This window comes from Myodes glareolus, chromosome 5 (genome assembly GCF_982192425.1).
Source record: "Myodes glareolus chromosome 5, mMyoGla1.1, whole genome shotgun sequence".
NCBI lineage: Eukaryota > Metazoa > Chordata > Mammalia > Rodentia > Cricetidae > Myodes > Myodes glareolus.
The window spans coordinates 114,008,034-114,288,864 of NC_142030.1; the positions used below are offsets into that span (position 1 = coordinate 114,008,034).

Sequence of the window (280,831 nt, forward strand, 5' to 3'; positions counted from 1 at the left end):
GGGTGGTGCTAGCGCTGTTCCCAGCAGTCCCACGGTTCAGGTGCCTCCTTCTCCCTGCCAACATGGTGCTGTCACCCGGCAGATGAGAAGGATGAAAGTCACAGGGATTTTGTTTTGTTTTGTTTTTGTTTTATTTTGGTTGTTGTTGTTTGCACGATTACACACGGGCCTTTGGGCTCCCTTCTCTCTTTTCTGTCACACGTTGGTTTGCTGTCCTGATATATTTCTGTGTTTTTTTGGTTTTTTTTTTGCCTCTTGCAGCTTCTGTGCATACTTTGTTAGCCACTGCTGATAGTGTGATTCATTTGGGAAGTGATTGTATTACCGTAAAAACCATTTCAATGCTGGAGAGATGTTCAGTGGTTAAGAGCACTCGCTATTCTTCCAGAGGTCTTGAGTTCACTTCCCAGCATCCACATGGGAGCTCACATGGATGCTCAGTGCCCTCTTTCAGTGTGTAGATGTGCATGCAGACAAAACAGCCATGTGCATAAACAAGTACATTTGGGGCTGGAGAGATTGCTCAGTGGTTAGTGCTCACCAGTGCTCTTCCAGATGACCTGGGTTTGATTCCCAACACCCACCTGGCAGCTCAGAACTGTCTTGTGCCTCTTTGGGCACCACACACACACATGATGCACAGTCATACATGTAGGCAAAATACCTGTACACATAAAATAAAAATAAATGTTTTTTAAAGCTTTTAAAAAGCATTTCAGCAAGGTACAGCCCCTTTGGATGTCAGTGTGGCGATTTCTCATAAAATTAGGAAACAACCTTCCTCAAGACCCAGTAATACTACTTTTAGGTATATATCCAAAGGATGCTCAATCATGCCACGAAGACATGTGTTCAACTATGTTCATAGTAGCATTGTTTATCATATCCAGAACCTGGAAACAACCTAAATGCCCCTCGACTGGAGAATAGATAAGGAAGATGTGGTACATTTACGCAATGGGGTACTACACAGCAGAAAAGATAACAACATCTTGAATTTTTGCAGGCAAATGGATGGAGCTAGAAAACACCATTGTGAGTGAGGTAACCCAGACCCAGAAAGACAATTATCACATGTACTCATTCATAAGTGGTTTTTAAACATAAAGCAAAGAAAACCAGTCCACAAATCACAATCCCAGAGAATTTAGACAACAATGAGGACACTAAGAGAGACTTACATAGATCTAATCTACATGGGAAGTAGAAAAAAAAACAAGATATCCTGAGTAAATTGAGAGCATGGGGGAGGGTTGGAGGAGGAGGGGAGAGGCAGGGAGGGGAGCAGAGAAAAATGTAGAGCTCAATAAAAATCCATTTATAAAAGCATTTCAGCAAGCTGAATTTTATCTTCACATGCAGGATAGCCTTAAGTTAATGGACACTCATCTGGCTCCTGCCCTGTATGCTGAAGATGCTTCTGTAGGTCAAACAAGCTCTAGTTGGCCGATTTTCTAAGTCCGTAGAGTTAGTCTTTGTAAATCATAGCTAAGGTGATCAGCAAACATGGCTTTCTGCAAGTTCCCAGGAAGCACAGGACTGACAAGTGGCTGGAATACATTGATATGATTTCAAGACTGAGTTCACCATTGCAGTATGATTTAAGGTTGGCACTTAGTAAATGAAATGAGATCATTTTATAACTGCTAATCAGACAAGTCTGACTCATGCGTGTAACATCACATAATAATGGTCCGAGGTAGCTCAGATGGTGCTTCCTGTTGTTGCTCTTAGCATCACTTATTCACACACCCATCGCTAGAATATTGGAATATTCTAACGCTGGATTATTAGAATATTCTGGAAACTGATAATACAAACACTCCTGCTTCTCACAATTACTTAGAGTAATTCACAGCCCAGTACCCAAACCTAAATGGCTGCAAATGTGTTAATTACAAATTAGATGGGAATTAACATCATCCAAGGAACTGAGCAGGCTTAGAGACATTCTGGACTCAAGCTAGGAAGAAGTACAAATGCAATCTGGCAGATGACTCTGGGGGTAAAGTTGTTCGGTGCGTAGTCTGGGGACCTGAGTTTGATCCCAGGCCCCACATTATGGAAGGAGAGAACCAATTCCTTCAAGTTGTCTTCTGACCGCAACATGTTTGCTATGACTCTTGAACACACAAGGGAACACACATACACACAAAACAAATATAACTGAGAAGTCCATATGCTGTTGGAGTATACCCCCCCTTGTAAATGGAAAGGCAAAAGAAATTTGCCATGAGTACATGGAACATTTGCAAAGTTTGGTCCAGTTTGGGTCACGTTTTGGCAGAAAATGACTAAAAAAATAGATAACGTTTGCTTTGAATCAAGTAGTCCTTATCATGCCTTTATTGTGCGAATTTGATGTGTCCTGTACATGGCTATATTATATGAAAACGAAGGGTCTGGAGGCAGAGCCTAGAGCCCTTGTCCTGGTGGCCTCAGGATGAAGTGAGGTGACAGTTGGTGCACAGCCTCCTGGCTCTCTGTAAATGTTGTATGAAATGAGCTAACATCAAGCACTGTAGCAAATCACCAGCGTCAGAACCTCGGGCTTTCATCCACACAGATGTTCATGATTTACCCTGTAATAACTTAATCACATGATTTATACACACCATCTCCTGTTGGAACAAGCATATAAAAATTTGCTTCTGATGTGCAATGAAATAAATATTTTAAAAATTCAAGTGACTTATAAGAAAATGTATTTTATCTTATGAATAATAGACAGATTGACTACCTCAGATCTAGGGGCCTCTGTGGACTCTTAGTTCAGGGTTTCCCTCTGCGCCCTGTTCTTCTCCCATTGCACACATGGTCGTCTTTCTCAGACCTGTGTCTCTGCATGTCCCAATGTCGGGATGACAGGCTGGGGATAAGGAGTCGCAGCTGGGTGCACATGAGAAGGGATCTATAAAAACTGACTCACTAACGTAGGAGACCCCTTAGAACTAAAACCTACCAAAACTGGGGATATCTTCCCAAAACACAAACCTAGGCCCTCTTGCCTGGTATGAGACAATAAAAGACAGCTTGAGCCAGAGCCAGGAAGTCCCTGCAGTCTAAAAAACTTGGAAGTATGACCCAGCCATTACCTGACACTGGAAAGCCCTGGCTGGCTCTAGCGGGTGGACACCCAAGAGAAAGGGATATTCTGAGGAGACTTGCGCCTGGGATGGGCTTTACCCATGATTCACACACTGAAATAAGAGGAAAACTCAGGTCTGACCAAGTGGAGAACCCACTGGTTATGTGGTTAGAGCTTCATGGGCAACCTGGATGGGGGAGGGCAAGACTCAACAACCCAATTAAGATGGGGTGTACCAGAGGGTCACTGAGAGACAGGCCGGGACAGCACTGCTGGCACTGCCTTAAATACCAGAGGGCCTCTGAGAGACTGGCCATACATGTGTGTTCCTAAACATAGAAATTCAGTCTGCTCAGCCTGTTACTGCATGTGTCGTAGGCTGACCATTTGGTATAGGACATCAAATTGGTGTGCTCTTCCCTGGGAAAGATTATTTCTCCCATCCTCGGCATTACTTAGTTGCCAGCAGCTCTTTGCCAAGGGAGGTCTTATGAGCATATCTCTCTCACTCTCCAGTCCCTAAGAACACAGGAGATGGTGGTGAACTGAAGATCATGGAAGGATTCCTCCCTCTTACACCCCAGTAAATATTCTCAGTCAACACTTGAGGTCATCTCTTGTCCTATGCACTGTATTCTGGGTTGGCGATGCAGGAATTTGTAGACCTCTGGGAGACCTTGAGCTCGTTGAAGGGATGGGACTTGTGTCTGACTTATTGGGGAGGTATTCTGAGATACATGGCCACTCCCAGGGAAGTTTGGAGGGTAGTGGACCTTGCTGAGACCAGGAGATTCCTAGCATAGGTGCCAGCAGGTGCTTCTGTGGCTTTCCTTCCTGCCGGGTTCTCTCTCCATGGTCCAGTTCAGGGCATATCCACCAAGAAGCCTCTCTCCCCCAGTTCTCACCTCTCGCCCTTCTCCGGGCTTTGCCACACTGGAGATTGTTTGTGGTACGGAGTAAGTTATTTTCCCTGTCTGCACTGGAAATACTGGAACATAGTGCTTTCATCGTACAGTCTCTCTGCAGTGGTGCCTTCTCCACGGCAGCTGCAAAACACTTGGTCCCACAACACCACAACAAGAGAGAAATGTTCTCTCTCTCTCTCTCTCTCTCCTCTCTCTCTCTCTCTCTCTCTCTCTCTCTCTCTCTCTCTCTCTCTCTCTCTCTCTCTCCCCCCCCCAGGCTCTCTCCTCCTCCTTCTCTTCCCTTCCCTTCCCTTCCCTTCCTCTCCCTTCCCTTCCCTTCCCTTCCCTTCCCTTCCCTTCCCTTCCCTTCCCTTCCCTTCCCTTCCCTTCCCTTCCCTTCCCTTCCCTTCCCTCCCTCTCCTCTCCCTGCCCCTTCCCCTCCATTCTTACTGGATATCAGGCTTGGCATTTAACTGACCGTCTTTGTTCCATTTTCACGTCCAGAAATGCTCTCAGGGAAGTGACTGCAAGTGGAAGAATGCGTTTTGCAGATGGAGAACAGAAACCATGCTGTAGGTTTTTGGTGGAGGTGAAATTATACTTTGCATTTCTCTGTGGAGTAAGAACTCTGTAATTTAGGATTTTCCTAATTGGTGTTTAGAGTTTCCAGGGACTTCTGCTCTCCTGGAATTTCTGGCTGGGTGAGAGGAGTTGACTATGAATGGCTTGAAGCTTCTGACTGGCTTAAAGGTGAGCTGAGTCAGGCCAGCTGGGAGGCAGGCCTGTCCAGGAGCCCTGTTCCCACTGCACCCGGTCCAGACTGCATAGGGAACAAAGTGAAGGAGCTGGTGGCGCTGGGGCTTCCGGTGTGGATTTTCAGGCAGGAACTTTTGTCTGAGCCTGCTCCAGTGTCAGCTGAGAGGCTGGTAGACAAAGGGCAGGTGCTACATCTGTGTGTCCCCTCAGCAGCCACAGGCTAGGAGTCCCCTGCTTCTCATTCGAACTGCGGACACTTGGAATGTTACATGCTTCCTCTGAAAATTATTTTCAAGTGTTCTAAGTGGAAGCAGGAATGATGAGCAGGTTTCCCGCACTGGGGGCAGATGCTAGTTCTGCTCTCACAGGGATTCCTGGTGGATCAGGCACAACAAACTGGGCAGCACTGTCTGTTCCAGGAGCTTCTTACCTCCCACCTCCTCTCCTGCCCGTTTGTCCTTCTTTTTCAGCTCAGAGAAGGAGCAGAAATTCTGTCCATTTTGTACCTAGTAGGAACAAACACATTAGCAAGTGAAAAATAAGTGCTCAATTTAGCCTGTTGTTCTAGACTGGCAGCTTCTTGTGGTTTGAAGACTGAAGATGTTAAAGCCACAAGGATAAATACTTTCAGGCGGAGCAGGGCCAATCTAAAAGATGGTCACCTTCCTCCAGCGCCATCACTAGATTTGGATCCCTCATATATTCCCAAACTACTTACAGTTGATGTCTGGCTGAAATTAGTATCCTGGACGTTCTATGGAACAGGGGTGCATCACCTTTTGCTAACATGTGGTATAGTTTTATATAAAAAAGAACCTCTCCATCTGTGTGTGTGTGTGTGTGTATGGCGTATGTGTATGGTGTGTATATGCATGTGTTGTACTATCTAGATGTGGGTGGGTCATGTGTGTGGTGTATTTGTAATATATAGGATCTGTTTGATATATAACATATATGGTGTAGTGTGATATGTATGATATGGGGTACTGTGTGAGCTGTGTGGTATGTGCGTGTATGTAAAATGTGGAATATGTGTGTGTGTGCATGTGTGTGTAGCATGTGTATGATGTGTATCTAGCACATGTGATTGATGGGCCTGAGGTATGGATTTGTAATGTGGTACATGGATCACATGCATTGTATGGAATGATATGTTGTGATGTGCTGATGGAAGTTTCTGTTCCGCCTGGTTCTGCTGCCACTCAGTCCCAAAGAAACACACAGAGGCTTATATTAATTATAAGCTGTTTGGCCTATTAGCTCAGGATTACTATTATCTAGCTCTTACAACATAAATTAACCCATAATTCTTACCTATGTTTAGCCATGTGGCTTGGTACTTTTTCTCAGTGAGGCATTCTCATCTTGCTTCCTCTGCATCTGGTTGGTGACTGCATCTCTGCCTTTCCTCTTCCCAGAATTCTCTATCTGGCAGCCCCAACTATACTTCCTGCCTGGCTACTGGCCAATCAGCATTTTATTAAACTAATACAAGTGACAAATCTTTACAGTCTACAAGAGCATTATCCCACAGCAGTGATATTTGTATATGTGATGCCTGTGGTATGGTATGCATAGTGTGGTATGTGTATTTGATATGGTATGTGTGATATGTATGGTGTATGTATGTAAAGGGTGTGTTCTATGTTTGATATAGTGTGGTGTGTTCTGAGTATGTGGTTTGTTGATATGCCTGGTGCTTGTGTGTAATTTGTGTGTGGTATGTACATGTGATATATCTGGCATATGAACATCGTGTGTGTGTGTGTGTGTGTGTGTGTATGTGTGTGTGTGAGATGTATCTGGCATATGTGTGCATGGTGGGTGCATAGCAAAGCAGGCATCATGGTCAGGAAGGGAGAGCTGTGGAGAAGCAGCTCCCTCATTTGAGGAGGGTGTTGGGACAGTCCACATCACATTTGTCTTGACCCACGAGAAAGACTTTGCATCTATCACTGATTGTACCCTTCTGATTGCCCCTTGACATGTCAGAAATGACCTTCTTAGCTTATTCCTTGTAAGTGTGACTCTCTGTCCCCCTTGCTGTCTGCCTCTGTCACAACATGCACTGTATTTTCCTATCTACAATTCCTTTCTTAACCCCAGTTCCTGATTCCCACAAGAAACAGACAAATAGAAGGGTTCTGGCTGAGGATCTGAGGAGCTTTGAGATGGTGTCTCCATCAGGGTCCAGTGTTTGTATGTATGATGATACACACAGATGTGGGTGCCTGCGGAGGCCAGAAAGGGCTGCCAGATTCCCTGCAACTGTGTGTGATTACAGGCAGTTGTGAGTTCCCCAATGTGGGTGCTGGGAACTGAACTTGGGTCTTTTGGAAGAGCATAAACAGCTCTTGACCACTGAGCCACTTTTCCAGACCTCTACTAAGTATTTTAAACAAAAATATTAAATACATAGGATAGTTATAGAAGCATCCACAGTCAAAAAAAGCAAGATAAGAGGAAATGGCAAGAACAGTGAGGGAGGGGGAGAGAGGGAGAGAGACTGTGGCAGGAAACCATGTGTGGGCAACATGGCAGCGGAGACATCTGTGGGTGCTTCCGTACAGCCTAGGAGGCCGGGGCAAAGAGGAAGAAAGGGAGATTGTTATAGTCCCAAAGGGTACAGGAGAGAGATACCCAAGCCACTGCTCATCCACAGACATTTGCCATTCACATTGGCCTTGACCCTTGGTCCTCAAGAGACAGGAGCATGATTCCTTAAAGGAGGCATATGTTGTCCGTGTAGCTCTGCTTCCAATATCTGAAGAGATGCACAGCTGTGAAATGAGCCTCAAGTCCCACGCAGCATCTAGGTCCAGCCGTCCGCCCTTGAACAGATGCCCAAGTCCCTGTTTTGATGTCCTGGAGTTCCCTCCTTTAATGCTGGCCAGTTTCACTGAGCATTTACTGGGAGGGAGCTGAGCCCTGGAGTAGTGCTTCCCAGTGACTTCCTGCAGGGGGCACTGCTGTACTGAGAGCAAGGCGTCCTGCAGTAGGCAGTGTGAAGTCATCCAGTTCCTGCTTCCAATAGCATCTCAGCTTCAGTTTGGTGGCCTCCAGCTTCCACCCGGCTCTTAAATTGATCACTTGGATTCGGGCTGTGAATGTAATTTTCTATTTACATATTGTGTCACCCAGACTGAATGTACTTTCAGACACGATATTAACTTCAATGAAGGACATACTGTGTCCAAGGTCTGGGTGTGCTGGCAGAGTCTCTCTCCTAGGCAGGAAATTCAATAGCAGCCAGATTTGCTCAGGAACCAGATGTCTTCTCTGTATCTGGACATAGAATGGTTTTACAGCTGACCTCCATGTCCCCAAACATCCGGCAGGTGAACTAAAAGACCTTGGACATTTAGCTCAACTCCTACTTAACCAATCACCTGCTGTCTTAAAAAAAAAAAGTGTTTCTTAATAACTATAAGCTAATCACGTGACTCAGAGACAGTGCATGGTGTTCTTAATAACTATAAGCTAATCACGTGACTCAGAGACAGTGCATGGTGTTCTTAATAACTATAAGTTAATCACGTGACTCAGAGACAGTGCATGGTGTTCTTAATAACTATAAGCTAATCACGTGACTCAGAGACAGTGCATGGTGTTCTTAATAACTATAAGCTAATCACGTGACTCAGAGACAGTGCATGGTGTTCTTAATAACTATAAGCTAATCACGTGACTCAGAGACAGTGCATGGTGTTCTTAATAACTATAAGTTAATCACGTGACTCAGAGACAGTGCATGGTGTTAGGGCCCTGCATTCTGGGGTTGCCTATTTTAGTTTTGTTCTTGTTTTGCTTGTTTGCATTTTTAAAAATTCAAAATTTTTAAATTTTAATAATTTTTAAAAATTATTTAATTAAATTTATTTCTTGATATACGTATATATTTATTCATTTTCTGTGCTGGGAATTAAACCCAGGTCCTTAAGCACACTCAGCACAAGCTTGCCACCACTGAACTCTACCCCCAAGCCCTTGTTTTACTTTTGAAAATTTTGAGATACAATTGCACTAAACTACCCAACCTGACCTTGAACTCTGTCTGCTGTGCAGGCTGGCCTCGAATTTTCCATCTTGCTGTCTCAGCCTCCTGAACAGCTTCTGCCTGCAGGCTGGTCTTACCCATTTTACTGTTTTCTGAGGGGCAGCGAACTCCTACCTGACCAACTTAGCTAAGAATAATGGATCCCATCCCATCCAAGAATGAGGATTATTGATGACTGCAGGAACGGAGAAGACATTTGAAGGGCGACATCTCCAACATCCAGGACTTCCAGTCCACCCGCTCCTGGGTGTGACGGTCCTCAGGGAACGGCAGGTAGCTACTTGGTATTCTTAGAGGGAATAAACACATGCTCTGAAAAGCAGTTAGACCCTAAGACTGACAACCACATGTCTAAACCGTAGCAAAAATAGTTACTAGCCCTTCCTCCCCCTTTTTGGCCTCAGAACACAGATGTAAAATTCTGTGTGATCCCCCAGAAGTTCTGCAGTGCAGCAGTCATGTTATCCCAGCAAGTTCGGGTCTCGGGTGACATTAAAGGTGGCTGTGTAGATATATGGACAATGAAGTCATCTTATAATTAATTTGTTAGACTTAAGTAAACTGCAAAGAACTTCCAAGTTTCTCTAAGACAAAAAAAAATGATGCCATAAGCAAGTAGAAATGTGATCTATGATACGCCAGAGCCAAGGTGCTGATTCCTTCTTATACAAAGAGCTCTTGAAAGAAAATAAAACAGCAAAGAACCCAGGGGAATAAGTTTGAATCAGTCTGACTCTGCCCTTGGATTTTATTCATTTGTGATTTTCATGCACTTTTATTTTTTATGATCAAATTCCTGTGCTTTCTGTTACTTTATGGTTATATAACCCGGTTCACCAAAAATTCAAGTACAGAATCAGAATTCTCTGGGCAACCATGAGGTCTTAGGGGAGGTTCTGTTCTGCCTTCTTAAGCTATTGGATAAAGAGCTTTCTGCATTCTCTGCAAGAGAGGCAGGCTGGTGTGAAAAGATGGGAGTCAAATGATTACCCACTGGCCACCAATGGTGCACATTTCCTGTAACTGCAGAAATGGCTGAGCATCTACAGAAATGGCAGAAACGGCATCTCTTTATATCCCGGGGCCACACCCATGGACAAGCCCAGCTCCTCTTTCTGAAGCCTAGAGATTTAATGGAGTACTTTCTGATCCATCTGTGAAATTTGGAGTGTAGGATATTAGGTTTTATTTGTTGGTTGGTTGTAGATTCACATTTTTCTAAATAATTAGCTAGTTAACCCGGTTCCATTTCTTGAGAAGTCTTTCCTTCCCCACTGATGTGTGGTATAAACTCTTTATGCATTAAATCCTCACGGATGCTAAAAATGAAAAGCCATCTCAGCTCGGTGCCGCACATTGCACATTGCTCCGAGGCACCGAGAGGCGGTGTTTGTGAAAATGGATGTCCTTCCTCTCCTGGCCTCCCCAGAGACAGAAAACAGAGGGAAGGAAGCCAGGCAAACATTAAACAACATTGGCTATGCTGGATCATGTTTATGCCAGGAAACAAACAGGATAAGATTGCATGATTTAAAGATGCTGCTGAAAGAGCCTTAAAAAAAAGAGCTGCTTCCTCTCGGGTGCTTCCTTCACACCCGCTCTGAGCAGCAGTTTCCCCATGATGCCCTCTCATGACTACCCATGGTCATGGATTTTGCAGCATCACCTGGATTTGACCTGAAGATGCTGAGGTCCACATATACCATGTGGCTTCTCCCAAGTTAGTCAGAAGGCGCCTTACCGAAGATGCAGCAAAGCCAGCCAATCATCTGGGACAGCAGGATGGTGCTTCATCTGATCTATTCTTCTCATCAAAAATCTCAGATGATGACCAACACACCAAGGACAGTCCTGGTAGCGGCAACACAGGACAGCTGTATTGTGTGGCCCTGGGATTTAAAGGGATGAAGCTCATCCACTGCAGTTCTAAGAAATGTGGACCACTGTCTGCCAGCAGATAATCATGTAATTCCCATCTTTTCATACCAGCCTGCCTCCTTTGCAGGAAATGCAGCACAGACCCTCCCCATAAAGACCTCATGGTTGCCCAGAGAATTCAGCATTTGAATTTTTGATGAGCCTACTTCTCTTAGTTATGTTTCTGTTGCCGAGATAAACACCATGACCAAAAACAACTGGAGGAGGAAACCAACTTACAGTACAACACGAAGTCAGGGAAGTCAGGACAGGAGCTCGGGCAGAAACCTAGAAGTAAGAACTGAAGTAGAGGCCTGTAGGTACCCAGGTCTTTTTCCCTTTTTCGTGTCGATTCACAGGACCGTTTGACCTCTGGCTTCCTGGCCTCTCTGCTCTGTACTGGCCTGAGGGTATAGCTTAGAAAGAACTTGGCCGTCTTTTGTTATGGTAATTCCACCTGTAAACAAGGTTCCAGCTGTGGGGGCCCTATACCCTGCCATGCCTACCTCCCCGCAGCTGATTCTGGCCTTAGGCGCTGGGCGCCTGTCATCCTCTCCCACTGCTCCTGATGGGAGGGGACCTTGCCCTTTTGCCCCCTTTGCCCACTAATATATATATACCCGACTTGAGTTTAATAAAGTTGCCATTTGCTCTTTGGTGAATGAGCAGGTCTCTTGTGTCTTTGTGCTTCAACCCTTAGGACAATCGTACATTCTTGTGGACTCGGTTCAGGAAAGTGCTGCGCCTGAATCGGGTGTGGGAATTCACAGAAAAGTGCGGGGCCTACAGAGGCCATGAAGGAACACTGCTTACTGGCTTGTCCTCCATGGCTTGCTTAGCCTCTTCGCTTATACACTCCAGGGCCATCTGCCATGGGTGGCACTGCCCCCAGTGGGCTGGGCTCTCCCACATCAATCATTAATTAAGAAAATGCCCCATAGACTTGCCTAAATGTCGGTCTTATGGAAGCATTTTCTCAGCTATAATTCCCTCTTCTTTGCTGTGTCTAGATTTGAGTCAAGCTGACACAAATCAACACGCATACTAGTAGACTCACAGATGCTCACATTGCTGACAAATCATTGTTCATTTATCTGTTATTTGCTGTCTCCATAGGCCAGCCAGAAGTCATGCTGTGGGGGCACATGGAAGGCCCTTATGTCACCCAGGGATACAGAGACAGGTCCCAGTCAAAGCTGGGATGAGTGTTATGATGGCAGAGTGGAGCTGGACTATCTGGGGCCAGATTTGTTCTGAGTTTGGGGTTCTGTTTGTAGTCCAGAAGAAGCATTTAATGGCTTTGGGTCAAGCATCAGGAATCTCAAGATTCTGGAGCCTGCTTTGTTACTTCCTTCCATCCAAACACTAGTCAGGCCCAGTCCCACTCAGATCTGAGACCAGCATGCACTAAACCTTCTAATATTCACCTTCTAAGATCACAACCATAGTCCTATTTAAAATTTTTAGCTGAATCTATGACTGTGAACACAGCTCTTTAGGCTACTTTGAAAACAAATGTACACAAAAATTTGCTTAGTGTTTGGCACTATTTTGATACAAAGGGTTCTCTGTTGACAGGAGAAACACTGTCACTTTGCTGTTGTTGTTATTCCATTGGCTCACTTTAAGAGCCCACCCTAGCCACTTTGGACCTCCCCCCCGCCGCCATCTTCTCCCTCTCTCTCTGGTGCCTGTGCGTGTGTGTGTGCGCGTGTGTGTATTTGTCTCATCTCGTGTGTACGTGTGTCTTTGTTTTCTCTCTGTTTTCTCTTCTTTAAGCAATAAATGTCTCCCTCTTCTTTAAATAATACTATGCCCTATGAGCCTTTTATCCGCCGTAACCGCCCGCCTGACTCCCCCGGCCGCATGGCGCTGCAGGGACTCATGGCCATCCTTGTCGGACTCCGCGAGCCGCCTGGGGCCATCCCATCATCATTCTTTTAAAAAGAACAATAGTTGTCTTTTGGTGATTGAGTGTGAGACGGTTGTTGATGTTGGTGCTACCCTAGCATGAAGAAGGTAGCTGGCTGCTCTAGACTTAGAATGGCCATCTGGCTGCACAATAAGTACAGCCCCTCCCGCCCCTCAGTATCCCTGACAACCACCAGAGATGAGTGATTTGCTCCACTTCTGTCAGTTCAAACCACATCCTGCCCATTTCCACTTTCCACAACCGGCTCATGACACTGGTCGCTCTAAGATGTGGCAGGCTTCTGGACCAAGAAGTGAAAATCATCCAGCGGTCACCCATCAGGTAGACTCTCCCCCCAAAAAAACTAGAGCCAACTCCCCCATCTGCAGAGGAGGTCTGTGGTCACCAACTTAACCAGAGATTTCACATACAGGAAAATCAAGCCTGAGACAGGAAGGTCAGTGGTGCACGCATGAAGGGGGCTGGACTCATCTAGTTTGGAGTCTGAAGCCAACTGATGCCAAGGATATAGCCTCCCATAGTTGGTAAGGACACAGAGGAGACAGCTCAGAGGCAGCCAGGCTGCAACCTCAATCAGGATGACTCTAGACACCCAGTTGAGTCCAGGTCTATAATTTATCATTGAACTGAGCAATTAGTCTTAGTGACTAAGTTTGGTCTTGGTGATCAAAGGATGAATCTTACAGCTAGACACTGTTTGCAAAAAGCTAGGACAAAACCAACACTGGGTTAGAAAATAGCAGAGAAGTCACCCTTAAGGTGTCAGGCGAGCAAGAACACTAAGTACTTTAAGAGTGGGTATGGTTATACACACCTGGGTATCCTAGCAATGGGGAAGTGGAGGCAGGAGGATCAAGAGTTCAAAGCCAAACTGGGCTATCTAGAAATATTGTACCTCTAAAATTAGAACAAAAAATAAAAATAGAAGACAAAATAAACATGTTGAAGGAATTTGATACTTAAAGTGGAAGAGAAAGAGGGGGAAGGGAAGGCAGAAGGGGAGGTGGCCGCAGAGACTAAAGAGAAGGAGATGACAGGAGCATACACAGACATGCAATTTAAAATATTTTGAATTAAAAAAATTAAAAGAATCATCACAAAAAAGTCATTTTAGGAATTCTTAATCTTATGATTTGGAAAAGATACGTGCTAGGAATGAAACTCAAGATCTTGCAAGCACTCTACCACTGAGCTGTTTCCTCAACCTCTGACTTCAATTATCAAATGCATTCCAGCACGCACTGACATCTTCTGAATTTTCAAGGGAAGGAAGCCAATAAAGAATCGGAAGGGCTGTAGCCTCAACCAAGCTTGGAATTCTGGAATCCATGAGAAGGAGCAGGGACAGCCTGCCTAGCCAAATAACCTCCAGTGTACAACCATGACCCCTTGTCGAGGGGGCAGGCCAGGCCAGTGGACACAGGGCTGCTTCTATGCACCCAACCACAATAAGCATTGATTTTCAAAGACATCTCCAGATTTCTGACCAAGGACAGTGCTTGTCACCAGCTGCTAGCTCTCCTTATCTTTCAAGGGTGTGATAAGGTCCGTAGCTACTTAACTTATTAACTTGACTTTCCATTCTCACTGGAGAGCAGAGGACAAAAGGGAACTGTAAGGTGTGCGTCTGTGTGAGTGTACGTGTGTGTGTGAGTGTGTGCATGCATGTGTGTGTGCGTGTGTGTGCGTGTGTGTGCATGTGTGTGAGTGTGTGTGTGTATGTGTGTGAGTGTGTGTGTAGTCACTGCTGCCACTATGATACAGCTCCAGGACCTATTACTGTGGCTAGCAAAGTGTTTACAGCCAGGGTCTGCTGCAGGAGCGGTTCCTTCTAAGTATATAACCTGCAAACACCCGATCCCACGCCGGGCCTGGCCCTGTGCCTGGGTTATTTCAGTCCCATTGTGGGGAGACCTGCTCCGCTGTCAGTTTAACTGGCAGCCCAGATAAGAAGCACAGGGCGAAGGCCCACAGGTTGCACAACCAACCACTCTGGTCAACCTAGGGAAGAGGCAAGACTTTGCAGCCCCTATGGTCAGAAACGAACTTCATTTCTGCCCCCCCCCTTCCTATCCTATTTTTAGTGCTCAGGTTGGTTTAATTAAGCTCTGGTTTCTAGGGGGATGTGGCTGATACTGCCCATTAGTCATGCGGGCACCAGCCTGGTATCTGGCCCTGGCCTTCCTTTCACGGCTCAGGATGTGCAGAGTGGTTACACACTCTTGTTAGCGCTCGGTGGCCACCAAGTCAAGGCCTGTCCCTTTTGTGATGAGCAGATGAGCTGTGAGGTGCTGAAGCCAGAGCGTGGCCAATAGGTTCGTGAAGCCTTCTGCTCAGAGAAGGAAAATAGAGTTCCCCTGACAGCTATGTCCCTAAAGTCACAATGCTCCAGCCTTCAGTCAGGTCTCCAGCCTGGCTGTGAAGCTCTCCCTATTAACCTCTGTCTGCCTTCCCTCCTGCGAATGCCATCCCAGTCTCCAAGGCAGAGCTGCTCTCTGCCCTGTGCGCCACTGGACTTGTGTTTAATCTCTTACCCAATTCAGCCTTTTGACCCTGAGCCTTAGTAGCCCTATTCCTTCCTCTTATTCCTTCCTCATCCTGAGGATGAGGATATTTGAGAGATCCCAGGGCAGCAGTAGAAGCATCCAGTATAGGTAGTGATAGTTTCTTCTTTAAAGTTGCAGATCCAGGACATCAGAACTATGGACACAAGGATAGGCCTAATGCAGGAACAAAAACAAAGGGTAGAATGGCAAGCAAAGCAATGAGTTGTCAATAGAGGCTGAGCACTCAGGGCAGGGAAGACAAACCCGGACAGGATGCCAAGTGCCACGCTTCATGCTTCATTTGCACATGTGCCACCAGTACCATGGGCCATTGGACACGAAGCTGCAATGTGCACAACGCTGCTCTTGCATTTCTGGGCTTGAGGGCCCGGGAGAGTGAGGATGAGTGTCTTGAAGGCTTCATGGCATCTTGCTGTCTGATCCTTGATTCTCAGATGTGGGGGCAGATATGGTGATGGAAAGAAAGGCAAGGACTCCAGAGATAAGGTCCGCAAGGGCAGGAGGGTCCTCGGCCTGAGCTCGTGGTAGTCTTGTGAGACCTCTCGAGCAGCAGGGGTGTGGTGCACATTCTAGTAAGAAAACCAGGAGTCAGATATTGGGGTAAGTGCTGAAAGATCAGAGAAGCAGAGCAGCCAGTCACTAGTCCTTACCTCTACTGAATCCTCGGATCCAATGGCAATCCTGTCTCTATGAATCCTCAGACTGAATGGTCTGAGCTCCTGTCTCCTCCTGTCTTATATTCCTCTCTCCTCTCAGCCATATGACTCCTGTCTCCACCTCCCTAGTGCTGGTATAAAAGAAGTGGAATCCCTAGTACTGGACCAAAGTTGTGAGCTCTGTTTCTAGACTGCTCATTTAGCCCAAGGTGACCTTGAACTGACAGATCTGCCTGTCTCCTGAATGTTGGGATTAGAGGTGTGAGCCACCACTGCCTGGTCTCTACGGCTAACTAGCGTGGCTAGCTCCTCACTCTGATCTTTAGGCAAGCTTTATTTGTTACAACACAAATAAAATATCATCACAAAGGAGGAGAATAGATAAAGAACCAAGATCCTAACATAATAGGATTTGGGAGATCCTGAGACTTGATCAAGGATGTTAAAGTCCCAGGCTCCCGGGCTGAATAAAACCTTGGAGTCCGGAATGCCATCAAGCAAACCTCTGCAGAGCGCATGACTGGCCCTGAACTCATACTTCTCCAGGCTGTCACAAAACCCAGCTGAGAGCCACGGGTCTCTGCCTAATTTGTAAAAGAGAGCCCCAGCATCTCTGCCTAATTTGGGGTTTTCCACATCACCTCCAGCCCCTCTGTGGGTGCTCTGCTTCCTAATGTGGGCTAGGCCGTGAAGCTGGGGCTTTAGGGCTTCACTTCTACCCATCCCGGTGGGAACTGCCTTTCAGATGTGCTGCTTGTGCTGAATTTGGACAGGCCCAGGATGGAACTCTCAGGATGACCTCTTGGGCTCTGTTCTGCATGTCTAATCCCCAGACCCCTTCAAGTGATCTTCTCTTTGTCTTACTACCTCTTCTTTCTTCTCAGCCACCACCAGGTGCATGTCAATGATTTGAAGTTGTCTTTTGTTGCAGAAAAAACCTGCCTTTTGGGTCAGCAGTTTATCTGCTGTTAACGATACCAAGAACTAAAACTGAGAAGCAAGCAAACAAAAGCAAGAAAGTGAGTGTTGAGAACAGAGACATTCACTAGTCACTTGTATGAGATTCTTGTAAACCCATCTCCATGATGGAATTGTGCAGAAATCAAATGCCTCTCACTGTCCCATCCCCTCGTCCACTCCTCCTGCTTGACTTTTCCATTCCACACCAAGACTCCCAGGGTTCCAAGGTCACGGACTAGAGCTTTCCCAACTGGGTCCATTTGGGCCATCACAGTACCTTGTCACGACCAGGTAGATGAATTTGTTGACTAAGAGGATCCTCCAGTGACAGACAGGTGAGAGAGCCCAGCCTCAAGTCCCCAGCATTCTAGTGTGAACCGTGAGGTTGTCTGCGCCTAAGAATAGGACTGGAGGGAGGATCGTGTCGCCATTGAAACGGGCAAGTGATGAAAACCACTGCGAGACAGCGGAGAGGAGATAGAGAGACTAGGAGACCTGAAGGAGAAATCAAGGCCAGAAAGCAAGGCCAGACAGATTACTTTATAGGATTAAAGGGGTCATTGAGAAGGGATAACACACAGTCCTTGGAAGCAGAGATGGAGGACTGAGAACCTGGAAGAGAACAGGAAACAAGCCTGTTGTACTGAGCAGGACCTGGCTCGAGAATGCTCTTGGGATTCTCAGGCATCATGATCACATAGACCAGTCTTTTTGATAAAATAGAAATTAAAAAAAAAAGATGCTTTATTTGGTCTATGTGGGTTCCTGTAAAAAAAAAGTCATAAAAATAATACCAACTTATCCTCCTGGTCCTGGGGTCTGAGAAGGCTGAGGTGGAGGCAGTGGTGGCTCTCCCCCTGGCTGCAGGTTTTCCCATCCCTAGATGCATCTCCTCATTAAGGCCTTCCCAGAGGATGGGTAGACAGCTCTCAGGAGGCGCTCCTTTATTAGCCTTTCTTCTCTTCCTGCCTGCCTCCCTTTCTTTCTTTCCTTCTCTCACAGAACTGGAGGTTTGACCAAAAGCCTCCCTCATGCTAGGCAAGTGCTGAAAATGCCAAGTCACTGAACTGTCAGCCATCTTTCCACTGGTTTTGTTTTGTACTAGGCAGGGTTTCTCTGTGTAGTACTGGCTGTCCTAGAACTCACTCTGTAGATGGGGCTGGCCTCGAACTCACAGAGACCTGCCTGCCTCTGTCTCCCACGTGCTGGAATTGAAGAAATGTGTTACACACACACACACACACACACACACACACACCATACTGTGGCATGTATACAAGTGCACATATAAACAACATATTTATGTAGAAACTAACCCATGGGCAGTAATCTGAATTATAAGAGTATCATCCTTATGCTCCAATCACTCCTGCCCTCCCTACCTTGGGATTTTAGCATATAGAAATCTGAATTCCCATTCAGACACCAGAAAACATTCAGACCATAGGAATTCTATTGAATAGAAAGAGTCAGAAGGTCAGGGACTTCTTTCAGTGATAGTGACCCCAGGCCCACTGACCCCAGAAACACTGCATCAGGTTTGGGAGAACTCTGGCCAAAGAAGGAGCTAATGTGGGGGAGGAGGCCGGGAGTCTCTGGGGACTCCTGAAATGATTTAGACTTTTTACTGAGGCAACGTTACTATTATCAAATGAGACATGAATCAAAGGGAAATCATACATCCAAAGAGACCAGGCACCTACGATGTTGTCCTGCAGTCTCCATAGCCCCTCTTCTTCCTGTGCCCCAGGAGATCCCCTAGAGTGAGAATAGGGGTTCTTAATTGTGAACTTTCCACGACTTGTGCTCTGCCCATGTGATTGTGAAAGAGAGAAATGTAATCTGTGGTGTTCTCGCATCTACTTGACAGACTATTTCCTGCTGGGCCCTCGCAGGGCTGCTGGTACCCCACAGGGCTCTCTCTGAGCAACATCGCTATGACCTGTTCTGTGTATGAGTGTAGCAGACTAGCTCAGAAATGTGAGGCATAACTCACCTCTTATTTTACTGGCACGGTGAGTTTTCTTTGCTTTTCTGTTCTTGCTTGGCACACCCCCACTCCCAGGCAGCTGCGTTCTCTCTCCAGTACCTGACACTGAGGGACCTTCCGGAAGACGTGTCTCTACTTATCGGCAGGGCCTTAGGCAAGAAGGACTGGCCTCAGCACAGTGTGGAACTGACCCTGGGGCTGAGGAGTGCTCCTTACGACTCTCTAGTACGTACACCCTCCCACGGATACAAGAGAGCTGCTCTCTGTGGAGAACACGCCGCCCTGGGAAGACACCAACGGGGATGGTGTAGGAGCCCACGGAGCACGGCTAGATCACAGCAAAAACAATGCTGTGACTTATTTGTCACCGAAGACACTTCGGAGCAAGAACGATCTTGGACTCCATCCAAGGGGTATTGGTTACAATGGGACCGAAAGGACCTCCTTTCAAGGTCCCAATGGCAGTGAGGCAGCTGGTGCCACAGGGACTCCTCCCAGCACAACGGGGAGTATTAGGGAGAAAGGCTGTCTGTCGGCATAGTTACCAGGTACATAGTGCCTCTCGGGTGTCTCCAGGGAGGGCTCGAGGACCCAGCTCCAGGAACAGTTCAGTAGAGTGGACAGCTAGAGACCAGAACCTCTAGCCCCAGCCCAGCACTAACAGGCTGGCTGACCCCAGAGCAAATCACTTTGTGTGGTTCCTGCCTTTGGAAAGGGGGAGGGGGGAGATAAAATCTGATCTACCTCTTAGAGGATCAGGTGGTTTCTGTTTTGCTTTTTGTGAAAAACAATAATAAAAATGATACCAAACTCTGCTGAAAATCAATACAGGCTCTATGCATTTCTAGCAATAACAGTGAGAATTCTCTTTGGGATTGTGGCTTACTTTACCATGATAAAATCACTAGTAAAATTCTAAAAAGTTACTCCTTTGTGCATTTGCCTTCTCTGTAGAAAATGGTTTTCTATTAGGGAAGAGGTACTTCGAGACATTCATTTGGGCCTCTGTGTATTCCACTCCCCTGGCTGAATGGCGTTCTCTTTCTCCGGGTTTCCATTTTGGTCATATTTCAGAAATGGCTGAATGCTGGATTCTGAACTCTCCCTGAGAAGTGAATTTAAGGAAAATAATGAGATTAGCAGATAAGTAAACAAACATTTTAATTGAGACTCAATCTGCACCAGGATTGCAGCAGTATAGAATTACACAGCTCCATGTTCTTTCTTGGCCTGTATGAAACCGAAACCTACAAGGTTATATTAAGCATGCTCACCTTGCTCCACAGGGCCTCAGGGAAGCGCTTGACTGTGGCAGTCTGGAGGCATGTGATTGTACAAAACACAATGGCACAAATCAGAGTTTTTCTTGCTTTTTACAGAAAGGAAATTCGTTCAGGGGGGCGTTGAAATAAGTACCAAATTTCAGGCCTTTCCCATGGCTCTCCCACAACAGGGACCTCACCCAAAGGGTCTCATTGGTCCCTTAGGTAGATGTGTGTTGGTCTCCCTGGGGTGAGTTTTTAAAGCAGCTGTTATGAGAGAGGGTGGACCCTCTTCCCTGGACTGCTTCTAAGTTGAAAACTTCATTGCATTCTTTTCTTTTTTTTTTTGTATTTGATACATATTTCATACACTTCCATCTTAAAAGCTTCCTGATTGATTGGCGGCAGGCGGCCAGCACTCTTATCTGACTGGACTGAGTTCCCGCTCTCCACAGCTGCTGAGTCGTTGGTGTCTACAGCTGTTTGGAATGGGACCAGGAACATCCAGGAAAGCCAAGGCTGCATGGAAGGGGCCGCTCTATTTTTCTCCTCAGCCGAGTTCTGGCTGCTGTTCACTAGACCTGAGAGGCATTCTCCTGTCTGCTCTTGTCTCTTTTGGATTCTAAGCAATCATGCTTATGATGCGGATACAGCAGAAGTGGCAATGCACTTGCTAGTACCCGAGCTCCACTTAGAAAAGAAAGCTGGGCATGACAGCATAAGTTTGTATCCCAGTGTTGAGGAAGTAGGGCTAGACTTCCCAAGGTTCACTAGCTAGCCAGCCTAGACTACTCCATGAGTTCTAAGGCATCAAGAGATCCTGTCGAAGAAGAAGAAGAAGAAGAAGAAGAAGAAGAAGAAGAAGAAGAAGAAGAAGAAGAAGAAGAAGAAGAAGAAGAAGAAGAAAATCCATAGCTGAGGAATGGCCTCCATCTGCTCATGTATACGTGTGTATACCCACATGCATCCACATACACACCTGATAATACAGAAACATACACACATGCATGCACAATCCTGATATTCATAAAGCAAGTGTGCATTCCCCAGCCCCAGAAGTTCCTTGTCTTCTCAGCTGAAGTGCCTATGTTTTTCTCCCCATCTCCTTGGGAAAGGGCCTCGTTGGACTAGTTCATCTTGACAAACACATTGTCATCTCTAACTAATCACATGGGATGGAAGTCCTGTTTCCCCAGGCTACCTGTGTCTGACTGGGGTATGCCCAAAACCTTGCCTTTGTCCCATTACAAGTTCTACTCATTCTTCCACCTGCTTCTGCCTCCCTTCCTCAGTGAAAGCAGGCAGTGAATTTCCTCTCTGTGTAAGTCCTCAATCAGTATCCTCTCTCATCTGGGTGGCCTGCCTTTATTTCTATATATGCAGCTTGCAAGAGTAGATTTGAAGAGAAAAATAGTTTTCATGCTATTTGACACAGGCAGTATTTGTCTTGTGTGACAAAATCAGAGTAACATTTGTAGCCTATCAAAACCAAGGGCCCTCTCCTTGACTCCTGTCTTGATGGAGTATACAGCTTCTTGTGGAGTAGGGCGGAGTGTGAAGAGATGAATGTTGACTGTCTTCTAACTGAACTTGAAGTTGGTATAGCATACCTGGTGGAACACAAAGGAAGCAATTAGTGAAGGCAGATGGGATTCTGTTTTCAGGGAACACTTGGGAGAAAATGATTTAAGGACGAAAACAACACATGTCCCAATTCCCATGCCCTCAAACCTCATTTTAAAGAAGGTAAGCTTTAAGTGGTGTCCCAGGGAATGTTTGGAGCTAATGTCACTAATCTAAAAGCTATTAGTGCAAGGAAATAGCCCAGTGGTTACCAGGCGGTGATATTGCAGGAGCTCTCTGTGGATGCCTCAAACTGTTGGACTTGGAAAATAAGGTCCACATGTAAAGCTCTCTGCAGAGCCATTGTCAAGACTGCAGCTAAGTTTATTGCTGGGTAATATGGAGCCACATTCCTCTGATGTGTACCTGGCTCTGAGGGAGCGCAGTTGTTTATTGGCCTGGGGGCTCGCTCGTCATTCTCACCTCCTCTCCTCTCTTCCCTGTAAATAAAAACGACAAGTCAAGGTTTGGTTAAGACAGTGTTGACACTGGAAAGTTCCAGAAATCTGTTCTCCATTTGAATCCTTGCTCTGTCTGTGTGGTTATTGTGAGTTGATTGCTTTCTGGGGTTGCACAGCTTCTAACGGTTTGGAATAGTAAATAATGTTGGTTTCCATTTTAGGTGTTACCCTGACACCCTTAACAATCATGGCTTTTATCTCCGTTACATTATCATCCCATGAGGCTGTTGGGCACAGTATGGCAGCCAACACACACCACTGAACTAGCGAGAGAGGAGGAATTCAGGAAGCACATGCTTTGACTTAAGCCACACACTCGACAGGTTCCTACTAAACCCTGACCTGATATTAGGTGTTCACTCGATGCAGTTTAGACAAATAATCCAGCCATTGGGTAGAATTAGACTTAGTTTCCATTTAGAACTAACAGCAAACTATTATAGTAAGCTTGGCAATGCGGAGTGGAGAGAGGTAAGATGTTGTGTTCCTGCCTTATCACTCTAACTAGCCAGGATTACACTGTGAACTGTAAACTATCTGTAGCAAGATCCAGCACTCTGCTTTCCAAGATAGTGGCCACCAATTGCATGAGGTCAGTGGGCTCTTGAAGGGCCCACGCTCTTGGGTCCACAGCAATTTCAAAGACATTATGGGAGAAGACTATAAGCCATCTCAATGATGTTTAGATTTCCTAAAGGTGGATGTGATACAGTGGATTAAATAAGATACATCATTATGCTTAGTTTTATGGGATTATGTTTAAAAATTTAATGTGACTGCTACAAAGTTAAAAACCACACATGAGGCTCACATGTTATTTTTGCTGGGCAGTGCTGGCCCAGAGCTGTCTCTTTGAGTTGGGATGACACAGTCACTCGGTAGATGTGGCTAAGGGACACCAAGCACCCAGCTGTGTCCCCACAGGATGGAGAGATGTTTGGCTTCCTCTGTCCCTGGCTTAGGACCCTTGTTCTGCAAGAACACTGAAGAAGCCCCAGGAGCAATTTCAATGGAAGCATTTTCTCTCCTGAGACCGAATTTCTTTCCTAAACACCACCCAAGGCAACAATGGATTATTGCTTCCTGGAAATCAAACCAGGGCCTCTTTTTAAAAAGTGTTTCATATTAAAAACAGAAAGACCCAAGAAGGAGACAATAATTATATTTCTAAAAGCTTTTTAGAACAAATGTCTGCTTGTGAGAAATAATTTTTCTATAAATATTTTATCCGTCCTTTATTTTTTCTTGTTCTTCAGCTAAGAGGTTCCACATGGTTTGAGCAATGATAATTCTCTAGGGGAGAGGATCAAAACCCACACTGTTTCACTCCCATGTTTTTCCACTTCCACAGCTCTGCTTGTGGCTCTGAGAGGGAGAGAGCTGATTCTCTGGACAACAGACAAAGTCTGCTGGGACAGCTACAAGCACATGGTGGTGAGACCTTTGTTCAAGGCTCAGCTAGAGGGATACGTGAGTGTGAGTATGGTTTACCTGTAGACAGTTGAAAGTTTTAGTATTCAAACTTGTGTCCTGGCCTGTCCTCAGCTACAGCCACTAAGAGCACATTCTGTGCACATTCTCTATGTTCCCTTTTAAAAGACTCCCTCTCCCTCCCTCCTTCCCTCTCTCTCTCCCTCCCTCCCTCCCTCCCTCCCTCCCTCCCTCCCTCCCTCCCTCCCTTCCCTTCCCCTTGCCTCACCCCTTCCCCCTCCACCTTACCCTCACCATCCTTCTCTGCCCACTTCTCTGCCCCTTCTCTCTCCTCTTCCAATAAACGTCCTATGTGAGCCCTGTTGTATAGCTTCTCTTTGCAGCATTTCTTGTCAATTTTTAAATAAATTATAATATTGGTGCTACGAGACTTGGCAGACCCTCCTGGTGCTTCCTCCTGCCCACCTGAGACCCTGGAATCCAGTCCACATACGACAGCCCTGCTTCTTCAGCTATCGGATCACTGGGCCCCTCCATCCATCACCGGCATGATTGATGAGTCCCCTCTTCTCCACCTCTGGCCAATTCCCACGAGTGAAGACTTATCTCTCCAGTGTGGTTTCTTGCCTTTTGGCCTCTTCAAGTCCTGGTACCAGGCAACCACGGCTCTCTTAGGCTTGCAACCCATTGCCGGTTCTTTGCATGATGATGCATGGGACAGCCTGTGCCTACTTATCCAATCCTCTTTGTATCCCTGGGATCCTAGGAATTGCAGACTCTTGACTCTTGTTTCTCTGCCTCACTCATGGGAACTGCGTCTACCTTTGCAGTCAGACCTGGTCTCAATACCCCTTAGACATCAATCCCAATGGCTACTTTCCAGCACTCTATATCTAGATATTTTATGGCACCTTTGTAACATTTTGCCAGCGATCCCCTAGATGGAAGGAGATACCACCCTTTCACTCTTTCGCTTCCCCCTCCCCCAGTAAACCTCTTACACTAACTCTGTGGCATACAGCACATGTGTTTGGTAGCAGGGTCCACCAAAAAGTAATCACTTTACCCCGGGACCCTACCCACCTGCTCCACCCTCCGCAGGTCCGCTCTCTTCCACCTGCAACAAATCTGCTTTCTCGTTCTTCGCGGCTTTTCCTTCCATTCAATAACGGCAATTGGGTCTCTGGCGGGGCTACCTGCCTCTGACCATTCCCCTAGATGTGAGGCTTCCTTTCTCAACCACAGTCAGTCCTCTCCTCACCTTCTGGCTTTTCTCAAAGTCCTGGTACCAGGCAACTGTGTCTCTGTCGGGCTCAAAGCCCCTGTTTTTGTGTGACGATGCACGCGACAGCCCGTGCCTACTTAACCTGACCTTCTCTGAAATCCTGGGACGCTAGGAATTGCAGTCTTGGGTCTTCTCCGCCTCACTCATGGGAACTGTGTCATTTCTGTACCTCCTCGCTCCCATTGGGATGTCTTTTGGGGACCCACTGACCATTCCTTTCATATCAAATCTGGCCTCAGTATTCCTTGGATCAGGCAGTGGGAAAACCAAGAAGAAATTCTCCACTTTCTTTTTATCTGTCTGCTCTCCTTCTCTAAATGTGCTGTCTGTTTGCTGCATCATGCAGGTCAGATGGAGAAGTCCACTTCCTCTTGCTCAGCACACACCAGTTTTCCTTTTCTTTTTATTTATTCAGCTCCTGTTTAATTCTTCATTTCTTGTGAGCTCCAAGGAACTGACTTGGATCCACCTTGAACAGCATTTTTTCCAGGTCCAAGAGGTGCCTGACGTTTCCACAGAGCCTGGACAGCAAAGTGAAACAGCCAGATACCCCAGGACATGGCCAGCACCCTAGCTTTCTCAGGTCCCCCAAAGATGGCTGATGCTGCCCAGGTCAGCAGGAAGTAGTCTTGAGAATATGACATTCTCATCCCTGCCTCACCTGCTACCCCCCCCTTTCTAACTCCCCGCCTTTTTACAATAACAAAAGGGAGGAATTTTAGAATTTAGGCCTCTGCACTGGCCTGCCCTTGGGGTGCAGTTGCAGCCACTCTTAGTGACTGTACACCTCCTCTGCACAGTCGCTACTTTCCCTTTTAAAGGATGGGCCTTTGCCCACCTCCTCTCTCTCTCTCTCTCTCTCTCTCTCTCTCTCTCTCTCTCTCTCTCTTGTCCTCCACTCTTGTCCCCAGAGACTGGTCTCTGCCTCCTTCTCTGCCCCTTCTCTCTCCTCTTCCAACAAACCTCCTATGTGAGCCCTGTTGTATGGCATGACTCTTTCCTGTATTTTTAAAACTATAACAGAAAGATATTTAGAAATCTAAGTGGGGAGTCTTTCCTCAGCACCACGAATCCATTAAATGGTTTGAGAAATATTCACTGAGGGTGCCAGGGACTAGCATGAGTGTTCCTGGGTGGAAGGAATGCTCTTCACAGATCCTGGTGCCTGGAGCCCATCAGTAGGACAGGACTGACCAATGTATTTTGAATGGCAGACTTCATTTATCAACCCACAAATGAGCAGAGGGTACATGAGTTTGACCACGGTATTTAATATGGAAAACCGGGGAAGTGATGAAATGGAGGGGCTCAGACAGGACCTGGTCTTGGATGTAGGTTATACGTTGACACTGACCCCTGACTGGCCATAGCAGAGCTGTTAGCAAACATTCAGGTGCCATGGATAGGGGGATGAACAGAGTAAGCGTCAAGGTGATCTGTGATGATCAGCTGCCTCCAGGCTGCTCTTTAGCTGGGGATTAGGATCATAGCTGGTATAATCCTTTTAAAGAGATATCAGTCCAAGAGATTGTTTACTATACTTACAAAAGTAGGTTGAGTCCTAGACATTAGGATTTTTTTTATTTTGAGATAGCTCATGATGTCTTTGAACTTGTTGCGTAGCTGATGGTGACCTTGAACTTCTGACACTCTTGCCTATACATCTTTAGTGCTGGGATTACAGGCATGTACCATGATTCCTTGTTTGTGTGGTGCTGGGGATTTAACCAAGGGTTTTATGCATAGCAGTCAAGAACTCTACCACCTGAGTTACACACCTAGCTTCTGGAAAAACCCTGAAGTAAACACAGTTAGCCTTGGAACCCTCAGTTTAGTGCCTTGGCATTAAAAAGTGTGTTTGTATACATGTGTGTGTGCATGTGTGTGTGTGTGTTTCTGTGTCTGTGTGTGTATCTACGTGCATACATACATTGGTATAATGGACTCATATTAGCGTCACATGTGTCAGAGATTGGGACTTGTCATTTACAGGTAGAGTCACTGGGATGACACAGGCTGAGGCTGTAGCTGGGACATTTAACTTTGAGGGGAAAAGTCCACGAGGGTATATTTTTCTATCTTAAGCATTTGGTGACCCGGCAATGCTTATTCTGTGTCACAAATTCTCTGTGCATCCCTCTGTTCCTGTTTGTGCTGCAAGCAAAGCAGTGACTGCCTTTGGCCTCACACTGTGGTTTCAAGAATGTGTATTCGGGGGAATAGCCTCAGAAGACAGGGACGATGTCTCCCTTCAAACAGGGCAGTGAAGCTTATTGTCTAAGATAAGATCATAATTCCTGTCCCGTGTAACAACTGTGTCTGCAGATGCCACATATCTGCCTTGACATTGACCTGTAAAAATGGGGGTGTATGGACCCTGCTTACCAGGGCAAATCCCTCTGGCACCTGCGAGCACTGAAGGCAGCAAACTGTCCTTCGTCTCTCAGGTTCCATGTTCCTACACAGCATCTGTAAAACTTTGCAGAGAGACTTGCCAGTGTGCAAGGAAAGAAAAGCAAGGCATCTGGAGTCTAGCAATGTTTGTCTGTCTGCTTTTGAGACAGAGTCTCGCTATGTGTGCAGTCCTGGATGCTCTGGAAGTCTTTATGTAGATCAGACTGGCCTCGAACTCACACAGCTCTCCTCACCTGGATTGAAGGTGTGCGCCCCAACACCTGGCTAGGCTTTGAGACGGGTCCCCTTCAGGTCTTTTCTCTGGATTTATGGAGGAGTTCTAGTAGAATCTGAAAGGATTCTGTCATTAAAATCATGTCAGAGAGCCACTGCCCCGTGGGTAAGAAAAGACAAAACACGCAAACAAGCAAAAACACTGCATTAAGTCGGGTCTTTCCATAACAGTGAAGGCTGAGATGGTAAAGTATAGGTTAAGGATGATATTTTCAAGGATTCATATTATTGATAAATAAGGTAAGAAAGGGAATTGGCTGCACATTAAAAGATAGCAAACAACAAAATAGTGTTCTGAAACATATTTGCAATAGTACACACACAAGCACATATACATAAATACATAATAACACAGAGAGACACAGTAATAAATACACACTATCATACACACACCAACATGGGAGATGAAAATTTATAGAAAACATGAGAAGGGAGAAACTGTGAGACCGAAACAGGAACAAAAACAATACATCTTGCAAGTTAATGGGAGACCAAAACAGGAAAAATACACTTTGCAGGTTAAGATTCTGTTTGCAGTTAAACAGTTAAGAATAAGTTCTGTTTGTCCTATGTTTGTTTGACCCAATTGCACCTGATATGCTTGATCACATGTGTGTAGGAGGTATGTGGGTAGGAAATACGTCAGGATGTATGCTTGTCCCTTCATTGGCTATATGTGGGTTGTACGCAGACAGGAAGTACATCAGGATATATGCTTGCCCTTGATTGGACCTGACGGGACATATGGTGGCCTTTAGAAGCCTTCACAAAATGTGGCTCATTGCCATTTCCTGGGAGCCCTGGGATGGGCCTGGTCAGGATTTAATTAAAACTTGCTTCAAATTCAAAGCATTTAATTAAAGCTGGCTTTAAATTGTGGTCGTGATCTTATTCTCAACAGGGGGGATTAACAAAACCACAATTCTTTTGCCTTTATACTGCAGATTATAAAGCAAGAAACATAACAAGAAGGAATCAGGGCCCACTTCCACAGGAAAGAGAATCAGAGAGCAGCAAGTGTTGTCTGACCTAGGCTGTAACTACCGAAGACACACACAAAAGTCTGGCCAGTTCTTCAGATGGCACCCACGTGACCAAAGAGATAGAAACAAGAAGACCTCACAGGCTAAGGGTATTTTGTTGTTTTTGTTTTCTTCTTTTTTAATAAAGTGCATTCTAACAAAACTTTGTCTTTTTGATGTAAAAGAACAAAACTCAGTAGAAGGTATTCTACTATCTCCACATTTGGGATCAGACACTGGGAAGGGAAGAAGACTTTCCTCCACAATGTTTAGAAACCTTGAATGGTACAGGCTTGTGTGTGAGTCTCTGTTGAAAATGATGAACCTCATGATAGAAAAGGGCTAGATTTGATCACCGATAGAAAATAGAGGTTCATAAGGTCCACTTGCATTCACACTACACATTAGCCACTAAAGAGGCAGGCAGCTTTGAGAACAAACACATGTATCTTTGAAATATTTTTTCATTTTTTAGCTAAGGAAGAATGCTAAGGAGACCCAAAGGTGCTCCTGTCTGCCACTTTGGTGACTCAGTTTGTGCACTCAAATAGTCCTATCTGTCATTTTGGCCTTTTGAATCTATGCTCAGTGGTCTCTATTTGGTCATGCCTCAGCATATTTTGGCCATCTTCCCTTGTCGAACTGTGACCTTCAGTTGAGCATGCTCAGGAACACATCATCCCTAAAGGACTTTCTATGTAAGCATGTGGAGTCTCCTTGATCTGATTTATTTATTGAGGTCCGTAGTTGTTTGAAAGAAAATGGCCTCCATAGCAAAAGAGACTATTAGGAGGTGCGACCTTGTTGGGGAAGTGTGTAACTGTGGGGGTGGGATTTGAGGTCTCCTATGTACAGGTTACACCCAGTGACACAGTTCATTTCCTGTTGACTATGGATCAAGTTGTAGAATTCTCGCTCCTTCTCCAGCACCATATCTGCCTGCAGGCTGCCATGATCTGCCATGATGATAATGGACTAAACCTCTGAAACTGTAGGCCAGACCATTATATATTTTCCTTTATAAGAGTTGCCATGGCTTCCTTTTCCATCTCCCTCTCAAAGAGGCAGCTTCTGTCTCTCCCCACTTCTTTCCTTCCCCTCCTCTGTTTCTCTCTCTCTCTCTCTCTCTCTCTCTCTCTCTCTCTCTCTCTCTTTCTCTATTTCTCTCTCTCTCTCTCCATACACTGCACTTTTCTTCCCATCTCCCCTTCCCTTCCATATCCCACTAAATAAATATCCAACCTCAAAAAAAAAAAAACAACAAAGAAGAGTTTCCATGGTCATGGTGTCTCTTCACAGCAATAGAAACTCTAATTGAGACGAGGTCTAAAATGGCATTGCTTTCATGGTAACTTCTGTGCTCCTCTTACCGGCTGCAGCTAATCTGTTTCCTCTAATCTTAGTTTTTGGCTGTTCTGTGAGCTTTACTCACCATAATGAGAACCAATTCCATTCGGTTGTGCATACATCTTACTATTTTCAAAGTTTCTTGCTGTTGCAGCTTGACTTCATCTATCTTAGCTTATAGACCTTTTTAGTTTCAATATTGTAAATACTGATTTACACCAATAAAAGTGGGTGATAATAACATCACTTTGTGGATTACTATGAGGTTTAAAAAGGATGGCATTGTAATCATCATAATAAAACATAACAACAAGCCTCTGAGCATACTTTTTTTCCTTTTTTTCTGTCTCTTTTTAAACATTTCCATTTATCACAAAACTACCTTCATCACTGGTCCTCTATCCTGCTGGCTCAGATCAGAATTCTTCTTGGGTCATATTAAAACTGAAACATTTACAGATTAACCAAGAGGAAATGCTGAATATTTAGTTGGATACATAAGTTTGAAGTTCAAGGGGAAGATGCAGGATGGAGTTATCAACCTATAGAAAATTTGTCAAGAGGCAGAAACTTGTGGGGTTGAATCTTAGGATATTAGGACCCAAGCATAAGTAGGAAACACTGAATCTCTTGTAACTTAAGAGTTTATACACTCTCAAGCAAGTGTTGGCTTTAGTTGTCTTCTAATATTAACTTCAGAATGTAGCTTCCAGCTTCTCACCTTTTCACATAGCATTTCATATTGTGGAATGGTTAGCTTTGACTGTCAACTTGTCAACACAATCCAGAATTAACTTTAAAGAGTCTCTAGGAGGGACTGTCTACATTGGGTTGGTCTATGGGGGTTCTCTTGCGTTATTTGATGTTGGAAGCTCCAGCCCAGTGTAGGCAGCACCATTCTCTAGGCAGAAGGTCTTGATCTGTGTCTGAGTAAAGAAACTGAGCTGAGCACAAGCATGCACATATGTAGTCTCCTGCTCTTGACTGTCAGTGTGACGGGACTAGCTGTTTTAAGTTTTTATGGCCTTGACTTTTCTGCTATTATGAACTATAACTTGGAATTGTGATCTCAAATAAATCCTTTCTCTCCTAAATTGCTTTTTGTCAGAATATTTTATCACACCAATAGTAATGAAAATAGGTAGGAACAGAGGCTGGAATCCTCACCTATGGGAAAGAACTCATCAAACAGAAACATGAATTCTTTCAGGCAATAGAATTCATGGTTCTATCCTGAACCAGCCCGGGTGATTAGCAACCAAAAACAAAAGAGCATTCTTTCTAAGGTGATTTTGCTGGTAAGACAATCCCTCAGCCTTGTCCCCAAAGACTTCATTAGAATGTGTTCACGATGGTCCTAGTGGCTTCTTAAGAAGGACTTCCAAAGTCTTCTTCAGTAATGATGAACGACAGGCACAGTCACGTTAGCACGTTATAAATAGCTCCAGAGACAACGGGTGCTGCACGCTGTTCTTTATTTTTCTTCAGACAGATAAGGGGAGTTAATGGCAATGTAACGTTTTCCAACAACACAAACAAAGTGCCATTATATTTAATGGTAGCCAACTGGAGACTTACTTTACCTTAACTATGCAAAGTACACTCAGTTAATTTCTTGTATGTACAGTACAGGTTAAAAGTATCAACCTTAAAAGCAGCCCATGGATAAAAGTAAGAAAATCTTGATAACAAAGCTTTCAATACAAAAACACTTATTTGTACATTTACTTTACTTAAAATAACCCCAATATAACTGAAGCCAAAGCAAAGCTTGGTTGAAAACTTAAGAAGATATTATAATAAACAACCCCTCTCTCCAAAGGAAAGTGTCTCCTAAAAGAAACTGAATCTTCCATCAATCCTTCAGATGTTATCTTGGAGGGAAGAATTTAATGAAATGAGCCAGCTGGAGGGCCCACTGCAGGCTTCCCAAGTGGGTAGGTGCAGGCATTGCTGCATAGCCACATAGACCGCACATGAACACACCCAGGATTTCTGATAAGCTGGCTTTTCCATCTTTCATGACTGATTTTTTTTTCTCTTGTACTGAACTCGGAGAACGAAACACTGGCTTCAGGTTGTTTTTCTTGGCTATCCATGATGAAGTGTTAATGTACCATTCACCTTCCACCTGTTTTGGTTTTTTTGTGTTCTTTTTTTTTGTGCCTGGTGAGATGCACACTGAACAAGTGTCTATAAATGGAGGATTGAATGAGTCCCTGGGTGAGGTTAAGGGACAGACAGGTACAATCATTTTCTCAATTCAGTCTTGCGATATTTTACTTAATTCAATATTACCTAATTTTTTTCCTTATTGTATATAATAAACATTGAGAAACAGATGTCCCTACCAACTGGAAAGCTGTTGTTTAAATATCCCATTGGTTAAAATATCAAACTTACTGTTTAAACATTCATTAGCTATCTCCAACTTGAAACATATGTTATTGCATGGCCATATTAAGTCAGACTTTGAACTATGTCCGTGTCTCTGGAATCTACCACACAGCTAAATGTACCACACAGCTTTAAAATGATCCCTACTTCTTGCAAAAAGCCTTTAGAGGAACATAACATTGGCCCCTGTAAAAGTCCCTCGTTCCCCATAGTTCTGGTTTTGCAGAAGACCATCACACCCTGGTCCAAGCAGGGAAATGTTCTACTCATATAAGAATTTTCCCTCCCTCCTACCTCATAACAAATGTCCTTTGTCCCTTTAATAATAATGACATAGGAAAATCCCTGAAAGATTCAAATTGGGCAACAATACAGATCTGATTAGAGCCATCATGAGTCTGACAATGTAGAATTGTATTTCTTAAGAAGCGTATAACCATATTTGTCTGGGCTGCAATAGACACCACAGAGTAAGATCAGACTAGAACCTCAGCGGCTCCCTAATTTCCTTTGACTGGCTTATATTTCAACCTTTTCCTGTTGTTTTTTTTTCCTGATAGAGTAGGTGTGCATTTCTAACCAGAAGTGATAAGAAGTATAAAGACACCCACTACCTTCAGAGCATAGCTAGAGCTGGAATTCCCATTTATGAGTTGCGTTAGTCTAGGTTTGATTACAAATATGGGCTACTCACAACCCCATCCATTCTATTCAGTCTGGAGGCTGCATGTGTGGCATTGTCTCCATTATCTACATTTACTTCTGATTATTTTAATCCTTCTGGGTTTATATGTATTTCCCAAACCCAGATATCCCCTCCCAAACACACAGCAAGGCTCTTAGATGTAATAAATAAGTATTTGTCAGAGGAGAAGAGAGTATGTGTGAGTGAAGGCCACACCCAAATCTGCAGAGACAAGCGAGCTGGGCAGGATGGAGGGTTTTAGTTGAACTACATGAAAATGCTTCCTCAACTGTGGCTATCATGGAAATCTCAAGCCTGCACACACGTTTAGGCCTTGAAAATTCATCGGGGATGAACGTCTGCATTTCCCATCTCTCTTTCAGAGTGCCTGGGTGGGGCTCCTAGAGCCGTGGGAGGTGTCAGGACGCTCTTCTCAGAGCCTTCTCTGAGCCTCTCAGCCCAGGCTGGGGAGTGTTTGTTCTACGTCTTCTTGGCTCTGACGTCGACGAGATTCCAAATCTTACAGAGAAGCTGAGATTCGGTGTGAAACACTGAAACCCTTCTTAATAAGAAATGAATGGGGATGACTCTCTGTTGCCTTATTGCAAAATAATTGATACTATTTTTAAAAAAGGAGGAAGAAAAAGACAAGTCAAGGTTTCTATGTACACTCTTTTCTTCTAACACATTTTTAACATGAAAAATGCACCATCAACTGCTCTTAGAGCAAAAGCAGCCACAATACTGTGGCTGGGGTCACAACACGAGGGTCCAGGGACTGGGTGAATTTGCCATTCAAATCAGAAAACAAAATCCCACACCTGAAGGAATCCTATGACCTTTTTCTTTCTTTCAATATGTGTGTGTGTGTGTGTGTGTCTTTGCATACATATACATTTTTCCCCCAAATACTCTGCAAATCCCAGTTTGAACAATATCAACAAAACCAAAAGAGAAACAGGTTTTATATTAAAAATGTCTGTGTTCTTCATCACTACTTCTAAAGCAGCTGAAGGAGCCCACCACTTGGCGTGTACTGTAAGCTGACTCCATGACAAAGCTCTTGGCAGGATAGCAGCACAGGTTCGTCATCCCACGGTCATCATGTGGAGAATGTAAACCTTTCATAGGATAATATTTTGCTTAAAAATGAAAATAACTTGAAAAGTTCTGACCATCTTGTTCTCCCAGACCTCCTGGGGAGGTTTGCTTTCCTGCCTCAAAGTGATGCTATGTACCTCTGCATTTCAGGGAGACAGGCCCAGGGGAAGGGAGAGGATTCCTGATGCCTCTGTGTTGGAGCAGGTCACACAGAGCACCTCTCTGAAGGCCCAACTGCCATCGCCAGGTTTAGCTCTTTGCTTTCTTTCCCATCTGGCTTTCCAACTGAATGAACCTTGTGGGTTTAAGCAAACATGCATGTAATCCTAGGTAACTTGAGTTGGATGCTGAATCACCCAGGGATGAGTAAACCCTGAAGAAACAAGGCCAAATGAACAAGTTATATCCATCATAATAAGTATGGAGGGGGAGCAGCTGAGGGGACCATGAAACCCAGGCTCTCTCAGGCCCCTCGTGTCTCCTAGGCTTAGCCTACATTCTCAGAAATGCTTTTGAAGAATCAAGAGACAAATATCTCAAGTGGAAAAATTATCATTTTTGTTTGTCTTGCTAACAAAAATTCTAGAGGTCACGACTAAATACAATTTAAACAATGCTGAGATGCATCTATTCTTCTGAAAGCAGCTTCTGAAATATCAACCACAGCAATAAACACTGTATGAAGTACATTCTAAAGTTAATACAGATGAATGATACAGAGAGCGGTAATGCCACAAAGTCACTCCACAAACGTCTCCATGCTAATCCTAAACTTGGGAGAAAACATGTTTCCCCTTTCATTAGCTGGAGATTTTACTTCTTCTTTCTCTATAATTTCCCAACTTTTTTTTTTTTTTGCCCCAGGATGTACAGATAATCTTCACATTCCATACATACCTGAAACTTCTTTTTTCTCCCTCTGTCAGGTTTTCAAATAAAACCAAACTACAATGACACATAATGTTTTACATGTAACTCCATAGACATAGGCCATTGCATCCTTAGGCCTCACTGCAGGGCTTCCTTTAGGATCGATGGCCTCCCCACAGTATTTCAGAATCTTTCCTTAGACAGGACAGAACAGGCTAGCAGGTACCTGTGGCTGCCCGAAGGACCACAGGCTTCTTTTCTGGTGTGGTGTTGTCTCTGCCCTCAGTACACCCTCTGGCAGGAGAGGCATGGCGCCTGCCTTCTCTCTACCTTGGCAAATGTCTTAGGAAGAGTCGTGGATCTCACGCTCCAGATGAAGCAGGGCCCATAGTGAGTCTCACTATTGCTCTTTCTTACTGTGCAATTCTGAGCTCTTCCGGCTTCCAGACATTCACAGCCAAACTGCTCTGCTCCAGCACCGGAGCGGAGGCTGAGGAGGCCAAGGCTCAGTCAGGTCAAGGCCTCACCGGGCCGGGGAGTAGGTTCTGCAGGTGCTGGTCTCCTAAGAGCAGGCACTTGTGGCCGCCTGACGTTCTGGGTGACCCCATTCTTCCTGATGCTGAAGAAGTCACCACATGTCCACTTCCTCGAATCTAGAAGCTTCTGTTTCCTACTCAGAGTGAGTATAGGAGAATGGGTGGGTGTATCCAAAATATATGAACATCTACAATCAGGGCTTAAGGTACTGGATGATATCGTATAAACTGCTAAAATGCTTCTCGGCACAATTGGTAGCTAAAAAAATAATTTCCTATGGTTTAAGGGAATTCTCCCATCTCTGTCCTTCAATGGGGACGTCTCAGTAGGTGCCAAGTCCATCTGAAGTCCCCAGTCTTTGTCCTCTGACTGGGTAGGTACCATGTGAGTCATACACAAAATCTGCTCTCCAGCCCAAGGAAGACCAGACTTCCTTGTAGGCAACTAACCCCTACGGTATCCTAGCCCCCAGGGCCAGTTTATACAGATCACATGGAGGCCTTCTCTCCAGCTTCCAGCAGTCAGATTACAGGCTTCCCCAGTAGTCAGGGTCTTGGGCCATTTGTTCTTTAGATGACCAGTCCGGCCAAAATGAAAAACAGATTGGTGTCCACAGGCACAGGCCAGCAGGTGGAGCCACAAAGTGGTGCTCGGCAATTCCTGGTAGGGTTTCCAAAGCTTGAAGTTTCAATGGAACTGTCTTAAATAAATAAATCTTTTTTCTAAATAATGTAAAAAATAAATGATATTTCCCTTTGGCAGTAAATAGCTGATTCGACCATTTGCCTGAATGTGTGTGTGTGTGTGTGTGTGTGTGTGTGTGTGTGTGTGTGTGTGTGTGTATGTATTCAGCTTTAAGGAAAAAAAAGATCCCAACTTTGTTTCATGGTACATCGTTGATAATGCATGTTGTTTCTACTGCTTTTGTGAACCTTTTGCATATTTGTTTGGGGGCAGGTCTGTGGACCTCACTTGTGGCCCAGGTAGGCACCCAGAGTGATACAGGCCCCCACCAGGGCCAGGCTGAGCAGGGTCTTCAGAGACAGCCAGGAGAAATCAAACAGCGGCCGCACGCTGGGACCATACAGCTCCACAAAGGCGTCCTGCAGCAGGGGAGAGAAAAGGACAAAGAAAGCTTTAGCCACCAAGAGAGCTAGAAGGCCTTCCCACCAGCAGGGCAGGAACAGAACTGTGTGCCCCAGCACACCAGGCAACCTCCAAGTCAGAGGGGAATGCAAAACTACTCTTGGGAGGAGGGATGGCTTGGAAAACGGCTCCCTCAGTGAAGAGGTGTTCCCTGGATGCCTGTTTACATGCCGGGTGCTCTGAGACTCCGAGAGTGTAAGATGTAATGCAGATTAGACGCTCTTGAGCTCTTGTGAAACATGGCTCACCCCAAGTGTCTATCACAGAGGGCAATGGATAAGGAAGTGTTCGGGATAAGCAAGTCAGTAAAGACATTGGAAAAAAATCGACACTTTTGTAATTTTTTTTTTGTTACCATGGGCATTCATATAAAGGATAAAGCACAGTACAGGCCACGTCTCCCACACAGTTTACCGTCTTACTGTATCCTGGGCACTGTTCTAGATGCCAACGTGCGCCATTTTATCTCTCCTTCACACTAGCCTTAGGAAGTCGTTTTAGCTCTTCCTGCTCGAAGGTGAAAATCTTGCCTGCCTCCTGTAACAGGCTGTCTGTCACAGGACAACTGTGAGGGATGAGAAGGGCTTGGCAGAGCTGCCAAGACTACAGACTGCAGCCAGAACTACACAGTCAACCTAGCTCACTTCTACAGATTTGCTTTGGAAAATCTTCCTGAGGGAGCGGTAGGATAAGGCTCCAGGCCTTGTAGATGTTACAGAATGTGTGCGGTAAATGGTAGAGCCAGGACTGGAACCCAGATCCAAGCCAATGCCCGTCGCTCTGCCCTCCCCGGCATGGGTTCTGGATGTGTGCCATCACCTCTAGCTTTGCACACAGTGCCAGAGGTGAGAAGCAGTTCTTGATGACGGGGCAGCAAGTGCTTTACCAGCCGGGCCACTTCCTCAGTTCTCGCATTGTTTTGAATCTGACCTACTTTACCCATATACACTATGAATCTCCTTCTCTATGTATCCAGCTCTGAGCATCCTGAAGTAGTCTTCAAGGGCAGGCTAAGGTCGTGATGAGGGAACTGCTCACATTGTTAAATTCATACTTACATAGAAGCTTCTCATGAGTGTATGGTATCCTGTATCATACTTTATAAAAAGATTTTTAGTCTTTCAAACTTTAGGAATTATAAGCAATATTATGGTATACTTTTGTACACAGGTGTTTAGACATTCATTTTAAAGATAATAAGTTCCTAGAACTCTATTGATAATGCATCAAAGTTGTCACCAATAATCATGACAAGTTTGTGCTGAACTGTTTTTGCCACCTCATAGTGGCCTTTTGACCAATGGCTATTAAAGCTGGCTGTGGTTTAGGGCAGAGGTTCATAAGAAGGACCATCTTGTCCTCCAGGGGACAGTTAGTGATGTCTGAAACTATTTGGTCCTCTTCATTTGTGGCAAAGAAGCTATTGGCAGATGTCAAGGATGCCAACATCCCATGGACAGCCTTTACTCACTCAGAAGAACAACTCAGAGCCACATACTAATGGCACCGACGCTGGGAAGTTCTAGTGTACAGGATGCTCAGACCAAGGACTACAGAAGAACAGCCCCAGGCGAACATCAATGGTGCCAGCCACATTAACAGGCCCCAAGCAAATGCTGGGCATCTCTAGGGTGGCGAGATTAATTTTTGCCAGGAGGGGGCGCAAATGGTTTCCTTTGGTTATTCGCTGTTGAGTTTTAGAAAAGAGCAAAGGGAGCAAAGGAAGTATGTACACAGGTCTCTCGTCACAGCTCAGCTCCTACCCGATGACTCACAGCCTTCCCTGTGCACGAGGAGGTAGCGCTGACCGGTGGAGGAAGAAAGACAGCTGCCACACTCAGTGGTCCGCTCCCATCTGTGTCCTAGCCCTACGTCTGTGAGCCCTAACGCCTGGCCAGAGACATCCTAGCTCTTCAAGGCCTCTTTCCTGGGCTGTTTGTTAACTCAGTTTTCTACTGAGAAGGCCAGGCTGCTCCTTGAATTCCATCGGTTTTCTGTGGCAAAATCTAAAACAAATCAAACAATTGGTTTATGTGACCTTCCTGGTCATGCACACGGCCATCCTGGGAAAGTGACACTTCCCTTGGGCCCCTCCCTTTCCGGATCTGGGTAAGTCCTTCATGCCTCGATCTCTTCTCGCCAACAGCCACAGGCAGGGCATCCCAAGGGCCACAGCCTTCTGAGGGTGAGGTGAGCTAAATTAGTCCATCCTGGCCCAAAGAGTGGAGGCGGGCTTTGAAGAGCTAAGGTCTAGGATGGCCTCTGAATGTGCAGAAGATCTAGGTGACTCCCCCAGCCCCGAAAAATCTGTCAGTTCCTGGCCTTAAGCAACCCCACACTGTATTCACGTCACCCACAGCCACACCGTTGATGGCTATGAAGACGGACATGTCACTTCAGTATACCTGTCAGTAACAACAGTGTGTCCTGGTGTCCGCCCTCCATGCTGGCCACTGGTGACTCTGTAGCAGCTCCACCTGCCCATGCTCTCCTGTGGCTATGCCTACCTGCTCTTGCATGGAAGCTGCTGTACCACTCCCCAAGGGACCATCCTCAGCTCTCAAGATGGAAGTGACAGCAGCAATGTCTCCTTGTCCCCTATAGATTACTAACTAGTTCATCAGATTGCAGGACAGGGAGGGCGGTGAATCATTTAATTCCTGCAGATTGGCAAGGCCCCTAATCCCCGCCCTCTGTAGTTCAAGCATGCAAGGTGACCCTGTAGGCTCAGGAGAGGCATTTTTAGAGAGACTCTTGCTTTCTTGAGCATCCCGACTGGGGAGATTTCTGAAGTCTATTTAAACAGCCTGTCATTATTTGTTTAAGTTTGAAAACCATTTTTAAACTACATATTTTTTTTCATTTTATGTATTAAAAAAAACAAAGGTGTTGGACAGATGGTTCAGTGGTTGGCCTTATGCTGCTTTTGCAGAGGACCCAAGTTCCATTCCCAACACTCAGATTGGGTAACTTACAACTGACTGCAAAGCCAGTTCTAGGGGGGCGATGCCTTTGACCTCTGTGGGGACCTGTACTCATGTGCACATCCCCACCCCAAAATACACATAACGTAAAATAAAATAAATAGTTTTTTTTAAGAAAAAAAAAAAGAAGAAGAAGAAGTAGAAAAGAAAACCCAGTCTTTGAATGTGACTCTGGCTACATCCCTGCCAACAGGTCCAGTGTCAAGAGTGGCAAAGTTTCCTGCACTACACCTGTAGAAATTAGGGATGCTCACAGGCCCAGGAAGGTCTTTGTCCTCTGATGGTCCCCATCTCCGCCAAGGGTGGAAAGGCCAAATCTGGTTCTGTGCAAATTTCAGACTCAGAGGCCTTCGGCTGCATCCACCCAGGGTGAGCCCCAGGGCAGAGGGTCCCGCTCAGGGTAGGCCTGCACAGAACACACAGACCTACGAGTGTCCACATCGCTCTACACTGCACAATGGGTGGATCTCAGCCTCTCCAGATCTCCACTCTCAGTCTCTCTCACCCACCCTTCAAAGGCTCTCTCCTCCACTGAGTCGTCTAAGAAACAGCATTTAGGCTAAGAGAAAATACGCTTGGAAAACTCAAATTGGGATGGTTGGCAAAATGTACATTACTTAAATAAAATCAAGAGCCAAAAGTGGCTGAGCTGGCTGTGACCCCCAGCAAGGGTAAAGAGACCCCTGGAACCTGGGAATGCTTATCAAAGGGCTTAAAATGCTACCTTTTCCTTAATGTTTGCATTTATAGCTATTAGCTTGAGAAATAAACAAAACCCACAACTTGTGTTTAACAGAACGACCCCTGAATAATTGAAATGCCTGAAAATAAGATCAGCACATCCACATACGGGTCCACAAAATGGAAACACACTTTGAACCATGCTAGGATACCGTAACAGTCACCTACACACGTCTGTGCTTACACATGAAAACACATATGTTCATGCACACATGTGCTTTCCCCACCGTGGTTCTACAGCATCCCACACTGTGCCTCAGCTGAGCATCCAGGTATTGCCCAGGAATGCTCCAAAAATCAGGCCACTGACAAAACACTCAGTTCACAGCTTCCAAGTCACTTGGGAATTCTCCACCCGTTGTCAAACCTGTCTTTGCCATGACTGCCCCAGCAGCCACCACTTTTCCCATGTGCACCGCTTCTCCTCCAGTAGCTAGTGACACCCCTTTCTGAGTAAATTGGGACCAATGAGCACAAAGTACAAGAGCTTGTTTGGGGGTCACTAATCTTTACCCTTGAACCTGATTCTACTGTCTTCTATGGCTTCTGGAATCTTCCTCCACCAACTATTCCCACTCTTGACCCTTTCTTCTGCCTCTTTTCCTTAGTGTGTAAAACATGTCGGTTCTTCTCACACTTCTGTGCCAATGCATGATCCACATGATCCAAGCTGCCTACCCCTTTCTTTGGTTGTCTTCTCACCTTAATCTCCCAATATCTTACTTACTCCTCTCTTTCGCTTCTGAGACCACCTCACAGCAGTCACACCTGCTGTGTGGTAACTACAGCATGCCAGGCAGGCAGCATTGCATAAAGGCCTTTGGCCATTGCAAGTCATCCATGCTCCACACTCTTTGGGCTCCTCTGGCTTCCTGGAGAATTTCTGTGTTGTACCCTTCATGGGCACCTCCTCCTCTGATGGTCCACATATGTGCTTGATGCACCTGGCTTTTGTGTGGATCATTGTCTCTCTCTTCGTCAGTCTCCTTCCTTGTCCCCATCTTAAATACCACCCTTGTGATGAAGTCTCTAAAGCTATTATATTCATTTCTATTCTCATTAAAACTGCAAGATCCATATTCCAGCTGCTTTCTTGTGTGTGTTGTACGTGTATGTTCATGTAGGGTGTGCATGTATGCATGTGAATGCACACACACATACTTGTTTGTTATGTGTATATGTTCTCATGGGGTGTATATGTATGCATTCAGGTGCACACACATGTGAAAGACAGAAGCTAACATTGGGCGTCTTCTTCAGTTGCTTTCTGCTTTATTTTTTGAGATGCTGAACCTAAAGCCCAACAATTTGGTGAGCTGGATGGCTGTGAGCTCAAGGAGGTCTCCAGTCTCTGTTTCCCTGGTCCTGGGATTACAGGTGCCTGAAGGCATCCTAGGCGTTATGTGGGTGCTAGAGATTTAGTTTAGAGCCTCCTGCTGTGCAGCACACACTTTGCAAACTGAGCCATTTCTAACCCTCCAATACATTCTAACGTATCCTGTAGGAATTACGGAAAACCCACCTGGTGTGAAGGCACCTCTGCTCAGCCTGCCCTTCTGCCTGCCCTCACAGGGCAAGTGACACTATATTGTGGGTAGAATTGGAAGAATTGTACTGTTAGGTTGGGTCCCCTCACAAACAAACCCAAAGACAGACTGAGTGCAAGCTATCTCCCTGGGAGCTTGGTGTAGGAGGGTCTTCTTTCTATGTGTTGTTTTCACTGGTTGAATAAAGAAAACTGCCTTGACCTTTTGATAGGGCAGCCCTTAGGTGGGTGGAGTAGACAGAACAGAATGCTGGGAAGAAGGCAGTGTGGCAGATGCCATGCTTCTCCTGCCCAAGATGGACACTGGACAGACTCATGCCAGTAAGCCACAGTCAAGTGGCAATACACATTAATGGAGATGGGTTAAACAAATATGTAAGAGTTAGCCAATAAGAGGTTAGAACTAATGGGCCAGGAAGTAATTTAATTAATACAATTTCCATGTGGTTATTTCAGGGGCTAAGCTAGCCGGGTAGTGGGAGGCAGTCCGCCGCTCTTCTTACTACAGAGCTGACCCCAAGACACTGTAGCTGAGGACTGGAGGTGGGGGAAGGAAAAGTGGCCAAGATAGAATTGCCTCACCCAACAAGAAAGGCTCCATCCTTTTGGAGATTAACCCTGATGGAGAAACCTATGAGCCATTGTGGAACAGTGAGCTGGGAAATTTCAACAAAAACTCCTGGTATGCAGAGCCTGAAGTTGTGCCTACACAGATACCAGTACCACAGTGCTTCAGTTGTGTGCACGGGTGAAGGGGACATTAGAGCAGAAACATGGGTTTCATGTAGCCTGGAGCTGGAGGTGAAGCTAGCTAACTCTGCAGAGGGAAAGTAGGAAGGTCAGGAGGACGGTATCCACAGCACAGATGCCCACCCACACAGGTCTGTCTCTATTGCCACATCTCACAATATCTATATGGTTTCCCATCCATGCTCTCTTCCTTCAGTCTTGTGCCCTGCCGTTAAATATTTCCTATTGTGGACAGAATGATCCATCTAGTTACAAACCTGTCACCTCCATGCCTAGCCTCTAAGATCAGATTCTTCAAGTCCAATGCTTCCAGGCTCTGGCCCAGCCTGGTTCTCCATTTCTTCGGCTCTCCATTGAACTCTTGCTCATACACAGACCTGAAAGGCTGTCTTCTACAGACAGCTTTCCTAAACACTAAGTTAAATAAGTCCCTTGTCACCTATGGCACGGATATCATCTGTTTCCGTGTTTGTCTCACCCAACCATTAGCACCTGGAGCTGGAGGTCCATATTTTTTTCTCTCTGGATCACTGGAGCAGGGTCTGTCACCTACTAGCCATTAGACAAATACACATGGAAGTGAAGAAATTGATTTCTTTCATTATATAGCACGATTTCCAAACATAATCTAATGGACATTTTTAAGAGAAGGGATGCTTGAAGACCAAATAAAAGACCAAAGAAAACTCGTGGTTCTTTGCAGCAGCCTGCAGTTCCTTCCCACAGACTCTGATGCTCCGTCCTATCCCAAGGATGCAGCACATCACCTACAGGGGGCCTTGCAGGTCAGCTTCCACGCTGCTCTCACCTTCACCCCTGTGAACCTTGATAAGGGGGGTACTCTGGGCAGCCTCTGACCGCTTCCCCTCTGGGGGAGACCTGTAGTGTTGTACCCACACTGGAAAGGCACACTTATAAAATACTCTCTAGAAGTAAGGGCACAACCGTTCAGGACATTGAAGCTGGCTGTATTAGTGTCTGTTACATAAAACAAGGAAGACGACCAAGGACAAGGGCTATTTCTGGACATTCAGGAAGACATAAAAATGCTAGGTGGTCCTAAATTGTAGATGCTTCTAAGGGGACAGGAGATTCACTCCTAGCATCATGTATTTGCTGATATTAAACCACTAGGCCAAGAGGATGCCAGTGAGAGAAGGCAGTAAAGGCGAACGGAGGCAAGAGCACAAGTCATCGGCGGAGTCCGGAAGCTCTCTGCATAGATGAGGAAGCCGTGATTGTCTTGACACCAGACTTGGCTCTGAGCAAAAGCAGAAGCACGCACTCACGAGGAAGCGAGGGCTGTTTCTACCTGAGTGAAGCAGCTGGTAAGGAAGTGACTCCATTTCCTCCTTATCATTTGGCTAGGCAGGATTTCCTCTGTAGTCACGTTGTGCTGAATGGGCCCTGAGGGTCCCCTCTGCAGCGAAGGCCAGCTTTGTCAGAGGCATGCTGGCCTCTGTTCCCTGTGCCTCCTGAGCCTCCCCTATCCTCCCCAAATAATGAGTTCAGATTTGAGGGAAAAGGACATGGGAAAAGAGCCTATGAACATCTAGCTGAAGGCCATACAACTGCCCGACCTCGGGGAGGTAGAGGGAACCCCTGGTGAGGTTCATCACTCTGTCAATGCGGGTCAGTCTTGGAGAGGCTCTGGGCCCAAAGGGCAGGACTCTTTGAGGCAAAGGCCAAAGACATACATGCAATGAAACCTAATCTAAGCATCATTTGGTTGTAACTAGAAACCTGCTGGATAAATGACAACCCTAGTACAACAAAAATAAAACTTGTTGGACTGCAGCGGGTTGGGCTAGGGAAGTTTGGGGTATATTTTGTTATGAAAATGTAGCTAAGATGCAAATGAGGTGGTAGGTCTCAGGAGCTAAAGATGGTGTGAGATGAGAAACCTGAAGGCTGCTTCATTTTGTGAGTAGAACAGTTTGAAAGTAATTTCCAAAGGTACATTTGTAAATGCCCTAGAGATTATGTAGCCAGAAGGACGGCCAAAGGGTAATCAGCCATATCCAGCTGCTACAGGAGACCCACACCCTGAGATGGCCAAAGCCCAGGTAGGAACTTGGAGGGCTCCTTGGCCCACTCGCCACCTGACCTGCGGGTGAGAGATTGTGAGCTGGAAACAAGCACATTCAAGCCCTCAGCGCACACCAGCTATGCAAATCCTGCAAGGAGGGCTGCCTAGCCACCTATGGCTCAGGCCCCTCCTGCACGGGGAGTTGTGGTCAGTCCCATACTTCAAAAAGAATGCATGGGAATGGGTACTGGTCAGCAGCTATGCCCTTCCATCCACCAGGTTTATAAACAGAGACCGGAGGCTTGAGCAGCAACACCAGTCCTGGCACCTCAGCTTCAGTTTGCTTGTCCGTTCAGTCACCAAACATCACTTTGTGGACCTGTCTCTGTCCTATAATTTATTAATAATACTCGGAAAACAGCCAGGAGCTTTAGTGGGCATGAGTTTTCTCAGTTCATTGAAAGCATTTTGTGAAAGCAGGCCTACTGACCCTGCAGTGTACTGGCCGGCAGAGGACACACTTACTCTGGGACACTCCTCTATAGTTTGCCTGCAGACACTCAGCAGGAGGCACTGGCGGCCATAGTTTTCTTGTTCGTGTGCTAGTACCTGGTTACAGAGGACGGATTTATTGTGAGTCCTGATTTGAGGATGCTGTCCGAGATGATGGAGAAGACATGGTGAAGTGTGCAGCTGCTTGATAACATCCCCACACACTAGGAAGCAGAGAGACAGGGCGGGGAGTGGGGCTGGGTCCACCCCCAGGCACCCAATCCTCTTAAAGGCTCTACAACCTCCCCAAACAGCGCCACCTGCTGGGGACCATGTGTGCAAATGGGTGAGTTTGTGGGGGCTGTTTTATGCTTAGCCCAGAGCAGCGTTTTCCTTGGGAGCTTCACCACTGTCCTCAGCAACCTGCCGACAAGGCTCTGGCCTTGGAAGAGTTCTTCCACTTTTCTTTCTGGGTTCCACTTTCTCCCTCTGGCCAGAGCCCTTCCTGCTACTCAGTCATTTCTGACTTTGGATTTATGGTGTTTTTTTTTTTGGAGGGGGGAAGAATATCAAAATATGATATTATATATATATATATGATATTATATTAGTTAAGAAAATATGTTGTGTAAAAGTCTTATTACAACCAGGTAATAAAAAGATAGCCAGACTTAAAAATAGGCCAAGAATTTGAATGGACATTTTGCTAAATGATCCTAATGTGACCAATAAGTCGATGAAAATAAACTGAAGATTACTGGCTATTAGTAAAATGCAACTGAAACTCTAAGGAGCTGGCACTTCAGACCCACTGAGGCGATTGTACCAAGTGTTGGTAAGGGCGCAGAGTACTGGCACCTTCCACGGCGGCAGAGGGATGCTAAGGGGTCCAGGCACAATGCTTCTTTGAAGGGGAAAGTGCAACTACTGCGTGTGACAGCAGTTTAAGTTCTAGGATATAAGCAGCATAGTTGAAAGCGTATGCTCACATAAGAACTGACGCATGACTATTCACACCAGCGCTCCTTACAACAGCCACAGCAGAGACAACCTGACTTCCTGCTGACAGATAAACAGACAGAATGCGGCATGCCCATACAATGGAGTGGTATTCATCCACGGGAGGGGTGAGGTGCTGATGGGTGCTACAGACTGGGTGAACCCTGAAATAAAACTAAATGAAAAAAGCCTGGCATAAAAAAGCAATAGCTGTTTTTCTTACTACTCACCAACGGGAGGATTAACAATTTTATATCATAGGGAATTGGACAGAAATATCTGATTCTGTCTCAACAGGGCTGTGTGGACTGGGAAGGTGAGAACCCCCTTTTTACAAATGTTTCCCCCACTGTTATCCTTTAAAAGCAAGCAGCAGTAGGATGGTCCAGATGTTTTCTGGGTGAGGACTGAGGCCAGCCGAGCATCCCACACAGGGAGGTGAGAAGCTCACATACCTGCAGGTCTTTCATTCTTTTCTCTGCAAACTGGGCATGGGCTGTTATGGTCTTGTTCTCTGTTTCTCCTGCATCCTTGGGGATATGCCTTGGGATGTGCTGGTGCATGCCAGAATACATGTTAGCATAGCTGTTGCAGATGGCGACCTCCGGGTTCCTCTAAGAGTGGCCCATCCCAGCTGTATCCTGCAGGCCTCAGAACTCCCAGGGCGCTCTGCTGGGCCTCTGCTCTGTGACCCTCCTCTCTCCAGCGTAGGAGAAGTGCCTTGGCACTGGCTTCTCTCTGTGCCTCCAGTTGCTCTGCCTTCAGAAGCATAAGGCAGTGATTTGTCCCAGAAGCCCTTCCCCAGGCTCCCCGTACCGTGTTTCTACCTAGCACCTAGCATACCACTGTTTTATTGCCTAGGTTGGTCTCAAGCCTGGTTTGAATGATTCTCCCAACTAAGTACTCAGTGCCCGGCTTTCATGCCAATTTTAAATAGTTTCAAGAAGCCGGTGTGCCTCGGATTGGGAGAAGAGTGTGAAGCTCAGTTTGTCCTGGGTGCCAGATGGGATTCTTCATGCTTCCCATGCAGCTTAGCATTTAGATAGACGCACCACTGTCGTTCTTGGGATCTGGGGCCACTGTGTGCTCACTCAGCTCCTTGCCTCTGTTATTACTCCACCTGCCCCAGTGTCCTGTCCATACTGCATATGAGTATGGACATAAGCACCGAAGCTCCCAGGACCATCTGAGCACACTCATCCTGCAACAGCGCCCCACTGTGCCTGCCATGTGGCCTGTACTTGCGGCATGGCCCAGCATGTCACTGCAAGAGTTAATTCATGAAAATATGCCAAAAATGGGAACTGAAAGCGCATGCCTATGAAGTTCTGCCTAGTCGCTGTCATCAGTACAGTGCTGCTGGGTGGGGATGGGGTGCGGTGGGGAGGGTGCTGCTCTTCATCCATTAAACAGGGAAGACCAGAGCTGGGAGCCCAACGCTTTTTTTGTTTAAATCAGCAAGTGTTGGCTGAGGATGATGGGAGGAGGGAACAGAGAACCTGGGTCTCCTAAGGGGATTTGCTGAAAATGAGATTGACCCTGGAGGGGGGTATGTTGAAGTAAGGAACACAAAGGGGAAGATATTCCCATGGGTGACATGTGCTGGACATTGGCAGCTTCCAGCCATGGTTGGCCTTACAAGAACCTTCTGAGACTTGTCATCTTTCCTGGAAGTTCCATGCTATATTGGCTCAAGAGTGCTTGCCCGATGCCCTACAGCAAACTCTAGCATCTGTCAGAGAGGAGCTTCCTTCCTACTGTTTTTGGTCAGGGACAAATAAGTTCCACACTCTACTGAAAGCTCATAGCCTACTAATACCCCACCCCCAAACACCTCTAAGACATAACAAGTCTCAACCTGTTCCTAGTCCCCTGCTTTTCAGCCTTTAGGGAATCATTCATTCTGCCACAGTCAAAATGACAGAGGCGGTCCTTGGAGCAACCCGTAGAAGAGGAGAGGCTTCCTATCCACACCGTTAGTCCAGCCATCAGTGAAGAAGAACGATTACATCGTCTTCCTCTGCCTCGAGCAGAGCCTAGTACACGGTGGTAAACCCGATGGGTTCCATGTGGGTGTGCTCAGGAAAATCTGCTTTCATTTTGTAGTTTATGATTTAGCTCACTTCACCTGGAAAGACTCAGCATGAATAAAACCAGACGCATTTCCAGGCACACTGGCTGGCTCTTTGACAAGCCTCCTCCTTTCTCAGATGGTCTTCCTGAGCCCAGAGAGGACAACCAGCTCGACCTCAAGGAAAATGCGGGCTCCATCACTGACAACAGCGTTAGTAACAGGGCATGTGAATGCTGAGCAGGGTCAAGGCTAGCGTTCTGGATTCAACCTCATTAACGCCGGGATGAGCTATGCTGGCGTGGCCACTTGTCCAAATAGATGATACTGAGAGGATCCCAGTCAGTGTGTGTCTGGTGCCAGAACCAGATGGCCATATATGGAGAGGGAGAGTGAGGGATGGAGGAACGGAGAGGGGGGCTGAAATGTCGTCCACCAGCAGAACCTCAGGGCATGTCGACAGCTGGCTGACTTGACTTAAAGCCGCTGCCCTACAGTGAAGTGAGTCTGTTTCGGACAGGAACAAAGCCAGGAAACCACATGAGTCCACCTACTGTCCAAAGCCCACCAATGTTCTTGGTGCTTAACTTACAAGGTGACTGTCTGTCCGACTGTCATCTTGTAGCTTGTAGCATGGAGCCTGCTAGGCAATGTCTGCAAGAGGTCTGTGTATATATGCTTATTGGACTGAAAACGAGAGTTGAGTCATGTCTCTGGGCCCACGTGCACTGGAGATTCCCAAGGCAGGGGGCATGTCCGAAGTTCTTCAGCTGGACTGGCATGTCAGAGGGCAACAACACCGCCAGCAACCCGTGCACTGAACCCGTGATGTGGGACTGTGGAGGCAGAAGCCAAGAAAGCCATGTCTGCTAGCTGCCTGTGTGCACAGTGCCGTATTACTGCTCCAGGGGGCCAGTGACCGGCTTTGTACGACAATGAGCCTACAACAACGCTACCCTCATCACACAAGTCCAGTATTCCACAAATGCCAACACAAAAGAGTTTTTCCTGAGGGCATAAGATGTTCAAATTTGGGTAGGTGAAGGCTTTAGTAGGGGGCACTAGCAAATTGCTATTTTCCCCAAGGAACACCTTGGCTAATTTTAGATCCATGTACAATATAATTTTCCTAACAAAACTGGTGCGAATTTCATGAGTTCCTGTTTTGTGGAGGCTTTTCTACTCCCTTTGATCTATCTTTGGAGTCTGAGTCAAGCGACCCAAAGGGAGTGAGACCACTCATCAAAGCATTTATGTAGTGTCTACTTCTGGCCAGACGCTAAAGCTGAGCTGAGGAGTGAGAGCTACCTGCGCCAGGCCCCATAGAGGGTGGCTTTCCTAAACAATACGAGACAAGAGACTAACATCGGAAAGGCCCCTCAGCTTGGCCCAAGTTCTGGTGAAATTTGAATTTAAGGCCACAAAAGCCTACACATGTGCTTCTTCAACTACACTTTGCTTCTCCTGTTGGAGATAAAAATTATATATAAAATCCAGTCCTTGGGGAGACACATAACAAAAAGCCATGAAACTAGAGGTGCTCACGATCCCAAAGAAGACAGAGTGAGTGTATTCAGGAGATTTTAAGATGAATCGAGAAGGGATAAATAGGAGGTTGAGGACACGAACCATAAGATTTCAAAGAGAGTTGGGTTAACAGCTTAGTGCTAGCTTTGCCTAGAATGCATGAGGCTCTGGGTTCAAAGTCCAATACAGAAGGAAAAAATTCAACTGGAGAAAGCTGAGGATGGATATTCAGGTCATGGGATTAATTCAGGGTTTAGGATTACCCTGGGGCAGATCCCCAAGTCAGCTGGTGAATGCAGGCAGGGATACGTCAAACCTTGAGGCTACATTGTCAGATAAAGGACCCTGTGAGCATGGGAAATCACAAGTCACAAGGTGGCCCGTACATGCTACAGAACTAGATCTCAGGGGCATGTGTGTGGTGCACTCTGGACTCCTCTGAGGCTGTGGTCTGGCCCTGCTGGCTGACACTGCATGTGCCATCTCTCCACCTCGAGAGTGTTATGCAGTGTGATAGACTCCAATCCCAAAGGAGACATTTTTCCCTGTAATTTAGGGAAAGCTCTCCCCGCCACAGGGCTGCTTCACAGGGAGTTCTGGAATGTGAAAGAGAATAAAATTTCCCTTAGTCACAAAAGCAAATCCTACCTGAGACTTGTTTAGAATGTTAAAACAACAGGCCCAAGAGCCTCCAAAGTGACAACTGGACTTTCCGTCTTTCTGGAGATCTCTTCAGCTATTCTGAAGAACAAAAAGGAATTTTGCCCACCATATGAATGAAGAGTGACAAATTCCACGCTGTAGGGCTCACGGGGGCATGGGGAGGGCTGCAGAGAGCCACAGTCCTGACACGCTCCTGGTCATCGGCCTGTAACTCAGCCAGCAGCCTTCCTTCCGCAGCGGTAGCTCCAGATGGGGAAGCCTGCTGTGCACCAATCCTACTCTGTACTTTTCATTATTACACAAAGACCTTTAAACTGCTAAGATCACAGGCACGCAGCTTCTCACAAGACCCACCTATGCACTTGGATTAGTCCTTTTGCTGTGTTTCTGGAAGGCTGAAATCTTGCGGAGCCAATCTGAGATTCAAGCAATGAGACCCAACAAGCCATTTCCACAGTCACATGTGCGAGAGAACATGTCAGCCCCAGATCTCTAATACACCCCACAGAGGGGAAGAATGGGGAGCTGAGTTTGGGTTCAGCACATACTCATAAGTAGACATTGGCCATGAGTTCCACTTCACCTCTGCACGTGGGGCCTCAGTCCTCCTCCGTGGGCTGTTCCCGTCCCAACAGCCAGGGGACACCAGGAGGCTGGATAAAAAGTCCCAGGTGGGACCTCTGAGGGCCGTCCCAGTCCACCAGCACTCAGACACGTCTTTACACCCCATCTCTCTCCACCTCGTCCCTGTCTAATCTCCTCCTCTGGTTGTGTCTTGCCTTGTTTTTCCACTCCCTCCACGCCTCAAGTTTTATCAGCAAATGTTTGTTTCTCTATTTGATTTTCCCATCTATTTGGATCTTCTCTGGCAGTAGCAGGTAGCAATATGCCACCCCTCACTCATTTAAAAGAAGAAAACACTGGCTACTCGGAAGGACTAAGATCACTTTAGACCCAAGAAATGCTGAGTCCTGCCTTCCTAGGATTCCATCCCTCTTTCAAAGAAGAGGACCCTGGCGGTGGGAACTTGGGCTGTGCTTGATGCCTCCGTTCCTGACAGCCAGAAAATGGTGTCTTGTAATGCATGTTGTGCTAGGCACCATGGGAACCATCTGACAATAGAAGTCTGACATGATGCTGAGCCTGTGATCCGAGTTTAGTTCACTAGAGGCTTATTCTGTAACCCCTTCAGCCCTCACAGAGCTAAATATTGCTAATGGAATTACCCAGCAATGGATAAGGATTTGTGTTGGATAAAGGAAAGTAACAAAATGGGCTAAATCTCATGTTTACTTAGTATGTTCTCATCCCTGCTATAGTTTTGAAATTGTAAATCTTATAATTTTATATGCTTTTTATTTCTGTTTGAACCTGCAGCATAATTTAAATGTCTTTGGAAACAATCCTAACCTTCTGAAATACCTGGAAATTAATAAATGAGTGTGTGTGTGTGTGTGTGTGTGTGTGTGTGTGTGAGAGAGAGAGAGAGAGAGAGAGAGAGAGAGAGAGAGAGAGAGAAAGAGATATGGTTCCAAATGATAGTTTCACACACACACACACACACACACACACACCCCTTTGGGGCATAAGACCGTGGCTGATGATTACAGATTTAAACCTGTCTTCATTAACTTGGTATGTCATTTGGAAAAGGTAATTATTTTCCTAAAAGTTATTCTAATTTTTTTGTTATGTATACAATATACTGTCTGCGTGTATGTCTGCAGGCCAGAAGAGGGCATCAGACCTCATTACAGATGGTTGTGAGCCACCATGCAGTTGCTGGGAATTGAACTCAGGACCTTTGGAAGAGCAGGCAATGCTCTTAACCGCGGAGCTATCTCTCCAGCCGCACTAAAAGTTATTCTAAATGTTAAAAACATATAATTTCCCTGCCATTGTATCTATAGTGCATTTTGTTGGGAAAGCAAGAAACCCAAAGTTTTAATGTCAGAAAGAAGAACATTCTCTTCTAACTTTTGATTAATCGACTAAGCTTTGTGTCCTGGTCTGGCAGCAGTCCTCCTGCTTCAGCCTACTGAGTACTGAAATTACAGGTTTGAGCCACCACACCCATCCCTCTCCAAAGGCATGGCTCTTCATGGTGCTGTACTGCTGGTGTGCAATTCTTGAAACTCTCCCAGGTAGACGATTTTAGTTGCCACCCTGATGTCCCCAGCTATTCTGCACCCCCACATAATGACTGTACTGGAGAGACTGGAGATCACTGCCTTTTCTGCTGCTCTAAAGACCGTAATTAATTCTAAGAAAACGTAGTTTCAAGGGACCCTGGCAGGGCGGTCAGAGTACCACCCACCTACTTCTGCATGAGAATCCACACCACATCTATGAAAGGCCCCAGTTCAAGTGGAAGGAAAGGAGTATTCAACAACTCTCAGGTGAGTTCATGAAAACTTGAAGGACCATCCCATAATATGCTGTTCGTATCAGGCATAAATAAGTTCATTGCTGGGAACTTCTGGTGGCAAATCACTGCAGCAACCAGAGATGCTGTCTGGGTTCTTCCCTGGTCCTCAGCAGCAGAACTAGACAATGTCAAGATCCCCGACACCCACCCTCCGCAGAGTCCTTTTGTGGCTCTCCAGGAAGGTCGTTCTTAAGTCCACCAGAACACCCTGCTCTGCTGGGACTGCACACATGCAGTCTTCTCAATGGGCCGCCCATGTCTGTCCTGCCCCACCTTAGCACTGCCGAGAAAAATCCATCTGTTGTCTTTGGGTTATCAGACTAGGGAACAATTTGCTTCTTCAGGCTTCAGAAGATTGTTGGACTGCCTTTTGTTCCATTTCAGATAACTCAAAACTCATTACATCAACCTTGGCCAGTATGTAGAACAAGCAAACTAGGCGTCCCTAGTTTGGAACCAAAAAAAAAAAAAAAAAAAGGGATGATCTACACCCCCCCCCTTTCCAGTTTTATTAAGACGGTATTTTTTTCCTTCTGGTTGGATGATGTACACTTTTAACATTCCAGGGAAAAAAGTGTCTATGATGTGAAAGTCATAATAAAAGAAAATGAAAAAAGAAATATAAAGGATGAAAACTATCATTTTTAGTGTGAAATGCTCAGGGGAAATCTACTTTTAAAATGATTAGTAAACCACATAAACGAAAAGAGAATGTAAGAAAGGACTTGTTATTTTAGAAATTAGCTTGTTCTTTAATCTTTCTGGCTACTGGACTTTCACCCTAAATTTTATTTTTATTTTTTTAGATAGGATTTCACTATGTAGTCCTGACTGGCTTGGCACTAAATATGTAGACCAAAATGGTCTTAAACTCACAAAGATCTGCCTGGTTTTGTGTCTGCAGTGCTGGGGTTAAAGGCGTGCACCACCATATCTGTCCTATTGGATTTTATTGCCCCAAATCGACATTTGGCACTGGACAAACTCCACAATGATGTAATGCTTTTCTACTAGGTGACCACAGAGTTCCTAGGCCTCAGGCCTGTTGCCTAGAACATAGGACTCTCAAATGACCACTAAACAAAAGTGAACAGACACTGAGGGTGAGCCAATAACCATCTCCTCCATGTGGGTATACAGTGCATATTATAAGGAGACACAAGCCATGCTGAAGTTGATAAAGTGTGGTCAGATCTATCAGCAAAGCAACCGCCCTAACAACTCAGAAGGAAGCTACCGCTGTGGTTCTGCCCATTTTACAGATGGTCAAGAATATGTCTTTCTCAGAGACCATGTTAATAGGGGACCCAGAACCGACCTCAAAGTTTTGACATAATCTCTCTGTTCTGTAAGTCACTCTGTCACACGGCCTTCCTAAACATACCTTTCAGGTAAATGTCTGGAGCCAAGAGATTGTGGATACCTTGAATACAGAGGTATTATTGCATGTAGCATCTCTGTCTGAATTATGAAGACAAAGAAAACTCACTTTTAAATGCCGGGCGCTATTGCAGGTTTACACTTGTTTCCGCCTGTGTCATTCTTCTGGCCCACTCTCAGGTCATCTGCCGCCTCAAGCCACGTGGAAAGGAACTGGAATCCTTTACAGACAACACTGAGTGTCCAAACAACAGCAAGCTGGTAACTCAGCCTTCTCTTAAAAGCCTTTTCTTGATGGGATCTCCAATTTTCCTTCCAGGCATGAGAAATCACAGTTACGACCATGACCCGGTGTTTGGACGGTAAGGAGGAGGGAAACAGTGCATCTAACTTCCAGCCTTTGATCTAGTTTCTCTTTGGAACGCAGCCCAGTGTTAGTTACTACTACTAAATGTTGTCTGTGGAAAGGGCTCCCTTGACATAGGATTTCACCTTTAGGGAGAAAGTTCTCTGTGTGCAGATCCAGTCGACCCTGAAAGGGGTGGAGATGTGAGCTCCACTCTCTGCTGCTGTTGGGACCGCACCAAGAACGGCCTCTCACCAGGCAGTGGTGCTGCAGGCCTTGAATCCCCCCACTGTCCCCCACAATTGGCAGGCAGAGGCAGGTGGATGTCTGTGAATTCCAGGCCAGCCTGGTCTACAGAGCTAGTTCCAAGACAAGCTAGGGCTGTTACACAGAGAAACCCTGTCTCAAAAAAACAAAACAAAACAAAACAAAAACAAACAAACAAGCAAAAAACCAAAACCAAAAAAAAAACCAAACAAATAAGAATGCCCTCTCAGAAAGCAGTGTGTTCTCATTTCTCAGCACTTGTAGAGGGAAAGGAAAAATTAAAAGACAAAGGCAATAAAGGGAATGCTGTATAGCCAGTAAGGCCCAAGGCAGGAGAAACTCAATTTTCTGCCCATTGGGCAATGTGGTAATTTTTCCTCTTTTATTGCAATGTCCATCTCTGTTGTTTGGCTCATTATTTCTCAGAGTTTGCATTCCTTCCTCTTAGCATTCCTCCTTGTTCCTGTCTTTCATTTATGGAGTTAGATTCCTCCCTAACCCATGAAACCATCACTACCAGGTAGGCCTTCACTCCTTCTGTTTGCCCCCACCCCAAAGTCTGCCAGGAATTCTACAACCAAACTCCTGCTCAGCCTTCTTGTGAGCTGTCAGAGTCTCATGCACCCACAGTTTCCATGTGAGGTTAAAGAAATAGATTAAAATAAAAATTCCTAAAAGAAGTTTAATCTGGGCCAGCAAGGCATACCTGCTCATCATGATGCCAGAGGCCTGAGTATGATGCCTGGGGCCCACAGGGTGGGAGGAGTGGACCGGCTCTCACAAGGTCACAGTGCTCTGACCTCCACTGTGGCCTGTGAGCAACAACCCCATCCTAACACACACAGAAAAGTAAATACAATCAAAAGGGCTGTGAAGCTTAGGTAATACATTTTTAGAAAGTGCATCTGAGAGAGACTGAAACTCAAAATGTGATGCTTCTTTGGAGGAGTTACCCAGGTGGGGGTGGAAGGGGCCCTGGCTCCCGGCCTGCCCTGGGGTGGGAGGGGCCCTGGCTCCCGGCTCCCGGCCTGCCTGGGTGATGCTTGTCGTCTTCTCTGCCTGACAGGCTAACCGAGTTCACCAAGCATATAAACAGGCTGCTTTTCATCCTGACGACACCAAGCCCTCGCTGCATACGTCTTCAGTCATCTCGGTTTCCCCTTCTGCAATGCAGCTGGGGGCAGTCCCTGCTTCTTTTCCTTCTCTCGAATTGCGAAGAAGGCTTTCCCCCATGCGAGCGCATTTTCTATAAATTAGCTACATAGATTAGTCAAATTAAACTGCCCAGATTTCCCCCTCAAAACTCCCATCCCCACACTGATGATGGAATATGTGTCCCTAAGCTATGTTCGCCTCCACCGGTCCACACCATCCAGTCTTCACTGACTGACCCGTGTCTGACGGGCACAACATACACAGACCAGTCTCCACGGAGGACACAGGAGGGAGATGGCCATTCCTCCTCTATGGGAAGTCAGGACGGCAATGGGAGGAAGCGCATCCTGCCATGCATGTGCTCCAGACACACAACTGTAAGGGTTGGGAGAAGGGCCAGGCCATTCAGCAGGGGAGTTGTGTAGAGGGGCAGGGGTACCTGTATGTGCAGGGAGTGCTGATGACCTGACCTGGCTTCGTGAGTTACCAAACAAATTCTCATGGAAAAGATAATTGAAATGAAAGTTGGCACTTATTAAATTTCTGTCAGTCCACCCCAGTTTCTCATAGTTCCAAGTCATGTGGATACATGCTAATTTCCTTGGCAGCCCCAGATAAAGCTCTTAATGTGATTTGAGTCCCTGGGAGATTAGCACTATTATAAATATAAATGTTCAAACACAAGTAAGCTGAAACCAAACGCCCTCTGAACACCGGCTCTCTGTTAGATGAAGGCTTTCAGCAGCGCACCACGTCCGTGGGTGAGTGAGCTAGAAATGGCTAAATGGACTTACAGGCTAATGTCAAGGCAGGGCTCTTTCCCACAGGAAGCAGCCAACGCGGCTGTTGTTTAGATATGGAATTTACAGAAGTTGGCAGGGCAGTTAGGATGATAATCAGAGAAATACTAATTCAGAACTCCAAGCAGGAGCTTGGGTAGGGAACCCTGAGACTGTAATCAAAACAGGCTCTGTTTGCAGCCAATCTGTAAGACCTCATCTTCATGTTCTGATTACTTTGTATTACTTGCAAGTGACAGTCCCTCCTACCCCTAACCAATAGTTATAAATAGATTTCAGGTTGTTTGTTTGTCTAAGAGAAAATAAGGGTTGAGTGCTTAGAAACATACATTTGACATGGAACCAGCGCAACTATTCTGAGTATAGAATCTGTAAACCTCACCCAATAGGTGTTTTGATGTGGTCATTGCTCACTGGTAGCACTTTTTTGCCCAATTTGAGGCACTCAAAAATTTAAAAACATTCCTGTTTTAAGAAAATTCTAAAATGAAAGATTGTTTTGTTAACTCTCCAAGATGCAGCGCAAAGATCCACTACCTGCTTGTTCCTTCTCAATGAGAAACTATTTTACTTGGCCTTTGACAGTGTATTTCTACCTTCCTACTCTACAGAGGGAAGGAAGGAGGGAGAGGAGGGGTGGAAGAAAAGAAGAAGAAAGAAAGGGATGGAGAGGCAAAAAGAGAAACAGAGAAAAAGATTAGAACCAGTCATATTTGACCTTGAATTTCTCATTCCTAGCTATATTTGCCTCTTATATTCTTGGCTGAAGGTACGATTATCAAAGAGAAGGAAAGGAATTGAAGAAAAAAAATAATGGATCATTATCACTTGGCCAGCCTGTCCCCAGTACAGTTGAAATGGGTGTCACCCACTATGTCAAGCTAAGGCTGCCCATTAACCTGTAAGCAATCCTCTGTTTCAGTTTTCCGAGTGTGGGGTTACAGGAGCGGGATTATTCTTAGCCTCGTTGTGTGCCTTACATTCAGTATGACCACCGGGTCACCTGCTGAAGTCGTCCTCCAAATGAGTTGCCACCTTTCCCTTTGTACCCATGCTAGATTCAGCTCCCAGGGCACTTCTGCTACGGAGCCCTTTCTGACCAAGGCCTGCCTCCCATCACACTGAGTCAAACTCACTGTCTTAAATGAGCACACATGCACAGCTGCCTGCCTGTCTCCTACTCAGGGCAGGGTCTGAATTTGAATGACTGCTTTTCTGGGTTCTAACAGGGTCTGGCACCTGCTAAAGCCATGTCTTTGCACAATGGGTGAATGAATACAGATTAAAGCTTCTTAACTAGGCCCATAACAAGTGTGCTGTGCTCAAGGAAAATGGGTATGTTCCACAGTTTAAAAGAAGCTCCACACTTCCTGGAACTTTAAGTCTGGGATGCAGAGCTGAGTTCCAAATTCACCACAGCACAGAATTACCTTGGCCAAGCTACAGAACATCCCTGACCCTCAGTACACGCTACAGAGATGGGAGGATGATATACAGGTAAAAGGTAAGAATGTCACGAGTGGAGCAACCCAGGGCAGTCAGCACAGATGAGACAGAAGCCAACTGGCACTGTGGTTACTCTATCAATGACAACAGTAAATTAAACAGATTCTGAGAAAGGTACTAGAGTAGGGCACAGTATAACTCCTGCCTCAGTGACGTCAACTGTCTCGGCCACAGAGCTGAGAAACCACGCAACAGGCCTGTCGTGTTAGAGGGCCTCAAGGGAGCCAAACAGGATTTCCATATAAGCATGCTGTGCACTGAGTGATGGAGAGTTGGGTGGAAAGGGAAGTATTAGGAATCAGCCTGCTAGGGTCAGGGAAACAATGGTTAAAATATGGTTAGCATGTCTGAGAATAGCCTACTGCTCTCTGCTGCCCCCTTTGGGTGTGGAGGGGGAAGAGCAGCAATAGGTAAGGGGGCAAGGGCAAGGCCAACCAGGGGACCAAGAAATGCAGTAAGTGGTGGAGGCTAGAAAGAGAAGGCTAGCTTAGTCAGACAACACCGGGCACTCTGCAAATTGCAAGCCTTTGTCCTGAGCTCAGGGTCTTATTGCCCTAAGCACTTGGTCTTATTGACACTCTTCTATTTATTGCTTGAAGACATTTCTCAAGTAAGATCCGAAGCCACTTTAGCCTCAAGGACCCAGTTAATCCCCACAGGTTTGTTGAGAAGCAAGTAACAACAGCAAAGCTGAGAAGGCATCAAACTTGGAAGGATAGAGAAGTGAAGAGGGCAAGAGTTGATACCGTGTCTTCTCCAGCCATGCAGGAGCAGCAGAAGTATCAGCAGAACTTCCCAAAAGGAAGATGCAAGTCACTTTCCCGTGTGTGTCAGTCCAGTGATCCTGCCAGACTAAGGGCTTGCGTCAGTGCTATGTGGAGTCAGGTGACTCTTCAATAGCCACTGTGTGGCTCGCAGTATTCTGGTGTCAGCCTACTTTAAAGGCCAATACAAACTCTTGTCCAGCAGTGACAGCTAAAAATGCCTCCAGGGCTAGGAAGATGGCTCAGTCAGTGAAGCGCTTGTTATGTAAGCACAATGGTTTGAGTTTGTTCGCTAGACTTCATATTTTCAAGACCTAGAACATGACACAGGCTTATAATCCCAGTGCTGGCGAGTCAGAGGCAGGCCCATCCCAGGACTGAATTGGCCAACCTATCTAGCCTATTTGGTGAGCTCCAGGAAACTGATAGACTCTGTCCTTAAAAAGGACGGTGGTGGCCTTTAATCCCAGCACTAGGGAGGAAGAGGCAGGCGGATCTCTGTGAGTTCGAGACCAGCCTGGTCTACAAGAGCTAGTTCCAGGACAGCCTCCAAAGCTACAGAGAAACCTTGTCTCAAAAAAAGGTAGATAGCTACTAAGAAACAACATCTACATAGTACACATAGTATGTATGTGTACTATGCACATACATACATACATTTCCAAATGTCTCCCAGGAGGCAAAGTCATACCCACTGAGACTGGTAAGACTTCTACAAAAGCTCAAAGTTGTTCCATCCCTTTTCCATCTGCCTTTGCTTGGTCCCTACAATACCATGAGCCAGACCCACACACTCATCCAGTAGACATTCACATAGACAGCAACACCAGTGTCTTCAGAAACCCAAGATTCTCTTCCGAAACCTAGGTTTGAGGGGCATCTCCTGCTCTGGCCCAAAACTACAACCTAGTGAAGCCATAAGTACAAAGGGGATTCCACACTCAAAGTCTGACCTCTCAGACAAGCAGAGGTCCAGGGAGAAATGTTTGCCATGGGCCGCATACAGTGGACACATAAACCCCTCAGAACTGTCTTCCATTTTCTCTCCCACCCCCCCTTCCTCTCCATTTTGCTCTGCTCAGCTGCTGTGCAGTGAGTAAGAGCCAGAACATGAGCACAGCCCTGGAGCCGCCCTCCTTCGTGTCCTGGTGCTAAACAAGACAGCCTCTGCACAAATAAACAATTAAGTTAATTGTGGGCTTGACAAATACTTTCCCCCTGAGGAATTAAGTACCATTTGGGGTTAGGTTTCCAGACTGAACACCAGAAGGCAAGAAAATGAAGGAATATGGTCAGTCTCCCAGGACTTTAACCCCAAAGAAGTGACATGCCGGGATCAAATCTGTCACAATACCATAATCTAAACGTTTATGTCACCCAACAATCCCCTTACACTCAGCCAGGGGCCAGGGACAGGCTCCTGAGGGGTGCAGTGGATGGATGTCCTTTGAGAATTTGTCACTAGGTAAGCCTCAAACGAGGGCTTACTTCATGCAAGCCCTTCACATAAAGCTATCCCAGAGGCTGCTGAGCAGGGTCTGGGGAGGGTACCTATGCCTCCCTTCTCTTGACACTGTTTTTAGTAGAAATCAACATTGGCTGGTTTGGGGCTTCAACTTTAAGCTCCAGCTGGCTTTATCTTGTCTTGCTTATTCTAATTGTGGCGCAGTACACCGTGTGGAGGCCACACCTGTGTTTATGTCATATGCTATCAAAATACCGTGAAGGGAGCATGGTGCGGTCCCCATTAGAAGATCAAAGAAGAACGAGGAGAAGTCTTTGCTCTTAAACTCGGGCCTCTCGACCCCCCTGGAACCCTGAGAAAGGCCTAGGCACCCTGTTCTACCTGGCTGAGGTCAAGTTGAGACCAGCCATGTACTGTTTATTGAGAGAGAAACAAATACTCTCAGCCTGTCCGGTTTCAGAGCAAGTAGGGAGTTTCCAGTCTGGATATGAGAAAACTTTTACACTGTACCCAAATATTCTTTTTTCTTTTTCTTTTCTTAAGCCAAAATTAGAACAAAAACAAACATTTATGGGGCTTATTGCAGCAGGAAGAAGAAACTCAAAAGTCAAAACATTTCTTATAAAAAAACTTTGTCTAGCTCTAAACTCACTCACCTGGCCCAGAACCTTGGAAGTTCTGACTGGATAGGAAACAGGTGGGCCCATCCCCACCCTGGCCCATCCCCACCCTGGCCTGGAGGCCACACTGCTCCTAGTTGAGTCTCTGGCTAGGTTTCCCAGGCTAGATTGAGGATGTTGGAGCAGTGAGGAGAGAGTGGGGATACAGTGTCCATGAAGGAAGTATTTTTCTTGTCTAACCTGATGCCTGGAGGTGCAGTTAATAAAATAACTGCACCCAGAGCAGCCCACAGTGAGAGCGTTTAGCCTGGCCCTGCTGCCCACTCAGAAAGAACCTGATACATCACTAATTAGCATAGTCCTCAGCCTCCAGGCTGGTGACTGCCAGCAGGAGCTCTCCTACGTTCCCCCCAGCAGTCTGCACTAAGACCCCAGGCAGCCATCCCGGCTGTGAGCTGTGTGAAGGGCCTGCTCAGCCAGCACCATCTCCCAGATCCACACTGGAGTCCCAGACTGTGTCCATCCTCAGCATGGCAGTTTAATTTAAAACACTCTCATTCTGTTGACCTGAAGACAGTGTCAGTTAAGCTGTCTGTTACTGGAACTGACTGTGTATATTAACACATAAAATGTCAATAGAAATGTACAGAAATTCTTGTCTGTCCACACATTTAAGTCAAGGAAGGTCATTAATTCATGTGAGAGTTATCTTACAAATTCAGCCTATACAAGATACTATATAAAGAACTTAGCTATTGAAAATCATGTGAGTAGAGATTGGTGCCTGGGCTATGTTCTTTAGAACAATAACAAAAGACATCAAAAACAAACAAACAAAAACCCCTGTCCTGGGTCTTTTCTCCCAAAAAGTCACTTCAAGCTACCTTCTTCCCCTCTCCAGCCAGTATCCTAAAGACAGTCAGTAATGTGCTCATGTAAAAAGGGTCACTCAGAAGAAGGGCTGCTGCTCACAGGGATGGTTACCCAAATCACAGAAACACAGCTGAAAGAGAGCTATTCTTACAGACTTGTGTACCACAAAGGGGGGTTTCCAGTGCCTCTGATATTAGCAATTCAGCCTTCCAGTCCCTTCCTCTCTAGTTTCAAGATGAGACCATGACAGAGACCGACTTGTCAGAAACAATAACATCCAACCACAGAACAGCAGGTACCGGCATCTAAATGTGCAAAAGTGCACACATCCCTGCAGCTTACAGCGATTTCCACTCCCAGTGCTCTGGCTTGTCTCAGGGGGTGGGGGAGAAAAGGAGGAGGGAAGAGAAGTAGGGAAGGAGAGAGAGAGAGAGAGGGAGGGAGAGGGAGAGGGCACAGCTTTTGCCGTCATTTCCGCTTCCCATGCTTCCATAGTCTTTGGTGTTTTCTTCATATTTTAAAACAAACACAACTGCATTTTGATTGCATTTTTTACTTTTCCAAAGTAAATGTTGTGAAATGAAAAGGTTTCTTTTAGAAGCAGAGATATCTCAGAATTTTCCCAAAATGGATGAAAGGACATGTCTCCTTTCTCTTTCTGCTTTTATAGATTCATGCCAAGCCAATGTGCGATGTCTAATTTCCAGAGAATATTCCAGAATAAAAACAACCCATGTTATATTTTCACAGATACTGACAAACATGTACAATCCAGGAACTCACTCTTCCTCCCAAGATGTGGAACATTTCAACACTCCCAGAAGAAAGGAGGAAAGAAGAAAGGAAGGAAGGAAGGAAGGAAGGAAGGAAGGAAGGAAGGAAAGAAGGAAAGAAGGAAGGAAGGAAGGAGGGAAGAAAAGCAGGCATGCAGGCAGGCAAAAGAAATCTCTCAAAGCCATTGTGTCCTAAAATTATTTACATCCTAATATTTTTAAGTGGAGATTACCAAAGCCAAGTGTGCACTCAGAGGTAGGCGGAGGGGGAGGAGGTGACCAGCTATTAGCCAACCACACGGTATAATAAAAGGCCGTGGAGGTGTCTGTAAACAAGACTGCAGGGGCCCAGGCCGTTCTCGGCAGCCCTGCGGACACTTGGCCCCTACACTGCCATGGGTGTCTCTCTTTCCTGGTTTGGGCATTGGGGTTTCCATGTCTAGAAAGAGGGAAGTTGAGGCTGAACAATCAGATTGGCCATGTTCTCACATTGAACATGTTCTCATGTTCTCAGGAGCGAAGGCCGTGTGCCTAGGATGGCTAAGCACAACTCTGAGACTCTTCCAAAAGTCTATTGCAACACTGAAAGATGAGCTCACATGACCAGACACACAGGAACTTTTTTTTTTTTAGCATTTCCTGTTTCCCAGATTTCAGAGGATCCCTTCAGGGGACGTCTGGCCCAGGGTAGCCGGGAAAATGGACACCTTCAGGCTGCTCCCACCACTGGCGTTTCTTTGTTTTGGCAAGATGTTGCTGTCCTGTGGTCTGTCAGCAGCATGGGGCAGGGCTGGGAGGATTCTTCCTTTGGGGTGCAGCGAGGGCTTTCTGGTGCTGGTGGCCAAACTTGCTGTCCGCTTGTCATCACTAGACTATGAAAGTGGGAGCCAGGTACCTCTAGACTCTGTGACAGTCATTTCTCATAAAGGCTGTGAGGTGAATCACAGACATGTGATGTGTATGTCTTTGAAGCCAAACCCAAATGGAATATGCCACCAAATATTCTGCAGGAAGTAGTTCTGGTAAAGTCTCTTCCAAAATGGTACCCAGGGCAATCCTTTCACCCATCAACCAATACAATGTGCTTGAAAAGTTTACAGCTTTCAACCCTCGAAAAGGTCACCTGCCTGCCTCACACCCTCCCCAGCTCAGAGCACAACGGTTATTTTCAGAGAACATACATTGTTCTCTGTTCATTTGCATTTGGTGAAATCCCTCCCTTGGACCACTTTGGCGAGCACTGCCTTGGGCTTGCTGGTTGTCTCCTGTAGTCTAGATATGTGCAGACATTTGCTGCCAACTTTAGTGCCCAACAGATTGAATGCCTTTGACATTTATGCTTTCCTTTGCTTAGGTGGTAGCTTTTCCATCTTTCCTAGGATCTTGCTGGTCTTGAACTCCAAATCCCCCTACCTCAGATTCCTGAGCATGGGGATTATAGTCATGGGCCTACTGGCCCAGAGATAGCATTCTCTCCTCTTTGTAAAAGACTAAGTCTTAGGCTTAAGCAAAGTTCTTGCTTCTAGATGCTTCCAGAGCTCTTGCTCCGTCTCTTCTCTCTCTGTCTCTGTCTCAGTCTTTCTCTCTCTGTGCCCCTCCCCGAACTTAATCTCCTGGTCAACTGACACATGCTATATTCTAGGTGCAGCAGGTTTACTGGCCTGCTATAAGAAGTTGTCCCCAGCACCCACTGTCACTGGGGGGCACGACTGTCTTGCAGATTGAAGCTCATGCACTGAACGCTATTGCTCAGTGTACGTCTAGATGCCCGTTCTCCCCACCTGAAATCGGCACACGCAGCTGGCAGGGGAGGCTCCAAGAGTCAGCCAACAATGCTGGATTTCAGAGACATGCTTCTCTATGAGTAATTGAAAAGTGACTCATCCTGTTTCTCTGGCTGGTACATGTGACCCGCAGTACTGCTTGAGTGTAGATGTGTGACCAGAGCAATTCTTAGAACACAGATTCCCCTTTACACATGTTGTTTATTTCCTTTTGCTGAACGGGAGGGAGCAATGACAGAGAAGAGCTGCCCAGGGCTGCCGCTCTACACTGAAATCTTGGCAAGTTCCCAGAAGAAGCAAAGGACATCACCCAATGACAGAAAATAAGAAAGACATTTAGCTTTTGTAGTTATTGGATACCTTTAGAAAATGCCCCCAAATCTAGCAGGATACGGATCCAAGAACATAAAAAGTAAGTACTGCCCATTTCCATATTAGTAAAAACGTAGATCTAATGGGATAGAGTTGGTATACAACCCCATACCCAAAACAGACACACCGAAGAATGCGCCTTCACTTTCCCGCAAAGCCCACTCCTGGGATCCGCTGTCATTTGGGCGGTCCAGTGATTCTATCTTCCAGCTGTCTTAGTCTCCCTTTACTAGAGCTTGGTGTCAGACCCAAGGGGATTGAGGACACGCAAGGACACAGCTGCCAAGCACTCTCGAGAGTACTTCCTACCTCTTTCTCAGTTCCTATTCTCTGCTGAAGCAGAGCCTACCTCATTTGCCTGCTTCATGAAGGCCGTCACTCTCGGGGCCCCTCTCTCCTTATCTTCTAGGTGAGTCCTGCAGTTTCGCTCAAGTGGATGTCAGAGCGGCATCTTCACCTGAACCTTTAATGAGGACAAGGGGCCTTCAGCCCCACCCCAGCACCCTGACACTCCACCCCTGCTCCCTCAACCTCACCTCCCACTTCTTCACTAATCTCTCTATCTTCACCCTTCTGGTGCTCCGTGCCACTCAGAACCTAATTCTTAACCCACCTCCTCAGCACAGGCAGCCTGGTACTCTACCTGAAAGCCCACCATGAGACTCTTTTTACCCAACTGTTCATGCTGTCCTGAACACCTATCTCTGCTCACCCTCCCAGTGCCTTACTGCATCTCTTCTTGTTTGGTCGCTACACGATATGATCATGTTGGATGGATTGCGGGGTACTTTGTTGCTGTTTGACACATGGGGACCCCGTACTTTACTCCTGTCCAGACTCACAGCCATGGTCAAATCAAGCTCCTGATGAAGATAAATACTTGATTTTTGCCTGAAGGGTATAATATGCAAGGTCTTTGTGAAATGCTAGCCCTCTGTTAAATCTGATTGCCTGTCACCCAAAGGCAATCTTTACTTTTTAATCCCAGCAGAAACTAAGTGGAGGAATAAATGTAGCGAATATTCAACCAGTGACAAATACTAGTCATTTAAGTAGCATTGCAAGCAGACATTTTGGAAATATCAACCCATTAATCTTTATCCTGACACAGGTAATTACTGTTACTGTAGTTACCTTCATTCTATGCCGATGGAAACTGAGGCACAAGGAAGAAGGTGCCCTGTGGGGACTGGACTCAGGGGTCTGGACCCCAGTGTGGGCGTGCTGCAGCCATCTTGTGCTACTGTCTACAAGGTGTGTGTCCTGTTCTCGCTCACCGCAGCAAAGAAGAGCCCGTGTTCCACACAAACACCCAAGAGCTCCAGGCCAGTGATAAGAAACTGAGAGCAAACAGATTTCTATCTTCACAAAGAAGTAAGGCATCCTGAGATCCAGGTTAACAGAATTTCCTTTGAAATATATAAGGTTTAAAAAGAATCTGTTTGTCTGCCCTGGGAATCCAGATGCCAGATTCATTAATCTGAGCAAGTCTTTAGAAGTTCTCTTTCAATGACTACACATCTAATATATTTCCAAATTTTTAATTTCTCAGTATAAAAAAACTGAATACAACTCAAATCATGACCGCAGTTAGAGCTTTTGGCTATTCTTTGAAAATGGTTATATTTAGCAACACATATAGAACTCCCGATTATGAACAAGGAAAAACCTGAAAACAAAGCAACCTTATCCTGGTGGTAAAATCACAGCAGGAAATGATGCCACCAATAATCACTCATGTATTAGCAGTTGCTTAAGCTAACCATAAGGCTTTTAGAGGGAAAGACTGGGAGGCAGTGGTTGGAAACGAAGCCCCATTATTAATGTAGTCAAGCTATTCAGCTGGATTCAATAAAATAAAAAGCTCTGCCCAGACCAGTGTCTGTAGTAGAAGATGCTAAGAGCTGTTTTGAAAAATCTGATTTTATTGAATCCAGGCTCTAGATGCAGCATTCCTTCTTCCTGTGACTGAAAAGTCACCGCATGCATTAGAGAACCTTCGAGAAGCAGTCATTAACTGTGTCAAGACAGCACTGTTGGTTTTGGGGTGGGCAACTTTATAATGTTCAAGGGGATCCAAACCTTCTTAGCCCATTGGCTAAATTGTCAAGAGAGGCTACAGGGCCTGCTTCCATTACTTCAGCTGGGTTAGACACCATTATCAGGAAGCAAGAGTGGGCTGAGGATACAAAGATGGACAACAAGTACCTCTTCTGGGGAGTGGGTTATATGCAACCCTGAGGAGGGGGCCACCATTGGTGGGAGTGTTTGGTTCAGATGGACATCACTCTGGGTATCTGTATCTCTTCCCCAGCTTGAAGCTCTCCCCTTCCATGTTTAGATCTGGTTTCATTGTCATCAGATGGCTTCATCCCAATCTACCGGGCACCTCACAGAAGACCTCCCACCTTCCAGGCAAAAGACCTCCTGTTTCCATCTTTCCAACAATATCCTCACTGGCACCTGTTCCCGCCCCTGTTGCCATGTTCAGCATTTAATCCACACGTCAGTGAGGTCGAGAGGTTGCTCTGATCTCAGATCTCTCCTATGCTACATTTGAAGAAGACCCAGGGAAGAGTTAGGATCAAGGCAAAGGGCTGTGGGGAGCGGAGGAAGTCCTGAGTGAATGTGTGTCATTTAACATAAACACAGCCATGCTCAGGACCCCAATGCTTCAGACCCTGGGTCATGCGCAGATGTTGTCAGCATATGAACAAAAGTCCACCTCACCTCACCTTATTTTCCTCCTCCCAGATCCTCACAGCCTGAAATGCTATCCCACAGAGACCCCCTACCGAGGTTGGGTAAAGCACCTCCCCTTCAGCTCTACATAGCAGTCCCATCTCTCTGAAGCAGACATTGAAAATAAAGTCGCCGATTTTCTAATCTGTCGCTGTGTGCCTCCATCAGAGCACACACCCACCAGGTCCCAGCTTTTCTGTGTGTGTCCTCGGCACTCCAGTCAGGGTCAAGTCCCAAACACTGCGGGTTTGGTTAACAGCCCAGCCATTAGTGCTCACCTGCTCAAAAGCATTTACTGAACGACAATGACCCAGATATGGAGTGGGTGACAAAGAAGAACAAGAGTGTCCTCAAAGGCCTTGCGCGCTAGACAACATCCAAGCAACAAACACGCTTCGTGGCAGTGTTGAAAATAGACAGTAATAGAAACAGTCCAGCATGGGGTTGAAATCAGTGTCCCAGAGGGCCATGGGGCTTGGCCATAGCACTTCCAGCTGTGCTCTCTACCGTAGAACAAGTCCATTGAGCCCTTGTTAAACCAGGTGAGACCCACATTGGTTCAGGGTCAGGAGCTGTTTGCTGGCTGTGGACACTGAAAGTCCTTGAGACTTCATATGTGTATGATCCCAGAAAAAGCCAGTTGCCAGGGAAAAGAGAGAGATGGGGATGGGGCGGGGAGGAAGGCCTCAGTGAAGCCAAGGACAGGATATTGTGGAAGGGAGGAACCTGATCATTAAGGGGTGAGGCTTAAAAGTGCAAGGGTTTGCACTTGGGGTGTAGTATGAAGTACTCTGGCTGAGGTGAGTGGCCAGGGCCTCTGAGAGTGGGGGATAATGATGCATGTCCCTATAACAATAATATTAACGTTAACAGTAACTTGCAAAGGAAGGCGTTTAAGTAAGACGGTAGTGAAAGTGAGGGAGTGAGCCCCTGCAGGTCACGGCAGCAGGCTGGGCCCACACAACAGCCTGCAGGCCCTGGAAGCTGTACTCGGTGTGTGTCACCCCGGACAGCAGTATCTTTATGAGTTTATTGTTCCTTCTTCCCTCCCACCGACTTTCCTTCTGTCCTTCCTGCAAGGGAGCACTTACAAATGCTGCACAGTGGGCATAGTGTTGAGACTACACTAATCCTTGCCTTCTCACACTTAAACTGGGGACACCAACAGCTACAGATTTGGACAAGGCAGCACAATGAGGCGTTACAGCTGTGGAATGTGGAAAATGTGTGGGAGGGGAAGGTGATGGATGTGGTATCTGTTTTGAATGGCTCTTAGTGCTTCAATAAATATGTCACATTGAAAAGTGTTCAACTGGCTCTCATGGCCATCTACTTTCTCCCCTCCATCCCCCCTCTGTTTGTTATTTCTAATCCATTTAAATCTACTCTATCTATCTATCTATCTATCTATCTATCTATCTATCTATCTATCTATCTATCTATCTATTTATCTATCTATCTATTATCTATCTATCATCTATTTATCTGTCTATCTATCTATCATCTATCTATCATCTATCTATCTATCTATCTATCTATCTATCTATCTATCTATCTATCTATCTATCTATCTACCTAACCTATCATCCACACATCCATCTATCTACCTACCTATCTGTCTTAAATACATAACTTCCTTTTAAAGACAGACTCTCTTCTCAGGTAAAGTCTTACTACCAGCTACCAAATGACATTAACCAAGTTAAAAGATGATGGGGGCATCAGAGTTCCTTCCTGGGATCTTTGATAACAAGATTGTTTTCACCTGCATAGGATGACTGGGTGGCTCTACTGAAGAGTGGAGGGGCCTACCCAAGACTTTTCAAGGGCTCCCATGTGTCCTTTTCCCCTTGTATTGCCAAGAACAGCTAAATCCTCTTGAGCCATGGGCAATTGATTCCCTTTTAATACTGGACCTGACTTCCCATGTCACAAGCTGGCATAGCAGCCCTAGAGGGTTCATTTCTGGCTACGTGTCACAGCTGCACAGGCTACAATCCTATTAGAGAAGCCAACTTTGTACCAAGAGTTCTCTCACCCATAACTGGCATCAAGAGCCACAAATCAATAAAATTATTCATTATATAGCTTGCAATTTCTTTTGTGGCAGCAGTGGATGGGGTGGGGTGTTGAGACAGGGTTTCTTTGTGTAGCCTTGGCTGTCCTGGAAATAACTCTGCAGTCCAGGCTGACCTTGAACTCACAGAGATTCACCTACATTTGCTTCCCAAGTGCTGGGATAGAAGGCATGTGCCATCACTGCCTGGCTGTATCTGGATTTTTTATTTAGGGAGAAGAACAAAGGTGCTCCATGTATGTGGTTTTGTTTTTCCATTGTAATGAACAACTAGACTGATAGTATCAGCATCTCCATCAGGACACTGCATCAGTGGCTCCTGCATGAGGGGACGTCTGGCTCCAAAGCCAAGCCATTCAACCTTGGTTTGGTCACTTATCACTGTGTGATCATGGACAATTTGCTTGATCTTCAATTTCTTCATTTATAAAACGGGATAGTGATAGCATATACCACAGTAGGTTCTGACGAGGGCTAAATGAATGACTAAATGTGATATGCTTAACGGAGTGAACGCTCATGGTCAATACTCTGTCAGCTTTCATAACAATAATGAATAAATCATTAGCTCACACCATGCAGACAAGGCAGGCTCTGGGAAGCTCAGTGTTACACAGACACAGCAGAGACGTCTGAACGTTGTCTGGTCCATAACAAGTGTTCAACATTAGCAAGTAATAACTGGGGTGCCAGTTTTTAACTGATCTTGACTTTTTCACTTCTGTCAGGCAGGAAAAAAAAGACCCAATACCTGTCTCAGTGGGAGTTCACAGGTCATTTTGACACATGGCTAGTAGGTTGGTCACATTTAAGTTTTCCCATTCAACCTTCCTTCCTTATTTACCTTCTCCATTTCTCTTTATAATTGAGTGTTCAAATTTTGGGGTCATATACAACCCTTAGAATGTCATCCCCTAGTACAAGTTGAAAGTGTGCAGACCTCAAATCTAAACTACCCTAAATCCAAGAGCATTTGAGCATCAACAAGAGACCACTAGTACTGACCACATGGGATGGCTCACAGTCAACACATGAAATTAACTTCAGCCCAGATGTATCAGCTGCATATGAAACCATAATGAATTTTATCTTCAGAATTGTGTCAGATACGCAAGATATGCAATTATGAATATGCAAACATTCCAAAAATCAAACATATCTAAAATGTTTCTAATCCTAAGAATTTCAGAGGTGAATCCTCAGCCTGCACTTCAGAGCGCACGTGAGGTAGGACGAGGGTGTAAACAACGAGACAATGACTGCATTAACCGGCTGCTCACTGGCAGTCACGGCTCATGGCTCAGGCCTTCCTCCTGCTGTTTTGGTAACTGGCTGCCAACTACCAACAAGGCAATTATAGCCAGGTGAGGCCTTCTGCCAGAGATGCCAGGAAAACATCCTTTCACTAGGACGCTTAATAAGTAGACACTTTTCGAAGACAGGAAAGAGTCATATTTGAAATTATGTTAGTGGAATATTATAAACTGAGTTTGAGTGGAGTTTTCTCATAATAGTTATTAATGTTTTATTCTACACTGAACGAGACATAAGCATTTCCCTACTCACAAGCCATACGTGATGTGCGTTTCTCATCTGGTGATGTCAGAGTTTACCGTAAATCTTTGAAGTTTGAAACAAGTTTGATAGGTAAAAAGAAGAGATCCCAAACCCTTTCTTCTACTATCTGACCCTAAACCTTTTAGGAAATGAGAGGATTTGCATAGCCAATAGTCACATCCCAAGTGTCCACCGTTTGGTTTCTAATAGCACAGAATGAATAAAGGCAGTTCGCTTTTGGAAGCAGAGAGGCTAGGAGATACTGATGAATTCACATGAAGTATAAAGAAAATGCTTAGCGACTGATGGCCTAAGGGTGCAGGAGGCTTGAGAGCACACAGTGCTTGTAGGTAGAGAGGAGAAGGGATGTAGGCGATGATGACCAACCAATTGATAACATTTGGTCTTCTAAGGTTCTGTTAAGTGAACCCACGAGATAGCCTTGTCACACCAAGGGTAAGGTGAAACTGGAGAGCCTTGCAGAAGAAAACCGACCAAGTCTGTATGGCAAATATGCCTCACACCATAGTAGATAAAGGCATACTTGTTAGGGATGAAGCATCCACTTGATATATGCAGGCTTAATAATAAACAGAAGGTACAGGTTGTTCAAGCTGACTTCCAAAATGCAGTGCACACTGGAATACTGAAGTCCGAGTAGCAAAACCCAATGAAGGAAAGCATTGCTGGGGACTGGAGAATGATTCCAGAGGTGGGAAGAGCGGTAGAACGGCAATTGCTTCCGGGTCCTGCCAGCATTAACTCACTCATCAGGTGGCAGTTACCTCGCAACACCTCCCACCTGTGAGCAAGAACAATGCATGCTTGGCCCTGAGGAATTCATGAGATAAATCCTGCTTCTTAATCAAAATCTATTTCCCCACCTTGGATCTTTGAGGAATCAAAGATCAAAATTGGAAGCAATGCGCTTAAAATGACCAAATTCAACCTAAAATGGTCTTGAGAGCAGGAAAACATTCGTGCCTAAGGGAACTAGTGAGTCAGGACTCATTCCCCTTCACAGCTGACCTTTCTGCCCTGGACTACGCTGCATACACTTTTTCTGGAGAGCCACGGACAAACATCTTTTCACCCAAATAGGGCACCAACAACAGGCCAACATAGCATTCCACTAAAGTCCAGATTGGCAAACCAATGAGCTTCTCAGGGTTACTTGTACAGCTCATGCTTGAGGGTTTACTTACAGGAATGTAGGTGACCCCAAACAGTTACATCACCACAAAATCTTATTCCATCATGGAATTCCCATTCAAGCTCACCTTCCGTTTCTTGTATTCCTTCTAGCACCTACTAAGATCACTGTGGCTTTGCAGGGGACAGGAGGTAGTGGCCCAAATCCCAGGTGTGGATTCTATGACCATTTATTTCTTCTACCTTTTACCATAGACCCGACCATCAGAGTGGTTAATTGCTACAGCTGCTGGGCCAAGGCAGTCCCTACTCTGTAACAGGGGAAAGTGTTGTGCACGGGAACAAAGAGACCACGCTGTAACACACTGCTATCGGCACTCCGCGGGCTCTGCACAGCGTGTCTAGGAGCAGGGCTTAGAAACAGAAGCTAAACAGCTGTGGCACTTTGGAAACCTTGCCTACTTTGGAACAACCTCGGACACTAACAAAAAGCTCTGATGGAGAAGCTGTGTTCTTTGAACATCTTTGTTTTATTTCAGAAAGACCGAGACAGTGAAGATGAAGAAAAAGAATTTGTTTCCAGGGTGCATCTTCCTGGGCTGTTAAAATACAGCCACGTCAGGAAACCCCAACTCTACCTGAACATTTTGAATGTTATTTGTTTAAACATGTTTGTTTTCTCAGCGGGGCTAAAAATGTCTTCCCCTGGTGCTTTTGAAGGGGACATTTAAACTAAAAATAAAAATAAACGACACGTTTAACAAGTTAAGAGTCCTGGGATCCAAAGCAGAGCCCAGAAAATGGACGGAGGAAGTGCATCTCAGAACCCACGTAGTCGGTTGCTCTAAATAGAGTTAGGCAAGCAAAGTGGAAAGAGAAAGGTACATTTTTAGTCCGCACACGTGAGGACTAGCAAGTTACTCCTCATGAGGAGCTAAGCTTAGAAAAGAGTTAGTATATGATCACACACCCATTTCCCAATTGTTATGGGCCCAATTCCATCACTGAGAGTTCTAATAACCATATGAGACCCCCTGTTTGCAGCAGACTTTTCATCAGGAATATTCCTGACATGACTGAGCTCAGAAGTCTTAGGGACTGGTGAGCACGAAGAGCCATTGACTGTAGAATACTGTCTGTGGCTAAATTTGGTTTTCAGTTCCTTTAAAGGAAAAACATAAGCATGAAATTTTGTCGTAGAAAGGGTTTTCCTCTTGAATAAAAGAATTCTTTATTTGGTTTGAGGTAATTCATAAATTCTCTAACAATATTAGGCTAAGTATATTATGCTTATGAATTTTTCTGGGATGGAGGTATGCCATTTTCATTCTCAAAAGATATACTATATGTTCGTTAATCTTATATGTTAATATAGTAATATATGTACATAGATGTGTATTTTTGTATAATCATGTAATTCTTGTAATTTATATGTAATCATATACATTTTGAAATAAGGATTATTTTGATTCCCATTTTATACTTTGAGGTCTAGAAGGGATATATGTCATTCAATAGCTAGAAATCAAGTCACTTATTTCCTAGGTCAGCAATTATTTACTAAATGCTGAGGGACCAAGCTGAGACCATGAAGCTGAATCACTGCTCCCCGAGAAGCAGAAGTGGGTGTCCCGGCTTACTTTTGGTTTTATGCTCCCTACTCTTCTGCATGTGGCTGGATTTCTTGTCATTTCATAGCCTCAGGCTTTTCTTTCCCCAGACTCTACAGAGGAATGAGGACATTCGTGCTCCCATAATGGACAGCCTAGAGAGGATCTCTGGTCCTTCCTCAGTGCAAATGCATCTCTGCTGTCTGCACCCAAACACTGGTGTTCATGAACCTCTTCTAAGAGCATACAACACATCCTTTAGAAACACTGACGAGTGCTGTCACCTAAGCTGTCCTTTCACGCACCCCACAGCGAGGTTGAAGGACATCTGTCATGAGACTCATATTTTGCTAAAAGTTACCTTCCTTAAATATTATCTTCCTTAACAAGGCCACCATGTGTGGTCCTTTAGTCATTTTGTAAGGTCCAGATATAGTTCATTCTCCAGAAGCTCAGGGTGCTAAAAATCAGTGATGATGAGACACAATATGGGACTATCTGTCCTTTGCTGAACTTTGAACATATAAGCACATTTGAAAACTAACTTCACTTATTAGTTGATAGAAATATATATAAGAGACGCACTTTCAGTCTGACGTGGAGGTTGCAGTTACTCAAATGTCTAATGGTGTGTTGTTTCATCAGCAAACTCCTTTATATTAATTCCAAGAGTCATACTCAAAATACTTAAAACCAGCATGGCATGCCTCCAGGCAAAGCAGACTATATTTGTACTGCAGTAAAAGCTGGCACAGCAAGCATGCCAGCCAGCAGTAGCTTGGTGGCCTTGTGTCACCCATGGGCAGAAGCAGCAATCCTAAGGTGAGGGAGCTTGATCGGTGGTCTGGTCCAGGAAACTGGTGTTGGCTAGGCATGAGATTCAGGTTTTCTAAGCCCTCTGGCTCTTCTTCCCACTACCCTGGTATCCAAAATGCAACTCAGAGCCCCTACTGACATCAAGCAGTAAAGCTATTAGGATCCCAGAGATAATCTGAGGCCCCCTCTAAAAGTCACAGCAACCTTGAGGCTAGAGAGACAGCTCAGCCATTAAGAGAACTTGATGTTCTTGCAAAGGACCAATGTTCAGTTCCTGGCACCCATATGCTGGTTTATGGCCCTCTGCAAATCTGGTTCCAGGGATCTAGTGACATCTTCTGGCCTCCACAGGCACTAGACATGAATACAGTGCACTTACATACATGCAAGCAAAAATAAATAAATAATAAAAAAAAGACTCAAGGCAACCTGTGGGATGGACCACGTCTGGCTCCAAGCTTTCTGAATGCTGTGCTTCTCAGAACAACTTTACAACAATAGCAACCCCACATCGGGGAAGGAAAGTGAAAGCTGTGGGTGCCATTTTCAAGCAAAGCTAAATCCAAGAAATGGTCTCAACTCAAGCTCCTGCCCGTGCATTTGGTTGTGCGTTTCCTATAAGATCACCAGTCAGTATTCTGGGTAGGCTACTGACAGGCTAGGATATTATTAAGACAGGGAATAGGGGCAGGATGGAAATTAGTGTTTAGGAACCCATGGGATAAATTCATTTGCAGACTAGCCAAGTGTTTTCTACAATGAGACCTGGCCCAAGAAACTAGTCTCTCTCTCTGTCTCTCTCTCTCTGTCTCTGTCTCTGTCTCTGTCTCTGTCTCTCTCTCTCTCTTTCTCTCCTCCCACCCCCCAGTTTGGATTCTCGGGATGCACTGGGCAGGAGGAGACAAGCACAGGAAAGTCAAGGCATGTGGCCAGGTACCTGGGCAGCACTGGGGAACTACACCCTCCTGCTGTGCATTCAAGACCAGATGCTCAGCTGCTTGGCGCTCTCCAGTGGACCATCAGCACTTGCTGAGAAACCCTTCCCTAGTTGATGAGTGAATGGATGAAGAAATAAAGCAATGACTGAACAAGTTAGTGGATAAGAGAGATGAGTGAACGAGGAGCAGGAGTGTGACGAAGTAGACATGAGCAATTACAGTCATCTTAAATTGCTGATCCCCTTAGGCCTTTCCTAAGACCAGGGGAAGGGCAAGCTATGCAACCAAGCCTCTGTGCAGTTTATGGAGTCAACTCTACAAAAGAAAAACAACAGAAGGAATTCTTAAAACACAAAACATCTGGCTAAAGAGACAAGTCTCCTACAGGGTGCTACGTCAAGGGTTTCACTGTAGCACTCTGTATGCCTGCCATGAGATTAACCTCAGCCAAATCTAGGCTGATCTGGGAGGATGTTCCTCTTGGGTCACTGATGTGGGATTCCCCGCTGTATGCTGTGAATACCATTGGTTAATGAAGAAACTGTGTTAGGCCTGCACGGGGCAGAATATAGGTGTGTGTGGGACTAACCTGAATGCTGGAAGAAAGAAGGCGGAGTCAGTGAGAGGCCACGTAGCCCTGCCAGAGATAGATGTCAGAACTTTACCCGGTAAGCCACAGCCTCGTGGTGATACACAGATTAATGGAGATGGGTTAATTTAAGATATGAGTTAGCAAGAAATACACTTAAGCTATTCTTAAGCTTTTGGTTAAACAGTATTGCAAATAATATGGTTTCTGTGTGATTATTTCGGGGCTGAGCAGCCGGGAACAGACAGGCGGCCTCCTACGACAGGTCACTGGGTGCCGTTCACCACAGCCTTATCACTGCTTTCTGCGGCTAGGATGAAGTCTCCTCAAAGGGACAGGTTCTAAGGTCAAAAGCCCATGACTGGGCATCCTTTCCAGTTTGGCCTCCAGTGATGAGGGTATGGTGGGTGTCGTGACACTGGTGGTGTCACATTTGAGAGGGGGATAACATGGCCCATGAGGAAGTCGCTCTCTGCTTTTATAATGACCCACTCTCATGAGAACCAGCTCATTCCTAGAGTGAGCTTCATTAGGCTCCTTGCACGGCAAGGCTTACAGTGGTACCCTGTACCCTTCATCCTAAAGACCCTTCCCCTTCAGACTGTCGCTCCAGAGACCAGAGACCACCCCACAGACTCCTGGGAGACCCACTCACATTTCAGTAGCCTCCCCCGTATTTAATGACAACTGATGCCTTTAATTGGAATCTTTGTCCATGTTTAAATTGACAGTTACTTCTCCAGAGTCAGGGAACCTAGCATAAGTATTAACAAATTAGTATTTGATGACATTTTAGCAAGTTAGACTTTTTCCCTTTAAATGTCTTGGCTTTAGCATTTTTAGGGACCACCAGAAAACACAGAACCCCAAATCTTGAGCAAGAAGAAAGTAATGAGGGTCTTTTAAGGAGGTGGAGTTGGGGTGCTGTTGGCTTCTAAGCCAGTCCCTGAGATTCACTTCAATAACTTGGGAAGGTGTTGGGAAAGTGCTCCTTGTATATTCTCATCTTCAGATCAAAGAATCAACTCAACCACACTCTCTCCACACAGTCAGTATGGGACTGTAAGCTAAGTACAACAGGAAAAGACACTTGCTCATCAGCCACTTCCCTAAATGCAAAGTCCCAGTGAGCAAACAACACCCAGGCCACAATCCCTTGTGATAAAAAATCAGAGGCCAGGAGTCCCACAAGCTTGGTTGTGAGCGAAATTATTATCTAGTTACAGTTCAAGTTCCCAGCTGTCCCAGGGGTCCTGGCCTCCACGGCCCTGGGCGTGTACATAATGTAGCTACATACACACAGGCGAAACACGCAGACACACAAAAATAAATAAAACAATGAATAACTAAAGGCACTGAGTAAGAGGCGTTGCCAACTGCCATCCTCAAAACATTGCCACTACCTGGTCATGGCCAGTCACATGACAGGAAGCTGTTCCGTGGTGCTAAAAGACCAAAGGTCTATAAGGGCTGTTGAGAAGTGAAAGTGACCCTAAATTATAACTAGAGTTGGAAATGTGCCTGGGAGGAGGGGGAAATTCTGCAGTCAGATCTCCAGTGTGCAAGGTAGAAACAGTTTATGGATGTGAGCTAATGTTCTCAAAGCAAAGAATGGCCATTTGCATCAGATTAAAGCAGAGTTTGGGGAAGAACATTACCTGCCTGGGATCCTGGGAAAGGAAAACTTCCTGGTTTCTCTGCCAGGAAGAAAAGACATAAAACAAGGGCTGAGAATCTTCTAAACAAGACTGTAGAGTTTTCTTCAAACAGCTGCAGTTCACCTTTGAGGGCCCCAGACTCATTGCATCTGACGGATGTTGCAACACTAAGTTCGAGGTCTCCCCAGCCTGGTGCCAAGACTTGGCCCTGGGGGACAAGGAGAGAACAGTTGCTCTCTTAATCAGAGCAGAAAACAAAACTCCCCCCTCCCTGCTTTGTTGTGAAATTGTCACTGTGCTTTTGAGAAGCGATTAAAATCCCAGCCATGTCAAATTTAAAGGGCAGGTTCCCAGGCAGGGGAGATGAGGGGGCTTTAGAGGGTGGGATCAGGGAGCCAGTTGCAGAGACTTTATGGAGGATTTGGGAATCACAGAAGCCATGGGATCTGATTCAGTTAAAGTGGAAAGGCACCCGTGCAGTTTTAAGTCATCTTAGAGTGCAGCAGGATACTCCATTCTTGAGCCTGTTTTCTAATCTGTGCCGACTTCCTGAAGCCCGGCACAGATGTCATGGTTGTGTCGTTTAGTCTCCAGCTCTTAACACAAGAAAGTTTTGACTCAGAGAGCAGGCGAGGGTGCCAGAGGCCTGAAAGCCTAGGGGTGCCCACAAGGGCTCTGAAGTACGGGTAAGAGGGTAGGAAGAATCGCAAAGCATGGGCAGAAAAGTCCACAGTTTGCACTGCGTTACACACAGGCTGCTGTGGTTACAGCATTCCCAGGTTCTCAGACCCACAGAGCACCCCAGCTTTCAAAAAGGCAGCCTGGGTCCCTCTAGAATCACAGGCTGCTTGTTTGTTCCAGCTCGTTGGTGCTGTCTATGCCTGAACAAGCAGAAATCCCTCCCATGCTTTCCTGGAAAGAGGGAGACACTGGCAGTTCTAATTCATGATGCGGTGCCCACAGAAGCACATGCTGAGGTGCAGGAGGGGGACCCAGTGGCTTCAGCACAGGTCCCAGATCACACTCCTCGTGAATATCGACAGTGGCCTTTGGGTGGGCTGAAGAACTAGTCTATTTTTTTTAAGTTTCTTTTTTCTTCTTTTACTTTCTTTTTATTCATCCATTGTGTCTTTCATATCATGTATCTTGATCCAATTCATTTCTCATCCCTTTGCATCTGCCATCCACCCCTGCAAACTGCCTCTCCAAATAAAACAAAATTTAAGAAAAAAAAGGAAAAATTTAAAAACCTCGTTATGGAAGCTGCAATATGACATAGTGAGTCACACAGTAAACCCCTTTGTCTATGTATCTTTACTTGTAAGTGTTCATTGCAGAGTCATTGGTTTGGTTCCGGCAGAAAGAGACATGGAGTGGTTTCTGTCCTGTGGACAGAGCCATGGCTGAAGAGGCAAGAGAAGAGGAAGCGGGTTGAGGTGAGTAGCTTGATTGCCATCCAGGGCCAGGATGTTGTCTGGGCCTGGGCTGCTGTTAAGAACCAAGTCTGGGTTCCTGGTTTGACACAACCATGGTTTCTGTTGGTGTCCCTGGTCTCTGAAACCACCCAAAGAGGAGAGAACAGGGCTGTACAGAGTGGGCCTTGCCCCTCACTGGCGAGTCCCTTTAAGTCAGGTCTAGCTCATTTCTAGGGTGGGAGGCAACCACAGGCCCTGGCTCCTCAGCAAGGGCGAGTGAACAACACAGATGACGCTCAGCGCACGAGGGAGCGCACACTGAAGGAGGTGCTACCTCTCACCGCTGTCCTTACGCTCTGGTTGGCCAATCACTTAGTTTCTTCTTTCCTTTCTCACTGAGACTTCTGTATGTTAGCATGTGCCAAAATGGTGCTGGGATGAATTTTATTCGTTCATGAAAGACTGTGGGCCCCAGGTAATAAGCCTGGAGAAGTCCGTGCCGTCATTCAGGCACGCTCCCTTTCTCTTCTCCCCTTTCTCCTTTCCAAATTCCTTACGATTCACAGCAGATATTTTTGGAACCATAGACAGGCTATGAAAAAGGAGTCTTAATATTATGAAGATAAATATCACTTGGTAAAGTTGCTTTCTGAATCGATCACAGCATGGTACCCCAGTCACACAGCTAAGAGCAGGGAAGAGAAAGAGAGGTTCAAATTCCATAATCAAGAGAAGCTCTTGGTGTTGCTAGGAATTCCTGTTCTGAAGTAAAAATTGCAACAGGAATTCTCCTACTCCTTTGTGAACTGGGAAATAAAGGGCTTCAGCTCTCTGACTCCACAGGGCCTCCTGTGGCCACATTGATCTCCCTGGAGAGAGGAGGAGGCAAGGATTGTCAGCCCATTGCACCCCAGACTGACTCTCCATGGTGTTTTCTACTTTCCCAGGCCCACCACAGCAACAGGCGTGGTTCCCTGCCGGGCAGCAGGGGCTGTCCTTGGCGGGCACTCTGCCTGGAGCAGCATGAGGGCTCAAGCCATATTGCGGGGTGAGTGTCTCTCCAATAACACTCCTTGCCCTCTACTAGTGATGGAGTTCCCTGACTCTCAACTCCGGCGGCTCCTGCTGTAGCTACAGGCAGATTCATCTTTTTTCTTATTATAGGTATAGCAAAAAGAAGAAGCAATAAACACACCCTTGGATCTATGGGCTCCTGCAGACCAGCATTCCCACAGTACCCAGTGGAAATATGTCCATGAGCAGTCCTTTTGGCTCACTGTTTTCCAAGGGACTTTTCACGTTTTCCAACACAAACAGGAGCTGAGAAGGTGTTGTTCCATTAGGTGCCCCAGAGCTGTTAACTCTGGGCTTTCAGAGTGAGTACAGCAAGGGAGGGAACACCTCATTTCTGCCTCTACACTCAGAAGTGCAAACACTGTCGCCTCCTTTAGCGAAGTTACTAAATTAGAAGATGCCGCGTTTAGAATTCATCTCAGTTTGACTTGTAAATGAAAGGTGGAACCTTGTTAAAATTATGTTACTGGGTGGTTGCTGTCCCCAGCCCATCTTGTACAACGCTCCTTGTCATGCTGAGGTAGACCAGATGACTGAAGTCATTAGAAAGAGAAAAAGAAGCACAGAGTGAATAGAGTGTGGGGAAGCTCTTTCAGTTATACAAAAGTGTGTGCTGAGCTCTGCGGTCCCACTTCCCCTGAGTCCTTATCAGTAGAGACAGCCTTAAGCACTGGAGGTCTCAGAACTACCAGGGAGCTTGGAGAAATAACAGATGTACATCAGGATTTTTTTTAAGTTATTCTAAAAAAAAAAGTTATTCTCCTAAACCAGTGTCTCAAAATTGCTTTTGGGAAAGTAGAAACAAATGACGAGAGTGGAGGATTTCTACTGAAACAGAAGTGTGAATTTCTACTAATGCTCGTGACTAGGAAGCGACCATTGAAGAATGCCTACCTCCCCCACGCCTTCATTACCCTTCTACCAAATCCTCATCATAAACTGGCTTTTTTCCTCCTTTTTTTGGAGAGAAACCAACACTGGGGAGAAATTCAAATGGACCCTAAATTAGGGGTCCTCGGCTAAGAAGTAGTCCCTGTGATGTTTCAAAGATCAAGTGCTGCACTCAGGAGATTCTGCAGTCTTCCTTCAGGGACTCCCTGGATTCTGAGTCAGGGCAGGAATTAGGCAGCTGGTGACTGACTGTTTTCCAGGGTACACCAAGCAGCTGCCGGGTGTATCTCCCCACTCCTGTATACCTCCAGCTCTGGCCTTTGTTCTCTGTTTTCTGATTTTATTCTTTTCCTCGTACCATGCTTTGCCCCCTATCTTCTCTCCTATACAGCAGTCATATCTAGCATTGCTAACCATGAAGTCACTCAGTGGGGTCTGAGCCATATGCATAGGGAGAGTGGCAACTAATTTGGGCTATGGCTTGGGCATCAGGAATGTTTTGGGAACTCTGGAACATTTTTATTGTACAGTTGAAGTATGAGCTGTCATACCAATACCGATCAGCTACAGCCTGCAGAAGGAGATTCACCAGGTGAATTACCAAATTAACAAGGTGATTGCCTCCCAGCATACTCATATAATCAGGATAGAAAAAGATGCACAGAGTAGTGCCAGAGATAACCCAGCCACAACATCCACATGCAGGGAAAAGTACAAAACCAACCAACCAACCAACCAGACAACAACAACAAAAAACCCACATAGCTACCACAATCTGACTGCAGGGAGCAAGAGTTCCTAACAGCTGGTAGGTAAAACATGCCGTTATAGGCTGGCCTTGCTAAGGGACTTTGGGGGAACACTGCCCTCTTGGGATCATAGGAATGCCCAGGGTGGGTGCCAGGAATGGGAGCAGCTACCACAGCTGCCCTATACATTGAGTGCTCGAAACAAGGAGTGGCTGTGCAAACACCACTCTCCCAGGGAGATCCGCACTATAAACCAGACTATAAACCGGCTTCATTGGCTCATTCTGCACCAGCTCCCTACTTTTATTGCTCACACAGCACTCATACCCTGAGAAGGACAGAAAAGTTTGCATAGAACTCTGCTTCACACTGGTCTCCTTAAGGAAACATTGCAGAGTGCAATACAACTCAGGTGCCTACCTGGGGCATTTGCCTGAAGACAAGAACAACTCACTGCAAAAGAATTCCTTATATGATGCAGACCACGGCTATCAGGGGAGACAGGACTTGAGAGCAGGTGTCCTCAGCTCCTGGTGGCATCTATAAATGGCTAGAATCGTAATGTTCCCTGGAGTGTGAAACTCTGCCGGTCCTTAGATGAGCAAACACCCATCACACTGAAGGTGGGGTCTGACCTTTGACCTGCTACTTGCTATGGGCCATGAACTATTGAAGACAGATTAAAAACATGGCAGATTGCAGTGTGGAAGGTGGACGTCACTTATTCCCAGGGTAAGCCACTAGAGAAATCAGGAACTAAACTTTTCAGACAAGAACCTACCCCTGGCCAAGAACAAGGAAAAGGACAGAGGCAATGTTTCTGCCCCTCCCAGCACCCAGTGAGACAGGCAAAGGTAATGTGTCTGTCCCGCGCAGACCCTCCTACTGGGAACTTGTTGAAGGATTTGTCCTAGACTGCTTCTAAACCACTGCCTGAATGACAAGAAGTCACGGCAGCACCCTCTACATGGCGTGGGGGCCGTGGGCAAACGTGTCTGTGAAAGGCATTTGGACATGTGTAATCACACAGTCTCAGCAGTAAACACTCGCCTGGAGAGAAGGTCTTGCTCTCTCCGTGTCCCATCTCTTGTGTACATTACGCAGCACAGTTTATTTTAGCAAGGATAACCATGCGCCTCTCCTATTGGACTTCTCTTGGAGACGGTTTGCTGTAGAGCGCCAACACGCCACTCCACACCACAAGGAGCTATGGCCCTGCCCCCACAAGGACCAACTGTCTCCAGAACCACACAGACACAGACATGTGCCAGTCAGTCAGAAACAAGAAAAACACACCTTGGGAAAACAGTAGCTACCCATATTGACTGCTTTTACATGACTGTGACCAATAACCTGACAGGAGGGCTTACTTGTTGTGGTTCACTATTTTAAAGGCGTCAGCCCCTCATAGGAATGGTGAGCCACAGGACAATAGTTCATGTCGAGGTGGCTAGGAAACTGAGAGAGGGGAGAGAGATACCAGCCGGAGACGGGAGTTTTCCCAAACTCCCTTTATCCCATTTGACCTGAACCACAGTCTGGGTACTCCCCACAGTGGGTCAATCCTCTCTAGAAATACCCTTATACTTACACCCCTCACTTCATCCATCTTCTGGTTGATTCTAACTCTAACCGATATGACAAATATAAGTGTCACCTCACCTAACCACGCTGATTTGGGGAACATGTATGTGACATAATCTTCACTCCAGCTTGCTCTCTTCAGGCCTTTGCCCTGACTCTGTGATCCCATGCTATCAGTAAGATTAAAAATGGCTGGGTAACTGGCCTAGTCACTTCCCAGGCCTGTGTGCTGTCTTGGCAGTTAGTGCTTGCCTGGGTTTTTCTGGGTCTCGGCCACATCACCCTGAACGCACCCCATCTCACATACAGTCTCAAATGAATTCACTTCATCTTCACATCAACTGTAAGAGGTAGGTGCCCTTATTAATGTCATTGACTGAGGGACATGTGGCTTAGAGACCAGCCTAGCGATTAAGCAGAATCTCAATCCAGAGTCTCGACCTTCACTTTGGCTTCTAAACCACTTAGCCATCTTTTTCTGGAACATATGCCACACCACCCCTTTCTGAACCATACTGGCTAATAGACAAAAATTGTCAAAACAGCTTGGGCTTTTAAGATGAATATTTTAAATATTATAAATCCATTTCTCGTGGGGAGTGGTTGTTTGGTGCAGCTTCTGCTGAAGGCTCAGTAATCTATCTAAGACTGTGATGTGCACAGACTATTTTGGTCTCAGTTAATATATAGCACCGCATAAAGACTGACTCAACGGGAGAGGCTGCACAATAAATTATCACTAGCCGAGTGCGAAAATAGCGCTTGGTTTCTCTCTGCCTGAGCATGCTGTCTATTTATGCTTTGCTTACTTCTGTGGAGTTCAAAGTCTTTATACATATCTCATCACAGCTACACTTAGGCAGATTTATCATCTTTATTATACACATGTGTCTAATACACTCTGTCCTGCCTACCGTTTCCTATGCGACGCTCAGTTTCCATCTAGCTTTTGAATCTATGGCACTGACTGTCTTTAATTTATAATTAGTGGGAGCAGCCTGACAATGAAGAGTTGGACTCCACTGTTTAATTTTAGCTATGATATGATTACTCCCACTACTGAATATTAATTATATGTGATTATGTTTGCATATACATTGTATACATATGTGTACATGTATGTGTGTGGGTATGTTTTCTCATGTGTGAAGGCCGGGGTTCTACATCTCTTTCTTCCCATCTCCCTCCATCTTGTTTTGTGAGATAAGGTATCTCACTGAACCTGAAGTGAGGCACCAGCTGGATGGCCAGAGAGCTCCCAGGAGCATTCTGTTTCTGGCCCCCAACACTGGGTTTATAAATACATGCTGCCACACCCCATTTGTACCAAGTGCTGGGGAACAAAACTTGGGTCCTCATGCTTGTGTTGCAAGAGTTCTTCCACACTGAATGATCTCCTCAGTCCTCATACATGTTTGCTGACCTGTTATTTTACTTTATAAAGTCGGAAACATTGGCTTTTTTTTCCTTCCTTCCTTCCTTCCTTCCTTCCTTCCTTCCTTCCTTCCTTCCTTCCTTCCTTCCTTCCTTCTTTCCTTCCTTCCTTCCCACAGAGACCTATGTTCTAGGACATATGGGTCTCCAAAGTCCATCTTTACCATTTCAGTTTTCACAGGCAAAAAGTACATCTAGAGAAAGATTCCCCCCCCCAAAAAAAAACTGTCTTGTCCAACTAGAGGATACATGGGGCTCCTGAAATGTGTATTCATAAACTGGAAAACTAGGTTTACCCTGTCAAGAGCTAACACAACCCAAGATTCAGATGAATGCTTTAGGATACACAAAGAGGATTAAAGGAATATTTGTCAACTGGGGTTTCTGTTGGTGACAAATAAAAACTGCCACACTGTTTAGCCTATGGCAGGGGCCTCCTGTCTTCCTTTGTCTTCTCCTATGAAATCCCTTTTCATTACTGAAAACAGGAACTCTAGCCCTAAGCATTTTCCTGTTTTTGCAAAATGGGTACTGCACTAGTGATCTGCTGCAAACCTAGTAGTTAGCACTGGATTTTACACACGCCTCTGAAGACGCCCTCGTGTTCAGGTGTGAATTTAGAAGAAAAGGGCAGGTACAGGTACTAACAGAGCAGGGAGATCTTCAAAAGGGTTCGCACACAGTGGCATTAACACATTGGAGGGGTGTTTGGGAGCAAAACCATTTGTTGTAGAAATGTTTTTGTTCCAGCACACATAAAGGCTGAGCCGCTAGGCTATTTGTGGTCAATATCCCCAAGAAAGAGAAAGAACTGCCTTGCTCTGTATGTCCGCCCCGACACGCTGTCCCCACTCTAGTGAGCCAGGTACCTTTGTCACTTCTGCTCAGAGGCTCAGATTAGTTACTGTTTTCTCTGAAAAGCCACTGCTAAGCCTGGGGTGGAGACCTACTTCATGCTTGTGTCCCCTTAGCCCTGCCTGCTTACCTCCTCAGGCGAGAAGACCAGGAGGGGCTCAGACAGGAGGAGGAGGGTGCCGGCAGAAAGTGAAGACGAGGCATGGAATGGCTTCCTACGATCATTTTTGTAACTGTTACCCAACCACCCTGGGTGTGCCCACCCTATCGAACAATAGAGATCTCTTAAATCAAAACCGGGCCACATCGAGCATTAGTTCAACTAATAAAAATTACATCACTTGACTGTTTCTGAAAGCAGACTTTGCTCTTTTGTTTGTCTTTGTTCTTTATCTCAGGAAAATAAACAACTGTTCGGCATCGCTCGGCTGGACCCGGTCCTGCCCTGAAGGCCCGCACAGTTGTCAGACGGCAAGCCCCACCTGGTCTCACAAATAAAGCTGGTGTTCACACCATGGGAACTCCAACAGAGGTAAATAAATATACCCAGGAAGTGTCTGGAAAGTTCTCTATGTGTACGATCAAACCTTTAGATGAGTGTCAAGTATGGGACAGTTAACAATAGCGACAGGAAGATATCAAAAAGCAACAATGGTAAAGAATCCCAAGAGTATTTTCTGGTAACTCTTCATGCTGAGATGATCTGTCTTAACCAAAAAAGCAGACTTTAAGAAGCTGACTAGGGCCTTATCTCAGGCGGATGACGTATGAAAACAGAACCCACGTGGGACTTAGTTTCAGACACTTCTGGTCATGTAGCTCTGGTGAGTTCCAGAAGACGGTGGAAAACTCTCTTTCCTGTTCTTTCAGGATTTATGAGATTCAGAGAAAGTAGAGCAGGGTCTAGAGCAGGGCAGGACGGGAGTGTGCAGTGACCAGGATGATCCCTGCTATGGTCAGTACTGTTGGCAAAACAACGCACTCGTTTAGGAATTACTGAATGGCTAAGACAGATCGATGTTTAGCTGTATACATGACAGGAATAAACATTTGAATAAGTAAATGAAGGTGAAGAGTGGAAACTATTCAGCTAATCTGGCAGTCCAAACTTACATAATTTAATCAGGTGTACTTTACTGTAAGCAATACGTACATGATCACAATTTTCATTAATTGTTAAGTATTATTTTTAATTTATAATACTCAGAATCTATATAATCAGAGAGTATACTATACATCATTCCAGAAGATGCTGGTTATAGACCTGCATCTAATTTTTTTCTCATATCACAAATCACAGGCATTATTCTGTTTGAGTTTACACATATGATTATGCAAGTGCATATATGTATTCCTCTGTATATGTTGGTGTATGTATACATAATAGATCCTAATATTGCATTTTATTTCATATCAATTTACCAACTGAACCAGTCTTCCACACAGATATTTTCAGTTTTCCTAGTTTGTTTTGTCTTTGCTAAGAAAGCAAAATCAATAATGGACAGCTTTACACACGCAGGACAATTTCTTGGATGTCAAAAATATGTGGACTTTACATCTTTAAAATTGGGATCAAAATGCATCACAAAAGCATTTTAAATACTTCCACTCATTACTAGTGTGTGAAGGGAAGTCACTGAGGGTTTTCATATCTGCTTCTGAGTGTCTGTCTTCCTAGACTTGTCCCAGACTGTATGGTGAGCAGTCACAGTATAACTGACTGGTAAGTCTCTGTGTGACATTAACTCTTTGTTAGCAATAGTTGCTTGCTATTTTCTTCTGTGGATGCTCAACTTAAAACATAAGCAAGGGCTGCAGAGGTGGCGCGGTGGGTGACACTAGCCATGCAGACCTGACAGGCTTGAGCGGAGATTCCCACATGAAAGCTGAGCACAGAGGTGTATGATTACAATCTCAGCGCCCTTCTGGGGGAAGAGGGCTTGAAGACAGAAGAGTCTCACACAGCATAGCAGTGAACAAGAGGCACAGGTGGAAGATAAAGACAGACGTCCGAAGATGTCCTAAGACCTCGGCACAAGTGTTGGGCATGATCCCCCGCACAAACATGTGCACGCAAGTCATACACATACACCAAAGCAAATTTATATTGAAACTGTAAGCACTGTCAGAAGTCAAAAGTTTCTGCTTGTCCTGAGTTAGGGACAACAGGTTTCTGTCACTGAGACACCAAGGACTGTAGGAAGTCCCTACTCCGAAAAGAAAACGTGGGACTAAGCCAAACTGTTCTCAGATGAGTGAATTGGAGTTACTGTGTTTAACAAATCTTCTCCCCGTTGGGCTCAGCTCTCAGAGCTCTGTGTGGTGATGGCCTGTTGGGACCTGGGAAAGAAGACCTGGCATCCCACCCCCACCCTCCACCACACATACACACACACTCCCACACCCAGCAAAGTGCCACTTTCAGGCAGAGACTCAGTCAATCTGTGATCAGTACCTGTCCCCGATCAACAGCCATTTCTTGGATGCCTGATAGTCTTCATGATGGCCCAGGAACTCGGTGAGATCAACGAAGATCTTTTACATCAGTAGTTCTCACCCTTCCTATGCTGTGACCTTTTAATATAGTTCATCTTGTTTTGTTGATCCCAACACAAAATTATTTTTGCTGCTACTTATAACTGCTTTTGCTACTGTTATGAATCGTAATACAATATCCGTGTTTTCTGATGGTCTAAGGTGACCCCAGTAAAAGGATTGTTTGACCCCCCTCATGGCACACAGGTTGAGAGCACTGTTTCACACTGATAAAAGATGTGTTGAGTATAGTATAGTATAGTATAGTATAGTATAGTACAGTACAGTACAGTGTAGTGTAGTGTAGTATAGTGTAGTGTAGTGTAGTATAGTATATTGTAGTGTAGTGTAGGGTAGGGTAGTGTAGTGTAGGGTAGGGTAGGGTAGGGTAGTAAAGTATAGTATAGTATAGTGTAGTGTAGTGTAGGGTAGGGTAGTGTAGTGTAGTATAGTGTAGTGTAGGGTAGTGTAGTATAGTATAGTGTAGTGTAGTGTAGTGTAGGGTAGGGTAGGATAGTATAGTATAGTGTAGTGTAGTGTAGGGTAGTGTAGTATAGTATAGTGTAGTGTAGGGTAGGGTAGGGTAGGGTAGTGTAGTGTAGGGTAGGGTAGTGTAGGGTAGGGTAGGGTAGGGTAGGATAGTATAGTGTAGTGTAGGGTAGTATAGTGTAGTGTAGTGTAGGGTAGGGTAGGGTAGGGTAGTGGAGTGGAGTGGAGTGGAGTGTAGTATAATATAGTGTAGTGTAGTATAGTGTAGTGTAGTATAGTATAGTCTTTTCAAGGTCAGAATATCTGTACTCAACACGGAGCCCAACCCCCTCAAATGAAAATGTGCTTCTTGCATATGTGAAAATGTGCTTCTTACATATGATGTGAACTGCCGTTCAGTCCACGCGAACCATGAGATGGGTGTTCTGGTGCACCCACTCACTGTGGGTATCAGACATGAGCAGTGTCTGCTGAGGAATTAAGGCTGCCTGTGGTTCCAGATACATTCTAAAGGTTCCTGCTGCTTTTTGTGGAGCCTCTGAAACGTTGCCAGCAAATAAGATGTCAGGCAGCAAAGCACATTGGAAAGGAGCAGCAAAGTGGGTTTATTCAGCTCCGCTGTTGTCCATGATTAACCTTTGACCAATGAGAGATACCTAAATGCCTCAAAGAAAAATGTGGAATAAAAATTTTAAAAATGTCCTGGTTTTCATTTCTTTTGCATTATTAAAAATAATCCAGACATGTACTAGAGACGTTTAACTTCTTGTCATTCAAGCGCTTGGCCCTCTCACAGCTGTGCATTCAGTGTCCACACGCTCCAGGCTTATCTGGGTTCTGAGTCCCTGAGGAAGGCCTGACTGAAGGCTCTCTGCTTTCATGGGACTAAATGAATAACACAAAGCAGTGATCTCCTAACACCTGTGAGGGTCAGTCTTGATTGCTGACTTGACTGGATGCAGAGGCACCCATGAGATTTAGTAAGCACACCTCTTCACTGAGAAGAATTTGAGGAATTCCCAGGAAGGATTAACTAAGTGTGGAAGACCCACTTTAAATATAAATGACTATTCCATAGGCTGGGGACCCTGAAGGAAGCAAAAAGAGAAAGGCTAGGAACTTCCGGACTGCTCTGGGGCATGCCCCCTTGGCTGTCATGTTGTACTAAACACTGAAGGACAGCAAAACAAGCCCTTTGCCCTTCCAGCTGTTTCTGTGAGGTATTTTGACATGGGATACAAAAGTCTTACTTATATAATATAGTATAAAAATGGCCCCAAACTGGTACATTTGTTAATACAACTATGACTTTGTTTATTTTTTGTTGTTGTTTTTGTTCCCTGAAGTGAGTATCTTTGATAGTCAGCAAAGTGCCCTTCATACACAGCATGTACTCAGGAAATAGTCATGGCTTAGGTGCTGGCGCACACGCTCTAAAGCCCAGGGATCTGAGTTCAGTCCCTGGGATTCACATGGTAGAAGGTGACAACTGACTCCCACAGCTTGTCCTCAAACCTCCACTTGCATGTTATGGCACACACATGTGTGCACATGCAGGTAAATAAATGTTAAAACAAAACAAAAATATTCGTTGAATGAACAGATGGATAGGGAAATAAAGTTGAATTTGGAGGTTACTTGCATGGATAACCTGGTATATATTTTCTTAAGTCTGGTTTTTATTTTAACGTGTGTGTGTGTGTGTATGTGTGTGTGTGTGCCACATGTGTATGTGTGCACATAGAGGCCTGAAGAGGGTGTCAGATGATGAGACTACAGTGGTTGTTAGCTCCTGCTATGGGTGTTGGAAGTGGAACTCCAGAAAAGCACTAAGCTGCCGACCCCCCAGCAGTGCAGCCCACACCTGGTATGCTTTAGTGGAAGGAGTACATTCAGAAAGTGGACGCAGATCAGCCATTCATAAATGCAGCCCTCTTGAAAGAAAAATGATGGATATTGTCTACTAAAAAGTGCAATGTACCAACTCTATACTATGATAACAGTCTGGTTCCAAGAAGTGGTCCTAGGACAGAAGGAAGCATAAAGTACTTAGGAGTTTCCTTGAATTCAAGCCTAGCTAAGAGTCAGTCCAGTGAGTAAGCTGCCTCACTGAGGAGTCACTGGTTGAAGACATCAACTTTTCAAGCTTTTAAATTTGGCTGGTGCAGTCATCAGGCACAGGGTTTAAAATGATGTAATCAATTGTGCTGCTGTCCCAAATGTCAACATTGGAGATACACTGGGATGACTCTGGGCAAGAGAACAGCCCTCACAGTTTGGGAAAGGGGACTGTGTCATCCAAGAAGCTCGCTCACCATGACAGTGTGGCTTTGGGTAAGTCACTTAGTGTTGGTCAAGCAAGCTCTGACCTCAGCATCTTTAAACTGTCAGCACTAGCCTGTTTTACGCTCCTAGTCCCCCAGCTCAGGAACTCCTGCCTGGGCTACTGCGATCTGGCCAGTATCCATCCCCACGACCTTGATGGTCTGAAGAAAACTACACGTGTAGAAACCACAGATGATAATACAGGGAGAAAATAAGGAAGAAAAAGTCACTCCTTCCCCTCTTTTCAAGAGTGGCTGTTCACAACTGTTCACATCTGGCATGCTTCAATGACAATCACTTGCATGGCTCGAAAAACCTTGAATCTTGAAAGTGAAATAGGGAACTTTTATCTTCAAAAGGAAAATTAAAGGCCTGGAGTAAACCCTTGGGACCCTTTTACCCCAGCTGGATAATGGTGGGTGTTATTACTCTACACGGCGCTATGTTTTGTTATGTTTTATGAATAGCCTAACACATACCTTAAGGCTATAAAATAGTGCTTTAGGATAGAATGTGTTGATTCAGATACAAAATAAAATACTGTGTGCATTATAGGCTTTTAATGAAAAGTCTAAAAACATGCTTATTTAACGAATCTCTACTTTTATGGGGCCTGCCTGAAAACGCCCACTTTACAAAGCTGAACTATGGGTGGTCTCACACCTAGAAGTGGCACAAGAACCCTTTGTCAGATCATGGGTTTTAATTTTTGGTATGGAAAAATTCAGTCACCATAATTATAACCCTAGAAAGTAAAGACTTTTTATAATTCTATGCGGGAGAGCAGGGAGGGTTCGTTAGCGTTCAATAAAACTGTAATCTAGCCAGCTTGGAGGTAGGCAGGAGTCAGCACTGTGTCATTTCCCCTTTGGTCTATTTGTTGGATATTTCCCTATATCCTTTAGGGAGACTGAAATCCTTGAGAAAGAACACCATGGTACCTAGATCCCTATAACCTCGACTCACTTGGGACAGGGCTTGTTTTTGTGTTCAATGAACCAAAAAATCTTTCAGGAAAATCACTCAAGAAATATGTTGCAGTCAGAGGAAATCAATGCACAACTTGTTTTAAAACCGCTCTCTGAGGCTTAAAGACATTTCAAATACATACTTTAAAAGGTTCCTTTGTGGAGAAAGCTCATCTGTGAAGGTTCTGAAATGAGACGAAGCTAAGCAATGAATCAATATTAATTAACTATTGATGAAGGGGTGGGGGAGCCTGGTTGTCTTATTTAGTCACTGGGTACCCAGAGGAGCTTCCTGACTCAAGGCTGCCCACACTGGAGAAAAGGACACACAGTGTGATCATTTCTCTCCCTGGACGGTCTTCTTGGCTTTGAAATGGGAAGATCAAAGCCAAGCAATGTGTGGGAAATTAATGAGAGCGGCTCACTGCGTGTGGTTAATATGCTGAGTTAACTCAGGCAGCAAGGCAGAACAGCACGCCCCTTATCACACGGGATGAAATATGAAAGACTCTATGCATGATTTTTATTTGTTACTTAAAAATAAATTAAAATTTAAAATGTATTTAATTTTTAATTAAAAAAGGAGCCTAGCATGCAGGCCCAGGGCTAAGAGCTACTTGAGGGTTTCCAGACCTGTGAGCACCCTGGCTATGTGGACTCCTAGACTTGAATTTCTCTTATTTTTTGTATCTCAGTTTTGCACTGCCTATTACTTTCCCTTTAAAGTTATAAATATGTATAGGAAATGTCAGGATTTTAGCATCAAGATCATATGTCTTTGATTGCATTTAGCCACCAGAAGTGGCAAGTTTTCTTCAAATTTATCTTCTACCCATATTTTGATTTCTTAGAATGGGAAAAAATGACTTATGCATGGGTGAGACAAAATCATGTTTTCCTGAAACAGTAAGAGAGCCATGGCTTGCTGACAAACGGCAGTCAAACACTCACGGGTTGAGATAGATTCCAATATTTACCAAAGGACTGGAGAACCTGTGAGAATGCTAAAATGACTAGAACCTGGCTTTAGAATCCTTCCTGGCTCATGCCACATTCTCAATCAGGATGTTCTCAGCTAGTCCCCCTGAGCTGAGCATTCTCAGCAGACCACTGGCTTCTCAGACTTCCAGATTCTGTCTTCTGGTTGAACAGAGGGAAATGAACTTCTGGTTAGAGAGGATTTTAGGACTGAGTGTGGTCAAGAGCTCACAAAGTGGCTCTTTTTGTCACCTGCTGTGGTTGTCTTATAGCCCGATACTAACCACTGAGTTTTCAGAAGTAAAATTCCAGGAGCGGCAGATTCTTTAATGGAATAACATCTGGAGGTGTTAGACAGGGCTACAGCTGGAATAACATCTGGAGGTCTTAGACCGGACTACAACTGGAATGATACCTGGAGGTGTTAGACTGGACTACAGCTGGAATGACACCTGGAGGTGTTAGACCGGACTACAGCTGGAATGACACCTGGAGGTGTTAGACCGGACTACAGCTGGAATGACACCTGGAGGTGTTAGACAGAGCTACAGCTGGAATGACACCTGGAGGTGTTAGACAGGGCTACAGCTGGAATGACATCTGGAGCTGTTAGACAGGGCTACAGCTGGAATGACATCTGGAGCTGTTAGACAGAACTACAGCTGGAATGACATCTGGAGGTGTTAGACAGAGCTACAGCTGGAATGACATCTGGAGGTGTTAGACAGAGCTACAGCTGGAATGACATCTGGAGGTGTTAGACAGGACTACAGCTGGAATGACATCTGGAGGTGTTAGACAGGACTACAGCTGGAATGACACCTGGAGGTGTTAGACAGGACTACAGCTGGAATGACACCTGAGGTGTTAGACAGGGCTACAGCTGAATGAAGACCTTTTGTGTCTTCACAGGAAGATTATCAGAGAGGGAAAGAGTAGGGAAGGAAGAAGGGGTAAAAGGAAGAGCAGAAGAAAACCTTGTATAAGATAATGCAGTATCCAACCTCCATTCTTGTCAATCATCACCAGCTATTGTAAATGCAATGAAAACCATTACTAGCGAGACATGGAGAGGTGAGGTACACCGCTGGAGAAAGTTTGCTTTGGTTGGTAAAAGCGGGTGGAGGGTAGAGAGCCATCAAGCCAGCCAAAGTCTCTGGTGAAGCAGAGTTGTCTTCCTTAGTCTGGGGTGGAATACTCTGGAAAATTTTATGTATTTAATGTTGTTATAATATTGTTCTAAAGGTAGATTCCACTGGATCTTTGTAGGTTATCTGGCCCTTATTTTATGGAAAGTTATATTTGCTTTTGTAGCTCGACAAAGTAGCAGCAGGCTTAAGAAAAGAAGTGGGGTGCTGCAAGTAGAGTTTATAGACATGGCCACCCCAGGAAGCCTTGTGCACTGACAAAAGACCAAACGACAAAACAGCCACACATTCATATCCAGTACTCTCTCTCTGTCTCTCTCTGTCTCTGTCTCTGTCTCTCTCTCTCTGTCTCTCTCTCACACACACACACACACATACACACACACATTTCCTCCACATGTACTCCATTCTCCACATACACCTACACACACACATGCACACACGCACACATGCAGACACTTTCATACTCTACATACATACACAAACAACACACTCCATATACACACCCTACATTACACACACACACACTCTTTCCGCACATGCCCTCTATGTGTACTCCACACTCCACATATACCTAAAACACACTTCACACTCCACAACACACTCCCCAAAGATAAGCTCCACATGTACCCCACACTGCAATGCACACACACACACACACACACACACACACTCCTCCACACTCCACAACCCCTAGACTCTACACACATCCATGCTGCATACACACAAACTCCACACTGAACAGACACCCACACTTCACACCCTGACAATCTAGATACATGCCCTCATACTGCACACACACACACACACACACACACACACACACACACACACACCTTTGAAGCAGGCAGAAATGCACCCAAGCTTTCAGAGATCCTCAGTGTCTGAGGAGCACACACCTTGTGTTTTCAGACGCTTCCTGTTTTGTTTGTTTGAGTTTATTTTTGTCTTTGTTCTGCAGAGGCCTCACAGATATGCTGGGTGATTTCACTCTGTAGAAACCTCGCCTCCTTCAATTCTTAGAATGTAGGCAGACACCACTACCGGTATTCTTAGAGCTAGAGCTAGGGTAACACAGCTCCTCACACCAAACAATTAAACTGAACCCACATCGCATTAGAATCCCTGCTTTTAGTTCATGCAGGTTTTTCTTTATGACACAGGAAACCAAACAGGAGGCCCCAGTGAAGGTTCCAATAAATGGACTTCTAAAATCTTCTCGGTGACAAGTAGAATAGTAATTGATTTCTGTCCCCAAAAGGATGATATTACCTGACCCTTGGCACCTTGTAGAGGAAAGTAAGATCATAGATGCACTTGTCATGAGTCAAAACTGATTCAGGACAATAAATTCTGCCAAATATATTCTGAAGGGACTCATGAAAAGTATCCTCATCCTCCTAGGCCGTAGGAGAGTCCAAGGCTGAAGATGGCAGAGATAGGACAGCAGGTCACTGTCTATGGCATCACCCGAGGCTGTGGAGCCTGTTGCAAGGTGTGCCTGGACAGTCGGGGCCTCTGAGGACAGGTGTGCAGTCTGAGAAGTACGAAGTGTTCTTTCATTGTGGTTACTGCCCCTCTGCTGCACTGATACCCAGCTGACTCTAGTATACTACACTGTCCGCCTCATACAGAACTTTCTTCCCCAGGCTGCTTACATCTTAAGCATATAACACATTGTTCTAAGAAAAGCCCACAATTTTATCCAATGTTGACATTTAAGACTTTCTGTAATATGGCCAGAGTGTCTTGAAACTTAGTCAGATTCCCAAAAGTCTTTCAAAAGATCAATTCACCCTCACAAATGTCCTGCCCATTGCCCCCAAAGGTATACCTGGGGTGAATGATGACTAATACATAACTAAATTCGATAGACCCTCACACATACTGTTATAGAATGTCTAGCTTTTAAGTGAGTCTCATTACACAGGAAATTAAAGGTCAAGTGTGGTGACACACACCTTTAATCCCAGGACTCTGGAGGCAGAGGCAGGTGGATCTCTGTGAGTTCAAGGTCAGCTAGAGCTACATAACAAAAAAGAAAAGAAACTACTTTATTTATTAGTCAGCTTTCTGCTACTATGGAAATACCTGAAATAAATCAACTTAGTAGGAGGGAAGGTTTATTTTGGCTCCTAGCGCCATGGCCCATTTCTGTGGGACTGTGGTATCACAATATGCCATGGGAGGGGGGGTCTGCTCGCCTATGAGGACCAGGAAGCAAAGAAATGGAGAGGATGCATTGGGGCCCAATATCCTATTCAAGGACACACCCTCCAGTGACCTAGCTTCCTCCTACTGTGCCCCAAATTAAAGGTTCTACCATCTCCCGACAGTGCCACAGGCTGGCGACCAAGCCTTCGATATGGGCCTTTGAAGGGTACCAAAAACCACAGTTCATTCATTCACTCAATCATTCAAATACTGACATCACTGGCTTATAAAAGCCAACTTCATTGGGGTTCAAATGCTATTGTGCCTTGAGAAAACACCCTGAGACTGTCACTAAGCTATCTGAGCCTCCACTTATTTGTGTATGAAATAATGAGACCTGAATAAAATAATTTCTAAAGTTACTTACAGCCCTGTCATTTTATGACTAAATATTAACGTGGGCTCTACCCTGTAAAAGGCATCCTGCTAGATGCCATGCCACAAATAAGCAAGCAGAGACACGACCGGATCCATGCCTCTTCCTGTTTATGGTGTCATTGCTTGGCTGTGTTTCCAAACTTCCATCATAGCTGCTTTGATTCAGTCTTGAGTTTCTCTTTAAGTGTACGGCTCTCTTTGATGTCTAGAGATTCCTAGTCAAATAGGGCTTATGCCTATTCGCACAGGCTCTGCCAGCGCGTCCCTGTCTTCACCTTTCCTTTGCATTTCTTCTATAGCCAGGGTTTTCTGGGCACCAAACACCAGTAAGCAGCTGGTGAGGAGTGGGCATGCCGAGCTGCCTTTGCAGTGAGGAGTGGGCATGCCTGGGCTGATATTTTTCTAGGTCCAGATTCATATAGCTTCTTCTGCTCCCCAAACTGAGTCCTTTTTTTTTCTCCCTCAAGAACCAGCATCCTGGCCCACAGCCTGCAGCCTGGACGAGCGACCTGTTTTAAAATCTGCGCATGTCGGACCTGTCAACATCCAGGCTCAGGAAAACAGGCTGCCCTTGAGCAGAACAGCTTTGCTAATCAATCATGCTTCAGGGAGTGGGCGGTTTGTACACAGGACGCCTATGAAAACGTCTGAGGGGAAACAGTACTTCCCATGTCTGCTGCAGAAAGGCCAGGACATTTCCCTCCTAAAGGCTCAAAGTAAGCACACGGACAGACAGAATTCTGCTCAAGGTTTACTGCTGACAGAGGTAAAGTCTCATTTTAGACACCACATGCAAGGGATACAGTACAGAAACTGACGACATGGTCACTCCGCTGTATGGTTAAGGTTTTCATTGTGAAAAGAGAGAGCAAAGAGAAAAAGAAGCAAGCTGGACATGGCCAGGGCTATCTTCGAGAAAACAGGGAAGAGCAGAGCAGAGGGAGATCACAGAGGACAGCAAGAGAGCAAGCAACACAGCAGACAGAGCCTCGGGTTCTAGGGAGGGCCTGCAGGGAAGCGGGGAAGTCCACCAACTGGAGGGATATTAGGGTAGCCCAGAAGCTGAGAGGGCTAGGGTGCTACCAGGACTTTGAAATGTATAATAAACATTTGTGACTAAGGCTGACGGAGTCTGGAAGCACCGAAGCCCTGCGTCTCTTCTGCCAGAGGTAAGAAAAATGACTGGTTTTGGCAGGTGGAAACTGGTTTCACCAGTTCCTGAGGAATGCTGGAATTTATCTGTTAGAAATCTTATAATCCAGGTTGAGCTCATTTCTGGATATTTGGACAGCCTAAGACCTAACAGACATGAGGTTGTATGAAAAACAAACAAACAAACAAAAAACTATCCAGGATATGCTCCAGTATTCAGAAATCAGAAATAAACTACATTCAATCAAAAGCAAATAGAGTCTCTTGAGGAACAATCCCACGGGACTACCAGTAATGTGCAAATGTGCCAATGAACGAGTCAAGCAAATGGACACCATCTGAAGCTAAGCCAGATACAGAACACAAACTTCCACTGATTAGAGATTCCATTAGGGAAAGTTTGTCACGGTTTGTGAGGTATATGTCCTGGCTATAACATGCTATCTGGGACAGTCATGGTGATCACCAAGCCTTCAAATGCATACTTGTGCACTCACTCACTAAAGATAAGTCTTTAATTAAATAATATTAAAGTTTTCTAATGGTTTCAAAGTTCCTAAATTAGTGACAGAAGACACAGGCTTAAGAAAACCCAAGAAATATCACCACAGAACTGGAATACACATAATTCTCAACACATTTGCTCTGTAGCCCAGCAGCTCCATTCCGGTGATTGGTCATGCTCACATATGAACTGAATTATGGACAAAGCTGTCTACCGAGCAGTATTTGCAACACCAAGAGACTGAAATAGCCAGGTGTCTGTGAACAGGACTAGTTAAGTGTACCTGCTGCAGTGGGGACCTACATAATGACTTCCAGGGAATTGTTCACTCTGCATTTCTTTTGCCTCTGACTCCGAGGTTAGTTCTATTTTTACTAATGAGATGTTAGCAAATCTAAGGGATGCAGAAAGTTTGCTCAGTACGTCCACGTAGAGCACAGCCTGTTTTTGTTTCTGGGCCCACATGAAGTGTTCCATGTGAACTTGCTGAGAGAATCGATTGCAGGTGCTAGAAGAGTCTACCAGTAACCATGGAATGCAGCTGAAGGGTTACATAGCCTTATGACTGCAATCCACAAAAGTAAACTCTGGCAAGGCCTGCAGAAAAACCACTGGATGACCCCAATCGAACAGCTGACCCACAGAACTAGGAAACAATGAAACAGATGTTGCTGAAGCCACCATACTATGGAGTTAACTGACACACGTGGTATCTCTCAGCAGTGACATACTATGGAGATAACATACTAACCATGAAGAGAAGAAGCGACATCCTATAACAAGAATACACTGCTAAATTAACAGACTATGTGACCAACAAACAGAGCATTGTTTTGTGTAAGAAGGAACATAAAAAGAATATATATATATATATTCTTGCACAAAGAGACATTGGACATGTACTTAAGAAAGTACATGTGATTATCTGTATCAATGGAGAAAGAAGACAACAAATTGGCTAGCCGAGGATGGGTGGATAAAGTTACCAATAAATAACTTTCTAAATTATTAGTATGTAAAGCATGAGACTTTATTACCCATCCAGAAACGGTGTCTAAAAGTGAATGCCATACCATGAAAGGCAGAATTCCAACCAACAAGCACAATTCCACAGAGAAGCTATTCCTTATCTCATGGCCTTCCTGTGAAGCAGAACCACATTCCCTCATACCATGTGTGCTATGTAAATGCTTCCTCTCCACTATGCAAGGTTATGAGCACATTTGGAGCAGGGACCACTTCTCAGACATCTCAGTTGCTTCAGCAATCCACGAGCGCTATGCAGAGCAAGTGGCTGCTCACTAAAGGGTTCTGAAGAGAAACTTTCAAAATCTTCTGGGTCTGTGAGATAGCTCAGAGGGAATGCCAACCCGTGTAAAATCTCTAGGACCCACATGATAGGAGAGATCAGCACATGTGTGCAGTATGCACGTATATGTGTGCATATGTTTCCACACAAATAAGAGAAGAAATGTCCTCAGAACACTGGTAGGTTCTAGAAAATTGACTTCTTTCAATCAAACTTCTTTCAAGTTTGATTTCTTCTGCAATACTCAGGCTGCAAATGCACACAATCTTCCAGGAAAAAAAGGTATGCTTCCTCCTGGGTTGAGACACACCTCTCTGGCAAATGTATTCTAAACTACCAGGGGAGGGTGAACTATACAAAAGTTAAATTTGAATGCCACAAAAGGCAAAATTCAAAACAGGCTCTTTTATTTTAAAAATTAACAAAAAGGAAGTTTAGAAAAATTGAAAAAAAGATCTTTCTTATTATTTTTCATAAGTCACAGACTGACTCCTGTGGACCGGGCTGTGGCAGCTCAAGCAACAGTGAGTGCAGTGCTGAACGCGCTGAGCTGCAGGGCTCCGTCCCACCTCCACAGCAGGCAACACTCAGCCACTGCGGGGTGCCTATTGACTTTAATGTTTCTAGGAAAGGGGAGACCACAGCTTTCTCTGTAAACCTTTTCAAGAGCTTGACAACTCTCACTGGAAACCTCTACTTCCTTTGAAGATGTACCTTTCCAAGTAGGTCTCACAGTTTCTCTTCTATCAGAGTCCACTGCTATATGTCCTAACCCCATGAAGGTAGAAGACACTCCTTTGAGAAGAAAGTCTGGGGCACCTGAATGGTTGAAATTACACTTTTCTCTTGATTATGGGCTCAACCCTTACACATGGTGACCACACCAAGAAATAGCACCATGTAGCATTGATTCTATATCTGGACAGTAATGGGCAATCGCCAAGTATTATAGATATGCTAGAGATGTATGTATAAGAAAGAGCAGGAACTAATGCTGTGTTTCCAATTGTCTCAAGAGAGACGGGTCATTTGTCTTCTCCCTATATGCTTCATAAATGCTTGTTGGAGAAAATATAAATGCCGCGATCTGAGCAACAGGAAGAAAGCAAACATCAGAACTATTGTGCCCAAGCCCGAGGGAGAGAAAACTTCAAAGATAGTCAGGGGTTAGTGTTGTAGTCCTGAGACATGCTTCTCTCGTGGTTGCTGATCACGATAGTTCCTGAAGACCTAAATGGCTGTGAACTGTCTAGACCACCTGGGGCAGAGGGCTGCAGAGGCTTGGGAAGTTGATGGTGAAGTTCTGACTTGACTGTACCAGGTTCACACCTTCATATTTTGTATAGGAAAAAATTCCTGGGACTCACGCTAGTTTCAATTTAATTTTTATGTTATTTTAATTTTGACTGTGAAATTGGAAAACTTCAAAGAAAAGTCTGGAAGGAGACTTGGAATGTTTAAGCTAGCCCAGACTCCACACTCTATGGGCACCATATGGTTTTTCTACCCCTGACTTTGGAAAAAGGAGAAAGCGGGTGTAGAAATATACTTTTGCAGTAAAAGTCTATTCAAAGACATGGAGGTTTACTTGATCTCTGAAGGAAAGTATTTGATCAGGGGGACACTTAGCAAGAAAAAAATATGAAGCTGTAAGTAAATATTGCCCATCTGCTCCTGGCCTCACCACCTGGCCCCTATTCTTTCTCTGATAGGTTCAAGCCAAGCAATTTTGTTTTATTTGTGCACTTTGAGAGGCCACCTGTCGGGGAATAGACTTATACATTAAACAAAGTGAGCATTTCATATTTCTGTGTTTCCCATATGATTTCCTTAAACAAAAAGCACTTATTTCACCTTAAGCAGATTTAAGAAATGCTGACTCTAACGAAAGGTATAAACAAGGCAATCTTTTGTTTATGAAGTCTGTTAACGGCCTATCCATAGAAAGACACCCTCTCCCTCCCCAACAGTGGGGACTTGATCCATCCACACATTTCGGTCATTTCCCTGGCTGTTAAAGGCTACAGTGGAGGGAAAATGTTTTACAAGGGAACATAGTATATTTGTGCTAAAAACAGGCACCACAGAAATTCAGAGAAGAGAGCCAAAAATAAATACCAGGCACAAAGAAGCATGGGCACAAGCAAAACTAAGGCGGAGAATGTGCCCGTCTGGGGATGGTACTGCGAGGGAGGGCATGAGTGCTGAGTGAGGATTTGAAGCCAAGAAGGCGGGAAAGAGGGAAGGGCCACTCTGAGGAGTCTACAGTACGTAGGCTGTACTGTAGACTTTTCCTTTTCCTTTCAGCTGTAGTGTGGAAGCTCTCAGGCAGGGAATTTTAAAATTGCTAAGATACCCCTTGGCTTTGTGGAACTGCAGCATCTATGGGAATAGACACAAAAGGGAAGTAAACTTCAACAGCCACTTGATCTGCAAAGGGCCTTGCTTTGCTTAGTGTGACTCCGTCACAGCCTTCCTCTCACTGGGATGGCTTTCACAAGGCCTTGCTCTGTCATGTGACTGCATCATGGCCGTCCTCTGACTGGGATGACTCCCACAAGGCCTTGCTCTGTCAGGTGTGTTACAGGAATGTTTTGAATCTCCTAGAATTAGTGTCAGCTCAAGCCAGTGTGTGATTACTTACTTTATTCCAGTTCAGCGTTACCATGGTAAATTACAATCGATCCCTTGGGGGACACAGGGAGAGGACAGAGCAGCAGCATACAATGTGGGCAGCGCTGTGGGGTTGCTTCTGCCTCCCCTTCACTCAAGGAGCTCCATGTCTATGAAGTGGATCAGGTTTAGGGACAAATGGAGGTACTCACTTTTAATATTCATGTTAGACTTTCACGCTCCTGGCCCAGAGGCTTCTGCTCCTACAGGCAAAGTGGGTGTTCTGTAGATTACTCATCTATTTAACTTCTGCAATGCCATGGAATAAATTTTGAAATGGAGGAAATGCAGTGAGAGAATATTTGCATGTAGAAGAGTGGGAACAAAGGTGGCTGGGGTGGGAGGAATAAGCTTGGGCAAGAAAGTAATCAATCTTGTTTTGAGATGGTGCTATGGTGTAGAAGGTTCTTCTTTCTTCGTGTTGCTTTCATTGGCCAAATAAAGAGACTGTCTTAGCTTTTTGATAAGGCAGTCCTTAAGTGGGTGGAGAAGACAGAACAGAATGCTAGGAAGAAGGGCAATGTGGCAGATGCCATGATTCTCCTGCCCAAGACGGATGGTGGTTAGACTTATGCCGGTAAGCCACAGTCAAGTGGCAATACACATTAATGGAAATGGGTTAATCAAGATGTGAGAGTTAGCCAATAAGAGGCTAGAACTAATGGGCCAGGCAGTGTTTTAATTAATACAATTTCCGTGTGGTTATTTCAGGGGTTAAGCTAGTCGGGCAGGACGCAGCCTGCTCTCCTTTCTACTACAATGCTAGATTGTTCAGGTTGGCATGATAGACCTAGAATTGGAAACATGAGGGACATAGGAGCAATTCTAGCCAATAGACATGGTTTTGAGTAGTGTACAATGTAAGCCCTTATTGGCAGAGGCTGTTCATTCGCTCCCAGCTGCTCAGACATGAAATAATCACAAAGAAACTATATTATTTGCAATACAATTTAGTCAATAGCTTAAGCATATTTCTAGCTAGCTCTTATCTCCTAAATAACCCATCTCCATTAATCTGTGCATCACCATGAGGTCGTGGCCTACCAGCAAAGTTTCAGTGGACTCTGGCAGAGGCATCTGTCTCCTGAGGCAGCTACATGGCTTCTCAATGACTCCGCCTACTTTCTCCCAGCATTCAGTTTTGTTTTCCCACCTCACTCTATCCTGCCCTATCTCATTCTATCCTATTTGCCCACAGGTCAAAGCAGTTTCTTTATTCATTAGCCAATAAAAGCAACACATATACAGAAGGACTTGCATGAAACAATGACAGGAGAAAATGAACTGCCTGAAAGAAAGAAAACAGAGGAGTGTGCAAAGGCCTGGGCTGAGGAAAACACTCTAATTTCTCCAACTGAGACAAAGAAGGAGAGCGGGGCTGTTGCAGAGGTGGCTGCTTGGCAAGGTAGGGAGATGCACTATGGTAGCAGTAAGAAGGTGTAGCACAGAAGACTTTCTCCTGTGTCCAGCTACTGTGGAGAGGGAGGGGGCATACTGGATGCCAAGTCAACTAGCCCCATAATTCCCTTCCCAGACAAGAGCTTCACTAGCATGCTTGGCACAGATCTGGAGAGGCGAACAGGCATGGAGACGGTGGACCAGATATGTCAAGCTGTAGACTCAGAACATTATGCTACAGCTTGAGAAACTTTACGGATATATGGAGGCGCACACTGCAGGACAAAGAAAAGAGGCCTGGGGAGACAGCTTAGCAGTTGAAGCACTTGCTTTGTGTATTAGAAAGCATTTAATTTGTGGTTTACTATTTCAGGGAACTATAGTCCATGACCATCCTAGCAGAGAGCATACCAGCAGGCATGATGTTGAAGCAGCAGCTGAGATCTTACATGTTGGTCAGCAAGGAGGAAGCAGAGAGACCTAATGGGAAATGGCATGAGCTTGTAAAACTTCAAAGCCCACCCCCAGTGACACACCTCCTCCAATCATTACATGCCTTCTAATCCTTCCCAAACAGTTCCACCAACTGTTGACCAAGTATTCAAACAGATGAGCCAGCAGGATCCTTTCTCATTCAAACCATCACACCACGAAAACAGGAGGATCAGAACTTGGATCTGCAGAAATCCACTTAAATACCAGGAGGGCTTGGGGGCTACCTGTAACCTCAGCTTTGGAAGGCAGACACAGGGATTCCCACGTCAAGCTGGCTAGCAGGCATAGGCACAGGGCTAAGCTTTGGTTTTGATTGAGCAACTGCTTCAATAATTAAGGTAGAAAAGCAACCACGGATGATTCCTGATACCATCCCCAGGCCTCCACAGGCACATTCACATAATGCATGTGTTTGCATACTCACTTATGCAAAAAAACATGTATGCACACACCATATACACGTGAAAGAAAAGAAGGAAGTGACAGTTTTAAGACCACTATTCTTCAGAACTGGGGAGTCGTGGGGCACTCACAGGCAGTAAAGGGGATAGAGATAACAGGCTAGGGTGTCCTGGACTATTTGAACGGTAGCTAGGAGAAGCAGGAACTGAATGTTCTAGGGCCTTGAAGGGCTAGGATCTCAGTGACGTGGGTAGTGATGACACCAGGCCTGACTAAGGAGAGCTGCCATTCTCTAGAGAACAGTGAGTGCTGCATTAGCACTGAGGATTATCTTATCAGTGGCTTAAAATTTTAGCTCTATAGTACAGGCTCCAAGTATGTTTTACTGAAATCTTTGATCTGAAGTAGTCTAATCAACCATGAGTCTGTATCTAATCCTCTGTGAGAAAATATATCCATTTAAATTTGTATTGCCTTTATGAATGAGGTTTAAAGGAGCTGAACTTCTGCCTACTGAAAGACAGTGGATTAAGAGATAATATGTTTTCATCTGTGTTCAGCTCGGCCACATGCCTTAGAATGAGCTTATCTTGCCCATGAGTCTGCTTTCCTTCCAGCTTCTCCAGCGCAACCATGCAGTTTTTCAGTCGTCTTGGGTCTCCTCTGCGGGAGGACTCCACGCTCTGCCCTGCTCCAGCGCACGTTCCTCCTGCAGGCTCCACCCCTGTGCTTTGATTGTTTCCGAACCCATTTCTATGCTCTGGCACCTTTCCTTTCATTCCTCCGGGTACCAAGGACTAAGCCTATTCTCTCTGGCTGCCCTTACTCTATCCAGTCACCATTTCTTCATTCTTTCCAAAGTCCTCAGCAAACAGTCGCTGACGACAGCTGGCCTCGTTGTTTCTTGACCCAACTCTCTATTTTCTGAGCCCACAAAATCACTGGGTGGCATCATTCATTGGCAGTGTTGATACCTATATTTTATGTTTTCACCTTTCAACCTTGACCAGAATTCCTAGGAGGAACAATGGGGTTTGGGTAGCAATCATTAACCATTTACATTTGATTTTTGTGGGACAGTCCTTCCTAGTTCTCTTCCTCCAGAATGCTACACCGCATGGTATCTGGCCCTGAGCTAGCCTGGATGCAGCCTCTCTCTTCACACAGCTGGGAACCTCTTTGCCATCATCTTGGAGCTACACTGCGCCACTGTACTTTGATGGCAGTGCTGGAGTGAGGATGTCTCATCCCGAAAGCCAGGTGCTCCATGACCTTCCTGACTGAGGCTTTATCAGACCGTAATCTACTGGGCTGGAAATGCCAACCAGCGACCCCTCTCTTTGTTCTTTGGGGAGGGGCTCTTAATGGATAGGGTTGTAGAATATGACATTTCTAGAGATCTTCTGTTAGCAGAGAGAACTTCCAATGTCTAAAACTGCGTTTAATTTAAAAAGTATACAAACGAACAAAAAATAACCCTAAGTTTGTCCAAAAGAATGAAGAAGTGACGATGCCCCAACCGTCGCATGAAACAGGGTGTCCCACTTTAGAGACTCTAAAATCATGATCCTCCTGGTCACGGTCACAAACTTCCTGGGACCCCAGTCTCAGTATCTTCGGTCAGCTTTGCGTGAGAATGAACTGCAGGAAGGAAGTGGGAGAGAGAAAGGACACAGAGAAAGGTCAGCTTCGGGGATCCATTTGCTTTCTCTGGGTTAGGAGTAGGTGCTGAAGCTGGAAGTGGCAGGAATGCTGAGACCAGGGAAAGCAAACAGCAGGCCAGCTGGCCCAGAGTCTGCATAGCCGTTTCTCTGCCACACTGCCAAGGCTGGTCTCAGTGTCTCAAACAAAAACATGACAACAGGCCAGTTTCTTAAAGTAAAAGGGAGTGGCCACCGCACGGATGCTTTTATTGGCAAATATCCCAATATCTCATTCTAGCACTCTAGCACTGTGTACTCAAAACAACTGCAGTCAATGATTGGTGACCAAATCACCTGGGCTGGATGATAATAGGTCCCACACATACCCACTGCTGATAAACTCACAAGAACGACCTTAGTGCAGGAGCCTAACCTTTTCTTAGAAAAGGAAGAAAAAAGAAGCAATTCTCGGTAAAAGATAAACCACAAGGCTACTGTGTTCAAGGCGGGTAGTACACATTAAACCACATGCATACCAAAATGATGCTCAGACTGTCTCATCCAAGACGTCAGTCAATTCAGAACTAAGGAGCAAGACTTTTACACTGAGAGCAGCCTGATGCTTCCTGAAGGCGTTTCAACATTCCCATCTGCTCTCCTCTCTGCTCCGGGGCCGGCTGCCACGCAGGCATTCCATCTGCTAAGCCGTGACTGTATGCATTCTTTCACAGGATGGATCACTGAGAGGCCTCTCAGTGACAGAGTCTATGTGGCCTATCTCACAGTGCGAGGGGCCTCTCACCTCCAGGGACCTCAAGGTCTCAGGATGACATCAGAGAAAAATACTAAAGGGAGACAGGGGCAAAGCAGTTCTGTTAGGCAGAAAGTCTGTCAATAGAAAAAGCAGCAGTGAAAAGACCTACGATGAGCCACGGAGGATGCCTCCAGAAGGATGTGGACAGGTGGGTCAACGACCAAAGCATGCGATCTCAGAGGCAACGATTAAGAGTCACACTTGGCAGAGTTGGAAAGCTGTGGGATACGGGAAGAGGGAGAGCAGACAGAGAAACAAGGAAGAGGAGAAGCTGGTCAGGTTGATGGAAGTAAGGGAGGAAGGACCCGACAGCTGATACAGGAAGAGGGAGAGCAGACAGAGAAACAAGGAAGAGGAGAAGCGGTCAGGTTGATGGAAGTAAGGGAGGAAGGACCCAACAGCTGGTGACGTGGACAAGGACAGGGCAGTACTGAGACCAGTATCCCAGCAGGTCAAGAGGCCTCCGTGAGACCTGACCCCCACACATTCTGGGTTTTTCTCTGTCAATGCAAGGTTTCAAAGCTTTGAAAGTGCAAACAGAGCCGACTCTCACCTGGACATCTTGGTGGTTCAAGGCAGAGCTGTGTATTCCAGAGATGTCAGAAACAAGCCAAACCTTTGTGACAAGAACTCCAAAGAAGCAAAAGTTCAGAGGGAAATTTCTAGTACCCCAGTAACCAAACAATCTCAGGGGTCTTTTGTTTGTTTGTTTTGTTTCTTTCTTTTTTGAATCACACTAAAAATAAAATCATACTTTAGGCCCTAGGGCACATTTTTATAAATAACATTTCCCCAGAACTCAGTGTAGTAAACTGTGGTCATCTCTTAGTGACTTCTCGCACATATGGCATTGGGAGGGTCTGGTGTGGCTCCTCGTCTATCTAGATGTCTGCATTTCCAAGGGACCTGAGAGACCTCCTCTGCTATAATCTAGAGGTTTCTGCTCCTGGTAGAAACCAGGAAGAGGAACGGCCACATTCTGCTGGAGGAACTGCCAATTGGCATCCCATTCAGGACATAGCCTGGGAATATCTATACCCGTTCAGAAAGATGTGTTGTCATTGATCAATACACACACACACACACACACACACTCACACACATTTACGGGCACAGGCATGTTTGTCACAAAATTGTAGTTGAACAAATCATGCTACATCTTACATTTGAGATTATTTTAAAAATATTTTCTAATAGAGAGGGTAAATTAATTTCTTATTTCACTTGATATTATATTGTTTTCATTGATGAGTTGAAGGAATATCTAAATTTACAAGTCAACATTTATGACTCTTTTTAAAAGTAATTTGGTCAACTATTTGGTCAGAGTCCTAGTTAGTCTTCCCAATTTATATGGTTCAATCATATACACACGCGCACGCGCGCGCGCACACACACACACACACACACACACAGAGAGAGAGAGAGAGAGAGAGAGAGAGAGAGAAGAGTTTTAGTGTTCATATATACACACTAAATATACATGCATATACATACATATATATGTGTGTGTGTGTGTGCATGAGGCTGAGAGCATATGTGTGTAGACTACATGCAGGCAGGTACCCACAAAGCTTTGGAACTGGAGTATAAGCAGTTGTAAGTAGGTCTGATGTAGGTGCCGAGAAACAAAGCCAAATCCTCTGCAAGAGCAGCTGGGGCTGGGCAACTTCTTCATCACACCCGCAGTATGTTTTAACCTTAGAAAGTTCCCTGAAATTTAGAGGACAAATAAGCACACATAGTGTGTATATGCATGTGCACATGGATGTGTGCATACATGTGCTGTGGGATAATGCTTTTGTACCCTGTAAAGATTTGTCACTTGTATTGATTCAATAAAACATTGATTGTCTAGTAGCCAGGCAGGAAGTATAGGTGGGGTGACCAGACTAGAAGAATTCTGGAAAGAGGAAAGACTCAGTCTGCAGTTACCAGCCAGACGAAGAGGAAGCAAGATGAGAATACCACATGGCTAAACATAGATGAGAATCATGGGTTAATTTAAGTTGTAAGAGCTAGTTACTAATAAACCTGAGCTAACAGGCCAAACAGTTTATAATCAATATAAGCATCTGTGTGTTTTGTTGGGACTGAATATCTGTGGGACCAGGCAGGACAGAAACTTCCATCTACACACATGTGCATGAATGTGCATACACATGGACCTGGTGGCCAGAGGCTCAATTATTCTTCACCTCGAGTTTTGTGACAGAGTCTGTCTAAACCTGAAGTGCATCATTAGAATAGACTGTCAGACCAGGAAGCGTTGTGATCCACCTATCTCTTTCTGAAAACTGGGTCCTGATAGAAACTCTGTGCCTAGCTTCTGTGTGGGTGCTGGGTATCTGAACTCTTGTCTTCATGCTTTACCAACTGTGCCATGTCTCCAACCCTTAAATAAATTTGGTGCGGGAGAATTATCTGTATTCTGTCAATCATATTTTAATAAAATGCTGATTGGCCAGGCAGGCAGTATAGGCGGGAAAGCCAGACAGGAAGTAGGGGTGGAGCAAAGAGACTGGGAGTATTCTGGAAGCAGAAGCTCTCTCTCAGCCACTCCTGTCCAGACCACCAAAGAGGCAACATGTAAGCTGTCACACTGAGAAAGGTACTGAGCCCATGTGGCTAACGTAGATAAGAATAATGGGGTAACATAAGTTATAAGAGTTAACAAGAAGCCTGACCTAATGGGCCAATCAGCTTTATAACCTTATGGAGTCCTGTGTGTAATTTCTCTTTGGGATTTGCCGGCTGTTGGGGTACTGGGCGGGACGGAAACCCCAACAAGCCGGGCCCACATGTTACATATGGCGCCAACGTGGATAACTGAATCCACATAAAGCGTGAGAAAGCTTGGGAAAGAATAGAGTAAAGCATGTTTTCTTGGTAGCAGCAATTTCTCAGGTCTGCTCTGTTTGCTAGAGCAAGCAAACACTCTCATCTAAGGGAGGCTTCCTGACTCAGCCTTAACTGCAAAACCTTGCAGCTCATTAAGAGGTCCTGCCACGAAACACTTAAATGCTGTTGGTGAAAAGCTGAACACATGCTTTTCGGTTTTCAGTCGTAGCAGGAAAAAAGCTGTGCTGTTTTAAAATGCCGGCTTTCTGGGCTGTCCTGCCAGAGCAAACTCTGACTCTTTCAGGCAGGCAGTCCGACTGAGTGTGGTCTGTGAGCAGAATGCTGCAGCTTGCTTGCTGGCAAGGACTTTGAAACGCCATAGAGTTGTGGCAGTGAACACAGCTCTGGCTGGTACCTCAGCCTTGAGGCTGAAATGCTAAGGAATGAGCTGGATCTAGCTGTCAAAGCCACGGCTCTCCATATTGCTTAGTAAATTAATGACTCATGTGGTCAGAAAAAGAAAAATATACAGTAAAGAGAGATTCAAAGAGGAAGAAAACCTCTAAATGGTTTACAGTGTGTATATGCAGGCTAAAAGTTAAAGTTCTTAAAGTTAAAAGGAAAGAAAGAGAGTAGTTGGGTGTGGTGGTACACACCTTTAATCCCAATGCCTGGGAGGCAGAGGCATATTGACCTCTGTGACTTCAAGGGGTAGAGGTAGATTGACCTCTGTGACCTCAAGGTGTGGTAGTACACGCCTTTAATCCCAATGCCTGGGAGGCAGAGACAGATCTCTGTGAGTTCAAGGTGTGGTAGCACACACCTTTAATCCCAGCACTGGGGAGGCAGAGACAGGAGGATCTCTGTGAGTTCAAAGACAGCCTGGTCTACAGAGTTATTCCAGGACAAAGATATACAGAGAACCTGTCTCAAAAAGTAAAAGTAAAAATAAAAGAAATAGAAGTTAAAATAAAGATGGAAAATACACAGAGAATCTTGATACTGTATACTATTATGCTCTCTTTGAATTGTTTGAATGCTGAGGAAGGAGCAACAGCTGCTAAAAGACTTTTGTTTATAAATGCTGCTGAATTAATCCAATATAGATATTTTGAAAATACCTTGGCTTCAAAACTGAAGTCAAAAGGTATGTTACTTTGGAGAAGAGATTTTGTTTTTGTTTCCACAGAAAACGAGAGGCTTTGGATTTATTCTGAGTTAAGAAAAATCCAGTATGATCAAGGAAGGCCACCTGAGAAATCTCCGACAGGAACAGATGGCCCAGATGTCTGAGTTCTTCATCCAGAACAGGTTCAAGACTGCTGCCTGAGATGATCAAGACTCACAGGATACTCCAGTCAGGACTTGATGATAATTCTAAATTTTCTTTAGGTCCCCTTAAGACTATCAGCGCCCCCAACCAGCAGGAAGTAGCCTGAAATACTACGCCCACATTCCCAACAAATGGATTATGGGTATTTTCCTTTGTTTTAAAAAAAAAAAAGAGGGAAATGGTGCGGGAGAATTATCTGTATTCTGTCAATCATATTTTAATAAAACGCTGATTGGCCAGGCAGGCAGTATAGGCGGGAAAGCCAGACAGGAAGTAGGGGTGGAGCAAAGAGACTGGGAGTATTCTGGAAGCAGAAGCTCTCTCTCAGCCACTCCTGTCCAGACCACCAAAGAGGCAACATGTAAGCTGTCACACTGAGAAAGGTACTGAGCCCATGTGGCTAACGTAGATAAGAATAATGGGGTAACATAAGTTATAAGAGTTAACAAGAAGCCTGACCTAATGGGCCAATCAGCTTTATAACCTTATGGAGTCCTGTGTGTAATTTCTCTTTGGGATTTGCCGGCTGTTGGGGTACTGGGCGGGACGGAAACCCCAACAAGCCGGCCCTCATGTTACATAAATTCACATTGGCAATGAATAAAAACAAATACTGGAATCAAACATAACATATAAAAACAGCAGGGGCATTTCAATAATGTCTTGTAAAACAAGAAAGAAAAAAGGTGTATTTTCAATCTGATTTTCATAAGATGACAACAAAATTTATGACATATTTGCATGGATCCAAAATTGTTCAGTGTGGTTGTGTGAGCTGAGTAACATACAGAAGGACGTGGACACATCTCAAACATGAGTGCTCAGGCCAGAGGGACAAGAGGAGGAATATGGAGAAGGAGGGAAAGAAGTGGAAAATGAAAGATGGTGATGACTAGGAAGCCTACTTGTGAACTGTGAGGCCACTGAAGGGAGACAATGTGTGTAAGGTAAACACATGTAAGGTAAACACAGGGTGGTAGCAGCCTGTCTCCACGATGTCCGTGGTTTTCTTTTCATCTGGTGAGATGCCTTTAAAGAATTTGTGTGTTGTTCTTGTATGTGTATTGACATATTTATAGCCCCATCAACTATGAGTGAAAAAAAGACTTATTAAGGGCAAAATGCAAAAGTTATATGTGGGGCAATATAGTTCCCAAAGAAGAAGGTAGCAAGGTGAGCTTGTAAAGCCAAGTTATACCATGACTAACCTAAGACTGTAAGTGTCAGGCAATGTCAATGAGACAGCCACACAAAGTGCTAGTCAATAGCAGTAGGTTGTGCTTTGTTTGTTTGGTGGCAAACCACCCATGATATTTCTTATTTATTTTCTGTATTTTCAGATTTTTCTATAAAATCCTATTTCGCTTATCCTGTCGAACATACTGCAGTGTATATTCCCGAGTAGAACCTTAAACCATCCAAGTGATGCCTTCAGATATTAACTATGGCGACTCTCAGAAAGTGGGGTTTAAGCCATACTTGGAGCAGGGGCATCAATGTAGTTGATGAGGGCTCTGGTAGAGATGGTACAAAGTGAGCGGGCTCTTGTAAACCTGAAATGTCCTCTAAGGAACAGAATAAATGAGTGAATATGGTTGAAGAACTGGCAAGTGGCCCTAGTGAAGTTTTGCTGGTGCCTACAGAAACTTTGACATTCAGAAAATGTCCAAGTCATGTGATTAAATACAAAAGTGTATTTAGTCTCTAAATGTATCCCCATCTTGAAACCCACATGGAGGGTAAGCATAAGCCAACAGAAAGGATGACATGTGACAGAAACTACAGAAGCCTACACTTAGGATGTGAGATATTTTGTCCCCACACATAGTTGTGGCAAGCATTGACTAGGACAAACAAAGGACTTATAGATCACATAAAAACTGTTCCTGGGTAACTTTTGCCTTGACTCACTTTCTGTTCCAGTCAACACAGCAGGTTTCTCATCAGCATAAGGAGAAATTAGCAGAGACACTTTGATGTAGTTGTGGTCTGCTCGTTTCTAACAGTTTGCACATTCTGGGAACACTCCGCCCTTTCCTTAGAAGTTGTCAGAGAAAGGATCACAGTGCTGTGCTGAAGAAGGTGGAAGGAGGTGGCTTCAAAGAGCCTCCCACCTTCCGGATTCTGACTCAAGATGAAATGCCATGCCAGCTACCAGCCCTTCTGCCTTCTTTCTCTCAGATGCATCAGTCACAGTGGTTCGCTAAATGAACTGTGTCTGTTTCCTGACAGTCTTGAAGCTGATGAAACACAACACAGGCAGATCATCTCAGCAATGCAACTGATGCAACGCTTCCCAACAGCATGTCATCACAAACTGATGCAACACTTCCCAACAGTATGCCATCACGAACTAAAGCAATGCTTCCCAACAGCATGCCATCATGAACTAAAGCAACGCTTCCAAACAGCATGTCATCAGGAACTGATGCAACACTTCCAAATAGCATGTCATCACGAACTGATACAACGCTTTCCAACAGCATGCCACCATGAACTAATGCAACGCTTCCCAACAGCATGCCATCATGAACTAATGCAACCCTTCCCAACAGCATGCCATCATGAAGCTGAAACATTCACTAAATAATCAAAGACTGAGACAAAGAAAACAAAAGGCGTACTCGCAAGACAAATTCTGAGCAGAGTTTCCAATAAAAGAATGGACTAGAATCACTTGATGGATTTTGAAGTGGCTCGGAGGGTAAAAGCACTTGTCACTGAGACCGAGGCCTTGAGTTTGAGCTCAGATATCCCATGGTGGAAGAAGAAGCTAGACTCATACAAGTTGTTTTACACACACACACACACACACACACACACACACACACACACACACACACACAAATGTAATGAAATTGTTTAAAGAAGTTGGTTTGTGGGTATCCCTCAGAAAAATATGGTGTGACTTGGCTTCTCCCAGGAAAGGATCACTTAGCTGCCATTTTCAACAGCTGGAAAAGAATGAAAGAGCATTCTTCATGAGAAACGGCATTCTCTGTGTAGACTGGTAAGGAACGGGATTCTCTGTGTACACTGGCAAGGAATGGGATTCTCCGTGTGACTGGTAAGGAACGGCATTCTCTGTGTAGACTGGTAAGGAATGGGATTCTCCGTGTGACTGGTAAGGAATGGCATTCTCTGTGTAGACTGGTAAGGAATGGCATTCTCTGTGTAGACTGGCAAGGAACGGGATTCTCCGTGTAGACTGGTAAGGAAGTAGGCATTGTGTTCTTGCTGATGGCCTGAGGACCCCAGGCAGGACATTTCCCCTCATGCAGGTACACTTCCCATAGCAAGAAGCTCCTCTTTTTTCTCTTTGATGAAATGAATGTTCCTGCTATGGAAGGACACTCCTACTATCTAGGCCCCGCCTTCTCTCCAACCCACTTCTCCTTCTTCCTTCTCCTGTAGCTGAAAGCTTTTTTTTCTGCGAAGCTCTGCCCCCAGCTGTAGAAGAGAAACAAAAGGTGAAGCTCCACCTCCTTTTCCTACTTTTCTTCCCTCTCCTTCCTTTCCCTCACTGTTCACCGAGGACCTTCTTTGCAAAGCCATGCCGAAGTTTTTCTACAAGCGGCACCCATCTCCTCTTCATTGCCCTCCACTCAGCCCCTTGAGTCTTCCATTACAGTTGTGTCTGCTTGTGACCTCCATGCAGTCAGCAGCAGCTCTGAATCTCCTCTCTGGCCCATCTTTTTTACTCCGGTTTTTCTGTCTCTCCCTACATCAAGACCTTTTCAGACCTGGTCTCCCTGTTCTGATCTCATAGCAACTGACTGCCGTTCTAAATCATGAGTCATCTGATGTCACTCCATTCACCTGAATCTTCTCCAATATCCATGTCTATAACATAGCCTGACTTACTTAACTCACCACTGAGAGATGTCTGTCTTCCATGCACACAAGACTCTCCTGTGTCTCCCACACAATCTCACTCGAGGTTTGTCTTTATGCCATTCCTACCGTGTGAGATGACCGTCTGCCACATCGACCATAGAGAAAAAGCCTACCTTTCGAACCCAGCCCAAATGTCATTACCTCAGCCGGGTTGGTCATTGCTCCTCTGGAACTGCCATGCTTTAGTCACCTGCCATCCTGGAGCTACTCCTGGACCATCAATTCCTACCCACTTTCCTTTGCATCCCAACACTGTGGTCCAACCATGCCAGCTCTCCATAAACACAAACAAACACCAAGGGAGCTGTCAGCCTCATGATGATTTTACCAGCCAATATTGTCTGCCACAGAATTTACAGCCAACAAGTATCCGTAATGATCACATCAGAACATGCCAGCAGGAGTTCCAGGGGCAAGGGAGCTAGGAGGCAATGCGTTCCTCCTGTGACTACTGAAAGTCTGTCACACGGTGTTAATCCAACACTAGAGATCCACTGCTATGAAGACATAGTACTGCCTGTACTTCGCCATCCACAGGCCTTTCCCCTTGTTGAGCATCTTGGGAGTAGGACCCCTATGCTGCAAAAACACCCCAGAAAGCATAGAATTCTAGAAAACAAGGATATGTGTCTCCTCTGGCATGCAGTGGACTTACACAAAATGAAGACAGGCCTAATCCTCAGATCTTCCACCTTTAACTCCACTTTCAACAAGAGATCAGAGCCACAAATGTAGCTGAAAAAAAAAGAATGTCTAAAAAATGAAAAATATAAAAAAACGCAACATTTTATTACCTGTGAAGTTAATCTGGTGGAAGAAAGTCTTTGTATGGGACGATAATTTTGTTTCAAAGATCCGTATCTCAAGAGCAGCTGTGCAAATTTCCCTGAAGCACTCAAGGTGATCTATGACATAAGGTGGCCATATGTCCTGGCTTGTCAGGGAGAGTCCCAGTGCACACCTGTTGTTCCTGCAAAGCTATTAATAGTGCCCCTTTCACTCTCAGAACAGGCCCAGTTTGAGTGGCAGATTGCATGAGCCCACACCTTCGAGGCCAGGGACATGCAAGGGACAGTGGTCTGCTCAGGACACACAGAGCAGCAAAGGGCCAGAATCCCCGCTTCCTCACACCAAGCTGCTGCTATCTAAGAGAACATATTTCCTTTGGGCTGTTTCGTCACCAACTAATCTGCTAAAACATACTGGGGAAGTGGTGATACTAACAAACCGTGGCTCTGCAGGCCCGGCCCTTTCAGTTTCAGGGTGCGGCTAAAGCACAAGCAATAGTGAAGCAGGACGGGTAGCATGGTGGTGAGTACATAGCTCAGAGGAGCTAAAAGCCGAAAGAAGGGGGCCATGGTTCGGTCTTCAGTGAATGATTTGGAAGGTGATGGGCCCTTAACTGGAGGGGAAAGAGAAAAGAGAAGGAGAAAAGGGAAGGGAAGGGAAGGGGAGGGAAGGGGAGGGAAGGGGAGGGAAGGGGAGGGAAGGGGAGGGAAGGGGAAGAAAGGAAAGAGTGTTTGTTTCCAAACAGGGAGTGGAGGTATTATGGAGATGGCTCAGCAGGTAACATGCTTGCTATGCAAACAGGAGAACCCACCTTCTGATCCCAGAACCCATGTGAAAACCAGGGTGAAAACCATGTGAAAATCATGTGAAAACTGTGAGCCAGTACCCAGGACTTGGGGAAAAGGCCACAGGGTGGGCAGAGACTTGCTGGCCAGTTAATCTATCCCAAATATCAACTTCCAGATCCAGTTAGAGATTTCTATTTGTCTCAAACAGAAAAAAAAAGATGGGGGGGGGGGGGAGAAAGGAAGGAAAAAGACAAGAAAGTGATATAGGACACACTCTCAATCCCAGGTCTCTATATGGACATGTGCACACACACACACGCGCGCACACACACACACACACACACACCCCACTTACACACACACAATACTCCAACATATCATCCCCACTAATCCCCACCCCCCACCCTCCCCACCCTACCCCATTCTACTTAAAAAGAGAAAAAACTGGATTGTCACAAACCTCTTAAAGGATTCTTTAAGTAGTATTACCATATATGGCAAAAGAGAAAAATAAAAACAAAATACAAAGAGTCTGTGGTTTTCCCAAAATGTCACAGGCTCCACAACCATCAGATCCAAGCAACTGGACAATCAGCCAAGAGCTGGTGACTGTACAGCAGTGTTCCTGTGGTGTGGGAAGGAAACAGCGGCCATCTTTCTAATTCAGCCCAGCTTCCTGCTAACTGGCTGTGGAGGGTGGGATGATACTCCCTCCCTCCCTCCCTCCCTCCCTCCCTCCCTCCCTCCCTCTGTGTGTGTGTGTGTGTGTGTGCACACGCGTGCGTGTGTGTGTGTGTGTGTGTGTGCATGCCCACGTGCACACGTGTTTGCACGGTGGTGGCTGTGGTGGGGGATTTCAGAGGTTGACATCAGGATTTCTCTACCTTTCTCTCTTTGTTTTTGAGATAGGCTTTTAACTCAGCCTAGAATTTACTATTTTGGTCCGAACAAACTGCAGAACTTTTCTTTCTCTTCCCCTAGCACTGGGGTTTCATGAGTGTGACGTCACCATATTCGCATTTTATGTGAATGTTGAGAATTCAAATTTAGGTTTTCATGATTACAAAGCGAGCACTTTAACAGTGACCCATCTCTCCAGCCCCTGAAGAACCCTTTTATCTCTAACCGTCCATGTTCTTTAGACTTAATTTCAGGCTTTGTGTAAGATGCCATAGGTTTATCTCACTTGATGTTAAGCAAAAGACCAAGAAGTAACAGACTGAATTCAAGGGTAGACTTGAGCATCATTTCCAGCAAATTAACAAGCACTGGGATGATCGGATCCTTTCCCACTGTACCGAAGTGAAATTCTGAAGAAAATGCCACAAGAACTAATGGTGAACTAAACCTGAAGGACTGGAAGGGAGGAAAAGTGGAGACATAAGCATGGAAGCCGAAACTTAAATCAGAAGTTGTCTTCACGGTGTACAGCACAGCTACCCACCGAGGCTTGGGGATGGTGCTCGCATTCTGATGCCCAAGCAGGAATGTTCCAAATATGGTTACAATTTTTACATTGGGCTGCATTCATAGCCATCCTGAGACTGAGGCAGTAAATGTGGCCCACATGCTGCAAGCAGACATATCAGGGTCCATTGAGGAGTGATAATATTCTAGAAGATAGAAAAGATGGATAAGTGATCATACTGCCAACAAACGGAACCCAAAAGAAGCAGAGGCCTGAGACAGGAGTGAGGTTGCTGGGAAGGGCTGGCAGGTACCAGGCTCAGAAGCAGCTCTAGTCACCTCTGCAGCTGCAGCTGAGAGAAGAGGGAGGAGCCACCAGAAGAAGAGAAGAATGTTTGAGCACCAGTTAGATCCCTAGTCTGTAGATTTTATTCTTATCCTCATCTACTCATCCCATTTGGTGATGTGAGAGGTTTGGCCTAGGAAGAGAAAGTTCCTACTTCACCTGTGGAGTATTCTCGACAGTCAGAGCATCTCCAGGACACCGCACAGAGAGTCTTTAGGGCTGACATCATGAGTTCTCCGAGCAAACGGCAACAACGTATCATTCTACAGCAATGCTCAAAGCTAGCATTCTCTTTGTGCAACCCCATAGTTTCCAATAAATTCAGTAATTATCCCTTCCTAAAAGTAACCAGGTAACATAGTCAAGATGGCCAGACATACCAGAAAGACTTCTAGACAAGAGCTAGAACTCAAGACACAGACAGACAGCAAAACAGAAGAAAAAAAAACTTCTGAAATGAAAACTAATTGCAGAAAGCTCACACGTTCTGAAAACAGAACAGAATGCATTAAAAACCTATTTATAGATGAAAAGAGGAAATTTAAGATTACAGAAATGAAAACCAAATAGGTGGGTTAGAAATTGAAATTAGAGAGATTATCTAAAAACACTGCAAAATGACAAATAGATGGAAGACAGGAGGGGAAATGTGAGAAGATTAGAGACAACACCTAAATGAAGGCTTTAGGAAGGAGAGCAGAGATCACTGGGAGAGGCGAGTATGGGACAGAGCAGAACTCAGCGATTGCTCAGCAAAGGAGGTGAAAACTGACCCACTCGTGAGGAACGTCAATGTGAAGTTTAGAACACAAGGGAAGCGTGTAGGCTGTGCAGTTCTAGGCTGAGAGTAAAGTAGTGCAATGCAAGGCATGAGGCATCAGGAGGGACGGCCCTCCGAGCAGCAGCAATGCAAGGCATGAGGCATGAGGCATGTGGACGGACTACCCTGTGAGCAGCAGCAATGCAAGGCATGAAGCATCAGGGTGGACCATCCTCCAAGCAGCGGCCCAAGCAGACAGCACTTAGAGACATGTCTCCAAGCCTCAGGACAGTGGACTTTCGGCATACATCTTAAAGCTATCATGTGAGGTGGCAGAGAAATTGCCCTTTGCAAGCATCCAAACTGTGAATGTGTCTTTTTTGGATTCAGTTTCGATAAGCTTGTGCTCCAAAAATGAGAGTTAAAAAAAAAACCAATAGAATTTTATAGACCAATTGGAAGGTTAAAGTAGAGGGATGCCTGCAGGGCCAGGAGAGCAGCAGGGCCAAGGCACAGACAGCCATCTGTCCGGAAAACCCTGCACTAAAAGCCTACAACGTACTAAAGGAACAGTCAGGAACTAGACAAACATGGCCTCTCTCCTACCACCCCATTTTCACCACCTGAGACATCATTAGTGCAATCCGTCAGAGTGGGAATAAGAGACACCAGGATGAGAAGTGAAGGAACAAATGGCATTGTCCACAGGTGGTTGTTCACATAGAGAGCCATGATAAACCACACATGATTACAGGAGTTTGGCCACAATTCATGGAAGAAGATCAATACACCTTTATATGTTAGTATGACCATTTTAGAAAATGCAATTTTCATGAAGTTCTATCAGCAATAGCAAGAAACTATCAAGTGCCTATGAGTAAACATATAGAAAGAGATGCAATACATATGAAATATTGTGCATGTATGACTGATTACACATAGCTTGGCTGAGAGCTTTGAGGCCTAAACAAATGGAAGTATGTCATACTCAGAGGCAACAAGGGTCAACAGCAACAGGAATAGCCCCAGGCTAATGCACAAACCAAATAAAATTCATACTCAAATCCCAGAAAGGGTTCTTTTATGGTCACGCTTAGTTGATTTGAAAATTTATACAGAAAAGGTGAAAATCCAAAATAGTGAAGATAGTTGGAAAAGAATAAAATACAGACTAAGATATTGATATATGCATATATTTTCTAATTAAGACGATCTAGTTCAGACAAAGATGACTAAACTTATGAGAGAGAGAGAGAGAGAGAGAGAGAGAGAGAGAGAGATTTTCACATGTGAGAGGTAATAACACAAAACTGAAAAGGAGGAAACTGATTTTTTTTAACAGGTAGGACAACTATTAATCCATATGTAGAGAAAACCATCTCTAATTTCCATTATCCCCCAAATAAGCTTCAAATAGCAGAACCAGTGGACTTTAAACATCTAGAAAAAAGAAAATATTTTCAACTTAAATTTAAGTTGGAGATTTACATGAATATATAAACCATAAAGCAAAAAATGGCATAACTGACTTCAAATTACCTTACATGACAAAAGATGCTGAAAATCAAACATGGCATTTAAAAGCAAGACACAGCAAGGAGGCAGACACTTCTTATAAGCACCCATAATGGATAGTGAACAGCTGATCAACTATAAAAAAACAAAACAAAAAAAAATCCACAGTCCTCACCTCCAAAGTGAATCCACAAATAGGTACTACAAAGAAAAAGAGCCGCCAAAGAACTACAGGGAAGACAGTCCACAGTCAAGAGAAAAACGGAAATCAGAACTATGACAAGATGCCCCTTAACCCACCGGATCAGCAAACCTGAGAACCTGGCCATGCGAAGACCTGCAGAAGATGCAAGCAGCCAGGCCCTCCCACGACTGCAGCAGGGTGAGTTGGGAACGCTATGGCAGCTCCACAGTTGTTGGCATCTTCCCATACAGACTTGGGAACCCCATTCCTTTCTATGTCTGAAAATTCAACATGCCCACTTGGAAATGCATCCAGAGAAGCTCATGACAGTCACGACTTAGCAAAAGCAAACTCCAGAAACCCTCTAAGGCCCCATGATGAGGCAATGGGTGCACAGTGGTGCATTCATGGGAAAAGACTGTTTGGAGAGCCTACTCTAAAACAATAGTGATTTATTTCTCAGTTCCAGAGGTTGAGAATCCAACACCAAGGTGCTGGATTGGCTTTCCCGCTCACAGCCTCCCTCATAAAGCACCTTCATGGTAAAAGGAGTGAGCAAGAGCTCAAGAGAATCCTTTATAAAGTCACTAATCCTGTCCATCAGTCCCTCTCCCCAGGGCACCACCGTGGAGTTAGGACTCAACATCTCAATCTGATCTGAGAGCCATATAAATATTCAGTTCACAGCAACAGAGCAGCTAAAGGAACGAGATGTGGTAAAAAGGAGCGGCGGGCTGCGTTCCCACCCGGATCCCGGCTAGCTTACCCCCAAAATAATTACACAGAAACTGTAGTCATTTAAACACTGCCTGGCCCATTATCTGTAGCCTCTTATTGGCTAACTCTTACATATTGATTCAACCCATTTCTAATCATCTGTATGTCACCACGAGCTCATGGCTTACCGGGAAAGATTCAGCATGTCTGACCTGACAGCTTCATAGCGGGCAGCTCTCTGCCTCTGCTTGACTCTGCTTCTTTCTCCCACAATTCAGTTCTGTCTTCCCCGCCTACCTATGTTCTGACCTATCAGGCCAGGCAGTTTTCTTTATTAATTAACCAATAAAAGCAACAGATAGACAGAAGACTCTCCTACATCAACTAGATAGCATTACTTAGGATAAGTTACAAAAATAACATTTCAAGTGATAAAACAAGCTGAAAAAGGATTATCTGGCAAGACTTTAACTGCATATTTTAAAGTCAAAAAACAATAGTAGGCATCACTTACAATACGGAACTGTATAACAGAATCCATCGTCAACACGCACGACCACCACAAGGGCTGAACAGATCCTTTCTGAGAATACTGGGGTAGGACACCATTACGGGCAACCTAAGGAGTAGTTAAGAGGTAGTTTTTCTTCAAGTCTTTTCTAAACTGTCTGAAACTTGGTGTGGTGGGCATAGAACTGTAATCCCAGCGCTGGGGGGGGGCTGAGGCAGGAGGACTTCTGTGAGTTTGAGGTCATTCGGAACTACTAGTGATTTCCAGGCCAGACTGGGCTACATAAGAAACAAAAGAAATAATGGTTATTAAATGAACTGTGGGTGCTCAGTATTTACATTGTTCTCTGTACTGTTTTGCATTTTTACGTTCATATTTTTGAAGGTAATGCTTTTCTGCTTGTTTTTTTTTTATTATTGTTGTTTGTTTTGGTTTGGCTTTGTTTTCTGAGACAGGGTTTCTCTGTGTAGCCCTGACTGTCCTGGAACTCCCTCTGTAGATCAGGCTGGCCTTGAACTCAGAGATCTGCCTGCCTCTGCCTTCCGAGTGCTGGGGTCGAAGGTTAGGTTTTAAGAGGTGGTGTGTATATGATAGTCACATGCCCTTCTCCTCCACCCTTCTGTGTTTCAGAAAGGCCCCAGAAGACACTGCCAATAACCATCCTAATTTGGGCGCCGCTGTCACATGGCAACATCTCTTCATCCCTCTGAGACTGCTCACACTGTTGAGGGACACATGACAGTCTTATCCTGAGCATTATCATCAGGTGACAAGCGACAACGCTGAAGGCGTATGGCCCCACAGTGGCTATGTGGCTTACTGTTTCAGTGGGCAGAGCCTCCCTCATCACACGAGGAACACCATACCACTCGGTGAGTCATTCATTCAGCACAAGGAACTGGGCGGAGGAGACAAACCTCTGCCTAAGGAAAGGCAATGACTTCAATCTGACAAAAGGGAACTGAGCAGCTGCTCGGATCATCTGATGTCTTCTCGGTGGGTCTGTAGCTCACTATGGAGAAGCTGAGTCTTCACTACATCCGCTAAGGAGGAAAGCAGGATGCAGGAAGTGAGAGAAGAGCACCATTCAGTCGAGCCAAGGACAGGAGTACCCCACAACTGTCTGGACAGATCTTACCCTCTCCAGCTTTTAGTTCATATTTATTTCTTTTGTTTAGACTTTATCTTATCTGCACTCATGAGTGTGTGCTACATGTGTGGTGCTTGCAAGGGCCAGACGAGGGAATCAGACCCCAGGGCTAGAGGTACAGGTAGTTTGAGCTACCTTACAGATGCTGGGAACTGGGAGTGCACCGCACACCTGCTGAGCCCTCTCCAGCCCCCTTGTTTGGGTTCTTTGCATCACCGGCTACTCTCAGACTCACTATGTAGCTGAGGATGACCTTGAATTTATGGTTCTCCTACCTTTTCCATGCAAATGCTAGGGTTAGAAGAAGCATACAGTGCACTTGGTTTACTGGCGAGTGAAGCCAAGGCCTTGCCATAGGAGGCAAGCATAACAGCTCAGCCCCATCCCCGACCTGGCTCCTTGTGTTGAATACTAGGGGAAGAGGCCACCTGGAGTCGGGTGAAATCCCAGCCTCTATGTTTTGGGGGCTTCTAGGTTATTTTTTGTTTGTTTTTTATGTGCATTAGTGTCTTGCCTGCATGTATGTCTGAGTGAGAGCCTCAGGACTCCTGGAACAAGTTACAGACAGCTGTGAGTGGCCAGGCAGGTGCTGGGAATTGAACCTGGGTCCTCTGGGAGAGCAGTAGTGTTTTTAACCACTGAGCCATCTCTGCTCAAGTGGGGATTCTTTTTCCTTTTCTTTTATAATCTGCAGCAGGAGCTTCAGATGTGCACATGTCTAACCCTCGTTCTCTAGTCTCGTAATTTTGTTCTTTAGTTTGGTAAACAGACAAAATGCCCAAGAGTGTCCATTGCCTGGTAGATCCTCTTCAACGTCATTCCTCACCCCCAGCCTACCCTCTGCCCTGTTCCATCTTGGGTCCTCTATGCATTGCTCGGGAAGGCGGTCTTAGACCCTGTAGTTTTAAAGGAGAAGCCAGTAATGGGCTCCATCCCCTCAGAGGAGTAAACATGCTGTGGGCGTGGTCTGGACCCGGAGCTTCTCCACGGAGCAGTACCACATGCACATTTGAGGCTGCAAATCAGGAAGAATTTCCTGGCTGGAAGAACTGCTAAATAGCAGGGTGGGTAACCAAGGGAGGTTCCGGAATCTCCTCTCGAGATCTGTGAAACTACGATACAATCTCCCATGTCTGCGCTAATTTTTTGCAGTCCTGACTAGAGACAGATGGACGAGGTGCCTCGAGGAGGCTCCTCCCCGGGTCTGAGATCTACTCTTCCTTTGGGCTAAGCTCCTGTGGTTCTCTTCCCCCTGGGAAGCTCCAAGGCGGCCTAGCAGGCTTGTTTACATCAGTCTCTCCTCCTCACACCTCTCTCCTTGTTCTCCTATGGAAGGAAAGCTGGTCAAAGGTCAGGGTTACCCAACTGCCCACACATAGTTTGGTCGTAGCATCAGACACTGGGGCAAAACAGAGGGCTGATTCTAATGTCAGTGCATCCACTACAGGCTCAAAACCTGGGTGAGAACAGGCTATTAGCTTTTGCTAACAATCCACGGTAAATGAAAATATGATTCCACTAATTGATTTTTTAAAGATTTTTAAAAAGAATCCTTGGCCACATTTCATCCTGAATACAGAGTTTCAAGTGTTCATTCCAAGGTTGGTTTTTTCCCCCTTTTCTTCTGGCTTCAACCCCAAATGGCCAAGATCCCAGTCTGAATAAACAGTGTGGGTGGTGACTGTTCTGTGGGGCCCAGTAGAGGATGCAATCACTTTCCTACTCCGCTCAGCATTAAATCATGTGAAACTAAGTGGGACTCAGACTCCTGACCGAGGGACCAAGGGGCAGAATGTGTATTCTTTGCCCAAGGAGAAAGGGAGCAAAAAAAGGATTTCTCCTGCCTGTGAGCGTTTAGTTCTGTCTAAAGTTAGTTGACCTCGCAGGGCTGTCAGATGATCTGCTAAGGCCTGTGAATGGCATCCCAGGAATGCAGTGATGTGGGCAGAAACCCAGTGAGTTCATGCCACCAAAGGTTTAAAATGGGACAAATCAGTGGCTGTCCAGAATGCCTTCAGTGGGAACAGAACCAGAGGATAATCAGTAATTCAATATCACCTAAGCATTGCTGGATCTTCAGAAGTGAGCCCTGGAAATCAGAAACTCAGAACAACTCCCACAGGGACTCAGTGTGGGGATGGGGGGAGGGAACGGGGTTGGGGAGAGGGGTGGCAATGGGAGGGTGTGCAAGAAAGCCAGTCAGTGTGTGTGGCGGGGGGGTGGAGTGAGCAAGAAAGCCAGTCAGTATGTGTGTGTGGGGGGGTGAGCCAGAAAGCCAGTTAGTGTGTGTGTGTGGGGGGGGTGGAGTGAGCAAGAAAGCCAGTCAGTGTGTGTGGAGGGGGGGTAGCAATGGGAGGGTGAGCCAGAAAGCCAGCCTGCAGGGTTACTGCTGCAGCTGGCTGCAGATATGTACATTTGCAAGGCAATGCTTTCTGAGTTCCCTGCTACTGACATGGAAGAAAATGAGGAAGCAATCCCATTCAGAAATGCGCAGTGGGGCTTGAAGGAGACGGTGGAGTCTCTGTTTATTTAGACAGTTTTGATATACTGCGGCCCTCATATGTGCGTGCTGTAATTACACCTACTTGTCAGTAAATACCCAGAAATGCGCTTTCCACGCAAAGACGGCGGCAAGTTCCTCCTCTGCACCCGATCTGAGCAGCTTCTGCTCTCCTGGCAACCAGGTTCTGGAGAGTATGGGAAAGCACAGAGCCAAGTTGCTCTGTTTCTCCGTAAGAGGAGAGAGGGGCTCCCAGTCAGTGCTGTTAGATGGCTAACTGCAGGGGTCTCGGGCTGGGGCTAGGAAGAATTTGAACTTTGTAGGCTTGGTGCTTTTTAAAACATTTCTGTTACCTTACTGAGTGTCCGAGAGTTTCTTTCAGCAGCTTTCTCACTAAAGACATTCACTTTACCTATCAAAATATTATGTTCTGCACGGTAGTACTTCACAGCTAAGTCAAGACTGCATTTCAGTAGCCCTGATTCCTTTGGTCCTGGAAATATAAAGAATGAGTGGCGGGAATTTAACTAACAGTTTTGATATTCTGCTGAAAGCAGAACTGAAGGAATCTCACTTTTAGAGAAATCTGAAATTCTAGAACCCTTTACCAAATCAGCCACCGAAGTTTGAAAGCATGGTGTCTGTCTGTATCCATGTCACTTTTATAAGGGTTTCCAGAGTACACCGTGAGAGCAGGCGGGGTAGCTCAGCTGGGAGAACGTTGGCAGCACACACACAGTCTTGAGTTTGATACTCGGTACCAGTCATATAAACTGAGTAGTGTTATATACCTGCAACCCCAGCATTTTGGAGGCAGGAGGATCAAAAGTTCATCATCCTCAACTTTACAGTGAGTTACGGCCGGTTTCGGATGTGTGTCCCCTGTTTCAAGAAAGGAAGGAACGGGCTGAGTCAGACAAACTGAGCATTACACACAAATAAAAAAACCATGAATCCCGGAGCAGGTGTTCAGGGAAAAGGTAGACTAATCTCAAGTCTCAATCTTTTCATGCGGGGCTCTCCCCAGAAGGAGGTAGCTGAATCCTTAAAGGTTTCAACAAGCCAGTAAGAGTTTACCAAAAGTTCACTTACACTTAGACACGAGCACACTCTGCAGAAGGGAGAGGTGCGCTCACCACTGAGAAACAGTATTACTTGACTACTATTCTATAATTGTATCTTGCTTTCAAAACTTACTTGGATGTCTGAATGGTTCGCCTTCAAAATCCTTTGAGATTGATAGCACTTATCATTATTTTGTTTAGTGAACAGTCAGTAAAAAGTGAAACTGGATCCCTTCTATCTGCAGCCTTCCTTCAAACCTTCAACATTTTTATAAGTATGATCCTTCCCAGACAGATCAAGACATTTGCACACAACATAATATCTGAAATCATTTCGACCCTTTGAATACTACAATTTATAAAATTCCATAAAAGAAATGACTTTTATTTCTTGGGAAGTTCCTACTGGGAAATGACTGAGAGTCACAGTAATGGAAGCACAATCTGTGCATAGCTCAATTTCTGCTCTTCATCGGGAGCCCTCACTGTCTCTGAGCTACCACAACTTAGTTATTTTTTCTTGATAGTACCTGCTACACTCTGCCTTGTCAGATGATGGCTGACCTGTCCATGTCAGAGTGTAAGCCCTTGGTATCAGGAATAGCTACATTCACCTTTACACTCCTCAGTCTCATTAGCAGAGTTGAAGACCCGTAAAATAATGGATAAGTAAATGAGGGAGTAATTTCATGAAACTGTTGGATGTTTTTAACAAAGGACCAGATAGTAGATGTTTCAAGCCATATGGTATCTATCATGATTATTCATCACTGAAGTTACAGTGAGAAAGAAGATATAAATAAATTAGCATAGCTATGTTCCAATAAAGCTTTATTTACAAGAACAACTGCGGAATCTTAGTCAGTGAAAACCCTGCATACTGTAATACCAACATGCCAGGAAAGATGTGTTCACTGGCACAATAGTGACAAGATTGTTGGGAGGGGTGGTGACAACTGCCCTCCAGTTGTCTTGGAGGCCTACTCTACAGGATGGAACTTAACATCTGTTATTATAACGGTCAAATGCCTATATCTCTGGAGGACAGAGGTATTTGTGGATAAGCTATGCTGTTGTTTTGCCAAGTGGACATGAGAATTTACCTATCAAGGTTCCCTCTAAATCAACCTGTGGGTCAATGGTTCTCAACCTGTGGGTCACAACCCCTTTGGGGGTTGAGAGGGATCAGATATCAGACATCCTGCATAGCAGATATTTACATTACCATTCATAACAGTAGCAAAATTACAGTTATGAAGTAGCAATGAAAATAAATATGTGGTTGGTGGTCTCCACACATGAGGAACTGTAGTAAAGGTTCCTACAGTTTACTTCCTAATTAGGAAGGTTGAGAACCATTGCTCTAAATGTTTCTATTTATGTGTATGGATTATTGTTTTAGATTTGATCAAGGAAGATTTTCTTTGCTGTGGTCAGCAGTACTATCAGAGGCTCCTAACTGATCAAAGAGCTGAGAATAAGTGAGTGTTGACCACCAATCCATAAGTAGGGCATGTTTTTCATTCCCTTCGATGGCCAGGGTACATCAAGAAGAGGGATGGTAAGAGCCGAAGGGAGAGGAGGTTGCTGTGGAATGCTGTCCTCTAGGAACGACAGAGTCATGTCCAACTGGAGCTCACAGCAGCTGTGATGACTTGTACAGGACCATCTCAAGATTAGCACATCAGCATCCTATCTTGAGGTAGGAAGGGACTCGTAAAGCCCCTACCTTTCCCTGAGGGCAACAGGCGGTTAATATTGGCTGGCAGAGAGTTCTCTTCCACTGGTAAGGGGTTCATGCTCCTGTAAACAGCGCTCACCCCCGCTTCTGGAAGCAGCCTCGACTGAATGCATTACGTTCCACACAAAAAAGACACAGGAGTAAAAGGGAAAATATCCAGAAGAGAAAGAGGATCAGGAGGAGTAGAGAGCCAAGAGAAGGCAATGGGGGTGAATATGATTCATATATATAATGTTCATAATTATGAAAATATCATAACAAGATCCGACACTGTGTGGTTTTAAAAAAAAACTGGTGAGTAAAATTTGGGCAAAACACCAGTTTTCTGACTCTGATCCACTCTCTTTCCCTAGTCCCAGAATACTGAATTTTTCAATAATTAGGGTTCAGAATATATAAATGGCAAATAGTTGTTTAGAAATAGCATTAAATTCAGTAAAACAAAGCAAAACACACATAGAAATTAGTTACCCAATCAAACATATTTCATGTTTGGACAATTTGTGTACTATATGCTTAAAGAATAACTCTCTCACCTCAAAAAGTAAAGGTAGTTCACCATCTACACCATCATTCTTGAGACAACGGGGTTGACTAGACCTCAGAGTTACTGCATTTGGGGCTAGTTCATGGATAATTTGACACTTCCCCAGAAAATTCTTCCATTCTACCCTCCAGCAGGTCATCTGGTCTCTGGTTTGACTGTTAACCCTTCCCAAGATCTTTAACGAAGAAACTCTCTCATTTGATAACCCAGTGGAAAACTATTGCCATGATAACCCATGGAAAACACCTGCCACAAGGAAGATTTGAGCACCCCAATGTCCCACAAATGCAGATTACTAAAATGAGCCATGAGCATCTCCAATGCTCCCCAAACACAGACTATTAAAGGATGCTATGGGCACTTGGGAAAGGCAAGATGTCCACCAGGTGACCACCTGGACAGGTGGAAGGAATCTGGCCTAACATGTATCTTTTTTTGTGGAAAAAAAATAAAATTTTAAAAGGGAGTTGAATTTTAATTGTGTGGATACTAAAATGAGGCAAAGTCATTAGGCCAACTATCTGTTCTAAGAAGATACAACTAGTCTCTTTTGTGGTATAAGGAGACATATCAGTAATCCACATACATACAAGTGAGCACCCAGGGTACACCTTTTCTATCCCATGATTCTCGGGTAGTCTAACTAAAATCCATCTGCCTTTTCCAGATTGTGATCAAGCAGTTTTAGCTAGTTCTTCTAAGAAAGAACGATATAATTTGAGCCCTTCCTTTGCATCAAGTTTCTCTTCAACACCAGACAACATTTAAAAAAATTAGAAAGAATCTGTCTTAAGGAAATGGAAGTAGTTGAGTATGTTCATAAATACTGGTGATTCCAGCACCTGAAAGGACGGTGGAAGCAGGAGAACCATAAATTGGGAATTGAGAGGAGGAAGGCAAGGAGGGAAAGAAACAGAAAGAATAGAAAGGGATGAGGGATGAGGGAGAGGAGAGGGAGGACAGAAGGGGAGACACAGTATAATCACAACACCTGAGCTCACGTCTACCACATTTAGCCTGTGTGACTTGAAGGGATAATGGACTTTGATGTGACCCAGCACCTTTACATTACAAGGAAAGGAAACACAGCCAGTGGCAGAGGTGGTACACAACTTTACTCAGCACTTGGGAGGCAGAGGCCAGTGGTCTACAGAGTGAGTTCCAGGACAGCCAGGGTATATAAAGACCCTGTCTTGTTGAGAGAAAAATAACATGATGAAGACAAAGAAGAAATGAAGGGAAGGGGAGGGGAGAGGAGAAGAGAGGAAGGAAGGGAAGGGAAGGAAGGGAGGAAGGGAAGGAAGGGAAGGAAGGAAGGAAGGAAGGACGGAAGGAAGGAAGGAAGGAGGAAGGAGGGAGAGAGGGAGGGAGGGAGGAAGGAAGGAAGGAGGAAGGAAGGGAAGGGAAGGAGGAAGGAAGGAAGGAGGAAGGAAGGGAAGGGAGGAAGGAAGGAAGGAAGGAGGGAGGGAGGGAGGGAGGGAAGGAAGGAAGGAAGGAAGGGGAAATACATGTTATTGAAAATAAATCAGGCACATTATTTAGGTCCCAGCTGATTAAATGTGTCTCCAGTGGCAACTGTGAGGGGACTGAGCCACAGACTGTGAGCAGAGACGAGATGGACATTTTCTCAGTGGGTTGACCCACACTGCTTTTCCTAGCAGTCAGCGTTTAACCACCCTTTGCTCCCTTTTGCTGAATTTTCTACCTGTCTAGTCATACTACAGTTCCTGATTACCCGGAATCCCTCATTTAAACACTTCTCCTCCCCACAAAACCAGGGCATTGTCACCATTATTCAACCAAATCACTATCCTGTAGCCAAAGCACTATCATCTATGGAGGGTTAGTTTATATTAGGTAAAATTTCAAACTGCTCAAACGTATGTGACCATGCACATAAGATTCTTATTGTAGTATGGGTTGCAAAACAGAGATAAGTTAGAAAGAGGAATTTTATGGAGTGGAGAATGAAAGGGAGTAATGAAGTTTCTCAAGCGATTGTTTCCAGTCCCGAAGGCCAGGTTTCACACCAGTTACGGCAGGCAGTCTTCAGATGACACGACCAAGTCGCTGGAGAAGAACGGGCAGCATGCACAGCACACTGGAAAGATAGTGGGGAGGAAGGAGAACACCAGCGGTGGTAGGTGGGCTCTGTTCTTTATTCTCTTCTGCTTCTACTAAAAGAAATAGAGCACCAACATAACTACAGCGCACTTGATCCGCTTCCTTTAACCGAGCCCCCTACAGTATGTGCCAGGATTTGAACTGAAGGCATAAAGAGGAGACAAGGGCCTACCGTACCACACGTGTGCTAGTACTGTGATAGATGCTTGTCATTTCCTTGAGACTTTATGAAAATATGACCTACTTTTAGCTTACAAGTTACACACACACACACACATGTGCACATATGTGTGTGTGCATGCATGTGTGTGTGTGTGTGTGTGTGTGTGTGTGTGTGTGTGTGTGTACAGGCATGCATGTAGAGGTCAGAGAACAATCTCAGGTATCAGTCTTCACCTTGAGTCAGGGTCTCTTAGTTACCCCTTTGTAGGCCAGGCTAGCCCAGGCTTTCAGGAAGTCTTCTTCCCCTTCAGCTCACCCTAGGAGAACTAGAATTACAGACACACGCTCCTGTGCCCAGTACTACACGTTTCTAGAGTCGAAACTCACTTCCTCGTACTCAGGTGCCCAAGCCCTAACACGTGTCTGAAATAGGAGATGTTTGAAGAGTCTATCTTGAGATTTCCAGAAGTTTCATTTGACAAAGCAAACATCTCCTATGGCACGTTGGGTTTTGTTTTGTTTTTTAGAACAAAACAGGTGAAACATCTTTTCCACACATCATTCTAAAGTTAGCTTCTGAGTCCTGTTACTTCAGAAACGGGGCAATATGAGTTCATCCCACCAGTCCCTGGCAGCATTCTGGGCAGAACACACAGAGAATCTCTCGAGGAAATAAAAGTGAGAAATTTGCAGAGCCTGCACCGGGTCTCACAGAGCCTGCACCGGGTCTCACAGAGCCTGCACGGGCCCCTCAGAGCCTGCACCGGGTCACACAGAGCCTGCACTGGGCCCTGCAGAGCCTGCACAGGGCCTCTCAGAGCCTGTACTGGGCCCCGCAGAGCCTGCACAGGGCCTCGCAGAGCCACTCCACTCCACTTTCCTCTGTTAAGCATTGCAAGATTGATCCCAGGCCACATATGTGGCTTTTGGATGTTAGATCCTAAGACAGATGTTTTCCTTAAGTCTGCTGTCTCCTCGGTCTGTTTATTGCATGTTTCCATTTCAGCCTGCACCTTGGGTTCTCACTGCCTGCTGCATGTCCTGAGGGTTTCCCGCTTCTACACACAAAGAGGGGTTTTATCATTTGTTCTGATTTCTGTAAGAGTGTGCCCACGCCTAAAGTGACCCATTAACCTCTTCCCAACACACTTGCTTTCTCATTTACCTTCAGGAGGTGCTATATAGCAAACGCCCCATCGAAATCACAAAACCTTCAAGTTCTTTATACCATAGCCTTTGGTTCCTCTCAAGAGTCACCTATTGAGGTCACAGAACTGGTATTGTTAGTGTCTTGAACCAACTGGGTAGCAGCTGATGGGCCCCCATAGCAAGTCAGGGTGACTGACTCAAATTTGTTTGGTTTGGGGGGGTGGTGCACATATATGCAGGTGAATGCACATGTGTGTATGTTTGCAGGTGTACATGTGTGCACCCCCACACACACACATATGTGAGGGTATGTATGTGTGCATTCATGTGAGGACAGAGAACAACTAAATCACTCCTCAGGTGCTATCCACCTTGTCCTTCTGCTACAGAGCCTATCATTGGTCTGGAACTCAGCAATGAGTCCAGGGAGACTGACCACTGAGCCTCGAGGATCACCACTCTTGGGCTCTCCAATGCTGCACCAACTGGTGACCTTGGTGCATTATTCAGAATGAGCTATCTCCTCAGCCCAAATCGATGCTTTTCCTTTGTTTGTTCCTTTTTTGTTCTGGGCTCACACGTATCTCTGTATAAATTACAGCGAAGAATTGCATTTGTATGTCAGCTAAGTAGATTCCATGGCAGGCAAATACATCAGGAAAGTTCGGAATCCTTTCCCTACAGATTGACTCACAACAGTCCAGAATAAAAGGAGGCTGACATCTGTTGCTATTGGTCATACACAGAGCTACCATTAGCCAAGAAAACTCTGTCAGTGATGAAGGAGCTCTCTATCCTGATGGCCGTGTGGCTACAGGAGCCTAGACATGGAGTAACACCACACACACACACACACACAGCACGTGCCGAACCAACTGGAATTTAGGTAAGGTTTGGAGATCATGCTATCAGTTTCCTGATGTTGGTATGATAGTACATGTGTTACATACATGATCCTATACATTCCAGTTTACCAAGATGTTAGCACAGGGGAAACAGAAAAGGAGAGACATGGGACTGACTCTATCATCTTCGCAGCATCCCATGGGTTTCAATTATTTAAAAATGAAAGACATTTTAAGTATCTGCAAATCTGTGGGGATGGTGTTCTGTGTCTGGCAGGAACTGGTTCAGCCTTTGCTGCATCTGAAGCTTTCCATTGCTTTCTGCTAGACATGTGAGTGTTAGAGCTATTTCACAAATATATTCATGACTCTAATTGTGTATGAGTGCACGCAAGTGTGTCAGTGTGTATGTGCATGTGAATATTTGCACGTGTGAAGGTGTCCAAGGAGGCTGGAGGTGTCTGATCTCCTGGATCTAGAGTTACAGACAGTTGTAAGCCACGTGATTGTGAGAACTAGGAACTGAAGAGCAGCAGGTGCTCTTACCTGCCGAGTCGCCTCCTCAGTCTGTTACATGAAGCATTTTCTAAGATATTTCTCTAAGAAATAAAGTCAAATTACATTTGGACTCACAAAACCTATGCTCTTTGAACATGAGAGTTATGGAGAGAGTGTGGCAAGTGAAAATTGGGTTTCAGAAAGGTCCATCTTGGGCTCACCAGCATCCCTGCCTCTCCACCTGCATGCTAACTACAGTATCTTAAGCTGTGTGAATGTTCTCAATGATGATGTTCTTCAATGGATGAAGGAATAATCAAGTCAAAACACCAAGAGGAAAACATATATAGAGCAACAGGGAGGAAAAGTATTCTAATTTAGTCAAGGCTTTGTTCTTCCTCCTGTGCCCAGGCTTATCCCAGAGACTGCTCATGGCTGGGTCCTCTGAGTCCCATGCCAAAGTAAACTCAGTTTATAGACTGCAATCTAAGTTAATCTTTCCCTTCTCTGTGTTTCCCCCACCATCTATTCTGTCTACCAAGACCTTATTTTTCATTTTATGTAGTATTGTCTGCATTTCTGTATTCTGATGTGAGAACCATGGGAATTTTGTCACTGCCTTATAACTGCCCCCCACCCTGTGTTGACAACAGACTGGCATTTGTTGAATGAATGACGGAAAAAAGGAAAGGAAGGCCTCCAAAGCCATGGTCCATTATCAGAACATGGTAATTCTCAAACACACTGATGATTATGAATTCACACACAGCATTAATTAATGATCATCGAGCTTGAAGTGTTGCTAATTTGGTTTGGCTAAGAGAATGAACATGACAATCTGAATGGTGTCCTCAAGGTGAGTAGCTGAGTTCACCTCCTGTAAGGTTCTCAGCAAAAGGAAGTGATTCCTGTTGAATGTTTCTGTCTCAACGAGAAAGACGGTAATCAGTAAAGACAGTGTAGGTACATAGAAAAGTGGAGGTGGGGAGCAGACAGCTACAATACATACACAGGGTTCAGTTTTTCGTCCTCAAAGATGAAATCCAGTCTTGGTGCTTTTTTACCTTATAAGTCAACTTGTAATAGGCAAGAAGGGGACACTGTGCCCTGTAAAGGGGACAAGGAAAATAGATAATGGGAGAGAAATGGCTTCTAAGATACAGTCATAGCCTGTTGGACCTATCCTGGAGAGTGTCATCACTTCGTCCACCTAGACTCAGGGGGCTGGGAGTGAGGACAGCGCTATCACTGAGCTGTCCGGGGCTCAGCTATCCGCCACAGGACACACATGTCAGTCACTGCTTACAAAAGGTGAGATTTGAATAACCAACCATGTTGTACAGCATCCTAATAGCTTGAAGGGGCTAAATTTAGTGAAACAGTCTAAAGAATTACTGCCTTACATGCATCTGCTCTAGTGAAGAAAACAAATTCTCTGGAAAACTTCATAAAAATCCTAAGACTAAGAAACACAGAGGCCAGTGACCCCGAGACTAAAAGAGTGCATAAGCCAAGCAGCCTGCAAGAAGTTTTCTAACACCAACGTCAGCACGTTCTGACTGACTCCCCTTCATTTCACGCTCCTCTTAAGAGAAAACAGGGTGGACTCTTTCAGTAAATAACAAAAGGTCAGAGAAATGCTACTCACAACAAGAGCAAAATCACTGCTCAACCTGCCAGAACATTTCTGAAGGCTTACCAGGCAGAAAGACCAGATGGGGAGAAGTCCAGAAATCTGAGCAAAAAAGGAGGTGGCATTTCCCAGGGAAGTCTGCCACCAGGTCTCTAGCCCTTATGACATCAACAAGAAACAAACATGAAGATCACCCCAGAGCTGGGGTGCCACATCCTTCATCAAGAAGGTCGCCTGTGACGGTAGTTAAATTTTCCAGGCGCTTCCCTTCAGTTTTATTTTGACTTCAAGTGTGAAGGCAGTGGCCAGACGACTGTGGGTTCCAAGAACCTACAAAGAGTTCAACTGAAGCACCCACAGCTGGACACCACACATTTCTCTTATCTCCAGAGCTTTGTTGAAGAGAATGGGATCCTGAATACAAGAGCTTTTCAGCAAGACAGGGACTGAGCGTATCTATGGCAAAAACTGGGACTTGTGCCTTCAGGATACTCCCTTAACCAGTACCAAAGCAACACTCCGCTTCCTGCAGGGCATCCCAGCCCTCAGTCACAGAGACAGTGTAACACTTGATGGCAAGTTTCCAGACTTTTTGAAAATATGACTTTCTCATTCATCTCTGGCATCCTCCAGACCTGGTGAGGCTCAGAATCCTAATTTGGGTCGAATCAAATGGCATCCATGGTCTACTAAATTTCTTGTTTCTGACAACAGGGAAGAATTTTGCATACTATTCTCATGAACTAGTCTGACAAGTCCGACAAGATGCTAGCTGGGGACAAACTCATGCTCTCTCCCTTGTGCGATACATTTTGGAAACATCTCATGCTATCACAATCACTGTACACAGGAGCATGTCATTGACTTGGAAATGCAGCCAGGAAGCCTGTCAAATAAGCATTTCCCAAGAGGTTTTCAGAAATCTTCCGCACTGAATGCCTGCAGTGTCCTCGGGAGCTAGTGTGTTATATAGGATATACTTAGCATTAGGAGTTAGAGCAGCTCTGCCTTTGTATCTAACCATCTTATCGAATGCACCACTAAGTTCAGTTGATCCTCCCTTCATACAACTGTGAGGGACACTTCCCACGAGGCTTCATAACATCACAGATTCTCAGAAGGTCAGACCTCAAAGTGCTCTTAGAAATAGTCACACACTAAAGGTCAACACCAGGCTCAACAGAGGGTAGTTAACCAAAGCCTACGGTGGAGGAACAGGCCTCTGATACCAAAGCAGTGTTTGGCTCACTGTGTACAATGGTAAGTTCAAGGACCTGCTGTTTCTCTGAAGGCAGAAATTGCAGCAGAGGTCCCAGAAGGGGAAAAGATAGGGAAACCAAGGTTCCCGAGGCATCCATCAATTATAAACATTCTCATACTTAACTCATTAACAGTTCTTTGTGTCGAACCACAGAACAACTAAGTAGCTGGGCCAGGATTTGAACCAAGAGCCATTTGACCCTAAGCAAATGCTCCTGCTGGTGTGTGTATACTTCCTCTCACCACAGAAGCGCTTGATAAAAGCAGGCTTAATTGGGTTAAGTTAGGAGTCAACATATTTGAAGTGGGTAGCAGTGTACAAGTACACTCAAAGCATTCTGTCACACCTGGATGTGGGAATGGTACTGAATTTGTACTGGTAATAAAAACTAAATCATCCATGCAGTAGTGGGACCTAAATGATGATATTGCTGATGATCATAAATGATACATCTGCAAAGTTATTCAAGACATTTAGTGTAAAAGATTATTGACTTCTCTGATTAAATGCAAATTCTTTTGGTTATTTATACAATGGGAGAAAATGTAGTGAGTGTTAGGATGTTGACAGTGGCTATAGTGTATTTTTATCCTATGCAAATACAGATCTCAAAAGTATAGTCCTACCTGATGTGCTGATATTTTGTTTGTGCTTTAACAAATAAAGCTGACCTGAGGATCAGAGTGTGGAGCTAGCCACACTAGTTAACCATAGAGGCCAGGCAGTGGTGGCACACACCTTTAATCCCAGTACTAGGGAGACAGAGGCAGATGGATCTCTGTGAGTTCAAAGCCACCCTAGGCTATATGAGATTGAATCAGTCTAACAGAGAAACAAAGCCAAGCAGTGGTGGCTCACACCTTCAATCCCAGCACTAGGGAAGTGGAGACAGGAAGTGATATGGCTGTGCAGAGAGACAAATATAAGGCAGGAGGAGACAGGAGCTCAGGATTCAGTCTGAGGTTTCATAGAGACAGCATTCAGTCTTGTAGAGACAGGATGCCCCATTTGGTCTGAGGATTTCGTAGAGGTAAGAACCAGTGGCTGACTGCTCTGCTTCTCTGATCTTCTAGCTTCCACCCCCAATATCCGATTCCTGGTTTTTATTATTAAAGACCAATTAAAAATCACGCTACAACCGGAGAATGAAAATGTCATCCTAGGATAGTCAGTTGATGAACTATGTGAATATTCTTTTTCATAGCAATATTTCCATACTGCAAACCTAAAAGCTCAGATGTCTTTAGGTACTCTGAGCATGGCTATGAGGGGAATGCCTAACTCTGAAGCGTGCAAGGATTGCATACTGCTCGCTGCAGTAATTACCGTAAAGGTAAATTACATTACCATGAATTAAAGATACCATGTAATTTCAAAACCTACAGAGGGAAAGTTTTATAATTCCATCATTTAAAAGTCAGCCATTTACAACCTAAGGTAGTAAAGAGTGATTGGTGCTAAAAGGGTGTTAGAAATTTTGTTGTCAAAACAGAATGCTCTGTGACCTTGTAGCATGGACTCCAGGGTCAGTCTTACTGTCCAGAAGGTTACCACAGCAAGTCAAAAGGACATGTTGTCTGCACCAGCCTTTCGCTAAGAAACACAAGATGCTGATGTTCCGAGTGTCTCAAAAATATCACCGAGATTTTACTCACAAAGATATAATGGAGAAGAGAATATTCTCACACAACTTATTAAAAAATCTAAAATATGTCATTGTCTATTGGACATAGAATTTGCTTTCAAGTTAGCTGAAAACACACCAACAGCCAGCATTGCTTGGTTTAGTGTTTGCTTATTAATATTAAATTTTTCCTTTACTTACTCACTTTCTACATTTATCTTCATGTCTCAGAGTCAGGAAATTCTTCTAAAAATGGTGTCATGATGGTGCAGCCTATAATGCCAGTGTTTGGGAGGTGGAATCAGGAAGTTCTGATGGACATTCTTGGCTACATAGCAAGTTCAAGGTTAGCCTGAACTACAGTGGATGCTGTCTTCAAAAAGGGATTTTAAAAAAGACATTAATGGTGTTTTACGTTTGCATGCAAGTAAATATGATAGAGTCAGTTATGTGCTGGTTCTGCGTCTCTATGTGGGAGCCATTCTGTAGAGATACAAACATCAGATCTGATCTAGAATAGGAGCCGTCCCAGAAAGTAAAGAGGATCAGGAAGTCAGTAGCATCCAACCACCTGCCTTGTCACCCTGACTGCTGTAAGGGAACGGACCCACACAGACACCGACCCTAGACAAGGACACATCTCAATGGCAGCTAAAATCATTTCCAGGATGCATCAGTTTGGGTGTTTAGGTGTTCCCTGACCCCCAGTACATTTATTATGTACCAGGTACTACTCCAAGCTCTGAACAACCGCACGAGGAAGACACTGTTTCACCTGAGAGTGTGCGAGTGAGAACGGAAGCCACAGAAAACCTCAGGCAGCAAAGAGCTGGGCTTGAGTTCAGGCAGCGGCTCAGTCCACACCAACGCCTGACACTGTGTGAGCGCCTGCCGCTCTGGGCTACAAAGCGCATTCAAAGCACTCCATCATCCTCTGTATCCTCCCAGAAGGACGCATTGCAACATTCCAAAAAAAATTCTCACAATCTGCAGTCCTAAGACATCCTTACCAGGGAGTCTTTACAAGGTTTCTGAACCCCGTCTTCAAACATCAGGGCAAAATCTCTCCATGAAAACTTGAGCTATTGGCAATATTGAGTAAAAGGAAACTATTTGAGATGAACATTAGAAACTTTCTTAGTTCCTCTTACAATGTAAATAAGAACGATTTAATTGCTAGAGTTAAAAAATCTTGTTTGTTTTTAGGAAAACGAGATTTTTTTAAAAAAATTATTTGGGATTCCCTAGCATATTAGAAAGATAATTCTCAGTAAATTGCGGGCAAGATGGAAATAATGTTCATGCTTGGGGCTATGAGGAACTAACCGGGGAAAAGGAAAAGGTACACTTAAGATTTCATGTTCCAAAAACTGCTGTTGCTTTCTTTCCTGCCCAGTGCTCTCATGTCAGGGTCAATCCCCACCAGCGCCTCACATGCCTTTGGGAAGTACATACAAAGTCACTGTTTATTCCCACCCACTGAGAGTTCATCAGAGTTTTCTCACAGGGCTTTTCCTTTCAGGAGTCACAGATCCCTTGACAGCCTTGGCCTGACAGAAAGGCTTTGATGGACAATAAACTCCCAACAATGGAGCATGTTTGCTTGGGAGATAAAGGGATACCTGCCTGCTGGCTTTTCTGGTTTACAACAATGGCCATGTAGAACATGACTGAACAAAGACCAGGGCATGCTTCAATGGAAACCAGCTTCCTCTGAAGGAAGCTCGTTTGAAGGAAGCTCCTTGGAACTGGGTCGTGATCACCATTGCTGGCTCTTTAAAGTCCAATGTTAGTGAAACTTCTAAATGCTCGTGTTCTAAATGAATACATGTATCCAAACTCTGCGCACAGGGAAGGCACCGAATGTGTATGTGTCATGGGGAGGGGCATCCTGCCCTTGTTTGTCACACCAAGTATTGGATTTCAGCTAACATAAAGACCAGATCTTCAGGGCAATGTCCCAGACACTGTCCTGGCAGTCCCGGGCAGCATGCTCCCCAGATCCCTGCAACACTGATCTGAAAGAAACATAAAGACCAAGGTGTGAAGATGTCCAAGGTCCTGTGGGAATGAGGCAGAGGTGAAATGTAAAGAAAGTTAGAAGGACCTGGGGCTGGGCGTCTGGTGGAACCCAGCTGTTGGGTACAATGACTTCAAGGTCATGGTGGTTGCAAGGCCATATGGAAGACAACACACAGAGGGAAGAGCCTGGAAGCTCATATCACAATTTCACCTTTACTGACAGGGTTGAGACCTCCAAAGAACTGAACAGGTCAGTATGGCTTAGCACTGGCCAATTTTTCTGCCTTCAGGAACTCTAACCAGACCTTTGTTGTAGTGTCTGTTACCAGTCACCAATGAGAAGTGATGACGAAGCAGGCTGCTCAGTGTAAACCATTATTCCTGACAGAATAGCAGGGCTTGGTGATGCCACAGTCCAGAGCCTCCTTCTTCCTTGGAAGGAACAGCCTGTGTCCCAAGATCCAAATGTGGTCACTACCAGTACCTTACAGACCATACTTTTAAATGCTCATTATTAGAAAGCCACTTGAAGCCATTCAACGCCAGGTCTTAAATACAAACACACAAACAACAGAAAAGCTGAAAGGGTTCGGTTTACCCTCCTCAAAGCAGAGAGCATAAACTGAGAGACACCATTTGTCAGCCTGAGCGGGGGCTACAGCTCGTACGAAGGAGTCTTGACTTCCTTTTCTCACTTTGGAAAGTTCACTAGCCTGGGTTCCTCCTGTGTAAAGAACATGGGAAGAAAACAGTTAACTACCTCTTAGAGATGCTGTGGCAATTACCTAAATAGTGTGCTAAACCCCATGTCGTACAAAACTCAACACTCTAGAGCGCACTATCACTATAGCCCTCCATCAGCTGCAGGCACCTATCAACATTTCGTGCTACTGCCCCCCCCCCCAAAAGTAGGAAATTAACTTTCTTCTTATTTGGGGCTGTCTCACAAATGTCACAGTTAAAAACACTTCTAAAAACAAAATTTAACTGAAAGTGTCAATGGAATTCACTAACCCTTAGTAATGGTGTTGTCCCAATCTATGCATTAAGGAAAGGAGCTGACCTACTGGCTGACTAATCAACAGATACACTCGGTAGACTCATTCTGCTTTTTGAGTCTGAAGAGTCTATAAAATGGCTGCCACTGTGCACAGGTGGAACACTTACGTTTTATTATCCACATCAACTCAAGATACAAAAATGGCTCTGATAAGGTATGCCAAGCTTATCACTTTATGGAAGAAGAAAAAAATTACACACTGGCAAGAGATGCTGAGCCACCCTGCAGCAGGGTGTGTATAAGGCTATACCAGTGTTTTTAATTCTGGGTGAGGGATAAAATAATATGATCCAACCTACACAGGCTTACCCTTGCCCTGTGCATTCTCAACACTAGGGCATAAAGAAAAAATTTTCTTTTTGATTTTATATTTTTAAATTTTTTAATTATTTTTATTGAGCTATATATTTTTCTCTGCTCCCCTCCCTGCTTCTTCCTTCCTCTTCTACCCTCTCCCATGGTCCCCATGCTCCCAACTTACTCAGAAGATCTTATCTTTTTCCACTTCCCATATAGATTAGATCCATGTATGTCTCTCTTAGGTTCCTCATTATTGTCTAGGTTCTCTGGGATTGTAATTTGTGGGCTGGTTTTCTTTGGTTTATGTTTAAAAACCACTTATGAGTGAGTGCATATGATAATTGTCTTTCAGGGTCTAGATTACCTGATTCAGTATGATGTTTTCTAGATCATCCATTTGTCTACAAATTTCAAGATGTCATTATTTTTTCTGCTGTGTAGTACTTCATTGTGTAAATGTACCACATTTTCCTTATCCATTCTTCAGTCAAGGGGCATTTAGGTTGTTTCCAGAAAGAACCAACTTTCAATGCACAGAATGGGGGAAGTAATTAACAATTATGCTCTGCATCTACTAAAATCAAATGCATGTCCAGTATAAATTTGCATGAATAGGAATAGGAAAGAAGTTTCCAAGGAAACACGGTGGTCTTTGGGACTCTATCAGTCTATCCCAAATGGAAAAACTTGAGAGAAAGTGAAAGTTTTTATGAAAGTTAAATTCATTCAATTTTAAAATTATCCAACTTATTCCAAGATATGCCATTTCCATTTGGTAGAGATGTTAAGTATTCCTTATTTGCTAGTGAAAGTGAGCAATTGCTGATCTATTCATTTCCCAACTGGGCAACATAAGAAGTTAGTATCTCTATATTCATCTTTCAAATTTTTAAAAGGAGTTTTGAAATCTAAAAGTTTGGTTCCCACTATTTCAGTCACCTGATGCTAGACTCTCACAAAGATACAAACACCCAAGGTTCACATGGCTGCGATCCTGTGTGACCACATGTTTCATACGACGACAGTCTCTTTTCAGTTTGTACTACAGGAAGATCTCAATGTACTAGTAAATGACGCTTCCAGATCCCAGCTAGAGAACTATGACACCATCTAACATCAAGTAAACTGTAGTCTAAAATACAATGCAAACAGAAATTATGTTGTCACTCTGCAAACAGTACGAAGTGTTTCAACTAAAACTCAGTACCATACCGCTGAAGAACAAAAACCTTACTGGTCTTCAAATTCTATATGTTACCCACATCAGTGCTGGACGATAGTGAGTGATTCTGCACTGAAGGACGGATGACAGAGGAGGGAAACCTACACGTGAGGAAAGTAACACACGTTACCCTCTGTGGCATTGCCTGCCAGGGACTGGCGGGGTTGGGCGCAGGAGACAGAGAAACAAATGTTCATGTGCTTTTAATGGATTATGTTCTGAATGGGCAACAGAATAAGAAATGAGGTTTCAAAGATTTGGGTGGAAGGAAATGAAGCAATAGAAGGCTTGGAAAGACGGAACAGAATAAGGGAGAGAAACCCGTTTACCTTAAATGGAAGATGGCACGGTCAAATGACTGTGAGACGATAAACAGTGCTGTCATGGTCTGATTATGAACCCTGGGACCTAAGCACTTGACTTGGTTTGGAAGAGAAGCCCTTGCAGATGTTAACTACAAGGCTCTAATTTAGGATCACGGAGTCCTTACAAGAGCAGGAAAACAGTATTTCAAGATTGAGACACGGGGAAGCAGTAAAGTGCTCGCCAGGCAAGCATGCCGCACTGAGTTCTGATCCCTAGTACCCCTGTGAAAACTGGGCTAAATCTAGTGCTTGGGAGGTGGAGACAGGCTACTAAATGACCCTGTCTCGAAAATAAGGTGAAGAACAATTGGGAGAGAGACACCTGACCTTGACCTCTGCTCTCCACATGCATGTACACACACATACCTGTGCAACTACACACACATACACACATACAAACATGGACACAGACAGACAATTTTTATCATTTAACTAAATTTGTTTATTTTTTAAACAATTTTTTCTCTTTTTACATACAAATCCCATTTCCCACTCCCTTCTCCTCCTCTCCCACCTTCTGCCCTCCTCACCCTCCATCCACTCCTCAGAGATGATAAGGCTTCCTATGGGGGAGTCAACAAAGTCTAGCACATCACTTAGAGGCAGGACCAAGGTTCTCTCCACTGTCTCTAGGCTGAGCAAGGTATCTCTCCAAAGAGAATGGACTCCAGAAAGCCAGTTCAAGCACTAGAGATAAAACCTGGTGCCACCACCAGTGGCACCACAGTCTGTCTCAACCATACAACTGTCACCCACATTCAGAAGGCCTAGTTTGGTCCACTTTTTTTAACTTAAGAGGACAGAGACTTGAAGGGCAAGCAATTGTAATGTGAAGGATAAAGAGGTCACCAGCAGGAGCTGATAGAGGCATCAGAGAGCCTTTCTGGAACCTTCAGCAAGCACGGCCTTGCTTGCTCTTGACTTTGGACCCCCAGCCTTCAGGATAGGAGACCAAACACCTGCTTTTCTGTGCTGTGCACCCACTGTACTTAGTTACGGCATCTCTGGGAGGTGAGAGTGAAGGACAGTCCTGTGCCATTTCCAGAGATGAAGGCAGCTTCCTGCAGAACTGGACACAGGCACGGCAAGGGAAAGGGTATCTGAGGGAGGCAGGCTTGGAGGAGCAGGGTGAGGCACAGCGAGTTTTTTAATTCAAAGTCTTCCAGGTTGTTGGTTTAATCACACATAGGTATTACTCTGATCTTTAAAGAAGCACCCATAAATGCCTGTGTGATATTACGAGGATGAAGCTGGCCAGTTGTTTCCACACCTAAGTACACCATGAGGGTTGATGGTCACTCCTTCCACCTGCTACCCTGGTCCCCACCTGTGCCTGCACCTGCACCATAAATGTATCAGTTCCTCAGCCCCTGTCCCTGTGTTCATGAAGAAAGGAAGCAGGAGGGAGAGCATCAGCTGAACCTCGCAGTAGACTAATGTTTGTGTCTGTGGATGCTCACATGCCTGCTGGCTCCAGGTCAAAATCAAATACAAATTATCTTGGGACCTTTTCTGAGTTTGTATCATGGATGATTTTCTATACTGACTTGGATGACTAGGAATCGACTGTAATGACAGAACGGCAGAGGACTCATCGGTGAATTCCTTTAATAGATTAATAATGGAAAACATGGCCCAGCCAAAAGCTCAATCATTTAGCATCCATTATCAGAAAACCTCACAAACATGCTTCCTCACAGACATTTGCTCATCATATTTATCAAATCCACAAAATGAAATTCTAATGGTCTCCCATGGCCAGGGTGAAGGGTCTTTATTGTGTAATAGAGAGAGGCTGTGACTTTCCTGGCTGTCAGCAGTCTCTTGCCCATTATGCCTCTAAGAAGAATGCTCACATTGAACCCAGCCACTCAGAGTGTTGTGGCAAAATGTTGTCACCTCCCACAGACTGTGGATGACGGTGCAAGGGTGGCTTTAGCACAGGGACAGCCTGCTATTGTGTGGTCTGGAGAGAGAGTCAGCTGCCAGGAGACAAATACAAGCAGAGTGGGCTCTGCTGAGAACTGTTTGCACACAGCCCCGGGACAGCTGGGGTGCCCCTTGCCAGTTCCTGGCACTGACGCATTGCCAGGTGGGTGAAACCTGAATGAAACGCCTTGGGGAATCACATAGGAACATACAGGAAACAGAACAAAGAGTGACATTTATCAGCTGGAGACTCCCAGCTTCTGCCTTCACCTGGGGCAACTGTCTGCTTTTTTTGCACGCTGGCCTCGGGTTCCCCAATCCCTTCCAGCCATCCACCATCCTGGTGATTATCCTACTTGTTTAGCAGTGAACCAGACTCAGTCAGAGTATTCCACTCCAGTTGCAGGGACTAGGTCACCCTGGCTAAGACGCCCAAGGCAGGTGGCACTTAGACCAATGACAAATGGAGTCACAGTTTAAAATCCACTGTCTACACGAAGCTCTACTCAGTTTTTGTTGTGCGACCTTTGGCAGACTGTTCCATCTAGTCTCTCACTAGGAGAGAGCGTACACCCAGTTAAAGTGGTATTCAGTCACACAATCTGGGAGCGAGTTGTCTGTTACCCTGCTAGACAGGGGGCCTTCTCACCTCTATTAGAGAAAATGACCTCTCAGAGTATTGTGATGAAGACCAAACCTTTGAACTCAGATGTTTCAGGAACCTGATGTGTTAGTTGTGCTTTGTACATGCCTGGCTGTTGCTCATCTGGTTTTTGTTTTTATTTTTTTATTTTTTTGGTCCTTTTACACCACCGTAAACAAAGTATGTTCAGTTAAGTTGTCCACTGGATAAACCTACTAAGTGCTTTACTATGGTCCCAAACGTGAAAGAGCTCATTTGTTTTCAGAGGGTAAACAATAGAAATATATCATTTGAAGTCTGAGGCAGAGTTCCCTAGCAACAAAACCCAAAACATTCTAATACTCCTTGGATCTCCAAATTCTTCATCTATTATGTAAATTGTTTGAGGCATATAATTTAAGACTTCAAGGCATTATTTTACCCGAGGAGATCTGAGTAGCTGCTAATCTGTAGAGTTTTGGACATAGTCGGGCAACGATGTCCCGGGACGCTGTTCGGGTCACATTGATCAGCAGGGCTGGATGCCAGCATCAGGCAGTAACAGACAGTGGGGCGGGACAGTTCTTTTGTACTCAGGAATAGAACAGAACTCAACTTCTCAAGACAGGTTAGAGTGAGAACTCTGATAGCCTAACAAACTAGGAAAAGGGGCAGCCAATTGATCCAAAATGTCCTCCTCCCGCAAACAGGGGAGTTCAGGAGAGAAATAAGAAAGAAAATGCCTAAGCAAGAAACAAAGTTACAAATAAAACCAAACATGACAGGGTGGGTGGGGAAGGACAAAACCACGTAGAAATGCCCGTCTAATGAGAATTGTACTGTATAGTAACACACAAGCGTGAGCACACACACAAAGTAGGGCAATCACGGAACCCCACAGGGGGCTCAGTGGGTTCCTCAGGTCCAGGTACCAGCTGCCTCAGGCTCTTCTAGAGAAAACAGTCCAAGACACTCCAGTGCCCAGCCCTCACTGAAACTCCTGCCCACTAGCTGCCCGGGAGTCCAGGGCCAGTGACGTGGAGAACCTGATGGTCAGGTGCAGGAGACAGATAATCGTCCCCTCTGCCAGCGAGACATCATAGCGAGCACGTAGGGAAGAGCTAGAGCAGCGCTGGGCACAGATGAACCCAATAGGAATGCTTGCCCAGGACCAAGGAAAAGAAGTAGCTAATCCAAGGGATGTTTTCCCATCTTCTCACTGGTCAAAAGACAGCTGGGTGGGCACCTCTGCCCCTTAGAACAACTCAGCTGTGCACATCTGATAAGTGAATAACAAACAAAAATAGTCTTAGAGGATAAATTATATTTATTACATTATATAGTATAATATTGCATTATTATACTATATATTATACTACCTATGTCTTTGAAGGAAAGGACTTATGAGTTTTTTGAAAAATAAAAATGTTCTATTTTGTCATACAGAATTGGATTTTCATAATAATGCATTTGTTAGACACGAGAGTACATTCATTTACTTTCCTTGTAATAAAACTCCACATAAAAATAAAAAATATGAGCGAGAAGGGATTTCAGCATAAGGGTATTTGCTAACAAGTTAGCTGTCACTGTGTGGCTGACCTATCTACAGCCCCAGGATGTGTAAATGTGACTGCTAAGAAATGTAAAAGCCAGAAGGCTGGAGCTCCATTCCAGGGCCAGGATTTCACTCTCTACTGGAGTCAGTGCTCATTTTCCCACCAAATTAGGTCTTCTTGGACCTCTGGTGCAGCTCTCTGCCTTTCCAGAAAGGAGGTAGGTGGTCTGTCTGTCCATGTTTTCTCTTTGTGGCTAGCTAGTTCAGCCACTCGGCTCATGGTAAAGTCAGTGGATTAGGTACTCTGGCTCTGACTGGCTGCTCACCCACTGTGACGGAAGCCACTAACTGTAGCCTAAGGAATCCAAGAAGTTCCCAAAAGAAAGGGGCAGCCCCACACCCATAGCACATGGACAGTCTCAGGCTAACGCTATCTCTGTTATCAAAGAAAGTACATCTGAATTCAATAGAAAAGCAAGGACTGTTGTCCTCGAATAAAAATGAAAAGTAAAATGAAAACAATCTCAAGAGGAAATATAAAAATGTTATTTAGAACTTCTGTTTTCAGATGTTTAATCCAAAGAAAAGCTCGCTGTGCCAGCGAACAACACGACCCAATCACCACAAAGCCGGAATTCTCCCACTGCACATTTTGTTTTCAAAACAACAAGATTTCAAGTTGGGCAAAGCAGTTCCTTCTAGAAACAAATGAGAGGGAGAACTAAAATCTTTCACAGAGGGGCTGACGTGTCTCTGAGAAAACCTACTGGTCCCGACTGAATGTCTGGTAATGGGCGGACAGTGGGGAGTGAGCGCACACATTCCCCCATCTGAAGAATACCTATGAGCAGCAGGAAGCCGAGCTTGAGAGGCTTTGCAGTTGCAGATCGTTCTAGTAATCCACCATGGGATCTCAAGAGCTGTGGCACTTTGAAACAGACAAGCCCTTGGGCCTATGACTCCGGTGCGGTCTTCTATCCACTGGGCTTTTACCAGCATTGAGCAAGCATCTTTCCTTCACAAGGAACTCCCCCAAACTGTTCCAGAGCTGTATGGTCCTGTCCTAAGATGGGATCTTTTATCTAGTGGAGCCGGGTGTGTGTGCAGGGCTGGGAACTCTTTTCTCTTCTCTCTTCCCTTTCCACCTCCCTCTCACCCTCTCATCCACCATGATGAACTGTGTAGAACATAGAACCAAAACCCTCAACCAGAAAGAAAATTCAAGAGTGTTAATATGTTTCTCTTTCTGAGATGTTCATTATTTTTCTCTTTTCACTGAAAACAGTTGCGTCTCTTTTCCTCACCTGCTCCCTTTATGGACTGTAAGTGTCTAGAAGGTGATGCAATTCAGCTGGAGACTCCAGGTTCTCAAACAAGGTTCATGCCATCAAATCCTAGCAGCACTAATGAACAATATCTAACCTCTCATCTTCTCTTCAACTCAGCAAAGCCACACCCTAATTAGATGTGATTGGTTGATAGTTTCATCATCACAATTTTATCATTACGAGTATGCAACAAAGATGCACTTATGATTCTCACAAATGACATATCATAATAGAAGTGAAATGCTTGACACCCCGTAGGTCCTTCCTTTGCGTTCAACAGACCTTGCCTTATTCTTTCTGCTTTCTTGTCTACTTGCCTCTAGGAAAGATGCGTCAAATTAACAAAATAGAAGATTTTCATCTGTCTAGGTTTTTAATTGCTTGAGAATTTCATATAAGCATGTAATGTGTGTCGACCAAATCTACCTCCAGCCCTCCCTTGTCCAATTCCTCCCCTTTTTCCCACTTCTCCCTTCCAACTTCATGTGCTCTACTTTTTAAACCAAGGAGTCTACTTAGTGCTACCCATATGTGTAGGCAGCCCCTCAGTCACCACGGCCCTAAGGAACAGATTCTCCCTCCCTCAGCCATCAGCTGGCAGTAGCTTCTCATACAGTGGAACTTCATTAGCCCCTCCCCCACCAATGCTCTGATTTTGGCTGGCTCGATCTTGTGTAGGTTTTGAGCACACAGTTACAGCTACTGTAAGTTGACCTATTCGGGGGTCCTGTTATGTTGAGCAAGTAGAGTTTTACTGAAGATGTCCACTACTCCTGGATCTTATAATATTTCTGTCTTCTCTTCTATAAGGATCCCTGAACCTTGGTGTAGGTGGGACAGGTGGTGGTGTATGATTTTTATGTCCCTGATAAGGCTGATCACTCCACAGTCATATATCCTCTGGACATTGACCAGTTGTGGGTCCATTAATTACCATCTACTACAAAATTATCTCTCCAGTGATGTGTCCTTTTTTTGTCCCTAAATGTTCTGCCTGGCACTAGACTAGCATGCTTTAGATTAGTCACAATTGACGTGATATCTACTTATAAACAAGACATTCATGCTCCCAAGCATCATTTTAATTAATGGTCAGGTAGTGGCAAAATTAAATCTGAAGTGACCTTTTGCATAACACTACTGTATCTCCTACCTCTGGAATTCCAAAGTGCTTTTGTTAAGAAAGAGGGAGAGAGAGAGAGAGAGAGAGAGAGAGAGAGAGAGAGAGAGAATAGAACAGAAATAAAATACTTAAAGAGGGACTAGAGAACAGAAGAGAGCACCTGAGACAGAAACAAAGGCCACATTCTCAGCTGGCTTCAAATTCCCACTGTTTCTAAATTGTGTAGTTACTATGAAACATTTTGAAGGAGTTCAAATCATGGCACCCAAAACTTTAATAAGTCTCAACAGATGGCTCAGAAGAAATTTTCAGGGCAATCATCCACTAAAAAGCATCACTATGAATAATTCTTTTCAACATAGTCAACAAGAATGAGACAAGAGCCAAGCAATCTGGGGCTCTTACAGTCAACACAACAAACAATCCTCTTCTCCCAGTTCTTCTTTGGAAGGGAGTGTACTGGGCATCCACATGAAAGGGAACAAGGCAGAGATGCAGCAGGAAAGCAAGGGCAGCACTCTGCATGACAAGAATAGCAACATGCACAGAGCAGGATGCACGGAGGCAGGGGGAAGACAGCTCTGTGAGCTTCAATGTGACCCATGGAAAGAAACAGAGGTCAGGGTGCTTCAAGACACCAGGGTCCTCGAGAGGCTGGGACACAGCTGGAGGGAGACACCTGTGGCACTCCAGGTGGCTCCAGTCAGAACTCCAGCCTTTTCCTCTCCACTAAAATAAGCAGCAAAGCAAACGAAACGAGCAGTCAAGCGCTACCTGCAGAGTACCTTCCCAACGTGGAGGTCAGCCAAAGTATCAGAAGTCAAACGAAGAAACTGCTCTGTTCTCCTGGAGCTATTAATCGATGAGTGCAGAGAGGGATCCTAACACAAGTAGGGACCAGCCATTTCCCTACATTGCCACATTTGATCTCCATAGTAACCTGCAGCCCTAGAATATAGCTATTACCAAGTGATGGTCGAATTCTCCAAGATTACAGAATGAGTTCAAGATGAAGCCAGGGCAGCTGGGTCAGTCTGACTCCACGGCGTGTTTTCTGAGCTACAACACTCGCCGGAGTCTGTTCTGGAAACTACCTCACACAGGCAAGCAGAGAGAGCAGGAGTTTATAGTCTAGGAGTGGGGAAGGTCGGTTACAATGACTCAAACTCTAGAGGCCATAAAATAAGAAACCTGAAAAATCCAATTACATGAACATAACAATTTTCTGCATGGGAAACACCATCAACAAAGACAAAAGACCAATGACAAATCTGGGAACTATTTGGAACATAAATCACTACTGACAAAAGGCAAATTTCCTTAATCTGTAAGGAATGCCTATAAATCAATACCAAAAAGAATTCAACAAAGCCCAAAGGACAATCAGCTAATAGAGAGAGAATCCAAATACTTCAGAAACACATTGAAAGGCACCACGGTCGTAAGAGAACTGCATATTACACACATCTGAACAACAGACATGAAATATTTTCATATACAGACAATACATGGGTATTCAAGACAAGGCACTCTCCTAAGTTCCTCTGGGAAGAAGAAACACATGCATCCTCTATGAAGGACAAATCACCAATACTTATCAAAAATCATAAGCATATACTTGCTTGAATGCAAAACTCTAATTCCAGTACTTTATCCTGCAAGTAAACTCATGTGTGTACAATTATGTCTGAAGGAAACCTGCTGTTTGAACATTGTTTGTACCAGCAAAAGTTTGATAGCAATTTAAGTTTCTAACAAAAAGGTACTAATAAATAAATTACAGTGTATTGCTATCATGGCCTATTATTTAGGCATGAAAGAAAAGAGGAAGCTCTCAGTATACTGACATGGAACAGGCCCCAAGGCATACCATTAAGAAAACAAAGACAATGAAAGATGGAAACTGGAAATGTCATTACAAATGGAAAAATAAAATTCTGTATGCTTGTATGCACCCACAGAAAGGAAGACACACAAAGAATTAGCAAGAATTAGCTGGGAGGTAAAGTTATGAGGGAAATGTTTTCATATTCTGTATCTTTTACATTTTATAATATATGCTTATTCAAAAATATATTATACACATATACAAATGCACGTAATGTGTTTATGTGCATATATATGCATACACACATACACATACACATACCGCAGATAAAAATCAAGTGACAAGCAGAAAGTGACCTCTGGTACTCAGGCTGTGGGGCCTTAGATTCCAGCTCTCCTGTGCTTACAATCAGGATAATGGTCCTCCATTCTCCTTAGGGTTTTGAAGGGTGAGTGGGACAGTATTTTGCATCCTAGAATATGGCACAGAGTGACCAAAGCACATGCTTATTAAGTGACCAGCCAGGGAAGCTGACTCTGAGAGGCAAAGTAGGAACTGAAAGAGAAAAGAGGGTAAGGAAAGCAGGACTGGGGCACTTGCAGCACTCAGGGAATGGGCATGCCGTCCTGTACCCAATGACACCCTGGAGTGACTGGGCTGTAGTCCTTTAGGCTGGCTGTCCATCAGGAAGTGGGGATAAAGAAGTGAGAGAAAAAAAAAACTAAATATACAGCAAGCCAACAGCCAACACCAAACTAAATGGAGAGAAACTCACAGAGATCCCACTGAAATTAGGAATAAGAAAAGGTTGTTCACTCTCTCCATAGCTATTCAGTATAGTTCTTGAGATCCTAGCTAGAGCAATAAGACAACAAAAGGAAATAAAGGAATACAAATCTTAATAGAAGAAGTCAAACTCTCACTTTGCTGATGATATGATAGTTTACATAAGCGATCCCAAAAATTCTACCAGGGAACTTCTACAACTCGTAAACATTTTCAGTAATGTAGGAGGATACAAGATTAACTCAAAAAAAAAATCAGCCCTCCTTCACACAGATGATAAATAGGCTAAGAAAGAAATCATAGAAACATCACCCTTCACAATAGCCACAAATAGCATAAAATATCTTGGAGTAACTCTACCCAAACAAGTGAAAGACTTGTATGATGACAATTTTAAATCTTTGAAGAAAGAAATTGAAGAAGACACCAAAAAGTGGAAAGATATCCCATGCTCTTGGGTAGGTAGAATTAACATAGTAAAAATGGCAATCTTACCAAAAGCAATCTACAGATTCAATGCAATGACCAGCAAAATCTCAGCAAAATTCTTCACAGACCTCGAAAGAACAATACTCAACTTCATATAGAAAAGCAAAAAACCCAAGATAGCCAAAACCGTAGGGCCCGGGTCTACCCTTGCTCCTGGGGTGCATCTTGAGGACAGTTTCTGGTCAGCCAGCTAAAACATCCTGTTTGTTCCTGTGCTCCCTCTGCCTCCCTCTGCTGTAGGGTATTGTTTCATCTTTGGTATGGTAATTTCCCACCTGTCTGGGAGGGAATCCTTGTGCAGCAGCTAGGTATATAAGGATTTCCCCAAAGTTGAATAAACAGCATTCGGCTGATCTCCTTTCGAATGACCCGGTCTCTTGTGGGTTCTTTCAATCTCCAGGCCCTTGCCCGACTAGCATACAGTACAGTGGCACATGAACTGTACCGAGGGGGTAACACAGAACTGACTGTTACACAAAACAATCCTGTACAATAAAAGGACTTCTGGAGGCATCACAATCCCTGACTTCAAACTCTACTACAGAGCTACAGTACTGAAACCAGCCTGGTCTTGACATAAGAACAGACAGGAGGACCAACAGAATCGAACTGAAGACTCAGATATTAATCCACATACCTACGAACATCTGATTTTTGACAAAGAAGCAAAAAATATAAAATGGAAAGAAAAAAGCATATTTAATAAATGGTGCTGGAATAACTGGATATCAACATGTAGCAGAATAAAAATAAGTCCATATCTATCCACATGCACAATACTCAAGCCCAAATGGATCAAAGACCTCAACATATAGCCAGCCACCCTGAACCTCACAGAAGAGAAAGTGGGAAGTACACTTGAACGCATTGGCACAGGGAACCACTTCCTAAATATAACCCCAGAAGCACAGACACTGAGAGAAACAATTAATAAATGGGACCTCCTGAAACTGAAAAATTTCTGTAAAGCAAAGGACACGGTCAACAAGATAAAACTACAGCCTACAGAATGGGAAAAGATCTTCACCAATCCCACATCAGACAGAGGTCTGATCTCCAAAATATACAACGAACTCAAGAACTTGGTCATCAAGAGAACAAATAGCCCAATTTTAAAAAAAATGGAGTACAGACCTAAACAGAGAACTCTCAACAGAGAAATCTAAAATGGCTGAAAGACACCTAAGGAAATTCTCAACATCCTTAGTCATCAAAGAAATGCAAATCAAAACAACTCTGAGATTCCATCTTCCATCTGTAAGAATGGCCAAGATCAAAAACACTGATGACAACTTATGCTGGAGAGGTTGTGGGGGAAAGGGAACACTCCTGCATTGCTGGTGGGAGTGCAAGCTGGTACAGCCCCTTTGGATGGCAGTGTGATGATTTCTCAGAAAATTAGGAAACAACCTTCCTCAAGACCCAGCAATATCACTTTTGGGTATATATCCAAAGGATGCTCAATTGTGCCACAAGGACATGTGCTCAACTATGTTCATAGCAGCATTGTTTATCATAGCCAGAACCTGGAAACAACCTAAGTGCCCCTTGATTGAAGAATGGATAAGGAAAATGTGGTACATTTACACAATGGAGTACTACATAGCAATGACTCTAACCCCTCTCATCTTCAGTTTCTCACCTATAAAATCAGGATTAACTGCTAACAGGCTCATCTCCAAATCTTCTTCTGACACTAAAGTTGTTTAAGATCAGTTTTAGGAAAGAATAGTTCAAAGATTTAAAACTATCATTGGCAATACGGACAATTTCCTTTTGGAAATTGGTGACTATTTTAACCAGGCAATAGAAATGGTATCCATGTATTAGTCACAAACTTGTTACTCTGATAAGTATATTTAGCATTAAGGGAAATATCTACTACTACAATGTAGCAGATTCTCAGTTTTCAAATTTCAAGGAAGTCCCCCGTTTGTTCATGGCCTGAAGGAATTATAGATGGAGGTCCATAGGGAGAAGAAATGTCAATCAAGTCATGGAGCTGTCAGTCTGTCTTTCAGGATGCAAGTGACAGGCTTATATTTTAAAAGTATACGATAGAAAGTTCAGTCTACCACAAAATGAACGATACATTTTCCCACTTTCAGAGACTCATGTGACTGCTGCCAGAGCAGGCAAAGAATAGGAACAAAGATAACCAATCAATATATACAAGACATCCTCTGCTACTAATTTCTAACAGCGGCCATGAGATCTCCCAGATGAACTGAAGTATAAGGGGCTCAGAGAGATGGCTCAGTGGTTAACGTGCTTGCTACGCAGGTGTGCAGAGCAGAGTGCCGAGGCCTCGGAGGCGCAGTACCCACAGAAGAGCTAGGTGAGAGCAGTGAGCCCTCAGGAGCAAACCTCCGACACACACTCACTGTTTACGGGAGCTCTGGCTCAAATGTGAGTCTCTGCTGCACTGAACAGGCAGAGAGCTAATGAGGAAAAACCCCACTGTTCATCTCAGGCCTCTACATGCACAAGAACATACACCACACACACAGCAAAACAGAAAACAAAACCAGTCACCAATAACATTCATCTAATGCTCAACGCAAAGATAAATGGCCAGAAGATAGCTATTTTATCTAACTTCTGTCCATCATATCAGTCAAAATGTGATTTCCGTGTGCTTTTTTTTAAAAGGCAACATATGTCAGAGTGTAATTGACTTATCGTCTCTCAGAACGTATCATGTGATGCACCCTTACAAATCAAAACCTGATTAGGTCAATCTGAAATGCATTATTTAAAAAAACTTCAGTTGAAATCAGATTTCAGCAGTCCGTTTGGTAACCATGTGACGGGGTTTATGCAGTATCTCCCAACATCTGAAGCCAACTTACTGTTAGTAAAACAGCCATATAGAAACTGGCTATCTAATTTTCTAGAAGGCAGACGGAATTGCTGGTATTTTGAAGAAGTAGAGGGCAAAACAAATAAAAAAAAGCTTTGAAATATATCTACATAATTGTCTCTAACTATAAGAATATATCTTTACACTTTAAATTGCTTGTTATATTCAGCACGACATGGAGTAACAGAGTGGGCAAACTCCCCAAGGCTGAGAAGACACCTCAGCTATGATTTTCACGGGTATAAAAAGGAGAGGTGACCGTTCCTGCTGCTGGTAGAACTGTAAACTGTTAACTTCTATCCAGGGCAACTTGACAGAATCGATCAAAACAATGAATGGACTCATTTTTGGCTAAGCAATTCTACTTCAAGGATCTTTTTCCTGGAGTTATACAAAATAGGGTAACACAGTGCTGCTCATCACACTGATTTTCATCCTGGCACAAGGTGGAAACAGCCTAAATGTCAATCAGGAAGGTGTAAGCCATAGAGCAGCTAACACGGTTTCTTAGAAAGAGAGAGGGAGCTATAGTGAAGTGTACTATGACACGAATTTAAAGGACACTAGATTCTGCACAGCAGGGGACCGCTGTGCACATACATACAGCCCTATGTGTAATGTGCATATATTCAGCTGTGTCGCTCATCTCTATATAAACTGAGTGGGTGTGTGTCTGCGCGCGCGCATGTGTGTGGTGTGCCACAGGATTCTGATTGCACAGATCCTGGTGGGGACCTAGGTCTGGTGACAGTGTTAGGCAAAAGCCCTCGCTACATGTTCTTTGGGTCCTCTTGAATTTTTATCATTGTTTATTGAAACAAGCTGTCCTCGAGCTCTTAATGCCGCTGCCTCAGCTTTGTGAGCACAGGGATTGCAGGTGTGCATCACCACACTCATATTGAAACTTTTTGCATATTGAACTCAGAAACATATCACTTATTTAAAAGTAACTAACGAATTGTTTTCTAATAGTAAGCTTATTTCAAATGTATTGCTTTTATAGATAAATTGAAAGAATAACATCTTAAACATTAAAAGTGAGTTTTCCTTTAAAGCAATACAGTTAATTAAATGTATAAAGAATAAGAACAATCCTTTCTTCTTTCCAAGTCTCTTAGAGTTCTTGTAAATAAAATGAAGGAGCTGGAGAGATATCTCAGTGGTTAAGAGCACTGGATGCTCTTGCAAAGGACCCAGATTCAATTCCAAGCACCCACATGGTGACTTCCAACCATCAGTAACTCCAGTTCCAGGGATCTGATGCCTCCTGTGCCTCTGTGGACACCAGGCACACAGGTAGCACACGGACACACAATTTTTAAAACAGTAATAATAAATCTTTAAAAGTGGGGTGGTAGTGAGATTGCTCGGCAGCTAAGACACTGCGTGACTTTCCAGGGCACTCAGCACCTACATGATGGTTTATGACTGTCTATAACTCTGGTTCCAATATCTCCTTAGGTGCCAGAAATGTACACAGTTTACAAACACACGTGGACAGAAAGAAAGAAAGACAGAAAGAAAGGAAGGAAGGAAGAAAGAATAAATCTTGGAAAATAGTGATTATAAATGAAATACAGTCATCTGGAAGGAAACCTGTTAAAAGGACATAAATCACCATTAGCCTCTTCCCCCAGAAGAATGACAGAGAGACACACATTCTGATTTACACTGAGTTGCTGGTAAACAAAGGTCAGCAATGGAAATGAGCACATGGGAAACAAGGGAAGGTATTGGGGTACAGGGAACAAAACTTGACCTGGCTCTGCAAGCTTCAAGTGGGCGGATAAAATGGCTTCTCCATGGGGTGATCTCAAGAGCATGGTAAACTGGACTATGTAACTTTTAGTCTTAGGCGCTTTGGTATCTCTGTTTTCTTTGTTCTGCCTCCACAACACAAACACTGTTCCAAATCCATCCCCCTCTTCCATGCAAACACATGCACCCATACACCACAAACCACCTTTGGACAACAGAAAGTTTTCCTATCCTGAGGCCACAAATAGTTCAGTTATTTCAAACCAAACCAATCTAGCATTTCAGTTCAACAAAAGGTTTTGGCCATGATCTTGGAACACGCCGTAAGCAAAGTGGATCTGCAGGTTTATGATTTAACAACAGCCTCTTTTCATCACTTGTGAAACAGAGACTGAGAAGAGGAGGCAGAGAACCTGGACAAGGTCGCAGAGTCAATGAAACTATCTATGATCTGCAACGCAGGCATGGGGGCTCCTTCTCATGAGTCCGCTTCCCTCCAGGATGAAGGAAAACGCTGAGGGAGGAACTCATTTGCTCTGGTCTTCAGGATCATCCTATTCTTAGCTTTTCTCTGCAAAGAAGGATGTCAGAAGACAGCAGTCTTGACAGTTGAACCCCAAGCACGAACCAAGTAACTGACTCCAGAAGTGGAGACTTCGGAACAGCTGACAGATGCTTTTCTCTCTGTCCTCAAAGACCCAAATTGGGCAGACAGCACATCTCAAACAGGATGCCCTCCCAAGAGTGGTTACACAAGCCCTACCCCCGAAAGACCCCTCAAGATCTAAAACCACCATCTGGTCTCTGCCTGTTGAGAACGATAGAGACTGAGAGCTAGAAGCTGGCTGTCTGAGAAGGTTATCTTGAAGGTAAAGCTCTTGTGCCCTTGTCTTCCCTACCCCGAGATTTTAAATACACAATTATGGTGAATGAACTTCATCAAAACATAAGAGTTAGTTACAGTTGTGGCTTTCCACATAAGAAGCTGTGAAGTTTTCGTTTGACTTTTGAACTCCAAATAACTACTGAAAGAAAAAAAGGGCAGATATAGGACTGGTTGAATTATTTTTATATCAATAACACGTAAGCCAGAAAATCCTAAGAATACAGTATTGGAACAATCTGAACTGCTGAACTTGAACTGGCACTTTAATTCACATACATGTCATGTGCATGTATATTTTCTGTGTTTTTGCACATAGATTTATGTGTATGATCTATACAGAGCTAGCGGTTGCCACTAAAATATTTGAAATTATTCAAGGTCCTGGGATTCAGACTTAATGCCATTCTCTACTGGAGACAGCAGAGTTCTCTGGATGGAGGATATTTTTAAATATAAAAACTAATTATCCTACCTAGTTGCCTATAAATTCAATTTCTCTTTCCAAGGCAGCTTCTGTTGTACATCGCTTTGCATTATGGCTTGTTTACAACCTAGTCTAAAAGCACAGGAAAGACAGGAACCAAATAAGAATATGCTTTCACTCGGTTGGGTTTGATAATGTAGTAACAATACCATCAAGGCTGTTCTGCATGACAGAAGAGCTCCTAAGAGGCAATATTATAGAGAATGTGGATAGTACCTGATGAAGTTTATTTCAGAATAGATTTTTCCATTAGATTTTTTTCCAGAAAAACTAATCAGTCAATGCACATAGAAATTACATCATGTGAACTTTTCAAATACAAAGCCTGTGTCAGCCAACTGAGAATTTCCAAGAATTTCAAGACTTCTTGAATTGAGTCTTGAAGTACAAAAAATGTTCCTACCTCCTATAAAACCCACTGACTCCTTTTTTTTAAAAAAAAAGTCCTTTACAACGTGTCAAGAAAAGCAAATTATCATCCAAGATTTATGCTCTCCAGCTGGGGTGGTGAAGGTCAAAGGCAAGCAAAAACAAACTGACCTTGATAAATATTTGCAAGTCATATACCTGATGAGGGACTGCTTTAAGAACGCACCAGCAACCCAAATAACTCAATAGCAAGAAAATAAGCCCATTAAAAAAAAATCAAAGGATTTCCACGGACATTTCTGAAGAGGCGAGATGGCAATAGATGCATGGCAGTAACGTTCAGCATCTCTAATCATTAAATGAACAACGAGATGACCATGCACATGTTAGAGGAGTTCCTGTTTGAAATACTGAGGACACAGAGAAAGGAACCTCTGCATGCTGTTGGGGAAAACACACACTGGGAGAGCCACTTTGGAAAATAAAAATGTAGGTTCCTCAGAAACCTAAGCATATATTCAACACAACTGAAATCCACACGTCAAAGAGATGCTTGCACTCCTATGTTCTTTCCAGTACTTTTCATCTTAATTAAGGTATGGAATAACCCAGGTTACATGCATAGACAGATAACAAAAGCACACTGTGTGTACACACAGCAGAATTTCACATGACTTTATAAAAAGGAAATTACACTAAGCGAAACAAGTCAGACACAGAATAACCACTATTCTGTAACAAGCACAATTATGTGTAGTTTAAGCTGTCCTTCCAGCTATGGAAAGTAAAAACATGATGACCAAGGTCAAGGAGGGAAGGGGGCCAGGAAGATGATAATGGAACAGCCCAAAGTCTCAGCCTGGATGGATATGTTTTAGATACCACTGCACTGGATGGTGACCACCTTTACAGTGTTATGTTGTGTATCTCAAAATTACCGAAGGATTACACAGAGAATTTTTGTCTGTTAGTTATTTTCTGTTGATGTGGCAAAACACCATGATCAAATCAGTTTATAAAATCAGGTGTTTAATTTGGCTTATGGTTTCTGAGTATTAGAGTCCATTGCAGGAGAACAAAGGCTTGGCAACTGGAGTTGCTGGGAGTGCATATCCACTCCACAAATAGGAAGTAGAGAGAGGTACAATGACAACGCTTGAATGTTTGAAACTTCGATCACCCCCAGTGACACTCCTCCTCCAACAAAGCCACACCTCCTACTCCTTCCCAAACAATGGCAGCACCTGGGGACCAAACATTCAAACATATGAGCCTATGGGGGCTATTCCACCATAACGTGTATGGAAGTTTTGCATACATATGTGTCTATACACTGTATGTCTGATGCCCATAGAAGCCAGAAGGAGACATTGGATCTTCCGGAACTGGAACTGCCATGTGGGTACTGGGTATTGACCCAAGTGCCCGTGAAGTCAGAGTAGCCACAACCTTGTTCATAAACCATGGGTACTTAGAGCTGGAAGGAGCCACACAGTCCCTTAGTCAACTCTCACTTCATAGCTGATAAAACTCGAGTTAAAGTGCCAAACGAGATGACTAACATTCTTCAGCTATCTGGAGGATGAGAAGCAACTGAGAGGTTTTGATGAAGGAGTTTTAAATACACTCATGTAACTCATTCTTAGAGAGAAGAGAGAAGTTCAAGGTTTTATCTCTAAAGAATAGAGTATTCTAATTTTATTTCTATTTTTATATATTTTATTTGTCAAACAATTATGTGTCTTTTTAAGGTAAATGCGATACTTTGGTCTACTTGTTCACTATAGGACGATTCAGTCAAGTTAATTAATTTTACCCGTTATCTTATCAAGCACTGCATGAGTGTATAAGAAGGCTGAAGAGGTGCTCAGTGGGTGATACAGGCTCTGTTCCTGCAGAAGACCAGAGTCGGAGTCCCATCACGCATGTTGAGTGACTTACAACCACCTGGAACTCCAGCTCCCGGGGTTTTCTGATACTTTCATTCACACAAACCCCCACACATATTACACATATATACATGATTTAAAATAATAAAAGTAAATTTTCCAAAAGACACAAGACCTGCATTGGATGCTTCCTGGTAATTCTAGAGCATCTCAGGCAATGAGGAGAAAGACAGGAAGAGAGGAATGAGCCTGCACTGCTAGATGGGATTCCTCTCTCTGGACATTTTACACTCCACTCTCGCCACCCTCATTCCTGTGGGGTCTTTCCCCCACCCTCCTGGATACTGTGAAGGAGTGAAGGGCTTCCTCTCTAGCCTCTAATGCTGATCAATCCTACAGTGATGCAGAGAGTGGCGTTTGAGACTTCCTGGGAAGCAAGGTATGTCTATGTACCTTAGGAGTTGAACCTGACGTAACACTTTCCCCACACTGGCTGCACAAAGGTCTTCTGAACTCCTCTCAGTCACTCTTAAGCAAAAGACACAATGTGGTGTGACATGGTTTTCTTCCCCTTTGCCATGCAGGAGCAAAGCATCAAGGAGATGTGCTTGTAGGACCCTCTGCCTCCTGCCTGTGTCCCCAAAGGACAAGCCCTTTAGCCATAACCTACATTAGGAAATACAGATAAAAATTTAATTTTTAAAACATAAAATTCTGTCTTGCTACACTCGTGTTGTACCTGCAGACCACATGCATCTTAGGATAACTAAGAAAGTGAGCCAACATGTTTGCAGATGACAATATCAACTTTCAGTGCAAAAGATCAGACACCCTTGCAAGAACAGTGCTTTGGTTGCGGTGCTAGAGTTGAATATCACATGGAGCACATGGGGTCAGAAAGAGATTCCACCTTTACAACGCTGTGTGTGGCTCCTCAGTCACTACTCATCTTTTGGAACAGGATTGCTTAGTGAACCTTGGCTTGCTGGTCGACTAGAACTGGCTGACCGGTGAGTTCCCAAGGAACCCTCCTGCCTTGTCTCCCCAGTACTGGGATCACAACATGTGGTGCTTTGATGTCAGTGCTTGGGAATACACCCTTGGGCACTCACCCTTCTTGGTGAGCACCCACTGAGCCACCGCCCCAGCCCCGGGTGGGTAATTAGTGACAGCAGGGAGGACAACAAAATCAACAACAGTAACACTCTCCACACCGTGAGCCACGGTGCACTACTGCTGCACTCCCAACGGTCTCCTCTCCTAAACCTATTGGTGGCTACAGGGTAGGAGATCTTGGAATCTGAATTCCCATTTTGTACCGAAACACACCTCAGGCCTTCCTTGAAGCCATTCTGACTAAGGACAAGTTGCGGTGACTTTGAGGGTGTGTCGTGTCCCTAGGGAGCAACCAGCAATCCTCATTGTGTGCAGTTTTCTTCTAGCTTAGGCTTCATCCACATATCTGTCCACATCTGGAAGGCCAGGCATAGGAGATCCCAGTTCCAGGAAATACTTGTAACCTGCAGGCCCCGCAGGCCCCACAGGCCCCAGCAGAACCTGGAGCAGATGACAGCCGATCCAACAGGGCTGTGTTCTAGGGGGAGGGCTCTTGGCAAAATATCCAGAGTGTGAAGTTTATCTGTGAAACTGCTTCTAGCCATTTTACATAAATCTGTCGTTGATTACAGGAAGGGGAGTCAAAACAGATTGGGAGTGTGTCCTGTGGTGGGGGAGATGGTGGCTGAAACCTGCTTGAGGTGACAGCTAACATCTGTCTTGTGACAGATATGGGGCACTGTAAAAGGACACCCTAGGGATCTCCTACCATTTAGAGGCACTTTGGTGGGTGATCCAGCCAGCCTCTGATCCTCCTTCCACCAGCCACCGCCTGCTCTGAGGCCTCCTGCCTGCCCTCTGTCTTCCAGACATCCGCACACTTCCTTCCTGTTTCCCTTCTGCATCCCTGGTCCTCCGTTTTCTTATATTGAATGCATCATTGTCTAGGATTCAGTATTATACTTTAGTTACTAACTTCATGATGTAGGATTCCCCTCTGTATGCTATGAAAATGTTTTATTGCCTTTGGTTAATAAAGAAGCTGCTTTCAGTCAATGGTTTAACAGAATACAGTCGGGCTGGAAAAGATATAGAAGATAGGGTAGGCAGAGTCACAGAGATTCCATGTAGCCGCTGAAGGAGAAAGACACGAGCCGCCAGCCAGAACTTCCCTGGTAAACCACGTCCCTAGTGGTAAAATATAAAATAATAGAAATGGGTTAATTTAAGATATAAGAGCTAGCTAGCAATATGCTTCAGACAAACAGTACGGCGATTAATATAGTTCCTTTGCGATTGTCTCGGGTCTGGGCTGCCAGGAAACGAACAAGCACCCTCCGACTATAACTTCCTGACTAGAATCATGTTGCATAAGGATTGGATCTTCCTGTTTTCCTGGCACCAGGAAAGAGTCTCACACACAAAGATGCTTACCAACATCTAGTGATGAATAAAGGTACAGTCAAACAAACATGCTACTCTTTGGTCCTTCGAAGGAGTTCAGCTTCCCAGGGAACCAACATGTCCACCCTCTTCCTGTGATGCCTGCAGCCAAATAGGCTTTCCTCGGGTCACAGTCTGCCATCTCTTCTGATCATCATCTTTTCTTCCATTTCCCTTCCCAGGTAACAGACTCATGAAGGGCAGAGGTACATGTGAAAAGGATTGTGTCCTTAGAACCAGCGGTGCGGACATACAGCAGTGTTCTGGTTCTGATCCAGCTTCACCCTTTTTGTTCTTTCTGCCCCATTAACAAAGGCTGTGGCTTGGACCTGGAAAGTCCAGTCCCATAGAAAAAAAGCCAGCTTCAATAATTTCCTGTTCAGTTAGGACCCCACATATTTAGAAATCACTAAACACCGGCTGCTGTTGACAGAAGCGTGTCTTTGCTGTCATTTCCCATTGTTCTAAATTATGCCATTGCCTCTCTTACTTCCTCAAAATGAATTTTATGCACAAGTCAGGAGGAAGAAATGCTATTCAAATTCACATCTCAAGAAACACTTTTTGTCAGTTTTGATAAACTAACTCAAAGAGTGACATGGAGACCCAGAAGGCCAAGTCCAGCTAAGCCAGATTTGAAAGGAAGACGCAGTGAAGGACATATTAACAAAGAAGCTTTCTCTGGGCCAAAATGGAATCAGACTCCTCTGATTCTTCTTTCTGAGTAGTTCCTGTCTTCTGCTTCCTTCACGCTCCTGGAGAATCCAGTTTGAGCAAGAATTCCACTAAATCAATTGAATCAAAACTTCCAGTCCTTATCGGCTACCTGGCTACCCCACGTCTTCCTTATCTTATCATCTTGGCCTGCCTTTGACAAGAATTCTCCTGAGTGGATCTAACAAGAACTCTGATGTCTCTTATTTATTTTTTGCCCACTGACTCCACCCTGATCCCTGGCCATAAATCACCGTTTATCCTTGGAGTTAGAATCCAGCCAATTTTCTCTCCCTCAGTGCAAGGTTCCATTGCGGCTGTCCTTGGACCTACTACAACCAATGGCCTCTCACTGAACAAACCCTTCCCTAACATCCTTAGCACACATCCTAAGTTACCTTTTGTTTAGCAATATACCAAGACTTACTATGAAACCGTTGCAGAGCGTGGCACCATGACAATGTAGACTTAGAAGTTAATGGAGCAGAAAAGAGAATCTGTGGGAAAAGCCCCCTCCCCACGCCTGCCACCACACACACACACACACACACAGACTTAATTTCTTTTAAGTCTAACATGTCAGAACATTAGAAAAAAGACATTTCCCCCCAAGAGATGTGGCTGAGTCAACAGAGTATCCACATATGAAAAAGGAAAATGTGACCTGACCCCAGTTCAAAACATTCACCTAACCCAACCTCAGGTGCATTTCCTGGGCATAAACATGACAGGCTAATGGCACAGCTCTCAGGAGCTAACGCAGGGGGAAAGTCATGACTCCAGGGCCGGAAACGAGACGGGTTAAATGAGAAGGTGGTAAATCAGACTACATTCAAATCTCACTCATCAAAAGGTTCCTCCCCAAAGGGCAATAAAGGCAAAATACAGACAGGCAAACGATGCTTGCAAAACATTGGATTCATGAAGCTCTTATAGATAAAAAACATAAATAACTCTTATCAATCAATAAAGAAACAGACAACTGTCAAAACCATGACAGAGATGTGAATAGGCCATCAAAGGGGACAACCAATAAACAACTAAAGGAGGCCAGTGTGGTAATTAGAAACAGGGAAATACAAGTTAACCCCACAATAAACTCAAAACAATGACTAAAATGAAAAAAATTTATAATTCTTAATCTGAAATATATACAAATCAACAAACGTGTGCATGCTGGTGTGCGTGTAAATGGACACATCCATTTTAGATCACTGTAATGTATCTATAACAACTCTTTGGCAGCTACCTAACATAAATACATGCATTAGGTACTGAAAGACAGCAATAATAACATTCCCAGAAGCATTATACAGGGTAGCTAGAACAACAGGATGAAGTCACATAGTAGATAGGGCTTCACAACAGAATTCAAGAGGAAAGTGGAAAAATTCAGCCACACCAGTACTTACAAACTTACCTGTGAACAAAAGAATCCAAACACACAAAATACAAATACTTATGTCATGTATTTAAGGTTGGATCATAAGCACAACTCTTTAGGTCAATTAACAATGCCATGTTTAGGAGGCAACAGTATAAGGGAAGGAACCATCTGCCGATGAAAGCATTGTAATTTTTCCCTTTGGTGAGAGGCTGTGATTGTCAAGGGACATGTGGATGGCTTCGTGGAGCTGGTGATGATCTTTCTTTTACACAGATAATGCTTGAAAGGTGCTTTCTTTAAAATAATATTCTGGGAGAACAAGAAAAAGACTACGGAGTGTTCATCCTTAAATGCGGCACTTATATCACACCTTCTTTCCAGGCTCAGGGATTGTCACAGGAGAGCAGAAAGAACGGTCCCAAGGACCAGAAGGAGTGAAGTCTGCAGCCAACAGCACTAGCTGGACATGACAGGACCCTGATACACATGCACTTACAACGGCTACACTGGCTGCACAGGACCTGCACAAGGCTGAGCCAGCCAAGATCTCGTGTGGATGAGGAAGGCCGTCACTGACCTGTCGTCTCTAGTGAGTAGCTGTTGACAGTGAATGGCTGTTGTGTGTGTACGGGAGGGCTGTGATCCCTGGCAGTGGTCTCAGTGGGTGTAAAACCAGAGCACATGATGGTCGGAGGGAGATAAGAAAGGAATCAGAAGAGAAGGAATAGGGAGGATTTGATGAAAACACATTATATGCATGTATAAAATTCTCAAACAAAAATAATGATTTGTTGGAATGATTATTATTTATAATATCATGTTAATTTATTATACTTCTAATTTTAAAAATGTTAGTGATGGAAAACTATATCTAAAATGTGGAATATCCATGCTGAATTGCAAGAGATTACAGGGTTTGCAGTAAAGCACCTCTTAGTTTCCAACCCCAGCTCTGATCTTGACTATGTTACTTAAACTCCAAAGCCTTGTTTTCCACACATGTTGACTAAGGTGGTAATACCTACCTATCAGAGCTACAGAAAGGATTGAGGGCCTGTACACAAAGCACTTAGTGTAACACCTGGCCTGAAATGCCTTAAGAAATGACAGAATCTGCAAACCACATTGCCGGTAAGGGCTTAACACACAAGAACATAAAAGAACTACTATTATATGGCAAAATAAAGAATCTGGTTTTTACAAATGCACAAAACCTGAGTAACAATTTCTCAAAAAAATGGTAAACAAAAGACCAAAAATCATGTTAAAAGGTGTTTGACATCGCTAATTACTAGGGAAATGTGAATCGGGCATAATTATGTCACCCACACCCAGTAGGAAACTCAGTATTAAAAACATAAGAAGTGGCATTCTCAGCATTAACACATCAAAATATCAAGAAATTTTGAAAATTTTTGAAGGTGCTGTGTCCCACTTACCAAATACTGAATCAAAATTTAATTCTTTATGTAAAGACAAACACATTCATCCCATTAGTATGTAAATTTGCTTCCATCATTAATAAATTGGAAAATTTAGGTATATCAAAGAACTCTTTTCAACTAAATGTATTATTTGAAATCCAAAATAAATAAATAAATAAACAAACAAACAGGAAGCAATGAGGGTCAGTGTGGGGGTGAAGAAGATGATGCTCTTGAGACCCATTGGAGGTGTAAAATGGTGCAGTTGCTGTGAGAAATAGAATGGTGTTCCTCAAAAAGGTTAAAAAAAATAGCATCACTGAATGGTCCAGAAGTCCCACTTCTGGTACAGAATCCAAAGACCTGAAAATGGGGACTTGATAAGATTCTGAGCACCTTCACCAAAGCCTGTTTACAATAACAAAAGTTTGAAGTAGTCCAGGTGAACAACTGGTGGATAATCTGAGACAGATGCATGAGGAGGACTATGGCTTGGTTTTAAGGAAGGAAGTGCTGACACACGCCACAGCATGAATGAACCTTGAGACATTCAGTGTGGCTTGGCTTCCATGGGTCACTTAAACTAGTCAGGTTCATGGAGACAGCATGGGGGTTGTCAGCAGCTCGCAGCTGCGGTAGGGGAATGCAGGAATGGGAACAGTGTTGAGTTGTCGAACTGGTGCTGAGCTCCTGTTTAGAAAGATGAAAAGCTATCTGAAGATAGATTGTGCAGCACTGACTGCCACTGAGCACCTGAAAAAGCTTACAGCGGTAAACTGCATGCTATCTAATTTTACCACAATTTAAAAATACTTTATAATATAGCAGTAATAAGCCGGGCGGTGGTGGCACACACCTTTAATCCCAGCACTTGGGAGACAGAGGCAGGTGGATCTCTGTGAGTTCAAGGCCAACCTGGTCTACAAGAGTTAGTTCCAGGACAGGCTCCAAAGCTACAGAGATACCCTGTCTGGAAAAAAACAAACAAGCAAACAAAAAAAAAATATAGCAGGGATCAATATTTTAAGGTACTTTTACAGACTTAATTATAACATGCTTAGAACACAGGAAAGACAATGTGTCCACTGTAGACTGATAATTTGCTTGGCTGTTTGTGGTTTAATTACTACTGATATTTTTGTTATTATCATGGACTCATATTTCTGATATTCCATGATTAATTTCCCTTAGTTATTTCATCCTTCAAAAATACATACCAATAGTAATATTGAACAGTAAAATTAGCTATAATTATCTCATAGTAGTAACCAGTACAATCAAATTTGTAGGTGTTTTGACAGTAGTCCATAGCCCTGCAAATCAAAGTAAGCTTTAATGCTGATCAGGTAGAGACTATAACTGATTAACAAGGCACTGATATTACCTGACTCAATCACTCATTTTAGTCAGAACTGACTGTCATCTCAAGTTCCTGACCTACATAATTAAGAAAGTTAAGCTACAGTTCGCCCTTTGATGCCTGAGCACTACTTCAGATTGTTGCTTTCAACATCAACTCCAATGCATGAACTAACTGCAGCTAGTAATTACTTCTCTCATTTACCAAAAGATCATCAGAACTTCTGCCCAGTTTTAAAAATGCTCATCTGTAGACAATATACTTTCTGTCCACTCACTAACTTAGTCACAGTTTGAGCAACAAGGGAAGTTGATTTTGTTTACTTTTCTTTTTCCCCCCACTGAATCCAATTTTTAAATAATCTCAATGGGATGGAAATCTTATCTTCAAGGTTGGCTGGTGTGGGAAAATTGTCTGTATTCTGTCAATTATATTTTAAATAAACACTGATTGGCCAGTAGCCAGGCATAGGTATAGGTGGGACAACCAGGCAGGAAGTAGAGGCGGGTCAATGAGAACAGGAGAATTCTGGGAAGAGGATGCAGTCCTGATCCAGTCACAGAAGAAGCAAGATGTGACTGCCTAGCTGAATAAGGTACCGAGCCACGTGGCTAACATAGACAAGAATAACGGGCTAATAATATAAGTTAAAAGAGTTAATAAGAAGCCTGAGCTAGTGGGCAAATCAGTTTATCATTAATGTAGATCTCTGTGTGATTTCTTTGGGACTTAACAACTGTGGGAACCGGGCAGGACAGAAAACCTCAGTCAACAGTTGACTTTAAAATATGTCTAAATAATGTTTCAAGTGCCATACAAGTCCTTCCCTCCTTGAAACAGCAGTCGGCACCAAGCTCTCCCATAACATCCTAGCAACTTCTGTAAAAGCTTCAAATCCTTGTCATTATCCAAAGCTATATTATGGATGTCAAAAACCCGGGCCCATGATTACAGAAAATGGCTTAAAACATGGTACTAAAAAGTATAATAACAGACAAGTTGAATATGCATGCCTTATGGAATACTGAACTTACTGTTGTGTTTCAGCTACACAGATTTTTAGACTACTCAGTGATTCCAAACTTTGTAAATTACTAAGAAGGACCAACTCAAAAATTCTTCTGCAGCTCAACTCCCCAAGCATTTGGTTGTTGTTCCTGGGATCCCCTCAGGTTTTGGAGCCCAGCTTTGACCTCTCCTTCCTGGGATGACTATTGGTTCCGGGAAGCACTTTTATTGACTGTTCCATTTAGCGTCATTGTGCAATTAACGACACTTTCAAGACACATTTTCTCTCTCCCCTTTAGTTTCAAATTCAACTCATTTTTTTTTCTCTTGCCTTTTGGCTAATTAGGAGCAGGCACGCACTCCCACTAGGAACTAGCAGTAATAAACGTGACAAAAAGGGACCGAATGCCAAAACAAATATCACTGTCCAGTCCTGGAGCCCAGCCCTCAGAGTCAAAGCCACTCCATGTCACCTCTAGGGGTCTTTGGTCACTCGCCATCAAATGGAGCTTTCCAATCTCAGACGAGGTTTCTGAGTTTTTAAACTTTCTCAACAAACACTTAACTTTTTCCTGTCTGGGAGAGAGACACTTCCCTGACTGTGAGACTCTGCCATTCTGACAACTTAGCTGTTTAACTCCTAACCTAAAATGTTCGCATGGCTCGCTGAGTACAGAACAGTTGTAGCTGCTTTTCCCATTTCAAGTCCTAAACAAATAATCACCTAACACAGTCAGCAGGGAACTCTCCCCTGGCAGGGACACAGTGCTCTCTGCACAGAGCACTAAAGCTTACGGAGATCCAGCCTCCGTCCAAATCACTATTTCTCATGTTGCTACAACTGGTTAAACCCCTTCCCATACATGACCACAGAATTTTAAATTCAGATATCATCCTAATAAGTCAACAGGGCACCTTTATATAATGGGATAAGTTCCAATTTGCTTTTCATTGCTGTAATAAACACTGGATGAAAGAAACTAAGGGAGGAAAGGGTTTATTTTATCTTATATGCTCAGTTAACATTCCATTACTGAGGGAAGGCAGGACCTGAAGCAGAGACCTGTTTTGGAGGAGTGCTGCTTAGTGGCTTGATCAGCTTGCTTTCTTATTCACTGCAGTTCTAGCTGCCCAGGGGTGGCACTGTCCACATCAGTTAGTCAAGAAAATGCTCCCCAGACGTGCCCACAGGCCAATCTGATAAAGGCAATTTCTCAACTGAGGCTCACTCAATACAGATGTCTCCAGTTACTGTCAAATGGGGGTGGAGGACCAAAGGGACACAGATTCAAACTCAAGGTTTATTTTGGAGGAAGCAAAGATACATTACATTGTGAGAATATGTTACCCTCAAAGAATTCTTCATGCCCCCTAGTTTTAGGTAGACCAAGAACACTTTTAAAATAAACTTGGCATTCGCTTCCTGTTCCAAAGGAAAATATGACCTCAGACTCCAAGTTCCAGCTAAGGAGTCTGACTCTTCTGGACAAACAGAATCCAGTGTTGACTGCCTAACTTCACTGGGACCACACAAGGGTAACAGTATGCCACCGGGTGCTCTGATGAACACGGTATTGGTATCCATGACCTGGAGGACTTTTTATAGAACTGTAAAAATACCAGTTTCTGGGTCTCCTTCTCCCTGGATATCCTGATTAGATTGTTCTGGATATGGGATTTATAACATGGCTCTGGTGGGTTTAATAGACACCCCTGGAGACAGCAGAAGGAAGGCTGAGTGGGAGCACATATGACCTTCCTCCCTTTCAAGAGGATTTCCAGGGAATTGATGCAATCAAACCTCCAATATCACAGTGGCATCAAGTCTGAGGTTTCCTGAGAGTCACAGCGAGACTGTGCTCCCTTGGCTGTGCTCCAGGTCATATTCCTATGTTTCAGGGCAAGAGCCCAGGACATGTAGATCCCATACAGCCTCTGCAAACTGTGCAGCCATACTTGACTATTCCCAGGCATCATCAGTACGGAACTTTAAACAGTTCATTATTTTGAATTTTAAAATAGAGCCTTCAACTTCAAGGCTCCCGGAGGAACTTGAGCATCTTATTTTAAATGCATGAGAGTGCTGGGGACATCACTCAGGTAGTAGAGAGCTGCTACACAGCATGAGAGGACCTGAGTTCTAATCGCTAACACCTACCCAAAACCCAAGTATGGTGGCACACACCTGTAATTCTAGCACTGGGGAGGCAGATACAAGACACCAGGGCTTGCTGCCCTTCTGAATTGGTGAACTTCATGTTCACTAAGAGGCCCTGTTTCAAATAGTAAGGTGTAGAGCAGATGAGGAAGATACCCAGCAATGGCCCCTGACTCCACATACGCATGCAAACATGCGCGTGTGGACACACACATGCTCATGTGTACATGCAAGCACACACAGTGGTAGGAGAACATCTTGAATACATTTTTGGATGCAATAAATACATTGAGGGGTTGTTGGAAGGAGTCCACCAAAAAGGAAAACAAAGCTCATGAAGCTGTCAGCTGTGTGCCCTTGCTCTGTCCACACAGATTGAGGAGATGCCATTCCCACTCAGGACCGTTACCCTGGAGACCAGATGCATGGGAAGAAATCATCAACGGGAGCCTTGTTTGGTCCTTACTGGTCCTTTCTCTGGCTGACCCATGGTCCCATGCTTGCAGGGGGTGGGAGGGGCCCATGGGTTCTTCTGACACCTCCACAAGAATGTGTGGCCTGTGAAGGAGCTGTATTTGAGGCAGCTGGGACTGCAACCCCTCTATCTGAGAAAGGGGAAAATATGCAAATACAAGATAAGTAAATCCTGCTGAAATGTTGCACCGGACATGTTCTGAGTGGCCACGAATTGAACATATGCCAACCACGTGGCACACTTCTTACACAAGAATGGAATGCCAAGTTTGAGTTTCACAAACAGACCCAGCTGCTCTCATCTCAGGACTTGCGTGGGACAGGCTGACTGAAGGTGGGAAGGTGGGCACAGGAGAGCGGCGCTCTGTATCACAGAGCAGCTGGGAAAGCCCTGGAAGTGATCTCCACTCAGCTTAGTGAGCATGGCTTCAGGTTCCAGCCTTGCTGGCAGCACCCGTCCTGTGAGGTTGATGGAGTTCCCCATCTAAAGATGGAGGCAGCCTCTCTCGCCTCTCACTTTCTGCATTAGCAGTCAGCCAGGCTTCCCATGCCCTCCCTCTGTGTCTAGCCTGGCTTCTAATCCCGTGTTCATCAAAACACCACCATGGGAATTTTGATCACGTGACAGTCACCTGGGAACATTCACAAGTGGAGGAAACCTGTAAAGTGAAAACTATATGTACATACAAGGGTGAGTACCACATAAGAGAAATGCCTTTTTCCTCTCACTGACCTCAAAATTGCCATGACCACTTAGGAAGTTCACGTCATCAGACATGAATTGAGCACCCTTTTCACAAGTCAGCAGACATTAGAGACATGTATAAATAGATACAATACAAACCTATTGTGTGGGCCCGGGGGTGTAGTTCAATTGGTAGACTGTAGAAGCTAACTTCATTCGGGAAATAACCAGGCTAGCTAAAAGATAAACAATTATATTTTTATTTTTTATAAGGGGGAAAACTCATGAAACCGGAATGAGAAGTTCAAGCTTAGCTGTGAAGCGAGGGAACCACAAAGAGAATGCACCTGGGCCATGCCCTCGTTTTTTTCTCCGGGCCCCAGAACTCCACATTCTAACTTGGTCAATAAGGCTTCCCCATCAGTAGAGCCCTTGCCTAGCATGCAGAAGTCTGTGAGTTTGATTTGAGCACTGAATGAACCAGGCACAGTGGCACGTCCCTGTATTCCCAGCACATGGGAGGCAGAGATAGGAGGATCAGAAGTTCAAATTTGCCCTTGGCAATGAGTTTTGAGTCCAGCTTTGGCTATCTGAACCTCTGTCTCAAGAACAAAAATAAACAATTTTAAACCCGTTGCACTTCTTAGAAGTGCAAAAAGAATGTGGACAGAAGTTAATTCTGATTGAAGGAGAGCTGAATGTATTTGAAAGGAGATTGTGCTGGGATACAAGAGGACTAGAGGAGATCAGCCTGAGGAGTCGGGACAGCTTTAGGGTGAACATCAAAAGTGAACAGGATATAGAGCAAGAAGTCAGCATGTCCTTTGTTCCCAAACTCCACCAGGCACACCAGGAGGGAGCAATGCCTCACAGTGTCTGCATGATAGGCCGGACAAATGGCGTTACTATCCCAACACTTGTTGGAGGCTCATTCAAAAGCCACCACGCCCAGCACAGTGTCCTGAGGCCACTGATAAGGATGGCAGATGATTGCACACCACCACCCCACAGCATCTTCACAGACTTCTTTCCTTTTCTTTCCTCTCTCCTACCCATTTCTGAATCTTTTTTCTTCACAATAGCTCCAAGCCACCGTTTTCCCTCAGAGTGACTGCTTTTCTGGTGTCTCCATCAGTCACCTCAACTGGCAAGAAAAGGGGTTCTTCCTCAAGAACCTTAAAAGGTGTCAGAATTCTTTATGTTTTTGGTTTTATATTCTTGCTAAGTTACGTACTACTAAGGAGAAACTGTACATTTCCCTATGCAAACAACAGAGATGTGTTAATAGCATTCTACAGCACTGGCAAAGAGGCTCCGCGGATGGCAGACAACTATTCCAAGACAAGGAAGCCAGTTTATAACACACTGGGAAATACAAACCATTGTGGCTGAGAGGAGACCAGCACTCACAGGACAGAAGATGAGCACAGCAGGACAACCAGAGGAATTTAAGAAGTGGCAGATAATACTCTCCTGAGTCTGCTCAGGGTTATTTCTCAAACCCACAAAAATGGTGCATTTGACTGTATATAAATTTTAAAATAATTTTTAGAAGCCGGGGCAGGTGTTCGGAAGATAGTTCGGCTGGTAAATGCTTCCTTATAGACACAAGTGCCTAGATTGATCTAGAGCTCACATTCAAAAGCCTAGCATTGCAGTGTGTACTTGTTTTCTTAGTGCTGGGGAGGTGCAGACAGGTCAACGCCATTCATTAGTCAGCTCAGTCAAATCAGCAGTCTCCAGATTGAGAGGGCCTGTCTCAACACACAAGGTTGATCTCCAGCCTTCATGTGTGCATGCATAGAGCATGTATGTGTGCGCGTGCACACAAACTGTGCAGGCAGGCATGAATGCACACATGCACATATAAACACATGCTTGCACACACATACATGCACGCACGTGCACACACACTGTGCAGGCATAAGTGCACACACACATATAAACACGCTCTCTTGTTCACACACACACACATACACACGTGTATGCACCCTGTGCAGGCATGCATGCACACATACACATATAAACACATGCTCACACACACACACACACACATGTGCACACACACTGTGCAGGCATGCATGCATGCACACATACATATAAACACATCCTCACGCACACACATAGATTAATGGATAAATAGGGGGAGAGAGGAGCTAGGGATCTACACAATAGTAAAGAACAAATGAGAAGTTAATGCTGTAATAATTAAAAAATAGTAAGAAACAAGGATCAAGCTGGGACGTTTTGGAAGTGGGGTTCAGATGAGGAGGAAGGGTGAAGGACTGAGCAATCAGAAGCTCGGTGTCAAGCAGGACTGTACAATTCATCCAGGAAAGCTTCATCTGGCAGCAAAAACCAGTGGAAAACAGTGGCTTTGTCCCCCTGGATGATGATGTCATTAGTCAGACAGACAGACAAGGAGGAGCAGGCTCAAACAGGAAGTTGATGAGTTCACTTTTGGATATTTTGAATTTGGAACATTTATGTCATCAAAGGTTTCTTATTTTAGTTTTGAGGAATTTAAAAACAAAATTGTTGGGTTTTGGCATTGAAAGCGGCCTCTTTCCGTAGACATGGGCTCTCTGGGGCTGCAGTGAACAGAGCTGTGAGTCCGCAGTCCTTCATGAGATGGCTTGCGAGACTACTCTATGTGGTCTTTTGTTTTGTGACTGACACCCATCCAAAGCTGCAAGGATGCTGTGGAGACTGATGCTGGGCCAGGAACAACCCCCATGTGCTCTCCCCTGATGCCCTCGCCACCAACTCTCCCAGACTTTTCCTCCTTGTCAATATCCAACTTTGAAAAAGAATTGCTATCTGTTCTTGTTAATGGCAGTTACAACCCACTGCTGTTTTTCTTGTGTGTGTGATTTTATTTTATAATAAAGTAATCATCAAAGGAATACAGACATTGATTTGCTGACTGTTAATTAATGTTTCTATGTTGCATGTTGGGTTGGAATCATGAGACTGTTTCAGAGAAACGTGGAAAATTGGTTCATTTAGTAACACAAAGGCAGAGCACAGTTTTCCATATCCTCCAGAGCTGCTCACTGGATATATAAGCAAAGTTTAATCACAGATACAAGATACAGAGAGACAACACAGACAGCATTTAAAATAACTGCCTAGTATTTCTTTAAGAGCCAAGCAGAGTACGTGGAAAATACAGTGAGTCTTAAGATGATAAAAAAATTAGTGTACTTTTAGTCAGCGTGCAAATGGATAGATTCACATGCTCAGCAGAGTACAAGACACATGCAGGCTTATAGTGTATAACTTCAGAAGGGAGGAAGGGAGGGAGGGAGGTAGGAAGGGAGGGAGGGAGGAAGGGAGGGAGGGAGGGAGGAAAGAAGAAGTGAAAGTTGGAAGTCTCTATACTTCACTCAGCAGATACCCCTGAGCACTTAGTGTCCAGAGCTGTATTTTAAGCATGGTAATAGATGCGCAAACACATAAGACACAGCATCCAACACTTTCCCACCTAGAGGAGGTGGAAGGAAGAGTATAGAAAGCATTTGCATATATCACTCAGTATGCGACCGCACTTGGCAGGGTGACATGAAAAGGTTGGAAGTCCCTCATTTTGAGACCAATCCCACGTTTTTGTGTGCAAAGTCAGAGGGTTGGGAATTTTAGAACATCTAAACAGAAGCAGAGTGTTCTCACATAAAAAAATAGAAGGGAATAAAATCTCCAGAGGTGACAGGGCGGATTCAAGAAAGGGCCACCTGGCTCAGGAGTAGGGAACGGTGTGCTGAAATGAGAGGCAGGAAGAAGGAAGGCTTGGGCAGCACGGTACAGGTGATGCAATTTTGGCACTGTAGGAAGCAGGAGCTTTAAAAACAAACCAAAGAAGAATGTTCAACAAATCAGCACAGAATAACGGAATACACGTGGAGCGGCTTATGAAGACACAAGCACAAGCTAGGAGTGGCAGCAGCGAGACAGTGAGGAAGGAGCGCCAAGGGACGCCAGTGAGGAAGGAGCGCCAAGGGATTCCAGTGGGGCTTCCTGACTCTTGCAAAGCCTTAGAGAAAGACATAGGTCATTGTTGAGTGTGGGAGATCAGGAACACGGCAGTAACGTGAAGAGAAGGTGCTGAGTCTAAGAAAGGTTTTGCCGGGACAAGGATGAGTTCAGTGCTGGGCTGAGGCGGTCGATAGCATGCTTAACTCCAGTTGCCAACAGGAACTCCAGATAGGAAGGATCACCAGGAAAGAGTATGAACTAGAATTTGCAGTATCAGCTGCAAATAGGGGACAATGAAGCTGTGGAAGTGGAGGAGGTCATTCACAAGAGAGTCAGGCGGAAAATGTGGGCAGTAGGGAGAATGAGTCCAAATAAGCAGGAAACTTCCAAATCATTTACTCAACTGATATAAAAATGGAAATGATGGGGCCAGTGAGATGGCTTGGTAGATAAAAGCCCTTGATGCTGAGTCAGCTTGATGACCCGATTTCAATCTCCAGAACCCAGGTAAAAGGGAGGAGATAACAGATTCCACAAAACCTTCGTCTGACCTCCACACACATGCCATGATACGGCCACTCCCTGTTCCATGTGTGGTCTCCCCCCATCTCTTAACAATAAGAATATTAATGATATATATTTTTCAAATAGAAAGAAGATGAGTCTCTTTCCTATATTTTTTCATGCAAAAGAGAATGTCTAAGGCCCATCAGGTCACTCACAATAAAGACAGTGGCAGCAAAGGTGTGTGGGCGCCCATCCCACTGTGAGAACGTCAAGCGAGAGAGCCAGCATCATTAAAAAAGGGAACGTGGCCTGTGGGCATGGCTCTCCTTTCCTAAATCCAGGTTGCGCTTCACTGAGCAGAGAAAAACAACCAAGGGCTTTAAGGTGAGCCTGTTTCATAGAAGGCAACAGAAAAAAGTAACCTAAGTCAGCACAGACACAAACAAGAGCCAAGCGTGGTTCTAGGTAGGTGGGTGCTTCCGCCTCCCACCCTCACCCATGACAGCTCTTTTCCCAGTTCATTAGAAACACATTTCAAACGCTCTGAGGCACAGATTAAGTTCCTCACATCCGCAAACTGAACTGCTCCACAGCAGAGAGATCTCAACACCCTCCTTCCCACCTTTGCATGGAACAAAAGCTTCACTTTTGCACCCAGCACCCACAGCTGTTTGCCAGGAGCAGAAAGAACACAGCCAGTCTTTGAAGGTACACCATCTTTTCCTGTGGCCTAATTTAGTTTCAATTGAAAAGTGCAAAATAGCAAAAATGGATAATGTTTTCACAAGAGTTTCTTAGCTAGAGGAAGCTAAGCTAATTTTCTTCTAATATCAAGTCACTGAGACAAGCAGGCGTGTTTGGTTTGCACTGTTGTATATCCGTAAATTTCTAAAATGTTTCCAGAATGGATTATTCTTTTTGACTGGGGGCGATTCAAGTTCAAGGTTGAAAGCAAAAACAAACAACAACAACTTTTTAAGAAAAACTACATTTTTTTTCAAAAGTTATCAATCTTCTTGCTAATACGGAGTACATGGAAGCATTATCTACCGGGCATCTGCCCTCACCCATGGCACCTCTTACTCTCCAGGAGAACACCATGAGCACTGAAAACTGGGAGGCAGCAAGCATCCGCCCTTGAATGGCGCAGAGCCAGTCAGCCGAGCCGGGCTGTCACTGGAGCTGGCAGGAAGAAGCACTGATCTGATCTAGAAGTAGACCCAGGACTGCTCCTGGGCATTCAGAGGTAAAGCTACATGCAATTACTTATCCAGTTACAACACCACCAAACATGGCCCTGTGTGCCCAGGAGTGTTCTCTGGGGTTTTGTTGGTTTGTTTTTCTCAATAAAATGGAAATACTTGCTGAAAGAATATTTTTGATGCATTCCTTTCTTTCATCAGCAAGGTGGAAACAGGACCAGCATTGAGTTGTGCCTTTTCTCGAGAACATTACATTCTTAGACAAAGACATGTTTAGAAGACGGCTTGTGGGGATGTTGGAGAGATGGCTCAGCAGGTAAGACTAAGCACCTTGCAGATAACCCATGTTCAGTCTCCAGCACTCACGGTAGACGGCTCAGAGCTCCTGTAACTGCAGAGCCAGAGGCATTCCAAGCCTCTGGCCCCCATGTACACCTGCACTCACATGTACACACACACACACACACACGCACACACACACACACGCACATGCACATATCCATGCATACAGACACACACATACCCACAGATACAGACACATACATACACATACCCACACATAGAGACACGCACACATGCACATACCCACCCATACAGACACACACACACACACGTAATTAAATTTATACCTAAAAGATGATAGCTTAGAGCAATAAACACTTTTTAGAAAGGAAGCTCTGATGAAGTCCAAGAAGGCTAGAAACTTCTGAGCAGGCTTAGGCTCACAGTCCATTCTACATGGTAAAATATACAATCATTCCGGTAATTAAGACGATCAATCTAATAGATTAAGGGAAATATCAAATCAAAACACTGTCAGAAGAGCTTCCATTGTGAGTAGTTTAGATTAGGAGTTGCATTGTGATAACAAAGAGGAGGGGCTTCCACACCTAGGGAAAACAGTAGTGTGTGACCCCAACTGGGTGCTCCCTAAATGGACCCACATCTGTCATAGATGGTTCTTCAGCTATGAGATGCCTCCACAGATAAAGGCTATGTTCACAACCAACAACAGAAGTTGTTAAGTCTGCGGGGGCAACAGGCATGTGGGCAGGGCTGTCGGGAAGGTTAACTGTGGCTAGAGCTCACTAACTGAAGCATCTTCATACTCCTAGCATTGAGAAAGGCATTTAGAGAAGCATCTGGGCTTTCTCTCTTCTGTTGTTGAGAACAAATCATCTCAGCTAGTTTTCAACCCAAAGACCTGGCAAGTCCGACCTCTCCCCTGGAGGGCATGCTCTGGCAGGGCAGTCCAGAAGAGTCCAGCAGTCCCCGGAGAAAACAGTGACAGGGAAGGAGGCCGAGCAGCGAGTCAACTCTGCTCCAGCAGGGAACGCCTGTCCAGAATGAAAGCTTCTCTGAGCCATTAAACATTTTAAAACAAAATTTCCTCAGCTCAAATCCTGCACAGTAGCAGCAAGCAGCAGTACTTCTCGTTTTCAGCCTTGTGAAGAGAGGGTGGAGCACCACAGAACAGCCGCATCCAGGGGAGCAGAGTCCCTAGGGGCTCGCACCTGCTTCATCTATTTCCCAAGCAAGTCAAGTAGACGCACAGAATTCTTTCGGGACCACCCTCTACAGATGAAAAGAGACTGAAGGAGTGGCCAGGAAGAAAGGTATTATACTGGGTGATATATACACGACTGTGGGCTGTAAAGAGTGTACATAGTTGAGAGAAAGAACAACAGCCTGCAGGGAAAAGCAACATGAGGAATCTTGAATGCCCAGGACACTTGGAGGGCATCTTTATCAGGGGCCATGGAAAAAACACACATATAGGACCAGCAGAACCTATTCTGCTAATTTTTCTCTAATATACATTCTAACACAAAAGGGAAGGGAATCAAATGTTAGTGGGCAATTTGAAATTTAATTTCAAACTTGAAATTAGGTTTCCAAATGGAAATCTATGGAAATATGGACTATGGAAATTTCTAGAAATATTTCCTTGCCCTACTTCTGATCTTTCCAGGTTCCAATCATGAAACAGTTCATCTTTAGAAGCTTTTAAAGAGCTAGCTGACTACCAGAGATCTTTCCTTAGATGCCTTTCATTTATTTATTTATTTTTCTGAACTCTGGCTTCTCTGTTCCATGTGATGGAGTGTGTACAGAGACAGCAAGGCAAACACCTGTCATTCTTACACCACAGAGAGCATAATTCAGCACCTTTTCTGTGATCACAGAATGCAATTAATACTCTGGCTGCCTTGGTATGTAGACCAAACCTTCTGCCACAGTGTTTTGCGGTGCTGTTGTCTAGGGTGGTTCTGCCAATCTCTTCATTCCAACAGAAAGCACGCCAGGGCTCTCAGTGCTAAGCAAAGTATAATGAGGCAGAAGAGGTAACTGGGGCCCTCACTGAGGGAATGTGCTCCAGAGATGACTATCTCTCCATGGCACAGAACCACCCTACGATTCAAGGGCTTTTGTTGGCCCGAACATAGGAAAAGCAGTTAACATACTGTCAGTAAGAAGGAAGAGTAGTAAAAACCTTCTGCTATTCAGCTCTGGTTGGGAAACTCTTTAATTTGTAGGAAGTAGAGGGTAGGAGAAATAGTTTTAGACAAAGAATAAGTTGTGACTTACTAAAGCTTATGATCAATGTGCATTGTTGGGGAGGGTTAGAACCTGCATTACAGCAGACTTATGAGATGTGGGAAGAAGTAACGAGAACTCTGAGGGTTAGAACCTGCATTACAGCAGACTTATGAGATGTGGGAAGAAGTAACTAGAACTTAGAGCCAGGATAAGACCAAAGTGAGTTCAGAAAGACAGGCAGAGAAACATGCTTTTAGGTCTCACCTGCAACTGCTATGTTTGGGTCACAGCCATAAAGTAATTCTACATACACTTGTAGTCCATTGGGTCATGTGCACAGTCTGAGCCTATGGTCACATGGATTACACATCTTTCTGCTAGATGGCAGAAAGGAGGGAGGTAAGAGCCAGAAGTTCTCTGCTGTGACTGACAGCTTGTTAGTACTCTCCTTGTTGATTCTCTAATCTTCAAAAATCATGCACCTAAAATGATAATGAGAGCCTCTAACCCAAGTCTGTGACATGCTTCCATAGCATGGACTTGCTAAGGCTAGGAAGACATCCCAATCTCCTGGCCCGTGGTACCCTCACCAACTACACACATCTCCCCTGCCACATTCACCTGCCTTACAGACAGACTTTCCCTTCGTCAGGCCACACCTGTCCATGTTTAAGCCACCTCCCATGTCAAATGACTTTCTGGTTACAATACGCTACCCTGAAGTTTCCGACAACTAGATTTGTTGTTCTATCTCATGGATGACTGAATCCCGGTCGGAACGTCTCAGTCTTGCTTTATAACGGCAAGAACTTGACACGAGAGTCATAATTTCCAACAGATGAAAATACCTGCTAATAGTAACAATAACTCTGCTCACCTGACATGCTCCTTCCCTTGCTGATAATAATAGTGATCCTGCTAACCTGCCTTTGTTCTTCCCCAATGGGCCCAAAAACCCAACACGAGTTGTACCTTGACACTGGGTATCAGCTACAACCTTGGATGAATATGTCATATCAGCTATCAGTAGACAAGTTTACATATACATGTTTATATGTGTGTATGTATGCATATATATGTATATATGGTGTCTGATATATGTTAGCTAAATACAACCTGGCACATACTCTTCAGAATGGACTGTGTTTTATTGTCTTTGATAAAGAACTAAAAATATCCATATAGAGAAGTTTTAGGATATTTCCAACCATCTTCTATCCAACAGAGATAGAAGTTTAAAGGCTGGAATTCTCTTCCCAACTCAGCTCTAATCCTGCAGATTGGCAAGTCACCCGTATGCCACATCTTCTTCTATAAAGGTAAGGCAGAGCTTGCCTGATTACTTCAGTGGACAGTGGGATAAATACAAGTAGAACATAGTCTGCTATGGGTTATACAGGATGCTGCAAAACATCTAAACCAGCACAACTGTGGGGAAAAGAAAGGGTTTCTTTTGCCTTCCACTGTAACTCCTAACACGAAATGAAAAGGTAACTACATCATGCTAACTCCCCCACCAGTATTGCCCACCAGGAACTCTGTGGGAACCACGCATGCCACTGTAATCATTCTAGTGGTCACATGGAATGCATTCTCCTTAAACCAGCATGTCCAAAATGTCATCTTTTTAAAATGCAGTTAATAAGAAAATTACCGAGGAAACATTTCTGAATTCATTTATTGATACCAAGAGTCTTTGAATCATGGCACATGGTTTATATTCTCAACACATCTGCAATGAGACTCAACACATTCACACACCCAACATGTACAGGGGCCAGTTACCATGCTGGCCAGTGGAACAGCCACAGAGAGCAGGACCTTAAAGTTAGGAAGACTTACGAATGTCTTTTCAGTATCCACTGCAGAGCTTATAGCAGATAAATAATCATTACGTATGTGATGAATAGGTAACATACACTGTGGCACTGAGACATTTGGGGGCTAGGAGCAGAAATAAAGGACTTTGAAAATGTATTACTCTGTGTTGACCTTGTCCTGTCCCCCAGTCATGTGGGGCATGACCTGTGGCCACCGATGGAGAAGCTGCTGCTCCAGGATGCATTCCCAGACATGGTATCTGCTAGTGGGGGGAGCCAGATCCTCTCAGCCTTCTTTAACATGCTCCACTGCATATGCCTCCTGCCTCCAAAGTAACTGCACTCAAAGCCCAGGAAAAGGGCTGAAAACAGATGAGCACGGGTTCCTGGGTCCCGAATTACTAAGAAATCATTTGCATTCTCTTCGGTAAATTTGCATAAAATTGGAGCCAAGAAAGCTTGACTGGGTTTGCAAGCCTCACTCTTTCCTGCACAATGCTATGGCCACTACTGTTTATCACCATCTACCAGGGTGGTGGAGCAAGACAGACTGCGACGTAAAAATGGAACCCTCCCATGCCCACTTAGAAACTGGCAAGGGAGTGGGGACACAGCCATGTCATCTGGCTGCTGCATCCTTTGTTATGACAAGAGTTTATTTACAAGACCCTGACCTATGGCAAGAGAACACAACTTCAGCTGAGGTTCTAATGACCCATGACTGTACACACACCTGAGTGCATGAGAACCATGGGAAACAAGCCCACCCCCCCCCCCATTCCACAAAACCCTTGGCTTCCATTCCCAAGTCAACATTTACCCTAGAAGACACTTTCTCTCTTTGTCAAGTGTATTGAGGTGCAGATTCAAGGTAACACTCCACTAAAGACCTCTGAACCCAGACACTCATCTTTCTTCCTTTGAACCAAGGGACACATGACAGCTGCAAGAAGTCAATCACTCATGGCCAAGTGTGCAAGAGAGAACAGAACACAATCAGCTGCTAGTTTATATTTTGTTATTTTTATCTCACCCGCCCATTTCTCTCTCTAAGGCTATTCCCCAGGGAAATCCCATTTCATGACAGAACTGGTTTCTTGTGCCAGGGAAAAGGCTGTGCTATTGCTATCACTACCATTGTTAATTCTGCTAAGGTCATCTCAGATGCTCTGTCTATGTGAGATAAATGGTTTCCTAATGAGCTTCTCAGTGTCCTGGGGCTGCTCGTGTTTGCCCAAGTCATCACATCCAGGGCCTTAAGAGGAGCAGCTGCCTGGAAACTCCAAAACTGGGGAGGCAGTTGAGCTGTCTTCAAGAACGCCAACTATTCTGGTACTGGCTAAGTTCAAACCCAGCTTTACCATATGATCAGCACTGCTACTCCCTTCTCCACGCCTCAGGACTGTCATCACTGCCAGGCAGATGTATGACCACTCCAACGTGCCCAGACTGCTGCAAGGAAGAAATGCAGTAACGGGGACAGATGTACCAAGGACATCTACTCTGTCACTGCCACACAGGCAGCTGGGGGTGTCCCTGTGACACTTGCATATAGACCTGTGATGTCTACACAGACAGCTGTCCTTTCAATGTTTACTGGGCATCTGCTCTAAATGTGCCTGTGCTAAACATGTCTGCCCAGTGCTGGTCATGCATGCCCACCTCCCTCAAATGCTGTGAGCAACCTTGGTGAGTGTGCCTTGGAAACACCTTTCAGGTGATTTGCTATGAACGGCTGTTCTTATTTCCTCAGACTGGTCAGCACCTGAATCTGGACACTTGTCCCACTTCTGTGCCCTTCCTGCTTTCTTGACCCACCAACCAGTGAAGTCAGCAATACTGTCCTCAGGGAAGTGTCTGGTGGCTCCCTCCCTCGCTGTCCATGGTGCGCAGCAAGAACTTGGTGTGACAGTACGCGGGTCGTCTTGTCTTCAGTTTTGTGACCTTTCAGTTCCACCTTTAGTCATACTCTGGTCACTCTGACTGTTTGCTCTCCTACGCCTGACAATCACTTTCAAATGGCTCTCTATATGTGGTGTCTTTTTGCATTCTCACATGGCAAACTCCATTTATTAAAAAAAAAGATATTTATCCACCAAACCCCAAGTCATATGGCCGTTCTGTTTCTACTTGAGGGTTCATACCAACTCTGCACTCTCCAGAGTGAGGTAGGGAAGAGGAAGGCTAGATCTGGCCAACCGGCGCTGCCTTAGCTCTGCTATTGCTTTCCTTCTCTTTCATGGAGAGTTGGAATCATCTTACTAAGTGAATTTTTCAGATGGCTGACGCCTAAACTTTCAAAAAATGCTAACCATTTAGAATGGAGCTCTTTCTGCAAATCATTACCCACTTCTCCTGGATTCTCTAAGTGGTGCTGTGAGAAATTCCCCTGTTGGGGACAAAAAGGACCCCTGGGGCCCTGGAGTCTGCTCCACACAGACAGCTGCAGAAGACCATGCTGTTCAGCGTTCAGTTTGCTCTTCACAGCACAGAAATATCTGATGTGGGGTACCCCTCTGTATGCTATGAATATGTTTTGTTGCCACTGGTTAATAAAAATGTTGCTTTCGGCCAATGGCTAAACAGAGTAAAGCCAGACAGAAATCCAAACAGAGATGTCAAGAGAGAGTAGGTAGAGTCAGGGCGACGCCATGTAGCTGCCGAAGGAGACAGACGTGCCAGAACCTTGCCAGCAAACCATGAGTCTCGTGGTGAAATATAAAATAATAGAAATGGGTTAATTAAAATGTAAGAGCTAGCTAGAAATACACTTAAGCTTTTGGCCAAACAGCATTGTATAGTTTCTGTGTGATTATTTCAAGTCTGGACAGCCAGGAATGAATGAGCAGCCTCTGCCTACAGACGTAAGTCTTGATTGACAACTTGCTTGTGTTGAGAAATGCCTCGGTGTTTATAAAGCACACCTCTAGCATGTCCACAAACAATCTTAGCATGAGGAGTCTGACCTCACCAGTGTTCACATCCATTGATGGGTTCAAGCCTTGAATGTACCATTGGAAGGTAGTGAAAGGTTGGTTTGGCTAAATGAAGCAGATCCCTGAGGGTGTGTCTCTGAAAGGATAGCTTGCCAGAACCTCTTCCTGTTTCTATTCTGCTTCCTGTTCCATGGTGAATAGGTTTATTCTCCTCCTCCTCCCTCTCCATCAGCCCAGAACCAGTGGGGGTAAGAACAAGAACCTCAACTCTCTGAACCTGACAAGTAAAACTATCTACCCCCCACCTTTAGTTATTTCTGTTAGACAGTTGGCCACACTGACAGGAAAAACACCATCAGATTTAAAAACAACTGTTCTAATAATTTTCAGGCCTCCATTTTTTAACTCAGTTTTAATGTGATATATTTGCTGTCATAATTCGCTAATGGAAAACATCAACACTTAATCTTGAAAGAAATGTCTTTTAAGTACAAATTGGTTGAAACATTATTCTGCTTTGAAAAGGACGGGTATTCTGATATGTGCTGCATTATGGGTAAGCAAAACATGCTGCGTTATAGAAGCGTTGTGTGATTCCACTGCTGTACAGAGCTGGAAGCGCAGCCCCTGAGAGGGAAGGAGGAAAGGAGGGGTCATCTGGGGACCGTGGGAGTTCTATGATGGATAATGGTGACAGCTGTGCAGCACTGAAAACACTATTGTTAAAACAGGCTGGGGGTACAGCTCAGGGTAGGGGCCTGCTCAGTGTGGTGCTTTGAATGAGAAAGCCTCCCAGTGGTTCATTAGCTACCAGGGAGTGGAACTACTTGAGTAGGATTAGGATTGGGCCTATGACCTCGCTGTAGTAGGTGTGACCCTGTTGGAGGATCAGGACGTAAGCTCCCAGCTACTGCTCCAGCTCCAAGCCTGTCTGCTGCTGCCACACTCCCTGCCATGATGATAATGGACTCTCCAGAAGTGTAAGCAAGATCCCAATTAAATTATTTCATTTCTAAGGGTTGCTGTGTAGCGCTGTCTACTCACAGCAGTACAACACTCACCAAGACAGTTCGTGTACTTGAAGCTTCTGGTTCAATATGCAGAACCACAAAAACAAGTAAAATATGATTTTTAGCTCGGCATGGTGTGTCATGGCTGTTACCTGAGATCTAAAGACATGAAGTACAGTCTTGAATACAAGGTAAGTTCTAGAACAGCCTAAAGTACAGAGTAAAAGCCTGTCTCAAAACAATAAAAACTGGTAAAATTGGTAAATGCTGTGTACACACACGCCTACTTTTTAGCAAACTGACTGGGAACTAGTGGCTGAGTCCTTGGTGGCCCGAGATGTAAGTGTGAGCAACAAACCCACTGTTGTGTGGAATGGCCGCCAGTCAGCAGAGATCTCAGATGTGTTTTGTAGTTGGGAAAGTCTTGTACTCACAAATTACAGTTTTGTGACCAAAAGCTGCCACTTCTCGGGGTCATTAGGAAGAACCCCGAGACCTGAGGTCAAAGGGGCAGGGCTTTCTCTTTCTCACACAGAAACTAAACTCTTCCTCTGTCCTAAAGCTGCACTTGTTACACAAAACCGACTAAAAGCAGAAAGATACTGACGGTGCGAATTCCCTAGGACATCAGGGGTTAAAAATACAGCAGCCTTTCCAATATTACACTGTTGGGTTGTTCCTTATAAATTCAGTGCTGGTCAATAAACGAGAATAAACAGTTGGCTTGTTCAGTCATTTACCCCAGAGGTCGCGATGAGCTGTCTTGCCTAATGAAAGGTTACTATTTTCCCTGGACCTGAATAACGCTTTCTCTTCCCCTTTTCTTTCGCTTCTTATGAAATAGTATGCTGTTCTGCTCTCAAAGGTCGTTAATGTTATACCTGGAAAAACACTTAAGTTTGTATTCATCTATTCTTTTCTAAAATGTTCAACCCATGTGATTCTTCTCTTTGACTCGAGATTTACATTCTGCATGTGAACTTGAAATTATTTAAATAGTTCACTCATCTATGCTCAATAATGAAGAAATATATCAACTAATAAAAATAGAGAAGAAAAGAGACATTTGGCCAGGCATGGTGGCTCATACCTTTAATCCTAGTACCTGGGAGGGAGAGGCAAGCATATCTCTGTGAGTTTGAGGCCAGCCTGGTCTACATGACAAGGTTCAGACTAACAGAGCTGTACACCAAGACCTCATCTCAAACAAAACAAACAATAGCAAAAACACTTAATAAGGAAGTAGGAAGAGTTTCCTTTCTAGTCAGAATTTGTTGTCTATATTTCTTTGAAGAAAGGGGTTTCCTGGCTCATGTTGGATCCCCCTTAGCCCTGTAAGTCAACACACACCGTGCATCCTGCTCAAGAGTTATTATGGAAAACTGTCCTGTTCTGGGCTGAAACACCCAAATTAAAATGCAGGCATGGAAACAGCATCTTGGCTGAAGGTGGGTTTGCTTCTGAGTAGAACAAAATTTACAGCTAACTCTAAAAAGAGATACATCATCACCCTGTAAACTTGAGCAACGTATCATTCCACTCCTGAACTCTGGAAAAACACCACAAAGGTCAGGCCTAAAATAGGAACGAGCGGGGAGTCAGGAGCACAGCGGATGTGCAGTCACAGGCTTTGCCACCTTTCTATTAAAGGCATTAGGCAGCTTACAATTGGCTGGTGAAGTCACTGCCTGGATCAGGAACAGTACTGGGGGCGTTCTCATTCTGAATATGCTGACCCGTGGAAGCACACAGCAGTCAAAGCAACGGTGACCACTTATTTTTCCAAAAGCTGCACAGATACTGGAGCCAGAGAAGAAAGAAACAGGAAAGACTCCTTTAAAAGCTTCAGTTTTCTTAGCTATGAAAGACTGTTTAGAACCCAGAATGTGAGAAAGATTTCATCTCCTTGTAACTGAAATACAGGTGACTGGGTAGCTTCTTAAAGAAAATAAAACACAAACAAAATCCCACATGTACCAATTTGTCATTTTTAATAGGTCTCTGTTTAAACGTTTAAATTTTTCTTTATGTTCCAGAGGACATTAATTATCAGTGGGGTTGCTGAATGTAAGATCTGGGTTTGCTGAGAAGTGGGAGAAATCGCTTGGCTTTCTGTGGGTACGATGCTGCTTCCCACTCTGAGGAGGTGTGTGAGGTTAAACCTGGAGTCTGGCACTTAAGGGGGTTCAATAAATGCTTGTCTCCTTCCTTCCTGATTCTTGATGCCCAGGCCATTGGCCAGTGGTGCAATAAATACAAAGAAGAATCAGAGATTCCTAAGTGGAGAGATGCTAAAAGTACATGATCCAAAAATAGTTTCTCTCTTTAATTAATGCTGCAGAGGAACTGGCTTCAAACTGACGGTAAATGTACGGACAGAGCACTGAATTTGGTGCTGGCGAACAAAAGCCTTCGTTCGTCCTTTGCTGTGTGAACTGCAGCAACACCCCACGACACCCGAGTTCACCTTCACACAGCCTTTGTCCCTCTGCAGCCCTCCCTCTGTTCTGCTAGCTCCCCCGTTACTGCTTGGATGTCCCACTGAAGAATGAGCCCTTGATTATTGTGTTTTTTGTGGCAGCTCTGCCTGGTACACAATTTGTTTTGCTTTGTCGTTTGAGACAAGGTCTCACTGTGTGACTCTGGTTGTTCTGGTTATGTAAACCAGGCTGACCAACCTCAAATCAAAAGACCTGTATGTCTTTGCTTCTCTCAAGTCCTGGGATTAAACAGGTCTGCACCACAAGACCAGGCTGACCTTTAACCGCCAGCAATCCTCCAGTCCCAAGCTCTTGAGTGCGGGATTGCAGACATGAGTTACCACACCCGACAGTAAGAACTGTTTGCCACACTCTGGAGAGAACCCTCACATCACTGGGCAAGCACTCCCGTCCTGCACTAAGCCCATACATGCTTGCTGAGTGAGCAATCAGCGTGCACTTCAGGGTGACCCTAAGGATAAAAGCACCACCATTTTTTTTAATTTAATGAATGTTTGCCCATTTTTCACTATTTACCTAGAAAGGAGCCCATTTTTAAAAGTAAATAAAAAAGCACAATTGCTGGTTATGTAGTGACAACCAAAAGCTGTCATCTTAGTAATCACTGGGTTCCTCTCTCTGTTGACAGGGTGGGTGGGTAGTTTATAGTACTGTAGCGTGGGGTATTGCAGACATCGCCAATTAGTCTTTTAGGACTGTTCTTTTTGTTTTTGTTTCGAGACAGGATTTCTTTGTAGCTTTGGAGCCTGTCCTGGGACTAACTCTGCAGACCAGGCTGGCCTCCACCTCACACAGATCCACCTGCCTCTGCCTTCTGAGTGCTGGGATTAAAGACATGCACCACCACTGCCCGGCAGGACTGTTCTTTTAGGAGCTACATGTCCAAGACCGCCTGGCTCATAAGTCCCCACAGGGTCTTGAGTTCATGTATGAACATCAATTGGGAAACATGTAGATTTCCCTCTGCAGCAAACACAAAGCATACTTTACAAGCACAGAATCATGGGATGGGAAATATCCAGAAGCAAGAGACTGAGTTTTATTGTGTGCTTGTGTGTGTGTGTGTGTGTGTGTGTGTGTGTGTGTGTGTGTGTGTGTGTTTGGCATACATTGTATCATTAAGCCATATTTTAATTTTTTTGAATTTTTCTCAATAGAGAGCAGTAGAGAATACAAAATTTCAGAATTAAATAGGTTTGATCAAATTCCTGTTGAGCAATCTGGTGTCTTAGGAGGCAGGTGGATCTCCTGGATGCCAAGACCGCCACCTCCCGAGCTTCCTGCTTCTAAAGCACTGCTGGAAGCTATCTCTGGAGATTCGGGACGTGTGGGTCTGGAATCCACAAGGAAGGCAGACCGCTGTCCCTGCCTTTCTTAGGCCCACACAGGACTCTGCAGAACAGTTTTGGTCCTTGTTTCACCTGAGGAAAGATTCTATCGCAGCTGCCTTTCGTAACTGAACTTTCTTCAAAGGAAAGTTTATTAACTGACCTTTTAAGGGTTATTCCATTGTGAATTGTAGCCATAGAAGATAATGTTGGTTTAAGAGAGTGAGCTATGGGGGCAGGATGGACTCATAAACACCTAAACACTCAGCGCAGTGCTCTGGAAATAGTTACGGGGGAAACCACTACAGCGCAAAGAGAAAATGAATGATACTTGAAATGTTTAGCGCACCGCCACATCTTCCAAGATAACCCCTGCCTCCTACCCCATTCCAACACAAAACAGTCCGTTCCTGGCATCCACACTGCCATTCCCTGGGTCAGGCACAGGGTCTCTCACTGCACATTCATTCCTTCTCGGTCTCAGCAGCATCAGCTGCCCAAAGGTCTCAGACTGGCCGGTGTGCATGTTCCCAGCATGCCCTGTCTTCTCTGCTCCAGCCAGGATGTACTCTTCAGTCCCCACACCGTGTCAGCTGCTCACACATTTTCCTCTTCATTAGGCTAACTATGCTCCTCCTTCAGGCTGGGAACCTCTTCCTGGCCTAACAAACGCCTCCTCAGCTCCAGGCTTGTGTGCACTGGCTGATTCTGGAGTCCTACCAGCTCCAGATGATGAACTTCAGACCATGGTGCTGCAGACCTGGCCTATATATTTGTGTTATCATTTATAGCAGTATGACACATTCCCCATAGGCCCACAGTTTTTTACTTTATTATTTTATTTTATGTGTGTATGAATGTTTTGCCTGTCTGTATGTTTGTGTACCCCCTGCATGCCGAGTGCCGAAAGAAGCCCGGAGAGGACATCAGACCCACTGGAACTGGAATTACAGACAGTTGTTGGCCACCATGTGGGTGCTAGGAATCTAACCAAGTTCTTCTGGAAGAGTAAGTTAGTGCTCTTAACCACAAAGTCCTCTCTTCAGTCTCAGGCTCACATTATAAATGCTTAGTCCCTAACTGAAAACTTCAGCAGGTGAACCCTAGAAGTCGATAATATGGGTCAGCTCTTGGGGTTATCTCATCCCTGCCCACCTCCCATTGGTTAAGAATAGCACCCACCACATACTCTCCACACCATGATGCTCTACCCAAGCAATCACAGACTGAACCCTCTAAAACCATGAGCTCCAAAACTTCACCTCCCTGTGTCATTTCTGTTATACAAACATAACTAATACAGTACATTGTGAAGAAGTCATATAAATTAATAGTCAATTTACTGTTCTGTGTTCAGTAATTGCATGACCAATTAAAAATTGTTCACTTAATGCCAATATAAAACTACAAGTTGGTCCTTAAGAATGACAACCAGGGCAGTCCTTTCCAACGTTTCCCCGTACCAAACATGCAGCGGGTTTAAGACAAAGTCAAATGTTTCCATCCACATTACCCCTCCCCTCAATTTCCCATGTCTTTAAACCAGTCATTTCCTCATTGGTCATGCCCTTGAAATATTCCTTACAAAAGGCATTTTCAGATTCCAATGACACGGACTCTCATCAGTTAATTTTTAATCAAGCCAAATATTAAACACTCACATTTACCGGATAAAGCTACTGATTCGCAGTGACAGCTTGTGTTATTCTCTCACACAGGCCAAGCATGAAACAGAAAACTAATAACCCTTAACTGTATTCTCAAAGTATCATTTATGGGAAAGAAAACTACATTCCAAGAGAACTTTTGCAATGGCTGTCATTGCTTCCCCCATGCTGCAAGCTGTTGCAGAGCAGGGGAGCTCATTTTCTCACGGATATGGGCGAGCTCAACATCTCTCTGTCAGTGGACGTATTCATTAAGAAGGAATCTGGCAGCTGTTCAGGGGACAGATAGTTTGGAGACCAGGCCAATTATCTGGGTGTCCTTTATAATTTGAAGTTTCTGAATTCACTCAAAGATAAGCCACTTGAAGAGGGGCTGGCAAAGGAAACGAGGCACAGATGGCCATAGAAGAAGGCAGGGAGTGGGGGTGGGAAGACAGAAGAGAATTTGTTTGTGGTTTCATTCATGGGGACAAATCTGCAAGTTGACACATCCGTCACTTTAAAAGCCCCTGGAGGAGCATGGTCAACCTTCATTACAAGTAAACAAATCATATGATCTTTCTCAAACACATGACAAACGGTGAGTAACAAGGCTTGAAACTGGCATTATGTCAAGAGATGAGGGTTCTCGAAACCACAGATAGGCTGTGAGACTGTTTGAACCAGAACATAAATGTAGCCAAAGCTACTGGGCTAACAGTGTGACTGCCCTGTTGCTCTTCCTATTGGTCAGTGTCTTTAGAAATGAAATCTTAAGTCTCTCATCTTTGGGAATGTTGACCTGAACTGACTTTCAGCTTCAGCAGGCTGCTTGATTTTATCGGAGATCATTTATCTTCATGGCTTCATTCCAATTCTCTTAATACTTGAGCTACACACTGATAGAGGTAAAATCCACCTTGCTCCTTCTGTGAGAACCTTGCTCAAGCCTTGCTTCCTTTAATGATAAGGTGATGAATAATCTCATACATCAAGACCTTCAAGTCTGGGTTAGATCTGAAACATGAGAGGACAAAGAAAGAAGGTATAGGTCTGTATTCTGTGTGCACACCGCTCTGTACAAACAGAATGTGCCCACCAGCAACGTCAGCACTGGAAGAGTGATATCTGATGAACGTATAATGCAAAATCAAGGAATTCTATCTTTATCATATGCTTTCTTAATTCGAAGAAAAAAATAACAAGGAAACCATCGGTATGCTTTCCTCTTTTGTGTCTAATAAATATTAATTAACAAGCAGGATGTGACAGTTGGGCACAGATCGCTCGTTAAGAGACTAAGACAACACTACCTGATTAGAATAAGTTAAACACACAAAGTGCCCTTAACATATAATTGTATTAATTCGTTCTTTTCATAAACTAACTCTTTATTATAAAACACTTATTGCTTATATATGCAAGATGCCATCTTGAATTTAATAGGATAAATTAGTTCACACAGAAGTTCCAGAGACTTCCAAAGTCCCTTGAATTTAGATCACAAATGGAGGCCTAAGCAGTCAGCAGGCAACACTAGTTAAGCTCACGTTCAATTACCGTTTGTGAGTGGGAAGGCAAACTCAGAAAAGCAAACCTTTGGGCTGATCCTGAAGCCCAATCCACAGCAGCCTCTGAAGACTGCTGGGAAAAGCTGGTGTGTGAGCAACAGTAATCAAAGATGGCAGATTCAGCAGTAGTACTTAGGGTCACTTTGGCGAATGAGAGGAGCAATGGGGCTCCCCTAAACCCACATAGCTTAGGCATAAAAGCAGGTAATTTTTCCCTTGAGTTTCTGATCCTTAGGTCTCTCTGCTTACTTGGCTCTTCCACTTGAATAGACTCATGAGGGCCCACGATGAAGAGATTCAAGTCAAACTCATTACATTTTCTTGTCGTGACAAGCAGGTTTCCATTCTCTGGAAGACTGGCTTGTTTTGTTTTGTTTTGTTTTACACACCCCCATTCCCATTAATGTGGCTCATACTCCTACCTGGTCTCTCTGGTCTAGCCTCAACCATCATCAATCTTCTCAACATGCACATCCTGCTCTGTCTCAGGATCCTTTCAACATCTGTCAAGTTAACTACAACTCTCCTCGTTTAGGACCGAAGTCTACATTCTCAGATAAGTTCTTCCTGAGATGCTCGTGACGCTCGAATCAAGCCAGGACTCCCAGTTCTCTGCAGGCCTCACACATCCACCTGCTTGACAGCTCCGGGTCCACTGCTTTAAATATTCCCTCCCCATATCTCTTATCTAATCTCCAAAATTTGTTTCAAAACTGTCCCCCACATGGAACTCTCTATGTCCCATGAGGTACCTTCTAACTCTGTCAGTTAAATGGCAAGGACTGTGGCTACTTCAGATTTGCCCCAGCTTGAATGTCTGTTCTTTAAAACACTTACTAAACAAACACCTAGCACTGAGCTTTTTATATTTAGAGTCAAATAAATGTTTTTCTCTGCGAAAACAAAGAGGTTAGTATGTATGTTTTCCTAAATAATAACATCCTTTAAATCCTTGTACACCCACCATTTTCCCAGATACTGGGAACATAACATTACAGTTCATGGCAGCCATTCATTTCTCTTAATGCTTCCTCAGATAATCTTACTCTTGTGCTGCTGCCATTTCAATGTTCAGTAAGTGGCTCTGCTTCAATATAATTTTGTTATAAAATACTTTCAAACCTCTTCTCTGTGTTTTCAGTGAAGAAGAAGAAGAAGGAGAAGGAGAAGGAGGAGGAGGAGGAGGAGGAGTAGGAGAAAAAGAAGAAGAAGAAGAAGAAGAAGAAGAAGAAGAAGAAGAAGAAGAAGAAGAAGAAGAAGAAGAGAAGAAGAAGAAGAAGAAGAAGAAGAAGAAGAAGAAGAAGAAGAAGAAGAAGAAGAAGAAGAAGAAGAAGAAGAAGAAGAGAAGAAGAGAAGAAGGAGAAGGAGAAGGAGAAGGAGAAGAAGAAGAAGAAGAAGAAGAAGAAGAAGAAGAAGAAGAAGAAGAAGAAGAAGAAGAAGAAGAAGAAGAAGAAGAAGAAGAAGAAGAAAAATAAGAAGAAGCAGCAGCAGCAGCAGCTGGCAAGAATCCAGAAAGAAAATAGCTAGGGATAGCTCTGGAGCTTTGAACTTAGAGGTGCCAAAAGACCATCCTGTATGGAACTATTTGCCCCCACCCTAAGTGATAAATCAGTGTGTACAGTTGATGATGCAATTCTCAGTTGACATTATTTCTATCCTAACTGTAATAAGGATGTGCATTGTATACTAGATAAGTATGCAATTAAGAGAACTAAGAATTTGTCCCATCTTCTTTTGAAAATTTCAGATGTAGCTAAGAGGAGAAGGGTTGGCTGCATTGCAATTTCAGACCCAATAGCATAGATATAAAATCACCATGCTGCAAAGCAAAGGTCTTAGCATCTGTTATACACAAGCCGCAGCGCAGACCTTGTGTGGGGCAGGACATACATTAACACCTGGAAACTCTCCATTGTTCTTTTGCAGCCTAACTGTCTTTTTGATAGCTTAAAACAGAGAAATATAGTAATTGGAACCGTCACAAGAAAAGACATATTGGTCTCAATGGGGAAAAAATCTCCCTTTGAAAAATTAAAGCTGCTCCTGACACAGTGGGCTCTCCAGTTGTTTTCATGGGACGTAATAAAGAGCGGAGGGAGTCAGTCATAAGCTTCTGACTCATGTGCTGAAACCCCAGAGAGCAGATTATTAACTAAAAAGGGAATACGTTCTAGTCCCAAAATCTTAAAGGCAAAACAAACAGCAGAACAGAAATGCAACGTTTCCTGATCATTCGCTGTTGAAGTCTGTGCTCTCCATGTGATGTGCAAAGGCAGGTGGGGCTCACTTCCAGGGTCAACACCCTCGGGGAATGTGCTGGATCACCCAAGCACAGCACCCACGGAGCCAAACCAAGTGGACATGACAGCCCGGCAGCGAGATTCCCGTTCAAACACATGGGAGGGTGGGTTTGGGGAAGCAGTCTTTACAATAGGTTACCTACTTTGGGTAGTCAAGGTATATGAAAAGCTCAACAGTCCACTGGAATTGCCCACAGCAGAGATCCCAGCAAGTAAGAACTATGCCAGCTGATGCTCTTCTCTGCTTGGAGGTGGAATTCATGATCTCTGGAGGGAAGGAACAGCACCTGTCAAACAGAATTTTTGCCTGCCTCGCTGCCTGTGGCAAGATCAGGCTCTGGTGAACTATACACTGGCTTTAGGGAAATTTCACTACTTCTACCTCCTGAAAGAATCTAGATGCAATGCCATATTCTTCATGTGAATTCTACTCTTCAACTGTTGTATGCTGACAAGGAGCTATACCCGGGGCCTGTGAGAAGGCACAGAACCCCACTGGAGGTCAGTGCTGATACTATACAACTGGCCCCTTCAGAAGCCTCACCTGCAGAAGACCTTATGAGAAGGAAAAGAACCTTTTCATGTTAAAACTTTCCCCATCTGCACTGAAGGAAACAGGCCCATGGGTACCATTTGTTGTTGCTTAGGAACGCAGTGAGAGTGGAGTACAAATTCCTGTAAATTGTGCATCACATTTCAGAAGAGAAACATCTGATAACAGCACAGTACTAGGGCTGAAACCAAAGCAAAACAGGAGCTTTTCTTTTTCTCAGAGGCTGTGGTTGGGGGTAGGAGGGAGTCTATAGTCTGGTTCAAAATGTTCTTGTATCTTTCTGTGTATGAGAAAGAATTATTGAAGACATTTCTATACTGTGTTCTAATTAGAGCAATCTTTGATTGTCTTTTCCTTATAACACTTTAATGAAATTCTTTAAAACTGTAGTCTTCACAACGTACATAAACACTGTTTAGTGGGTTACTGCTTAAGAAGGGATCTCCCCAGCCTTTCAGTTCTGTGAATCCTATGTCTATGTGGAAGAGGTTTTTTTAATTGTCTGCATTTGGCCCCTTATTTAAATCAGCCCAATGCACACATGAGCAAGCATGTATCTAGAAACAACTTTAAGATCAAGCTGAAGCACAAGCAAAACAACATACTTGTCTTTTTCTTTCTAAGTCCAGGTTCTTGCTGTGGGGCTCCTTGTCACTACACGTTCACTAAGATACGGGAAGACCGAGCCTGTGATTTATACAGGTTAAGTTAGCTTCCCATCCCCGATGCCCAACCTAATCGAGGGCCTGACATACATGAAACTTGTCATCTTGTCTGCTGGAAACCCAGCCCTAGAACAGTTTTTCACCTGCTTAGCCGTTAAGTGCACGTGTTTGAATTAAGCTGAAACTAACGAAAGACACACTACATAGAGATCTGAGCTCGCTCAATGGTCTCACTGAGTCGTCTGAGGGGCCAGGGTGATCAGATTGGAAGGTCACTGCTATACCTGAAAAGGGTAATATATCCGATTACCTTAAAAAGGCGGAGCAGAATCTTTGACTCCCAAGAAACCTCTGGGGTGAGGGAGGGACTTCATACTTGTATACAACAAAGACAGTGTTGTTTTCCTGTACAAATGCACCTGCTTTGCTAACCTGCTCCGTGACACAGAAGTGAGGTGATGCACCATGTGGGAGCCCCCTGCAGTGACAACTCAAAGACCCACCCACGCAAGGACAAGAAGAGGAAAAATAAAAAAAAGAATGGCAAGAGTTGGGTTTGCTCCCCCCCACCCCGGTCTGTGGATTCCTGTTATGTGATAGCTAACTGTGGCCTATGGAGTTTAAACAACATGACATGCACCAGTTCAATCAAGGGTTGTTAAAAGGAACAATCTGCTCTTTTTAGAAAGCACAACTAAAAGAATAGGACACACAGAAGAAATGTTTTCAGTGGATACTAAATAGCAACAAAAACTCCAACACAGCAAAGAGAACAGAGAGAACTAAAGACTTGTATGAAGTTCCAGAAACAGCACATGACCCAAAACTCTAAGACCAATAACACGAGGGTTTTGTTTTGTTTTTTTTTTTGTACAAAATAAATTATTGAAAGTGGTCATGGGATTCCTAGCAGTCAGAGATACACAGTTTCCCAAGGAAAGCTCATCAGGGAATGTGTTATTTAAGACTGGATCATCATAATGCTATTTTTAATCCCATCATTTTGCTGCCAAAATTGGCCATGGCAGTCGATACTGGCCACTAGAAAAATGGTGTTCTTTCATGTCGTTCACCCACTGTCATGAGAATGGTAATGCTTTCAGTCAGTCAAATGTTTGGGTGGATGTGAACTGTGTTCAGAAAGGGGAAACTTCTTACTAACTACCTAATAAAAAGGAAGCTGATATCTACTGGGTACATAGAAATGAGTTTCCCTTTAGTGGACAAAGAAAAGCTACCTCACTTTAACGAGGCCAATGCAAATGCAAAAGCCAACGCAAACTCATAATCACCATAATGAACATTCTTGACAGCAGCAAAGCTGCGATTATTTAACTTCTCTCTCTCCCCCCCCCTTCATTCTCTGCTTCTTCTGGGGGTCAGATTGCTGCAGTGGACATCCGGGAAACAAGATTCCAAGCAACATTCTGCATGTGGATCACTGGAAAGAGGTCTACAGAATCTGTCACAAGATTGATCCTTCAAAAAACAAAACAAAACAAAAACAAAGAAACAAAAAACCCACCCACATCTGGAAAGTGTCAGGCATGGCAGCCAGGAGCTCTGACTTCAATGCACAGAGAAACCTAAGGTTCTGACTCAGTGGCACTAGGCTGGAGCCTGAGAGTCTCCACCCAGGAAGGTCCCAGGTGACACCCAGGCTACTGATCGGTAGGGTCTCATTTCCTAGAATAGCTGCCAGCACCTTTTTCTAACTTTCAAGACTTATTGAGACTTGGGTATAAGCCATATTCTGCCTTATAACCAATTATTTCTTTACTCTTTACTTAATTTGCAGGTTCTGGGATTCTCTAGCAGGAGCTGGTCCTTCCAAGGACTGTTTTCTCTGTAATGAACCATGGAACACAGTCTTCCCCGGCGTTGGAGCACTCTGCCTTTGAAGCAGAAGACAAAATGTCTGTAAATGACCATGGGAAGTTGTTCCCATCATTCTCATCATTTTTCTCACATCAAGAAAATAGGCTGTCTGCTGAAACTTAGTTATTGTTATTAAAACATCACTGCAATGTGCAACATACTAGAGATACAATCCTAATGTGAGGTTAAAGGGAAATCTATACGCTAAATGCCTAAAACAAAAATTTAAATTAATAAGACACATTTGAAACCATAGGCTGATAGACCAATCACTACAAACTCTCAAATGCTACCACTTTTATTCCAAAATGTTTACATATGATTCTATTTTCTGATACATAGTCTTTTCTTGCCAATTCCGTTCTTTTCCGGCATAGTCATCCATTTATGTATTGCTCTGGAAACTATTAGACATTTTCTTTTACCATCAGCCATTTGTGGTTCTCTGTGACTTATGTTTGCTATAAGAGGCTTTGTCAAAAAAAGTTTTTATCATCTCTTCCAGTATGCCATTGTGGTTTGGCTTCATAACATGAAGTCTATGCATTTATCAACCTCAGATACCTGCGGACCACAAAGATAGGCCTTCAACAAAAACTTGATGACTAACACAGAAAAAAGAGATGCTTCATTTAAAAAGAAACCTCAGTCGTCTGCCTCGTCAACACACTGCAACCTGACAACAGAGGTCAGGCTGCATCTGAAGCTCCCCCAGAAACAGGCGGTCCTGCTTCCCACATCTTTCTTAGCCTGACAGTCAAGACCACACACTTACTGCCTTGAGTTTCCTTCAAGAAGAGAGAAACAGATTGATTTTTTTTCATAAAAAACATGAAATAACAAAACCATTAAATTGTTTTACTTTGGCTTTAGAACACTTCTTCTGGAGCCTGAAGTCCCCATTATGGAGGCTGAACTAGCGGTCCACCTACTAAACTAAACATCTGACAAGCTCAGTTTCCATCCTTCAGCCAATTCTTCCAGCATCGCTAACAATCTGATCATGTGGGATGTCAACAAACGAGCAATTCACAAAGAACATGTGAATTTCAGGCATGCAAACTTGGATATTTCAGTTAATTTTACTTTTAAGTTTTGAACCGTGCCAACAATATTTTGTCAACTTTGGCCAAATAAGATCAGATGTTCACATCAATCATCTATTTTTCTTGGCTTTTCTGTTTGGGGCCCATAAATATTAGCACATCTTGCAAACTGTAGTAAAACATAATGTGTTTCTAGATATTTGATTCACTTGTAGTCAATTATAGACTTTTTGTTCCTTTTAGGTGCTATAAAAATTTAGTCGTTCTCTTGAGACTATCCAAGGCAAGACTAAAATGAAAATCTTTTTCATTAAAACAAAGTCTTTTTTTAAAAAAATGTCAGACCGTGATTACTTATTTTTGTGTGTGTGTAACTTAATTATTTTAGGTATAACAAGCCTGAGTCTGCTCCCAACCTCCCTGCCTGGAACCAGCAAAAAGCTTAAATCTCATGGTAAAATAATGGAAGTTTGATTTCCCAAGATATCAGAAAATTATCACTCCATAGATGTTCATCAAAGCTATGGATACTAATAATTTCAACTTAAGTCAGGGCCAGACACTCCACAGCTAAGTGTTATTATTTCTTCCGCAGACACCCTAGATGCAAGTCCATTCAGCAGTGGAGATCACCAAATTACATAGGTTGTATGTAGAGATAAGTAAAGGATATTAAAGTGGATGTAAGCTTCCGAATCATGTGTGAGTTACAGCGCGCAGTCTGGAGCCCCTGCAGACTAGCCGACGGAACACGGCACCCACTGCCTGTCTGTCCTGCAGGGTGCACACACACCATGCCCAGTGGGACTCTGGCACAGACTGGAGTCTACAAACATCCATGCATGCCAGCTTACCTTTTTACAAGCTTAGCTATAATTTCCAGGAAAGGGGGCTGTATTGTTTTTCTTTGGGAAAATGTTCCCAAGCGAGTCAGAAAAGGTATGCCTGCGTCCTCTGGTGGAGCCTGTTTGACTAGTTGGACCCTCTCAGTCATTAGTTTGCCAGAGGAGCCAAGGATACACAGGTCAAGAGAGAAGGCTGGAGGTCTGGTTCCTACACAGGACCCCACACATCTGTAACAGGCTACTCTGACTTTAAGTAACGCTGGGAGTCAGTGACGGGGTACTGCTTATCTCCAAATCCTACTGGATCAAAAAAGCTGGATCTTTGCTCCTTCACAGCCTGCAGGCAGGAGCTAGCATAGTGTTGGCAGGCTGTGATCTAACCAGAGGCAGGGACTCGGGGAGCAAAGCTACAAACTTGATTTTAGTTCATTGGCTCAGTGGCTTACTTTGACCCAGGATCCACTCACACCCCAACCTCTGCATCTCAGTCTTGAGAGCAAAGCCCAGACTGATTCAGCCAGACATGCACCTACCCAGCCTCCGTTATCCTGGATCCAGTTGTGCAGATGCCGGTTCAGGTACTCAGTCATCCACAGGGCGATGTTGTCCACCAGGGGTGACATCTCCCTGTTGACGCTCTCCACACACATGACCCCACCGAACTCAAAGAAGGCCACAATCCTCCCCCAGTTCACCCCATCCCTGAAGAGTTCCTCCACCACCGTAGCAAAGCGTCCCCTCGCGGTGAAGGGCGTCAGGTGCAGCTGACTGGACATCTCCGCGAAGTCGCGACGGTAGCGACGGGAGAAGTCATCCCCAGCCCGGCGGAGGGTCAGGTGGACCACAGGTGGCACCGGGCTGAGCGCAGGCCCAGCAGTGGCGACTATGGGCCTTAGTGGCGACGTCCTGGCAGCCGTGTCCCGGTGCACAGCGGGCGATGGGTTGCTCTCAGGCTGAAAGGAGAAGATGCCAGCGGTGGGGGCGGCCCCCCGGGGCACGGCGTCCACATCTCCCGCATCCCACTCGTAGCCCCTCTGTGACAGTTTATAATGGATATACTTCATCACGATCTCCCGGTTATCATACCCTGTTCTCCCGGCTTGCGCCATCCTTCCCCCAAAAAAGCTGCAGGTACCAACAGCACTTCTCGTCCCGACTCCCGCCCCACGGCCCCAAAAGAAAAAAAGAAAAGAAAAAAAATGATCGTTATAATCCAGTTCTTTTATTGGATGTGCTTTTGCATTCCTGGATGAGGGGGTGTCTTCAGTCACGCGGAACACTTGACTCTGGTGTTTCCCCCTTGGCATGAGATGCAGGAAATTTTTATTCAAATTCCTTTTGGCTCTTTATTTCATGAGGCACATTATTTATTAAGCTGCGTTAATATCCTTCTACTTCCTCCGCAATGCTGAAAGGTGAGGGGCGGGACGACCTAGCAAGTTAAAATCAGGTGTGTTCTTCTTTATATTCTCAGGGGAGGAAGGGCATATCCGCTACAAGTTACACGCTAAAGAGAACGAACTAAACTGTCTGGAAACTGAATTTGTTCGAATGCATTTAAAGTAAAAAAAAGAAAAAGAAAGAAAAGAAAAATTGAAATGCGTCCGTTGAAAGTTACATTAAACCAAATTCCTGTGCAAAAAACTTACTGTATTTTTTAAGGACGGCATGATCTTCTGTCAAGTTTCTCTCTTTTTTGGTAAAACCCAAATACATAAGGCAACGACACCATTGATCTTCAAAAGTCTCCTTGCATAAGCGTCTTTGAAACTTGCAATGAATCAGTAGTTGGAGGTGGGGGGCTAGGTGGAGTAAAAATCAAGAGGGTTTCCAGATTGCGTCCCCACACTTCGGCTTCACTGAAAATGTTAACCCGTAGGAATTCCAATCGGAGATTTCAAGAGCACGACAGCGTTGCCAAAAAAGCAGCAGCGGCGGCAGATGAATTACAATTTTCAGTCCAGCATTTGCAGAAGTCCTGTGATTTCCCCCTCTTCTCGGCAATTTACACTCGCACACACACGCTCGAGCGCAGGCATGGACCGGTAGCCACCGGATTGCTTCAGCCCTCCACGACAGAAACACGCGAGGGAGACGGACGACGGAAGAGCGGGGGAAACGGGGACGAGAATCCTCTTCTGATTAAACTCCGAAAGGCCAATACGTTTTCCGAAAAATGGGGTGGGGGGTGGGAGCAGCTTGATAAATACAAGGAGGGACGCGCCGGGGCCGCCGTTGCCGGGTGAGCAGCCCGCGCGCTGTGTGTGGTGCGCTGCGGGAGAAGAAGGTGGTGGGGGAGGGTTTGCCCCCCCTCTTTTTCCTAAAAAGGATGACTGCTACGAAGTTCCCCCCCCCCCGGCCCCCTCTTCCGCTGCACCCCACTGGCGCACCCCGCCTCCGGGCTGCACACCCTTTCTCCTCCTCTGATCCGTGCGGCGCTGGCGGCTGCGTCCTCGCGCTCACTCGGCGAACCCGGCTCGGCGGTGACTGCTGCGGCCGGGGAGGGCCCGGGCACCTCGGTGGCGGCGGCGGCGACTCGGCGGGGACCCGGACGCAGGGCGGGAGGGCGGTCCGGGGAGGAAGGGGGCGGGCGCGGGGCTGGGGGCCCGGCCTCTTACTTCATTCTCCGCTGGAGCGCCTGGTTTCCTGTAGTACGTCATGTTCATTCAAAAAAAGAAGAAAGAAAGAGCCCTCCTCTGAGCGCCCGCCTGCCGCCTCCGCCCGCCTCCCGGGTTAAAGGCGCCGCGGCCGCCCGGGGGAGCGCGCGCCAGGCGCGGACACTGGCCTGGGTGGCGGCCACCCGCGGGCTACGCTGGGCTCGGGACGGTGGGTGGCGCGGGCCTCCCGTGCTGCCGGCTTGGTGGGTGTGCTAGGGGCCTCTTCGGATCTGTGGGACTGGCTGCTGGGTGGGCGCGCCCATAGCAAGGGTTGGGCAAGTGGCAACTCGCGTGGACCGTTTCTAACCCAATGGGTGTGCACAATTGCATGAATCTTTTCTAATGTGGGCTGTGTGCACAATTGCTAGGACCTTTTGTGAATGCATGTGTAATGCAAGTCACATGGCCCCCTTTCTGTGTGTGGTGAGTGTACAGTCCCACAGACCTTTTCTGTGTGCAGTCCCAGGAACCCTTTCTAATCATCTGTGTATGTGTGCACAATCAAATAGACCTTTTCTAACTTCCTGTGCAATATGTGCACAGTCACACGGACCTTTTCTGTGTGCAGTATGTGCATGGTCACATGGTCCTTTTCTGTGTGTGATATGTATGCAGTCCCATGGATGTTTTCTGTGAATAGTGTGTGCACACTGTACTGGACCCTTTCTAACTGCATAAGCAATATGGGCACAACTGCATGGACCCTTGTGTGTAGTGTGTGCACAGGTGCCAACTCTAGGCATGTGTGTGGTGTATTTATAATTAAACTATTTGTAGTGTACACATCTACATGTGGTATGTGTATAACATCACACAGACCCTCAGCTAACCACGTGCGTAGTGTACACAAACAAAAACATCGGGTTCCAGCTCTCAATGGTCAGAGATTCTGGCTCCAGAACAGTAGTACCTACCAGTGTGCTGTCCTCGGGTGAAAAGAGGTGATCCCTAGCACAAGCTCCCATTTATTACTTGCAAATGAAATAATCAGAATAATCAAAGTTAGATTGTTTGTTTCCTAGAGCTTCTGTGTCCACGTACCAAAAGCAGTGTAATTTCTGCCTGAGTATCTCAGACCTGTTGGAGGGCAGAAGTCCAGAACCAGCAGGGCATGCTCCTCAGAGGCTGAAGTCTGCCAGTAGCGGATGCTCACTGATGCTTCTTGGCTTGTTAAAGAACAGCCAAGGTAAATCCCAAGTGGTAGGCTGAGTGCCGTGGAGGTATCCAAAGAGAACACCTCATGAGCACACAGGTTCTTCTATCTTGCACCTTGGTGGCCAAGGGCAGACCTGACTCTCAGTGGACCAGAGAAGAGAGGAGAGCAGCGTGTACTGAGAGCGCTTTAAAATAATCCAGTAACTGTTCTTCCTCCAGTCAACAGACCTAGCGCTGGCTGGAGGCTGGACCCCCGCCCCCCGAACCTATAATCCTAAAATGGCTCAGGTAAGGTTTTGAATGTCCTCAGCTCTGACTAGCAGCCTTTCACCAGTATGAACAGTTAAGAGAGGAGATTAAGTGGACAAATAAACCCAGTACCAAGAGACTGTTCACTCCTGGCACAGAAGACCGCTGCACAGGAGTCAAGGACAGATGACATGTGTCAGGTGGACAGGTACCACAGGCGTGATGGATTATTATAGTCGTGGAAATAAGACAGATGCCTCCTATGAACACATTCAGACATCACCTTTTCCTCGTTATAAGTCTAAAAGGATTTATTTAGTTATAGTAAAATCCTGTGTGTACATGGTATGAGGCAGTGGGGAGCATGTGTCATGGCACACATGTAAAGGTCAGAGAACAACACGGTGTGTCTTCTCTCTCCTTCCACCTTTACTTATTTACTTGTACTTGAGGCCAGGCTCAGATAGCCCAGGTGGGCCTTGAATTTGCTATGTAACAAAGGATAAACTTGAAATTAACAATTTCCCTGCCTCCACCTACAGGGTGTTAAGATTACAAGTATGCACAATGACCCATTTGTGTGATGTTGGGGTTAAAATTAGGGCTTCATGTTTGTTAGGCAAGCACTGTACCAACTAAGCTACATCCTTAGCCCCCAAAGCGTGTGTGTGTGTGTGTGTGTGTGTGTGGTCACTTGTCTCACCCTGTTAGCCACCAGACACACTGTCCTGAGAGAACAGATGCCCTCACAAGTCTGCTCCTCAGGGATGCAGGGACCTGCTTTCTCACAGCTTTGGGGCAGCACTGGCACTGCAGAAAACAAGGCGTGTGCTGGAGTGAGGCACTGAGGTATGTTCTATAAAAACAGTGTAGGGGGCCTCATGCTTCAACCCCCCAAATTACTTAAGAGGAATAGAAAGCGCGTGCACTCTTCCCACCCCACACTGCAGTGAGGAAACGAGAGGACACGGCTCAGGGCGTGGAGACTGTACTTCTGCAAAGGGGACAGCCAGGACAAAGGGATCTCCATTCCCAGAGAGACTTCCACCTAAGGGTTTCCCCAGACTGGGTCCTTCTATGGCATCTTGGCCTTGACCAACAGCCTGGGGACAAGTGACTGAGGCCTTCTAGAAGAATGTATCATGGCCTTTTTACTTCTCAAGGTGGAATCTACCTCCTAGGAGTTCAGGGACCAACCTTTACCATGTCTGCCTGGTTGCTTCTCACCAGAAGGGAAAGGGGCCAGAACAGAGACCGGGGCTGTAGAAAGCGTTCTCTGCACTGCCAGGCTCCCCACCTGCTGCTTGGCGCTTCACAGCATGGCCCAGGACGTTCTCTTGAGGATCAACGTGAAAGTTCCCCAAGTGTATGAAACTGAAAAGGAATATTCTAGAACGGATATAACACTGATTATTGTAAGTCTATATCAAATCTTTCCAGCTATGCAACCTTTAATTAAAAGTGAGGGGAGAGACCCTTCATTGAGAGAAATAATTAAAAATAGAAAGATGAATTTTTAAAGTAATCATTTGGGTTATTCCAAGTTAAAAACTATAACCACAAATAGAGTAGAAATAAATCTGTAAACAAACTGAATGAATGAGGAAGACAGAGACAGGAGAGGCAGAGACTGGTCGGCACTCCATAGAACCTAAATAAAATGATCTACTTTAAAAACTAACATTTCTCAGGCCTGGAATGAAGGTTGAAGTGCCAGCTTTTAATTTCACAGGCATCGTGGACTCCTGTGCAGAGCACTGCAATGGCATGGGTGTGCAAGCCTTGCACAAGCTCCAGTGGTGGTGTTTCCAGCACATGTAGGCTCAGACCTTTCTTCCCATAGCCACATATCTGTGTGTTCTCTGCTGACCAGTCATTCTTGTCATAATTGGGAAACACTTTCATCAGATGTAAACAAATTAGACTTAACCAAGAAACCTCACTAGTCATGGTGGCCCCATGCCTCAAAAGCACATTACAATATGAAGCCACAACCTCCACAACTAGGCATGAACTAGAAATAAGTCACAGAGGAGTGCAAATTTAACAGTGAGCAAGGGCCTGGGGTGAGAGGGCCTTGGCTTTGGCGAGGCTCTGGGTTCAGTGCCGAGCTCCAGAGCAGCAATGGAGAAACAGGGGCAAAAGGTTCTCACTTTTGGTTTACAAAAGAAAGAAAAGAGAACTGACTTTTTCCTGGCTTCCAAGTGGATGGCTTAGCACTTCAGGCGAGGTAGGCCGAGGAGAGGAGCTCGTCTTGACACTTTCAAAGCCTGCTTAGTTTTGGATAGAAACTGCAGCAGTTGAACCAACACGTGGGAACTCACCATCCATACCGAGGGGTTAGAAGAATTTATATTCCTGCAATTACTAACTACACTGCTCAGCAGAGCTCACAGTGTCTCCAGGATATTAACTGCAAAGAAAAGGAATCAGAACATCCAGAGTTAGAATTCTTGTGTCCCGGGGCTTCTGTGTTTCTTAGCTCTGAGTCCTCCTGTGCTCTGGAGGGCGGAAGTCCAGAGCAGCAAGGCCTGCCCTCAGTCTGCCGGTGGCGGACAGCCCCTGATGCCGCTTCTTCATCTCTGCCATCTGTGCGGCACCCTTCCCTCCTATTCAGACAAGGTCATGGGGCATCCTGGTAATCATGTCTTACCTTCATGACACCAATACCAACCCTATTTCCCAAAGCCAAGCACTTCAAAATCTTTTGGAGTGACATTTCTGCCAGTATGTCTCTAACAGGGTACATGATTTGCTAATTTGGGGTGGTTATTTGCTGCAATCCCCAAGGTCTAGGGCAACATTAAAACTGAATTCCAAGAGATACCAAACCTTTCTGAAACGTAAATCTTACTATTTCTTTTCTGCTAAGGGAATTCAAAGGCCAGACACTCATTTCTGACACAATCCCCCTGCCCGGCCCTTCCACTCGCCCTTCTCACAGCTGCAGTAACTTCCGATGTCTCCCTTGGTCTCTTTGCTCCTCTCACACACCAGCAAGAGCGCTCCCACTGAGCTGTGTCTGGACTGGGTTTCTTAACATCTTTTGCCCTCACATTCTGTTCCTTTCTCTAAAACATAACCAACTTTCCATCCAAGCAATTGCTACTCGTTCCTTCTGTAAGACCTGCCCCTACTTCTCCAGGAAGCCTTCAGACTCCACCTGTACTCCTTACATGTGGCATGTTTTGAAGGCTAAGAGATGAAAAACCAGAAGCCTGAGTAGAATCCTGGCTCCCTTAATTTGCCAGCTGTGGGACCTTGAGCTGGTTAATAACCTCTCTGTGCCTGTTCCCTTATCCGTCAGGTATACACTGATGTTCACAGTATGCATGTTTGGTTTCATTGAGTTAAAACATGTAAAGTGCCCAGCAGTGCCTTGAATCTATCAGCTCTGTATTTGTCACCATGGCTCATGCACACCTCTTGTCAATCCCAGGACACTTACACTTTCTGGCTATCTCCCACCAGATTATAACCCATGTGAGAAACGAGACAACATTGTCTTGGTTATACTCCTTGCCTACAAAAGCACTTGGCATTCAGATCTTTACTCAGAGAAGTGAGTGGATGCAGGGGGACAGGAGTGGCGGCGGCTTCACTTTCTCCAAGGAGATGTGTAGGATGTATAGCAAAGATGGCAGAAGGGTGAAGGGGTGAGGGCTGGGAAGGAAGAAGACAGGGCTGAAGCCACCAGAAGGGAGAGGACACGTACACAAGTCTTTATCTCTGGAGCTAGAAGACTCATCATTGCAAGTCAACTGTTATATGCAAAATGAGGGGGGAAATGGAGGTTTACATAAAATCATTAGTAAAATAGAAATCAAGTAATAACTTTCTTTTAAACATCCAAAATACAAAAGTGATATATGCTATTTGAATATGAATTTTTCAAATTTAAAGAAAAGTTCAGCTTGCAATTCAAGACGTCCCAAAAATATTATACTTAGTGAAATGTTTTCATAAAATCCATCATTATCATGAAGGGATGTTGTATTTTGTTGAAGACTTTTTCAGAATCTAATGAAATGATCATGTGGTTTTTATTTTTCAGTTTGTCTATATGGTGAATTACATTGAAAGATTTTTGCATGTTGAACCATCCCTGCATCTCTGGGGGTGGATGATGGTTCTGATGTGTTCTTGGATTCCATTTGCCATTATTTTATTGAGTACTTTTGCATCAATGTTCACGAGTGAGATTGGTCTGTAATTCTTTTACTTAGTAATGTCTTTGTGTAGTTTGGGTATCATGGTAATTGTACCTTCATAAAGAGTTTAGCAATGTTCCTTCTGTTTCTATTGTGTGGGAATATTTGAGGAGTACTGGTATTAGTTCTTCTTTGAAAATCTTGTAGAATTTTGTGCTGAAACAATCTGGACCTGAGCTTTTTTCGGTTAGGAGACTTTTGCTGACTGTTTCTATTTCTTTAACAGTTATAGATCTATTTAATTTGCTTATCTGGTCTTTATTTAATTGTGGTAAGTGATATTTATCCAGAAAGTTGTCCATTTCCTTTAAGTTTTCCAACTTTGTGGAGTACAGGTTTTCAAAATATGACCTGATGATTCTCTGTATTTCCTGCTTGTCTGCTGTTATGTTCCCCTTTTCATTTCTGATTTTGTTAATTTGGATATTCTGTCTCTGTCTTTTGGTTAGTTTGGATAAAGCTTTGTCTATTTTGTTGATTTTCTCGGAGAACCAACTCTTTGTCTCATTGATTCTTTGTATTGTTTTCTTTGTTTCTATTTTGCTGATTTCAACTCTCAATTTGATTATTTCCTGCCATCTAGTTCTCTTAGGTGAGTTTGCTTCTTTTTGTTCTAAAGTTTTCAAATATTCTGTTAATTCACTAGTGTGGGATTTTCCCAGCTTTTTTATGTAGGCATTTAGTGTTACGAACTTTCCTCTTAAAACTGCTTTCATTGTGTCCCATCAATTTGGGTATGTTGTGTGGTCATTTTCATTGAATTTTGGGAAGGCTTTAATTTCTCCCTTTATTTCTTCCTTGACCCATTGATGTTTCAGGTGAGCATTGTATAATTTCCATGTGTTTATGAGCTTTCTGAAATTAGTGTTGCTGTTGAATTCTAATTTTAAGCCATGTGATACAGTAAGAAACATGGGGTTATTCCAAATTTTTGTATCTGTGGAGGTTTGCTTTGTTACCTAATATGTGATCAATTTTTGAGAAGGTTCCATAAGGTGCTGAGAAGAAGATATATTCTTTTATGTTTGGATGGAATGTTCTATAGATGTCTGTTAAGTCCATTTGATTCATAACATTTTAGTTCCCTTATTTCTTTATTAATTTTCTGTCTGACAGACTTGTCCAGTGGTGAGAGAAGGGTGTTTAAATCTCCCACTATTAGAGTGTGGGGTTTAATGTATGATTTAAGCTTTAGTAATGTTTCTTTTACATATGAGGGTGTTCTTGTATTTGGGGCAAAGACATTCAGTATTGAGATTTCCTCTTGAAGGATTTTTCCTATGACTAATATGAAATGTCCTTTTTTGTCTCATTTGATTGATTTTATTTTGAAGTCTACTTTGATAGATATTAGGATAGCTACACCAGCTTGTTTTTTAGGTCCATTTGATTGGAAAAATTTTTTCCCAAGCCTTTACTCTAAGGCGATAACTCTCTTTGATGTTGAGGTGTTTCTTGCATGCAGCAGAAGGATAGAATCTGTTTTTGTATCCAATCTGTTAGCTTGTGCCTTTTTATAGGTGATTTAAGTCCATTTATAATATGGGATATTAATGCCCAGTGGTCTTGGAGAGAGCAGGGATCCAAGGAACATACCTAAACATAATAAAGACAATATACAGCAAGCCAACAGTCAACATCAAACTAAATGGAGAGAAACTCCCAGTGATCCCACTGAAATCAGGAACAAGACACTCTCTCCACATTTATTCAGTATAGTACTTGAGGATCTAGCTAGAGCAATAAGACAACAAAAGGAGATCAAGAGGATACAAATCCGAAAAGAAATCAAACTCACTATTTATTTGTTGATGATATGATAATTTACATAAATGACCCTAAAAATTCTACCAAGGAACTTCTACAACTCATAAACACCATCAGTAATGTAGGAGGATACAAGATTAACTCAAAAAAAAAAAATCAGCAGCCCTCCTTTACATAGATGATAAAAGAACTGAGAAAGAAATCAGAGCAATATCACCCTTTACAATAGCCACAAATAGCATAAAATATCTTGGAGTAACTCTAGTCAAACAAGTGGAGGACCTGAATGACAAGAACTTTAAATTTTTTTTAAGAAAGAAATTGAAGAAGATACCAGAAAATGGAAAGATCTCCTATGTTCTTGGGTAGGTAGAATTAATACAGTAAAAACGGCAATCTTACCAAAAGCAATCTACAGATTCATTGCAATTCCCATCAAAATCCCAGAAAAATTCTTCACAGAACTTGAAAGAACAATACTCAACTTCATATGCAAAAGCAAAAAAAAACCCAGGATAGCCAAAGCAATCCTGTGCAATAATGGAACTTCTGGAGGCATCACAATCCCTGACTTCAAACTCTAGTACAGAGCTCCAGTACTGAAAACAGCCTGGTATTGGCATAAAAACAGATAGGAGGACCAACAGAATCAAATTGAAGACCTGGGTATTAATCCACACACCTACCAACACCTGATTTTTGACAAAAAAAGCAAAAAACTATAAAATGCAAAAAAAGAAAGCATATTCAACAAATGGTGCTGGCATAACTGGATAGCAACATGTAGAAGAATGAAAATAGATTCATATCTATTCACATGCACAAAACTTAAGTCCAAATGGATCAAAGACCTCAACATAAAACCAACCACACTGAACCTCATAGAAGAGAAAGTGGGAAGTACACTTGAGCACATTGGCACAGGAGACCACTTCCTAAATATAACCTCAGTAGCACAGACACTGAGAGTAACAATTAATAAATGGGAGCTCCCGAAACTAAGAAGCTTCTATAAAGCAAAGGACACAGTCAACAAGGCAAAACGACAGCCTACAGAATGGGAAAAGATCTTCACCAACCCCACATCAGACAGATCTGATCTCCAAAATATACAAAGAACTCAAGAAACTGGTCATCAGAACAAATAATCCAATTTAAAAAAATGGAATACAGACCTAAACAGAGAACTCTCAACAGAGGAATCTAAAATGGCTGAAAGACGCTTACGGAAATGTTCAACATCCTTAGCCATCAAAGAAATGCAAACTAAAACAACTTTGAGATTCCATCTTACACTTGTATGTCCAAGATCAAAAACACTGATGACAACTTATGCTGTAGAGGTTGTGGGGTAAAGGAAACACTCCTCCATTGCAGATGGGAGTGCAAACTGGTACAATCACTTTGGATAGCGGTATGGTAATTTCTCAGAAAATTAAGAAACAACCTACCACAAGACCCAGCAATACCACTTTTGGTTATATACCCAAAGGATGCTCAATTGTACCACAAGAACATGTGCTCAACTATGTTCATAGCAGCATTATTTGTCATAGCTAGAACCTGAAAACAACCCAATGCCCCTCAACCAAATAATGAAATGGATAAGGAAAATGTGGTATATTTACACAATGGAGTACTACACAGCAGAAAAAAATAATGACATCTTAAAAATTGCAGGCAAACGGATAGATCTAGTAAACATCATACTGAGTGAGATAACCCAGACCTAGAAAGATAAATATTATATATACTCACTCATAAGTGGCCTTTAGACATAAAGCAAACAAAAACCAGCCTACAATTCATGATCCCAGAGAACCTAGACAACAATGAGGACCCCAAGAGAGACATACATGGATCTAATCTACATGGGAAGTAGAGAAAGACAAGATTTCCTGAGTAAATTGGGAGCATTGGGATCATGGGAGAGGGTTGAAGGGAAGGGGAGAGGAAGTGGGAGCGGAGAAAAATATATAGCTCAATAAAAACAATTTCTAAAAAAGGAATAAAAAAGAGAAAATACCAAGACACAACACATGAAAAAATATAAATATGTAAGTATTAAATGCAGATAAATAAATGTAAATAAATGTAAATATACTGTATAAGTTCAAAAAATAAAATAAAACCCATCTTTGTGTGCAGTTTAAAATAAAAGTAATTTAAAAGTATAAACAAGAAAATCATATAATCGACATATAGAACAAAAAATGTATATAATAAAATTTAACAGAGAACTACTAATAAAAAATGGAAGAACCCTCAGCCAACAGGAAATGAGCTACTGTGAACATAAAAATGTTATTTATAATAGTCGTACAAGAAACATTATAAATGTTTCTTGTAATGTGTGTGTGTATATGTGTGTGTGTGTGTGTGTGTGTGAGTGACTGGTGCACCTTTTTTCCCTCCAAGAGTGAGAAAAAGAAGCAAAGGGTAATCTACAATTCCAAAGGTGTCCAAAGTTGTCTGCTCAGTGTGGGTAAACGTTTCTACCTACATCTGTGAGTTACCCACAGCTTGCTAACTGCCAAGCCCAGACAGGTCACAGAATATGCAGGCACAAGGGTCAGGAAATCTATTTGCATATGAAATGTAACTGCTCAAAAAGTTTTAAATTCTCTGTTTCTTAAGATTTTACTCCCACAGCCAGGGCATAACTAAAACAAATGTCCAGATCCGAAGTATCTATTGTTGCAGTATTTCCTGAAAGTAGTAAAAATCAGGCCCTATGAAAAGCTTAGGAAACCCAGGAGAAACATCACTATAAAAGACTTATATTTTGAATAGTAGTACCTTGAACAAGACAAATTTCTAGAAAAATAAATTCTCAGAGCAGTAAAGCTTGTTCCCATTTATTTTGTATGTGTAGTTCAGAAATACAAGGTATGAAAACTGTTACAGTAATGCCAGAAAAGCTCCTAACTACAGCCCTTTCCTAAATATCAAAACAGCCATGTGTTCTTTGTCAGTGTAAAAACGTCGATTCTCACCACAAACAAATATAAAATATAATGACCACGATCAGAGCAGCGAGGCCAAGTCCAACCTGAGGGTGGTGGTCAGCAGGGGCTTTGAAAGCTGGGGTCCTAAGGACTAAGGAAAATGAGAAAGACACAATGCATCCTCAAGCAAAAAGAGTGAATATTAACTCTGGCCTGCAGTAAGACATGTTTCAATCAGAACACAATATAATGAATTTAAATGTGGTGACCTAATTCACTGAAACAAGTGTGTATAGCTGTGTGCATTAAAGCAGCTGTGATAGAAATGTTCTCACCTTCTGTCAGAAAGTCAACTACAAATCCTGCTTTCAGGAATCAATATATGATTTAACAGGTTCAGATAGATATATATACCACTAAATTTATATATAAGTATTAATAAAAAGAGACCACAACCTTCTAAATAATCAACTGTGTAACTTGTTAAATTTTAAAACCATAGGAGAGAAAGTTGTTTTTGCAGTGGCCTGAGGAGGAAGTCGAGACCTTCACACGGGCCTGGCAAGGGTTCTCCCACTGAGTCACTTCCTAGTCTGGGACTCTTCTTTTTTAAAAACAAGTAAAAGAAGATTATTCCCTATTCATTCTCAATTACGAATGGTCCCTAAATTTATGTTAGAATTTACATAGCAGAGTGATGTTAATTTTCAAATAAAGATAGGATATATTCCAATAAAATAATACAATCCAAGCTAGCACAGCAGGCATTCAGAACTGAAAGCCCATAAGCTCCTGGTCACTCAGAGGAAACTCTACAGCAGAACTGTAAGCCTAGGGCTGGGTTTAGTAACTCAGTGGTGGGACTCGCCCTAACACATGGTAAAGAGTGCCCTGCAGTCAACTGTCAGGAAGAAAAGAAAGTTGATAATTTCCCTAACAACCGAGCTGTCCCCCACCAAGCCATTAGCGTTTCCACGCCTGGGATAAAATCACAGTCTTGTGGGACACCGCTTAAATGCTGCCTTCCACGCCTGTGTGTCAAAGTTCATGCTTGGTCGGACTTCTCAAAGGTAACATGGAACACATACTGATACAGAGGATATCTGCATGGAGTCTGGTAAAGTTAACAAACTACAACATTCTCAAAACAAGTTCAAGTCTTGATGACAAATGAATTACGGTATCAACTTTATAAGATTTTTCTGAGGCTTTCTGAGTGAGGGTGTTGGGGCCTCTAACAGTGGACAAAAAGGCTCATGCCATGGTGTCATGGGCTGCATCTCCTCCCATGAAACAAGGCTCTTCCCTGTATTTCAGCCTCTACCTGAAGACTGTCTGGAAATGGTATAATGAAAAAGTTAACTGTCCTTTGTCAGACTCCACCTTGGACTACATTTTAACAGATAATAGTAGGTAGTGCCAACCGTCTGGGAACATTTATAAGAAAATAAAGTTGGAAGCTATGCAGACAGGGATGCAATTCCTGTGAACGAGGAACCTGTAGCCACTGGTCCACTCCAGTAGCTGTCCAATGGGACATAGGTCGCAAACTTTGGCTAGATCAGACTGGAGGAGTCTTGGAACTATTCTAACAATGTCAACCTACTGCTACACATGGAACGAAGTCATAGCAAGCAATGCACCTAACAAAGCCATCTCTGTAATGACATTTAAAATGTATTCTTCTAGGTCTTGATGAAGATGAAGCCATTAGATATCTTATTAATTAAAAAATAAGCCACCATAAGAAAAGAGCTTGAAATATTCAAAGAGAAAATAAAATGTATGGATCATTGGCTATAGCGGTGAAGGGCTATACTGCCGGCACTCGGGTGGCTGAGACAGGATACCAGACTAAAAACAAAAGCCAGTTTAAAAAAGAGAGAGAGAGAAGGAAAAGAGAGAAAAGCAAAAACCAACTGTTTGCCATGACAATAATTTCTAGGTTTTCAATAGATTTTTGTTGTTGTTTTGTCTCTATTTTTTAACACTTAAAAAGCTTTTTTCTTTGAAAGTAGAGGTATTTTCCCAGTGGAATGAACTGGAACGCACTACTTCATATACAGGGAGAACAGGACAAAACATGAAGGCAAAGACAACAGTCCTTGAGCTGCACAGTGAACAGAGTGAGCGGGGACACAGGCTGGACTATCGGCGCGTGGCAGCTCTGCAGCCCACAGCACACGCGTGAGCACGGCCTGCACTTAGGGAGGCAAAGGTCTGCTTACATACTAGGGACACTGTTGAGGCAGCGCGAGACAGAGAGCTGCACATCTTACTTCTAAGAGGGTCTTCAAAATCAGTCAGCTTTTACCAGTAACTTGACTGAAAATGTGCAACCAGCTGCCTTCCCTAAGAGCTGCATGTATGCTGACAGGATAAGAGCGTCATGCTTTGACGCGATGGCTCAGCCGTTAAAGGTTAGGCTCACAACCAAAAATATAAGAATGTCATGCTTTTAATTTTTTAAGTGAATTCATAAATTCATTTAAAAAGTAAAAAATGTGCATTTTTTCCATCGTTCCCCTTCCCCTTTTTATAAAAATACTACAGAAGAATAAGCAAAATTAGCAAGAGAGATGGGAAGAACACAGAGACTAGCTGGAATAGAACTGTGAACTTCACGTCATCATGGCTAGTGAAGAAACTGTAAACTTTTAAGCGTCTATGAGATTTTTATTTCTATTCAGAAAACATGTAAGAAGGCTGCGTTTCTCCAGGAATAAAAATGAAAATGTTCTACATATTAGTCTTAAGAAGACAAGAAGGCCCCACCTGCCTGTGCGAAGGGCTCAGCCTCTTGCCTTCCTCTGCACCGCTCTCTCATCCCCCGTGTCTTAGGGATCAAAGAGAGAGAGAAGCCAGCCTCAGGAGCAGGAGTTCCCAAGCAGGCACAGAGGAGCTGACGGTCAGACTCACTGCTTTGAGGAAGACACACCTTGAATAACATACACTGAAAAAATTAAAAACCAAAAGCCAAACAAAAAAAAATAATAAAAACCCAGACACCATCTTTCATGAAAAATTAAAACCAAAAATCAAAAGAAACCCTCAAAAGTTCTTGTGTGCCACAAGTTACATGTCTTGATCTGCATAGGCAGGAGGGGAGGATAAATGAAAACCCAAATGTCCCGTTCTGGAGTTCTGTCCTTTACCCTGTTCTCCTGTCGCTTCTTCCCACGCGACCACCACTTCGCCTCAAAGCCTAGAAACCCAGTGGTGCCCTGGTCCATATTTGCATAGTGCTGACAGTAATATTGTAGAGACGACCTCTGTCCCTTCGCCTGCAGTCAGATGTCTGAAGAGCACTGGGTCTAGTCTCACACATTCAAAAACAAGACACAAGAGTCCGGAGGCCAAAGACGAGTTCCATTAGCAGCAAGCTGTCAAATCACTGGATACAGTCTCTTGTCCAAGGGGCAAGAATTAGGCAGTTTTGTCTACAGTTTCGGATTCTGCCTTCTGCACCATGCAGCGGCGAATTATATTATCAAAACTTCCAAGGTAAAATAAAGCAATGATTCGGAAAAGGCCCATGGTGACCACCTGCAAGATAAAGGAGACCTTTCAGATCACCCAACAGGACAGCACAATAGCCCATCTTAAAGTAGTCAATGTCTCTACCAAACAGTTTCTAGGACACATCCAATCTGCTCCAAGAACAAGTATAATGAAAACTTTGTAAATGCCAGTGATTTAAGAACAGAATACTTTGTGTACAGGATGGCACTGAACTTGCTAGATAAACAGCAATATTTGTCTGAATTAACAAACTGAAACCATGAAAAGAACAAAACACGTACTCTTAAAAGACAGGGTTCTAAGTCCTAGGCATGGTGCTCTCCAGCACTTCAGATAGACACCCTACATCAAACTGCTTTGACTAGGACTTAGGTTGTAAGTACTAAGCCCTTTGGCTGGGTGCTGAGGACGCTAGTGGAAGAAATACTGAGTCCTCTACTCTGTGAACTGGTAGTGCGTGGAGACAAAGGCCCGCCATGCTGGGTAGACTGGTCCCAGCTCCTGGTCTCCAGTGATCCTCTGGCTTCAGCCTTCTAAGTAGCTGTGACTACAGGTGGGCACACACGCGGCTTGTGAGGGAAACACAATCAAGTAAGAGCAATCACTGTCTCGGGGGCAAGACTGCAATTATCCATGACCTCTCGCTACCACAACTCCAGTGGCATTGCAGAAAGACCCACATTTTCAGATACACAAGGACTATAACCATTGTTTCCCAGGTATCCTTTTCTGAGAAGAATGAGATACAGAAAGTGAGGATCATCACAGTAAGGAGTGTCATGTGACCTGGTGAATTTGTAAATATCTCAAGACTGGCAAGGCCAGTAATGAATTTACAATGAAATCTGCAGACTGGGGATGTGGTCCAGCCAGTGCAGTATGTTCCTAGCATGTATGAAGTTCTGGCTCCCATCCCCCACTCCACATAAAATGGGCCTGGTGGTATCCACCTGCAATTGCAATCACAGCACTTGCAGAAGAGGCAAGAAGACTCAAGGTCATCATTTCAAGAATCCTCGTGTACAGGAGGGAATAACAGAAAAGGACAAAAAATAGCAAGACAAAAAAAAAATTTTCTCAGATACAAACCTAACCATAATGAGCACAGCTAACCTAACGGAATGAGCGTGTGTGTGTGTGTGGGGGGGTGCACGCGGGAGAACTAGCACCCTCCTCCATGCTAATCCCAACAACAGGATGCACCAAGTAAGAAAAGCAGCAGCAGCAAGCAGCCGAACCAGACAGCCAGACAGCGGGACACACAGCGCAGGCTTTGCAGAGAGGAGTGACTGCCTCAGAGACAGGCGCAAAGAGAAGCTGCGAAGCTGAAGCTGCAAGGAGCTATTGTCTCCCAAAGCCTTGGTATTTGAGTCTCTGAGTGAATGCAGGCAAGGCCGACTGTTGAAAAACCCAAGGAAGCTGGTAAAGGGAAACCCAAGTAAAATGATGACCAGTAGCTCAGGAGGGACAAAATAGGTTATCTCTCGGGAGAAGTTCAGGACAGTGAAACGATCCCATGTGGCCCTGAGTGGTGGGCACATGCCCCATAGAAGCAGAGTGTGATCTGTGAGCCAGAAACAAGGGCGCCACACCAACGTGAGGACCTGGTGGCCGGGAACAAAGGTCCGTTATTTAAAACAAGACACCAAACTAAAGGCCAGGGAGGAGGAGACCTCAAGAAAAACATTTACAACACAACACATAAGACTGAAACAAGAGTAGGTCCAGGCTCTGAACACAGGTCTGCAGTTAGTTCTCTGTCAAAGGGAACCTCACGATCCGAGCCAAAGGAAACCTGTGGATGAGGACAGGGAGAAGAGACTCAGGGAAGGGGACACACGGTCAGCTCGCTGGCAGGCTTCACCCGGGAACGCAGGTGGGCAGCCCAACAGCAGAGCCGCATTGAACAAGCACAGCATAGAAACTGTGACATCACTGGTATGCATTCCAGTGGCCAGGGCAAGGTGCTGAGGTGGCAGGGATTGGGACAGGGCTGTGCTCTGTGCTCTGGGCGTGACTGCCGTGTTTTCCCGCAGGGAAAGTAGTCTGCTGCTGTAGACCTCTTAATGTCCCAAGAAACGTCTCAAATCTGGAATTTCTGTTTTCCAATATCTGATTTTGAAATAACTTTATTTAATTTTATTATAGTACACCTATAATCCTAGTACTAGGGAGAGTAGACGGATAGGTTTGGGGGGGGTCAGTGTGAGCCTAATGCTTTAGACCACATAGCATGTGCCAGGCTAGCCAGGACTACAGAGAGTCCACACACTTCATCACAGTATCACTTTTCATGCCCGTGTACACATTCCAGCTCACAACAAACCTGACTCAGGACAGAGGCAGTGATCTTGGTCTCAGCTCTGGGACCATCAGCTGAGAATGTGGGACAGGGACCCTGACGGGAGAGGCAGGAGTCATGGGTCACAGCCCAGTCCCTGGTTGGGCACGTGGGCATGGGCAGCCATCACAGAGTGAGCACACTGCAGAGAGCTGTGGCCGGAGATGGGGTGCAGGAATCCGAAGGGCTTGCCAAACTGGAAATGTCTAGTTACTTGACAGGAAAAATTTGTAAAAGAAATTGATTTTTAAAAAAGTTGGGCTGGTGGTGGTAGCGCACGCCTTTAATCCCAGCACTCAGGATCTCTGTGAGTTCGAGGCCAGCCTGGTCTACAGAGCCAGTGCCAGGACAGCTAGTCTCGAAAAACAAAAACAAACAAACAAAAGGCTGGAATGTGAACGCAGCTATGGAGCTGACCTTGAGACTTGGCACCCTATGTATGAAGTGGCAGTCGTGAGACTAGACTACCCGCAGATAGGTGCAGTCATGCAGCGTGAGACTAGACTACCAGCAGACAGATGCAGTCGTGCAGCGTGAGACTAGACTACCAGCAGACAGATGCAGTCGTGCAGCGTGAGACTAGACTACCTGCAGACAGATGCAGTCGTGCAGCGTGAGACTAGACTACCTGCAGACAGATGCAGTCGTGCAGCGTGAGACTAGACTACCTGCAGATAGATGCAATCATGCAGCGTGAGACTAGACTGCCCGCAGACAGATGCAGTACCTGCAGCATGAGACTAGACTGCCCGCAGACAGATGCAGTAATGCAGACTTTGCACTCTCACCAAGCTGGGGCATCCTTGAACCCTGTTTGTGTAGTCCTAGCTGCTGGGGTACAATGACAAACAAGAGCGACGTAGGCCCTGTCCCTGCAGATCTTCCACCTAACAATGTTAACTGTCAGGCAATCCTATGACAGTGGGTGCAGTTCAGAGTGTGACAGACAGAAGGGAAGGAAATGCCCGAGAAAAGCCAGGGAGCTACATGAATGCACCTTACACAAACCCCTACAGAGCCAATGCTCTGTCGTCAAAGATGCTTGGTTCTGTGTCCCTACACATCCCTCCCGTTAGAGCTCTAACCACACGTCTGCCGTCACCATTACCTCACCCAGCGGTCTCACCCGCTACATGGCAAACTCTGTAAAGGTTACGGCCCTCTTATACCTTGCCACCTGGGGAATACGGAGCCTTATCAACAGCAGTGAACTTTCAGCCCTGGAGAGACAGCACTGCTGCTCTCTCTGGGGGCCTGTGCTCGAGTCCCAGCACCTAGATGGCAGCTTACACTCCACTTGTTTCAGGGAATCCAATGCCATCTTCGGGCCTCCATGGGCACTGCATACACGTGGTGCACAGACACACATGTAAGTGAACCACTTATGCACATTTAAAATTTAAAAATTAAATTCTAACAGTTGGAATTCTCATGTATCCTGGATGAAACTATAAATTCTGTAAGGGCAAAGTGTGTCTAATGCTCTCCTTGAATCTCCTTCAGCCATCAGGGCCTAGATCACTAGAGGAGGGATTCTGAGCTAGCATCTCATTGTGGACAGTGCTGCCCTACACAATCCTAGACCACGCACTCCTCTTCAAACACAGTAGAGCAAGGGCTCTTTACTGAAAACACAGGGACCACCCAACAGAGGCAGTCCTTCAGCACCTGTGGGGCCCAGTGCCTCACTTTTACCAATATATACCCCTACCTTACTTCCTGTCTACTGACAGTTGGCAGAGAAAGAAAAGAAACTTTACATTAAAACTATTGCACTCTGCTCATGGAAGCTGGATGAGGTAATCCTTGTATTGTCAGTCCATCTGTTCTGTCAGTCTACCTGGCTGTGTGTCTGTCTAGTTGCTGGCTAAGGAAGGGCTTACCTGCTGGAGTCCTTCAGTGATGGAAGTCACTGGGGCCATTCCACAGGTCAGGGAAGAGAGCATATACCCATCTGAGCCAATGGAACTATTAAAATTTCCCTGCTAAAAAAAGAAGCAAGAGAAAATGGGGGGGTATGGAGTAAGTTTAAAGGAATCAGTTCAGTGCTGGAGAGGCAATGAAGCCTGCCCCTCGCTTACGTGGGGTAGAATAGTGACTTAGAAAACACCAGAACTAAAGAATGGACACACAGACTTAACGCATGTCCAGTTCTGAAAATATAAGACCACAGATCGCTGTAGCTTCCAGACCCTTCCAGGGTCTAGGGACAATGCACTGTCAAATAATATTTAGACATTTAGCTGGTCTCCATCACTGACGTTTGTACTGAAGGGCAATCTGCCACAGCACAAACCAGTGGTTTTCTGTGAGTGTGGGCTAATGGCGCTAATTCAGTCACTGCCACTCCACTACAGTGACAAAGACATAGACAAAGAAAACACAACGGTCTTTAAGAACCAGAAAGAGGCATCGTACTTAAAAACACTTGGTAAGACAGGAAAGTTCAGCATTTTATTAAACAGTAACCGTTGGAGATAGCTCTCTTCCATACAACCCCCGTGCCCTCAGCTTCCTGTACTGACAGTTACCCAAGTTCTGGAAAAGCCAAGTGGAAACCCCAGAAAGAAGTGATGCCCAAGTGTCAAACTGCATGCTGTCTGCACAGCACACTGGCACCTTGGGCTGCCCGGCTCTGTCCCACCTGGAATACGTGTCACTTCCTTTTCATCAGTATAGCCAAGGGCTTAACCCATTAAGTCTCAGGCTGCCCTGTGAGCTCACAATGTAGCTGAGGATGACCTCGAATCTCTGATCCTCTTGCCTCTACCTCCCAAGTACTGGGACTGCAGATGTATAACATCATCCTCGGGATGGAAGCAAGGCTTCATGCATACGAGGTTACCACTCTGCCAACTGAGCTACATCCCCAGCTAAGCTTCTCCATGGGTGTGTATGTGCGACACATACAGCAGACACAGCAATCAGTACCATCTGACATTAGGCTGGTCTTGGATCATCCCCTAGAGGACAAGGAATACATTTATCACACACCACTCCGCATGTGAAAGATGCTTAAACTGGGAATGCTAAGGACGGCTGACACCTTGAGGAACGCCCTCTTGCAACGGCTCAGAGATGAACTTCCTGACCAACGACTACTTTCCTATTTGATAACGGTTGACCAGCAGGCTGCATTCAGACTCAGGTTTGCAGAGAACAAGGTGAATATGGGGCTTGCAGGAAGACCATAGGCTACACATGTGGGCGGTGATAAAATCTGAGCTTTTAGGGAAAAATTAAAATGCGGGAAAAACCTTACCAATCAGTGTGAGACTGCTGGGTTCCTAATATTTCCAGATCTCTGATGAATGTGGCTTTTGATATCCTAGTGATTTCATATCTTCCAAATGACTAATGGTGTTTTCAAACGATGAGTGAGTAAAAGATTCAAAGCACAAACTAGAGACTCATGTCAATGCCAAGGAGAACAAAAAGTTCATTGGTGCAGTGTCTAATTTCACCCTGCAACCTTTAAGAAACTGCTCTTTGTCAAGTTGGGGGTTAAAGATAAAAAAAAGAAAATTATGCCCATAATTATCTGAAAAACTTAGTGAAGATTTTGTTGTCTCCCAACTATGTATCTGCTTAAAGTCAGATTTTCTTCAAATGTTTCAAAAAGAATGTATTTTAACAGATTGGCCACAGAAGCAGACACTGGAATCCAGCTGGCATTTATTAATGCAGACCTTGTACAGGCTCATGAAAATACAATACCACACTTCTCACTGAATTTTTGTTTGAAAACAGTTATTTTTGAGCCAGGCATGGTAGTGCATGCCTGTAACATCAGCACTTGAGAAATGGGAGAAGGGTCAGCAGTTCAAGGTCATTCTCAGTTGCAGACTGAGTTTGAAGCCAGTGAGCCACGGGAACCCTGTTTTTAAGGAACTAAGAACACGGACAGCTCCAAGGACAAAAGCACAAAAGCTCTTGCACGTGAGTTTGATGATGTAAGCTCCACCCCAGAACTCAGTCTAAGAAAAGAACTGACTCCCCAGAGTTGTTCTCTGACCTCCATACTCACACGTGCACACTCATGCATGCATACTCATGCGCGCACACTCACACATGCACACACACACACGCACACGCGCACACACACACACACACACACACACACACACAAAATAAAACTGAAAGAAAGGAAGGAGGCACACAGCTGCCTGAACTCCAGTTTCAGGGGATATGGTGCTCTCTTCTGGCCATGGCAGGCATTGCGCATACATACATTCAGGCACAAATACACATTAAAAGAACAAATAAATCTGTTTAAAAATGTAATGGATTTAATGCCTGTTGTAGTCTATTATTCTCTTTCTCTTTTCTTTTACATTCTGTTTTATTTGGTGTGTGTGTTTTGCCTGCATGTATATCTGTGTATCACATGTGTGCCTGGTAATGTAGGAAGTGGTGAGCTTCCATTCAGGTAGAGGGAATCAACCCAGGTCATTTGCAGGAACAAGTGCTGTGAGCCAACTCTCCAGTTTACATTTACTTGATTTTAAAGGACTTCATCTTATCACTAAATCTCTCCCATCATCCTCTAGTGGTGCTGGTGATGGAATACAGGGCTCTGCATATGCAAACAAGAACTTACCCTTGAATTTCTCTTCACAGCCCTGTAACTAAATATTTGAAAAACTACACTTTCAATATCTATTATGGCAAATATTGAGAAACACAGGCCTGTCAGTGTGATGGTGCATTCCAGCACTTGTAATCACAGCACGTGGGAGGCAGAGGCAAGCATATCTGAATTCAAGGCCAGCCTGTTCCACATAGTGAGTTCTAGGACAGCCAGAGCTATGCAGTGAGACCCGTCTCAAAACAACGAACGGAAAAGAGAAATATAGCCCAGATAAACATATGGGGTTTTTGGTGTCAATAATTTATAATGGGGTCAAGAAGAACAAGTTTGAAATCTACCTCACGAGATGAATCTTGCCCAAACTGGAAGCACTATTTGGGGTCATTAAAAGCACAGGTGGTGGAGCAGGGGAGGAAGCTTGCTCAGTGGCAGAGAGCATTTGCTGCTCTTAAAGAGGATAAGATCCTTTAGCTTCCACCAACATGAGGCAACACAAGCTTCCATAACTCTGGTTACAGGGAAACCAATGCCCTCTTCTGATTGTTGTGGGCACTGCACAGCACACACACAGTACACATGCACACTTGCAGACACTGCACAGCAACACACACAGTACACGTACACACCTGCAGGCATGCACAGCATACACAGTGTACACATGCACACTTGCAGGCACACACAGGGTACACATGCACATTTGCAAGCACTCACACGTACATACACGGTACACATGCACACTTGCAGGCATGCACAGCATACACAGTGTACACATGCACACTTGTAGGCGCTCACACATACACACATGGTACACATGCACACTTGCAGGCACTACACAGCACACACACACAGTACACATGCACACTTGCAGACACTGTACAGCAACACACACAGTACACATGCACACTTGTAGGCATGCACAGCATACACAGTGTACACATGCACACTTGCAGGCACTACACAGCACACACACACAGTACACATGCACACTTGCAGGTGCTCACACATACACACACGGTACACATGCACACTTGCAGGCGCTCACACATACACACATGGTACACATGCACACTTGCAGGCGCTCACACATACACATTTTCTTTTTTAATCCTGGGAGGAAATACCTTGGGGATATTTGTTTCGGCTTGAGAGAAAAGCAAACTAACTTTATCCTAGTCATGCTTCCTATTCCACTGCTCTGACCCCCTCTGTGTGTGTACAGGGTGTACCTATGTGCCATAGGGGTCAGTGTTGGGTGTCTACCTCAGGTCTCTCAATGACCATGGGTAGGCTCACCAATGGGCTAGGTTGGCTGGCCTGCAAACTCTGCCAACACAGAGCTTGGGTTACAGGCAGGTGTAACCACACTGGCCTTTTAATGTCAGTGCTGGGGATCTGAACTCAGGTCCTTGTGCTTGCACAACTTACTGGGCCATCTCTCCAGCCCCATTCTGTGTGTGTGTGTGTGTGTGTGTGCGCGCACACGCACATTTATTTACTTGTATGCACGTGTGCACCAAAGCTGTATGTAGAGGCCAGAGGACGGCTTGAGGGAGGCAGTTCTCTCCTTTGGCCACTGGATTTTGAAGAACTCAGGATATTAGGATTGGTGGCGGGCACCTTTCCCCACTGAGCTGTCTCCATCCTCTGGTCTGATGGTGGAGGCTGCTGATACTCTGTTCCACTCGGCTGGCACAAAGGTCCTTTCGTCACTTAGAAGCGGCACCATGTTATCTGGATGTCTCTCATGGCAACAGACCCTAGATTTTCCAAAGTCATGTAGGCCACCTGGGTTCATGCACATCCCTCAGAATGAGCCTTTTCTCACAAGCGGATTAATGGGAATGTTGTCAACTGACCTGTGGCACACATGGTGTTCTACAATGCTTTACATGGCTTCGAAGGTCAACTCCCCATAGATTGACTGGGTAAGGGGGTATGGCAAGGGGATAGTGGCCCCAGCAGCCTGACACAGTTTCTTATCATGACCATGAGGGAAGTGGTACCAGGGAACAGGAAGGAGAAAGAAACACGCATTGTGAGCCTTTGAAGATCTCAGACTGTGGGGTAGGAAAAGAAAGCCAGGACAAGGCTCAGTGGGTAAAGGTGGGCACCAAGACTGATGACCTGAGTTCAGTCCTCTGAACCTGCGTGGTGGAGGGAGAGAACCCTCCCTGTATGAAAGTGACATTCACACACACGCGTGCACACACGGGCACACACATGTGCACACACGATAAGCAACATTGAAGTCACAAATGAAAGGGTAGCGGCACGCTTCTGCTGTGTTCACACGCTTCCCAGGAGCTGACGTTCTTGGATGACTCCCACCCTCGGGCTAATATGGAACCAACAGAAAGTCTAAGAGGAGGACAGTGGGGGCTAAGATTAGACAAATCTGACGAAAGCTGGATGCTCTCATTTGAATTAAGTCTCTGTGTGTTTTCCAGAAATACAACATACATACAAACCGCACAGAAACAGCACACGGGTTTTACTTACTACGGCATCTTTGACAATTTGTTTGGCCACCTGCTCTGGTTTGCAAACAGCTGTTGTCTCTGAAATAAGCCGGGTCTCCAGGGGCTGGAAGAGGAGAAACACACAAATCAATGCCTGTTGCATTAAAATAAGTCTTAAAGGCCCTGATTTACAAATAATTACCATTTCCTACCTTCAAACAAATTCATATGTTTTAGGCAAAAATCAGGTTAGATTCTCAGTCAGTTTCTATCTGTGGAATACCTCCACGGGGAAAGTGGGGCAAGGAGGCCCTTGCTGTTCTGTGGCACGTGTGGCTCCAGTGAGGGCACAGAGGCTGGCCCCTGCCTGAGCGATCTATCCCACCAGTGCCTCCCTTCTGACTGGACTCCCCCTGAGCAAATGACGATGCTGGGGACAGACACAAACCCTGAGTGAAGAACTGTAACTATTTCCTCACGGACCAGCAGAGAGACTAGCCGGCCATCTGAGAGTCAACACTGTAGTCCCTAGTTTGTCTGAGGATAGTTACAGAACTGGGACTCCAGTTCCTGGTCCACAAAAGACAGATGAAGGTCTATTCTTGACCTGGCTCAGAACACCTCCCCGCTCCCATTTCCCTCCCTTCTCCTTCCTCTCTTTCTCCCTTCCTCCTTCCCTCTCCCTCCCTCCATCAGTCCATCTCCCCTTCCTCCCTCTGTCCCTCCCTCCATCTCTCTCTCTCTCCCTCCGTCTCTCCCTCTGTCTCTCCCCTCCCCTCCCTCTCTCTCCTTCCCTCCCTCTCTCTATGTCTCCCTCCCCTCTCCCTCTCCACTCATTCTCCCTCCCTCCATCTCTCTCTCTCTCCCTCCATCTCTCCCTCTGTCCTCCCCTCCCTCCCCCTCCCTCCTCCTCCCTCCTCTGTCCCTCCCTCTCTCTATCTCTCTCCCTCCATCTCTCCTTCTGTCTCTCCCCTCCCTCCCCCTCTCCCTCCCTCTCTCTATCTCTCTCCCTTGTCTCTCCTTCTGTCTCTCCCTTCCCTCCCCCCTCTTCTCTTTTCTCCTCCACCTCTGCACTCATCTATATTACAGCTACCTCTGTACTCAGCTTGTCCTAATTCACTTGTGAGCAGTAGTTTTTTCTCTTTTTCATCGGCTTTTCTTAGTAGCACTTAACACGCATCTAAACACTCTTCAAAAGAGCTTCCAACTGAAGCGTTAAGACAAAGGAGACTGTATTTTTGACTCTTTACCTAGGCTTGAGGAGGAAAATCTAGCATATATTTCGTCGTCCTTGCCTGGTTTTGTGAGACCAAATTTTACCATGTAGCCCAAGGTGGCTTGTTACTTTTGATCCTCGTACCTCGGCCTCCTGAATACTGGGATGGCAGGCACGTGCCACCACGCTCCGTCTATTTCTTCTTAAAATAGAAAAACAAAACACTTCCTAAAAGTCAGTTTTTCCTTCTGATGGTGTCACCATTTGCTCTCCTGGCCTGCCAGGTGGGTGAGGACACGCACTGAGTGAGAAAGGTGTCCAGCACTCCCACACGGTCACAGACCCCTGAGTGTCTACATGAGATAGCCTGCACTCAGCTCAGGATAGCCTGAGCTCTTTCTACAGAAGCCACACATCCACATGGGGTAGATGCTGTGGAGGCTGAAGAACCAGATCCAAGCCCTCGCCCGCAGAGGGAGGCAGAGCAGAAGTATTTGTATATGGCCTCGGTTCTAGAACAGCCTCCTCCACAGGTACAGGGGTGCCAGGGGCTGAGGTGAAGCCTTTACCCAAACAACCACAAGACTCCTCATTGGGGAAAGGATGAGAAAAGGGGAGTAGATGTCCATGTAAGGGAATCTAAGGAAATGAATGCCCCACCCAGCCGCCTCTAGGCAAAGCAGAAGGTGGAGGATGCTCCAGGGCTCATAACCAGCCTTTCAGCATCACACTCAGTGCAATCACTGAGTGCAGCGCCACATGCCTGCAGTGCCTTTCAGCATCACACTCAATGCAATCACTGAGTGCAGCGCCGCATGCCTGCAGTACCTTTCAGCATCACACTCAATGCAATCACTGATATGCAGCGCCGCATGCCTGCAGTGCCTTTCAGCATCACACTCAATGCAATCACTGAGTGCAGCGCCGCATGCCTGCAGTGCCTTTCAGCATCACACTCAATGCAATCACTAACGTGCAGTGCTGTATGCTTGCAGCAACTATAATTGCAACGAACTAAAGAAACAGATAAGGGAGAGTAAAATGGAAAGAACAAAACTAAAAACAACCACTGTCCGGACTGAAGTTCCTCAGGAATAAAAGAACGGACTCACACCAGGCCCAGGGTCAGGATTTAGCTCCCGGCCACCCTCCAGCACCACGCCTGCCTTTGTGCCACCATGCTCCCTCCATGGTTAATGGAGTAACTCTACAAAACCATAAGAAAGCCCCAACTAAATGCTCTCTTTTACAGGAGTTATGCTGGTCTTGGTGTTTCTTCATAGTCATAGAATGGAATGCTAAGATAAACTCCATGATAGGAAGAAGATAGAAGCTTTCTAAAAAAAATCAGTAGAAATAAAAATTTCAACAGAAAAATGGAAGGAGAAAGAAAACGAGAATAAGAGAAGGAAGTGGGACAATCAGACCAGAAAGTGGACAAGAGTCCAGAAAGAACGCACTGAAATATTCTGGATGGAAAAATTATTGAAAATGTTCCAGAACTGAAGTTTCATGAGTTGACGGAATAAAGGGGCTACCATGACTGTCTAGTGTATGAAATAAGAGCATTTCACATCAAATGACATTTTAAAAAGATAAAAAGGGAAGAGGGTTCAAAAACAAAGACCACCACCAATACACTAAAACAAACTAGAGAAGCCTTGGGAAGAGGGAGGCACACCTTGGGGCAGGGAGGGACGGGGCGTGACAGAGGGCTGCTTAGTCATGGAAGAAGGTAAGGCGCATTCTGATGGCATTATTGCAAGGAGGTGAAAGGTAAGAGGTGGGGCCTGCTGGAGGAAGTGGATCATTAGGCCTGTGTTCCCGAGGCTACAGTTCTCCCCTTTCCTCTGCTTCCTTCAACCTGAACTGCTCTGCCCAGAGTCCTCCCTATCCTGCTGGACTGGTGTCTCTGAAACCATGGACGCGGGGCCAAAGCAAACCTTTCCCCGTGGTCAGGGTACTTTCCTCAGGTGTTTGGTCACAAGGTCCCCACAGAGACACTAGAGCTAGAACTCAGTGAGAAATGCCTGCAAAACTTTGAGAACCACAATTTTCAACATAGAATTTTGTGCCCAATATAACAAACCATCAAACGCAGCAACCACAAACACACACGCACCAAGAAAGGGAGCCCCGCATAGAGTGGAGTGCTGAGAATGGCAGCTGCCTGTGTCTCACCAGGAAGTCCCAGCGAAGGGGCTTTGAGGAAAGACAATGAAAGGAAAAGGAACCCCACATGTTCAGATCCAAGGATGTTGAGTTACTCCCAGTGAGCGAGGCGCAGATGCACAAACATTAAATAATCATAGCAAGAAAGGAAAGGTCATTATAGAGAGGCTCAGGCTTTGCTAATGTTCATAAAGTTACATATGAACACAGAACCTGCCCATCACAGATAACACAGGGAGGAGGGAGTACATCTGAGGCTTCCATATCAGCTTCCAGCAAGAAGTAGTATGTATAATGTATGCATGAGTGTATGGACCCATGTATGCAAGCATTGATTTTAAACACATGGATGAAATGGCTTCATCTGGGGAACATAAATCACAAGTGGGGAGAGACAAGACCACAAGCAGTGCTGGACAACTGTAACGTATAAAAGAAGAAAGTTGGAAAAAATTAAGTTAAACATTAAAAAAAGGGGGGGGGGGACTGGGTAGCAGAGGAAGGAAGGAAGCTCGGCCTGGAGAACCCCAGGGAGGTGACGTCCTGGCTCAGCATCCTGCACCCAACAGAACCAATAGGAACCACTAACAGGTAAACGCCAGGAGCTAAAGTAGCATAAAAATCAGAAGAGGAACTGTGGAGAGAAAGGGCCTGCTTGGACCTGGATGGCACAGCCTTGCAAAACTAGCCCTGGGGAAGCAGAGACAGGAGGACCCCAAGGCTCATAGGGCAGTCAGCTCGGCCTACTTAACAGTTCCAGAGCAGTGAAAGACTCTGTCTCAAGATCAAGGTGGACACCATCTGAAGAACACCCAAGGCAGGTCTCTGGTGTTCATATGCATCTGCACACAAACACATGCACGAAACACACATCCCAACATGTACAATCCCCACACTTAAACAAGCACAATACACACACATCCCAACATGGACAATACATACAAGCAAACAAAGATACATGACAAATATCCCAACACACAATCCCCACACATAAACAGGCACAGTAGACTCACATACACACACATCCTGTCCTAACATGGACAGTTCCCACATACAAACACATGCACAGTGGACACACAGACATACATATAAACACATATACACAATGCACATATCCAAACATACACAATCTCCATATACAAACACGTACACACACTACACACATCCAAACAAGTATAATCCCCATATGCAAACATGTACAGTGCACACACATAACACATGTAACATACATACCCTAACATGCACAATCTCCACACAGACATAAATACAAACGCACACACACAAGAAACACATCTAATCATGCACACTCCCCATACACAATCATGCACAGTGCACACACACACACAGACATAAACACAAACACACACGACACACATCCTAGCATGCACAATCCCCCCACAAACATGCACAGTGCACACACACAAATACACATCCAAACACACACAATCCCCCCATACAAACATGCACAATTTATACATACACACACATCAAACTCTAATATGTACAGTCCCCCCCACAAACATGCACAGTACACACATAGACACACAAACCTAAATAGGCACAACCAATACACACCCATATAGACACATATACACACATCACATATACACATCACAGAATACAAACACACACAAACATGCATAACCCCACACACAGTCACATGCACATACACACACTACACCAACATCACAAATATGCATGTACACACATTACACACAACACACATCATATACACATCATACACACAATATACCACACACATATCACACACACAACATATATTACACACACCACACAGTACATATAACACAGATAACACACAGAACTCAAAATGCACATCATACAGTTACCACACACAACATACATCACATGTATACCACACATCAAACACCACACAATAACAGATCCCACACACATCCCACATACAACACATCTCCCACACACAAAACACATCCCCCACACACGTATACGACACAGAAGGCAAACAACTATGTAGGAGTACTGACCTTCGTTTTGTTTTCTTCTGCCAGCCCCGGGGTGTCAGTGTCTGGTGGGTAGGCCACAGTGACATACACATTGTAAGGCTTCACCTGGTCACAAACAAGGTTTGCACTGTCAGTAAACAGATCATTTGTATTCATCCACTAGCTTGTCTGAGCTGTGCTGAGTCTTAGAAGGGGATGGCCATCAGGCTCATGAGGGGACTGTCAATCAACAGCCACCAAAAGCACTGAGGACACCTCTCCATGACAATGACTTGGCTAGCAAGAATTTCCGACTCTAAAGTATGCCAAGCCACCTCCTACTAAGGATCTCCCTGTCTGCTGACCAGGCAAAGGCTGGGAGCTGCCCAGTGTGGACAGATCATGTTAAACAGTGTGCTCATTCGGACTCCACCATGAACTGAGCAGAATTTTAAGGCAGGAATAGGAGGAACAGGTCTACACTCTGCTGCTTCCAATACTATACTGTTGGGTTCATTTCACTTGCAGAAGACTGTGATTCTCATTGCCTTCCCTGCTGCCCACTGCTGCACCCGAATCCAGGTGTGGAGAGGTCCTGTACCACCACCCGTGGAGCATCAGGTGGATCCCCAAAGTAGGACCAGTTGAGCAATGCTACTGCAAACATCCTCAGCAGTACTTACATAGAGAAACTCCCCCTTTGCCCTATGATCTCTCGTTGCATAAGGCCAGGCTAATATGAACTGGTGAGCCTTCTGCCAAGATGTCCCAAATGCTTGGGGTACAGGTGTGCAGCACCATGCCCAGTTCCAGCTACTGTTTCTAACACTTTACAGCTATTCTGCCTAAGTCCAACCTCCCTCTGGCTCTTCCAAAGCTTGTCTGTCCCCATTCGACTTCTCTTCCCATTCAACTTCCCTACTGATGAACACACTCCAACAATCCCAGTGGATCTTCTTTTCAGGGGACAGTCTTCCAAATACTGTCCTACAATAACCTTGTTACCTGTTCTCTTATCCTGGTAATCAGTAACCCAAAGGCTCGGACCATCAAGTTCATCTTGGCATGATACTTTTATTTGCTGTTGACTTATGTTTTTGTCCTCATAAAGACATCTGGGGTGAAAGGGAGCCACAAGACTAGCCACTGAAAATCTCGAGGATGGTAAATCTGGCAGTGCTCCACAGCACCATCCTCCCACCAGGAAGCCTGCCCTTTATCTCCTAGATTCCCTTAGTGACCCAGTTGTGTGGCCTCAGGGGAGTTACATGGGTCAAGAGAAAGAACGAGCAGTTGCTGGCCAGTCAGTGGAGTAGGTGCAAGAAAGAAAGCTGGCTCCCAGCCAGCGCGGCCAGGGCAAGAGGGTTCGTGGCTTGGCCTTGACAGCCAGGGCTCCCTTCCAGGCCAATCAGGCTCATAAGTGGACCAGCTGTGACAATGACAAGTGATTTATCTCACACTTGCTTTCAGTTGGGAACTTAATAAAATAAAACATTTGTCTCTAGTCGTCTTGTTTGGTCCTGTATTGGGACTAGAAAGAAATGGCTCAAAAAAAAAAACCAAAAAACCTGAGTAAATTATAATTAGGTAACTCACCAAGACCAACAGAGGCTCCTCAGACCTACCCTGTGTCCCCCAAATTCACCAAGACCAACAGAGGCTCCTCAGACCTACTCTGTGCCCCCTAATTCTCTAAGACCGACAGTGGCTTCTCAGACCTACTGTGCCCCCCAATTCACCAAGACCAACAGAGGCTTCTCAAACTTACTCTGTGCCCCCGCCTCAAAACGCCACAATAAGAATTTTAGTGTTAATGAAAATCAAAATGATTTTCAAAGTAATGTTTCTCCAACTCAAGGTCATGAATGGGTCACCAAAAGTTAGAACTGTTCTCTCATGGGAAGAACTATAAATACCAAGGTGGAAAAGAATCAGACAGTCCCATTTCAAGCTAGCATCCTCTCTGCAATCCAGTCTATGGCTGGATGCTTCCAGTGACGAGCAACTTAACATTTACGCAGTCTTTGGTTTATTCACCCAACAAGTCTTACTAAATTACTATGATGTGCCAACACAGCCCTAACAATGGATATGAACTGAATGGACAGCTCTCTGTATCTCATATAGTTCCTGGTCTCCTGATATTCTTGTTCACATAATATGCAAAACAATCAGTCCACACAAATTTATGCCCACATTTCTCTTTAACTGTCCATATCATAACCCAACCAAAAGGAAAGATTAGCTTACACTCACTTGTTCTGAGCCATGGCAAGTGTGATGCCTGATTTCACTGAATCCTGCCTAGCTATTCTGCTTCGCCCTGCCCCTGCGGAATGGCCATTTTCTCCCCTTCTGCTCTGCCTCTCCCCCACCCTATTCCATTTTCTCTCTTCTACTTGGCACCAGCCTCAAATGGGTAAGACAATGGATGGCTTGCCTAAGAACCAGTTTATCATAAAAAAACCAATTCCACCTAAGAGCTGTTCTTCCTGGTTCTATTAAAACGATAACACAGACAAGCAGACACTCTAGCCTTCAGCTTACTGCTCCACTCTGGGGGAAAGAGATGGGGAAGGGGCTGCACATTCTCAGGAGGGGAAGCAGGAAAAACACCTGGGTTGGGAGTCGCTGTTGTGTTGTTTTGGTTGAATCTTCAAGATATCTCTGACTATAACCCACTTTATAAATATACTTGCCAAAAGATCAAGTTTTAAGATCTTTAAATAATGTATTTGTATATAAAAGACTGGAAAAGAAAATTCAATCCCAAATACCAACAAAGCATTCCATTAAACATACTATGCCCAGATTTCCAGAGGCTTACTTCAGTTTGGGAAACGTGGAGATAAACAGAAGACTTAAAACATTAACTAAACTGAAAAATATACTCAGAGCATTAAGCATTTTAGCAACTATGTTGGTTTTATTCATAGAAACTGGTCAAATTATCCAGATTTCAAAACACAGATCATAAGGAAATCTTTTGATGCAAGTTTTACTATTAACAAATTGGATTCAAAAGACTGAATTTATTTTCTCCAAATAAAATCGGAGTCTTCTTTGTTTTGTTTTCTTATTTAAGTAATAGCACTTTTAATGTGCAGGAGTCAAGGAGACTTAGCGCCGTCCAGCTACCAGCAGTGTGAACAATCGCTCTTGTCATCAGGAGTGTGAGAGGACTGTACCAGCTGCGGTGTCACTGTCCCCTCAGTAGTGAAGACCAGGGCACCCAGATGATACACTTTGCCCTCAAGCTGTGAATCTTATTGTCAGACATGGGGGAATATGGGCACTTATTTTTATCTCCCAAACTCGTGTGCCTACACGGATGCTGAGACCAAAACCGAAACGACTGGATGAAGCAGCTGCCAGATGCACACCCTGAGTTCTGCCCTGAATGAGAGACATCCTCTGCTGCAGGACTTGGAAGCTCGCAGTCACAGGGGCACCTTGTTATTATCCCCGTTACCAAGTGACTATGTGAATCTGACGAACTCACTGAATTCATGAAAAATTCAACTTCCCTCCCCAAAAGAAGTGATCTGAAGAAACCTCCTGCACATACTTCACACTCACACACACACACAGAGAGAGAGAGAGAGAGAAAAGAAAGAAGACAGACAGAAGAATGGCTATTTGCAGAGTCCTTAAGAGCGACGGCTGCAAATGAACTACAGAATCTTCTGCAGCTTCACAGCTGCCCATGCTCTGAGGACTAAGACTGTGTGTGCAGAGGCCTGAGGCTAATGTTGAGAGTTTTTCTTAATGATTCTCTATCTTATGCTTTGAGGTGGGATCTCTCAATTGCACGCACACTGCTAAGACTAGTCTAGCCAGCTTGCTTTGCGGACCTTGTCTTCACCGTCTACATATAGGAATTACAGGCAGACTGTCATAACCACCCAGCACGTCCAAATGGAAAGGCAAACTCTGGTACTCACACTGTACACCAAGCATTTTACCCTTTGAGCCAACTCCCTAGGCCAGGATGGATCTTTAAGAAAACTGTCTATCTAAGGGCATCCCTGGCTCACTGAAGCAGAGGCCGACCAGTATCAGGAAGGCATCTCCAGGACTCTATGCCGCAGACAACTCCCTGCATTCAGAATCATTTTGTCTCTGTCCTGAGGATTATTTTTATGCAATAAGAAATGTTAAACCCAGAACTTACAACTGAATTAGTTTTCTTTACACTGGTATCAGATTTATAAATCTTTCATTGAAGTCAAACAATGCAGGCAAACATGCTAGAGAACTACAGTGCTCACACTGCTGATCTATGAGGACAACATACAAACGCTTACCTCCATCTGCAGAGCTTCTGCCAATCCTCTTATGGCAAACTTGGACGAAGAGTAGGCTGTGAAACCGAACAGCCCCAACTGTCCTGCCTGAGAGGACACGAACACGATTCTGCCCACCCGCCGCTCCTTCATGGTGGTGATCACTGCTCTGCTGGGGTACACGCTGCCCAGGTAGTTGATGCTCATTAATTTCTGCAAGGAACAGAGGCCACATGAGGTGGGAACAAGGTCAACAGCCTATGTTCTTCTCAAGGGTAGTTTTGTCACTTTCCAGGTTAATTTCTTTAACAGAGACCCATGGTGGTTTGAAGGAGAATGGCCCCATAGACTCATCTATATGTAGACTTGGTTCCTAGTTGATGAATAGTCAGGAAGGATTAATAGGTCCGACCTTGTTGGAGGATGTTTGTCTCGGGGTGTGCTCTGATGTTTCAAAAGTCCGCACCAGGCTCAGTGTCTGTGTGTGTGTGTGTGTCTCCCAGGATGTAAAGCTCTCAGCCACTGCTCTAGAACTATACCCCTGTCTAGTTCCCGCCATGATGAAAATGGAATAAACCTCTGAACTGCGAGCCAGTCCCAATTAAATGCTTTCCTTGAAAGAGTTGTTTGGTCATGGTGTCTCTTCATAGTCATAGAGCAGTGAGTAAGACAAAGCCAAAAAGACTGGCGCAGTACCCACTGGAGGTCAGCGAATGATGCAGACCATGCAACACTGGGGCCAACCCTTTGAAGACTAGTCTGGCCTAGTCTTTCATTCTCAGAGTGACGGTCAAAATTAGGGCTGGTCACAGGATTCAGTTAGGAAAGTGTTTTCCATGCAAGCACAAGGACTTGCGTTTGGATGCCCAGCACCCTCACAAAAGACGTGCTGGGCATCGGGCACACATCTGTAACCCAAGCACTGGGAGGAAGAGGAAGGCAGAGACAGGCACATCCCGGAGGCTGGTTGGACAGTCCCAGTCAGTGCGGTGAACTCCATGCTCGGTGAGATCGAATTAAGGTGGAGAGAGACAAAGGAGAACCGTGAACATCAACCTTTGCCCTCACCATGCACAAATACAGAAGATCAAAACCAGCTTTCTCCTTAGAAAATGTACCCTGCATACTGTAGGCAATGTTTTATAGTGATACTTTAAGGTATGGGTATTTTTGTCTCCAAATAAGTATGTATATCACATGTGTCCAGTGCCCACAAAAGCCACAAAGGGGCACTGGATCTTCTACAGCTGAAGTTAAAGACAGGATGCTGGGAACCAAACCTAGGTCTTCTGCTAGATTGGTAAACATCCTTGAGCCCTAAGCTTTTTTCTAGGTCCTTGTAGGTAATACCTCTTGAAAGACAGTTTTAGGAGACAGCTTCTAAGTATTTCCAGCCCTATCAGTTCCAAGCTAAGAAAAGATAACAGAGAGAAAATGGCAGCAGCTAACAGTACAGATGTGAGCTGCAGTCTTGGTGTCACGGTCACACGAGAAGCAGACACTGCCCGTTTTCTCAGCTGAAAACGGGGCTAATCTCGGAATTACCTCAGGATGCTGTAGGGATTAAGAGGGAAAACACAAGCTAAGCACTAGCACAGATCCTGGTGGACAGGAAGAACTCAGTGTGCACCAGCTTGTACACTGGGACAGGAAGAGCCCACATTGGCACTCGCAGCTCTCTTCACGAGAACTCTTAAAACCTTTGCTCACCTTGAGTGCCCGGCAATGTTTATACAATGAAAGTCTTATTCTCTGTCATTTTGGAAAACTAAACAGCCCAGCTGGAGACCTAAACATAAACCACAATGACAAGTGGCAGAACATTAAGGAACTTTAAGAAATGAGGACTCATTTGTAAATATATTACTAAAGGTTAAATCACACATCAAACCCCACACACGAATAGTGGGAGACTTCAACATCCTACTCTCCCCAATAGACAGGTTTGCCAGACAAAAAATTAGCAAAGAAATAAGGGAACTAACAGATATAAATCACAACAGATTTAAAAGAATGGAATAAACACTGTATCTTTTCAGATGGCCATGGCTTTAAGATAGAATACAACAACAAGGCAAAATTACATAAAGCCCACAAACTCACGGAAACTGAATAGTGCTCAACTGAACCACCACTGGGTCAAGGAAGAAATAAAGAAATTAAAGATTTCCTAGAATTCAACAAAAATGAATGTACAACATACCCAAACTTATGAGACACTATTAAAGCAGTACTAAAAGGAAAATTTACAGTACTACATGCCTACAGAAGTTAGAGAAATCTCATACTAGCAACTTAACAGCACACCTGAAAGCTCTAGAACAAAAAGAAGTAAACTCATCCAGGAGGAATAGAAACCAGAAAATAATTTAACAAATGAGAAATGAAAAGGGGGATATAACAAAAGAAACTGAGGAAATCCAGAGAATCATTACGTCATTATTTTGAAAACTTTTACTCTAAAAAATAGGAAAATTTAAAAGAAAGGGACAATTTTCTGGATGGGTACCACATAACGAAATTAAATCAAGACCAAAAAAAAAAAATTTTGTTTTGTTTAGTTTGTTTTTTGAGACAGGATTTCTCTGCAGCTTTGGAGTCTGTCCTGGAACTAGCTCTTGTAGGCCAGGATGGCCTCTAACTCACAAAAATCTGCCTGCCTCTGCCTTCTGAGTGCTAGGATTAAAGGCAAGTACCATCAGCGCCCACCCCAGATATATAATTTAAATAGATCTATAATCCCTAAGGAAATAGAAGCAGTGATTAAAAGTCTCCCAACACAAAAAGGCCCAGGAACAAATGGTTACAGCACAGAATTCAATCAGAATCTCAAAGAAGAGTTAATACCAATACTTCTCAAACTGTTCTATGCTGTGGGAGTTCCTTCAGCTCCTTCAGCCAATCGCCGCTGAGTTACCAGCCCATTGGGGCGTGGTCTCTCTCCCTTTAAAAAAAGCAGCGGCTGTCCTCCACTCTGTCTTTGTCTTCCGGCTCCGTTTCCGGCCCCTGGACTCCTTTCCTGTTCGCGTGGAGGGGCTGTTGTCTGGGACGGTAATCTGTAAGTTTTTTCCCTTTTGAATAAATAACCATTCTATTAATCATAATTCCAAACTGGTGTGGGATTGTCTGTGACTTACGCCTTCATCTGGCGCCCCACGTTTGGTTGTAGAACCCCCCCTTCCCCCCCACTCAACTGCTTGCTACCAGCTTGGCTAGTCACGAGACCTCCCTCAGCTGCGGCCTGTGCCCTGTATGTGGAGCCAGCAGTTCAATTAAACCCCACGCCTCCCAAGCTCCACAGGCTCGGGACAATCTCTGCAAGCCTGGTTTGCTCTTTTCTGAGTTGTTTTTAAATTTCCCTTGTAAGTGTGGTGCTTTAGTGGCGTGAATCAGAACGACTCGGTCACGTGGAGGCATACGCAGCTTCCGGGTTGCTCTTTTCTACCCCTGGATTCTGGGTTTCTGGTTCCGTGTATGGAATTGATTTAATTAAACTTTCTTTCTTGAGCAACTTATATTTCCTAGTTTTTAACAAATACTAAGGCAGACACTGAAACAGGACCTGTTTAAGTCACCTTTGCAGTGGTTCTAGTCGCAACTTGGCAACAGCGCCGCCAACTAGACAAGAGGTAATATGGCAGTTTTTGTTTCCAACGCCAATTTTACTGTTTTCTTTATTAATACAATGGATTATGTCATGCAAGGTTTATATGACTATGGGAATATATTAATTTACTTGTTACTAGGTTTCAGTTTTCTTTTCAATATTTTATCATTAAGAAAGATACGATTTTTACGGACTAATATTGAACAACTAGTTGAAAGGATTAAAATTATTGAAAATCAGGGGTTATCTGAACAAGTGGATACTATGATAGACAAAATTGACTCCATGTCCAAGGGTACTAGGAAGTTACCTGAAAGGGTACAGGCTGTTGAAGTTGACGTTCAGACGTTACCACAAAGTTTTGATAAGGTAACAGATAGAATGAACCTCCAGAATGGGAACCAAAAACCTGATACCTTAGTGAAATTACTAGAAACATGGGTAGGTCAGGAGATTCAGGATTTAAGGGATACAATGATAAAAAGATTAGAAATGATTGAAGAAACTATTGGAGCTGGTGAACAGAGTAAGAAGGCACAAGGACAGGATACAATGCCACCACCAGCTGTTAGAACTGGCTTACCCAGGGTCCTAACAACATACCCTGTAATTTATTCTGACAAAGGGTTAACTTCCAAAGGCTCAAAGGGAGTTAAAGAAGCTAGATGGACACCAATAGCAATGAATGATTTAAAAGAAATTAAGCAAGCTGTCGTTAATTTTGGCTTGCACTCTGCATTTGTTAAGGAAATGATAAGGACTTGGGCTTCTAATGTCAGAGCTACCCCCCATGATTTCTCTCAGCTAGTGTCTGCAGTTTTAGATGATGGGCCTTCCTTGATGTTTGGAATTTATTTCAGAGAAGAATCCAAACATATGGAACAGCAAGGAAGAGCAAAAGGTGTGGAGGTTTCCCAAGATCAAATTCTTGGTGTAGGAGCATATGCTGATCCACAGGTCCAAGCTCTTTATGATGAAGAAGTGCTGTCCTTATGTCACAAAGCAGCCTTGAATGCTTTGAATAGAATACAAGATCCAGCAAAAAGGGTCGAATCATATACCAGGGTTAGGCAGGGACAGAGAGAACCCTTTACTGACTTTGTGCAAAGATTAATTAAGGCTCTGGACATAGGGGTAACAGACCCAGAAGCTAGACGAATACTTCTTGAATCTCTAGCTTTTGAAAATGCAAATACTGAATGTAAAAAGATAATTGGGCCTTTAAGATCTAGATCAGCACCAATGGAAGAATGGATACAGCATACAATGAATGTTGAGATGTTTAGCTATAATGATGAATCCTGGGTAGGAGAAGCGATTTCCAAAGCTATGAGGAGACATCAAACTACCAGGTGTTTTAATTGTGGTAAATTAGGACATCTGAAAAGGGATTGCAGGCAAAGAAATCCTAGGAATAATATCTCCTCTGGGAATGACAAAAGTAGGAGATCTCAGCCTTCAGGTATATGCAGGAGATGCGGTAAAGGCCGACATTGGTCCAACGAATGCAGGTCAACAACAGACAGACAAGGCAACCCGATACCATCGGGAAACTCCTTGAGGGGCCTCTCGCAGGCCCCCAAGCCAAAAGTGGCCCAGTCATTCCCAGTTACAGTCGAAAATGTGTCTCACCAAGAAAATTAAAAACTCCAATGTCTGCCATAAAAGGTAATACTGGTCTAAATGATGAATTACATGTGGAGAATGAGTCAAAAAATTCAGGAGGACAGAGTAAACGTATATTTTGGCAAACGTATATTAACGATCAAAGACCAAAGCTAAGAGTCTGTATAAATGGCATTTTTATTGAAGGCTTATTAGACACAGGTGCGGATGTAAGTATAATTACTCCAGAATCCTGGCATCCGAATTGGCCTCTTCATGAGGTAGATGTTCAGTTCCTGGGAATTGGAACCCTATCTCGTGTAAAACAAAGCACAAGATGGGTGGAATGCATAGGGCCTGAAGGGCAAATAGGAAGATTAAGGCCATATATAGCAAATATTGCAATAAATTTATGGGGCCGTGACCTGCTACAGCAATGGAATACCCAGATTAACATTCCTGTAGTTCCAGGAACTCACAATTCTGGGAAGGATATAATGAGGTATTATGGAAAAAGGTCACCAGCCATTCAGGCTGTACAAGAACACACAGCCAATAGCAAACCTTTAGAGGTACCAACAGCCCTACCTTTAAAATGGCTAACTGAGAAGCCAATATGGATCAAGCAGTGGCCTCTAGCTGAAGATAAGTTACAGGCTTTGGAACAGCTGGTACAAGAGCAACTAGATGCTAACCATATTGAAGAATCAACCAGCCCTTGGAATTCTCCTGTGTTTGTTGTAAAAAAGAAATCTGGTAAATGGAGAATGGTGACAGATCTAAGAGCTGTCAACAAGGTAATTCAGCCTATGGGTCCGCTACAATCTGGAATTCCTTTGCCTTCTCTATTACCAAGAGGATGGCCTCTTATAGTTATTGATTTGAAAGATTGTTTTTTCACTATACCTTTGCAAAAAATGGATAGAGAAAAATTTGCCTTCACAGTGCCTACTTATAATAATTCTCAGCCTACTAGGAGATATCAATGGACTGTCCTCCCACAGGGGATGCTCAATAGTCCCACATTGTGTCAATATTTTGTTAATAAGCCACTGGAAATAATTCGTAAGCAATTTCCCAAGTCCATAATTTATCATTACATGGATGACATTTTATTATCTGATTCAAATAAAGATATTTTGGAAAGTATGTTTGAAGAAGTAAAGAAAGTCTTGCCTAGGTGGGGATTACAAATTGCCCCTGAAAAGATTCAAAGAGGAGATTCTATTAATTACCTAGGCTACAGAATAGGGTTAGAAAAAATTCGAACACAAAAGGCACAAATTAGGAGAGACCGATTACGGACTCTTAATGACTTCCAAAGATTGTTAGGAGATATTTCCAGTCTACGACCAGCTGTTGGGATAACACCTGATCTAATAGTTCATTTAAACAAAACCTTAGATGGTGATAAGGATTTGAATAGTCCCAGAAAATTGACAGTTGAAGCAGAAAAGGAACTGACAATGATTGAGGAAAAATTACAGGAGGCACATGTGGATAGGGTCAACCCGAATCTTAGTTCCATCCTAGTCATACTGCCTTCCAGAATTTCTCCTACAGGGATTTTAATGCAGAGGGAAGATATTATTTTAGAGTGGATATTTATACCTCATAAACCAAGTAAAAAATTAAAAACTTATGTAGAAAAGGTTTCAGAATTAATTATAAAAGGTAAACTGAGACTTCGTCAACTAGCAGGTATAGATCCAGCAGAAATTATAGTGCCTTTTACTACTGAGGAAATAAGAAAGTTATGGGAAGATAATGAACCATGGCAAAGAGCTTGTGCTAATTTTTTGGGAGAAATTAGCAGCAACTATCCCAAAAGTGATAGACTTAACCTCATAAAGAGAACTTCTTGGATTCTTCCTAGAATTGTACGTGATGCTCCAATAACTGGAGCTCGGACATTTTATACCGATGCAAATAAATCAGGGAAAGCAGGTTATAAATCGGAAGAATTGAGTAAGGTGGAACAAAGCCCTTATAATTCTGTCCAGAAGGCAGAATTATATGCCATTCTTATGGTGCTAAGGGATTTTAAAGAACCTCTTAATATAGTTACAGATTCACAATATGCAGAAAGAGTTATCTTGCATATTGAAACCGCTGAATTCATACCAGATGACACAGAGTTGACTTCATTGTTTATCGAGGTACAGGACATAATTAGGAATAGGCTTTGTCCAATGTACATAACACACATCCGGTCCCATACCGGTCTGCCTGGGCCTCTAGCACAAGGTAACACTGAAATTGACCAATTATTGATTGGAAGCGTTCTGCAGGCCTCAGAATTTCATAAAAAACATCATGTCAATAGTAAAGGCTTAAAGAAAGAGTTTTCCATTACATGGCAACAAGCTAAGGACATTATAAAGAGATGTCCTACTTGTTCTTTCTATAATCAAACACCGTTGCCTGCAGGGAGTAACCCAAAGGGTACTCAAAGGAATGAAATCTGGCAGATGGATGTGTTCCACTTTATGGAATTTGGTAAATTAAAATATGTACACCACACCATAGACACGTATTCAGGTTTTCAATGGGCAACTGCCCTGAGCTCAGAAAAGGCTGATTCGGTAATCACACATTTATTGGAAGTTATGGCCATCATGGGTATACCTGCACAAATAAAGACAGACAATGGTCCAGCATATGTATCTAAGAAAATGAAACGCTTCTTTGCTTATTATAATATAAAACACGTTACAGGTATACCAAATAATCCTACAGGTCAGGCAGTTATAGAAAGATCAAATCGTACTATAAAGGATATGCTAAACAAACAGAAAGGGACGAAAGATACCCCCAGAAATAGATTGCATAATGCTTTATTAACCTTGAATTTTCTTAATGCTAATGAGAAAGGAACAACAGCAGCAGAGAGGCATTGGATAATGGAAAAAACTTCTGAACTAAACCAACCTGTTTATTTCAAAGACGTGCTGACCTCTCAATGGAAGCCAGGAGATGTGCTACGTTGGGGAAGGGGTTTTGCTCTTGTTTCCACAGGAGAAGAAAAATTGTGGATACCATCAAAATTAATAAAGGTTCGATTTGAAGAGGAGAAACCTCTTGGAAAGGAGAAATGACAGCATCTACAATGATGATAACCATACAGGTGGTAAGAAAAGCATATAGAATGGGGGCAGGGTTCTGTTCTTATCTCCACAGGAAAACACTGATCTTTGAAAAGTTCAAGGGACCCTGGATATTTGAATACTGACAGATGGAAAATAACGGCCCAATAGGGACTATCAAGAAAACTGAATAGGTTCTGTAAGTACCATACTAAATCATATTTCTAAATTTATAGAGCTGGTTTTAGAGTTGGACTCTGGCTCAGTCCCTCTCTAATTTCAAGCCTGTTGTTTAAAGAAAAACCCAGAGTTTCTGGAGTTTCTGTCTCATGTCAAGAGCCATGATATGGGACAGAAAGAAATATGAGTTTAGAAAACATCTTTACTTTTCTTCATATCTATCATACCTTCATTAAATATATCTATCATGTCTCTCATTGAATATAGGTATTCATGTATATGTCTATATAATTAATGTTTAAGTTTCCACAATGAACAATGAGTTTTTCCTACAGTGACATTTGAAGTTTCCAGGAAGAAGATGGGGCCCCATAACAACAACTCCACCTGGTTGAGATGACATCATGATACTGATAGCGCTACTACAAGACCTGTTTTGGGTACCAGCTGCACAAGACGATGCCAACGTGGTTAGCTGAAATGATGCACATCTTGTACAACATTCTGGCCAGACCTCCACAAAATACTCAGAGACTATTTGCAATTTTAAAAGACATTGATCTTGAAATTTAACCATCATTTTACTTTCACAGGATCCCCCAGAAAGAACGTCGCCCCCATGACAGCTGGAAGTAATTCTAGAGAACGACATCCCCTCTCCCAGTAAAGTTTGTCCTTGGGTTTAGGGACATCCTTTAGGGGTTGGTTATAATTAGTATAGGGTTGAGGGTTGGGGGAGGAATTTTATAAGTGCAGGAATCTAAAAAAAAAAAAAAAAAAAAAAAAAAAAAAAAAAAAAAAGGGATAATTGGATTATGGGATAATAGCTTTGTACTTGTGAGTTATTGTTTTTGACAAATGTATTGGTATTGATTCTTATATATTGATACAAAGTTAAATTATGTTGACTATTTTATGCATGCATGCTTCATGCTTCTACCTCTGTTTAAAACATTTTTATGTATTTGTATATATATATATTGTACTGATATATGTATATTTACCATATTGCATTGTACACTTCTACCTCTGATTAAGATACTTATATATTGTTTATGTATTGATATATATTTACCATATTGTAATGTATACTTGCACATTGTTTATATTTGGAGGTCACATTGTCCTCATTTATTGCACAGTTGTTTATTATCTCAGTCTTTAAGTTAGACAGATATTGAGAATTATATAGATCAACAGTCATCTAAGTTTGTCATTTATAATTAGACTAATCAGGTTCTTTAGATATATAGAGATTATATTTAGTATAGATAGATAATCTTCAACCTCTTCAAAGAGCTGTAGAAAATGGCCTTTAATCTAATTCAGAGTTCTATGGTAGGGAGACACAATCACTCCTGGCAACACAGATCTATGCCCGAGAGAATGTTGAGCACCAAAAACACTCCACCTGGAGCCTTTCTTCTTGGCAGAACTGGCCTTTGGGTAAAGAAATGCTCATACCTCAACTACTGACAGAGTTACAGAATATCCGTAAATGGATAAAACAAGACTGTCATATCCTGCCAAGACAGGGTAAGATAGTTTTGAAGTTTCTTGCCTTTGAAAATGGTATGTCAGTTACATCAGGCCTTAGCCAAAGTTGGTTGCTTCAACGCTGCAAATGTGACTTTGGGTGTTTGTCCAGGTAGCCAGTCGTCTCTGCGATTTGTTATATGTTCTGGAAGTTGTTTGATTGCACTTCCTAATTACTCAGATAACATTATTTCCCTTCTCAGATCTTCGATGGGATTGAAGATTATATAAATGTAGTTACTTTCCTTTCATGACTTGGCCAAGTTATTTGTTATACAAGACTTAAGCTAGTTAGAATAGGATATTTGTATTTATTGTATATAATTTCGTAGGTTTGTACTTATTGTATATAATTGCGTAGTAGGCTTAGAACTCTCTTACTTAAACAAAAGGGGGAGATGCTGTGGGAGTTCCTTCAGCTCCTTCAGCCAATCGCCGCTGAGTTACCAGCCCATTGGGGCGTGGTCTCTCTCCCTTTAAAAAAAGCAGCGGCTGTCCTCCACTCTGTCTTTGTCTTCCGGCTCCGTTTCCGGCCCCTGGACTCCTTTCCTGTTCGCGTGGAGGGGCTGTTGTCTGGGACGGTAATCTGTAAGTTTTTTCCCTTTTGAATAAATAACCATTCTATTAATCATAATTCCAAACTGGTGTGGGATTGTCTGTGACTTACGCCTTCAGTTCTATATAATAGAAACAGAAGGAATATTGCCAAACTCCTTGTATGAGGTCATAGTTACCCTGACACCCAAACCACACAAAGACACAACTAAGAAAGAAAATCACAGACCAATCTCCCTCATGAACACTGATGCTAAAATACTGGCAAACTGAATCCAAGGACACATAAAAAAATTATCCACCATGGCCAAGTATGCTTCATCCCAGAGATGTAAGGATGGTTCAACATATGGAAATCAGCCAATGTAATCCACCATTTCAACAAACTGAAAGAAAAAAAAATCACATGATCATCTCACTAGACGCTGAAAAAGTCTTCCACAAAATCTTTCATGATAAAGATCATAGAGAGAGCAGGAATACAAGGACACACCTAAATACAATAAGGGCAATACACAGCAAGACAACAGTCAACATCAAACTAAATGGAGAGAAACTCAAAACGATTCCACTGGAATCAGGAACAAGATATGGCTGTCCACTATCTCATACCTATTCAATATAGTACTTAAAGTTCTAGCTAAAGCAATAAGACAACAAAAGGAGATCAAGGGGATACAAACTGGAAAAGAAGAAGTCAAACTTTCACTATTTGCTGATGATATGATAGTATACATAAGTGACCCCAAAAATTCTACCAGGTAACTTCTACAACTCATAAACACCTTTATTAACTGTGGAAGGATACAAGATTAACTCAAAAAAATCAGTAGCCTTCTTATATACAGATGATAAATTGGTTGAGAAAGAAATCAGAAAAAAAAATCACCCTTTACAACAGCCACAAATAACATAAAATATCTTGGGATAATTCTACCAAACAAGTGAAGGACCTGTTTAACAAGAAGTTTAAATCTTTGAAGAAAGAAATTGAAGAAGACACCAGAAAAATATAAAGATCTCCCATGCTCTTGGATAGGCAGAATTAACACAGTTAAAATGGCAATCTTACCAAAAGCAATCTACAGATTCAATGCAATGCTCAGCAAAATTCTTCACAGACCTCAAAAGAACCATGTTCAACTTCATATGGAAAAACAAAAATCCAGAATGGCTAAAACAGTCCTATACAATAAAGTAAATTCTGGAGGGATCACTATCCCTGACTTCAAACTCTACTACAGAGCTACAGTACTGAAAACAGCCTGGTATTGGCATAACAACAGACACGTGGACCAATGGAATTGAATTGAAGACCCTGACATTAATCCACACATCTATGAACACCTGATTTTTTACAAAGAAACCCAGCATTATTCAATGGAAAAAGGAAAGCATCTTCAATAAATGGTGCTGTGAAAACTGGATGTGAACATGTAGAAGATTGCAAATAGATCCATATCTATTGCCTTGCAAAAAACAAGTCTAAGTTGATCTAAGACCGCAGCATAAATCCAGTTACATTGAAGTTGACAGAAGAGAAAGTGGGAAGTGCACTGGAATAGGAGACCACTTCCTAAATATAACACCAGCAGCACAGACACTGAGAACAATCAATAAGTGGGACCTCCTGAAACTGAAAAGCTTCTATAAGGCAAGACAATTTTGTCAATAGGACAAAATGACAGCCTACAGAATAGGAAAAGATCTTTATCAGCCCCACATATAAATATATAAAGAACTCAAGAAACTAGACATCAAAATACAAAATAATCAAATTAAAAATGGGGTACAGAGTTAAACAGAGAATTCTCAACAGAGGAATCTCAAATGGCCGAAGGACATTTAAGGAATTGCTCAACATCCTTAATCTTCAGGGAAATGCAAATCAAAACGATTGAGATATCATCTTATACCTGTCAGAATGACTAAGATTAAAAAACACTGAGGGCCACTTATGCTGAAGAGGATGTGGAGTAAGGGGTAGTGCAGACTTCTACAGCCACTTTGGAAATCAGTTTTGCGGTTTCTCAGAAAATTGGGAATCAACCTACTTCAAGACTCAGTGATACCACTCTTAGGCATACACCCAAAAGACACAAAATCATACCACAAAGACACTTCCTCAATTATGTTCATAGCAGTAATATTTGTAATAGTCAGAACCTGGAAACAACCCACATGACCCTCAACTGAAGAATGGATAAATAAAAATGTGGTATATTTACACAATGAAGTATTACTCAGCTGTAAAAAATGACATTATGAAATTTGCAGGCAAATGGATGGAACTAGAAAAAAAAACACCCTGAGTGAGGTAACCCAGACACAGAAAGACAAACACAGTGTGCACTCACTCATAAGTGGGTATTAGATGTAAAGCAAAGGACAACCAGACTATACTCCACAGTTCCAGAGAATAGAAAATAAGACCCTAAGAGGGTTATATGATTGCCCTGTGAAGGCGAATTAGATGAGATCTCCTGAGAAAACTGAGGGTGGGGGGACAGTACAGGGGAGGGGATGGGGGATGAGAACATGAGGGAAGGGGATGGTCGAGTTGGGTGAGGGGCAGCGTGGAAAAGTAATGAAAGAGGCATCTTGATAGAAGGAACCATTACAGGGTTAGGGAGAAACCCAATGCTAGGGAAATCTCCAGAAATTCACAAGGATGACCTCAGCTAAGACTCCTAGCAATAGTGGAGAGGGAGCCTGAACTGGTCTTCCCCTGTCATCAGATTAGTGACCACCCTAATTGTCATCATAGAGCCTTCATCCAGTAACTGATGGAAGCTGATGCAGATCTACAGCCAAGGACCAGGTCGAGCTCCAGGATTCCAGTCGAAGAGAGGAAGGAGGGAGTATATGAGCAAGGTGGGCAGGTCAAGATCATGACAGGGAAATCTACAGAACTCCTGAACTCTAGACAGACAGCTGTGGAGCCTCCTCGGGCCCAAACTAGACCCTCTGCCTGTGGGAGACAGTTGTGTAGCTTGGTCTACCTGAGGGACCCCTGACAGTGGAACCAGTGCATGTATCCCTGAGCTGGCTTTTTGGAACCCATTCCTATGGTGGGATGCCTTGCTCAACTTTGATGCAGGGGAGAGGGACTTGGTCCTGCCTCAACTTAATGTGTCAGGCTTTGCTGACTCCCTATCGGAGGCAGAAGTGGACGGGGGTAATTTAAGGAGGAAGTGGGGAGAACAGGGGTGGAGGGGTGGGAGGTAAAATTGTGGTTAGAACGTAAAATGAAATTAAATAAACAAAGAATTTTTTAAAAGTATAAGGCAGAAGCTATGTAGACCATAATTCTCACTATTTTATTTTGCAAATGCCAAGAAAAAGAGAAAATATTTATTGTGTTCAGAAATTAGGATTTCTGCTGGTTTCCAGAATATGCTTTACTATCACAGCATTGCTTTCATTTTAAAAGTTTTATATATATATATATATGGTGTCTTGTGTGCATATATGTATTCCTGGTGAGCACTGGATTCCTTGGCACTGGAGCTACAGATGAGAACTATCAGGTGAGTGTTGAGAACAGAACCTGAGTCCTCTGCAAGATCAGCAAGCACACTGACCACCGAGCCATTCCTGCAGCCCCACATTATATTGTTTTAGTAGTAAGACACCCCAAAAGCTACCTGAGAAAGAATAAGACCATGTGCCCACCTCAGCTCTTTCCAGAGAACCCACTAAAGCAGCAATAAACAGTAGGCTTATTTGTCTGTCTGTTTTGGAGACAGAGTCTTACACTGTAGCTTATGCTGGCCTGAAATTCACTTCATAGCCCAGGCTGGCCTCAAAGTCATGCTTATTATCCTGCCTCAGCTTCCCAAGAGCTGGGTTTCTAGATAAGAGCCATTAGGCCCAGCTAACAGCCTCCAACCCCCACCTTTTTAAGAGAACAAAAAGAAAATCAAAGGAAAAGCAACAGCATCTTGAAAGCTGGAGATCAGAATGACAAGTGGCAAGACTAGACACAGGATGTTGAATGGCAACAGAGAAACTAGAAAAGGCAGGACTGTACAACACAAACCCCAAAGGCTTCTGGGATGGAGCTAGGCCAGGTGAAAGGATTCCAAATTTTCACTGATGATAAACAAACAAGGACACTGCAGGATGCCGCACAATGGGACCATTACCAACCCAGAAAATCGAATGACACACTGATATATACTACAGCATGCAGGGACCTTGAGAACGTTATGCTATGTGATGGAAGCAGACGCCGGAGGGATACATCACATTTTCTATCAGTCAGCAAGACACACACAGGTTAGCAGTAGCCAGGGTCTGGGGCAATAAGAAATACTGACTAAAGTGCACGGTATCCTTTGAGGAGACAAACATGTTTTGGCATTAGATGGCTAAACAACATCACAATATGATAAATGCCTTCAAATTGTTGACTCTCAAATAGCCAAATTTGCCAGGCGACAGATGACAGAGACCTGTGATAACAGTTCTTAGAAAGCTGAGGCAGAAGTGCAAGAGTCTAGATTGGTGTGCACAGTGACAGGGTGTCTTAAACAAACCAATACCTCAGTTATTTATAAGAGTTTCAGTTGACTTTTTAAAAACTGACATAACAACAAAAAACAGTTAAATTTTAGTGGTATCCTGCTGGCAGAAGGCAAACTTTCTAGAAAGGACTGACATACCTAGAACATCTCTGTAGACACTGAATGCAGACTCCACTCTAACAGTGGGGCATGCAGCCATTTCCCAGACAGAAGCCTAGGTCACTTCTCTGGGGCTTTGGATAAATTAGAGAGAAAAGACCTACAGATACTGACCACTGTAGATAGAAGTTTCTGTCCTGCCTGGTCCCACAGCTTTTCAGTCCCAAAGAAACATAAAGAGGATTAAATTAATTAAAAACTGTTTAGCCTATTAGCTCAGACTTATTATTAACTAGCTCTTACAACTTAAATTAACCCATAATTCTTATCTATGTTTAGCCATGTGGCTTGGTACCTTTTCTCAGTACATTATTTCCATCTTGTTTCCTCTGCATCTGGGTGACAACTGCATACTAAACCTTTCTTCTTCCCAGAATGCTCCTAGTCTGATCATCCCATCTATACTTCCTGCCTAGCTACTGGCCAAACAGTGTTTTAGTAAACCAGTATGAGTGATAAATTTTCACAGGGTACAAATGCATTATCCCACAACACTTCCCCTTTTTTCCTTTCAAAACAAGAACTCTGAATCTAATCTCCTTTGTTTAGCTTTCTTCCTGACCATTATAACAACTTGCAACCAACACTCTAAACAAAAACAAGCATCCAGCTTTTGGGACTGTTGGTGTAGTTTTCTAGGCTACTTTCTGCTGATTTGGGGTGCTGATAACCTTATGGGGACCTAAAGAAAACTTAGGATTATGGTCAAGTCTTGACTGGAGTATTCTGTGAGCCTGGATAATCTTAGCCAGAAGTCTTGAAGCTGTTCTTGATGTAGAACTCAGAGAAAACTGCAACAGAGGTGCACTGAAACACTGGATCATCTGGGTCATCTGTTCCCATTGGAGAATTTTCAGGGGGGTTTCCTTGATCAAACAGTGGGTATCATTTGTAAACAGAGACTGCACTTTCATTTCCTGGTTGCCCAGACCCAAATAATCACACAAAAACTATATTAATTACAACACTGTTTGGCCAACAGCTCAGGCATATTTCTAGCTAGCCCTTATATCTTATACTAACTCATATCTATTAATCTGTGTATAGTCATGAGGCTATGGCTTATTGGTAAGGTTCTGGCATCTTTTTCCTTTGGCAGCTACATGGCATCTCTTTGACTCCACCTACTCTCTATATCTCTGCTTGAATTTCCCTCCTGGTTTTACTCTGCTAAGTCATTGGCCAAAACAGCTTTATTGATCAACCAATAAAAACAACAAATATACACAAGGACATCCCATATCAGACTCCAAGCACCCCTAAGACATGGCCAAACCATCACCCTACAGAGGGCTCTATCCATGGACACAGAACTCTCCACCCAGTACGATATGAAAACACAGGCAAGGGCCAACAGACATGCAGGGAAGCCTCCAACACAAAACACAATACCATCCTCTCCAAAGAAACAAACACATACATGAAGGAGTAATTCTGGTGGAACAAAAGATGATCCAACATTCACAGCACAGGTAAAGATAAGATACACCTCCAAGAAACTCAGAGGAAAATCATTAAAAAGAGAATAAAGAGAAGGGTATAGGGGTCCTTGAGACCAAGCCAGATTTGGTCATTCACTGGAAGGCCTCAAAGTCCTCAGCATACAGCAACAGAGGATTTATTACAGGGAAAAATTAATGGGCAAAATTGCAGAGGAAAAAAGACATCAGAGTGAAGGACAGAATGAAGTGGGTGCAGTATCAGAAATGTCACCCAAAGGAGCCACATGGGACCAATTGATCACCCCAGTCATGAGCTGTGTCTCTTCAGTGACAATATCAAACACTTGACCTAGATTTGCATACTCAGTTGCTTCTATTTCTATTCAAAGCTTCATAAAATACCCATGTGATTACACTGGCATGGCCATCTCAGACATAAATGTAAACACGCACATCTCTCCTGCTCCACACACACACCTTACTTCCTGGTATCTCAGCATTCAATTTAGTAACTATTTATTCCTCAATCCAATTTTTATCCCTGTTCTCAGTAGAGTCTGAATATTCTTACAGCATCATCTTACACACATGTGCACACACACACACACATACACACACAAATCAGATAAACACATAGACAGATATATACATATCCACACATTCATTCCTCTTTTTCTGGGTATCCCCAAGTCTTTTACTTTACTCTTTCATATTTACACTTCAACAATGATTTTCCCAAATTGATTATTTACATAGCTGATGATGTCATCTTTCAAATCTCGCCTCCATTGTTCGCAGATGAATGTACATAAGTATAAACAACTCTCCTGTATGCCAGGCTGATAATGGTACCTCAGACCTGCAGGTCCTACCATTCTGCTTATTGCTACCCTTTGATTCTCCTGCAAGTCTTGAGTGCACCTGTGAGTGCATGGTACTTCCTAGAGCCTATGAAAAGATAACCTTAATGCTGGTCCAGCAGTCTTATTTTCTTTAAGAAAGGAGAGTAATTTAACTTAACAGAGTCAAGATTTCAAGCCCCATTACCCTAATGGAAGCTTAGGAGAACACTAAAAACAAGACTGATGGATTGTCAACCACAAAATGCTTTGTACTTAGATTTCAAATCCAACGTCCATTTCTTCAGTACTAAAGTAAATTAGTGGTTGAGATTCCTGGTGGGCCTATTTTAAAATAGAAGATACATCATCTTGACTCCAGGTAAACAAATACCTGCCACTTACCTCAAAAGAACTAACTTCAAGCTCTTCAAACTTTCCTGACAGAGATGTTCCTGCACAGTTAACCAACATGTCCACAGGACCCAGCTTCTCTTGTGCCTGGAAGAACAGTCCAGAACATTACATACTGTTTCAAACAATAGATGACAGAATGGAAGAGTCACTGTGTAGAAAAACGAGGTCAATAAATAAAATCCACCGAACCACTGAACCTACAGAAAAAGTTGCTAGCTCCAAGTCACAAAGCAAAATGTAAGAAGTACTCAGAAGTCAAGGACCAAACTGGAATCACCCGAATAGCCTCTTACCTGTTTTATGACATTCTCCACTTGGTTATAGTCTTGAGACACATCGACTGAGATACAAAGAACCACCTGTATAAAAAAAGGAAAACGAGGGAAGGGTTCAGGGCCTGCCTGGAGGCTCATCAGTAAAGTGGCTTGCCACCAAGTCTGATGACTTGAGTCCTATTCCTGGGACCCACATGGTAGAAAGGGAGAACTGACACCTTCGAGTTATTCTCTCTCTCTCTCTCTCTCTCTCTCTCTCTCTCTCTCTGTGTGTGTGTGTGTGTGTGTCTGTCTGTCTGTCTCTCTCTCTCTCTGTGTCTGTCTGTCTGTCTCTCCCCCCTCTTGTTCTCATACAAAATAAGTGTAAAAAAATAATATTGGAGATAGAGGGGTTAAAACTTATGTTTTTTTGTGACTTATGTTTTTCTGTCTTGTTGGCAGAGGCTGCTTATTCGTTCCCAGTTTCCCAGACCCAAAATAATCACATAGAAACTGTATTAATTAAATCACTGCTTAGCCTATTAGCTCTAGCTTCTTATTTGCTAGCTTTTACATCTTAAATTAACCTATTTCCATCATTTTATATTTTACCATGATGTTCATGGCCTACTGGCAAGGTTCCAGCTGACAGCTCATGTCTTTCTCTTCGGGCGGCTCCATGGCTTCTCCCTGACTCTGCCTACTCTCTGCCTATATATCTCTTTCAGCCTGGCTAAATTCTGTTAAGCCATTGGCTGAAAGCAGCTTCTTTATTAACCAATGGCAATAAAACATATTTACAACATACATCACCTCCCCTTTCTGTCTAAATTAAAAGGAAGATTTTAACTTTAACATAGCAAGATTACATATAATAAAACAGGTATCAAGCAAGAATTACAGTTACAATATTTACATCTACTTTATCTTTTATCGTAACTAAGGAAAACTATAACTGTCTATTCTTCAACTCCATCAAAGACCCCAGAAGGATATAATATTACCTAAGTTAACAGAAGTGCATTATAAGCAACTTCTAAAACTCTAGAATTGACAGAGACATTTTGCTGCCTGGACAGTCACCCAAAGTTCTTCTGTATCGTTAGAGCGTCCATGTTCAGCCTACAGGTCCACAGTATCTGGCAGACTTTTCCATGAAGCAGTAAATTCCAAAGACAGTTCTGCCTATATTAGCAGCTTGTCAGTCACGCTCTTCTGTGTTCTGCGGAATGTCTTGCAGACTCTTTCATTAAGCAGGAACCCTGAAGGACTGTCTCAACTTTAGGCAAGTTCAGCAGTCATTTTTCTGTGGGACCTACATGTCCAGTTCATACAGCATAACATGAAGCAGTCCAGGCAAGAGCAGATTCTTGTCCAAATGGTTAACCCACTCCATCCATAAGGAGACTCTTCAATGCCTGCCTTCCTCTGCTCTGCCAGGAGCAGACGTGTCTCATTGTCATGAAAAGCCCTAAGTTCTTAAAACATTTTAAATGCCATCTTCTGAAGGTCTCTGAAAGATCTGAAGAATACCTACCTAACTGAAATATATCTCTATATAGCTAAAAAAACCTAACATGACTACAAGCTTGACTATTACAGGTTATCTATTAACTTATATTTCTTAACTATACATTACATTTTTAAAATGTGCTGCACAAACAAAATACCTTAATCAAGAACAGAAATAAACATACAAAAATTGACCTAAAATTTGCATCAATAGACCAAGATCCATACCAAAGCAAATCTTTAAACCCCCCTTTAAATGGAAACAAATTCTTATAAACAATACTTGCTTCCTGCTTTATGTTGGGCAAAGTAATTTTTGGGGGTGTTCACAGTGATCTTAAAGGGGGGTCTTGGTCAACCACATCACATTAATCTGGAAGGAATCCATAGGTTCTCATCATCTGTAGAAACAAAAAAACTTCTTTTCCAAAGCAACAAATCCTCAGACTCAAATTTTGAAATCAAGATACCTTTAAAGTATATATGTTGGTTTATTTTAGCAGACCATACAATGAAATGTCTCTCTGTACTTAGCTCCTTCCCAGTCAAAAAATTCAAAGAAAGTACCATAATATATATAACCCAGACTCTTTGCATATATTCCATTTTTAAGTGGCTTGTTTTTCTTACTCTATTACTTTTTCTTAAAAGTTTATTATTTATGTTATTATCTTTATTCCTTTAATCTATGACTGTTTGTCTTTTACAACTGTCCAGTCTCTTTTTCCTCTCTCTCAAGCCTAGGTACATTTATCCAACACTCTGACCCATTTAGAGGTCTTTTCCATCTGGATTTGTCTTTATTATGTGTCTGTAATCCTTTTCCAATTAGAACCACTTCTTAAAATGCAAAGCGGCATGGCTAGGACTAAGGCTGCTTAGACTTTTGGCTCCACACAATCCAACATGGTGGAGGCATGTTCCCTGCCTCTGAGAGCCATGCACATTGCCCCATTTTCAAGCACACAGCCGATCTATGTTGCCACTAAGCAAGTTGTAGCACTCTGCTCACAAACCTCATTAAAATGCTCTGTAGCTGGACCTCCCGAAAGAGTCAGAGCTATTTGTGCTGGCAAACCAGGAAGCCATAGTTTTTAAAGATGCCACACAGTTTTACTGCAACTCTCGTAAAGGAACCATGGCACCAATGTAGGCAGAGTGGTATCAATTACTTTCTTCCCAATCCCGAGTGGGCACATGAGCATCCAGACATGAAGTGGGTGTTGGGCGTCAGCCCTAAGTATTTCAGACCACATTGGCATGCCAATTTGTTGGTGAAGGCTGCTTGGTCATTCCCAGCTGCCTGGAACTGAAACAACCACACAGAAACTATACTGTTTGCAATACTGCTTGGCCAATAGCCTAAGCGTATTTCTAGCTAGCTCTTATATCCCAAACTAACCCATCTCCATTAATCTATGTATCACCACACGGTCATGGCCTACCAGCAAAGTTCCAGTAGGCGGCTCATACCTTTAATCCTAGCACTTGGAAGGCAGAGGCAAGCAGATCTCTGTGAGTTCAAGGACAGCCTGATCTACAGAGTGAATTCCAGGGCAGCCAAAGATACACTGAGAAACCCCGTCTCAAAAAAACAAAAATTAAAAATAAAAATAAAAGAAATAGCATTTAAAATAAAGCCACATAAAGATGGAAAATATACAGAGAGTCTGGACACTGTATGTTACTGTGTTGTCTTTGAAAGGTTTGATGACCAAGGAAGGAGCAAAGGCTGCTAAAAGACATTTGATTATAATTGCTGCTGGATTAATCCAACATATATATTCTGAAAATGCCTTGACTTCAGAATTTAAGCCAAAAGATATGTTACTTTGGAGAAGAGATTTTGCTTTTGTTTTCACAGGAAATGAGAGGCTGTGGATTCATTCTGGGTTAAGAAAAACCAGGTTTGATCAAGGAAGACCCCCTGAAGAATCTCCAATGGGAACAAATGGCCTAGATGATCCAACATTTCAGAGGACCTCTGTTGGAGTGTCCTCTGAGTTCTACATCCGGAACAGCTTCAAGATTGCTGGCTGAGATGATCAAGCTTCACAGAAAATTCTAGTCAGGACTTGACCATAATCCTAAATTTTCTTTAGGTACCCACAAAATTATCAGCACCCCCAATCATCAGGAAGTAGCCTAGAAAACTATGCCCACATTCTCCCCCCAAAATGGATTATGGATGTTTATCTTTGTTTAGAGTATTAATTACAAGTTGTTACAGAGAATGATCAGGAGCTGGGAAGTGGTGGTGCACGCCTTTAATCCCAGCACTCAGGAGGCAGAGGCAGGCAGATCTCTGTGAGTTTGAGGCCAGTCTGGTGTACAAGAGCTAGTTCCAGGATAGCACCAAAGCTACAGAGAAACCCTGTCTTGAAAAAAACCAGAGAGAGAGAGAGAGAGAGAGAGAGAGAGAGAGAGAGAGAGAGAGAGAGAGAGAGAATATGATCAGGAAGAAAGCTAAGCAAAGTAAATTAGATTCAGAGTTCTTGTTTTGGAAAAAAAGGGGGGGGGGTGCTGTGGAATAATGGTCTTTTACCCTGTAAAGATCTCTCACATATATTGGTTTAATAAAATGCTGAGTGGCCAATAGCCAGGCAGGAAGTATGGGGGGGACAACCAGGACAGGAGAATTCTGGGAAGAGGAAAGGCTCAGTCTGCAATAGTCACACAGACACAGAGGAAGCAAGAGGAGAATGCCTTACTGATAAAAGGTACCAAGCTAACACGTGGCTAACACAGACAAGAATTATGAGTTACTTTAAGATGTAAGAGTTAATAAGAAGCCCGAGCTAATAGGCCAACCTGTTTGTAATTAATGTAGACCTCTGTGTATTTCTTTAGTACTGAATGGCTGCAGGATCAGGCGGGATAGAAACCTCTGTCAACAGGGTCTGGGTTGCATAGTGTGAGCTAGTCTTAACCTCAGCATATAGCCCAACATTGCTTGGACCTCACAGCAATCCTCCTCTTTCAGCCTTTCAAATACTGAGATTACAAAGCTAGAAGGGCACACCAAAATGCTTGGTCTATCAAAACTGTTTGTAAAAGATATTTTTTAAAATAAAACCAACTGTTTCCAATAATAAAGGTCAAATCTGGACATAAAATCTCAGTGTCTGAAATCTCCTGTCAGTGCCATTAATGGAAAAACACATCTATGAAATAATACGCTGGTATGGGGTTGTGGCAAGAGAGATGGTGATGGGCGCCACAGCAAACAGGCAGGCATTTGGGAAGTCCGGTACTAAATTTGTATCCCTGGTGCCATGTTAAAGGCTTGGTCTGTGTTGTCATTGGCAGGTGGCAGAACTTTTAAAAGGCAGGCCCTAACAGAAAGAACTTAGACCACTGAGGTGTGCCCTTGAAGGGTGGAGAGGATGTTGAGGACCATCTCCTCCATTCCCAGCCATTAAGAGATGAGCAACTTTGCTTTTTTGCCTTGTTGTACACCCCAAAGCAATAGTCATTTTTGAGCATGTGCACAAGGAGAACACAGTGTAAAACTGCCCTGGCAGCAACAAACAAACACGAAAATGTGGAAGCATCTTAAATAGTCATCTATTACGAACAGATAAGTAAAAGTGGCTTGTGCATACAATTACGTATTATATGACAATAACAATACATTCGAGTGAGGGTGGGTATAATGATGCATGCCTAGCATTATATCTAGTTAGGAGGCAGAGATTGGAGAATCATTTGAGCCTTGGGATTTGAGCCTATCCTGGACAGCATAGCCAAAGAAAGAGCCGTCTCAAAAAAAAGAAGGTAACTCATGAGCTATTTTATCCAGCAGCACAGATGAATTTTAAAAATAATATAGCACGAAGAAATATAGTTGCGTAACACTGCATAAAAATGTTACACTATCATATCAATCTAGTAAACTATAAAGTTTATTGGTTCCTGCCTAGAAGAAGTAGGGCAGGAATGGGGAGTGACTGCTAACAGTGGAACGGAGACATCAGTGTTGGGAACATTCCAAAACTCATTGTGGGTATAGTTGCACAACTCTGTATGAAAACTCAGGAAACGTGTGTCTTAAACACTGCAGCTGCACACTGTGTGAATCGTCTCATGAAGGCAGGCTAAGAAAACAAGAACCATTGCAAAGTTCTAAAAGATACAGAACTTTAAATTATAAGTATATAAAAATATACCTACATACATATGTGCACTGTTTAGGGGTTGAGGTGGCTGGTTGTCAAAATGCTAGTTATGCAAGAGTAAGGCCTTGAGTCCTGGATCCTCAGCCCCCATGGAGTCTCAGTGCTGGGGATGTAAAGACAACCAAGCAGGGGCTTGCTGGCCAGGCAGTCTAGTGATTTCATGTGCTCCAGACTTACCGAAAGACCCTTAAACACTATTTGGGGACACACACACTACCATAGATGACAAAATTTTAAAGAAAAGCAAAGAGTGAACAACATCAAAGCCGAGTTTCAAGTGGTCTCTAAGAGGAAGAGGCTGGCTGGAATTGGGCACAAGGCTGGGGAGAAGGGGTCAGAAACTCCATTCTATCCCACTTCTTTAAACTAGATGATGGCTGTGCAGTAGTTACCCTGTCACTGAGCTACACATTAAGATATACATTGCAGTGCACATCATTTTGGTACCCCAAATTGCACAACTAATTTTTTCATATGTCCTTTCCACCTAAGTAGTTGTTCAAGTTTTTTAATCATTTGGTTTCTATACTAACCCAAATCCTAGTCATTGTAAATAATTTTACTTCTTTAAAAGGCAGCCTAAAATGTATTTTAATTGGGAAAGTCAAAAAAGCCTTCAGTGATCTACTTGTAAAAGAAGCACCCTTTCTCCCCTTTAGACAACTATCAATCAGGATAGAAAATGAATCCTAAGGTTCCACCTTACCTGTTTATCATTAATAGAGTGCTTTTCAATTTCTTTCTTCGCCTGCAGCAGCTTGTCCTAAAAGCAATACAGAAAAAATTATGCTGTCCGCATTTGCTAAAAAGGAAAGAAAAGGTAACTGTTGGAACAGATACTATAACCCAGAGTAGCTAATGATGGGCTTGAGAAAGAAAGGAAAAATGTGACACTATGGGTAAGTCACAGCAAGTTTTTAAATTCATCGCAGAGATGAGAGAAAAGTAAATGAACTCATTAATTCATTAATGAGTTAATCCGGATTAACAGCACCATGTCGATGGTCGGTCCAGGGCTGCTAACAGCAGTTGGCAGGGACACAGGGACACAGAGAGCAGAGACACGGCAACACAATGTTCCGGAAGTTAAGGGTGTGTGACGGCTTATGTACAGTATTTTCCTCCTCACCTTAAGAACAGAGTAAGAAGCAATTACTTTTTTAAAGGACTGGATAATGCACGTCTGGGTACTTTCAAAAATACGCCTTAAACTTACAGAGTTACTCAGAACATTGTGAAGTTTTTCTAAGTCCTCTATTTTGTTTTGTTATTTTCAAAAAAAAAAAAAAAAAACAGACCTGAGATTACAGAACCTTTATTTTTCACAGATTTAAAAATAATTTGAGAGCTGGAACAGAACAAAGGGGGAAGGTCCCAGCACACAGGAAGCCCTGGGTTTAATCCCCAGCAAGGCTACCAAACCTGGAGTAACACAGGAGCAGAGGATGTAGAGGTCGGCCAATCAGAAGTCGGATGCGCCCACACCTGCTAGTGTGCACAAGAGACTGTCTCATGAAGGGGTGGGGGAGGCATCTTCAAGGGACAAGAAAAGTTTACAAACACGAATGTCACGACAAAATCATACATTCCTATTGAATGCTGGGGACTGATTACAGACAGTACATACTACCTGGAAAGATTATATACAAAACTAAACAACATCTTCATGTCAGAAAGTTCTCCATATATTCAGTCAAACATGGCCCTTGTGAGCTACCACTACCTGAGGTACTGGCCTTCCACCCGCTAGCTGGGGTACTGGTCTCCCATCCGCTACTTTGCTGCTCTCATGCTAAATCATAGCCTTGCTAAAACTCATCAAGTGGCATTTCACTACACCCATGTTTCCATTCATGTTAGGGGACTTTAAAGTGTGTATAACCAAGCCGAGCCACTTTTTTGTTTTTAAAAAGAAACTTGTTATTTTAGCCTAATTCTGGGTCATTAGTTTCATGTATTTTCTCCAGAGATCCGGCCTGGCTAGGCTTCCCCACTAGGCCTTCTCAACTAAGCACCCTACCTAGGCAGCTAACCGCCCAGGCAGAGGCACACAGCTCATTTTCTTTCTCTTCTCTCTCCCTGAAGGGTCTCCTGTAGGCCAGGTTAGCCTCTAATTAGCTGTCTAGATGAAGGTGACCTTGAACTTCTGATCCTTCTGCCTAGTGCTAGGGTCATAGGCAAGCACTTCATGCTGAGTTCTACCTGGAGTTGACTCACACACCCCAGGGAAGCATTCAGCCAACCAGGCATGCAAGTGCCAAGCCCCTCCTTTCATTTCCATGTTCAACAGAATTGTCTAGGTCTTCTATAAGCCACGCAGAGCAGCGACCTTAGAGCCATGTCACTGCCCCATCCCCAGACCCCGAAGAGGAACAGAAGGGTTTCAGTCACTGCTTTGGCAAGATTACTGACCTCCAATATAAAGAAAAACAGCCCCCTGAATTGGTTAGACACAGGAAAAACTACATTGTATACATATTGGGAGGGATGAAACTCCCCTGCAGCATGCCTATCATGTCATAGGCAAATTACAGAGAGAAATGATAGGTAAGCACCCATATACCACCTTCTAAGCTGCCACCGCCAGCACATCTGTTTGCCTTCTGCCAGATGTGCTCTCTTACAATGCCTTCATTCTCCCCTCAAGTTCAGGACTACCTAGAATGATAGTGCCTGGGATGTCAACGGCAGTAATAAGTGCCTGCTGAGCTGACCCAACTTCAGCAGAGAAGTCCTTGGCCTCAAAACAAGAAAGAACCAATAGTGCCGAAGTCACACCTTAGATCAGGGAGGAAGGCATCCCAGCACAGGTGCGAGCACCAAGACAGTCTCTTGAACTTACTGCATTAGTAAGTTAGTCATTAGGACCCCATGCCACTTACCTCATTTCGTGCAACCAGAGTTATAAATGCTCCTTGTTTGAAGCACTCGATAGCAATGCACTTTCCGATGCCACTGGAACCTCCTGTGACCTACAAAGAACACCGTGAGACCATCTTAGCACCTGCGCAAAGTCTACTTAAAACATCTGCGATGGGTGTAGTTCAGCTGCAGGTCTCGTGTTCATGAGGCCCTGGGTTTGAGCTCCAGGTAACATATAACACGTAACCTAATTAGGGGTTTTAAAAACTCATGTACAAGCTGGACGTGGTGGCACTCACCCACAAGCCTAGTACTCAGTATTCACAGGTGATCATGAGTTAAGGTTGACACCGCTCACATGGGCATTTTTAAGATACTAGGACTATGTGAGGTCCTGTCTTAGAAACAAAACAAACCACAAGATCTGTAAGAACTACAACCTGTTCATACCAGATTTATCATTTGGAATAGTGCAAGAAGGAAGGATTATACTTCAGCAAAGCCTCCTGCTTTGACTGTTTCCAGTGCTGAGCTACAAACCGCCCATCTAGAATTATTTGAGGTCACCAAGAGAAACGTGCCCTACAATTATAGCTAAGAAAGAATGCGTTAGTGCTGCTGATTATAAATGCAAACGAATCTCATTTCCTCACTGTGCATCAACACAAGACTAGGTCTATGAAAACATGTTACAGGGCAAAGGCCAGTTGTAGAGCTCGCTTGCCTAACACGGAAAGGCCCTGGGCTCGATCCTAGCAAAGATGCACACACTCATATTGCATTGTCAATGTTGAAAAACTAAAAGGCTTCACAATACTTCATTTAAAACACTCCATCAAGGCCAGGCAGAGCGTTGGTGGCGCACGCCTTTAATCCTAGTACTATGGAGGCAGGGGCAGGCAGATCTCTCTGAATTCAAGCCATTCTGGTCTATATACTGTCCAGAACAGCAGGGATATATAGTGAGAGCATGTCTCAAAAACAAAACAAAGCTCCCTCTGGCAAAACGTAGTCATCCGTTTGGATTACTGTGAATATTTTACTATTCTGAAGCTATGCGGAAGAGTATTTCCCACACTATAATGTTCATACTGTCATGAAACCCTCCGAGCATAGATACGGATCTCGGTGTACTTGAGAATACCTCATGTCTCTTTAGCCTCACCTTGATTCTAATGGACAGATTTACTTGGTAGATAATTAACCAAATGTCTATTGAGGATTACTATAAAAACATACCTGTTGCCTTGGCTAAACGTTGTCTTTGAGGCGGCTTTTGATATCAGGATATTTTATGAGCTGTTTTGGTTTATTAAATTTCAGTCTTCGTGGCACTTGGCAGGGCCTCTAAAATGTCCTCACATGCGTTACAATGCTTTAGCTGCTCAGCATCCCTCTGTCACACATCACCCCTCCTGTCCCCGCAGAACTCAGTTTGGACGTCCCTACGTTTGGGAAGATTTTCCTGAACACACCATTCAGCTCTCCTGGTTTGTCACCACGTACCTTTCATAGCTATCTGGATACGTCTTGGCTTCCTGGCTGGGCTATCAGATCCTTGTGGATGAATCCCAAACCAGTTCATCTCATTCAGCACTGGCAATGCCAGTCCCTCACACAAGCAGGTAATAAAGAAATACTTTCCTTAATTTGCAGAATGTTCTCTAATGCCATTCCCATGAAAAAAAAAATACCTATTTATTGTTCAGTAAATTGATGGAAGTGGAAATGAAGTTACCAGGAAAACCTTTATGCTCCAAAGTATTGTGTAAATATCAGCCAGGAGATTCAGCAAACAGATGGTGTCGATTCGCTTTAAAGAAAACGAGAAGATCCATATCCATATCTTACAAAGCTATCCATAACAGGAGTAAGAACTAGGTTTTAGACCAGCGTGCATAAAAAACGATGTTCTAGCCAAGCCAGTTACTTCTTGACTGACCCGTGAGAATGCAGTTAGGCTAATTCTAGACTGTGATGTTCTGGATGCTATGAGACCTATCGGAGCTTTCACAATGGCTGAGAAAATGTTAAATGTCGTTGTCTGACAATTGCTAAATAGAAGCGGGCGGAGGGCACTAAGGGTGACAGTTGAATTTTCCTTCCTTACATTTCCTCTTACCGATCACTGCGACTCCCATTCAAAAGATCCCTTCTCTCTAACCGCACACACAGCTCTCATTACGGGCATTATGAGCTCACCGGCTGCTGGGAGCACTACTCTCAGTCATCCAAAAATGACTGAATGAATGAACTCTGAAACAAGCACCAAAGGGCGAGAAGGCTGGCACAGCCTCACTGCAGTGACCAGAGCAGCAGCCTATGAGAACTGTCCTACAAATTAAGTACAAGTTGTTCACACTGACACACAGGGGGACAGTGCAGGGTACAGCTGTTCACGCTGACACACAGGTGGACAATACAAGGTACAGCTGTTCACACTGACACACAGGTGGACAATACAGGGTACGGCTGTTCACGTTGACACACAGGGGGACAGTGCAGGGTATGGCTGTTCACACTGACACACAGGCAGACAGTGCAGAGTACGGCTGTTCACACTGACACACAGGTGGACAATACAGGGTACGGCTGTTCACGTTGACACACAGGGGGACAGTGCAGGGTATGGCTGTTCACACTGACACACAGGCAGACAGTGCAGAGTACGGCTGTTCACACTGACACACAGGTGGACAATACAGGGTACGGCTGTTCACGTTGACACACAGGGGGACAGTGCAGGGTATGGCTGTTCACACTGACACACAGGCAGACAGTGCAGAGTACGGCTGTTCACGCTGACACACAGGGGGACAGTGCAGGGTACGACTGTTCACACTGACACACAGGTGGACAGTGCAGGGTACAGCTGTTCACGCTGACACACAGGTGGACAGTGCAAGGTACGGCTGTTCACGCTGACACACAGGTGGACAGTGCAGGGTACGGCTGTTCATGCTGACACACAGGCGGACAGTGCAGGGTATGGCTTCCTCTCCTGATAATACGTCTCAACTAAATCACATTTTACTATTTTCAGTTTATTACAAAAAGACAGATGGTGACGTCATATGCATAATTCATGCCATGCCACATAATTTATAGTGATATACGTACATTCGTATATAGATATATATAATTTGTTGTACTAAAATAGGATGCTGAATAAGATTTTATTGTCTATTGAAACAGCCATTACCTAACCCGTGAAAGTGATGGGCAATGGGGACAGAAGGACAATATCAAAGTTAGTTAAAAGTACCTTGTAAATGTTGGGTCAAAAGTTTCATTCTGACTTTGGCTCGTCTTCCTTGTCCCTAGCTGAGCTACTCTTTGCAAGTACAAGTTGTAAGATAATTCAGTTTGGTATGGATGTAGGCACACCTGTGCAGAGGTCAAAGGTCAATGCCTGATATTTCTTCACACACCTCCCACCTTAACTTTTGAGACAGGGTTCTCACTGAACCTGAAGCCCACGTGTGTGTACCGGCAAGCTGATCAGTGGCCTCCAGGGCTCCACAGGTCTTGGCCCCAGTGCTGTGACCTCCTGGTGCTGGGGACTTTAACTGAGCCATTTCCCTGGCCCTTAAATTCAACCTCTTTAGCCATGAATTTGAAGCAGTTCTCTTGTGAATGTAAAACTTCAAAACTTGGCATGATTATAAAGTCTGGCTTTCTCCTTTTAATAACTTCTTCCACATCGTGCACAGCAGCAGCCGGGAAAAACTAATAATTTTACAAAGGATAAATGAATGGAAACACATGTTGTCACCCACAAACCTGTGTATGGGATAAAGCACACTAAAATAAATAGCCACCATATCAGTGGAGTGAGAACTCACTTGGCTACATTCACATAAGCCATCTATGGGCACTCAGGGGATGCATGGTGCCAGTTTAGAAACTCTCTGCCCTTATTCACAACTCCTTGCCTCAGTGTGCCTCAGATTTTGCGGTCCATACAAGACATGGCCAGGATTGAAGCCCTCAACTTGGGGGGGAGAGCATAGCTAAGCCTGCACATTAGAAATGTGCGAGCTTCCGGCCAGAAACAAACGAAACTACTCATGTATGTCTCCTTCCATATTAAGGCCCTAATAACTAAGCTGGTTAGCTCATCCTTCCGACTCCGGAAAGACGGTAAAGGATTACACCGGAGCAGCAATCAGCAAGGCTCCCGCGGCTGAGCTCAGAGACAAGTCTGCTGGCCCAAGCTGCCAGGCCACCCTCAGAAGTGTCACTTCCTAGAACCCTCTGGCTCTTGGTCACCTGCACAAGCAACCCTCCAGTCTCAGCTACCTGGGCCAGTCCCAGAGGCCTGGACCCTTCCTTGCTGCGGGCTCCCTAGGACTCCCTGGAAGTGGCTGCTCCCACTCGGATTCGCGCCCTTATCCTACCAGCCACCGACCGCTGTGTCCTTGGCAAAGTTTCTCAGTCTCTCTGTGGACTGACTCATCGGGAGAACTGAAGACCCAAACAGTTCCGCTGATGAGCGAGCAGCACAGAGCCCCAGAGCCCTGGGAACTCGGCGGGCGCCTTCTCCGTGGCACTGCTCTGCAGCCCAGAGAGGAGCCTGGCGCTGCCGTGGGCGGGTTCCTGAGGCCAGGAAGGGCAGGGCAGTGCCGGGGTGGCGGCGGCAGGTGAGCCATCCCACTCGACTACACCTTCCAAGGACCGTGGCCTCGGTGGCCCAAGTCCGCCAAGCAGCCCCGAGCAAGAGCAACAGGAGGCCACTCACCACTACGTGCGCACCGGGCAGCGCGAGGGGCTTGGGGCTGATGAGCGGCGACACCATGTAGAGGAGCAGCACGAAGGCCACGAGGCCGGCGGCCGCCAGCAGCAGCATCTCTCGGCCAAACGACCACAGGCAGATCACGCGCACTAGCACCCGGAGTGTTTGGGTTTGCGGGCGAGGGCGGGACGGCGGCGAGGGGAAGAGGAGGAGCCGGGGCGGGGCGGGGCGGCCTCCGCCGTCGGACTGGCTTCTGGGTCCGCGCCCCCCCAGCGTCGGGACTCGGCTGCGCAGGCTCCGTGTGGGTACCGTGGGCCCTCCCGCCAACGTCGTGGGAGGTTTGCAAACGGCGGCTTTCGGATCTCCGGATCTTGTTTCGTGCCAAAGTCCCGCGATTCCACTCTGAAATCCGAGGTTCCAGTTCGTATATTCCTGGAGCACTGAGAAAATGGTCAGGGTTTACTTTCGCTGTGCGCCTTGACTTGGGATAGCGCTGACTGTATTTCACTGAGGACTGTGTTCACCTTGTTACCAAGGCAGATGCAATTGAAAACAAGCCGTGGTGGCGGAGATTTAATTCGCGTACCAGAACATACGATTCACCGATTTAAAGTGGTTTTAGTATAGAGAGTGTCTAACTATCGCCACAATTTGTCAACCGCCTCACAACTCCTGTAGTCATTAGCAGTTACACCCGCCCCATTTTTCTTAAATCGTGCCCAGTCATAGGCAATCACAAAGCTGTCTCTGGATTTGCCTATTAATACAAATGGAGTTCTAAAAATATGCCATTTGTTGTGCTTGTTTCTTTGACTTAGCATAAAGCTTAAAAGCTTCTTCCTTAGTATGTCTAACAGAATTTAATCTCTTTTTACTGCCGGTAGTGTCCTACTGTAGGCTGGATCACATTTTTTTTTCATTCACCTTTTGCTCACCACGCCCCCTCCCAAAACAAACTTACAAACAAACAACCCTGCTCCTGCGCTCAACAGGGCAGGGCTCTGGCTATGAAGCCTGAAGATATGTGACCACCCTGCGGCCCACATGAGAGAAGACTCCTGGAGGTTGTCCTCTGGCCTCCACTAGTGTGCTGTGGCACTCACTACCACCCTCACACCCACTGAATTAATTTAGTAAACTCTACGGCAGAGTGTAACTTCATATACAGCACGTGAGTGAATGTTTGCGTGTGGGTGTGCGGGCACATTTTTGTTCCTCTTGTGTTGAGACCCGGGTCAATTGCTGGCTCCATGCAAGCCTTCTTAAGTTCCGAGTTCCAGACTTTCCCACCCTACACTCCAAGACTTCTTATCCTCTGTATTACTAAAATCTTTCCACTGGATACTTCTTTTTGGGGAAGGGGGTAATGTACGTATTCTTGTTTCCTTACTTTGTTTTTAAAGAGAAATACAGTTGTGTTTACAAACAGCGAAAGGAATTGATCTTTTTCTCTCATTGATCTCAGTGCCCAGTATTAACCTGATAGAATTGAGGACACAGTAGTCCCCTGAACTTCTAGGGTACCCAACCCTTCGACCGAAGGGAAGTTTGCTGGACAACCTCCAGAGCTCCAGATAGCTGTTACACTTGTGGTTATGTTTATCACAGGGTCAGGACACAGAGCAGAATCAGCCAGGCAGAGTACAGGGCAGTCTGGATACTGAAGCACAAAGCTGCTGTTGTAGTTCCTGGCTAGGTGTATTGCTGTAACCAGCCTCCCTTGGAGACCCAGAAAGACTCCAAAGGGAACCTGCCAGCCCAAGGCTAGGTATGTTCTGCCAGGTACCTTTGGTCATGACAGAGCCAGAATCCAGCAATGAGCCCCTATCCTTTGACTCTTCTGTTGTCGCTATTGTTTTGTTTTTCTGAGAGAGGAGTCCGATGCTAGCAATGTGCTTAGAGTGTAACCAACCATGGAAACTCACCTGCACTTCCATAGCCAGACTTTTGACTGGGACCTCACCATTAGCCATGACTGAAAGATGTCAATGTGGTGGAACTCCCTCTTCAAGCAAACTGGCAGGGCGTGACCCAAAATTAGGCTCTTGCTATATCCAGTTATCCATCATGACCTCATGGCCAAAATAACAGGCAGGATTATACCACTTTGGGTTGACAGGGTCCCACCAGACTGTTCTGGGGCTTAGAACATACTTGAAAAAATGTCACATCAGTTTTTGGTATGGTATTCAATGAAAGGATTTTTAAAATAGATTTTTAATTAAAATATATCACTTTCCTCTTCCCTTTTATCCCTCCAGCCCCTCTCAAGTCCCTTCCCCCCAGTTCCTTCCACGTTCCCCCTCTCGGATTAATAGCTTCTTCTCTGATTATTAGTTATATATTATGTATTCACAACTTGCTGAGGCTATTTTTGTTTGTGGGTATGTGGTTTCAAGCCTATTTTGAATTGGACAACTAACTGGGGTGGGAGGTCCTTCTCTGGGACCCTCTTTCAGCAGTCACTAGTTGCCTGTAGTTCTTTGTCCAGGGTGGGGATGACCCCTAAGAGGTCCCCACTTCCTCACTGGCATGCCTATCAACACTGCCATTGTCCAGGTCTTGTTTATGCAGTCCTTCCTATGCTAGACTGTTTCACAGCACACTTCCTTATAATCTTCCTGACCCCTCTCCCATGATGCTCCCTGGTGTTGCAGGAGCTGTGATATAGATGTATCGATTGGGATGGGCTCCCCATGGTATTGGTCTCTACATTGTGTCCAGTGTATTTTCTGTGGCGGCCTCCATTTGCTGTAAAGAGAGGCTTATTGTCTGCTTACCACAAGGAGGAAGAGCCTCTGGGACTTAATCTGTGTTTAGAACAGATTGCAAAAGGGAACATAATCACTTGACTCTGGGAAAAGCTGAGAAGCATAGCCCTACCTGGATCGACTTCCATTACAGGACAGTATGCATCTCTTTGGGCTCATTCCAGGTCTTATTTGCCTGGTAATAATTCACAGCTCCTCAAAGTCTCCGTCCCTCCCCTCCCCTCCCTGGGGCTAGTGGGCAACCACATCCCTGGGCCTGGCTCCCATGCTGACAGGTTGATGCTCTACCCTGTGCACTTTCTTTACCTTTTGTCAGTTTATTGCACTGGAAAGTCAGAGAACAGAGAGGAAACATCCCTGGTCCCTAAGGTCCTTTCACTTTCTAAAACCAGAGAATGGTCTTCCCTTGTCCTGGCATCTAATATAATTAACCTAAGAAAATAATGAAATACTCAGTGTCTAAATATATTAAGTTCTGGGGCATCAGGTCAGATCCCAGAACCGAATAATGATGACATGTATAAGGAGCTGCAGTTTAGCTATCAGTCTACCAAGAATGATGCCTTGTTTTAGATGCCAAATGAAGGTATTGATAGCTAGATATACTCCTTGTCTTTGACAGCAAACATCCCTCCTCCCTCCATATTCCTGATGGCTTCTCTTCTTAGGTATTTTGAAATCCAGGTATGATTTGTATTGTCCTCAAATTTCACCATTTGAATTATATGAAAAGTAAAATAAACATGGTCGGATTCTAGACCCAATTACAGAGGGTGAGCGGCGGTGAACATGGGCACTTACTCTTAAATTCAAGAACAATTTTAAAAATCCTACATGACTTCTTAGTTTCAATGAGTCCTAAACTGCCCTGCTTTGCACACAGCCTGCAGGTTCTTTTCTGAAAGACAGGACAGAAATGGGTATGGGTCGTGACTCCATGAATCTGGCCTAGAGAAGCCTCAGGCACAAGCCAGGCTGGGCTTGCGCTGTGCATACTTCCAGTCTAGAAGGAGCTGCACGACCCATCCAGGCTGAGGGAGCAGGTCAGAGTCCAGCTTTGGCACAAGATTAAATGAGACAATAGAAAAACAGTCAGCATATATTTTAAGACAATGTTTTTGAAACATTTAAAAATTTTGGAAAACAAAAGACAAAACTAATAAAAATTGTCTTAAAATGGACTAGGAAAGGGAGAAAGAAGCTCTTAAGGGGCGACGTTCCCGTTGCCTCTACCCAGACACATGTTACTGCCTCATTCTCATAGCTTCTTCTGATGTTAAAAATAAAAATTCACTTTATATTCATCATGATGTCTAGAACAAAGCAACAAGAACAATAACATGTTGACAAGAATGAAGAGACTAGAACTCTCACGCATTGCTGGCTGGAATGTGAAATGATGTCGCTACTGTGTGACAGCTTAGAGTATCGTCGAAAGGTTGAACACGGAATCACCAAGTGACCCACAAGATGTACTGCTGGGAATGGACGTGGAACAGCTGAAACAGGAACTCAGATGGCTGCCTACACATCAGTGTTGACAACAGAGCTAGAGAAGCTCCAAAAGTCTAGTAACAAATGACAGACAAACCAGTTATTCCCAGAGTGGAATATTAATGAGTCTTAGAAGAGAATGAAATTCCGAGCTCTGCCAGTTTGATGAATCCTGAAAACATCGTGCTTGCTGAAGCAAGCTGGACATCAAGGACCAAATACACAAGTGGTCTCAGGTGTCTGGCTCATTTCATTTTGCAAGATGCAGACAAATTCATAAAAAAAAAACAAACAGTGAAATAAAGGTGACCAGGAGCTGAGAGTGGCAGGGGGCAATGAGAAAGTCCGAGACAAGATTAATCCTGAGGGCTGAACACTGCTGAATGTTCTTAAGGCCACTGAATCACACACTTTCAAATGACTGCAAAGGTAAATTCCATGACATATTCTTTTTACCATAATAAAAAAGAACATAAACAATTCTTCATGAAATTTAGAAACAGAGAACAAAACAAATCAATTCATTTTATTACTCAGAGATAGCTGCCATTACATTTTGGTCCAAGACTTTCCTCATGACATTTTCTAGAAATAACTTCACAATATTTGTTTGGTAGGGTTTATTAAAATAATTGTTGTTTTTCTCTGTGTATTTTTCTTTCCCCATATGAAGGCAGCCAGGCTGTTATGCTCCCTTGCCTCATATAAACAGACAAAGAATAATTGTCTAGAAAGTACTCTCCTGTCTCTTAGCTCTCTCTTGCCTCAGCTATCACTGAAGAGATTAAGCTAAGTGGCTTCCAGAGCAGTAAGAGAGAAGGAACTTTGCAGGCAGAAATGGGGACATGGGTCTCCTCTCACAAAAGTATTGGTTGTCTAATGGCTGGAGTCACCACTCTCTACTTCAGCTGCTATATTCCTGCACTTAGAGGCTAATCCTCAGAGGAACTGGTAGGAGCATGACTCTGGGGAAGTACTGAGTGCACTCCTTGGCAAGTATTTTTCTTAATGTATTATGCATGTGTTTGCAATGTGCAAGGGCACAGGCACACAAGTGAATGCCATAGTAAGTGTCTTCCCCTACCACTATCTGCCTGATTGCTTTGAAGCAAGGTCTCTCATTATAGGAAAGCTATAGATTTTGCCTAGTTTGGCTGACTGGCAAACTCCCAGAATCCACCTTGCTTTGCCTCTTAAGGTTGGGGTTACAGGCATATGCAGCCATGCCTAGTTTACTTAAGTGGTTACTGGGGATTGAAACTAAGATCTCAATACTTGCATGGCAAGCATTCTTAGCCACTGAGCCACCCAGTAAAGGTATCCCTGGCTGGCCCCAAACTCACTATGTAGAGCAAACTGGCCTCTACCTCCCAAGTGCAGGGATTAAGTGTGAGCAAATTACACAGCTCAGCAAGATTTATTCTCTACTCATGGCACAGTGAAGGAACGCTGAACTTCATCTGAGCATCTACATAATTTAAATGTTGGCAATGTATTCAAAGGGATGGAGGTTTCTCTTAACACTGCCTGTTGGAATTGGTAGAATATTTTCAGGGAGTAGAGGTCTAACAAGGCTAACAACTCTTCTTCAGCATAACAGACCTGGATTTAGTGATCACATGTAACTATAAATTCTGCCCCTATGTCATTTGAAAATTGGAACCTGCATTTCCCACAGAAGTGTTTAAAACTTATGGAAGGTTCAGTTAACAGCTATAGAAAAAGAAGTCAAAAGTTAATTCTCTGTACCCTACTGAAGACTAGAGCAGAAATCTGGGGAAACTAGTATTTTCCTCCGTGTGCATGTTTACATACCCCTTTGTGGATTGACGGCTGCTGAAACAGGAGTGCTGTACATGCATTGTGCTTGTGTCTTTATTATTCCATCCCCATACAACTATCGCCTTGGCATTTTCAGTTATAAAATCTTTGGTAATATTCTAGACTTTTCCACAAATGGATATGTTTTGTGTATTCACAGTGCCATCTCAAGCCTTTAAGAATGCAGACAATTTTACAGACATCTTTGGATTGGGATTAAATCCTACAGTTATGGCAACTTCCAAGAAATTTCTGTATTCGGTGCCTTGGCTTTCAGAATAGAATGGTGTTCAGTTGCATGTGGGGAGGACAGTCATGGACTTGTTCAGATGGTTCACACCCTGGTGCTAAGTGTATAGGCAATGCCAACATCCAGTCAAGCATCAAGCTCCCTCTTCAAAATCTTCCAGTCTTGTTGAACCACACTTGCTTTAGAGAGGTCTATGTTTGAGACAGTGTTTTTTACATAGCAATTTTGAAATAAGAACATTATTGTAATTCAGGTCTCATTCCTCACCTACAAAGTTCAGAATGAGCCTTGTAAAATAAAGGACCCTCACCAGCACAGCCTCCAGAGCAACAGCATCACCACATCTGAGAACTTGCAGTTAGTTCAATGTTACCTACCAACACATTCAGACCTTTCCAGTTCTATCTTCCCATTTTATAAACTAGGGTCCACTCAAGCTTCAAATATGCTGCTGTCTTGAATTGTAGCTAAAATATGAGTGTAAGAATCACTACCCCCCAACCCCCTCCAACATATACACCCAACACTGGCTTTTTGGAGAAACAAGCTAATTTTCTGTAGAATAGCCCACATACTTTGACTGATATGTTCCTTGTGTTCTCTTCCCAGTAGACTCAGCAATCAATTCTACTGGCAGATTAGGTTCAGTTACATATTTGTGCTAAGACGTATCACAACACATTTCATGTTACATATGATTAGGAAGCCCATCAGTGTTTCCAACCCATACCTTTCTCATGTAATCTTGGCATTCCTTCTGGTGATAGGAGGGAGGGACCCTTGTTCTATCCACTTGACATTGGGTGGGCTTCTCTGACTTCAACCAAGAGTATGGTGACAGTGACTTTGAGTCTAGTTGGTGAAGGTGGTACAGTACCACTGCTGTATGGTGTACTTGCTTGGCAGCTTTCAGTCATAGCAACCACTTAGTAATGACTTCTCTTGGGTCGGGCCACCACTGTGTGGAAATTCAGGCCAGAGTATTTGGGAAGATTACAGACAGAAGTCTTGAGCCTTCAAGGAGAGAGCTGTCCAGCCAACTTCAAGTTTCAGTTCTGGCTATTTCTTTGCTTCAGGCAACTGTGTAAGGGACTACAAGTGATCATGGAGAAACCGGTCTGAAAAGTATTTTGGACTGTTTGATGTACAATACAGATCGAAATAATCTGAGTTACCATACACTTTCTTATACTCTAAATTGATTTATTGACCTTAGACATATACTTTATTTTTCCTTTTACCTATCTAAGCTTTGATTTAGGTTTCTGACTCTTCTCCCTAGATTATAAAGCCGTTGTGGGTGGCATTGACATTTCCTCCAGCTTTCTAGTCCCTAAAGTTGTTGAGTACTTGTTTTTACATTATGTCATTGGAGTTAGAGTATTCACTGCCAAGTTCAGTTCCCACCAATCAAACAAGTTCCTAAAAACCTCTGTTAGCAGCTCAAACCACAAGACACTGCAGGATCTCTTGCCCTAGCCCACCTTGAAATATTACATTTGAATTTTATTTTTTAAAATATCTTTTGCATGTGTGTGAGTATTCTGAATGGATGCATTTATGTGTAACATGTGTGCCTATGGATTGATGGTAATGAGCTACCATTTGGGTGCTGGGGCCAAACTCCACTTCTCTGCAAGAACAGCAAGTGATCTCAACCACTGAGCCAACTCTGTGCCCCCTACATTTGAAATTTGAAACTCCTCTTCCTGGTTGACCACCAATATGATCCGTTTTCACATCTTCCTGATATTTGCACTTACTCAGATTCTTCTAAATGTTACATATATTCAAATATTTATGGATCTTGTTCTTTTGCTACTTTTTCCTCCTTTAACATAAAAATATGGTTGAGTCTGTATATACAAGTAACACAATCTGAAAACCTGCAAGATCAAATACTGAGTTTATCTAGATTATTTTAGTAGTGTGACTATAAGAAATGTTTAATACATTTACAAGGGAGATCCCTGGGTTTCTATCCTTGCCTTAACTGCCACCAGCTGCTCTTTAAGTTTTCATTTTGATTGTTTTATAGCTACCAGGAAGCTTCTCAATACCCCCTCACTGAGCACTTCATTCCACATGAAAATGGGCAATTAAGCAGTTTCCTATTAAGTACTACTGTCAACCACAATCCTATTTTCTTTCTTCTTTTCCCTTACTCTGTGCAACAGCCATGGCTGTCCTGGAACTCTTTGTAGGCCAACTTGGAATAACTCTGAGATCCACCTGCTTCTGCTTCCTGAATGCTGGGATTAAAGGTGTGTGCCACCACCAAAATGCAATCCTATTTTCAATGACTTGTCCAAGATGTTCAAAGTGAAGTACTGGAATGGTAGCACCTGCTAATCATGGATATGGATGAAGTTAAACAGGATCTCCCCATTGGGTTCTCAAAGTGGAGGTCAGAGCCTGCCTCAAATCAGGAAGGCAGTTTGGATGGACAGAACCTATGTAAGGGACATTTGTCTAATAACTTTGTGATTCTGCTTTTCTGTCATTAAAAAAAAAACCCACCACCACCACCACCAACAACAACAACAAAAAACAACTTTCGGTTATATCTCAGAGTTTGAGACTAATTCCTATCATCAGCTTGGATGTCATTCCAATATGTCATTCTTACTGATTTTTATTTGGGGAGATTAAAGTTCTTTAAATATATATAAAAAGAGGCATTCCTATTCCCTGTTATTTCTATCACTAAACAAAAGTACTGTTAGCTCCTCCCTTCACTGAACAAGTGTGTAACTACTTATATTTAAGCTAAGTCTGCTGTATGCTAGAGTTACCAGACAGGATGTATGTTCTACATTTTATACTTTATACACATTTCAAAATAAACATTCTATTTGTCTACTTTTGAAAGTCACATATTTTTACCTGGTATTTAGTATTTATAAAACAAATAAAATCTCCTGCAATGAACAACATGCATTATAAGCTGCACTTGATACAATATGCCTACAGTTCTAGTGTAAGCAGAGACTGTTCTTCTGTTTCCCAGTCACCCAGACATGAATAATCACACAGAAACTATATTAATTATAACACTGTTTGGCCTATTAGCTCGGGCTTCTTATTAACTCTTACATCTAAAATTAACCCATTTCTATTCATCTGTGTATTGCCACAAGGCTGCAGTTTACTGGTTCTGGCATCTTTCTCCTTCAGCAGCTACACGGCATCTCCTTTACTGCTTTACTATATCTCTGTTTCGATTTTCTACCTGGCTTTACTCTGCTAAGACCTTGGCAGAAACTGCTTTATTCATTATCCCTAAAAGCAACACATTTAACAGGACATCCCACATCATCTCCCCCATTCTGTCTAAATAAAAAGCAAGGTTTTAACTTTAATATAGTAAAATTACATATAACTGTAGTATGGGGGCTGGCTTGTTGGGGTTTCTGTCCCTCCCAGTACCCCAACAGCCGGCAAGCAACAAAGAAAATCACACACAAGACTCCATAAGGTTATAAACTGATTGGTCCATTAGGTCAGGCTTCTTGTTAACTCTTATAACTTATATTAACCCATTATTCTCATCTATGTTAGCCACATGGGTTCAGTACCTTTCTCGGTGTGACAGCTTACATGTTGCCTCTTCGGTGGTCTGTACAGGAATGGCTGAGAGAGAGCTTCTGCTTCCAGAATACTCCCAGTCTCTTTGCTCCACCCTACTTCCTGTCTGGCTTTCCCGCCTATACTGCCTGCCTGGCCAATCAGCGTTTTATTAAAATATGATTGACAGAATACAGATAATTCTCCCACACCATTTCCCTCTTTTTTTTTTTTTAAACAAAGGAAAATACCCATAGTCCATTTGTTGGGAATGTGGGCGTAGTATTTCAGTCTACTTCCTGCTGGTTGGGGGCGCTGATAATCTTCTGGGGACCTAAAGAAAATTTAGAGTTATAGTCAAGTCCTGACTGAAGTATCCTGTGAGTCTTGATCATCTCAGGCAGCAGTCTTGAACCTGTTCTGGATGAAGAACTCAGACATCTGGGCCATCTATTCCTGTCAGAGATTTTTCAGGTGGCCTCCCTTGGTCAAAGGTGATTTTTCTTAACTCTGAATAAATCCAGAGCCTCTCGTTTTCTGTGGAAACAAAAGCAGAATCTCTTCTCCAAAGTAGCATACCTGTTAACTTCAATTTTGAAGCCAAGGTATTTTCAAAATACCTTTCTTGGATTGATTCCGCAGCATTTATAAGCAAATATCTTTTAGCAGCTGTTGTTCCTTCCTCAGCAATCAAACAATTCAAAGAGAGCATAATAGCATACAGTATCAAGATTCTCTGTGTATTTTCCATCTTTATGCAGCTTTATTTCAACCTCTATTTTATTTTTTCTTTTATCTTTTGGCTTTTTGAGACAGGTTCTCTGTATATATCTTTGTCCTGGAATAACACTGTAGACCAGGCTGTCCTTGAACTCACAGAGATCCTCTGTCTCTGCCTCCCCAGTGCTGGGATTAAAGGTGTTTGCTACCACACCTTGAACTCAGAGATCTGTCTGTCTCTGCCTCCCAGGCATTGAAATTAAAGGTGTGTGCTACCACACCTTGAAGTCACAGAGGTCAACTACCTCTGCCCCTTAAAGTCACAGAGGTCAATATGCCTCTACCTCCCAGGCATTGGGATTAAAGGTGTGTACCACCACACCCTATATCTCCCTTTCTTTTTTATTTTTAATGACTTTAACCTTTTAACCTGCATATATTTTTAACTCATAGTAAACCATTTAGAGGTTTTCTTCATCTTTGAATCTCTCTTTACTGTATATCTCTCTTTTTCTGACCACATGAGCCTTTAATTTACAAAACAATACGGAAAGCCGTGGCTTTGACGGCTAGATCCTTAGCTTTCCAGCCTCTGCGGAGGTACTGGCTGTAGCCATTTTTGTTGTCACAACTCTATGGCATTTCAAGGTCCTTGCTAGCAAGTAAGCTGGAGCATTCTGCTCACAGACCACACTCAGTCGGACCGCCTGCCTGAAAGAGTCAGAGTTTGCCCTGGCAGGACAGCCCAGAAAGCCGGCATTTTAAAACAGCGCAGCTTTTTTCCTGCTACGGCTGAAAACCAAAAAGCATGCATTCAGCTTTTCATCAACACCGTTTAAGTGCTTCGTGGCAGGACCTCTTAAAAGAGCTGCAAGGTTTTGCAGCTAAAGCTGAGTCAGGAAGCCTCTCTTAGATGAGAGCATTTGCTTGCCTCTAGCAAGCAGAGCAGACCCGAGAAATTGCTGCTACCAAGAAACCATGAATAATGCTGTTATTTTGTTCTAGAATTACTTCCCAAGCTGTCTCAGGCTTTATGTGGATACAGTTGTCCACACGTTGGCGCCATATGTAGTATGGGGGCTGGCTTGTTGGGGTTTCTGTCCCTCCCAGTACCCCAACAGCCGGCAAGCAACAAAGAAAATCACACACAAGACTCCATAAGGTTATAAACTGATTGGTCCATTAGGTCAGGCTTCTTGTTAACTCTTATAACTTATATTAACCCATTATTCTCATCTATGTTAGCCACATGGGTTCAGTACCTTTCTCGGTGTGACAGCTTACA

At 44.2% G+C, this 280,831-nt stretch overlaps 2 protein-coding genes and 1 long non-coding RNA gene across 7 annotated transcripts; 1 reads left to right on the forward strand and 2 right to left on the reverse strand.

Moving 5' to 3' along the window:
- Positions 1-31,406: 31,406 nt before the first annotated feature.
- Bcl2 (BCL2 apoptosis regulator) lies at positions 31,407-205,269 on the reverse strand. 3 transcript variants are annotated; one of them, XM_048443862.3, is made up of 2 exons: positions 202,423-204,932; positions 31,407-36,641 (listed from the first exon to the last, which is right to left on the reverse strand). In XM_048443862.3, exons 1-2 carry the CDS (start codon positions 203,194-203,196, stop codon positions 36,507-36,509), a joined length of 909 nt encoding a protein of 302 aa, XP_048299819.1. In that variant the 5' UTR covers positions 203,197-204,932; the 3' UTR covers positions 31,407-36,506. The 3 variants fall into 3 exon arrangements, with proteins under 3 accessions (XP_048299819.1, XP_048299822.1, XP_048299820.1); XM_048443865.3 differs by lacking the exon at positions 31,407-36,641 and adding an exon at positions 188,620-194,048 and having other exon boundaries at positions 202,423-205,267; XM_048443863.3 differs by lacking the exon at positions 31,407-36,641 and adding an exon at positions 200,276-200,562 and having other exon boundaries at positions 202,423-205,269.
- LOC125406776 (uncharacterized) lies at positions 116,898-125,580 on the forward strand. The gene is made up of 2 exons (XR_007234008.3): positions 116,898-116,971; positions 123,308-125,580. It is a non-coding gene; the product is annotated as an uncharacterized LOC125406776 (long non-coding RNA).
- Positions 205,270-217,531: 12,262 nt separating the features above from the next.
- On the reverse strand, positions 217,532-269,122 carry Kdsr (3-ketodihydrosphingosine reductase). 3 transcript variants are annotated; one of them, XM_087906629.1, is made up of 10 exons: positions 268,930-269,122; positions 264,209-264,298; positions 262,033-262,089; positions 255,676-255,741; positions 255,371-255,466; positions 237,449-237,640; positions 233,184-233,267; positions 227,830-227,913; positions 222,623-222,724; positions 217,532-218,422 (listed from the first exon to the last, which is right to left on the reverse strand). In XM_087906629.1, exons 1-10 carry the CDS (start codon positions 269,035-269,037, stop codon positions 218,303-218,305), a joined length of 999 nt encoding a protein of 332 aa, XP_087762755.1. In that variant the 5' UTR covers positions 269,038-269,122; the 3' UTR covers positions 217,532-218,302. The 3 variants fall into 3 exon arrangements, with proteins under 3 accessions (XP_087762755.1, XP_087762754.1, XP_087762753.1); XM_087906628.1 differs by lacking the exon at positions 268,930-269,122 and adding an exon at positions 268,589-268,855 and having other exon boundaries at positions 222,623-222,721; XM_087906627.1 differs by lacking the exon at positions 268,930-269,122 and adding an exon at positions 268,589-268,855.
- Positions 269,123-280,831: the final 11,709 nt, after the last annotated feature.

Coding starts and splice junctions, on each gene's coding strand:
- Bcl2 (XM_048443862.3), bottom strand. CDS start 203,196: ATGCCAAGGGGGAAACACCAGAGTCAAGTGTTCCGCGTGACTGAAGAC. Junction 36,642..202,422: donor TCCAGGATAACGGAGGCTGG/GTAGGTGCATGT, acceptor CCCCTGCTGCAG/GACGCCTTTGTGGAGCTGTA.
- Kdsr (XM_087906627.1), bottom strand. CDS start 268,840: ATGGCTCACCTGCCGCCGCCACCCCGGCACTGCCCTGCCCTTCCTGGC. Junction 262,090..264,208: donor CTCTGGTTGCACGAAATGAG/GTAAGTGGCATG, acceptor TATTGCTTTTAG/GACAAGCTGCTGCAGGCGAA. Junction 222,725..227,829: donor AAATTGTCAAAGATGCCGTA/GTAAGTAAAACC, acceptor TTCTTTTTTTAG/CAGGGAAATTTTAATAGTTC.